We start from the raw sequence: 288358 nt of genomic DNA, 5'->3' as shown, positions 1-288358 counted from the left end.
AAAGACTAATCTGGCCTGAGCACTGTAGTCTGGGATCTATAGCAAGAGGTTCCCAAGAGAGCCACCCTACAAGCTTATTAATATATCTCTGTGTCCATACAAAATGACTATTCTTAAGAAATAGAATTAAGATAAATGTTTAAATGGTTGTTGGACTAAGGAAAGGAGAAACGCACCCCTAGAAGAAATTCTGCCCTTGAGTGGATCTCTTAGCAGCGGATCTTTGTCCTAGAAGAAATTCCCCCGAAAGGGAGAAGGGCTTTACATATACTGATTGTGCTATCTGACCTAAGTGTAGTTGCTACCCCGATGCTTGGAGGTTGGGGTCTAGACCAAGGCGGCAGGACTGAGTGCAGAGAGAGGAGAGTAATATGGGGAACAGGAGGAATACAAGAGCAGGTGAGACTGAAAGGAGGCAGAGGGAGATGAGACTGGAGTAAACTGCGGCTGATCACCAACCAGCCTGGCGGCCCCATTTTCTCCTTCATCCATTTGTTGGCAGAAGCTGCAGTCCGGGGTGGGAAAGCGGCTCATGGCCACCAAAATGCACGTGGCAGGCGAGAGACCACACCACCATGTCACTCTATTTTTTGAACACACAGCTAACTGGTAATTTTTATTGGTGTTATGGGCCCCCTACCCCTTCAGGGGACAGAGTCACTCTGGTGGTGCTCAGGACTAACAACCAGGGGCCACTGGGACAGTATTCAGTGGTCCCTGGGGATCATGTGCAGGAAATGCAAGCCACATGCTGATGCTCTTAGTGGTGTATCTAGATGTGGTGCTGGGCGGAGCCCAGGTGTGTGTGCAGTAAACCACTACCACTGAGCCAGATCCCTGGCTTGGACTTTTTTTAAATTGAATACTGGATATTGTGCTTAAAAATTTAGTCTCTGGATCTAGCTGTTATTCTCCAGAGAGTATTCACCCTTTCCTCTCTAAATGGCGGCTAGATTAGGTGCAGACTTGACTAGAGGGTGTTTCAGATGTTAGACTTGGTCTACACACATTTTATTCTAATGCTACTCCTAGAGTAAATCCATTTTTGGTGGGTGGAGGTACCTATCATTGCGTAGGGGTTACCCAGGACTTAACACTCAGTCATTACTCCTAGAAGGGTCTGAGGGATCATATGGGGTGCAGGCTATCAAACCTGGGTAAACTGCATGCAAGGCAAGAGCCCTACCTGCTGTACCAACTCTCTGGCTCTGAGTATGGCCTTTTAATATTTATACCAAGACTGTAGGGTCTTCACAAAAACAATTCTTGGCATGTCTTATGTTCTAATTCTTATTTCCTTTTTAAGTTCCTATCACAGTGAGTCTGCTGAGTTCCACTTAACTTCCCGGTGTTCTTCTCTAGACTGCTTGGCTTTATGCTCTTGTCAGTTAAAGAATCAGCAAATGGGAATAAACTAGTATGTGAGACTCAGTTATCAGCATTTCCATTCCCATTTTACTCAGATACTTTACTCTCTTAATTTTTACAATACTGTGTTACTTTTGTAACTTCTAAGGAGTATGTGTGTCCCTCTGTGTGTGTGTGTGTGTGTGTGTGTGTATGTGTAAGTTCACAAATTAAGCTTACCTGCAAGACATTAGATGTAAGTTTATATGGTTAGCAGTTGAGCAGTTGGCTCCTAACATTTTCTTCTCAGGAGAGATAAACTTCAGATATATAATCATCTTATTTTCCTTGTTCACATCTTAAATTCCCCAAGAATAGACATTAATTACACACTTCTCCCTACTCACATCTCAGCCAATGATCATGCCAATATCTGTTAGCTGCTCTACTTTCGGACTTCATCTTATTTCCAGACTTCAAAATAGCTTTCCTTTCTGCTATCCTTCTTTTAGACTCTCAAGACGATTATGCAATAGTCTAGTTCAAAGATTTTAATGACTTACTACTACCTTAAGAATAAAATGCAAAAATAAATGCAAATATAAAACTTTATTTCAACTAGATCTAGTACTGAACAGTTTTACAGATGGGCCAAACCCCCCAAATTTAAGTGCATGTTCTTGTACCATAGTCCTTTAACAGACTTTCCCATACTTTATTCTTATCTCCACCTAATTCTTTTAACGTATGTTTGCCATTACTTTTATAAATGTTTTCACCTACATGCAGGCACCCTAAATACATGCTGAATCAATCATTAAGTACCATCCCTCATCCTTTAAAAAATGTCCTGACTTCAGGCACCAGAGAGAATTCAACAAGCTGAGCACTTGCTTTGCATGTGGTAGTCCTGGGTTTGAACTTGGCACCATATAGTTCCCTCAGCACTACCAAGAGCAACTCTTGATTACAGGCTAGGCATAGCCCCTGAGCACTGTGGAGTAAGGCCCAAAGAAAAGGTTCCAAACAACTTTTTGTTTTCCTTTTTTTCCCCCCTGCACCTTTGTTAACTACTCCCTCTCCATCTTTGTGTCTCTATTCCCATTCTTCAACATTAATTACATTCGTTGTTGGACAGCATTTCTTTGTGTCTACTATAGAACCTAAAAAAGTGCCTTTGATGTGGTAATTTAAAATGTCTGTTAAAGTGAATTGTTAATTGTATAATTAAGAAGAATGTTCAAAGTGACTGATAATAGGAGAGCTTTAACAAATGGTCAAAGAACAATAATTTATAAAGTTTTTCTTTTACAACTTTTCTAATGTTTGTTGAAAAGTTTACATATATGTAGCATATCATTAATATTCATGTCAGAAGTCTGATAAATGTTACCACTTGAATAAAAAGAGACAATTGGTATTTTCATTTTTTAGGTGTTAAAAAATTCAAAACTCATCTGAGTATGAGATTAGCTATCATTTTTGTCTCAAGTATAGACATAAAGATAAAGATATCTTCACACTTTGACATATGAAATAAAAAAATTATTTCCCATATTTTACACGCTGTGATTAAATAGTAACACTGAAGTGATATTTGAAATCATTCAAATTGGTGACTCCCATCTTTTTTTGTGGGAGGAGGACTCCCAGGCTGTGCCCAGGTGAACACACTTGTCTTGGTGACACTTAGCTCAGCTGTGCTAGCCAGAAATTCCTGGGCTCAGTGATACTGGGGATCAGTGGTGCCGGGGGCCACCACAGGGACCATGTGGGATGAGTCTACTGGAATCTCCACGTGGCAGGCATGGACTCCAAACCTCAAAGCTAGCTACTTAGCTCTCAGGGGTTAGCACCTTAGCCCTGAGGATAAAAATCCAGTGTCCTGAAAACTCATGATGAGAAAAACAAAATATTTTTGGGAAAATGGAGTACTATAGTTATGTGTTCATAAGTTTAGTATCAGAAGCGTTTACCTTGCTTATACACAGGAAATTTAATAAATAACTAGCATGAACCTAATGTACAATTCTGCAGCTATCTGGAAATAAGTGTAATAGCAGAATAAATGCCAATTAAGATATGGAAGAGTTTAAAATTTTCCATACTCTCTCTAAAATAACATTCCATGGCCATCTCAGTGCATCAATGGCCTTCATCGAGAGACACAGCCACATGAATCTCGGAAGACAGCAGCTCACCAGAGATCTCTCTGAACCCTGTACTAAGTCAATTCCACAGGGGCACCTCAGATGGAGTGAGTATGCTCTCTGCCCACTTCAGATGAAACCCCGGTGGCCACGAAATTCCAGAAGCAAAACCTAGTACACAGGTTCAAGGACTATGACTCCAGGCCACATGGCAGCAGCAGAGATGGGCTGTCCCTTCCTGTCTCCCCACCCGCTTGGGGTCCTGGCTGTCACGCCCGTGATCTGCCAACAGAGCTCCCTACAAAAATGTCTCTGGACCCCAACCATTTACAATTTTAGAACTCAAGAAGCACGTGGCCACTATTGCAGCCACACAACCTCTCATGATATTCTTTATAAGCAACAAAAAATAAAGTATCTAGCATCTGCTCCTCACAGGCAGGCTTGAATGGTGCTGGGAAAATTCAAAATAATGGTGGTGGGAAGGTGTAATTGTGGTGGAAAGGTGTAATGGTAGTGGGATTGATGTTGAAATACTGAACGTAATCAATTTGAACAAACTTCTGAAAATAAAATTTAAAATAAAAAATAAATAACATTTCATATACAAAAATATGGACTCATGAAAGTTTGAGATTATGGCACTCATACATATCCTCCTGAATTCTGATTACACAACCTACTATTTTTATAATATCAGATAAACTTCTGCATTAATAGTTACAAATTTCTTACAATTCCCCACTTGTGAATTGTTTGAAAAGTAGAGTTTTTCTTACATCATAGCAGATAGGAATTTTGCTATTGCCTATATTTAGTAAAAATTTTATTCCCATTGAAGGTGTTCCCACAAATTATAAGATTTATCCTCAGACATTTTGAAAAATAAAGTTTTTATTTATTTAAAAAATAAAGATCATAATATTGTCTGAATTTTTTAAAAAAATATGGAATGCGTCACAAATTTGCATGTTATTCTTGCACAGGGGCCATGCTAAGCTTCTCTGTATCAATCCAATTTTAGTATATTGGAACTAAAGCTGCCAAAGCGAGCACATCAGATTTTTTCTTAAGCTTAATTATATCAATATCTAAGTTCTTAATCTTTGTGTAAAATTGAATTGTTTACTATGCAGTGGTTTTTAAATTTTCACAGGAGCTGAGCATTGATTAAAACCTTTTTCTAAATCACTAATAGCAGCCTTATTTGTTACTGAATGAACTTTGTGCAAAAACGAAAGGTTTTCCTACATTCAGCATATCCGTACTGTGTTCCCCAGAATGAATTTTCTCATTCATTCTCAAATAATAAGACCAGAGAGTTGGCTAAAATTTCAGCTCTGCTGCACTGAACACACATGTAGGGTTCTGGCTCCAATTGGATTCTCTTGTGTTCTGTAAGATCAGTGCATGTGCTGAAACTCTCCCAGGTGAGTTACATTCATACGGCCATTCACCAGTGTGGATTCTTTGAGGGCTAATGACATCTCAATGTTGACTAAAGCTTTTGCCACACTGACCACACAGATATAACTTCTCCCCAGCATGGCTCCTCTGACGCAGGATAAGAGCTAAAAGCACTGGCTGAGTGCATTCCCCCACTCATTGTATTTGTAAGGTTTTTTTCTCCCAGTGTGGACTCGCTGGTGTTTGATAAGGTCTGAGTTCTGATGAAAACTTTTGCTGCACCGTGTGCAGGAATCTGTTTTTTTTTCTCCTGAGTGAATTCTCTGATGAAGAATAAGGTCAAAACTCTGAGGACACAACTATCACAATGATAGGGTTTTCCCCAGAGTACATTCTCTGGTGTGTGATAAGATCTGAGCTCTGACTGAAACTTTTATTGCACTGATTCCATGCATACAGTTTCTCCCCAGGGTAGATTTTGTGATGTTTGGCAAGGTCTAAATAACGACTAAAACCCTTAGTATAAACACTTGTATGGGTAAGGTTTCTCTCCAATGTGGCTTCTTTGATGCAGGATAAGAGCTGAGAATTGACTGAGAGCCTTCTCACACCCATTACAGTTGTATTTCCCCTAGTGAGAACTTACTTGCTAAAGTCTGATAAAGTTGGAGTTCTGAAACTTTTACTGCTCTGTGCAGGTATCTGGTTTTTCTCCCGTGTGAGTTCTCTGATGAAGAGCAAAGTCAGAGATCTGACTGAAGACTTTGTCACAACTATCACAATGACAGGGTTTTTCCCCAGAGTGAATTCTCCGGTGTTTGGTAAGGTCTGAGCTCTGACTAAAGCTTTTATTGCACTGATTACATACATATGGCTTCTCCCCAGTGTGGATTCTGTTATGTTTGACAAGGTCTGAACGACGACTAAAACTCTTAATACACACACTACAAGGATAAGGTTTCTCTCCAGTGTGGATTCTCTGATGAAGAATAAGGCTTGAACTCTGACTGAAGGATTTTCCACACTCATCACATTTGTAGGGTTTCTCACCTGTGTGAATTCTATGATGCTTAACAAGATCTGATCGTCGACTAAACACTTTACTGCAGTGCTTACATGAATAAGGCTTCTCTCCAGTGTGCATTCGTTTGTGATTAATTAGATCTGAAAGTCTACTGAAGGTTTTGTCACACTGGTTACATGGGTAAGGTCTCTCTCCAGTGTGAATTCTCTGATGCAGAATAAGGACTGAGCTCTGATTAAAAGCTTTTTCACATTCATTACACTTATAGGGTTTCTCTCCAGTGTGGATCCTTTGATGTTTAACAAGATCTGAGTTCTGACTGAAACTTTTGCTACACTGATTACATGGATATGGTTTCTCTCCAGTGTGGATTCTCTGATGCAGAATAAGATCTGAACTCTGACAGAAGGCTTTTCCACACACATTACATTTGTATGGTTTTTCACCAGTGTGTATTCTTTGATGTTTTATAACATCGGAACTCTGACTAAAATGTCTGTTACACTCGTTACATCTATAAGGCTTCTCTCCGGTATGAATTCTCTGATGTTTAATCAGATCTGAGCGCTGGCTAAAACTTTTACTACAATGATTGCACTGATAGGGTTTTTCTCCTGTATGGATTCTCTGATGTATAGTAAGATCTGAGCTCTGACTAAAAGCTTTCCCACATTCATCACATTTAAAAGGTTTTTCACCTGTGTGAACTCTTTGATGTTTAATAAGGTCTGAGTTCCTACTGAAACATTTAATACACCATCTACAAGGATAGGGTTTTTCATCAGTATGAATTCTTTGATGAAGAATCAGAGCTGAGCTTACACTAAATGCCTTTCTACATTTGTCACATTTATAGGGTTTCTCCTGATGGGTTCTTCGATGTCTTATAAGTTCTGTATTCCAAGCAAAGCTTTGCCCACATTCATTACAGCTATACTGTGTTCTTTTAAAGTGGTTTTGATCATTTTCATTTAATTTATCCATTAATCCACAGAATTCTTTGCATTCTGAATCCTGGGGAATACCATCTCTAGGGTTGCCAGATTCTTGAGTCAATGGTTCAGATTTTACTGTAATTTCCTCCCCTGAAGTTGACTCTCCAATTCTGGTGCTAGTCTCACCATCTGGAACAATAAATAGAATCCAAATGGACTGTGTTCTTTATGCTATAAATTCTAAAGAAAATAACTCAATATTTACTAGTAAAATAACATCACATTATGGAAGTTCTCCAAAAGGGATGGGGGTGGGGGGTGATGGGAGGGAACCTCGGGACATTGGTGCTGGGAAATGTACACTAGTGGAGGGATGGGTACTGGAATACTCTATGAGTGATATCCAATCATGAACAACTTTGTAAGGGTCTATCTCACAGTGATTCAATAAAAGTTTAAAAAAATCACTAAATTAAACTTGAAAGGTAAACTAGGCAGAATCATTAATGAATTTTAGCAATCATTAAGTGTGGGCTAAAGAGCTAACAAACACAGCACAGATCAGTTTCAAGGGAAAAACCTGAAAATCCCAAGGTGCCATTTGATAAGGGTTGCTGCAGGGCAACATTAAATAACAAAAGGATACATAATCAATAAACTGACAAAAACAAAAATCTCAGTGATAAAAAATTAGGTACAAAAGGATGAAACAAATGCAGAATATAAAACAAAAACAAATGAGAAGATTAGATTGTGTGTTTAAATACAAATATATTTTATATATAAAGTAAGCACTACAAAAAAGCAAAGTAAAAACAGCAGCCTCATACTTAGTGAACACCTTTCTCCTTAGAATAAGAGAACATAGCCAAGTGTGCTTTCTCTTAACACTTGTGTTCAAGACTATACAAATCTTATTCAATATTACTAGCCAATGGAATAAGAGATAAAGTACAACTGGAACACATTAATATTAATAAGAAAGAAAAATTTAAGCTCTTTGCTTATAGACTGTGTAACTGTGTATAAAAGAAATCTTAAGGCATCCTGAAAAACTTTTTGGAACTTGTAAATTCGTTTATTAGAGCAGTATACAAAAGCTAACTCTATTTTCAAATCCTGACAATGGGAAACTAGAGCCTGAATTTAAAACTGTTACAACTGCACTAAAGTAACAAAATCCATGCAAACAACATATTTTCAACATCTGGATAATAAAAACTGCTAAAGGTTAAATCAGGACCTAATATACTCATTTACAAATAGGAAGATTTAAATTGTTAGGATGGAGAATTCCATCCTACATGATCTAAAGATTCTATGCAAATATAATTAAAGTCTTGGCAGGATTTTTTTAAAACACTGACAAGCTTATACTAAACCTTATATAGACAGACACAGAAGAGTCCAGATAATTCTGAAAAGGAAAAGAAAACAGAGATATTACACTACCTGATTCAAGCTTTATTATAAAGCTTTGGTAAGCAAAACAGTGCAATGTGTGCTACTGCTACAGAAGACATAGCCATTAATGGAAAAGAACAGAGAGTCCATAAGTAGATCCAAACATTCAAGGACAAGTAATCTTCAACAAAATTTCCAAGATAACTGAATGTTGAAAGGACAATCAATCTCAACAGAACATAGGGCAGGAAAGATAGTACAGCTGGTAAGACTCTTGCCTTACACACAACTGATCTGGGTTCAATCCTAGAGATAGTTCCTCGAGCCCTCCAGGAGTTATCCTTGAGCAAGGAGTAAGTCCTGAACACCACCAGATATGGCCCCAAGAAAAACAAAATACAAACAAAAATGTAGGGAGAGGTTAGGGACATAGATCAAAGAGTTGAAACACATTCTTTGCATGCTGGAGGCCCAGAGTTAATCCTTGGTACTGGTGCTATTTAGTCCCTGAGCACCATCAGGAGTGGCCTCAAAGCATTAAACTAAGAGCAATACTGAGCACTGCCAAGTAGCACTGTAGCACTGTCCTCCCATTGCTCATCGATTTGCTCGAGTGGGCACCAGTAACATCTCACAACAAATTGTGAGACTTGTTGTTACTATTTTTGGCATATCTAATATGTCACGGGTAGCTTGCCAGGCTTTGCTGTGCAGGCTAGTTACTCTCGGTAGCTTTCCAGGCTCTCCGAGAGGGGTGGAGGAATGGAACTCGGATTGGCCGTGTGCAAGGCAAACACCCTGCCCACTGTGCTATCGCTCCAGACCATTGCCAACTATGGTCCCAAAATATTGCTTTAGTGTTAGAAATAGGGCTAGAGAAATAGTACAGGGGTAGGGAGCTTGCCTTGTCTGCAGCCAACCCAAGTTTGATTCCCAGAACCCTTCCCTAGAGTCCCACTAGGAGTGAATCCTGCTTGCAGAGCCAGGAGTTAAGTCCTGAGCATCACCAGATATAGACCCCACCAAAAAAAGTGTCAGAAATGATAGTACAAAAATTAACCCTTATTCTTATGCTGTAACCAAAATTAACTATAAAAGTGATATATCTGGAGCAATAGCACAGCAAGTAGGGCATTTGCCTTGCATGTGGCTGACTAGAGTTCAATTCCCAGCTTCCCTTATGGTCCCCTGAGCACCACCAGGAATAATTCCTGAGTCCATAAGTCAGGAGTAACCCCTGTGCATTGCCCAAAAGAAAAAAAAGTTATATATCTAAACATCAAAGCTAAAATTATACATCTTCTAGAAGTACAGATGCCCAAAATTAAAACATCAAACTGAGAAAAAATGTTTTTTGTTGTTTAAGCTATTTAGTCTGTAATATTTTGTTATGGAAGCCTTTAGAAACAAATACAGTATTTTTCTGTATGCATTATACATTTAGGGAATTATATACCTCATGTATCCTGTGACTTGGTTTTTGTTCAACAACATATTTAGAAGACTTATCTATGTTAATATAAGTAATATATGGACATGAATATATATCCATTCATTTTCACTATTACAGCATGATAAATTATAATTTACCTTTTTTTCTTTCAATATACAACAAGTTTGCTTTATAAACAATACTGATGTGACTACCTTTGTACACATATCCCAGTATTTCCTTGGGTCATACAGACTTTGAATCAGAATGATTGGGACCAACAATATGCTTTTTTTCCCATTTAGCCCACTTTAATTTTTTTCATCTCCCTACCTCCATCAAAAACACATTGATTAAAGTCCCTAATAAAACTCTACCTTGGTAAATCTTTAGTGACTTCTCAGTAACACTTCATTTTTTTTTTCTGCTTTTTGGGTCATACCTGGCAATGCACTGGGTTTATTCAAGGCTCTGCACTCAGGAATTACTCCTGGTGTTGCTGGGGAACCACATGGGATGCTGGGAATTGAACCTGGGCTGGCCGCATGCAAGGCAAACGTCCTACCCACTGTTCTATCGCTCCAGCCCCAACACTGCATTTTTAATTTAAGTTTAAGATATCACTGTCACTGTCCTCCTGTTGTTCATCGATTTGCTCGAGCGGGCCCAGTAACGTCTCCATTGGAGACTTTGTTGTTACTGTGTTTGGCATATCGAATACGTCATGGGGAGCTTGCCAGGCTCTGCCGTGCGGGCGAGATACTCTCGGTAGCTTGCCGGGCTCTCCGAGAGGGGCGGAGGAATCGAACTCGGGTCGGCCATGTTGGCTGCGTGCAAGGCAAACACCCTACCGCTGTGCTATTGCTTAAGTATGCATCATTATAATTCGACATTTATAATTTCTGCATTAGGATTACCACTAAAAGTTCAATTCTCTCCTTCACTGTTCAATAAATCCCTTTTACCTCATCTCATCTCCCTTACCTTCTGGTCATCACTAATTCCACCTTTAGTCTGAAAGTTTGTTTTTGTCTTGTCTACTTTCATCATTTTAGTTTCTCTATATATCAAGTATGAGTGAGATCCTAGAATGTTTTATATTTTTCTGACTTATTTCACTAAGCATAATACTGTCTAGCTACATTCATATTGTTGGAGATGGCAGGACTGTCTTATTTCTCTTAAGCTGAATATTGTATATATTGTGTATATATTCATACCATAACATTTTTAATCCAATCATTTGTTGATGGGCACTTAGGCTATTTCCAATTTTTAGTTACTGTAAAAATGCTACAATGAATAAAGGGGTGCATATATTTCTTTAAATCCGTTATACATTCTTTAAGAGGCTACACCCAATCATTCTTGGGTGCTACTCCTGGCATAGTGCTCAGGGTTCACTCCTAAAGGTTCACTCAATAGGGCAAGCATGTGGTACTAGGTATTAAATCAGGCTCTTGATACAAACCCTCCTTGACAGCATCCTAGATTTACAGGATATAAACGTGCTCAGTAAATCACCCTCAATTACTGCAATTCACCACTTCAAGATGATGGGGAAAGTGGTTAAGACCCATACATCACAAATATTTAGGTATGGGGCTTTATAACTGTAATTCTTTCTAAGTAAAATGGCTCCTTTTAGGGAAATACTGTACAGAATACCATGGTGTTAAACTCAGCATCTCTTAATACAAAAATATATCTGCAAAATATTTAATTTCATCCTTCTCTTCTCCACGAAAGAAGGGTCAAGTATAATGAATATACCCTGTAGTGGCTGGCTAGCTCCTCTCAAGAGAATACTACCTAGTTAGGGGCTTAGTGCTGGCCTTAAGAAGATGGTTGCATGAGCACACAGCAGTGATTTTAATAAAGCCAGTCTCAATGAGCAGAACTCTAAATTGTTGAGTTCATCCAGCCCTGCTGCCATGATCACTTTGAAGATGAGCTCATTGGGTAGGTATTGGTAAAGAGGCTGACTGAAAGAGTTATCTATTTACTGCCAAATTCCTGAGAGATATATCCTGGTCTATATTGTTCAAAACTATAATCACAATCTAAGACCATATTTATATTTTTTTGTCTATATCTAGCAGGTGCTCAGGACTTACTCTTAGCTCTGTGCTCAGGGATAACTTCTAATGGGTCAATGTGGGATTCTGGGGATCAAACCCAGGTCAGCTCCATGCAAGGCAAGCGCCCTACCTGCTGCACTATCATTTAGACTTCTCACCAGTACTTTTAACAGTGCCTGGTAACTAATATTATAATTAGCTATGATTACAAATAATTAAACATTTGTTATCAAAGATTCATTATTCAAAAGATTCATAAATTATTTGAAGGATATATTAATAGTCTCAGTGATTATCTCTAAATGAGACAACTAGCAGTTATTTAAATTTTATGATTTATTCATTTCTAAATTTTATAAGTATATTTGGACATAGTTTTACTATTGATATAAACTATTATTTTACATATACTGTGAGACAAACAATCTATACGAATTACATAAATGCAGGAAGGAGGTCCAATGCTGTAGTAAATCTTACAAAAGATGAGAACTTGTTGCCTTAGAGCCTTAAGAAAACACAAATTCCAAATTCAAGAAAAACTAACCAAAACAAAAAAAAACAAAATAAAGATGTTCCAAGATTAAACAGAGGCAAATGATCATTCTAGAGTAAAATAAACAATACAAAGTGAATTTCATAGGCAAAACAAGAGAATCAAAAATTTTAATTAAAAATTTTAAGTAATTTAAATTTTAAGTAATTTAAAATACAATGTGGAATTGAAACCCTGCAGAACATCTAAACAGCCAGAATGATAATGATCTCATTAGCCATGATAGTTGCCACTTTTTATAGAACTTCTACTTCCAGACCAGTTCGTACTCAGTTTTATATACAGAATGTCACTTGGACTGTGTGGTAGCTGTTACAGTAATAATGGGACCCTAATGAGTCCTATCCAGTATCTATGTCCCTATGTAAGCCCTCTCCACAATGGGGGGTGATAAGGGGGGGACACTGGTTATGTGACTTGCTTTGGTCAGTGAGATCTTGGGAAATGTAACAGATACACGTGGAAAAGATATTTCTACATCTTAGATCTTGCCCTCTCATCGATTTTAAAAATTAGACCCACTATGTCAGAAAGGAGGAGCGAGCCCACATAAATAAACTAACCTCACAGCTTAAGAACTTGGAGAAGGACCAACAAAAGGAGCACAACCCTAACAGGAGGAAGGAAATAATAAAACGAGAGATTAAATAATAAAGCAGAGATTAACGAGATGGAAACCCAGAAAACAATCCGAAAGATCAATGAAACCAAGAGCTGGTTCTTTGAGAAAATTAACAAAATCGATAAGCCCCTAGCAAAATTCACAAAGAAAGGGAGAGAGAAAACCCTAATAAACCGAATCAGAAATGAAAAGGGGGTCATTACAACAGAAACTACAGAAATTCAAAGGATCCTCAGGGAGTACTTTGAAAAGCTTTATGCCACAGAACATCAAAACCTCGAGGAAATGGATAAATTCCTAGACTCCTACAGACTCCCAAGGCTGAACCAAGAAGACCTGGAATACCTGAACAGACCTATCACCATCAAGGAAATTGAAATGGTAATAAAAAGTCTCCCCAAGCACAAAAGCTCTGGCCCGGATGGATTCACCAGTGAATTCTTCCAAATCTTTAAAGAAGACTTACTCCCAATCCTCTTTAAGCTTTTCCATGAAATTGAAATATCAAATACACTTCCGAACAGTTTCTATGAAGCAAATATCACACTGATACCAAAAGCAGACAGAGATAACACAAAGAAAGAGAACTACAGGCCGATATCCCTGATGAACACAGATGCAAAGATCCTCAAGAAACTACTAGCAAATAGAATCCAACTACTCATCAAAAAGATCATACACCATGACCAAGTAGGATTCATCCCAGGGATGCAAGGATGGTTCAACATTCGGAAATCAATCAACATAATCCATCATATCAACAAAAGAAAAGATAAAAAGCATCTGATCATATCAATAGATGCAGAGAAAGCATTTGACAAGATCCAGCACCCCTTTATGATGAAAACCCTAGCCAAAATGGGTATAGAGGGGACTTTCCTCAACATAGTTAAAGCCATCTACCACAAGCCTACAACAAGCATCATCCTCAATGGGGAAAAACTGAGAGCCTTCCCTCTAAGATCAGGGACGAGACAAGGATGCCCACTCTCTCCACTGCTGTTCAATATAGTACTGGAAGTACTTGCAATAGCAATTAGGCAAGAAAAAGACATTAAGGGCATTCAGGTAGGAAAGGAAGAAATAAAGCTCTCACTATTCGCAGATGATATGATACTATACTTAGAGAACCCAATAACCTCCACCAAAAAACTCCTAGAAACAATAGACTGGTATAGTAAAGTTGCAGGTTATAAAATCAATACCCAAAAGTCCATGGCTTTCCTATACGCAAACAGTGAGAGAGAGGAAAGCTATATGAAAAAATCAATCCCGTTCACAATTGTGCCCCAGAAAATCAAGTACCTAGGAATCAGCTTAACTAAGGAAGTAAAGGACCTGTACAAAGAAAACTACAAAACGCTACTTCAGGAAATAAAAGAGGACATGAGGAAATGGAAAGACATCCCCTGCTCATGGGTCGGAAGACTTAACATTGTCAAAATGGCAATACTACTGAAAGCACTGTACAAATTCAATGCAATTCCTATAAGGATACCCATGACATTCTTCAAAGAAATGGAGAAAACACTCCTGAAATTTATATGGAACAATAAACCCCCACGAATAGCTAAAGCAATTCTGGGGAAAAAGAAAATGGGAGGAATCAACTTCCCTAACTTCAAACTTTACTACAAAGCGGTAATAATCAAAATAGCATGGTACTGGAACAAAGGCAGAACTGCAGACCAATGGAACAGAGTTGAATACACTGACATCTCCCCCCAATCATATGATCATCTAATCTTTGATAAAGGTGCAAGAAATGTGAAGTGGAGTGAGGAAAGCCTCTTTACCAAATTGTGCTGGCATCACTGGATGACTACATGCAAAAAAATGGGCTCAGAACTCTGCCTAACACCATGTACAAAGGTAAGATCAAAATGGATTAAAGACCTCAACATCAGACCAGAAACCATAAGATACATTGAAGACAACGTTGGCAAAACCCTCCATGACATTGAGGCTAATGGTATGTTCAAAGATGACACGCCACTGGCTGAGCAAGTGAAAACAGAGATAGATAAATGGGACTATCTTAAACTAAGAAGCTTCTGTACCTCCAAAGAAACAGTGACCAAAATACAAAGTCTACAGAATGGGAAAGAATATTCGCCGAATACACATCTGACAAGGGGTTGATATCAAGGATATACAAAATACTGGTTGAACTCCACAAGAAGAAAACATCCAACCCCATCAAAAAATGGGGCAATGAAATGAACAGAAACTTTCTCAAAGAAGAAATCCGAATGGCAAAAAAGCACATGAGAAAATGCTCTACATCATTAATCATCAGGGAGATGCAGATCAAAACCACAATGAGATACCATCTCACACCTCAGAGACTGGCCCACATTCAAAAGAACAAAAGCAACCGTTGCTGGCGCGGATGTGGTGAGAAAGGGACACTCCTTCACTGTTGGTGGGAATGCCGACTGGTTCAGCCCTTTTGGAAAACAGTATGGACGTTCCTCAAAAAATTAGAAATTGAGCTCCCATTTGACCCAGCGATACCACTCCTGGGAATATATCCCAGAGAGGCAAAAATGTGTAGCCGAAGTGACATCTGCACTTGTTTGTTCATTGCAGCACTCTTTACAGTAGCCAGAAACTGGAAGAGACCTGAGTGCCCAAGAACAGATGACTGGTTAAAGAAACTTTGGTACATCTACACAATGGAGTACTATGTGGCTCTTAGAAAAGATGAAGTCATGAACTTTACATACAAGTGGTACAATATGGAAAGTATCATGCTAAGCGAAATGAGTCAGAAAGAGAGGGATAGACATAGAAAGATAGCATTCATCTGGGGGATATAAAATAATAAAATATGAGATTAATACCCAAGAATAGCTGAGAACAACACCAGGAGAATTACTCCATAACTTAGAGGCCAGCTGGGTATTCTAGGGGAAAGGACAATTCGGATAGAAAGGGGAACACCAAGTGGAGGGTGTTTGGAGGATCCTCCCAGGAGGGGAGATGCAGGTTGAAAGTAGACTGGACTGAACATGTTCACCACTCAATGCCTCTTTGGCTGATCACAACACCCAGGAGGAGAGAGAAAACAAAAGGGAATGCCCTGCCACAGTGGCAGGGGGGGATGGGGGGATGGGAGGATGGGGGGGGGGATATTATCCTGGTGGTGGAAAATGGGCACTGGTGGAGGGATGGGTATTTGATCGTGGTATGACCGAGATCCAAGGACAAAAATTTGTAAATCTACAACTGTACCTCATGGTGTTTCACTAATAAAAAAAAAATTAGACCCACTATGAAAAAGCCTGGACTCACCTATCAGAGCTGATGAGCAACTCAAGTCACATGTGGCATCAATCGTCAGACACATGTAACTGAAACCAACTTAGACCCTGGCCCCAGATGAGCAGTGACAAGATGACTGCATGAATGATTCCATAAAAGGCTAGGAAGAAAAGCACTGACTAGGTGAACCCAGTCCAGGCTGAAGACATATAGAACCAAAAGAAAATAACATGATTTTAAAGTCTGAAGTTTTAGGTCACTAAGTTTCAGAGGTCCTTGAATATTGAAGTAAAAGACATAATATTCAAAATAATTTCCAAGATCTGGATAATCAGAAATTGAATTCCAGGGGGCAGAGCCATAGTCCAGCAGGGAGGATGTCTGCCTTGCCTGCAGGTGACCAGGGTTCAATCCCTGGCATCCAATATAGTCCCTCAGAATTGCCAGGAGTGATTCCTGAGTGCAGAGTCACCCCTGAGCATCATTGGATGTGACCCAGAAAGAAAAAAAAAAGAAATTGAATTCCAGGTTCATAAATGTATACTTACAATGTGAGAAAAAAAGAATTGCGTTGGTGGAGGGTGGTAGTGGGGGGAACAGCACAGGCAGGATATAGCTCAAAGAGCTCTACAGGGTCCCCCAGCACCCAGAGCAATGCCCTTGTACCAAACTACGAGTATAAGCTTTTGAGTACTGCCAGGTGTAACCTCAAACCAAAGTCAATAAAGGTCTGTAAGTCAACTTACAGAACTAGTAATCAACAAAGCTAGCATCTTTTCTTTTTTCTTTACTCCCTCCCCTTTTTGGGGGGGTGGGGAGTAGGGAAGAATTTGGGCCAGTATAACCAGTGATGCTCAGGGCTTATATCTGGTTCTGTGCTCAGGGATCACAGAGGTTGGAGGGATCAGCTTTCATTGTGGGACTCTCTTCTGTCCCAAGGCTAGTGTCTGAATCCAAGGAAGAACCTAATTTTAAAAAATTATGTCCTAGATGCCTGCTGAAAGTAGTCTATGGACCAAACATGATTGCCACCCAATGTCTCTTCTGCAGACCACAGCACCCAAAAGGAAAGACAGAACAAAAGGGAGTGCCCTGCCACAGAGACAGGGTGGGATGGAGGATGGGGGGTGGGGGTGGGAGGGATACTGGGAATTGTGGGGATGGAGAATGGGCACTGGTGGTAGGATGGGTACTCTATCATTGTATAACTGAAACCCAAGCACAACAACTTGTAAGTCTACAACAGTACGTCACGGTGTTTCACTAATAAAAAAAAATTATGTCCTAATTTTTAAAGATACAAAGAGGATTTGAAAAGATTTTCAAGAGGAAATAAGAACACTGAGAGGTTGGTGTGACGGTCATGATAGAGGGGGAAATGCACGTGTCAGAAAAGAAGAGGGAGCTCCGTGAGCGTTCCACCGCCAGAACTTGGAACGCCCAAGCAAGTCACGCACCCAGCGCACGCATGAGACGCGTGAGGGCAACGGTGACTAAAGCCTGGGCGCACGCTGGGCCTGGGACAGCTCCCACCCGCCACGGGAACCCGTTGACGGAGACTGAACGCGCAGCTCCTCACCTGTCCGAGGTGAGGCTGCTTCCTGAGATCCGCAACCCAACTGCATCTCCATGGGCTGCAACTAAACATCGGACTCCGCAGGGAGCAGGGCGAGGGGGCAGCCGCTTCCTCAGTGGGCGTTTCTGATCCACGCAAGGGTCTGAGCCTCGCAGGCAACCGGGCACCCCTGGGCTCGGAAGAAAGTCATGGTGGAGACTGCTGCAGGGACGATTTCTGAGACCAGGCCAAAGTCGGGAAGAGTCTCTGGATATTAAAAAAAAAAAAAAAGGTGAAGGCGAAATCCAAAGGGTCATTTAATTGTCAAGTGCTGGTCTCCCTGTAAGAATGACGCTTCCCAGACCCCTCGTCACGTCGCGAAGCAGGAGAGCCGCCTGCAGAACGAATATTCTAGAGCTTTCCGCGCACAAGCGGGGGCGGACGCACCAAAAAATTAATTAATTAATTTAATTAAATAAGGGCTAAGTGGAAAGACACGGCGGAGGAGGGAAATTCAGAATGTGGATCCCAGCGGCTCCGGCTCCGCTATTCGCGGCCCCTCCCGACAGCGCAGCGCGGAGCGGCCGCCCGGCGCTTCCTTTCCGTCCTTCCCCGTCCGCGTTCCCACGGTCCCGCTGCCCGTTCCCGGCTGAGTGCACCGCGCTTCCCTACTCCACCTGCTCCGGAGTTCCCGATGCCGAACCCGAGGCTTAACTGGGCGCACTGGATGGCCAGGGGCACCCCAAGCCGGCGAATGACGGAGCTCAGGCTCGACCCCGCCGGGCTGCACCCTCCGCGGACTCGGAAACCGCAGCCAACGGTTCCCAGGCGGCCCCGAGAGCGCCGTCGCTCACGAGCAGAGAAGCGCTGAGCCCCGCCCACCGCGCTCCAGCCCCGCGCGCACCCCGGGAGCTGTCAAACCTGGCGCGCGGCAGCTCTAGGGAGCGGGAGGACCCCTCAGCTCTATGGTGTGGGGGCCTGGGAGGGACGCGCGTGCGCTTGGCCCCGGCCGCCTGAGGGAGCCTGCCTGCCGAGGCGACGCGACGCGACGCGAAGGGGGTGAGTTTTTTTTTAACCCGTGATAGCCCGCGCGTGGGATCCTTCAACTATGTCGTGAGTCCCTTGGTTAGCTTTTCTTTTTCATACCCTCCCAATAATGTGAGTCCCTTGGTTAGCTTTTCTTTTTCATACCCTCCCAATAATACCCTCCCAATAATCCCTCAAAAGTTTCTCCAGTTATGTCGTGATTCCCTTGGTTAGCTTTTCTTTTTCACATTCTCCCTATCTTAATTCCTCAGAAGTTTCTCCAGCTCTGTCGAGAGTCCTTTGGTTAGCTTTTCTTTTTCCACTCTCCCCATGACTCCTCAGAACTTTCTCCAGTTCTGTCGAGAGTCCCTTGGTTAGTTTTTCTTTTTCACACCCTCCCAATAATCCCTCAGAACTTTCACCAGTTCTGTCCCTCGGTTATCTTATCTTTTTCACTCTCCCCATAATCCCTCAGAATTTTCTCCAGTTATGTCGTGAGTCCCTTGGGTAGCTTATCTTTTTCACATTCTCCCTGTAATTCCTCAGAAGTTTCTCGACTCTGTCGAGAGTCCCTTGGTTAGTTTTTCTTTTTCACACCCTCCCAATAATCCCTCAGAACTTTCACCAGTTCTGTCGAGAGTCCCTTCGTTAGCTTTTCTTTTCCTCACCCTCCCAATCATCGCTCAGAAGTTTCTCCAGCCATGTCGTGAGTCTTTTGGTCAACTTTTCTTTTCAAACCCTCCACATAATCCCTCAGAAGTTTGTCACGAGGTCCTTGGTTGCCTTTTCTTTTTCAGACTCTTCCCATAATTCCTCAGAAGTTTCTCTAGCTGTGTCGTGAGTCCCTTGGTCAGCTTTTCATTATCACATCCTCCTCATAATTCCTCAGAGTTTCTCCTTTACTTTTCCACACCCTCCTGGTAATTTCTCAGATTCTGTGCCAGCTTCCACTCTTTCCTTCTGGTTTCAGCCACTCCCCCGCCATCCAGGTTGAGACCCATAGAGAATACTTTTTGCAGGACTGTAACCCAGACTTTCCAACCCCGTAAATTTTTAAAATTTATTTATTTATTTGCTTTTTGGGTCACATCTGGTGTTGCACAGGGTTTACGCCTGGCTCATGCACTCGGGAATTATTCCTGGCATTGCTTGGGGGGAATCTTACGGGATGCTGGGAATTGAACCCGAGTCGGCCACATGCAAGGCAAACACCATACCCGCTGTGCTCCAGTCCCCAACAACCCTGTAAGTTTGAGCTGGGAACCCAGGATTCCAGGTGATCCTGTGCTTCGGCTCCTGTAACCACACTTTGTTAAACATTGACATTATAAGAAGCAATGTGGTACATATGTTGCCTGCTTGTGCCCACATGGCAGAGCACGTGTCGTCCGCATCTCCCCTCTTGAGATGTGTACTTTCATGCTTTTATGCCTATTTCTGGGATGTGTGTAGGAGGTCTCACCGCCCTTGATGAAGCCCGGGTTTTCTCTTGAGCACGTTCCTCTCCATTCTCTCCCACTTCTCTTCCTCCTTCCCTTCAAAACCTCCAAATAAAAACTGAAATTTCCAAAAGAGAGAGTGAGTGAGAGAGAGAGAGAGATAGTACAGCAGTTTAGGCATTTGCTTTACAGTGGACTGACCCAAATTTGATCCCAGGCATCTCATATAGTCCCCTGAGCACCACCAGGAGTGATCCCTGAGCATGGTCAGGTATGGCCACAAACCTGAAAAAAAAATAGAAAATAAACAATGCTCAGAAATTTCTGCCTAAATCTCAAAGACACTAGATTTTCATCTACTTTTTAACCAAGAAAGGTCTCTTTTGCAGACTCTTGCTTGTTTGTCCAATCTTCATACTGAGCATCTTAAGGATTAGGACGAGAAGGACCTGAAATGCAGAAAACTGGGAATAGGGCATGAAGGTAGGGAAAAATTTTAATGTGCCCATTGAAATATTTGGAGGAGTTTCGGGGGGGGGGGCAGAGTGTGAAGAAGAGAATGCTGGTGCTGCCTCATGCACCAAGAGCAGTACTGGCACTTCTGCTTTGAGGGTGGCAGCTCCAAGCGATTGCCACCCACCCTGCAGCCAGTGTGTGAGCATCACTATTAAAGGATGCAACCTCTGGCAAGCATAACTGAAAGACATATGTAAGCACTGCAGCCAGGAGCATGACCTCAGCAAGCACATCTGTTTATAACTATCATAACCAGAATCTGCAAGGGTATCACTGTTAAAGAGTGTGGCCCCTGGTTAGCACTGTAACTGAATGTGAGCACCACAACCTAATGTGTGATGGCCAGGGAGGACCACAATTAAATCTGTTCCATCCCCAGTCTTTGCAAGAGCAAGGGAGAGAAGGAAGAACTTTCCCAGGTTTAGTAATTACCCAATTCCAAAGCTACATTTTTAAGTATTTGTTACACAACACCCTACTTCTAGTAACACAGTGTTTTATTCTCTCATAATTCTGGAGGTCAAGAGTCTATAATCAGGGGCTGGAGAGATAGCACAGCGGATAGGGCGTTTGCCTGGTCCCCTGAGCACCGCCAGGAGTAACTCCTAAGTGCAGAGCCAGGAGTAACCCCATGTGCATCGCCAGGTGTGACCCAAAAAGCAAATATATATATATATATATATATATATATATATATATATATATCAGGGTTCTGGGAGGGTCCTGATTCTTCTATAAGCTTTAGGGAAGAATTTGCTCCATGCCTTGTTCAACTTTCAGGCAATCCTTGTTTTTTTTTTTTTGCTTTGGATGAAAATCACTTCAATTTCTCCAACGGTTTCATGGTGTCCTCTCCAATGAGTTTTCTCTGTATTTGAATTTAGCTCTTCTTTGTAGTTGTCTCCCAAGCACTACTTAGTGTCTACCAATAACATCCCCAGGATTGTTGGTAGAACTATGGATATTCATGCCATTTTGGCAGTGGCAAAGAAGGCAATGAAAGGGACAGTACTAAAATTTTCTATCATCTTAGAGGACACATGTAATGAACACCATTGGGAGAAAATGAAGAACATTTAAGATACTCAGACAGCAATGAGGAAAACAGAGGCCAGCATAATAGTGCTGGGTTAAGGTGTTTTCTCTGCATGTGGCTGACCCAGGTTCTATCCCCAGTATCCCATATGTTCCTCAGAGCCTGCCAGGAGTTATCCCTGAGCACCGATCAGGAGTAAGCCCTGAGCACAGCCAGGTGTAGGACCCAAAACAGAGAGCGAGTGGGGGGAGGGAGAGAAAGAGGGAGGTAGGAGAGAGTGAGAGAAACTGAGAGGGGGAGAGAGACTGAGAGGGAGAGAGAAAGAGAGAAGGAGAGAGAGGGCGAGAGAGAGAGGAAGAAACACCGAAAACTAGAGAAAAATGATTCTCAACCAGCAGAAAGTTGGCTGAGTTATGTCCTGTTATTGGGTGAAAAATAGACTTGAAGTGATGAACTAGGTATTTATCTGATGAGAGCTGAAATCAAATAAGGAAAGTTTAGCTTGGCAATATACTTCTCCACACCTCCTCTCCCCCTCCCTCCTAATTCCAGCAACACTGAGTTATCACCCTACTTCAGCCTCCTGAGCTCCGGTTCCCTCTTAAACTTTACTTTGTTATTTTTGTTTTGTTTTGTTAATCTTTGAACCATTTGGGCTGTCCTCTGAGCAGTCCTTCCAACTGCTTCTCCTCTTCCCACACCCAAAACGTTGGATTCTCACAACCCCGTTTCTTTTCCATCAGATCTCCCCTGCTGATGTCATCGCTTTCTTCAATCATACTTTCACTTATTAGCAAATCTTACTAAAATGCTTTTCTTGGGGGGGGAAGGGAAGGAATGATGGTTTGGGCCTCAGGGTTGAGCTCAGGGTTTACACCTGGTTCTGTGCTCAGGATCACACCTGGAGGTTCTCAGGGAACCATTTGCAGTGCCAGGGATCAAACAGGGCTGGCCCATGTGCACAGCTAGCACTTTATCCCCAAACTCTCTCTCTCTCTGGCCTCCCAAATTCATGTTTCTAACTTCATGTCTTCTGTCTCACATCTCTTATACTTTTATTTCACATAACACAGTACCGTCAGATTCAGTACAGTCCTGACACTGTAAAGGCCTCTTGTAAATGGCCTACATAAATTATTAATGCATTCCTAAGTCTTCTGCCTGCTACTTCAAACTCCAAACCCAACCCGGCCTTTAGCCTGAGTTCAGTGCAGCCAAGACTTAGAACTGATTCCAAACCAAGCGCTCAGATGCCTGCCCCTGTTTCTAGCTCTTGCTGACCCCTGCATGGGCAACTCCAGTAAATCAACTCTTAGTGATTTTAATGATGGGCCAGGCTGGGGTTCCACATCTCACAGAAAAACTGTCCTAACCTTCTCCTGCTTTGCCCTGGCCCCTCCTGCCTATACACTTGCTGCCTGGTTTTTGCAGGACAGGGCCTTCACCCACACCATTTCCTTCTAGAACCATCATTGCAGACAGCCAACATGTTTGGGGCACTTCACAATAATCTGGTTCCCCATTCTGCCCCTAGATTTGAAAGCATGAGTTCTATTTTTTAAAAAATTTTTATTAGTGAAACACCATGAGGTACAGTTGTAGACTTACAAATTATTGTGTTTGGGTTTTGATTATACTATGGTCCAATACCCATCCCTCCACCAGTGCCCATTTTCCATCCCCATGGATCCCAGTATCCTTCCCACCCCCATCCCCTTATCCCACCCTGCCTCTGTGGCAGGGCATTCCCTTTTGTTCTCTCTCTCCTTTTGGGTGTTGTGGTCTGCAAAAGAGGCATTGAGTTGCAATCATGTCCAGACTATAGTCTACTTTCAGCATGCATCTCCCATCCTGGGAGGATCCTCCAAACACCCTTTATTTGGTGCTCCCTTCTCTATCTGAGCTGTCTTTTCCCCTAGCATGCCCCACTGGCCTCTAAGCCATGGAGTAATCCTCCTGGTACTTATCTCGGCTATTCTTGGGTATTAATCTCCTATTTTGTTACTTTATGTCCCCCAGATGAATGCAATCTTTTTATGTCTGTCCCTCTCTATCTGACTCATTTCACTTAGCATGATACTTTCCATGTAGTACCACTTGTATGTAAATTTCATGACTGCATCTTTTCTAACAGCTTCATAGTACTCCATTGTGTAGATGTACCAAAGTTTCTTTAACCAGTCATCTGTTCTCGGGCTCTCAGGTTTTTTCTAGATTCTGGCTATTGTAAAGAGTGCTGCAATGAACAAACAATTGCAGATGTCACCTCGACTATCCTTTTTTCCCTCTCTGGGATATATTCCCAGGAGTGGTATTGCTGGGTCAAATGGGAGCTCAATTTCTAATTTTTTGAGAATCGTCCATACTGTTTTCCAAAAGGGCTGAACCAGTCGACATTCCCATCAGCAGTGCAGAAGAGTCCCTTTCTCACCACATCCGCGCCAGCACCGGTTGCTTTTGTTCTTTTGGATATGGGCCAGTCTCTGAGGTGTGAGATGGTATCTCATTGTGGTTTTGATCTGCATCTCCCTGATGATTAATGATGTAGAGCATTTTCGCATGAGTTATATTTTAATCTCCTGGATGCTCAAACGCCCTGTCCCTTCCTCCCTCTTTGTCTCTCAGTCTATCTCCTTACCCCCTTGGAGGAGCTATGTCAACCGTTTGAACTGGGGGTTGTATGGTTCCTCATTGCGCTCTTCAGCATCCTCCAGCCCTCTCGAGCCGCCCCGCACTGCCACCGAGCCGCAGTCCTCCCGGCTTCCTAGAAGGATGTGCACTCGCGGCCTGGGGAACTCAGGCTGACTCAGGGGTCTGTCTCTTTTCGGGAGGAGCCGAGGGTGTATGTGGCCGCTGCCTTGGATCGCTAGGCCTGGCGCCCTGCCCACCTTCCACGCCCCCGCAGCCATCCCCATCGTGGGTCCTTCTAGGGTTGCATTTGCCCTCTACCCAGCCCACCCGAGCGTCTCCATGTGCTTTGGCTCTTGGGATGACGAGCCCCAGTCCCCGGAGCCGGAGACTCGCCGCTCGGAGCTTTCCACCCGCTTCTCCCGCATCAGCCACCGCAGGCGGCAGTCGTGAGCAGTGTCTGAGCACCGTCTCCGCCCCAGGGTAGCCCTGACACGTGCTTTCTGTTTGACGTTCCGGCAGTGCTTTTTAAATTCCGGCACCGCGGCACTCTGCCTCTGCCTGTTAGGCAGGGAGCTCCACGCGGTGTCTATAGAAGTGGGCACGGGATAGAGTGTTAAAGCGTGCAGAAGGGAAGGCCTTGCCCAGGAGACAGCTCAAAGTGCCGGCCACATGCTTTGCTTGCAAGAGACCTGGGTTTGACCCCCCAGTACCTCTTGGTTCCCAGATCAATTCTGCAGGTGTGTCCCCAAAAGGAAAAAGGGAAATCAAAAGGTTTTCTTGGTGAGAGCCCCTAGTTTTATGGGAGTGGGGGTGGGGTGGGGTAGGGGGAAGGCAGATGTTTAAAGGTACTTAAGCACAACCCTAAGGATATGATTAGAAGCCCTATCTGTGTTGTGAGAATAAAGTGAATATTAAAAGTCTTTGATTCGGTTTTAAAAGCTCAGTATTTTTTGTTACAAGTAAGCAAACAGTCCAGATTCATCTTAGTACAGCCATTCTGTGACAAAGAGAATCCACCTGGTGCTTAGACTAAGAATTAGTTGGGCTCAGGCCTTCAACTCCCAGATGACAAGGCTATGCCCCCAAGGCCCCAGCTCACCCAGCCTTTCCAAAAGTTGGGTCCCAGCTACCTTTAACCACTTTACACATGTGACCAGCATCTGTCTAAGGACTGATGATTGAAGATCACTGCTGTGTATAGCTGCAAATGCAATCATCTATACTTCGGGTCCAGAGAAGTGCCCTATACCCCTCACTGTTTTCTGTGGTTACACTATAAGAAGGCTCTCTCCCCTGAAGTAGCACCCCTCTCCAGAATTCTCTTCTGTGGGATGATGGAAAAATTGGGGTCCTGTGCTCCCTTTTACTGACTCAAATCTGAAGGGTAAATTCCTCACAATAAAGCCTATCCTATGATCTGTGTCTGGTTACATGGAATTTTCCCATACCTACAATATATCAAGTGCTACTGTGGGTCAAATATTTTTAAACTGAAGTAGCATTATTTTTGAGGCATGGTGTGGCTAAATAGGAGATGATCACTTTGCAAAGGCATTACCCCCACTTCCCAAGAGAAGTTCATGTCCCCCACGGCCACATGGGGAAGCACCTGGATTAGTCAGGAAATGGAGAGAGAGGAGGTAGGAAGGAGCAGGTGAAACAGGGTGAGGAGGTTTGGATTGACTACTTTGAGTATTTCCAGTGGACTGTTGTGTTGGGGTAACAGAACCAGGAGTAAGTTTTGAGTCCACTGGGTGTGCACCCCACTCCACAAATGAACGAAGAAGAAAGGCTTAATACACCAAACTCGAAGGTGTTCATGTTATTTCCAATCTCTATAATAATACTACAGCAAAAACATTATTAGCTCCATTTTGGGGAGAAGAAATATCTGAGAGGTTCAATTAGCAACTAATGTCACACAGCTAATAAGATATTCCCTTGTGAGTACAGAATTTTGAGTTCCCTGATTTCAATAAATGCTGTGCTCATCCTGTGAACTAAGAGTCACTTCCCTTCAATATGAGAAATGTTCCAGGGACATTTTTCAGTTATTAGGCATTTGGTGATGTTGACAGATGCCTCTTTGAGACTTTCCTTCCTTTACTACAGTGATATTCACTCTTATTTAGAATTTTCATTTACCTGTGTCTTTGGCTGTGCCTGGGGTGGGGCAATCAAAGCTGGCCTGCTGTCTGCAAGCTTCAGTGACAGCCTTGAGTTCACAATTCAGTTCTCTCCTGAGTCCTGACGCTCTCAAGATTCTTGGCCTTGTCTATACACCAGAACCACTGAAGTGTTGTTTTACAAATATAAAACCCTACCCAGGAGAGTCCAACTTAAATTGACACACCACTCAGGCATCTGTAATATGAGATGAGTGCTATCAAAGAGAGCCTCACCTTGCCTAAAAGAGTATGGTTTTGTTTTTGCCGGTCAGAGAAGAAAGTCAAGGACGTAGTGTAGAGGCCAGGAAAATGTACATTGTATATGCAGGATTCCAGTTCGGTCTCTGGTTCTGCTTGCCTCCCACTCTGCTTGCCTCCCATTCTGAGTCATAGCCAGAGGTGACAGCCCTTAGCCTGGCCTCCTAAAGCCCCTGCAGGTGACTCAGCGGTTTGCATCCTGTTCTGCCCCTCCTCTTTGCCTAACAGGATCTTAACCTTCCTCTATCTCATCTTCACCTGGCTCACTCCTATCCTGCTGGGATGTCTCTCCCAACTTCTTCCGCCCACCTTCTTCCTCCTTACTCCTTTCTCTGAGCTTCCCTGTCTTCTTCCCCCCATCTTGGACTATCACACTGTATTTACTTGCCACTTTCCCATACTTAGCCAGGAGTTCCAATTTGCTTTTTTTTTTTTTTTTGATCTTCCAAGCATAGTTTGGCAGTTTCAGGGGCTTCATGGTGAATCTCAGGGAACCAGGATGGAGGCTCAGCACAAGGTTCAAGGCCCAGCAGTGCCACTGTCACCCGGGCCATGCTGGCAGTTATTGCTGTACTAGGGCTGTACCCAGCAATGCTCCAAGGATCATGTAGTGCTAGGAATTGAACCCAGGTCAGGTGCATGCCAGAACCGCCATATGATCTCTAGGCCCTTAACTCCTGCAGTTTTGAAGACAGGTCATATTTCAGTTCTCAGTCCTGTTCCCCTAGCACAAACCAAATGCTCAAGTATTTGTTGAAATAACAGATGAAGGAATCCATTCCCCCCTTTTTAGTATTGATTATCTTGTGATTTGATGTCGAGAATAATTCTGAGAATATAGCTCAGTGATAAAGCACATGTCTTGTGATAAAGCACATGCATGTTTGAGATCCTGAGTTCACTCCCCAGTACCGCATGCCTCCCGCCCTCCAGGAGTTCCAACAGGAGTGTCCCCTCAATGAATAACTCTTTGTTGTACATACATCCTGGCCACTCTCTGTGACCTTTCCTAACATTTCCACCATTATTCACAATTACAGTATCAACTCAAACCTGGGCATTACTACATCCTGTAATAAAGAGAACACCCTTTTTAGGAGTTGGACAACTATTTTTGTTGTTTACCAGTTTGGGGTCTTGGCTAATTACAGTCAAGAACCTCAGTATTTTCATCAGTGAAATGGGGAAAATAAGGTTTGCCTCTTGACAAGTCCTCTGTAAGCTGCAGCCTATTCTAAGGTTTATTAAGTGTAAGTGACCTTCTTTGAAGAGACCCTATGGTTTATAAGAAAGCTAAAATCTGTGGTTGCAGAGACAAGTTTTGCTGCTTAGTATCTGGTGAGCTAATGATTCTCAGTAGCTTCATTTTGAAAATGAGTAAAGTTATGATTGTCCCTGTGGGATTGTTGGGAAAATATAATATTTATCTTAACTATCCAGTGGGTGCTTGGCATTTCAGAGGTGCTTCATAAAATCATGGTTATTATTCTGTGATACAATAATTGCAATATTTTTCCTGATTTCTATGATCTATAAGCACTATTTGTCACTAACATTGACCCTAACAATAGTAATAAATATTGGATTGATTTTGGCGCTACTGAAATTTTCTGTTGTTATAATACGTTTACCTTGCATGGAGCCGACCCAGGTTCTATTCCTCCTTCCCTCTTGGAGAGGCTGGCAAGCTACTGAGAGTATTCCACCCGCATGACATAGCCTGGCAAGCTCCCTGTGGCGTATCTGATATACCCAAAACAGTAATAAGTCTCACAATGTTACTGGTGCCTGCTTGAGCAAATTGATGAACAATGGGATGACAGTGCTACAAAAATATGACCAAGGATCAGGTATAGGCACTTGAGAGATTAGAGGGGAAGCCAAGTTTTATTTATGCATGTGGACCCAAAATGGGTCAAACTCGTAACACAGTTCACACAGAGCTTCTGTAGGTTAGATACAGGATACACTGATTCTGTGGAAAGAATCTTCTCATCTAACATATACAATAGCACTGGTTACTAATATATATATATATATATATATATATATATATATATATATATATAAAGCTTGGTACAATTAGTGATTAATGCATTCTGTTTTAGGTTCCCTAGAGACATTCACTAATTGATTCTGTGGTCCTATTCCATTCCTGCTCAAGCAACCTGATCTCTCAGCCTGATTCTTTTGTGCTGTTCTGAGCCTGCCTTTGTGATTTATGGCCTGTTCATCTTTGCCCAGCTCCTAGAATGGACCACTCAGAGGTCCTGCCCCTAGTTTCCTGCTTCTGCTCCTAAATTTTTCCACTACACTCATCTTGAAAAAAATATTCCAAATCATCTTTAAGACTACCATTTATACTGAGACTCTTACTGTTTTTCTTTGCAGTGCTGTACTCCCTGTTAGCTGACATTCAGAAGCCCATGTTTATATTCTAAGCACTTCCCCCCCTCCCCCACACACTATAACATCAGTGCTATCTACCTTAGGAGCTCCCTGAAAAAGTGGAATTCTCGGGAAGGAAAGTCTCAGACTTTCCCTTCCCTTCCCTTCTCTGCCTCAGCTGGACCATCTTTCAGACCATCTCTGTCCAGAATGTCAGCAAGGGCCACCGCCTTGACCTACCATACTGCAAAAGACCAAGGAGAATCAATGTGTGCAAAAGTTGAAGAGAAGAAAAGACCGGGACAGAGCCTTGGTCTTCAGAGCAACACCCAGAGCCAGGAGAATTTCCGTCAGCAATTCAGGCAGTTTGATTTCTCTGACACTGCTGGGCCCCGGGAGGCCCTCAGCCAGCTCTGGGAGCTGTGTCATGGGTGGCTGAGGCCAGAGGTGCACAGCAAGGAGCAGATCCTGGAGCTGCTGGTGCTGGAGCAGTTCTTGGCCATCCTGCCGGAGGAGCTGCAGGCCTGGCTGCTGGAGCAGCGACCAGAGGATGCTGAGGAAGCCGTGAGTCTGTTGGAGGAGCTGGAGCGGGAGCTGGATGAACCAAGTTCACAAGTAAGAAGTAGAGGGTTTCATTTGTGTTTTGCTTCCTCTAAATGGGGAGCCACTGTGAGTGGTACTGACCCAGCTGTCAGGACAATAATTTCCCTCCCTCTCTCCTTCCTTCCTTCCTTCCTTCCTTCCTTCCTTCCTGCCTGCCTGCCTGCCTGCCTGCCTGCCTTTCCTTCCTCTTTCTTTTTGGTCTTTTGGTTGTTTTTTTTTTTGTCCACTAGGATCCATTACTACCAGTTTTTGAGTTCTGTTGTTTTCTATTGAAATCATTTAAAAGCATATCTGGTTTTTCCTGCCTTACCCAGTTATTCTAGGGGCTTTCCTCTTACCTCTGCTCAGAATCATAGTGCTGATGCTTGGTTACTTCTAGGACACAGCTTTTGACCAAAGAATATTCTGCAAGGAGGAGACGCCCACAGAAGCACTGACTTCTTTGAGCAGTCAGTTGCCACTTCTGGAGAACCAGAGTGAGACACCGGGGCCCCAGGCTCTTCCTGAGAGAGGTGAGGAACCTCAGCCCTTAGGGTTAAGTTTTCTAATGAAATTTTCTACTACTGTTCACAATATTCAAAGACAGTGTTTTTAGTATATATTATGCCACAACTCAGTAAAGATGGAGATGACCACTTGTGTCGGTAACAGAAACCGCACTGTAGCTCAAACAGAGAAAGTATTCCTCGACTAGCAAAATTTCCTTTCTCCATTGGGGCCTGGCCCTTAAATGTTTGCCTTGGAATGACCTTGCCTAAGTTCCTGTCAATGCTCATTTAAGTTTGTCTTGGTTTAGTCTTAGAATGGATGCTCACCTCTGAAGAATTATTGTGGATCATTTCACATGTTTCACTTATGCCATAAGGTTTAATTTTTCTGGAGGGATACTGAGTATGTCTAAGCTTCAGTTTCATAACCTATAAAATGTGTATAAGACTAAAAGACTTTAGGAGGTTATTTGGAATTAACTTAGTAGTTGTTAAGATTTTTGTCACCACAGAATAATTCAAATTACATGTGCCATTATAACTCTTCAGTGAAAATATTAGATATGAGAGCTGATGCCTTCAAAGTCACTCCTGTCGCTTGTTTTCATACACCTTTATCAACCATTTTCATATTAAAATTGAATATTTTAAGACTCCCATTTCATTCCAGAATGAGTCAGGAAAACCACAAAATTTATTTTCTCATGCTCTGTATCTGCATTTTTTAAAACTAAGCATTTGATTAACTTAGAACCTGCCAGAATCTCAAGTTGCTTTAATTGACTCTAGTTCCTACCTTTGTCTGCCCAATTTAACCTCAAAAGCAGTTATCAAGGTACCTTTTACTCTACTAATTTTCTAGAAGCATCTCTGACTCAGGTTTCTTCTATGTCATTATCCTGGTCACTCCTTATCACTTCTCTTTCTTTCCCCAATTACCTACTAACTCATCTGAGGGCTGGATAGTAGAGGTTAAGGTGCTTGCTTTGTACATGGCCAGTATCCCATGTTCAATTCAGGAACCACATTTGGTCACCAAGGAACTGTCAGAAGTGACCCCGGAACACAGCTAGAAATAATCTCTGAGCACTATAGAATATGCCTCCCCCCCGCAAAAGCACTACTCACACTTGTAACTCTGACCCAGGATTGCTTCCTGGACTCTCAACAGTACACTTATTACCATTTCCTCTATATGATGTATTTCCGTTTGACCAGTCCTCTTTTCCAGTATGTACTGTCACTATAAGTCTGCTTATCCTTGGAAGGTGCTACCATGTCTATACCATGCTACTATAGTCCACATTCTAAATTATAGATGGGGAAGCTAGTTTTAAGAATTTATCCCCTAAACTCTTAAATTAGGCAAATACTTAATTGGCTTATTAATTTTATTTCCTTTGTTTCTGACCCAGAGAGTAAATGACACTCACATTTTTTATTCAGGTGGCAAGCTGGAAGCTGACAAAGTATTGCCAGCAGAGCAAGAAAATATTGAATGTATAGTATCAGTGGCTATGCTATCCCCTGAAAAACTTCCTGGGGAAACTCCTTCAGGTCAGAGAGGTGAAGAAGCTTTGGGAGGCCTGAACAACTTGGAGAAACTAAAAGAAAATACCACAAGTATCAAAATGAGCCAGCTTCCTTCTCAAGAAACACATTTTAGTCTGACAACCTTCAATAAGAAAATACCGACAGAAGAGAATGTCCTTGAAAGTGACAGAAATTTGAGTCTAAGCCCAAATGTAAGGAAGCAAAGAACTCATGCTAGGAAGAGGCTGTACACGTGCTTTGACTGTGGGAAAGCCTTTCCTCAGAACTACAGGCTTATTAGACATCAGAGAATTCATACTGGAGAGAGGCCGTATGCATGTGAAGAATGTGGCAAAGCCTTTACTATGAACTCAAACCTTGTTAGACATCAGAAAATTCACAGTGCTGGAAAAATCTTTAAATGTGAATGTGGAAAACTTTTCTGGAGTAGCTCAGAACTCAGTAGCCATCAGAGAATTCATTCTAAAGAGAATCCTTATGAATGTGATGAATGTGGGAAAATTTTAAGCAGGAACTCAGCCCTTAGTCAACATATGAAAATTCATACTGGAGTCAAACACTACAAATGTTTTCAGTGTGGTAAAGCCTTTGGCAGAAGCTCTGTACTTATTGAGCATCAAAGAATTCACACTGGAGAAAAACCTTATTCATGCAGGGAGTGCGGAAAGGCCTTCATTCAGAACTCAGCCCTCATCAAGCACAAGAGAATCCACACTGGAGAGAAGCCTTTTGAGTGTAGTGAATGTCGGAAAACATTTAGGCATAGGTCAGGCCTTATGCAGCATCAGAGAACTCACACCAGAGCTTAACTCTCTGTAAGACTTGTACAATTCCTTATATCTGACAAAGACTGTGAAATATAAATAATTCACTTATATAGCAAAAACTCCACATAAGAGAGGTTTACTGAGAGAAGAGTTCCTGTCTCTACCCACCCAATTCAGTATTGTGTGAGGAAATTCACACAAGATGTTTGTTGAACTGCTGATTGGACTCACACTAAGATTAGAAATTGGGTAGATATTCTGAAAGAACTCCTGATAAAGAAGACTTAGATGATGTTTTCAATGGCAAAGATACATATCCAGAAAGATCATTTGTACAGTTAGCATTTGTACAATGTACAAATTTGTACAATGTACATTGGAAGCATGTGCTGAATGAGAAGATATGAAAAGTTGAATTATATCCCAGATCAACAGTAGTATTGGGGGAACTCATGCTCCGCCTTTGACAGTTTTTTCCTCAGCCCTGGGCTGCCTGCCTGCTTAGGTCATTTGAGGTCTCCTTGTTGAGCTACTATATATGTCTACTATATATCATCCACCTGTGGGACACATAGACATCGTTCTTTCACAGTTAAGGACATGGGATTATATATAATTGCAATAACATATGATAAGTGCTTTGGTAGGATAAATTCAGGATTCTTCAGAATACAAGGGAGAATACCTAATTTGAGTTATGAGTCATTTGAGGCTTTCTGGATGTGATGAAATCTTATCTCAGACTTACTAGGCAGATGAAAACTAGGTCAAGGGCAAGAAGGAAGAGAAAAACATGCTAATCAGAGGGAAGAACATATACTATGGCATGAATGGAGGCTCTAGATTCTTAGGATTCTTCTCTGATAGAATGGGTTTGGTTCTTATAGACCCTGGTTACTACCTAGGACAAGTTGACTCCTCTCTTATTTATCAGTGGTTTTGGGACAGAGAGATAGTACAGAACTTAAGGTACTAGCTTTGCATGTAACCAACACTGGCTCAGTCCCAACACCAAATATGGTTCCAAAGCCATTCCAGGAGTGATCCTGGAGTAGAGCTAGGAGTAAGCCCTGAGCACTGCTGGGCATGACCACTCCTGCCTCCCCCACAAAATTTCTGAGATGGGTAGCCTTTCCAATTCAAGAGTTACTTATTCTAGATCTTAGAAATCTTAAATCTAGATAATAATCGAGAGAATTATTGATTAAAAGACTTGGTATGTTCTATGAAGAAAAGCATGGACATAGTACACCAATAAGATAGAGATGGTAGGGCAGTGGGAACTGAAGCATTTGTGTCTTAAGGTCCTGAAACCAAGGAAATAGGGGCATACAGAATCTCAGGAATTGAGGAGGGGATGTCTGCCTTTCTAAACTACTATGTCTCACTCTCTCCCTCACATTACCAGGTTATAAATGCACAGCAGTGAATGCTGATTTCCCTGAAATTCCTCAGCTTGGGGAAATGTCTTTAATTTCATTATTTAATCTCTTCAGTTAACCCCCATGGGTTAACTGCTGAGAGTTAATCTTATTAACCTTAGAAAATAAGAAAAAATGATTTCTCTTTATTATGTTCTGATGTCTTTAAGATAGTATCAATTTTTCATTTTTTTTAAATTTGAGGGTTTGGGCCATACCCAGCAATACTCAGGGATCACTCCTGGCGGTGCTTCTGTGGGGTGGCAGGGATCAAACCCGGGTTTGCCGTGTGAAAGACAAGTGCCCTACCAGCTGTGCTGTTACCCCTGCTGAGACAGTCACTTTTGACAAAAGACTTGGTGTATAAGAGGCAAGGTGGTATGTTAGGGCAGGTTTTGTATCCAAATCTTATGTGATTACTGAAGTCAAGAAGTCCAAAGAAGACTTCAAATGGTTACGGGTAACCATTTTCCCATCATTGACAATTAGATGATTCCATGAAATTAATATCATTTAAAATAGCTTTTTTCCTGCTTATGAAGTAATTATAAATATTTATACTACAAAAATAATTAAGTCACCCACAATTCCACCATCCATAGAAACATTGCTAATTATTTTGGAGTATTTTCTATTTGTTCTGCTGTGTCTTCCCAAACTTATTATTTTTAGTAAAAATCATTTGGTAAATTACTCTTAGTAGCCTGTTTTTTCCCCCCTCGCCAAACATACATGCTTTGAGTATGCACTTTGCCTCAAGATGTAATAAATTTGAATTCCTAAGTTTGCTTTAAGTCTTTCAGGGATGGGGGAGCACATAGTCATGGAGATGTGCCAGGAGAATGTGGGGCAGAGATGTGGAAATCTGGGAGGTAGTGCTCTTAGCACTTTATTTTCTGAGCCAAATGCTGGTCCCTGGGATTCTAGGTCACCAAACGGAGGGGCATCTGTGGCTGGATTGTGGTTGAAAAAGACCATGGGAATAAGAGCAAGAGATCTACATATCCAGTGTCCACCAGAAATAGGATCATTCATCCTCACTGTGGGGAAGAACCTGGAAGACTGCCAGTTTTCCCTTCCTATGATTATTAGTGCCAGGCCATAAGGTGATTATGAACGATAAGATTACTAAGGAGCAGTATTTGGTTCCAGACCACCTCAAGGAGGTAGGGAGAGTAGGTTGGTCTAAGTGGGTTCTACCTGAGAAGCTCATTCTTACAGAAATGTTTCTCTAAATTAGATTCTTTTGCATGAGAAATTACTCCAATCTCCATGTTCTGAGGAGTCACCCTATAGAGCAAGAGAATCAAAGCAGTTCACACACAAAAAATAGGAAAGCAATTTTATTTTTGGTTTTGGAGTCACACCCAATGATACTTAAGGGTTACTTATGGCTCTGCACTCAGGGATTACTCCTGGCAGTATGCAACCATGTGCACTTCTGGGGATGGAACCTCACTAGGCAACATATAGGGCAAGTGCCCTACCTACTGGACTTGCTCTCCAGCCTCCGGAGACAGCAATTTTAGATTTGCTTCAACTTTCTAATCTCAGTTGAACTTTGTTTTCTGCAGTTTAGGAAAATGAGATAGGAGCTAGCATAGCACTCTGGGATTTTACGTTTCCAATATTTTTAATGCATAAATATATATTACATGGAGTCACTTTATACATATTTTACTAAACAAGATGCAAATGCTGTCATTTCTAAACTAGCCAACATCACTTTAATAGTATTTAAGACTTTGTAAATATTAATGGTTACTCAGGCATATATTTCCAGGCATAATTTTGTCTCTTTTGTGTAAATGACAGAATTGAATCCAGGGCCTCATATAAGCAAAGCATGCATTCAACCACTGGGCTACATCCCTAGGATCCTGAAGGAATCTTTAATTCAAAAGGCATTGCTTAAGGCTTCTGGTGTTAATGGCCAGAGATTGTTACCTATTCATTACTCAGCAGATTCAGAGTCCCTATTCTCTGAATCTTTGTTACTTTGATGAGGAAGAAAAAGTGCCCTCACAATTCTTGCTTAAATAAAAAATTTTAATTCTAGCAAGACTAGAACATTTATTGCCTATTTGCATGTATCCTTTTCTGATTCACCATTTAAATATTTCCCCCTTCAATGTTCTGCCATTGGATCCTTTCCATTGGGAAACAAGTGGCTCTAGAGAAAGAATCTAGGCTGATTTCAATACTTTCTAGCTACAAAATCTTAAAAATCCCTGTGATCCAAAGCCTTTATTTTTCTCTTTTGCAAAATTAGGCATTCATGGGGGAAAAATATACAAAGTCCAAAGCAAATACCTACTGAATTTGTTACCAACAAATACACATTTAAAAAATCTTCCTATTGTAACATTAAATCTTTTTTCTATTACTCTTCCAAATGATCCTATGCCATTCTTTGTTCATTCTCTCCGAACACAGGCATTTAGCCCTCTGCCATTCTGACTGGCACCTAAATGCTCATCTATTCTTTTAATCCTCATGAGAATTCCTGCCTTGTGCACAGGATTCTAGATTACCAAAGATTTACATTTTTGGTGTGTTAATACTTCAACCTATTAGGTACTCGAGTATTTTTCGGTTGCTGTATAACTCAGGACGCCTTTCTGCCTTGGACTAGTAAGTGCCAAGTCTCATACTTTTTCTGTCAGTCCTTCAGAAGAGAGGGCTCTGGATTGACCATGATAGCTACTTCCTGTTGACATTTTTTTCCATTAACAAAACTTGTAAGACAAATATTGCTGATAGAAGATAAAACTGAACATGTGTGAGGTGCCTGTAGCCACTCACCTGGAAGGTACTTCTGAGAACCAGAGCTCCAGGGAGTATTCTAGAAACTGGGGTTATAGACATGGGAAAAAATGTTATGGCAGCTGTTACATTTCTGGCTTTTGACCCAGAAAGAAGATTCAGTTTTGGTAGTCTCTGAGGGAGACTTGACATTCATTGTTGACTCTTAACCCCCAGAAAGTGCTAGCCTTATCTGTGGTGGGCAAAGAAATGACCTACTAACCATTTCCTGGGATCAGGAATACCAGACAAAGCTCCTCACCATCCAATGGTTCAAGGACTCAAGGTTTTACCTATTGAGAAAAACATCTCCACTCCCTTATATTTTGCTACTGCTTAAGAGTCTGGCTGCACACATGCCTCCACTCCAAAGAAACTCCACACAATAATTTCCAAATAATATAGGCTTTTTTCCTCTGTATTTTTGTTTCTTCTGCTGGAGACATTGATCCTTGGTCAGCATGTTTCACTGGCAGGAGTAAGGCATTCTGCTTATTCTTCATATACTTCTGGGAAGTATATTCTTCAAAGAGTGAGTCAGGTGCTGCCTGATGTCCCATAACACTGCTCATACTATAGCACCATGCTCATCTGTCCTCCCCATTAAACTACAGAATGTGTCCTATTCCCATTGTACTCCAAGTGCCTGGTACAAAACACAGAAATAACAGCTGGATAAGTTAATTTGTATTGTTTCACTTCTGACCTGCCCACAGCTCAGGAAAGCACTGATGGATGGAACTATTTCCCCAATATGCCCCATCACCACTTGTTTGGCTGTGGTGCAGGGATCAAAACTGAGCTCACCCTGCACTGCAGCCCTGAGCCAGCTCCCCTGCCTCATTACTGTCGTTACTTGGACAGCAACATTTTTGTTTTCCTAAGACAAAATCATCTTCACAGTCTTCATCTTTGTCAAACCAGCCATAATGATGCAATCAGAGAGCCTGGATCATTGCCCCCTCTGGGAAAAAAAGAGGCTTCAGTATCACATTCCCATTTATCTGCATTCCTGAATACTAACGGTAAGTGAAAAGCTGGAAGCAATGGTTCTTCCAACTGCTATTCTGATGAAGTCTTTGAAGCTTTTGGAGGGATAATCGGCATTAGCATTGGGAAGTGCTGCATAAAGTTCTACTGACTCGAAAACCTAGTTTAAACCTTTATGGAGTCTTGCTCCAAAGTCAACCCTTTGACTAAATAGATAAACATGACTAAAGTATTTAGAATATTTACATTCACTAGTTACTTTACAGCATGAACTCTCTGGTGGCGCAGCAGCACTGATCTGTGCCTGAAAGCCTTCCCACATTCACTACATATGTAGGCTTCATCCCCAGAATGGATTCTCTGATGCTGAACAAGGGCTGAGCTCCTTTTGAAGGTCTTGCCACATTCATTACACTGATAAGGTTCCTCTCCACTATGAATTCTCTGGTGTCTGATGAGGTTTGAGCTCAAGCTGAAGGCTTTTCCACACTCGTTACATTCGTAGGGTTTTTCTCCACTATGTATTCTCTGATGGCTAATCAGCTCTGAGCTCTGCCTGAAAGCTTTTCCACATTCATTACACTCGTAAGGTCTCTCTCCTGTATGAATTCGCTGATGTCTAATAAGTTTTGAGCTCTGGCTGAAGGTTTTTCCGCACTCATTACATTCATAGGGTTTTTCACCAGTGTGAATTCTTTGATGTATAATGAGGTAAGAACTTTGACTGAATGCTTTGCCACATTCATTACACTTACAAGCTTTCTCACCAGTATGAATTTTCCGATGTCTAATGAGAGCTGAGCTCTGACTGAAGGCTTTCCCACATTCACTACACTCATATGCTTTCTCACCACTGTGAATTCTCTGATGAATAATAAGATATGATCTCAAACTAAAGGCCTTTCCACACTGGTTACACTTATAGGGCTTTTCTCCAGTATGGATTCTCTGGTGCTGCGTGAGAGAGGAGTGCTGTTTAAACCTGTGTCCACACACATCACACTTATAAGGTCTCTCATCAGTAGGAACTTTCTGATACATTAGAGCATTTGCACTTAGAATCAAGCTTCTCTGAGGGCCACTGTGCTGGACACTATCCCCTAGAGAGTTGTGTGTAAAGATGACCTGACTAAAACTCCCTCCTTGGGAAGGCTGTGTGAGTTTTCCCCCTGTAGTACTTCCTTGCTGCCAGTCTAAACTGCTTTCATGTTCACTAACTCCTCCAAATGAAGGCTCTTGGGGAATTCTTTGTGATTTTTCTCTTGGTAAGTCCTTTGCTGCTGATTCACTGGTCTCAGAATCTGAAATGATAACAGCAAAATGTCAGATTTTATATTTCTCTAGTCATTCTAGATACTCTTTATAAGAAAAGAAACTACCACCAATAAAAGATGTCACTGTCCACACATACTGTTTCTTCAACTGGTCATTACAGTCTCTCCTTTCTAACACTAAGGTCAGCATCTACATTTTGAAGCTCATCTTTTCTTGTCTCCTTTGAGCTTATAATTGACCAAATATTTTCTTTTTGATCACCAATCCTCCTTTTCCCCTAATTCCTGCTCATCAGACTTTGAATCAACTGTTTATCTTCATCTTTTAAAATCAAACTCTTTGCCTACACAGATCTTTCATAGTTACTCTCACTCTCCTTTCAGTCACAGTAGCATTTATTGAAAGGCTTGTCTATATTCATGCCCACCCAGCAACCTGTTTTCCCTCTCCACTACCCAACCACACCCTTACCACTTTTTGTCACCAACCTCACAGCAGCTTAATCCAGCAGATGTTAGTAGTTGTCCTCTCCACAGCATTGACACTGAAGACCCTATCCTTACTTTACAGACATTCTCTTCCAGTTCTGTTAGCCTGATTCTGTCACTCAAAAGCTTATGTCAATCACTCCATTATGAATTTATCCAGGTTCTGTTCTGGTTTCTCATGTATCTTTACTCAACAAATTCTCTACATCTTAGACTTTATTTATAAGCTATGTTATTAGCGAATGTTACCCCATATACCCAGTTTTCTCTACTGAGCTCAAAATTCTCATATCCGATAGCTGCTAATGTGGCATATTACTTGTGACTATTTCACAAGCACCAAAAATGTATGAAACTAAACACGTTTCCTCCCTGATTTCCCATTAATAGGAATAGCATCATCATTAACCAACTGTCCAAGATGGAAATCAGAATGTCATCCTTAAACCTCTTCCTTATGCTCTACCTTTAGCAATCAGCAGCTATTGCAATGTGATTTAAGTGCTTCAGAATACGAGCCAACTTTGTTCTTGTACGTCTTACCATAATGTATCTTGATTTACTTACTGGGATCACTTGAAGTATAGGTCCCTACGAGAGAGCTATTCTTGCCTTCCTCAATTCTTCTCACTCACAAAGTTCCAAAACCTAAAGCCAATTATGTCACTGCCTTGTCCAAAATCGTTTGACTATACCCACTATAGTGTACAAACTAATCAGGTAATCAGGAAGACAGTTTTAAAAAGTCGGTCTTATTAGTCTCTATTTCATCTCCCACCACCTCTCTCCTATGAATTATCTATTCAAGTAAAACTGAACTACTGACCTTCTTTCACTTATAATGGAGTTATGTTCAGGTACAACTTCAAAATATCTTAAGTGGAGGGGTCAGAGCTATAGTACAGAAGGCAGGACATTTGCCTTGCACGCAGCTGACCCAGGTTCAATACCCAGCATCACATCTGTCCCCTGAGCACCACCAGGAGTAATTCCTAAATGCAAAGCCAGGAGGAAGCCCTGAGCACCACCAGGTATGGCCCCATTTCAAAAAAAAAAAAAGAAGAAAATGTATTTTCTACAGCAAACCCATTGGTTAGCATACCTTTAAGGTACTCAGAACAACTGCCTATAGTAGGGAAAAATTCTGATGTAATGTGAAAAAACAACTATTATATTAAAAAACCTGGCATCACAGTATGCTGGACACTGTCAGTTAATTTTCCTCAGTGATAACATGATTGATTGGAAGCTGCCTGCCCAACACAAAATGTAGCAAAACACATACCACTAGAACCGATCAAAATTAAAAATGAGGGCAAGTGCTAGCTAAAAGAACTAGAAAACATATTTTGCATGCTGAAGACTCAGGTTCGATCCCCGGCATTGCACATTCCCCTTGCACCAATCCAGGAGTAGGCCCCAAGCACCTGTGTGTGGACCCAAACAAACAAAATCTGAAGGGTGATTTTGACTGAATATTCACTGCTTTCATACCATCAGCCAAGTTTAAATTTTAAGTAGACCACTTGTACCTATAATTCCCAAAATAGGTTGTACTCTCTCAGCTTGAGAACTTTGTGGCCTTTGTTTATATGATGGTATAGCATCAGAAATGTACATTTGGTCTTCATCCTAAATTCCTAGCACAAAGCTTTAAAAACCCTTGAATTTTCCTAAGTAGTGGGGGGTAAAGGAGTGGCTTCTGTTATTCATAAACCCCTTTAACCACACCAGATTATATGCTAATGAGTGACTCTGGGAGGATTAGGGTGGACTATTGGTGGGAACTAATTGCCAAGAGAACTAAATGTATCAAAGTTCTGGAACTTTCAATTTTATCTTCCAACCTCCAGGGAGACTGGAGATTGAGCTAATTATTGACAAGCAATGATTTAATCAGTTATAGCTAAATAATGAGCATCCACAAAAACCTTAAATGAAATGGTTCTGAAAGCTTTCCAAGTGATGAGAACACCCAGCGCCCCAGGGACAAAAGCTGAGCTCAAGACTCTTTGGAACTCACCCTCCAGATAGCTCTGTTCCAAAGAACTGATCGTCCATAGCCTGAAGTGTCTCTGAATTCTGTGAGCCCTGACAGAAAATTATGCAGCCTAAAGAAGTGGTTATGGAAATTCCAATTGGTAGTCAAAGGAACATAAGTGTGCGGAACCTGAGGACTGAAGTGTTAACTGGCAGTTTATCATGAGAGGTCATCCTGTGGGTCGTTACAACCTGCGGGAACTGCACTAATTCTGGGTTGGTCAGAATTGCTTAAATATGAGGGGAAACCTCCATATCCCATGTCAGGAGCTGCGAGTACAGGAACAGTTTCCCCTTTAGCTTTAGAAAACTTTCCTTCCACCTACTGACTTCTCTTTCTTTTACTCATAATTCAAACCTTCACTTTGATTGAGTCTTCAACCAAAAAGCATCTTGATTTGCTAAGTTTTCTTAAATGCCTAAAGATGTGCACCACAGTCCTCAGCATTTACTACTCTATATTGTAGTTGCCTTTTAAGTCATTCATTACCCCCTCTAGAATTCATCCAGGTTTAGGGAATTCAAAAGTCCCTAAAAGACAGAGAACCAGTGAACATCACAGGAACACCCTATTATGTTACCTAATGAAGGGAAAAGTGACTGGGAAAATGACCCAGGAAAACTGACAGTAGTTCATGAGGGCTGCTGAGTAAAAGCTGCTAAAGTGAGCACCTCCAATCTAGAATTAAAAAGGTGAGACTTAGTTGGGGCAGGTTTGTAAAAGGCAATTAATTCCGTGTTCACAAGACCAGATGCTTGACTGCTAATACTTCCCAGATGCGTCTCTTATTTCTTACCACTTTGGGGGGAAAGGCAAGGTTTCCAGGGCTTCAGCTGTGTCTTTAAAGGCTGGAGTTGGATATTTGTTAACTTTGGGGAAGTTCCAAGACATGTCAAATCCTTCCATGGCACTGCTGGGCCCTGTGGACTAGCTGGGACCTGAAATCAGTAAAACAGGGTTAGCTCAGGGAGAAAATCTCTAGGAAAGCTGCTTAGAAAGAGAGCAGAATGGTTGGTTGTCGGGAGGACAAAGTCTTGAATGTTGGTTGGATGCTAGCATTTACTTATTTATTTATATTTTTATTAGTGAAACACCATGAGGTACAGTTGTATACTTACAAATTTTTGTGCTTGGGTTTCAGTTGTAATACAGTGATCGAGTACCCATCCCTCCACCAGTGCCCATTCTCCACCACCACTGATCCCAGTATCCCTCCTACCCCCCATCCCCCCCGTCCCACCTGCCTCTGTGGCAGGGCATTCCCTCTTGTACTCTCTCTCTCCTTTGGGGTGCTGTGGTTTGAAAAAAGGGGAATTGAGTGGCAATCATGTTCGGTCTATAATCTACTTTCAGCATGGGATGCTAGCATTTAACGTCCAGTTCACAGGGCCAAGGGTTGCTAGGAGTGATCCCTAGATCATGCACATACACCTCAAAGATGTTAACAAAGAGCATCAGGAGTAAGAGGGAAAAGGGAGCCAATTAACAAGATAGGTATAGTTTACAGATAATTAAGGGTTAGGAGAAACAAATTTTTACCCACTACAATTATGCCACATGCTTTAATCTGTAAATACCTTTCTCTCAACATACCACTTTTTCCCATTCCCACCTGTTGCCCTGGATCATCGAATTCCCTCTCCAAATCCTCCAGCAGTGTGACAGCTTCCTCGCCACTTTGCGGACTATGCTGCTGAACCCAGATCTGCAGCTCCTCAGGTAGAATGCTCAGGAACTGCTCCAGCACCAGCAGCTCCAGGATTTGCTCCTTGCTGTGCACCTCAGGCATGAGCCACTGATAGCAAAGCTCTTGGAGTCGGCCCAAGGCCTCCCGGGGCCCTGGTGTCTCCTGGTAGCAAAACTTTCTGAACTGTTGGCGAAACAATTCTTGGCAGGATTGATTACTCCCATTCTTTCTAGATTTCTGACCCCAGGAAAGACTTTCTTCCACTTTCACTAGTATTAGTTCCTGGTGGTTCCGAGGTACCAAAGTTGAAATGGCTCTGGATTCCACAGCCATTGTATTGAAATAGCTTAGCAAAAGGCTCACTCACTACAACTGGGTCTTGTGCTTCAGAATTTGAGTTTTCTTTTTTTTCTTTCCTGAAGGTAATAAAAGCATGGTTAATATAAGTAGTGGAAACAAAGTAGAACTAGTAAGAAGTTCAATAATGATCACCTACCCAAGTAATATACTAAAATGCAGTATGTTTGAGTCTGTAACTAATGATACAGTGACAGACTAAAAATCACTCACCTTGATCAAGATCTCCCATTTCTTAGGATTCCTAAGAAATTACTCCTAGAGATATTCTTAAGAAATTACTTTGGGGAAAAAAATCATTTGGAATTTCTGAAATTCTCAAAAGAATGCACTAGCAATAAGTCACATACTGAGAAACTTCCTTTTTCAAATTCACATTTAATTCTGACTATCAAGGAGAAAAATCTATCATTTAACATGTCTATAAAACTTCCTTTCTTGGTAAGTATACATAGATCTCAGGCTTATAAGTGTAGATTTTTCACTAAGATTTAATGATGCCGACGAAAAGGAAATTTTTCTTGTTATGTTCTATAGCAAAACTGATTTTCACTTAAAGCAGTGAAACATCTTTTAAAAAAAAATCTTATTTACATGAGTTCCTGTAAAAATTACTGGATCTTTGCCGTTTCATTAAATTTGGTATTCCACCAATTTCTTCAACAAACACTAGGGTATTTATTCTCTAGACCTTTCTGAGTGGTGTTTACAAAGTTTTCTGACTGTGAATAAATATCTACCAAGTAATTAACCAAGATATATATGTTAAGTGCTGACCATGTGTTCAAAAACATGTTAGGTATGTCTCTGAACCTCCCTAGAGACACCAAAGCTCACCCTCCGCTTTCATAGGGTCTGGATATGCTAAAGAAAAATCAAAGTGAAACATGGCAACAAGTAATTATGTTGCAAAAAATCTGTAAAAAAGATCAAACGTCATCCATTGAGGGGCTAGACGGGGAAACAGCGTTTGGGTGGGTAAGTGCTGGAAAGCGCAGTAGTAAGATAAGTTCTAACCCTAAAAACTGCAGCTAACTTCAGCGACCGGGCTATTTATTCAGGCCACCAAGGCGTGTTTTATTAGCGGGCCTGGCTGCGCTAGCGGTTCTACTTCTCTATCGGGAATTCACTCGCGCCGTTAGCAAAGCAACGGGGTTCGGGGAGCAACTGCCCAAAGCGCGGGGAGGCAAGGCTGTGCAAGGCTGGCCACCCCGTCCACGCCGCCCGCACAAAACGGACATCCCCCGGGGACAGGCTCCAGCAACCCAGTTCCGCCGCCCGGGCCGCGCTCGCTCCCCGCCCTCCGTCCGCCCCGGGCCCCGCATCCCTCACCGCCAAGCCCCGGAGCGGTCAGGCAGCAGCCGCAGCCACAAAGACCGGAAGCGCGCGCCCACGGCTTTCCGCTCACGTCCCCGCCCGAGTCCATCCGCCCCGCCCCGCGCTCGCGGAGAGCCAATCAGCGCCGCTGCTCCCGAGCTCCCCCCCCCCCCCGCCCGTGCTCTCGGGCCATTGGCTCCGCGGAGAGTGAATGAACCGCAGGCGGCGGCGGCGGCGGCGGCGGCGGCGGCTGAGGCTGCGGGGCCGCCCCGGTGGGTGTTGGCTCTGCGCGCTCTGTCCTCTTCCTACCACCTTCGGCCAGCTCAGGGGCCGCACGTCACGCTGGGTGCCTTCAGGCTTTCTTTTTTTTTCTCACCCCGGGTAAGCATTCCGAGTTTCTTGTCATTCCAAATTCCAAGTGCTTTTTTTTTTTCAGCCTCTCCGACGGAATGAAAAATCAAGCGTTATTGACGTCGTGGTTCTCTATAGCTTTGAGCCTTGACCCTCCCCTAAAGCGGGAATAGTTTGCCCGTTTTTCTGCCGCCTACCCTGCATGTGATCAGAGAAGTCAGAGGTTTAGACTCTTGTTTCTAGTAAGAAGCTTAGCTGAGAAGCAAGTCTCGGTATTTTCATTTTTATTTTTTTTTTTTGGAAAAAATCAATTTTTTAAATAGAGTCATCAGGAGATGTACAGTTTGAAAACTTCACGATCGGGTTTCAGTAATACAATGATCCAACATCCCTCCACCAGTGCACATTTCCCACACACTTCCTATCCAGAGTGATATTTCCAACTATCTTTGTCATAACGGTCCGGTCTCTATCCCAATTGCCTTCTCCCCTCGCACCTGAGGTAGGCTTCCAGCTGTGGACTAATCCTCCTTGCCCTTGTTTCCATTTTTCTTTATCCTTTGCATGGTAAAAAAAAATGAGGACATTTATTTATTTACTTTTAGCTTGCATTTTATTTAAATTAGTTTAGGCTATTTCCCCTTTGACATATTAAATCAGTGGCTGTATCATCAGGATACATGGTTCGTTCTTTTTTTTTTAACTCTGTTATCCTGAAGTGTACAGGTTTGTTCTGTGGGATTCCCTCAAAGGTCCGCCTCAGTACAGACTACAGACTGAGGGGGTTGGGGGAGAGAAGAAGGCCATTATCTTCTGTCTCCATTCAGCACTGAAGAAAGCCTCTTCCCCATCAAATTCCTCCTCTATCTAGTTAGCTAAAATTGCCTCAGTTCTCTGTGCCCATCACCAGCCAGGAGTGTGAGGCCTCCAAGATACACTGAGGCCAGTTGAGATTGGTGCTCAAGGACTGAGGGGCCAGTCGGGCTGAAAGGACAGTCTGATGTTCCTTAACCCTATCCTATCTCTCCACCTCAGGGAGTACTCAGACTATCTTTATATAAACCTGGTGTTTATTTTAAGCAGTTTAGTAAGATGACAGACACAGAGATAACTGCAGTTGAAAAAGAGTTGATCACTGACAATTTCCTAGAAACTGGGAGGTGCTGCATGCCAGAGTGTCTCATGGGAAGAATAGGAGAGAAAGAAGACTGGGACTGAACTTTCATTATTATAGTGGTGGAACATACGACTGGGGGGATGGTGGGGCTGCAACATTCCTTACTGGGCAGAAAGCAAAACTCAATTGAGGGTTGCAATTGGAGGGTCTGCAGTGAGATTTTTAAATGCCTGTTGATGTAGAAAATCTTGGCCCCTGACTCTAAAATGTCAAGTCATCAGTTCCAGAACATCGAGAATAGATATTACACTATTTTATCCTGTCAATGTTGCCATGATGTCACTGGCTTAGTTTCCTGTTTTGTAGAGACATAATAGATGTATTAAGGGAATGAGACAATGCTTATTTGTGGACTATAAGACAGTAAACAAAGACCTTATTTACTAACTTTTTTTCTCCTTGCTTTAATGTCTAAGAGCCCCCGAGATTGCTCTGGAGGTACAATCTTAACATCAACCCTTGAACAGCTGAAGCTTTTTATTATTTTTTTATTTATTTAGTTATATATTCCCCCAGTCCTTTTTTCAGGTTAACCACAATAACAAATCACTGAAAAACATTCCATCCAAAAGCTTACTCCCCTTAGCCACTTTAGTAAGATTTACCCCAAGGATCGGCTTCTGCCTTAGGGGTGAATAAACAAAGATACATTCTAAGATTTGGGAGGGTTGGGGGGGAAGGAGGGCAATGCCTCACTAAATTCTTAGAGCTTGAGTAGTGAGAAGCTCAAAGAATTGCATTCTATTGGTTTTGTAGGTACAAAGAGCCTGGAGTGAATGCTATTAAAAATAACCCATAGAACTTAATGGGCTGAAAGCTGCTTGCCTCATGTCAATATGTCTATTATTCATTGAAAACTGAACATGATTTAAAACCTAAGTTAGGGGGTGTCAGGAAGTAGTACTGGTTCTGATGTTTAGTACCACATAGTCCTCCAATTCCTGGGTGCAGTTCTAGAAACATCCCTGTTTTTCCAGAGGTAGCCCTGGAACCCCTTGAGCTCTGAAATCCCCTGAGGCCATCAACACACCCTCTTTTTCGTATGTTGAACCGCTGCCTGGTTGGCTGAGAATCACTGATGGGACCCCGGGCCTCTAGAGCACCACTGTTATGTGTATTTTTGTGCTGGCACAATCCGTGAATGAACAAAGAGAGAGACAGCTCAGGATAGGGTAGTGAGTTTATTAGAAGCTCAGCCCTGAGGACCCCAAGTCAGAAGAGAAAGAGACTTGGAACTCTGTTTACTGAGAGGGTCTCTCCTTTCATCCTCTAAAGGTGGACTATAATCTATCTACACCCTTATAAGTGAAACAGGGGATACAGAGGTAATGAGTAAGAGAAAACAATCAATGCATCATTCCATATGGTATGGCCTTTAGGTGCTCAAAAGAAAAATAGTGTCAGTATATCCTGCCCATTTTTGGTACAGCCTTCAGGTACCATCTCCCGTGCACTCCCATAAATCCATTGGGCCCTGTTGCTCCCATCAATCTGGTGGGCTATTGTGTCCTTAATTTCGTTAAAAAGGAATGCTTTTTCCTCCCTTCTCTTGTTTAATTTAGACGGTCAGTTCCAGTTTCCCAGTCCCCATCACATTTTCTTAATTTTCATTACAGTTTCATAGTTCTCATTACATACAGCTTCTTATTTGTCATTAGAGTATCACCTGTCACTTGTCATCCTGTTGCTCATCGATTTGCTTGGACGGATGCCAGTAACGTCTCCATTCGTCCCTGTCACATGATACTGTAGTCTAATGGCGTATTGGGGGCTCTTTCAGGGTCAGGGAAATGAGACCCGTTATTGTTACTGTTTTTGGCATATCTCATAGGTCACGGGTAGCATGCCAGGATCTGCCCTAAGGACAGAATACTTTCAGTAGCTTGCCAGGCTCTCCAAGAGGGATGGAAGCTTTTGTGGCCTCCAGGAAATACTGTGATGCTCTCTTCCGGGAGTTTTGTCTTATAGTCTCTGGATATTGGCTGTTGATGAGATTACATGCCAAGCTACTGGAAAACTGGGGGTCTGGGTGAAGGAGGCCCAGCCCCGATCTGAGCAGGCTTGGAGATCTCAGCCATGGGTCCCACATACCTGGGTTCCTCTGCCGGTTCCTTCATGCATAAGGCTCATCTGAACCTATGGAGAGTGGCCTTGAGCATAGCTGTGACTGGGTTCTGGAGGTTTTTGGCTGCCGGGGTTCTGCTTGGGGCAGGGAGGGAGACTCAACCCTCCCCACCTCCAAGGGGCTCCGGTGAAGACAGCCTGGTGCTGGGGCAGGATATTCTGCTGTCATTGCATGGTAGCACTGTCCTCCTGTTGTTCATTGATCTGCTCAAGCGGGCACCAGAAACGTTTCCATTGTGAGACTTGTTGCTACTGTTTTTGGCATATCGAATACACCTCAGGGAGATTGCCAGGCTCTGCTGTGCGGGTGGGATATTCTCAGTAGCTTGCCAGGCTCTCCAAGAGGCACAAAGGAATTGAACCCAGGTTGACCACATGCAAGGCAAATGCCCTACCCGCTGTGTATCATTCCATCTAAAGAAGCCAGACGCCCAACTTGGGGCTCGAACCCACGACCCTGAGATTAAGAGTGTTATGCTCGGGTCTGGAGTGATAGCACAGCAGATAGGGCGTTTGCCTTGCACGTGGCCCGACCCGGGTTCCATTCCCAGCATCCCATATGGTCCTCTGAGCACGGCCACAAGTAATTCCTGAGAGCATGAACCAAGAGTAACCCCTGTGCATATCTGGGTCTGACCCAAAAAGGAAAAAAAAAGAGTCTTATGCTTTATTGACTGAGCAAGCCAGCCACGCCTGCAGACATTACAGTATGAAAATTAAAAATAAAAGCCTGATTTGGTTGCCATGAGATTATGTTATTTGCCTAGTGACTTTTGATATCACAACCATTACTAGAAGGGTATTTACACTTGTCATTTTTTCTTTTGATTTTTTTCACTTGAAGTAGCATTGATTTACAAGAGTGTAAATATTGATATACTTTAGGGGTACAGTGTTACCATGCCCACCCCACAAAGTGCCACTGCCCCTTCTCCACCACAGTGCATCCCACCCTTTCAGCTCACTCCCTCTCCCCTAACCCACCCAACCTGGTATCCTCACTTCTGTGGGGAGAGTCCAGGGGTTTGTTTTCACTGGATGTGGCCTGCTGCCTGAATGTATACATTTCTTTTTACATCACACATGTGTGTGATCACTCATATTTGTCTTTCTGGAGATTTAGGTTTCAATTTAATTTGAGGGGTTCTTCCAAGCAGAGCTCAAGAGTCTGGGAACCATTTTTGGCGACCCTGGGCTCCGTGGGGCCAGATACTTCAATGCTTGGGGCCTATAAACTGTGGCTTGGGATCAGCGGTACTGACGTGGCCACGGGGCCATATGCAGAGTTGCTCAAAGGCTCTGAGCTAAACCCATTGGTGCTCGCAGGACATAGTGCTTGGGATGCTGGGTAGTGACCTTCAGTATGCTGGGTATGTGCTTAGCACTCTGAACCATCTCTGAGCTCTTTAACGGAATTTTTCACAGAGCAGTGACTTGAATATTCATAATTTCTGTTTTGGCAGTTTTTAATGAGAAATGCATTTCTTTCCATCTTGTTAGTAACTTCAGCCCTCTTGAATGCCAAATACACTTTTCCTTTCAAATATTTTCCAGGATCCAGGATGTGAAACTTAATTTGCTTACCTTTTCTGCATCTGCTTTACTTTCCAAAATTTCATTACATTATGTATTTAATAACTGGGATCATACTGGTCTAGGTACTAATATTTTCTTTATAAATGACTACTTATTTTGCTTCTATTATAAGCAATAATAGACTTATTGGTGGAATTTCCTTTATATAATCTCCCAGTTTGGAATTTGCTGTTGTATATACAGAGACTGAAATGTGACTTCTATTTCTCAGAGTAGAAATGGATACTCAAGGAATACCTGGGGTCAGCCCATTGGAGCAAGAAGACAGAAAAATGCAATAGTTCCATGTTCAAGCTTCATTCAATAAACTATGGTCAGGTCCTTGCTCTCTCACTGATTATAAGGGTTATGACCATGTGCAAGCTTCTTAATTGATGTTTCTCAGTTCCCTTTTTTTTTTCTGAAAAAGGGGATAATCATTGATAGCACAGTGGGTAAGGCATTTGCTTTCCATGCAGCCGACATGGGTTCAATTCCTCTGTCCCTCTCAGAGAGCGCGGCAAGCTACCAAGAGTATCCCGCCTGCACGGCAGAGCCTGGCAAGCTACCCGTGATGTATTCAATATTCCAAAAACAATAACAAGTCTCACAATGGAGACATTACCAGTGCCCACTCGAGCAAATCGATGAACAATGGGAGGACAGTGCTACAGTGCAGTGCTCCAGTTATCCACACTATATATTGTGAATATAAAGCCCTTTGTTTGGTTTGGTTTTGGGTTTTGGGCACACCTAGACATACTCAAGTCTTACTCCCGCCTCTGCACATAGGAATCATTCCTGGTGGGACTGGGGGACCCTATGGGATGCCAGGGATAGAATCCGGGTCAGCCACATGCAAGGCAAGCACCCATACTATTGTCCTAATGCTCTGGCCCCCAACATAAAGCCCTCTGAGCAGTGCTCAGTGAATGTCTATTGTTGGCTTTGGGTTGACTGATCTGGTGAGGAGTGTGTGGAAACCGAAACGAACATTTCTCCATGTTTGGATTTGCTTGATGGTAAGATTTATTTAGGGTCTTTGTTAAAAATCCTCATTTAATTAGAACATCTATGGAGGAGTCAAAGAATTTATATTTTGGAAAAAATAGCCAGTGGAGGTCCGTGGAAATAGTTCAAGTGTTAGAATCCATGCCAATTGTGTGCAAGGCCCTGGGTTTGATCTCCAACATTGCATGGACCCCAAGTTCTGCCAGGCGTGGCCCCTCTAATCACTGTATCACTGTCATCCCATTGTTCGTCGATTTACTCGAGCGGGCACCAGTAACGTCTCTATTCGTCCCAGCCCTGAACTTTTAGCAGCCTCTCCTTACTCATCTTTCCCAATGATTGGAGGCTCTTTCAGGGTCAGGGGAATGAGACCTTTCATCGTTACTGTTTTTGGCATATTACTGTTTTTGGCATATCAAAAAAAAACAAACACAAAAAACAGTAACAGTAACAGATCTCATTTCCCTGACCCTGAAAGAGCCTCCAATTTTGGCCCCTACAGTCACTTAATCACTTAATCACTTAACTTCCCGTTAGTCGATGATTTGCTCGAGCGGGCGCCAGTAACGTCTCCATTTGTCCCTGTCGCGTGCTAGTGTAGACCAATGGCATCTGTTCGCTCCGGGAACATGAAGGGCCTCAAACCGATCGTTCATGATCTTGACGAAGAAGTCTGACCATTTGGTAGGTGGGCGGCCACGCGGTCTTTTGACATCCCGTGGAATCTAGTCAGTAACAGCTCTAGTCCAGCTGATGTCCAGGTCGTCTTTAAATCTCATTACGTGACCAGCCCATCTGATTTTCGACACCTTGGCAAATGAGACAGCGTCCCTGATCCTTGATCGTCGACAGATGTCAGAACTCCGGATTCTTTCTCTCATTTGAGTGAAACGTGATATTCCAAGCATAGCTCTTTCTATTCTTCTTTGGGAGACCTGAATAGCGTTCTCATCTTGTTTGCGTAGGGCCCAGGTCTCTGAGGCATAAGTTAATGCAGGAAGAACAGTGGAATCAAAGAGATGTGCCCGGAGCCAGAGGTTCTTTGTCCTCTTAGCTATTTCTTCGACGTTCTTGAAGGCGTTCCAAGCCGCTCTCTTCCTCCTGCGCAGCTCTGGTGCCAGGTCATTTGTCATGTTGACTTCTCGACCTAGGTACACATAGCTGTTACATTCGGAGATGGTCGTTCCATTGAGAGCGAATGGGGCGTCAGGAACAAGGCTGTTTCTCATAAACATTGTCTTCGTAAGATTCAGCTGTAGTCCTACCTTTCCACACTCACGGTCAAAGTCGGCCAGCATTTGTGCCGCTTGGCTGATGTTTGGTGTTATTAAAACAATGTCATCAGCAAAGCGGAGGTGGTGTAGTTGCCGACCATCTATCTTCACTCCCATTCCTTCCCATTCCAGTCGTCGCATGATGCTCTCGAGGGTGGCACTGAAGAGTTTCGGTGAAATGGTCTCATTCACCTGACCCTGAAGGCTCCACCGACATGGCAGCACTGAGAAGGATGAGAAAGGAGAGGCCGACAAAATCTCAAGGCCGACCTAGGCTGCCACAACGAAGGAAGACAAAAATGATCATCTGTACTTTCAATGCACGTACGCTAGCATCAGATGCATCCATCGAGGACCTGATGGTACAAGCGCGAATGATCAAGTACGACATCATTGGTCTGACTGAGACAAGAAGGCACGAATCTCACCATGCCGTTTTCGACACTGGAGAAGAATTGTTCCTCGGAACATGCGATAAAAGAGGTGTTGGAGGCGTCAGTGTCCTTGTCAACACAAACTTGGCCAAGAGCATTGATTCGTTCGAATGCCTAACAACCCGAATCGGACGTTTACATTTGAATAGATGTGGCTCACTGCCTGCAGTTTCTATCTTCGTTGTCTACGCACCAACATCTCATTATGATGAAAGAGAAATCGAGAAGTTCTACATGGAGCTAGAGAAGTTCTATAAAGAAGACCACACCTTCTACAAGATCATTGTGGGTGATTTTAATGCCAAGATAGGACCAAGAAGATCGGCTGAAGAACTTCACATCGGGACCCATGGCCTAGAATGGAACGAACAGGGTGAGAGACTGTCTGAGTTCATCATGTCGACCAAGACCATTCATGGTAACTCACAGTTCCAGAAGGCAGAATCTAAACGATGGACATGGGAGTCTCCCGGTGGACGATTCCACAACGAAATAGACCACATCATATTCAATCGACGGTTTTGCCTGACTGATGTCGCTGTTGTCCCAAAATTTCTAACGGGATCGGACCACTGTCTCCTTCGTGCAAAATTCTACTTCACAGAGCGGGGAGAAAGGGCTGCAAAGTTCAAAAAGAGAACTCCCAGAATGACCACCAACTGGGAACTCTTTGGTACTATTGCAGCAACATGGGAAGATGCCATTGTTGACAACATTGACGAGTAATACGATCGACTGGTTCAGCACCTCCATGAATGTGCGAGGAATGCCAAGAGAGAGATAGCCACAAAAAATCGCCTATCTTCGAAAACTCTTGAGCTAATTCGCCAGCGTGGTTTGGCGCATGCCTCAGGCAACCGCAAGCTAACGTCCGAGCTCGCCAAACAGTGCAGAGATACGATCAAGGAAGACCTCAAAGAGAGAAGAGCAGAAGTACTGGTAGATGCGGCAGAAGCCGGGAAAAGTATTCGTAACGCCCGCCTGTCCTTCGCCAACTATAAGACCAAGATGACTGCCCTCCGACGTCCTGATGGATCCATCACATCCTCCAGAACGGCAATGGAGAAGATTATCCATGACTTCTACTCAAATCTCTTCGATAGCCATGTCCACTTGCCGACATACCAAATTCCACAGGATGGATATGTCGTTCCCAACGTTCTCCCTTCCGAAATCCGACACGCCATTTCGTTGGTAAAGAAACAAACAGCACCCGGCCCAGACAAGGTCAGACCTGAACACCTGAAGAACCTGCCGTCAGTACTCATCAATACACTGGCTCGGCTCTTCACTCGCTACCTGTCTGAATGCAAGGTTCCGTCCCAATGGAAAACCAGCAGGACCGTACTACTGTTCAAGAAGGGAGACATCCATGACATTGGCAACTATCTCCCTATCTGGCTATTGTCTGTCATCTACAAGTTGTTCACTCGAGTCATCCTAAATAGGATTGGCAGAACACTAGATGAAGGACAACCATGCGAGCAAGCAGGGTTCCGTAAAGGATTCAGCACCATCGACCATATCCACACAATAACCAAGCTCATTGAGGTTTCTCGGGAGTTCAAGATGCCGCTCTGTTTAACGTTCATTGATTTAAAGAAGGCCTTTGATTCTGTTGAGACGGAAGCGGTCATTGAAGCCCTAGCCAATCAGACCCCTACAGTAAAAAGAAAAAAATACCCCCAATTGTGGGGGGGCTTGGGTTATACTCGTTGGTGCTCAGGGCCTATACCTGGCTCTGTGCTCATTGGACCACAGGTGGTGTTAGGAGTTCAAACTGCCACAACCACACACAGAGCAAGTGCCTTACCTCTTGTACTTTCTTCCACTCTCTAAATGTTTGTTGTTGTTGTTTTTTTTTAAATTTCTTTGATGTTTCTTTTTCACCCTTACCCTTTGTTGGGGGGTGGGGGTGGATCATATATATTTGGTTGCGGTTCTGATTGGTGGTCACCATAGTTGTGCACATATTTTGTTGTGGCAGCCTCACACACATAGTTGGCTACAGAGCTCATCAGTGGCTGTACATTTTAGTTAGAAGCTGAAATGCTGCATGAAAAGCACAAAAAACAGTAACGATGACTCTGTCGTGTATAGGGATCCGGAATGGCAGTGTGGGGACAGAGGCATGTAGGTCTGTGCTAAGGGTGCATCTGGAGGCTTCCTGAACATAAAGCAGGAGCTCAACCACTGAGCTATCCGTGGGGCTCCCAAATGACTCTTATCATTTGGTTTGTTTGAGAAACTGTGATGTGGTTGAGAATAGAGTGCAGACTCAGACTCAGATGTGAATGTTGACTCATTCATTAAGCAATATGCCTAGATATTTCCGTGTACTAGGTAGAGGTTTTAGATGCTGGGTATATAGCAGAAATTGAAATTGTTCCAAATTCTCTTTTCCTTTTGTTTTTAAAGGACAGTGAGTCTACTGAGGTTGTTTTTTTTTTAAATTTAGTTGGGGATATTGCAGGGTTATGAGGCAGCTTCACATACTTAACAGGCAGTGCTCTATCCCTTTGAGCTGTTGCCCCAACCCTAGTCCGCCTCAATTTCTAAGATGCCAATATGGACTGCCCAAATGACTTTAACAATAAAAACTTTTTTTCCTTTGTAAAAAAGCCAGCACAATTCAGATCAAGAAAAAAAAATTAGAAAATAATACCATAGTTCAGTGAGTTTATTTTGGGAAGGAAATTCTTACCTGCCTATCAACCAGTTCATATTGAATAATTTAAAAGAGAGAAAAAAAAGCGGTTTGGTGAAGATATTTAAGCGATTTTACATATAAATGAGAAATCAAGCCTCTGACCACAGAAGAGTAAATATAAGCAGCTTTAGTTTTGTTTGGTTTTGCATTTATGTATTTGCTGTGTGATTGGCTAGTTGCCAGACTTAATGGGCTGTTGTGACAAATCCCTTAGGAAAAGGAAATGGTGCCGGCTGAATTTCAGTTTTCTATTTTCTGAGGAAGTTATGATCAAACAAGAGAATATTTTCACTCTGTTGGTGTCCTCTTACCTTTATGAAAATTACCTCTTTTGTTCAGAGGATAACTAAGAGTCTTTGACAGTAGATCGAAGCATTTTAATTTAATGAGACCTTCACCCTGTCTAATTGTATAGTCAAAGCAGGAATGATCTGCTTAGTTTGTTTCACTCAAGGCTAGCGAATGACTGAAAGAACACCGTGTATAATGCTATTTAAGGCTGGGATGTAGCTCAAAGGGCTGAATCATATGCCCTGCATGTCGGAGACCTGGTTTGACACCCAGTACAGTGTTGTTCCCTGAGTGCTGCTGGAGGTGACTCCTGTTTGAGATGGGAGTAGCCTCCGAGCATAATGGATGTATCCTCAAAATAAAGATAACTAGAACTGCATCCAGGAGGCCCATGTTTGATTCTCAGTACTGCATGGTCTCCTGAGGACAGTCAGGTGCATAATCCCTGAGCACCATCCATCTCACCACCCACCCCCAACACACACACACACGGAAAAGACTGGGAGAGAGCTAAACGGGCACTTTTCTCAGGGCACGTGCCTTAACCCTTGTCTGATTTGGTACCAATAATAAATGGTTCAGGGCTGGAGCGATAGCACAGCGGTAGGGCGTTTGCCTTGCACTCAGCCAACATGGCCGACCCGAGTTCGATTCCTCCGCCCCTCTCAGAGAGCCCGGCAAGCTACCGAGAGTATCTCGCCCACACGGCAGAGCCTGGCAAGCTCCCTGTGACGTATTCGATATGCCAGACACAGTAACAACAAAGTCTCCAATGGAGACGTTACTGGGCCCGCTCGAGCAAATCGATGAACAACGGGAGGGCCTTTACCTTTACCTTTAGTAAACGGTTTGCTTGAGAGAGCCCCATAAGTTCCTCAGAGCTTCACTGGGAGTGACCTCCATAAGTTCCTCAGAGCTTCACTGGGAGTGGAGTGACCCCCAAACTCTGAGCAAGGAGCAACCTCTCAGCACCACTGGTGTAACTCCAAAATTTAAATTCACTGTCACTGTCACTACTCTCCTGTTGTTCATCGATTTGCTTGAGCAGGCCCAGTAACATCTCCATTTTTTGAGACTTTTTGTTACTGTGTTTGACATATTGAATACGTCACAGATAGCTTGCCAGGCTTTGCCCTGCGGGCGAGACACTCTCGGTAGCTTGACAGGTTCTCCGAGAGTGGTAGAGTAATTGAACCCGGCTCGGCCGGGCTGGCTGTGCACAAGGCAAACGCCTTACCACTGTGCTATCGCTCCAGCCCAAAATTTAAATTAATGGTAATAAAAAGAATGCTATTCTGTTTTTTTTAAATAAAGATAAATAATATTTTCTTTCAATTCCTTGACTATTTTAGTATCAAGACTTTGATGTAAAGGTTCTGGATTTATTCTATCCTGAGTTAAAAATTGTACCGAGGGCCAGAGTGATAGTACAGCTAGATAGTACAGCAGGTAGAGTACTTACCTTAAAAGCACTCAGTCAGGGGCTGGAGCAATAGCACAGCAGGTAGGGCATTTGCCTTGCACGCGGCCGACCCAGGTTCGATTCCCAGCATCCCATATGGTCCCCCGAGCACCACCAGGAGTGATTCCTGAGTGAAAAGCCAGGAGTAACCCCTGAGCATTGCCGGGTGTGACCCAAAAAGCAAAAAAAAAAAAAAAAAAAAAAAGCACTCAGCCACTGTTTGATTCCTGATACCCCATAAGGTATCCTGAGCACGCCAGGAGTGATTCCTGAGCAGAGCCAGGGTAAGCCCTGCAACACTGGGTGTGGCCCAAAAACAAAACAAAAAAAAAAAAAGAAAAGAAAAATTGTATTGAACATTACATTCTGAGTTAAGTCAGTATACTTACTTAAGTCACTTCTTACTTTTTTTTTAAAGAAAGGAGAAAGGAATGCTTTATTTTTCAAAGTTATGGTTGAATGCAAACCCAGAGGTGAGAAAGCTAATACAGTGTTAAAATAAGCTGCTTCCCTCATTTCTCTAACCTCTGCGATATAAATTCCAATTATTGTGCCCTGACAGTTAGGCTAGCCTCAAAGGGGGAAACATTTGCACTACGTCAACATTTTAAAAGTAGCAAAACATTTGTCTGTGAGGGCACAAGGCAGTTTCTAACATCCCGACTGAACCAGAAACACGTATTTTAAGCTCAGGAGATCAATATCTTGGAGGCAGAAACCACCCTAGGTATAAGGAAACACAATTAGACAGCAAAAATATCCCATCACAAGATTTCTGTTTATGCAGGCCCTTGGCCGCGGTCTCTAGCGCTGCTTCATCAGGGCCTTTCTGCGGCTGCAACTCAGAGAAGCCGCAGTCTGGAGGGAGAAATATTCACAGGGTTCCTCACAGCTGAAAGGAAGAGACGTTTCATTTCCACAGCTGAGTTTAGTCCTCAGTGGATCAGTCTTCTCGGTTCCCACTTTTGCAAACTTTCTTCTCCAATGCTTTACTTCTCTTTCCTTTTCATGCTTAAGCATTGAGGGTAAAGAAAATCATTGCAAACAAAACTCTATTTGCACATTGTTGTGGGAGACAAGAAGTGTTCCTTTTAGCGACATTTCAAACATTGAATGCTTACCTCTTCAGAAGCTGAAGTTATCACCAGCTTGCACATTCTAAATGTGCTCCACATTGCCACCTTCTTTGAAAGAGAAATGTATCAACATTTTTTTTAAAGAATAATTTACTTACGATCTTGGGGAATTGTGGCAGCCTGGAGATAAGGAGGCCTACTGCTTATTTATGACTCAACCTGATGTGATCCAGTTTCCTTTGATCATTCCACTGAAGTCGAAGTTTTAAAGAGTGACCAAACCATCAAATCCAGAGGTCTCTTCTCAGTCTTTATCCTTCCTGAGCTCTAGCGCTTACACCATTAAGAACCTACCCATTTTTCAAAAGCTTATTCGTTTCACTGCTTTTTCTCCCTGTGCCACTTCATCCACACTTGGCCGCGTTAGCTTCTCTTTATTGTCCCGTTTTTTCATACAGGCATCAGCCATGCTTCTTGAAGAGGTCTCCAAATATATTCCTTCTCTTGGGGATTGATATCCCACTTCTATTCATACATAAATGAACCCCATTTCCATTTCTGACTCGTCTACTTCAGAAAAAAACTGTTTTCTCTACTCAGAATACCTTTAACTCCAAATGTGTGAGTTTTCCACACCCAGTACTTTCCCATCTTTGAGTTGACACTGAGTGGGAGTCCTCCAAATGCATTTGGTCCTGGCACTAAATGGAGTGAATGCAGACCCTATAGGAAAAGCCCCACAGGGCATGGCCTTCAGTCACACATCTACTGTCCCAGTAGAGTTTGTGTTGTGCCATCTCCTGGTGTTCGGATGTGTTTACCAACCAGGAAACTCTCTGAACAACCTTCAGGGATTACACAGGCAAGCTGGATAGGATCACAGGCTGCTGCTGACTCATATAGTCATGAGCCTCATTTCTCCCTGAAGGTTGGAGCGTGGGGTTAAAATGTCAACCCTCTAATTACTTGGTTGGTTCTTCCCGCAGTCAAACTCAGACACAGTTGAAAAGAGCTAATAATGAACAACAACAACAAATCCCTATGACTCAGGTCATTGCAAGGGTTCTAGGAGTTCTCTGCCAGGACCTGGGGGTAAAAAGCCAAAGAGATGTTTCTGATTATATCACAATATCACATCTTTCAAGCCCAAAATCTTAATTCCCCATTTGTGTGAATGTGTAACCTGCTTGGTCACTGAGACATCAGCATTCACACAGCAAAATTCCTCCAATGCCGAGATTAGTACCAGGAATTTTGCTCCATGGCTTGGAGGCCAGCCGCACATCCTAGGGGAAAAGGCAGCTCAGATAGAGAAGGGAGCACCAAAGAAAGGGTGTTGGGAGGATTCTCCCAGGATGGGAGAAACATGCTGAAAGTAGACTATAGACCAAACATGATTGCCACTCAATGCCTTTTTTGCAAACCACAACACCCAAAAGGAGAGAGAAAACAGAGGGGAATGCCCTGCCACAGAGGCAGGGTGGGATGAGGAGGATGGAGAGTGAGAGGGATACTGGAATCCGAGGTGGTGGGAAATGGGCATTGGTGGAGGGATGGGTATTTGATCATTGTATAATTGAAACCCAAGCAAAAAATTTGTAAGTCTACAACTGTACCTCATGGTGTCTCACTAATAAAAATTTTTTTAAAAGTTTGTTATGGGTCTGGAAAGATAATACAGCGGGTAGGGCATTTGCCTTGCATGCAAACATCAAACCAGGTTCGATTCCCAGCATCCCATATGGTCCCTGGAGCACCGCCAGGGTTAGTTCCTGAGTGCAAAGCCAGGACCAACCCGTGAACATCGCTGGGTGTGACCAAAAAGCAAAAAACAAACAACAAACAAACCAAAACAAACGAACAAAAATTTGTTATTAGACCACAAACACAGTGGAATACTGCTCAGTTATAGGAAAAGATAAAAATCATGCAATTTGCTGCTCCATGGAGGGTATCATACTGAGTGAAGTCAGTCAGAAGAAAGAAAATGAGCTCTCATCTGTGTGATATAAAGACACATCGTAAGGGAGTAACCAATGGTCAATGGTAACATCCCCTGAGAATAAGTTGTGGAGCAGAGTCTGCCAAGGTGCTGGATGGGGGAACAGGAGAGGACCTGGGGCACCGGCAGAGATTCTGTCACTCTAGTGCTGCTATCATGGTGGAACATTGCATGCCTAAAATTCTGTTATTCACTGTATTGTAAATCAAAGTGCCTAAAAATTGGAAGAAAAATGTATTAATAATAAATTGTTATTATTATGACAGAATAATTGCCTTATTGTGAACTTGCCTTTTTGATCTCACAGTGTCCAGACTGAAATATTTTAGAACCAATATAAGGAACCAGAAAAAAAATGTTCTTTTTAGTTTTTTATTAAATAAAATTCAAAAATTATAATTCTGGAAATATGTTAACAACAGTGTTGACACTTATGGCCTTGGCATACCCAGTTATCTCAACTCACTGCCACCGAAGTGCCCAAGATCACCCACCCCCAAATGAGTGATCTTATTTATCTATTTATTTATTGTTTTTGAGGGACACACTGGCAGTACTCAGGGCTAATTCTTGGCTCTGCTCTCATGGATCACTCCTGGTAGGGCTTGGGAGACCATATAGGGTGTCGGGATTGAACCCAGGTCAGCTGTGTGCAAGGCAAACACCCTACCTTTACTTTCTCTTCATCCTAAAATGGGTCATTAAAAAAAAAAGTCAAGTTCTAGGGAAATATCACTGGAAAAGGCTTTAATTAGTACTTTTCTCCACCTTTCCAATTCAGGTCTATATTATAATAGCTTCTTAATCTATCTCCTGGTCCTCTATCTGTCCTCTTATTCCAGTACATTGAGTGCTGCATGAGCTTCATACTGACTTTGAGTCTGTGATCATCAATCACATGTGTGAGTCCACTGCCTGGATGCGCCCTGAAATTGCAAGGTAGCAAGCACTTTCTCATGCCCTTTGTCCTTCAGCAAGTTTCTCCTGCTAACCCCTTCCTCTTGGCACCCTGCCTTCTCGGAGGCCCCAAAGCTGATGTACCACTTCCCTTGTCCTGCCCTGATCAGCTTTCTTGCCCTTGTCCTAACTACAGTTTCTAACAGTCCTTTGTGTTTGGTTGTAATCTTCAGCATCTTTCAAGGTCAATTGATAAGTTTGGGTTCCTGGAAAATCTTCAGATGCCCCAGGAAGGGCACTGTTAGGATTCCCTTCTCCTGACAGATTCCTGTTTGTGATTCTAGGATCAAGCAGGGCGTTTCAAACACACTCAATTTCTTTATGAAGCACTCTTAAGCATTAATACGGCCTGTTTTTTCAAATGTATCCTTCAAAGGTATTTCTTATTACTACTCATCTGCTTCAATTTCCTAGCAAACCAACCTCTTCATATTTGCTACCATCATTTTGGTAAACATTTTACAAATAGTTAGATTGCTTATATATAACTGAAGGGTAGACAAAGTTGAGAACTAGTCCTGCACCCCTGACTTAGCAGATTCTGCAGTAGACCTGGGATGATTTTCAGTGATCCCCGCGCTTGCCAAGCTCTGCTAGCATCCTGCCAAGAGCAAGTCCCAGCTGTGCTGTGCAGAAGATAACATGGTCCCCAAATCTCCAAGTTTCAATTCAGTTCGTTATAACTCATATGCGACATACTTTTAAGCTAAGAGATTGCTTTCTTATATAATTTAAAATAAAATCTAGGGGCTTGAGTGATAGTACAGCGAATAGGGCATTTGCCTTGCACATGGCCCAACCAGGTTTGATCCCTGGAACTGCATATGTTCCCCAGAGCCCACCGGGAGTGATCCCTGAGCACAGAACCATGAGTAAGCCCTGAGCACTGATGGATGTGGTCCTAAAACAAAAAACAAAGGAATTGAAAGTTAATTATTTACAGTTGAACAAGTCTAGTCAGTTTAGTTTTGTATTTGAATAGCAACTGGTTTCTCAGTCTCCTAGGACATTGCAAATACTAAGGTCTTGAATAGAGAGATGTCAGGAACTGTTAAAGCTTAAAAATCAAGGGGGTTGTTAAGTTGTGTTGTAGGCAAGCATAACTACAGGGCAAGATAAAATAGAATTAGGGAAATACACATGGGATTTTATTTCAACCAGATCAAACAAAATAAACTGGATAAACACTGGGCTTTTTTTTTGTTTTTTTGTTTGTTTAAAATCTAACTTGACCTACATTTTTCCATTATTTCATTTGTCCACAAAAGAACCACATTCTAGTCATATCCAATAGATTTAAAGTGTACAATGGTGCTGAATATCATTTGACACAGAAGCACCAATGCCATAGGACAATATTTTGTCTTTGAATTTGGGCCACATCTGGCAGTGCTCAGGAGTTACTCCTGGCTCCGTGCTCATGAATTACTTCTCGAAGGGCTGGGAGACCTAATAGGATGCCAGGATCGAAACTGGGTCACGTGCAAGGCAAGTGCCCGAACCCTCTGGCACACGGGACAAATTTTTGTATTCAAGTACTTAACTTGTGGAAAGAATAAGTAAATGAATTGATCTTAAAATTCTCAGTTTTGGTAATATGTCACGACATGTTAACCAGGTTCTTTTTTTTTTAAATTTTTTTAATTTTTTTAAATTTTTTTTATTAGTGAAACACCATGAGGTACAGTTGTAGATTTACAATTTTTTGTGCTTGGGTTTGATTATACAATGATCAGATACCCATCCCTCCACCAGTGCCCATTTTCCACCACCATGGATAATAACCCCCCCACCCCCATCCCCCATCCCCCCCTGCCTCTGTGGCAGGGCAATCCCCTGTGTTCTCTCTCTCCTTTTGGGTGTTGTGGTCTGCAAAAGAGGCATTGACACTGAAAGTCAGTCAGCTGTCCTACTGTTCGAGATGACCAGCGATTTCAACTTTCCTCTGAGTTCTTTTGTTTCTTGACCGCTGTCCTCAGCTCTCTGAAGGAGCCTTATTTGTTGATGTTGTGTAACAAGCACCTCTTGTGATTTCCTAAGCGGGTGTGGTGACACTGAATCTGACTGTGGAATGATAGAAATCATATAGTGACCTCCACTGCTTTGCAAATTTAGTTTGGCTGGAGGCACTGAACCAGTTCTCACCCCGCAGCCCCGCCCCCATCCTCCTTGCAGTCCTGTAGTCTGAATACTCCTAGGAAAAGCAGTTACAAGGTTTTCCGGTGCCTTCGGGAGTTTTTCTTGGAACGTGCTGCCCCCTTTAGGAAGAATAGAGCTTGTCAGTTTCAGTAGGAGGCTGGAGCTTGTCCGTTTCGGTAGCATCCAGTGACTTGCAGTTCACTGCTAGTTCATTTCCTGGGTTCAAAAAACATCGACTGCTTTCTGAACAGAGAAAAATTGCAATTCTTTTCCTTTCCGCTGGGGGGTCTCCCAAGCAATGCTATGGAAGGCCAGGGACGATTCCCAGCAGTGGGAGCCTGTGTGGGTCTGACAGTTCAATTCTTGGCCACTGCCCCCTCACTGGTGCTGGGGGAGAGATAGAGTCGCGCCAGCTGTGCTGCTCAGGGCCATGCAGAACCAGGGACACCACTAGGCGCCTGCATACTACGCATGTGCTCCAGCCTGAAAAATGTGAAGTTTCAACATGGAAAGGATATGAAAAAAGTTTCACCAAACACTTGGCGTTATATGGAAAAACTATAACTGTAACAGTCTAAGGCACCAAATAATCTAGAATAATTTCCACAGCTGTGACAGCGAAGATGCTGCAGAGCAGTAGATTATCATGGATCTTTTACTTTTTCTTTTTTACCATTTGTTTCTTGGACCACAAGGAGGTGCTCAGGGAACCGTGCGGTATACCGAGGATTGAATCCAGGTTGGTCATGTGTAAGGCAAGCATCCTACCCACTGTACCATCTCTGGTCCCTAGATACTTTTTTTTTTTATGTGATAGTTTTTAAAAAATTTTTATTAGTGAGACACCACGAGGTACAGTTGTAGACTTACAAATTTTTGTGCTTGGGTTTCAATTATACAATGGTCAAATACCCATCCCTCCACCGGTGCCCATTTCCCACCACCATGAATCCCAGTATCCCTCCCACCCCCCATCCTCTCCATACCACCCTGCCTCTATGGCAGGGCTTTCCCTTTTGTTCTCTCTCTCCTTTTGGGTGTTGTGGTTTGCAAAAGAGGCATTGAGTGGCAATCATGTTAGATACTTTCTTTTTATCTTCCTTTCCTTCCTATCTCCTGCTCTGTCCTCCCCCTTTTGGGGGTGGGTGTGGGTGGGGGAGAAGGCACACTCAGTGATGCTCAGGGGTTATTTCTGACTCTGCACTCAGGAATCATTCCTGAAAGTGCTAGAGGGACCAAGCCACAATGGGCAAGGCAAGTGCCCTACAAGCTATATTGTCCGGCTCTGGCATGATCCCTCCTGTTCTTAGAGGGTTCACCTCCAGCAGTGCTTGGGGAGCCACAGCAGGTGCGCTCCAGGGGTCTTGCATGTGCTCTTCCACCTGAGCTATCTCCTTGGACCTAGCTCCATTTTTTTCTTACGCCTCTTCAAGCTTGTAAACGTATGCTCACTGTTAAAAAATGAGCACATAATTAGCTACAATACTTCTCCTCAGGACATTTAATTAATTCAACCTGTTTATTAAGCACCCTTGGGCTATACACTCCTTCCCTCCCCCCAACTTCTGTGACTACTCACAGTGAATCAAAGGCACAGGGACCTGCCCTCTAGAAACCAGTGAAGAGGATAATACAGAGACGTTAGTAGAATTCTAGAACAAGGGAATAAGATGCAGTATGTGGAGAGTTTTCTGGAAACCTGGAGGAGAAACACCAACTGCAATGTAGGTTATGAAAAAATACAATACAGATGAGCATAGATAATCTTTTAATAGAGCATTAATTTACAAATTGTAAAAACTGATTTAAATTGTAATTGAACTCAACGGCTCATCTGCTTACCAGCTTCATATTTGCAAGGCGTGTGGCCTACCTTTGAGCTCTCCTTGGGCCCTTATTACTGTTATGCTTTTGGCCTTAGGGATTAAACCCAGGAACTCACATATGCAAGGTAAACCCTCTATTTCTAAGTGACTTTCTTGGTCCCAGAAGGTTTTGATTTTTGTATACTCAGTGTTGTCAGTTGTTCCTTCGGTGAATTCTGCATTCTGTATCATGATTAGAAAAGTTTTCCTGACTTCAAGGTTCTACAAGAAGTTTCTGTTTTCTTCAAATACTTTCATTATTTCATCTAAGTCTAATATATTTAGAAAAAAACATGTTTAGAATTTATCATGATGTGGATTGTGGGTCCCCCCCCCCCGATAGCTGTTTAATTGTTATAAAAACAATTTATTATTGAAAAGCCTGTTTTTCCTTAATTAATTTCAGATGATGCCCTTTTAATATCCTAAGTCCCTGTAGGAATTTGACTTATTTCTTGGCTTCTTATTCTGTTCCTCCAAGTTTATTTAATACATGTGTCAGTTTTCCTAATTGACTTTTGATTTATTAAGGATTAGTATGCTTCTTGTTTGTTTGTGTTCAGTAAGTTGCATAGAGTTGCAAACAGCCTGTGAGTTGGGAGTTGTGTTTTGTTTCCCAAGGGGAGGAATGAATAAAGTCAGAGGATGGAGCTGCTGCTGTCCCCAGTGGATATTCTTAGTGTCTCACTCGCTGGGAGCACAGGAGCCTGAGGATGTGGATCTGCTCAGGACCCCTTTGTTAAGAGTCTGGAGTTGACCACCCCTCAAGGACAAAGAACAGAGCCGATAATGCAAATCACATAGCGAGGTTTATTGTTCCAGTTAGTTGGGGTCCAAGTATCCACCCAGCACAGCGGGTTTCAACATGGACCACTAGCACTAGGTTCAACAAGTTGTTATGCTTTCATTTTGGCAAGTAAGCATTACTCAACAACTTTCTATCACCTGCAGAGTACACAATTTTTTTTTGTTCTTGTTGTTTTGGCCCACAGCGTCTAGCTCACTCCACCTCCTGTCAAGTTACATTCTTATTCCGGGGATATAATCTTTGACAAAAGCATTTGGTTTTTCTGCTTTTTTCTCTTTTTTTTCTTTCTTTTTTGGCTTTTTGGGGTCACACCTGGCGATGCACAGGAATTACTCCTGGCTCTGCACTCAGGAATTACTCCTGGCGGTGCTCAGGGAACCGTATGGGATGCTGGGAATCGAATTCGTGTCCTCCACGTGCAAGGCAAATGCCCTACCCGCTGTGCTATTGCTCCAGCCCCCTTTTCTACTTTTCTTGTTCCTGGAAGAGGCCTAAGTCACTCGGAGCCTGTCATGGCAGTTCTCTGGCTAAGCGGGTCCTAACACCTTTCAGTGCTGGGGACTTTACGCCCCCCTGGCAGTGCTTGGGGCTCTAGGGCCGCACCCAGAAATGCTTGCGGGGACTGTGGGAGTCCAGCCCCACTCACTGTTGTACTGTCTCCCAGCCCCGTAAACTTTCAGTGTTTTGAAATTGTTTTATTTTGAGAACAGCCCATAGATTGTCTTTCAAAACTTACTTCAAGGGTAAACGGGTAGATCTTTTTCACAGCCATACAATAATTTTAGTTTTACAACTACAAAGGCCCCCCCCCATGTAGATTCTGAACAGTAAAATATGTAATAAATGCTCCAACCCACCCCCAGAGCTTTTTGTAAGTTAAAAGTCATAATACATTTGCCTAAGTATGTTATTGAAAACAACTTGTGTAATAGAGAGGCTGAACCCATTTTCGAAGTATTCGTTTTAAAAGTATTAGTTTTTAAAAAAGGGCTGGAGCGATAGCACAGTGAGTAGGGCATTTGCCTTGCATGAGGCCGACTCGGGTTCGATTCCTCCATCCCTCTCGGAGAGCCCGGCAAGCTACCGAGAGTATCCCGCCCTCACGAAAGAACCTTGCAACCTCCCCGTGGCGTACTCGATATGCCAAAAACAGTAGCAAGTCTCACAATGGAGATGTTATGGTGCCCGCTCGAGCAAATTGATGAACAACAGGAGGAAAGTGCTAGTTTTAAAAATACAACTCCTGAAGTCTCTAACCCCTGCAGGCATATAGATTTACATTTTGGAGTTAAGGCATTGCCACCAATTAAAGCCTCAGTTTAATAATTTGATTTTAAATGAAGTCTCTCATGGAGACTTTGTCTCCTGGCACAAAGTGAACATATATTTTTACTAACCAAACTCTCTGGGAAGAAAGTCATACCAGTTTCTCCTAGTCACTATTGAAATAAAGGATTAGAAAGGTTGGTGAAGCAAACCATCTTTTAAAAGCTACTCCCTGGATAAACTTTTATTCTTTTTCCTCTTCCTTCCTCAAGTTGCAAGATTCCTTCTTTGATTGTTTTCTTTCTGATTCAAGAACTTCTTTTGACCATCCTCTGGGGTAGACTGCTGGCCACAGATCCTCTTACTTTGCTTTATCTGAGAATGTTCCTTCATTCTTCGAGGATATTTTCGAAGTTGTTTTCTTTCAGCACTTTAAAAACATTAGTTTTCCAATTTGCGTTTTATATCTAAGGTTTAAAGACTTTTTTAAACATCACTGAATTTTATAGAAGCATGCTTAGGTCCTCATATCCTGGAATCAGAGGCCTGTGGAATAGTTTTTAATATTTGGTGTAATTTTGCACATAAATTTGGGGGATAGAGAATCCAGGAGTTCCCCAAGCATTCTAGAATCATCAACAGTGGTATTAAAATCGTTCATCTTAATGTCACCAAAAAGTGATGTCAACAGCTCGAGAGATTGGCTACAAAATCCAGACACATTTCTAGAGAGTGTAAAATAATTTTCTTTCCAAAGGAAAAAGACATTAGAGTACAAACAAAAAATACCAGCTGAGTGTGGCCAGTGTTTGTCACTCATTCGCTTTCAGACTGGTTAGTTTCTGGGAGCTGAATGAAATCGCCCTTTGTGAGAGGAAAGGACCTGAGAATCATTCAATGCCTTCTCCAAATGACACATGCAGGGTTTTAGTGTGACACGCACTCATTAGTGTTGATTGGAGTTATGTAACTCATATTACCCAGGGTATTATAGCTCTCTCTTTGTTAGTGTCTAATCTACTGCCAGACTCCCAAAAGGCCCTGAGTTTGGCAAGACTACAAGAAGATGAAATGCATAGCTGTTTCTTAAAAGAAAAAAAATTGCAGTCCAAGCTGTTCTCTGTAAGTTTTAAGCTTAGACTTAATCAAGTCCAGCCAAAATTATTCCACCCAGGAGCTATTATCACATTCCTTCTCTTGAAAGCAGCTAAAACCACGAAAATGTTGGCAGTCATATCCAATTCTTTAGAAACAAGAAATTTTTCTAGCCTCCTAGTTCCTAACTCCAACTTCCTTTTCCTGTTTTATATGTTTGTGAAGGTATTTGGGAAGAAATGATTAGAATTTTAATCTGTAACTCTTCAATTAAATGCAAAATGACTTTGCTAAAGAAAAATAGTGATTGGAAAAATAGTGATTGGAAACTCTGGTTTATAAGATGATAAATATAAAGAATTATACATATGTATCACATATATGTATGTGTGTATATGTATATATATATGTATAGCTAGAAAACAAAAGAAAACCTGAGATAATGGCGATGAGCTCAGATTCACACTGAAAACCACCTGTTATTCTTCATCAAAAATTTTTTCAAAAACATTTTCTCCTTACTGAATAAGCTTTATATGTTGTTTTCCTGTGTACCTGTCACCAAGTTAAAGCATCTATAGACTGTCAATGGTACTGAGAACTGATGCTGATGCAGTTCCAAAGTATCACACACACACACACACACACACACACACACACACACATAGCCCACCTTTCCTTCCCTTTGCTGCCCTTTGCTCTTGTGATTACTAGGGCTTGCACTTGATGGCACTGCACCCAAACTTGATTGTGCAAAGTGGTTGCATTTGTGAACTTGGGGCTTGCATGTTGTTTTTTTTTTTTGTCTTGATGCTCATTGAGGATGTACCTTCTATTTGTGTTGTTGGCATGTGCCTGGCTGAAGTATGGCCAGAATTTGTTTGTGGAAATCTCCCGGTACAACTAGCAGAGTTCTCTGGACTTTGCTTCGATTGTGTGGGCGGCACTGGGGGTCACACGTACAGCTTCCTACTTGCACGATGTTTGTAAGTTTCTGGCCTCTGTTTGTAAGTTTCTGATTTCCATCTCCTTCAAATATTTAAGTTGGACTGAGCCATAAGCCCATCTGTCCAAATCTGTTTTTTTGTCACCTTGTTTTAATAGATGCCTATGTGAAGAAGAAAATGCTTAAAGTATATTCCACTTGTGAATAGTCAGAAATATCTATGATTTTGTTTGTGATCTCTTTGTATAGTATGTAATACACATTTAAAGTGTTACTTTCTGCCTTTTATTTTTATTTATTGACAATTTTGGTGGTGGCAGAAATCAATTCCAGGGCCTTACACATGCCATACAAGTGCATTACTGTTGAGCCAATCTCTGGCCCCTACGGAGTTACTTTTTAGATTGGATGGGCTGTTTACTCTGGGAAGACTTGACCGAGTGGACTGTGAATGGGAGAGGAATACTTGAGAAGTATATGAAAGTATGCTTTGGAGCTCTGAAGTCAGTACCCTGTTTCTCTTTCCTAACTTTTCTCATTTACACCCTTTGATCATGTTTTGGGGCCTGATTTTACCTTCACACACCTGTTAACAAATGAATTTTTTGGACAGCTGTAACAAATGCTGGCCCTGGGTGACCAGGACCCCTCCTGGCAGTGCTGTGGCTGGGAGGGGAAGGAGGTTGAAGGGTGGGGCTCAGGGTGGGGAGTCACGTGCTGTTGGGGATCAAACTCCATGTGTCATGTGTTCTACCACTTGAGCTCTCTCCCCAGCCCCCACATATGTGTTAATATTGGCTAATCTACATAAACAACAATTTAAGAAAGGTGTGTTTCCTCTCTTTTGTGCTTTTTAAAAATGCTTGTGGGAAGAATGAAAACAGAAGGGTCTGCTTTTCCTTTTCTACTCTGCCTGCCTGAAGCCCAAAGGAAAGAGAAGCCTGAAGGCGCCTGGTCTCTGCTTGTTGATCACAGTGTTAGGCTCGTAGGAATTAAGGAAGCGGCTTCCGGGAGAAGGTCTCTGGCTTGAATCAATCCCCAGAGTGTGCCCTTCTGGGGCTCTCCCGGGATCAGCTAAAGCTAAAGACCGCCCAGAGCCTGGCCATCAGACTAAATCAGAGTGTCTGTTCATTAAATTTCGAGTGGCCATCTGCTTGCTTAATCACGGGAATCTCCCCCCCCCCCCCCCAGCCCTTTGGGCTGATTATCACCGTCTGGTCTGGCCCCTTTACTAATTAGCCCAAGCTTGATCTTTAGGTGAACCACAGGTTTAGTTTTATTCTGAATGGGACATGGGCTTACTCTTTCATTTGGTGAAGCCATTTTAGGAGTAATACAAAAAATGTTATTCAAATATTTATAAGGAAAATATTTATACAAATATTTTCTATCTGGATTATTGACTTTGGTTGAATGCACTTTAGAGTTTGGGGAGCCCCGCTGGTTATTGTCTCCAACCGGCCAGCAGTTTCACACAGGGCTCGGAGATGTCGTGACATGACGCTGCTCCAGCTCTGGGGTGCTAGAGACTCATGGACCGCCCTGGCCATGCTGGGGGCCTCTCTATGCGCTGTGGTGCTTGAGGACCCCCAGGGCTACACCAGGTAAACTGGTGAACCGTGTGATACCAGGGACCAAACATGGAGCAGGAGCATTCTAGGATGTGTCCTAACCACTGTACTGGCCCCTGACTCCTCACTTAATGCATTTTGAAAACCAACCAACCCAGCAAACAAAACAGGAGTTGGAGAGATCCACAAATGGTCCCCCAAGCCCTGCCAGGAGCGGATCCTGAGCACAGAGCTAGGAGTAAGCATGGCACTGCTGGGTGTGGCCCAACCCTCACTTCCAATTAAAAATACAAAAACAGGAGATACTCCAGCAGAGCTTGACCCTGCATGGGCTGACTGTGCTTGGGGGCCACTAGGGCCACATCCAGCAGCGTTGAAGGCTCAAGGATTTCTCCTGGTTATGGCCCCAGGGAACCATATGGGTGCTAGGGATCAAATCCCACTTAAACACCTGCAAGGCAAGCACCCTACCCGTGGGACTGTCTCTTTACCGCCATGTGTTGGTCACTCTAAAGCAAGAAGGTGGGTTGATATGAGTCTGTTGGTTGTGTTTCGTATTCTCCAAACGGACCAGTAATTAGTGTCAGAATGAATAGTCCACTGTTAAAGGGTTGCCTGAATTTTTGCCTTAATTGTAATATTAGTACAAGTCTGGTCTTGGATGGAAATAGTGTTAATCGTTTCCTAGGGGTGAGTTCTTCTTTGATCAACCCTACATCAGTGTAGGTATAATCAGCATACAAAAGCTACCCCTTAAGTGGACTGTTTTTTTCTCATCTTGCTTTCTGGGACTGCCTGCCTGCTGCCTGCCTGCCTTCCTCACTTCCTTCCTCCCTCCCTCCCTCCTTATTGCTTTTTGCGTTTCATGGGGCAAATGCTCTGGGATCACTCCTGCACTCAAGAATCACTTCTGGCAGTGCTTGGGGGACCCTATGGAATGCCAGATATTGAACCCTGGCCAGTCGTGTGCAAGGAAAGCGCCTAACCCGCTGTATCATCACTCCGACCTCGGTTTTGTTCATTTTTCTGCATTTTGTTTGTATCCTGAGAATTCATTGACTAGCTGGACGTATAATTAATCCTAGAAAAACATCGCCCCCTACTGGCCCACTTGTGGACAAAAGATAACGAGAGGCTGTGACTCATTTTATTTTATAAATATTTTGAAAGAGAAGCCGTTCGTTGTTTCTTCTTTCTCTTCCCTATACTGCTCCTCACTTAAGAGGAAATCGAAGCTTGGTGAGCAGAAACAAACACCAGACTTTGTACAAAAGTGGCAGGGGGAAGAGCGGTTACTGGGAATGTTTATTTATTTTATATCTCCATTCCTTTTTGTTGTCCCTGACTGGGGCTTGCACATTTGACTGTAGAGGTCTCCAGGGCTCGAATACTTCTAACTGCAGTGCTCACATGCCTGTGAATGCAGTTTACTCATGGTTCTGGGGATCCCCCAGCAATGGTTGTTTGAATGAGCAGTGCTGAGGACACACCTGGCAGTGCCCAGGGCTCACTCCTGCCTCCGTGCCCAGGGCTCACTCCTGGCAAGGACTGAGGGACCATATATGGTGCTGGATTTGAACATAGATGTACCTCACTTCTATACTAACTCTCTGGACTTTTCAAATTTTGTTTTGTTTTGTTTAGTTTGAGCTACATCTGATGTGCTCAGGGACTACACCTGGCTCTGTGCAGGTTTTCAGTTTTGTTTAGTTTTGTTTTGGGCCACATCCGGCAGTGCTTCAGGAGTTACTCCTGACTCTAAACTCAGGAATCACTCTTGGTGAGCTCAGAAGACCATATGAGATGCCAGGAATCGAGCCCAGATTGGCTTTATGCAAGGCAAGTGCCTTTACTGGCTGTACTATCTCTGTTCCTTGGGCACAATTTTTATTTTCATTTATAAACATTTTTGTGATACTGGGGACTAACCCAGGGTCTCATACATGCGATAAAGGTGCTCTACTTCTCAGCTACATCCACAGAATTACTTTATTTCCCCTTTCCCTTTGTTTATGTTGTGTGTTCACACACAAGTCTTGTTGTGATACTGACAAATTTTAGTGTAGTACTAACCAGGGGTCACAATCAGATTCTGGGGCTTGCATACTCGAAGGCCGCTGGCCCAGGGTTACACTCATGTTTGTAGTGCTGTAAAGTGGGGTGGGTGTCCCTGAGTGTCATATAGGTGCTCGCCAGAGGTCATACTTCCTGACCAAGGTGCCTGCACAATTAAGTGGGACTCTCTGGAGGTCACACCCACACACTGGGGCCACATTCACTGGATGATCACACACACCTGGCTTGTAAGGCAGATGCTCTGAACACTGAGATGTCCCCTGCCCCTGGCTTACTTCATTTTGGCATAGTCTTATGAATGAAACAAAGCACTTGATGCTTTTTGGGGAGGCTTCTCTAACTCTACCTTAACATGGGTGTTTTACCTTTAGATGTTTTATTCCTTTAGTACCTAAACTTATGTGATGATCATAGAAGAGTCAAGGCAGATGACTTTGCTGACAAATCATTCCTCGGCCTGCTTGACTTGAAGCTGACATTTCTAGTGCTGATCTGGTGTCTCTTTCTCACGACTGGTACTGAGGCAGTGCCTGAATGATTATCCATGTTAGACTGGCAGCTAATACTTGATATCAGCCCAAGTCCTTGACTTATTATACTTTTATTTTTCAAAATTCTTGGTAATAATTTCATAAATAATTTAATGCTTTTCCTCACAAATGAAAAGGAAATGATCTTTAGAATGATTAAATTTTATTCCAGGCACAAGCAAATTGTTTGTGATTATAGCTTCCTTAATTGGCATGTGAACTAACAATTTTTTTCTCCTAAAACATATGATTCATTAAAATTAGAGAAAGTCTCTTGATTTATGCATACATTTTCATGTGCCCTTTGAGATGGTTCATTCAAATTAGTAACTAATCAAATTGCCAAGTTATACTTGTAACTCATTTCGGATGGCAGCTCATTCATCTGAAGCCAAGCATTAAGCTGGAAAATGTGTGTTATATTTTTGAATCAAATTGATGTCTAAGATCAAAGTTCTATTTTATTTTTAACTTTTTTAACCTTTTGTTTTGTTTTGTTTTTGTAGTTCAGGACCTCACAGCACAGAGCTCTGTGAGTGAACTGTGCCCCATTTTTCTGAATTTGAAAACTCTCTCCTATATTTATATATTCTGCAAATTTATTCTTTAAACTTTTCTGTACCCCTCTGATGTTATCAAATGATTAATAAAGGTATTAAGATATTTTGTCAGCATAAATCGTGACCTGCTTGAAATTTTATCTTTTTCAGGAGTTTTAGGGGTTTGTATGGAGTGGTGGTTTGGATTTTGGGTGGTTTGACTTGGTGCTAAGGAGAGCATATGCTGTGCTGGAGCATCGAACCAGAGTTGACTGCAGGCAAGGCGAGCATCTGAACCCCTATACTATTTCTCTAACCCTGGAGTATATATTTTTTTCATTGTAAAATTTTGCAGCAGTAGAGTTTAGCAAATATTACATTGTTTTGAAATTAGGCCACAGTTGGAATCTTGATGTGCAAATTATTAGATACTTTACATCACTTACCAGGTATGTATATTGATAATTAAGCTTTCTATTCATAGTTGCTTTAAATGAGGTAGGCATATAATTTTTGTCCTTTTAGGGAGCTATGAGACACAGCAAGGAATAAGGTATTCAAGAAGTACTTGAAAACTATGTTTTAATTTGTTCTTTAATTCAGTAAGTATTTATTGAGTATACATCATAAGCTCAATGTATTAAAAATTCTTTTAGCTTTTTAATAGGATTATCTATTGCATATATTGTACTATGGCTAAAGAATGGTTGCTGTTATCTGGAAACGCTTTATTTTCTTTCTGCATATATATTATATAATTATGACAATTAGTATTTATTAACCTCAATATAACCCAGAGCCTAGGAGATCCTTCCAGATGACAAAAGATTAAGCTATATAATTTTACATTTAAATACTTTATTATGTTCAGATTCCTTGGAAGTCGATAATCACAATGGTTGCGGTTTCCTTTTGGGAAACAGGTTAAAACATAATCCAGTTCTACATATGATTTTTGTTTTTTTTGAAGATGTTCACTATATTCCCAGGGTTCCTGCACACAATTCCAAAGTGGCTTTTGCTTTTGAAGGACTAGGGTACACTTCTGATAAGACTTGGGGGCTAGGGCTCCTCACAACAGTGCTCAGCCCTTCAGGCACACCAGGGCCACAGCTGACAGTGCTGGGTGGTGAGAGGCATGTGGTCCCAGGCTAAACTCAGGATTTGCATATGTGAGAAGAGTGCTATATTCCTGACAGTTCATCCCTGATCTCCTCACTGATTGATTGGTTTTGTTTTGGGGCTACACCCAGCTGTGCTCAGGACTTACTCCTTGGTCTGCATACAGGAATCACTCCTGATGGGCCTAAGGGACCCATATGGGGTGTTGGAGATTGAACTCTGGTCGACTGCATGCAAGGCAAACACCTTATCTACTGTACTGTCACTCTGCTCTGCCATTTCTGACGAAGGACAAGATACATTTCTCTGCATGTTGAAATTTTTCTTTTCTTTTATTTATAAAAATATCTTGCTCTTCCAAACTTTCTCTATAAACTGGCTATGAAAAATGAAGGCTTTTTGTTTATTGCAGCACTCTTTACAATAGCCAGAATCTGGAAAAAACCTGAGTGCCCGAGAACAGATGACTGGTTAAAGAAACTTTGGTACATTTACAAAGTGGAGTACTATGTAGCTGTTAGAAAAGAGGAAGTCATGAAATTTACGTACAAGTGGTACTACATGGAAAGTATTATGTTAAGCGAAATGACTCAGAAAGAAAGGGATAGACATAGAAAGATTGCATTCATCTGGGGAACATAAAGTAACAAAATAGGAAACTAACACCCAAGAATGGCCGAGATTAGTACCAGGAATTTTACTCCATGACTTGGAGGCCAACCACACATACTAGGGGAAAAGGGAGTTCAGATAAAGAGGAGAACACCAAATAAAGGTGTTGGGAGGATCCTCCCAGGATGGGAGAAGCATGCTGAAAGTAGACTATAGACCAAACATGATTGCCACCCAATGTTTCTTTTGCAAACCACAACACCCAAAAGGAGAGAGAGAAAACAGAGGGGAATGCTCTGCCACAGAGACAGGGTGGGATGGGGGGGATGGGGGGGGTGGGAGGGATACTGGGATCCATGGTGGTGGGAAGTGGGCACTAGTGGAGGGATGGTATTTGATCATTGTATAATTGAAACCCAAGCACAAAAATGTCTTCAACTGTACCTCATGATGTCTCACTATTAAAATTTTTTAATAAAAAAAAGAAAAAAATACATCGTTTCCATGACTATAAATTTTCTAAAGCTAAAAAAAAAAAAAAGGAAAAAGAAAAATGAAGGCTTTAACAAGTAGAAACTGGATTTCCCTCCTATGCAGTCAAGACCATAGAAAAGTTCACAGCCCCCTCCTGGACTTTCTGAATGGGACATGAAAACACCCATTTTCCTTCCTCCTGGGGCTTTTTCTGAGAATAGCCTCTTTCCTTGTTCTGCTCACATTCTAACTTCATGCACAAAGCTATTAATTTATAATTGCTGATTTGACTGAATGTATCATCGCATTTGGAAAGCAGTTCAAGTTGTTTTTGTTTTTGGCAACCACAGGAAGTGTCCATGTTCCAAAAGAGAATATTCGGTTTATTTTTTTATCTTTAATTATATGGGATGGTGGCTTTTAACTCTATCAACAGAGGTCATTTTTGATGGAAAGGAAAAAAATCCAGCCAGTCTTATGGAATGGTGAGGGAAGAACCAGCTATTAAAAATGTGAGGCCAGCAACTTAGAATTGTCTTTCTGTGCTCACGTTATCAGAAAATCAGTAGGCAGGATTGATTTATTTGGACTCAGGAGAGATCAAACCTCCTGAGAGTATTCCGTTACTCCCAGTGATAAATACCATCTTCTTTTCGTCCAGATGGTCTATAATTTTGTGTCATAAGAGAACTCTGGGTTAAGTTTTTATTTTCATAGTCATCAATTTTATTTGAAATGTGGTAATTTTCTGGTTCATTTTCTTGATTTTGAAAAAAGTCTTTAATTAAAACATCTCTTGTAGTACATTTTGTCCAAAATTATTTCTTTTCCTTATTTTTTGGGGGAGATACTCAGGGATCCCGGGAACCCTTCATAATACTCAACCAATTGGCCAGTGGATCAGTGCTGGGGCCTGAGGATGTGTTGCAGCTTGAGCCTTGTGGTGCTGGAGACCACCGGGGCCACTGGGTGCATCCAGGCTATTCCTGGCAATGCTCAGAAGCCCCCATGGTGCTGGGGATCAAATTCAGTTGGGTGAATGCCAAGGCCTATGCCATACTAGCTGAACTATCTCTTGGTCCCTCAAACTATTTCATATGTGACACAGTAACTTCTGGGCTGATAAAAATTTGAGAACAGAAGTTGGATAAATATTTAAAAGCCCCACCAGGGTGCCTAAGTACCTCTCAATTCTAGTCACTGAGTAGCTGAGAAGTTACTTGCTAGGAGTCTAGCATGTAGCAGAAATTTACCTGGGAATCTACAGGGATGAAGAGCAGCAAATGTAATCAGCTCTGGGTACCAGTCACACTTAGAGTTTCAGGAATGGTAGGTGAATTTGTGAGAGCTCTTAGCCTAATTAAAGAAAAATCATATGAGGACCAGAGGGAAAACTCAGTGGATCTGAACACATGCTTTGCATGCAGGAGGCCCAAGTTTGGTCCCCCCTACCACATGTCCTCTAAACAGTTCAGTGATACCCAACCACAGAGCTAGCAAGAAGCCCCTGAGAACCACTGGGTATGATCCTAAGATGAAAGCAAAGAAAAACACATGGTTTCTGTGCTCATTGCCTAAGTTCAAGGTCTCATTTGGCCACTCCCTGTAAGCACAGTCCTGGAAAAAGTTAACTTCTCTGCACCCTCCTTGTCTTGTCTATGAAATGGGATGGTAATAGTAGCCAAGCGGGGGTCAGGCCTGGCTCAGTGTTAGAGTGGCCACTCTGCAGATGTGACTCCCATCTCCACCCCACATGCCGAGTGGGGTCCTAGCTGATGGATCTCTGGTTCCTCAGTGAAGTTTGCGATGCCCAGTGAACTATGACTAGGTGTGTGGGAGCACTGCACTTAAAGTGTGTAGACTGAGAGCCCAGCATGACAACAACAAAAAGACCCAAAGGAGATGGAAATGGGAAAGAAAAACTAGAATCTTTAGGATAAACTATTTTTCTTTATGGGGGGCGTTGGGTGGGATTGTGTTTAGGACACACCTGGCTGTGTTAGAGCTTGCTCCTGGCTCTGTGCTCAGAGGTCACTCCTGGCAGTACTCAGGGCCCATTTGTAGTACCAGGAATTGAACTGGGTCAACTGCATACAAGACAAGCATCTTACCCGCTCTACTATCTCTCTGGCTTCTAAATTACTTATTTTATAAAAGCTAAATAGTATATGACATAGAGTAGTAACTTTATTTTTAAAAAGAAAGAAGGGAAGATCACTAGAATCTAAAGCAGGTGTGGACTGGCCCACAGTTATTTTGGCTTGTCACTTTTTTTCCCCCCACAAATAAAGTTTTATTGGAATACTGCAGTGCTTATTTATGAATGAACAGTTTATGGGTGTTTTCATGATGTAACAGGACAGCCTAGATGCAACTGAGAATGTATGACCAGCAGAGCCTTAAATATTTGTTATTTGGTACTTTACAGGAGAAAAATGTAGACTCTAAACTGTTCTTTATTCTACAACCTTTATTCTTTTGAATCGGTATATTTCCTTTATTAAATAGTAAATGCATTTGCTGCAGACCCAGTAAAAGTGCTTCCAGCTACTTTTTCCCTTTTGAAATGCATGAGAGTCTGTAGGTCATGAAACTCCCACGAAGCAACACATTGTACCAAGTCGACAGGCCGCCCATGTCAGAATGAATTGTGACTGGATCTTTTGTGGTGGTACTGTGGACCATTGAGACTAATATGAAAATTACCTTCTGAGTATTTATGTGAGATAATTTAATTTTAGAGCTCATAAACAAGATCAGAGTTATGTGGTTTAACAAAAGGTCTCCTTATGTGTACACACTCTTGCCAAAAACATGATGAAATCCTGAAACATAGCAAACTTAATATGCACTTGTAGATTTACATGTGGCAAACAGAATTGACTAGTGTATCTTCTGTTCGTCAATATTCCTGCTGTTATTAGAAGGCACTTGGGAAACCTGGATAGTTCTGTTGAATATGAAAATAATTTTCTTAATCACTGTGGGGGGTTCCTTCCCAGTCCATAGCCTCAGACCCAAGGTCTGCAGGCAAGTTTTCTTCTTAAAAGTTTATGTTCCCTAAAGTGACAAAATAGGAGACTAACACCCAAGAATGGCCGAGATTAGTACCAGGAATTTTACTCCATGGCTTGGAGGCCAACCACACATACTAGGGGAAAGGGGGGCTCAGATAAAGAAGGGAACACCAAATAAAGGTGTTGGGAGGATCCTCCAGGATGGGAGAAGCATGCGGAAAGTAGACTATAGACTAAACATGATTGTCACCCATTGCCTCTTTTGCAAACCACAATACCCAATAAGAGAGAGAGAACAAAAGGGAATGCCCTGCCACAGAGGCAGGGTGGGATGGGGGGGATGGGGGGTGGGAGGGATACTGGGATCTGTGGTGGTGGGAAATGGGCACCGGTGGAGGGATGGGTATTTGATCATTGTGTAATTGAAAACCAAGCACAAAAATGTGTAAGTCTGCAACTGTACCTCATGATGTCTCACTATTAAAAATTTTTTTAATAAAAAAAAGGTTTATGTTCCCTAGCAGGAACTCTCTTCTCAACACTTTGCTCGTGCATTCTCACCTCTCCTTGTTTAAACACAGCCCAGTCTACAGATACCCTGATCTGTGGGTGGTCGGGTGCTCCTATATGTCTGTTGGTGACTCCAAAGCTTGATAGTTTTACCTCCAAAGGAAAGTCTGATCCTAGGTGACTTTAAAAACAAAACCAAAAAGTCTCCTTGGACTAGGGATGGTAAAATACTTGCCTTGCATGTGTGAAGCCCTGGATTCAATTCCTGGCATTGCCCCCACCCCCTCAAATAAATAAAATTAGGAACATTTTTAGGCAACTTGAAAATCATGAACATTTTTTTCTTTTGTCCCTGCTTAAAAAACACCAGGTTAAGAATGCCAAAGTATCTATTGAAAAAGAATGGGTAGAAGAAAATTTCTTCAAATTAATTCAGACACACAAGACATTCAGCAATGCATCGATAATAAGAGGATGGTGAATTACTATTGCTGATTGGTAACAGATACTCTCAGTGGTGATTTCATTCAGCAGGTACTTATTTATAACAGACTCTATGCAAAGATGTGCAGCCATGTTTCTTGAAATTGAATTAGATTTATGGAAACCAATGTTCCAATAATCTGACTATAAATTTGAATAAGTACATTTTAGCAATTATGATTATTTAAAATAATCTGTATAATGTAAGCATTCCAGACTGTAAACATAACAGCACATATGAAAAAATGGTAGTCATCTTACAGAATATGCATAAAACCTCATGAGTAATTGGCAGAAGCAGCTTAAAATAAGATATAGTTTTTAACTTACAGATTGGCAAAGATGAAATAAGTATGACATGTGTTGACGGTGAAGAGAAATGACTATATACTGTTGGTGGAATTTTAAGTTTGATGAATCGTTTTGGAGGACCATTTGGCAATACTTATGAAAATCTATTCCTTTGATTCAGCAGTTCTACCTCTATGAATTTATTCTGTGAGTATATTCATAACCGAATGAAGATTTTCGTTGCATCATTGTTTCAACACTGAAAGCTTAAAACAACAAAATCCATGACATATCTGTTATAGGTTGAATTGTGTTACTTGATTGCAGTGAGCTTATTTTCTCAAAAGTGAGGTTTCTAATACAAGCGACTCTCAGAGAGCTGCTCTAAGGATGGTGTGAGCTAACTGACATAAGGCATGATTCTTCACTCATAGAAAGAATCATTCTTTAAAGAATGTAGTGTCTGGAATTGAACCCAGGCCTTACCTATGCAAGGCAAGAGTTCTATCACCAAACCACCCACCTAAATTTCAGTTTTATCCCCTGAGAGGGTGTGACCTTCCTGAGGTATGGCTGGAACAGATCCATGTTCAGAGAGGATGCAGTAAGCTCCTAGCCCAACTCCCTTCTCCAGAAATTCATTGACTTTGTGTTGAATTGTTGAATTCAACAACTTAGTTGTTGAATTGTTGTTGATAGAGAATGTGTTAGATATTAAACTGAAAGGAACAGCCAGGGAGATCATGGTGTTTTTACTTTTGGGGCTGCACTCAGCTTCGCTCAGAGGCTACTTCCTGCTCATGGTGGAGGGTCATTCTTGGTGGTTCTCAGGGCACTGTCATCACCAGGGGTCAAATCTGAGCCTTCTGTGTAAAAACACATGTGCTCCAGCCTATTAAGCTATTGCTCCAATGATAAAAAATACTTTTGATGCAACCTCTTCTGGGGCTTGATCCTACAGGGCTCTGTTGACCAAGAGCAGCTCCTTTCTGTGCTTGGGGAAGGGAAGCAGCTTTCCCTCCTTTCTGTTGGTCCCATTTGGTTGATTTTCATTTCGTTAAGTCTTGAAACCCCATATTTAATTCCTAGGAGAGGACTCACAATCAATGATCCTATCAAAAATGGCATTTCTTACCATTTTTAATTTCTAATTTTCATTTTATATGAATGCATTCTATTGTCGGAATGTGATAACGTTTAAGTTTTCTGTCTCTGGTAACCCTTGAAATGTAAAATACCAACAGAGTTGGAAAAAGGACAATCACTTTCATCCATTATTAGCCCAAATCCAGTAGCTCGGATCCTTGGGACGGTTTCTCGAACAGTGTGTGTAGGTCTTTCCTACGGTCTATCTAACTATGGGCAAATTATTTAATTTGAAAGCATGGTGATTTAAAAGATTTACTTTGTCGGGAGTGTCATGAGACGCTTGAGTGCCAGTTCTTTGCATCATGTCCCTGTGACCCTAATTTAGGTGAAGTCCATGCATGGACTCGCACACACGCATGCATGTATTTGCACATGCCATAGGGGGAAATCAGCAGTTCTTGTTAGAAAGGAGGTGATTAAGTTGGTTTTAAATTCTAATTCAGGGTTTGGAGTGATAGTACAGTGGGTAGGGTATTTTCCTTGCATGCGACTGACCCAGGCTCAATCCCCATCATCTCATAAGGTGCCTCAAGCACTGTCAAGAGTGATTCCTGAGTTTAGAGCCAGGAGTAAGCCCTGGACACCACTTTGTGTGATTTCCCCCCCAAAAAAAAATTAAAAAAAAATTCAATTCACTAAATATTCCAGATCCTATCTAGTATTAGAGCATCAGTGATATGGAGAATCTACTCTAGTAAAGCAGAGGTGGTATTTTACCTAAATTTTTCATCTTTTTTGTAATGGAAATCTAATACAGTGATTCAAATGGTCTCCAAATTATGAACTGATTTTGTTCCAAAGCTCACTTGTAAACTGGCTGTCATCATTGAGAGCTCATTTTTCTATTTGAGCAATGCTAGAATATTTATTCCATTCCCAGAGTGGCTCCTAAGTGCTGCTGGTGCGCTAGAGCAATGCTGTTTTAGAATCACTGATGATGAGTATTTGAAAGGCTTGCGGAGAGCTTCAAGTTCAGGAAAAACATGGAATCATACAAGGCATCTGAGAAGGCAAATGATTTGTTTAGGATTTTTAGCAGAGTCAGGACTGGGGCCACATCTTCTGATTTTCAAGCTACAACCTTAACCTTATCTAATCTGCAAAATTATAGACCCTCTCATATCTCTAAAAATGTTACATCTGAAAAAGTATCACTTTCACACAAAGAAAAGGCTTCCCTCACCCCCTAAATATGAAAGTATGTTTCCTGATCCCCTAAAACAGAGGTTTCCAAACCTATTTGGTCTACCGCTCCCTTCTTTGAAAAATATCTGTCAGTGCTGTCCTGGAAATCTCCCTTCTTGAACAAACCAAGGAAAAGGCTCTCTTATTGCACCAGAGTTTTCTACCACAGCCCCTGTGGTGTTTCCCACAGCACCTTGTGAGGGGGGCGCGGTGCGCTGCTCACTCGGGAGACCTCACTCTGAAAAGTGGCAACTGCTAATATCTTCCTTTGAGGGACAGAGGTAGACAGAGACAGACACCCTGGGGAAGAAATGGGACTACTACCACTTCTGTCAGTCACCAAAAGGAACGAAAAAGAAAACACTTTTAAAAAATCTTCACAAAAACATCATAGTAATCCTGTGAGGATGGTAGTGTGGATCCTGACCCCATCTCCAGGGCAAAAACAAAGAAGTTCCAAGAGGTCAAAGAAACTGTAGCCCACAGGAAGTTGAGGACTGGGCTGGAGGTACAGAGGTAGGGCATTTTGCCTTGCATACGACCAACCCAGGTTTGATTCCCAGCATCCCATATGGTTTCCCAAGCACTGCCAGGAGTAATTCCTGAGAGCAGAGCCAGGAGTAACCCCTGAGCATCGCTGGCTGTGAAAAGTCCAGGACTTCCTAGGACTCAAGCCCAGCCCTTCAGCCTATGGTTTGTCTGCCCTCAGGCCTCAGGATGCTGGCAGAACCACAAGATTTCTATCAAGAAAGATAGGCAGGAGATGGTGACCTGCCCAGGGAGGTGTTGTTGTTGATGAGAGAGCAGGGGAGAAAAGGAATGGGGTGTGTGTGTGAAGGATGAAGGTGATAGTACTGCTGGGACATAGTTTCTATTCCATGTTGGGAATTTGTGGTTTTCAGGACAGGAGGTTGAAGTAATGGCAGAGTGGGTGAGTTGTGCTTACTCAGGTCACCTTTCTTCAGAAACTCTCCACAAATGAAGATAGTGTTTTACTTTAGTACATCATCTAGCTTATGGTGGATTGATTAATTATAAAATATTGCATGGATTGGGTCATATGCTATGATAAGAGAAGGCACTCATTATGAACTACTCTATGCAGATCTCAAAAGTAATCAGTTATTTCAACAACAGGATTTGTCCAGAAATAAAACAACAGATGAGAGAGCTTATTGTATAGTAAATTTCTGATGAGACCTACATTCGCTTTCCCAAGTAGACTAAATAACCTGTAAAGGACTTTCCCCTCAAATGTTAGCTTACTGGAAACAGTGTCATTTTCCATGGAATAAGCAATGCATGCTAGGTCCTATTGTTTGCAGATTTACATATGTGGACATTCTGCTAGCCTTCTGACCTCATTTATACCAGGCTCTGAATATCAATATTCATACTAAGTCATGATTGAATTAACCTAAAAAGTCTTTGCAAGCAAATGAAATGACTGCAAAATTCCTTTAAAATAGAAATCCTTTGAAGAAGAACAACTGCTTATATAAATCATAAACCAGGCAATATAAGCTAAACTTTCACTGCATCTTTGTCAACAATTTTGTTTTAATTAACTAATTGCTTTTTAAAATTGGGTTAACATTGAGTTACAAGAGTTTAAGTGTTTATACTTTTTAGGGGTACAATGTTTTCATACCATACGACCCTCAAAATGCCAATGTCCCTCCTCTCCAGTCCTTTGGACCCAACCCTCCTTTCAGCCCACTGTACTCTCCTCCACTGGTAACCTCAGTAGCTTTATGGATTGTAACCCCTATCTCTCTGGAAAGAAATGTTTGCCTATTAAGTGGAACCAATGAAATCTGAATGAAAAATTGATTATGACTGCAGATTGAAAGTGCTTTGGCATGGCTTTCACATTGTGTGATTTTAGTTTTTAGTTTTATTTACTTATTTTTAGTTTTGGAGCCACATCTGGTGATGCTTAGGGATTACTCCTGGCTCTGCACTCAGGAATTACTCCTGATGGGATGATGGGAATTGAACCAGGGTGAGCCACGTGCAAGATAGGCGCCTTACCCGCTGTACTATCATTCTTGCCCCTGTTAGTGTGACTTTTCCCTAAACAGCAGAGGAAAACCATTTAGAGGAATGCATCCTTCCTCGACCATGGTTCACCACTGTTTGTCTCTCAGTGCATGGTCCTATTGGCTTATGTGGGTGTGTTCATTCCTCCTTTTTTTTTTTTTTTTTTTTGGTTGTGAGAATGGAGCTGGAGTCCAGGCCACATAAGGCAAAAATGGGGAAAGAAACAACCCCTCTCACAGCAGCCTGTGATCTGCGACTCGCTACAGAACTGAACGTGGTTCCAGAGCAACAGCATGTTCCCGGTGCCACGTGCCACATTTCTCAGTATTATGTCATGTTAGAATTTAATTTGCATTCCTCAGGGCTTCATTCTCCTGGCTAGGGGTCTGTGTGCTTACTGATGCTTTCAATTTATTACACTGCGATTGCAAAATGCATCATTCAAAGTTGCTGATTCTGTCCATGTCAGAAAAGAGAGGGGAAGCCCCACATGGCAGGACCTGGAACTCATTTACAAAATAACTAGAAGCCTGCATTGCCTTCTTGACGGCAGCGACTACTTCCCCACTATTTCTTTGTCCCTCTCTTTTCTCTAGTTTTCCAATTCTTTTGCTGTCTCTGCCTCTTGTCTTTTTCCATCCCCAGCTTTCACCAACTCAGCTGCCTTTTTTCAACGACTCCTTTCTTTATTACAATCCTTTCTCCTCATGTTCTCTAAATCTCAGGATTGTATCATTCCTCTCCCAAAATCTGCTTGCAATTCTCTCTTGTCTTACATTCTCTCTTTGCTATATTCTCTTTACTTTGTCCATAATGTTTTCTGACTTTAATGCTCTTTAATTTTTATTATGACTTGAGTTTTAACAAAGAGAAACTTGTTCTAAATGTATGGGTTCTATTGAAGATGAAATTCGGAAAAGGGGGATAATTTTCACAGTCTCATAATCTAAGTTACTTATAGAATCATCTCAAATAACTTGGAAGAAAGGTAATACATGAATCTACAGTATGTGTCCCCTTTGTATTCCTGGTGACATTATTCCTGTTAAAGGTAATAGTTAACGATGAGTTAATACTTGCAGGATCTCCAACTTGGTTATAAGGGTTCAAACGTAAGTGTTCATGTTGGAGAGGCTATTTATTATTTGAGAAACATGGATTTTGGAATAAATTAGATGTAAATATGAAACTGGGCTCTGCCTGTAATTAGCACTGCAATATGGGCAAGTTACTGCCATCATAATTTTCATTATGAAATATCTGAAACTCACTCAGAAATATATAAAAATAACATCTATTTACCCACCACTTAACTTGGTCAAGTCTCAATCTGTTGCCATATTAATTTTGTATCTCTTTTTGTTCCAGCCACAGCCAAGCATAAGACTACTCTCTGTACGTTTGGACGAGCCTCACTCATGAAGGAATCGGCAGAGGAACCCAGGTGTGCAGGACCTAGGGCTGAGATCTCCAAGCCTGCTCGGATCGGGACTGGGCCTCCTCCACCCAGATCCCCCAATCTTCCAGTAGATAGGCATTATACCCACCAACTGCCCCCGGTGCCGTGTTATTCCATCAACGACCAAGACCCAGAGACTACAAAACCCAGCTCCCAGAAGCTCTTATTGTCTAGTTCTCACTGTTGGAGACCCCGACAGGCTACTGAGTATATCCTGCATGCATGGCAGAGTCTGGCAAGCTTCCCGTGGTGTATTCGATATGCCAAAACCCAGTAACGATGTGTCTCGTTCCCCTGACCCTGAAGGAGCCTCCAATGTGGCACTTGCTAAAATCTCAGGGCTAGAATGAATGGAGACGTTACTGGTGCCTACTCGAGGAAATCGATGAACAACAGGATGACAGTGATATAGTCATACAGTGATCTCTTTTTGTTGTTAGGAGACAAAATGTTACAGAAATGACTTCTTTGCTCTGACTTGGTGTTTCCTCTACTTTGAATTGTGTCTAATCTGTATCTTGGAGGCATGAGACTTGAACAGCACAAAATATCTTGAAGTGCCTGCTGTACGGCAAGTGCTTAAAAACACTTAAAAAGTGCGTTCATATGTAGACAGTTATGAATTATTCACTTTAATGACTTCATTTATTATCTAAAAAAATAAAATTGGACTAAGAGTAGCACACATTTAATGGGGTTTAACAAACATGCTATTAATCTCTATACAAGGGCTTCATGACTCCAAGATGAAATACAACAATCTTCACACACTTTCCTGAGAGGAAACTTCATTGGACCATTTTTAGCAGATTATTTATAACAAGAAATGCAAAATCAATTGTTTCTTTTCTGCTTTGGGGGCATGGTTTAGGAATTGGGGTGGAAACATTCGAAATATGGTGGTGGGAAGGTGCAAAGGTGGTGGGATTGGTGTTTGAATATTAAATGTAATGAATTATTGTGAACAACTTTATAAAAATAAAATAAAATTTAAAAAATCAAACTGGATTGATTTGTTGTTGGCTTACAATACAATCCCATCTTGTGCACAGCTTCACCCCCTGCACATATGTAGTATTCACAGTACCCACCACCTAGGTTCGCAGCCTTCACACCATTAAATTAACCTGCTCTCCATTTCCTCCTGGCACACACTGTATGTTTTTTACCAAAGTATTTTAGTGATTTTTTAATTACTTGATATAGGGACCAGCGCGATAGTCAGTGGTGAGGCGCTTGCCTTGTATGCAGCTGACCCTGGCTCAACTACTGCATTCTTATAGGTCCCCCCAAGTCCGCCAGGAGTGATTACTGAGTGCAGAGCCAGGAGTAACCCCTCAGCATTGCTGAGAATGCCCCCCAAGCCAATAAACAAATACTCCATATATATTTTAAAACATATAACAACAGGCTAACGGGGTGCTTAGCATGTACATGGCTGCCCATTTTTATCCCCACCACCACATATGGGCTCCTGAGCACTGCTAAAGTGATCTCTGAGCACAGGGTCAGGAGTTAACCCTTGAGCACCACAAGACTGACTCCCAAACAACAACAACAACAATAACAACAACAACAACAGCAACAAAACACAAGCAACAGAAATTAGGTGACTCAAGGGAATCCCTAACCTTGGTTTTGTTATTGTAAAAATGGAAATTATTTTCCAGGGCACCTGATTTAGAAAGATAACCCCAATTGAGTATTTTTCTGACAGTCTAAATGTTAACTATAAGCATTTGAATTTTAAAGCATCATCTTGTTTCCCATGAAATGCACTTAAAAATAATGTTTTATAGTCTTAGCTACCCTGTAATAAGTGAAAAAGCTACTTCTCCGGGCGTTTGAGGGTTGAGACTTTCTAAGCTCATTTTCCAGATGTTCGGATAGGAAATATTTCCTGCCCCGGCAGCAGCTGCCCTCAAATAAACTATCCTTTGGGCAAATGAGCACTGTGCGCTGACTGTGGTGTGGGGGTTAGGGGGGATCAGGCGGGCCTGAATGCCAGAGAACTGAGGAAGGATTCCTGCCTTGGAAATCCCCTGCTCGTCTCCACCTTGCTAAGCAGGAGATGCTCATAAGTTGGTTGAATTGAGAGCCTCCTGGCTGCCAGGAACGCTTGCAGGCCCTTGGCACACAGGAGAAAACCAGCAGCTCCAAATCTATTTTGTCAGGGAGCTCACACAGCTGGAGGAAGGGTGGGTGTTGAAGATCAAAAGATAATAAATGAATTAGTCTATTTATAGTATGCTAGAGGAAAGAAAAAAGGACAAGGGGCTAGGAAGTAGTGTCTGGGTGCATGATTTAATGACTAGAGGTTTATTTTGTTTGTTCATTCATTTATTTGTTTAACACTTGCTGAACAGTCACAGCATCTGGGCAGTTTAGTAAGGCATGATCCAAAAGCTGAAGTTGCTTAAGGTCTGCTGGGCCATCTGGTAGGGTCTGATCAAGGTTTTCCATGGGAAGAGGGGAGAGGATTAGTTTATTCCTATTTATTTTTTATTTTTGAGGAGGAGTTTCAATCTGCATGGTCAGGGAAGGACTATTTGTTTTCAAGCCACACGTGACTCTCTTCAGGGCTTACTCCCAGCTCTGTGCTCAGGAATCACTTTTTGCTGGGCTCAGGAAGGACTATATCCAGTGCTGGGGATGGAACCTGGGTTGGCTACATGCCAAACAAGCACCTTACCCACGGTACTATCTCTGGCACAGGAAAGAATATTTTGAAAGAGGAGACAATGTTTCATTTTAAGAAAGATTTTTGGGGGCTGGAGCCATAGCACAGTGAATAGGGCCTTTACCTTGCACACGGCTGAACCGGGTTCAGTTCCCAGCATCCCATATGGTCCCCCAAGCACTGCCAGGGGTAATTCCTGAGTGCAGAGCCAGGAATAACCCCTGAGCATAGCCGGGTATGACCGAAAAAGGCAAAAAAAAAAGATTTTTGGAGGTGCAGTGAGGCTGGGAGATAGCTGAATGGAATGGAGCTGCATGAGGTCCTACATTTGATCTCTGGCACCCTTTGCTCCCCAAGAACCATCTAGTATAGCCCAGGGGGCACTTGAGCACCTCCAGGTGTAGCCCTGGTCACCCCCAGCACTGCTCGGACTGAGGCACATCATATCATCCAATCCAAGCATCGAATCATTGGCCTGCTTGGCCAAGTGTCACTAGAAGTGGTCCCCCTGGGTACTTCTTGGAGTATTTCTTCTCTCCCCAACTCCCCCATACCAGCCAACCAGCAACCAACCAAATGAAAGAAAGGAGCGATAGCACAGCGGGTAGGTTGTTTGCCTTGCAAGCAGCCAACATGGCCAACCCGAGTTCGATTCCTCCGCCCCTCTCGGAGAGCCCAGCAAGCTACCGAGAGTATCTCGCCCCTGCGGCAGAGCCTGGAAAGCTACCCGTGATGTATCCGATATGCCAAACACAGTAACAACAAAGTCTCCAATGGAGACATTACTGGGCCCGCTTGAGCAAATCGATGAACAACGGGAGAACAGTGACAGTGACAGTGACAGGGCACAGCCACAAGTTGGGAGTAGCTGAGGAGAAGCATCTCGGCCAGGCCTGGTTTTCATATGACCAGTGGGTGGTGGGGTTCTGTTGCCCAGAGTCAGGGAGTACTTTGGGGGACCCTCTGTGGGGTGGTGATGAGCTCCATTGGATGTCTGTGGGGATCTGGGGCAGAAAAAAGGATGAAGCCACATGGTTTGTGGTACAAGGAGAGATTCCTGGCCGTGTTTGGAATGTTCCATGCTCACAGACAGCTCCCCTGAGTGAGCAGAGAACCATGAGGACTCTCAGATTGCTGGGGCTCTCTTTCATAAGGGTGCGCTTGGATCCTTCTGTCTCTGCCACATGTTCTCTTCCTGTAGGAACTGCATGCCAGGCATTCAAGCAGAATACTCAGGAAGGATCGTTGGAAAGCATACACAGCAGCAATAGGGGTTAGGATTAATCTTTGGGGAGGACTTAAAGAACTCTGCATAAGAGCTCAGGAAAGTCTGCCCGATTGTTAGTAAGTAGAATCAAGGGCCAGGGGGATTGGTCCAAGGTTACAAGCCTGCCTCAAGTGCTGGGGGAGAAGGCAGTTGGAATAAAGAAGGGACCCTTATGACAAAGATAATTGGAAATTATCACTCTGATAAGAACTTCATGCTGAAAATAGGTAAAGGAACAAACATAATAATCTTACAAACCCCCAAAGCAGAGAGAGCAAGACAGAGAGAGACAGAGAGACAGAGAGACAGAGAGGGGGAGAGGGAAAGAGAGAGAGAGATAGAAGGAATGTGCCTGTCACTCTGGACATTGGTGCTGGGAAATATACACTGGTGGAGAGAAGGATGTTGGAATACTGTATGACTGAAACCTGACCATGAACAACTTTGTAACTCTATCTCATGGTGATTCAATAAAATTGAAAAAAAAAACAACTTTGAGCTTCAGCACCAACTTTCAGTGAAAGACTTAGACCTCCCCATAATAGAAAAACTCAGTCATTATTTTCCTGGGTTCTAAGTCTTGTCCTGAGACTTTGTCCTCAATTCGTATTCCCTCTCCAACCACTTACTCATTAGCACTTGCTGATCTTAAAGCCTCAGGCAAGATGCTGAGATTAAAAAATGATTTAAATGTGCTCTCCTATGGAACATATTAGTTGAGTAAGAGATGTGGTCATATAAGCAGGCACCAACTTTTCTATATGATGTGATACAACAATAGCAGAAATTTTCTATCCAAGAGAACCATAGGAACAGGGAAACCAAAGCCAGTCTCCTGGCTTCACAATCATTTACTACCACTGCAAGAAGTCCTTTTGGCCCACACTCTTATATAACTCTGCTTCCACAGGGCTAATCCATCACAGGCTTTAAACTTTCTTTTTGTGGGGGAATTGGGCATACCTGGTGGTGTTCAGGATTTACTCCTGACTCTGAACTCTGGAATCACTCCCGGCAGTGTTTGGGAGATCGTAGGGGATGGCAGTGATTGAACCCAGGTCAACTGCATGAAAGACAAATGCTCCACCCACTGTATTATTGTTATGCCCCCAGTATGGGCATTTTGAGAAACTCAGCATGGTGTCTTTTCACAGCATGATGATTTGTTCTTTGTGTTCTTCTCATCAGAAGATGGAATCTATGAATGTTACTATATAGCACTGTAGCACTGTATAGCACTGTCCTCCCTTTGTTCATCAATTTGCTCGAGCAGGCCCAGTAATGTCTCCATTGTGAGAATTGTTACTGTGTTTGGCATATGGAATAAATATGTTATGGGTAGCTTGCCAGGCTTTGCCTTGCGGGTGAGATACTCTCAGTAGCTTGCCAGGCTCTTCGAGAGGGGCGGATGAATTGAACCCGGGTCCCTCGGGTCGGCTGTGTGCAAGGCAAACACCCTACCCACTGTGTTATCACTCCAGCCTGTTACTATATATAGACTAAACAAACTTGGGAAGCTAGAGAGTGCCCACATATTTGGAAAGCGGAAAACTATGCCACCCAACATAGCTTTCCCCTGGGAAGTGATGCTGTTTTCTCTTCCAGCAGAACTGAGAGGGAGGTTGTAGAAGGTCTAGACAAGGTTGGATTCTGGAGAAATGCAAGTGTGTTATACCATAAATGCACATAAATGCCATCTGCCTTATTTTTTGTCATTTGTTAAATAAATCCACATTGTCATTGGAATAACCGAATTTTTTCCAGGGTTTTAATAAGTAGAGTCCCTTTCTAAATTGTGGACAGCTCTTTGCTGTTGAACTTCAGAGCACAGAATGTGGTAGAATATACCAGGTAATCTAAAAGTCTAGACAAGAAGAGGCAACATCTTTGGCTGGCTCACTCTCGGGACACAGGCATGTGGGACTCATCACCTTGCTGTGCCCAGGCCATGAGAGCCTTTATGTTGTGACTCCAGTGAGTTCTGTTCCAGCTGACAGTCAGTTTCAAGTGTCAGGCCTGGGAGTCAGTGACACTTGCAGTGCTCGGCCTATGAGCCAACCTGGAGAACTCAGCAAACTAGAGAGGAACTGTTCCTGTCAAATTCCTCTCTTTTTTTTTTTTTTTTTTTGCTTATTGGGTCACACCCAGCGTTGCAAAGGGATTACTCCTGGCTCATGCACTCAGAAATAACTCCTGGCGGTGCTCGGAGGACCATATGGGATGCTGGGAATTGAAGCTGGGTTGGCCATATGCAAGGCAAATGCCCTACCCGCTGTACTATCGCTCCAGCCCTGCCAAGTTCCTCTTAAATTGCATTTAAGATGCAAACTTGTGGAGTGGATTTTGGTGTAGCTGTAAATCATTAGAACACCATGTAACCAAAACCACTATGGTGTTAAGAAGGCTTTGTAAACTGTTTGAAACCTTAATTTTGCACAAAGATGGAAAAGAAGGAGCAATACTGTTTCTTCTGAGATAAGAATTGATTGCTTTTATTTGAATCACACCCCATCAATCTTTGTTTTTGTTTTTAGGAATTAAATCCTTCTCGGCCAACATGGCCGACCCGAGTTCGATTCCTCCGCCCCTCTCGGAGAGCCCGGCAAGCTACCGAGAGTATTCGATATACCAGACACAGTAACAACAAAGTCTCCAATGGAGACGTTACTGGGCCCGCTCAAGCAAATCGACGATCAACGGGAGGGCCTTTATCTTTACCTTTACCTTTACCTTAAATCCTTCTCATTTTTGCATAAGAGTGACTTGTTTGCAGCGTTATGCTTATCTATAAAAGCAATAAAATACAAACAAATTTGAACAAAGGGTGCACTTAACCTCTAGTTTCTTAAGTCACTGTAGCACTGTCCTCCCGTTGTTCATCAATGTGCTGGAGTGGACCCAGTGTGAGACTTGTTACTGTGTATGGCATATTGATTGTATTCCTCGTCAATGTTGTCAACAATGGCATCTTCCCATGTTGTCGCAATAGTACCAAAGAGTTCCCAGTTGGTGGTCATTCTGGGAGTTCTCTTTTTGAACTTTGCAGCCCTTTCTCCCCACTCTGTGAAGTAGAATTTTGCACGAAGGAGATGGTGGTCCGATCCCATTCGAAATTTTGGGGCAACAGTGACATCAGTCAGGCAAAACCGTTGATTGAATATGATGTGGTCTATTTCGTTCTGGAATCGTCCACCGGGAGACTCCCATGTCCATCGTTTAATTCTGCCTTCTGGAACTGTGAGTTACCATGAATGGTCTTGGTCGACATGATGAACTCAGACAGTCTCTCACCCTGTTCGTTCCATTCTAGGCCATGGGTCCCGATGTGAAGTTCTTCAGCTGATCTTCTCGGTCCTATCTTGGCATTAAAATCGCCCACGATGATCTTGTAGAAGGTGTGGTCTTCTTTATAGAACTTCTCTAGCTCCATGTAGAACTTCTCGATTTCTCTTTCATCATAATGAGATGTTGGTGCGTAGACAACGAAGATAGAAACTGCAGGCAGTGAGCCACATCTATTCAAATGTAAACGTCTGATTCGGGTTGTTAGGCATTCGAACGAATCAATGCTCTTGGCCAAGTTTGTGTTGACAAGGACACCGACGCCTCCAACACCTCTTTTATCGCATGTTCCGAGGAACAATTCTTCTCCAGTGTCGAAAACGGCATGGTGAGATTCGTGCCTTCTTGTCTCGGTCAGACCAATGATGTCGTACTTGATCATTCGCGCTTGTACCATCAGATCCTTGATGGATGCATCTGATGCTAGCGTACTTGCATTGAAAGTACAGACGATCATTTTTGTCTTCCTTCGTTGTGGCAGACTAGGTCGGCCTTGAGATTTTGTCGGCCTCTCCTTTCTCATCCTTCTCAGTGCTGCCATGTCGGTGAAGCCTTCAGGGTCAGGTGAATGAGACCAGTTGTAGTTACTGGTTTTGGCATATCGAATACACAACGGATAGCTTGCCAGGCTCTGTCGTGCGGGCGGAATACTCTCGGTAGCTTGCCAGTCTTTCCGAGAGGGATAGAGGCTTTGGGGGCGACCTCTAATCACGCTTGTAGGTGTTACCATATTTGAACCCTATCAAATACGGTATGACAATTCCAGAAGATGGGTATTTGGCCGCGCGGGTCCGGAAAGCGTCCTGGAGTGTGGCGACGGCTGGGTAGTGGAAGTAGTGTCGATAGTGGAAGTCTGCCAGTGGGGTATTTATCTGGGTAGGGTGGGTCTCCTGTGGGCAATTCAATCCCTGGGTGGTTGATGGAAGCAGACAGGGCAGGGTAGGGTGGGACTCCTGATTAGAATCCCTTTGTCACCTGTGGTTAGTGGGAGCAAGCAGAGAAGCTCTGTCCCTGGGTCCGCCGAGCCTGGAGTCCAAGGTCCCAGAGAGTTCTGCTTATCTTGTTCTGTGGGTCTTCAGTCGTGAGTGGGTCTCGGCACGACTGGTTCAGCACCTCCATGAATGTGCGAGGAACGCCAAGAGAGAGATAGCCACAAAAAATCGCCTATCTTCAAAAACTCTTGAGCTAATTCGCCAGCGTGGTTTGGCGCATGCCTCAGGCAACCGCAAGCTAACGTCTGAGCTCACAAAGCAGTGCAGAGATGCGATCAAGGAAGACCTCAAAGAGAGAAGAGCAGAAGTACTGGTAGATGTGGCAGAAGCCGGGAAAAGTATTCGTAACGCCCGCCTGTCCTTCGCCAACTACAAGACCAAGATGACTGCCCTCCAACGTCCTGATGGATCCACCACATCCTCCAGAACTGCAATGGAGAAGATTATCCATGACTTCTACTCAAATCTCTTTGATAGCCATGTCCACTTGCCGACATACCAAATTCCACAGGATGGATATGTCGTTCCCAATGTTCTCCCTTCCGAAATCCGACACACCATTTCGTCGGTAAAGAAACAAACAGCACCCGGCCCAGACAAGGTCAGACCTGAACACCTGAAGAACCTGCCGTCAGTACTCATCAATACACTGGCTCGGCTCTTCACTCACTACCTGTCTGAATGCAAGGTTCCGTCCCAATGGAAAACCAGCAGGACCGTACTACTGTTCAAGAAGGTAGACATCCATGACATTGGCAACTATTGCCCGATCTGCCTATTGTCTGTCATCTACAAGTTGTTCACTCGAGTCATCCTAAATAGGATTGGCAGAACACTAGATGAAGGACAACCATGTGAGCAAGCCGGGTTCCGCAAAGGATTCAGCACCATCGACCATGTCCACATGATAACCAAGCTCATTGAGGTTTCTCGGGAGTTCAAGATGCCACTCTGTTTAACGTTCATTGATTTAAAGAAGGCCTTTGATTCTGTTGAGACGGAAGCGGTCATTGAAGCCCTAGCCAATCAGGGCATTCAAGCCCAATACATCAGGATCCTCCGTGAGCTGTATTGCGGATTCACTACCAGGATCTCACCATTCTACAAAGAAGTGATCGTTGATGTCAAGAGAGGGGTGCGGCAGGGTGATACCATTTCACCAAAACTCTTCAGTGCCACCCTCGAGAACATCATGCGACGACTGGAATGGCAAGGAATGGGAGTGAAGATAGATGGTCGGCAACTACACCACCTCCGCTTTGCTGATGACATTGTTTTAATAACACCAAACATCAGCCAAGCGGCACAAATGCTGGCCGACTTTGACCGTGAGTGTGGAAAGGCAGGACTACAGCTGAATCTTACGAAGACAATGTTTATGAGAAACAGCCTTGTTCCTGACGCCCCATTTGCTCTCAACGGAACGACCATCTCCGAATGCAATAGCTATGTGTACCTAGGTCGAGAGGTCAACATGACAAATGACCTGGCACCCAAGCTGCGCAGGAGGAAGAGAGCGGCTTGGAACGCCTTCAAGAACGTCGAAGAAATAGCTAAGAGGACGAAGAACTTCTGGCTCCGGGCACATCCCTTTGATTTCACTGTTCTTCCTGCATTAACATATGCCTCAGAGTCCTGGGCCCTACGCAAACAAGATGAGAACGCTATTCAGGTCTCCCAAAGAAGAATAGAAAGAGCTATGCTTGGAATATCACGTTTCACTCAAATGAGAGAAAGAATCCGGAGTTCTGACATCCATCGACGATCAAGAATCAGGGACGCTGTCTCATTTGCCAAGGTGTCAAAAATCAGATGGGCTGGTCACGTAATGAGATTTAAAGATGACCGCTGGACTAGAGCTGTTACCGACTGGATTCCACGGGATGTCAAAAGACCGCGTGGCCGCCCACCTACCAGATGGTCAGACTTCTTCGTCAAGATCATGAACGATCGGTTTGAGGCTCTTCATGTTCCCGGAGCGAACAGATGCCATTGGGCTACACTAGCACGCGACAGGGACAAATGGAGATGTTACTGGCACCTGCTCGAACAAATCGACGACTAACGGGAAGTTAAGTAATTAAGTGATAAGTGATGGCATATTGAATACATCACGGGTAGCTTGCCAGGCTTTGCCGTGCGGGCAAGATACACTCAGTAGCTTGTTGGGCTCTCCGAGAGGGGTGGAGGAATTGAACCCGGCTTGGCCGCGTCCGCCTCATGCAAGGCAAACACCCTACCGCTAAGCTATCGTCACATTACTTAAAAATCAGTTGGTTGAGTGATTGTTGAAACTTCCTTCCTTCCTTCAGGCGGTCGTGATGGCATCAGCACATGCCTGTTACTGGGACTTAAATTCACAACCTCATGCTTTAAGTCACTGAGCCTTTCAGGCCTTTTCTCCTCAGGGATGGCTAACTGCAAGCTGCCAGGATCCTCTCAGTATATGTGGATGGCATTGGGGTTGACTTTGTGACCTTGCACTTGCCAGCTATTGCTTTTGGCCACAAAACCATCTTCCTGGCTCCCAAATTGCACAAGTTTTAAGAGTATTCAAATAGTAATTTTGATATTTTGACATATGTGCACACTGTTGAAGCTATCGCCAACAGCAAGAAACTAGACCTATATTCATCACCCCCTGCAATTAAAAAGTTTCCTTATGCCTCTGTTACCTCTCCATCCAGACTCTCCTATCTTCTCGATCTTGCCCATGGTGATCTGCTTTCCATCAAGACAAGTATGTTGTATTTTCTAGGGTTTTATGTAGAGTCAGTGTATCTTTTTGTCACTTTTCTGCTTAGCCTATTTTAAGATTAATCCCTTTCGTTAGGTGTATCATCGCTTCAGTTATTTTTTATTGTTTAGGAATATTCTATCAGATGGCTCTATCACAAATTATTTAACCATTCCACCTGTTAATGGGATTGTTCCAGTTTTGGGTTAGTACAAAGAAAACTACTATAGTTTTTGTTTGTTTGTTTGTTTTTTGGGTCACACCCAGCAATCCAAATACTCAGGAATTTTTCCTGGCGATGCTCAGAGGACTATGTGGGATGTTAGGGATTGAACCCCGGTCAACCCCGTGCAAGGCAGATACCCTAACTGGTGTACTATTGCTCCAGCCCCCAAAGAAAACTACTATGAACAATCATGTGCATATTTTTGTGTGGGGTGATTTGACAGTATGGTTATTGTACAGTAAAATGTACACCAGGTAGGGTAGTGCTCCAAGTACCAGTAGGAGCAACAGAACCCCCAAACACAGAGTCACATACAGCCCCTGAGCACTGCCAGATAAGCCATCCTTGAGGAGAAAGGGCCTGAAAGGCTCAGTGACTTAAAGCATGAGGCTGTGAATTTAAGTCCCAGTAACAGGCATATGCTGATGCCATCACAACCGCCTGAAGGAAGGAAGGAAGTTTCAACAATCCCTCAACAAACTGATTTTTTGGAACTATTTGGTGCCGGTTATCAAACCTGGGCCTTCTGCATGCAAAGCATATGCTCAGTCCATTGCATGCTCTCCCCAAATACAAAAATATACTTATATGTTAGATTTTTTTTAGAGAAATACAACTTTACACAGTGTGTGGAGCATTTTACATTCTTACCTATGGTGTATGAGAGTTATAGTACATCAGTACCATCACCAACACATACCATTGTGAATCTATAAGTGTATTTATTCTCCTAAATGTTTAGTACTATCTCCTTGTAATTTTAATTTATATTTCCTTAATTACTAATGATGTTGAGTACCCTTTTATGTACTTATTTGCCACTCATGTATATTTAATTATTTTTGTTCATATTTTTTCCTAAATCTTTTACCAGTTGTTTGTGCTCTAATTATTAATTTTTGAATATTCCCCTCCCTGCCCCAATGGAGTCAGCCCCGGCAGCTGAAAACCTCCAAAACTCAACCGCCTCTATGTTCATGGCTGCTCTTCAACACTCAGATGAGCTTCACCCATGATTGAATTTATTCCTGGACTGCGAGGTTGCATTTGCAGCTTCGTGACATCTCATATTTTATACCACTAATATACCAAGTGTCACACCACATTTGATCGGGTTTAAATTAGAAGGCAACCAATCTTAGGGGCTAATACATTTATACATATATGTGTATACATATATATAGTATATAATAAATATGCACACATATATGCACAGAAGGCTCAACTTTTAACAACATGTTAAACTAGGCCTTAATGGCTCCTGGGTAAAATACAACAATCTTTACACACTTTCTTCCAAGAAACATTTTTTTACATAATTTTTAGCAGATTATTCATAATAAGCAATACAAAATAAATAACTTCAGTTCTGCTTTGGGGCAGGGTTAGGAGTTTGGGATGGAAACATCCAAAATATAGTGGTAGGAAGGTGTAATGGTGGTGAGATTGGTGTTCAAATATTAAATGTAGTCAAATATTGTGAACCACTTTATAAAAATAAAAAAATTTGAATATTCCTTACATATTATAGATACAAATCCCTTATAAGAAATGCTATGCATGGAGCCGGAAAGCACTTACCCTGCATGTGGATGATTCTGACTTGATGTACCATGTATGGCCCCACAAGCACTGCTAGGACTAGTGACCTAAGCACAGAGCCAAGAGTGACCTCTGAGTACTGCCTGATCTCTGAGCACTGCCTGGTATGGTCCAACCCTGTCCCTGCCCCATCATAGTTTTATTTTGTTATTCCAGGTCTTTGCATTTGAATTTTAAAACTAGAATGTCATGTCTTCATAAGGACAGCTGGGAGTTTTGTTTGCTTCTTTGGGGGCCACACCTGAGGGCTTACTCCTGGCTCTGTGCTCAGAAATCACTCCTGGCAGACTGGGAGATGCCAGGGGTTAAACTTGAGTCAACGATGTGCAAGGCAAGCTCCCTACCTGCTGTACTATGGTTCCTGTTTCCAGGATAGCTGGGATGTTGATAGGATCTGTAGATCAATTTGGAAAGAATTATCATCTTAACAACATTGAGACTTTTGACTCACAAACAATAGGTAGATTTTCATTAATTTAAGTGTTCTTTTCTAGCAATGTGTATGTCTCACTGAATTTTTATAATTTAATATTATATTATTATTTCAATTTCTAATTAATTTTACTATTAATTTCTATGCATGCAAAGTAAAGTAAAGTAAAGGCCCTCCCATTGATCATCGATTTGCTCGAGCGGGCCCAGTAACGTCTCCATTGGAGACTTTGTTGTTACTGTGTCTGGCATATCGAATACTCTCGGTAGCTTGCCGGGCACTCCGAGAGGGGCGGAGGAATCGAACTCGGGTCGGCCATGTTGGCTGCGTGCAAGGCAGACGCCCTACCCGCTGTGCTATCGCTCCAGCCCTTTAAAAATGATGCCTTAGAATTTTATATGTAATAATTATGTCATATGAAAGTGAAGAAATTTTACCTTTTGATTTCTAAAACAGGTAACTTTTGTTCCTTTTCCTGCTTTATTAAAGGTTTTTTACTTTAATGTAGGATTAGGATGCCAAATAAAACTGTAGACAGTGGAAATCCTTGACTTGTATCCATTTTAGAGAAAAGATAAATTATTTTTTAATTTCAGAGAAATACAGTTTTATACAGTATATGGCTTTCCCACCCCAGAAAGTATAAAGTTAGCTGTAGGTCTTATTTGTTTGTTTGTTTTGGTTTTGGTAGTGCTCAGAGGTTATTCTTGGGTCTATACTTAGGAATTACTTCTGGCAGGGGTGGTCAAGTCAAGGGACCATCTGGAGATTGAACCCTGGTTGGCTGCATGTAAGGCAAACATACGCCCTACTTATATCTTTCCAGTCCCTGTAGATATATATTTCTGTAGCTGTCTGCTATCAAAATGGTGAAGTTCACTTCTAAGTTTTCTGAGAGTTTTGATCTAGGAATAAATTTTGCCAAATGCCTTTTCTGTATCTGTTGAGATCATCATGTGGATTTTCTTTTTCAGTTTTTCTATATGGCCCGTTACATTAATCATTTCCCTCCCTCTTTCGTTCCCCTTATTGTTGTCATTGCATTGCCCATAGGCGACACCCCTAGTTGTGGTGATCGCTGGGAGCCATATTTCTGGTACGGAGCTAGGGATCACAGCGGGTGATGTCAAAAATGGAACTCAAAGCCTCACACTTACAAGGTGGATTCTCAGCCACTGAGCTACAACCCAGGAACTCCTGTATTGACTGATTTTAACATTAAAATGGCCAGTAAGTACCAAATAACTTGGTCAGTATGTGTGGATCCATTTTGTTTGTGTTTTAGTGTGGTCCCAAAATGAAACAACAACACAAGGAAAGCAAAACCAGACTATATTTTGAAGTGTAAGGACTGTAGTTTTGAGGAGAGGCAGCCCATCTCTAAGAAAATCAACCTTGTTACATTATTTTAGGGTTGATGGGCCAAGGCAGGGCCTTATGAATATCTATGCTGATGCCCCCAGATGGCCCCAGACTTGATTGGACAAGACTGGCCAAAAGAGACCAGGGTGCGGAGTCCTCCTATATCTTCAGGTACCTCCTTATCAATACTAAAACCCACAGCCGAAAGGTGTTTCTCTGCCATTTTATATTCTTGTGTGATGGTGTGTGTTCATGGTGTGTTCCTCAACTGCTGCTGCCTGCATTCCCCTCTCAGAAATAGGCGTGAGTTTTCTTAAAAAACTGCTAAATATGCATGGCCTATTACATCACCTAACTCTCTCCAGCCAAAAGCCAGACCCCCACTGCCACTCTTTGAAGTTTGTTCTCCAGCCTGTGTTGATTAGACATGCTTCCTAACTTGAGTTGTTTGCTTGCCAATAAGCCTTATTTGTTATTTTTTTAAGCTGTTCCTGTGCTTTTTGGAAGACATAGGTATAAGTTTATAAACTAAAATAATTTGAGAATTGACTATTAAATTAGTAAAAGGACATAGAAGACTTTAAGAAACTATGCAATGAAATCGTGTTCTTTGTGAATCCCAGCTTTTTATCTGAAAAGTAGAGATTCAGATCCTTATGAGCAGGTGTATTTTGATTCAGATATTTTTGAATTTGAGAAAGAAAGGTGTATATATATTTCATATCACATAGTGTGTTACTTCCCAGTAAAGCAAAGACAGTGTCCTCAGGTTCAATACATAAGCCCAATTTCCAGAAAATGGGTTAATGTGTATACTAAGTGGTAAAACAAAGACTGAGATAAAACAAAACAAAACAAAACAAAACAAAAAAACAACAACCCCGAAACAGTAATGGGTCAGGCTTTGCAACCAAATGAACTTGTTGGATTCTTAGGGGAAAAAAACTGTTTTCAGAGCTCTTTGTATTTTGGAAGAATTGAGTATCTTTTATTGTAAAATTCTTGAGAGGGTTAAATATGCAACACCCGCCCCCCACATACACACACAATAGCAACTCCATTGATTAATTACATCATTACTGTGGTTGTATAACCTTGCTGTAGTAGAGAAGTGGTAACTTTTGCCAGTCTATAAAAGACGAAAGTCTGTTGGAAGTTTCCTGGATCACTCTGCCTGACTATAGCGGAGGGCGGGGGTGTTTCAGGGAGCAGGTAGACAGGACTGAGGGGACACAGAGACACACTCTTTGAGAATGTCCACTGAGGGATGAGAATGAGAGATTAGTGGTATGTGTGGTACCTTGGTTACTCCAATATTGGAAACTTTGTCCTTCCTTCTCTCCTCCACCTTCTTTCCCTTCTTTTAAATTTCTTCAGTGTCAGGGATCCAGGCCAGGGCCTCACACATGGCTCTGCCACTGAGCCACATCCCTCACACTTCTCCCTTTCTTCCCTCCTCTTCTCCCTTCTACTTCTCCTTCTTCTTGTCACTCAGACTCATGAATGCCATCTCAAGAGGAAATGAAAAAAGGAAATTACTACATCAATGGGCTGGAGTTGGGGTTCACAAGTGGGTGTTGGAAGCTCACAGGCTTTTTGATTCTATGAGGTGTGAAGAGTCCATAATTGCCTTCACTTAGGGAGGGGAAAAAACTCAAACTGCTTCTATTTTATACCTAATTTGTCACCTCATTGTTGATACTCTTTTCTGTTTTTAGGCACTCATGGCTTGGATTTGTTCAAGGTGGGAAACCAGTAGAATTGTTTTAGGAGTGATTCTAACTTAATTGGAGAGTGAAAAGGTCTGCAAAGTTCTTTCGCAGATACATTGGAAAGTACCTGGAAAATATGGACTGGAATATTTTGAGTCCTGAAGTCTCCATTTATTAAATGTGTACACATCATTTTGCTGCTTTGAGCCCATTTGGGCTGGAACGACAGCACAGTGGGTGTGGCATTTGCCTTGCATGTGGCCAACCCGGGTTCGATTCTTCCATCCCTCTCGAAGAGCCCTGCAAGCTACCGAGAGTATCCAGCCCACATGACAGAGCCTGGAAAGTTTCCCATGGCGTATTTGATATGCCAAAAACAGTAACAATAAGTCTCACAATAGAGACGTTACTGGTGCTTGCTCAAGCATATCGTTGAACAATGGGAGGACAGTGCTACAGTGAGCCCATTTAATGAAATATATATAAAAAAAATAGCAATGCTTTTTTTAGATTTATGAGTTACATAGAAAGTGGCTACATTCTGGATGTCTGCTTTGTTTTTATTGAATGGAAACACACTTGTAGAATTATAATTTTAATATTTTAATATTATTTATAATTAATGATGATGAACAATAATAAACATATTGCCATGGTGAGTAGTTGAGAATGAAGAAATGTGGAGTTTATATTTGTGTTGGGTAAGGGGGCATACGGAACATCGATATTTTCTATTTAAATTTTTTTGGAATTTGAAATGGCTCTAAAAATAAAGCCTATCAAAAAATAAATAAAAATTATAATCAGTGGTAACTGCAAAAGGAGCTGTAGAAATGCTTAGCATTGTATACTAAAATAGAATTTCCTCGAGTAGTTTAGAATATGATGTTGTTGGAAAACTTGAGATGTAGAGGATACCTAAGATTCTAGTCTGGGTATTGTTGACTTTATGATCTTGAACTTGTCATTTAATAAGATTTTAGTTTTAATGTCAGTAAAGTGAAGATTATAGTGAGACTTCCTCTACTTCTTAGGACTAACCTGAAAATCAAACTTGGGGCTGTATGGAGAAGTATTTTGTAATGGAAATGATATTTGCTTTGTGAAGTTATTTTTTGCTTTTTTATTGTTGTTGTTGAAGAGGCTCTAGGTTCTGATCTAAGGAAAAGTTAATGATAGGGTGGTAATAAGAAGTAAAGAGGAACATCTTCCTCATTTCTGGCCAAACCAGCATTTAGCTTCGAGGTTGAGGAATGCTGTTATTGAAAGTGGTGATGGGGGAATATAGACTGGAATGAGCCTCTTAGAATGAATAAAACAACATAGAAATTCCTTCTTTGGTTTTTCTCGTTTGATAGCTAGCTCATTCCTGGCAATGTACACTTTCCTCCTCCTACTGGGTTTCCATTTATGTCATTTTATTTATTCCCATGTATGTAAATCAATTGGAGTGTAATTATTTGGAGAACAGAGAATCCTTGCTTCTCTGTGCATTGACTGTGTGGACTTGGCTTTTGCGCCCCTAGATCATGTTTCATTTTTCTTTCTGTTATTGCATTGTCAAGTTGTTTTCTTCCAGTCCTTTATGTTACCCCAAGTGTTCTCCTTGACTTTAATGGGCCCTTGAAAGTTAGCCTAGAATTTCAGTGACCTCAAAGGTGACTTCATTCCTAAAAGGGCCTTTGAAAGAAAGGCCTCAAGCCACACACACACACACACACACACACACACACACACACACATGAGACACGAGACTCTGGGGTTCTCAGACTGGGCCTTGAATTGGCACTTCAGAGTTTTGACCTCAAAAATCTAAGTACCTGTGCGCTCACCTGGAAAATGAGGATAAAGGTGGCTTGTGTGTGTGTGTGTGTGTGTGTCTGAGAGAGAGACAGAGAGACAGAGAGAGACAGAGTGATAGAGGAGGGGGAGAGAGAGAGGAGAGAGAGAGAGAGAGAGAGGAGGAGAAGAGAAGAGAGAGAGAGAGAGACTGTTATAGGACCCAGTAGGTAGGATATTGTTCTTTGGGGAAGCTATGTTTTTATTTTTGTTTTGCTTATTTTTGGCTGTTCTCACTCCTGGCAGGGCTCAGGAAAAGATATGGGGGTCAAGAATGAAACCTGGGTTGACCGAATGCAAGGCAACGGAAGCCATTTCTTTTTGTTGTTAGAGAGAGGAAAGGCTCTGGGACTTGAATACAGGTCCACGGCCTACTAGTTAGGGCAAGCAGGCCAGTTCCCTGACCTTCCTGGACTCCAGACTCCTCAGTTGGGGAACCACAGCCGCTCCCGTCTACAGGTGTTATTCGTTATTCTCAAAACTAACATGAGTACAAGTGAAGCTCTGGAAAGTGGGAACCGGCCTTTACAATGGGAACCGTTCAGTGGCTACATTTCTAGCCGGGTGGATCTGGGTTTGTTTGTTGACAAACTGATGAATTAACTCTTCTCCGATTGACTCTTCTCTCCCTTCCCTTGTGTGTTGATGCAGTTCTTGTGTGAGAACCGTGGTCACACACAGGTTGTGGTGCTCACACAATTAGCTGTAGTGCTCTCTGTCTGGGGGCTACACGTCAGGTTGTGGTGTTGGCTCCCTGTTGCCCTCCTTCAACACTGATGCCTTCCATGCTTGAGTATCCTTGTGCACATGCTGGCTGGAGTGCTCAGTGGGGATTGCTGCAGTGCTCATACATACTTAGAGGCGCTGTTTTTCCTGACTCAGATATTCACACCTCTTTAATTTTCAGTGCTTTTTGCCCCCTCCCCCCTTTTGTGGTGCTTACAGATACCCGGCTGCAGTGCTTGTGGTGCCAGGGATCAAACTGCAGAGCTGTCGGAATCATGGTCTGTGTATGTGGTGGCACCAGGGATTGAACTGCAGACCACGCATTAGCGAGGCAGGCATTGTAAGCAAGCCACTGAGGTGCACCTGTGGGCCCCAGATCTGAGTTTAAAGCCTGATTCTGCCACTTGGCCCTTTTGAATTCTATTCTATTTCTCATAGTGAAATGGAGAATAGCCTCATCCTTGAAAAGTTTTCTGCTCAGAGGTCACTCCTGGCTCTGCACTCAGGAATCACTCCTGGTGGTGCTTGGGGATCAATACAGGATGCTGGGGATGGAACCCAGGTTGACTGCATGCAAGGCAAGTGCCTTACCATACGCTGTGCTATCACTCTGGCCCCCCCTTGCATTATTTTTGTGATGATGTGCAATAACTTATAGAAGACAGCTGGCACTTTAGTAAACCTATTTATAGATGCTGGGATTATTAGGGCACCATGCAGTATTTTAAATCATTTTTGTATCTGATTTGCTAATTGCATGATTATTTATTGGAAAATATCCAGGGTCTGACAGGAATGTTTAAACATTCATTATTCTCCTTTTCAGATGTGTGAGCATTGCCAACAGCAGAAAGGAATGTTCTTGACATTTAGCTGGAGGTTGAGATAGGACATGGCACATATCCTTTGATCTGAAGGCAGAGAAAGGGAGACCGTTTAAAGTCCTTTATGCTCGGCTGGGAAGGTGGGGCATGTTTATTCACATCCTCACCCCCAGAGAGACCTAGTATCCAGAGTCTCAACCTGCAGGGAACTGAGCTGACTTATCCTTGGAGTATAAATTTTAAATGATGGAAGTCTATTCCACTGGACCCTCCCCACTCCTGCCTTAGCGGATGGTCTAGAACATGTGACCAAAGCAAAAAAATTAATTGTATTTTGAACCAGAGAGAGAGTTGCTCCAGGTAACTCAAACCAGACATTTTCCCCCTTAAAATCTCAACTAATTAGATTGAATTTAGTTATGCCATGTGAGTGACTTTCCAAATCCCTCCTCCCAAGTAGATTTAACTCATGCATATAATTGTCAAATAATAGTGCAGAATGGTTTCTGAGGTTCAGCGAGTTCGCCTGTAGAAATGACAAGGGCATTCAGTGCTCCCTACTTACATTCACAATGTTCCAGTGGAAGTAGCGGTGGGGTGGACTGGGGAGGGGCACCAGGTAATAGTGTTAATTCAATTGGTCATTTGAAAATCTCCCTGCATGGTAGAGAATGACTCAAGCAGACAGACTAGTTCAAGGTGGGGATAAATACAGCACAGGAGAGGACATTGGTCATGTAACTTCCTCTCTGATTCTACGTCTCTGCCTTGTGCAGATATCAGGAGAAGCAGCGGTTCTCATATAGGAGCACGTGAATGGAGAACAGGGACCAGCGGGACAAAGCACAGTGAGCACCAGCAAGGAGAGGCAGACACAAAATACCGAACAGCAATGAGCATCAAAAATAGTGGACTACAGGGACCTATTACAGGGGTTAGGGTACTTGCTTGCAATGTGGCTGACCAGGGTTTGATGATTGATGCCCTGTATGGTCGCCTGAGCCTTCCATGAGTGATCCCTGAGTGCAGAGCCAGGGGTAAGCCCTCAGCACTGCCAGGTGTAGCCCAAACACCACCCTCCCAATACTGGATGCTGGACATCATGGGACAGGACAGTGTGGAACCAGCATGAGACCAGGACACTGGACATCACAGGAAGCAGAGAGACACGTGGACTTTATTTTTGGGACAGCAGGGGGTCTAAAAGTACTACTTAAACTGTAAGGGAAAGAAACTATAATGCCAAACATTATAATGCCAACATCTGAGGAAAATTTTACACAGTTTCCCTAAGGACCCACCTAGACACGCCAGCCAAAATTCACAGTATCAACAATAGACCATTTTTTGGATACTGGAGTAGAAAGGGAATTCCTTTCTCCTCAATTAAGTAGTTTATCAGTGAAATGACTGTAAGGTAATAATTACAAACTCACCGTGGAATCAAAATAATTGTTTGTAATACTTCAGGGCACATGTTGTAATTTGAATAATTTGAAAATGTGGTTAACAAAAGTGTGGTGGTCTCAGTTCAGTCTGCTACACCCAAGTAACGGTGCATTCATTTCCTAGGCTGCCATAACATACCCCAAACAGAGGGCCTCAAACCGCAAATTAGCTCATTGTATCACAATTCTGGAGAACAGAGGTCTGAAATCAAAGTGTGGGCAGGCCCATGTTCCCTCAGAGGGATCTGGGGAAGGATCTCTACCGTTCTCCTGGAACCTTTGGCATTCCTGGGTCTGTAGGTCCATCATTACATACCTCTATCTTCACATCATCTTCATTCTGTGCATATCTGTTTCTTATTTTTATTTATTTATTTATTTATTTATTTTTAATTTTTTTTTTTTGCTTTTTGGGTCACACCCACTGATGTGCAGGGGTTACTCCTGGCTCATGTTCTCAGGAATCACTCCTGGCGGTGCTCGGGGAACCATATGGAATGCTGGGAATCGAACCTGGGTTGGCCGCATGCACGGCAAATGCACTCCCCACTGTGCTATTGCTCCAGCCCCACTTCTGGCAGTTCTTGAGGGACCATATGGGATGCCGGAGATTGAACCCAGGTCAACCACATAAAAGGCAAATGCCCTACCTGATGAACTATCACTCTGGTCCACATATCTGTTTCTATGTCAACATTTTTCTCTTTTTAGGAGTGGGAGAGATAACATAGCAGGTGGGGTGCTTGCCTTACACACAGCTGACCTGGGTTTACTCTCTAGCACCCTATATGGTCCTCTGTGCCCCACCAGAAGCAATCACTAAGCACAGAGCCAGGAGTAATCCCTGAGCATTGTGGGGTGTGGTCCCAAAACAAAGTAAACAAACTATTTTTCCTCTTTCATAAGGAAAACAGTTACAGTGGATTAGAGCCTGTCTAATAACCTTGCTGGAACTTGTTTACCTCTGGAGAGACCCTGTTTTAAAAAAGGACTAGATTTTCAGGAATGGTGGTTAGGACTTTAATCTTCGTTAGGGGACACAATTGAGCCCATAGCAACTTTGGATTTCTTCTCAAAGAAGATTTGAAAATTCAGCATTTTCCCTATAATCAAGGTGCCCTCAGGTATCTTTTTCTCTTCATCAGACTCTTGGAGCTGCATCTCCTAAAGGGATAAACCAGTCACAAGTTTTATTGGCTATATTTCTTCCAAGTCTAAGAATAACTTGACATTGAACTTAGTTGCTAGAGAGTTTGGTAAGAAGGGACACATGACACAGATCTTGAGAGAATGCATAAATTTGATGTGGCAATAAACTTAAATCAAGTAGTATTTGTAAGTAGTGGCCAACTCCAGGCACTTAAAGTAACTCAGTGAATAAAACATAAAATATGCCCCAAGTCGAGATTTCAGTATGGGTTTTGGTGTGCAGTGAGTGGGAACAGAAGCTAAGCAAATGATGCAGTACAATAAAAGGTGGTAAGTATTTTAGAGAATGAGAAAAATAAATGGTAGGTGAGAAAAGACTGAAGCACTTGTGGAAGGGTGGTTGCAGTTTTAGCCAGGCAACAAGAGCAGACATCAGCAGGAAGGGAAGAGCTGGGCAAAGACTTCAAGGTGAGGGAACCACATTGCTAGCTGATGGGAGAGCTCATCCAGTGCAAGGACCTAAGGGAATGAGGTGGCCACTTTGAGCATGTTGAACAGTGGAGCGGAGCTGGATAGGCCATTGTGAGGATGGACTAGTCACTGAGGAGTTGAAGTAGAGGAATAAAATACATAACTGAGATTTAAAGTGTATATCTTAGACATGGGTGTGAGAGGACCTGTGATACTTTGGTGATGATCGAGGCGCAGTAACTGCTCACCAAATACATAAAATTATAACCATGTTACCTCCAGTGATTTTTACTATTTATAATAATTTTATGTACTATTATAATTTAAGAGTAATACAATTATTAAAATAAATAATTGTATTATTTATAGTAAATAAAATAAAGACTATTTTTTATTTATGTTTGGATTTTGAGCCACACCCAACAGTGTCAGGGCTTACTCCTGGCTGTGCACTCAGAGATCACTCTTGGCGAGTTTGGGGGAATATAGAGGATTCCAGGATTTAGCTCAGGTCAGCCATGTGCAAGGCAAGTTTCTTATCTGCTGTACTGTTGCTTGATCACTTGATCACTTGACTTCCCATTAATTGTCAATTTGCACGAGCGGACGCCAGTAACGTCTCCATTTGTCCCTGTTGCGTGCTAGTGTAGCCCAATGGCATCTGTTCGCTCTAGGAACATGAAGAGCCTCAAACCGATCGTTCAGGATCTTGATGAAGAAGTCTGACCATCTGGTAGGTGGGCGGCCACGCCGCCATTTGACATCCCGTGGAATCCTGTCGGTAACAGCTCTAGTCCAGCGGTCATCCTTAAATCTCATTACGGGACCAGCCCATCTGATTTTTGACACCTTGGCAAACGAGACAGCGTCCCTGATTCTTGATCGTCAACAGATGTCAGAACTCCGGATTCTTTCTCTCATTTGAGTGAAACGTGATATTCCAAGCATAGCTCTTTCAATTCCTCTTTGGGAGACCCGAATAGCGTTCTCATCCTGTTTGTGTAGGGCCCAGGTCTCTGAGGCGTATGTTAATGCCGGAAGAACAGTGGAATCAAAGAGATGTGCCCGGAGCCAGAGGTTCTTCGTCCTCTTAGCTATTTCTTCGACGATCTTGAAGGCGTTCCAAGCCACTCTCTTCCTCCTGTGCAGCTTGGGTGCCAGGTCATTTGTCATGTTGACTTCTGGACCTAGGTATACATAGCTGTTGCATTCGGAGATGGTCGTTCCATTGAGAGCGAATGGGGCGTCAGGAACGAGGCTGTTTCTCATAAACATTGTCTTCGTAAGATTCAGCTGTAGACCGACCTTTCCACACTCACGGTCGAAGTCGGCCAGCATTTGTGCCGCTTGGCTGATGTTTGGTGTTATTAAAACAATGTCATCAGCAAAGCGGAGGTGGTGTAGTTGCCGACCATGTATCTTCACTCCCATTCCTTGCCATTCCAGTCGTCGCATGATGTTCTCGAGGGTGGCACTGAAGAGTTTCGGTGAAATGGTATCATCCTGCCGAACCTCTCTATTGACATTGATGATTACTTCTTTGTAGAATGGTGAGATCCTGGTAGTAAATCCGCAATACAGCTCACGGAGGATCTTGATGTATTGGGCTTGAATGACCTGATTGGCTAGGGCTTCAAGACCGCTTCCATCTCAACAGAATCAAAGGCCTTCTTTAAATCAGTGAACGTTAGACAGAGCGCCATCTTGAACTCCCAAGAAACCTCAATGAGCTTGGTTATCGTGTGGATATGGTCGATGGTGCTGAATCCTTTGCGGAACCCGGCTTGCTCACATGGTTGTCCTTCATCTAGTGTTCTGCCAATCCTATTTAGGATTACTCGAGTGAACAGCTTGTAGATGACAGACAATAGGCAGATTGGGCAATAGTTGCCAATGTCATGGATGTCTCCTTTCTTGAACAGTAGTAAAGTCCTGCTGGTTTTCCATTGGGATGGAACCTTGCATTCAGACAGGTAGCGTGTGAAGAGCCAAGCCAGTGTATTGATGAGTACTGACGGCAGGTTCTTCAGGTGTTCAGGTCTAACCTTGTCTGGGCCAGGTGCTGTTCGTTTCTTTACTGATGAAATGGCATGTCGGATTTCGGAAGGGATAACATTGGGAACGACATATCCATCCTGTGGAATTTGGTATGTTGGCAAGTGGACATGGCTATCGAAGAGATTTGAGTAGAAGTCATGGATAATCTTCTCCATTGCCGTTCTGGAGGATGTGATGGATCCATCAGGACGTCGGAGGGCAGTCATCTTGCTCTTATAGTTGGCGAAGGACAGGCATGCCTTAGGAATACTTTTCCCGGCTTCTGCCGCATCTACCAGCATTTCTGCTCTTCTCTCTTTGAGTTCTTCTTTGATCACATCTCTGCACTGCTTTGCGAGCTCGGACGTTCACTTGCGGTTGCCTGAGGCATGCGCCAAACCACGTTGGCAAATAAGCTCAAGAGTTTTCGAAGACAGGCTTTTTTTGTGGCTATCTCTCTCTTGGCATTCCTCGCACAATCCTGGAGGTGCTGAACCAGTCGATTGTATTCCTCATCAATGTTGTCAACAATGGCATCTTCCCATGTTGCCGCAATAGTGCCAAAGAGCTCCCAGTTGGTGGTCGTTCTGGGAGTTCTCTTTTTAAACTTCGAAGTCCTTTCTCTCTGCTCTACGAAGTAGAATTTTGCATGAAGGAGACGGTGGTCCGATCCCATTTGGAATTTTGGGACAACAGCGACATCGGTCAGGCAAAACCATCGATTGAATATGATGTGGTCTATTTCATTGTGGAATCGTCCACCGGGAGACTCCCATGTCCAATGTTTAGATTCGGCTTTCTGGAAATGTGAGTTACCATGGATGGTCTTGGTCGACGTGATGAACTCAGACAGTCTCTCACCCTGTTCGTTCCATTCTAGGCCATGGGTCCCAATGTGAAGTTCTTCAGCTGATCTTCTCGGTTCTATCACCCACAATGATTTTGTAGAAGGTGTGGTCTTCTTTACAGAACTTCTCTAGCTCCATGTAGAACTTCTCAATTTCTCCTTCATCGTAATTAGATGTTGGTGCGTAGACAACGAAGATAGAAACTGCTGGCAGTGAGCCACATCTATTCAAATGTAAACGTCCGATTCGGGTTGTTAGGCATTCAAATGAATCAATGCTCATGGCCAAGTTTGTGTTGACAAGGACACCGACGCCTCTAACACCTCTTTTATCGCATGCTCCGAGGAACAATTCTTCTCCAGTGTCGAAAACGGCATGGTGAGATTGGTGCCTTCTTGTCTCGGTCAGACCAATGATGTCGTACTTGATCTTTCGCGCTTGTACCATCAGGTCCTCAATGGATGCATCTGATGCTAGCATATGTGCATTGAAAGTACAGACGATCATTTTTGTCTTCCTTCGTTGTGGCAGCCTAGTTCGGCCGTGAGATTTTATCGGCCTCTCCTTTCTCATCCTTCTCAGTGCTGCCATGTTGTTGGAGCCTTCAGGGTCAGGTGAATGAGACCCATTGTAATTACTGGTTTTGGCATATCGAATACACAACAGATAGCTTGCCAGGCTCTTCTGTGCGGGCGGAATACTCTCGGTAGCTTGCCAGTCTCTCCGAGAGGGATTGAGGCTTTTGGGGCGACCTCTCATCGCCCTCGTAGGTGTTACCATATTTGAACCCTATCAAATATGGTACGGCAGTTCCGGAAGGCGTGGGTCCGGAAAGCGTCCTGGAGTGTGGCGGCGGCTGGGTAGTGGAGGTAGTGTCGGTAGTGGAGGTCTGCCAGTGGGGTATTTATCTGGTCCCGGTAGGGGTAGGGTGGGTCTTCTGTGCGCAATCCGATCCCTGGGTCTCTGGTGGTTGGTGGAAGCAGACAGGGCAGGGTAAGGTGGGGCTCCTGATTATAATCCCAGATTCTCTGCTTGCTCCCACCAACCACAGGTGACAAAGGGATTATAAAGGGTTTATATTGTTGCTTGATTTCCTTTTATTTATTTTTAATGAGAAAAAATAAAAAGTATATTTATCTCCAGGCAGAAAGGATAGAGCAGAGAGACCATTTAGGAAGCCCTGGAATACTGCTGATATTACGTCTGCAGCAATATCCCTCATGGGTATGTATCCTAGGGCCCAAAAACATGATGCAGAAAAAGCCATATGCACTTCCGTGTTCATTGCAGCACTATCAATAGCCAGAATCTGGAAACGATCCAGTGCCCAAGAGCAGATGACTGGATAAAGAAACTAGGGTTCATCTACACAATGAATACTATGCAGCTGCCAGGAAAAATGAAGTTGTGGAATTTGCTTATAATAGGATGGTCATGGAGAACATCCTGCCAAGTAAAATGAGTCAGAAAAGAGGGATAGACATAGAGTGACTGCATTAGTTTTTATATGTCTCCTATCACAAATATCCATATATCCATATCACATATATACATATATGTGATAGGAGACTTATACACAAGGACAGTAGAATGTATATATGTATATATGTGATAGGAAATTTATACACAAAGACAGTAGAAGTGAGGGCCAGGGGAACTGGTCCATGGTTGGAAGCTTGCCACAAGTTAGGGGGTGAGGTGGGCATTTAGGATAGAGAAGTGGTCACTGTGGCAATGATAGTTGGAAATCATCAATCTGAATGAGAACTGAATGCTGAAAAGAGGTAAATGGATATACATGATAACGTTTTAGTACCTACACTGCAAAACAATGCACAAAAGAAAAGAGAAAGTGAGAGCATGAGAGAGAGAGAGTGGGAGTGAGAGTGAGTGAGCGAGTGAAGGGGGGAGAGAGGGAGGGAGGAATAGAGGGAGGGAGGGAGGGAAAGTACCTGCCCCAGAGGCAGGCTGGGGGGTGGGTGAGAGGGAAACTGGGGACATTGGTGATGGGAAATGTACACAGGTGAAGGGACAGGTGTTGAAATGACTGAAACCCAATCATGAACAACTTTGTACCTATGTATCTGATGGTGATTCAGTTAAAAAAAAAGCAATATTGGGTCTGGGTTAGGATACTAGTTGTGAAAGTGATGCAAGATTTCCTATAAAAGTTAGGATTTCTGGGGACTGGAGCAATAGTATAGCAGGTAGGGCGTTTGCCTTGCACATGTCCAACCTGCGTTCAATTCCTGGCTTCCCGTATAGTCCTCCAAGCCTCCCCAGGAGTAATACCTGAGTGCAGAGCCAAAAATAATACCTGAGCATCACCAGGTCTAACCAAAAATAAAAAAAGTTAGGATTTCTGGTCTAGTTAGTGAAAGTGAAGAGAATCAAGTGTAATGCTAACACTTGTATAGGAGCAACTGGAAGGTGGGAACAGAAAGTTGGTAGGGGCAGAATGTTTATAGGGGTAAGTTAGGGAGAACTGAGATTTCAATTTGAGACAGTAAGTTTGAGATGTGCGTTAGATATCCAAATGGAGACATAAAATAGGCCAATCATGTGCTAAAGTCTGAAGTTAGGCAGAGAAGTTTGAGCAAAACCATGGATTTGAGAGCCATTGGCAGAGATTGAATGAGCTCTTCACAGGTGTGAGTGGTGCTAGAAAAAGGGAGCCAGAGACTGAACTTTGGGGCCCCCAGTAAAAAGGAAAAATCAGAAAAATAAATGAGTATCAAAAAGGTAGATTAGCAATGGTATTTGGTTGGCTGGAAGTGAAGGTTAACAATCCGTTGAGACAGGACAATAGATAAACTGGTAAAAGGTCTAGAAGATCAAGCACAGATGGGCCAACCCAGGTGGGAATACGTTTCATGCCTTGGCCTGTTCCCCCTGGTGGCCTAGTGGCCATCATCCACCAGACAGTCATTAGACAGTCAGGTTTGGGTTTTCAGTGATGAGACACGTGGGGCCTCACGGGATGGAAGTGGATCTGGCCCTTCCCCCCCGCCACCCCAACGAGACCCCGAGTCGCCACCTACGAACGGCCTCTCTGGCTCCTGATCAAGTCGTTTAATGGTCATGATCCCATAGACTCAGAAACAAATCTCGAAACCCAGCGGCATTCGGCAGAAATGCGTCCGGACACTGCAGTAGGTTACTGGTGCTGGGCCAACCCAGGTGGGAATACGTTTCATGCCTTGGCCTGTTCTCCCTGGCGGCTTGGTGGCCGTCATCCTCCAGAGGCCACTGGACAGTCAGGTTTGGGCCCACAGTGATGAGACATGTGGGGCCTCACGGGATGGGGGTGGATCCGGCCCTTTCCTCCCCACCCCAAAGAGACCCCGAGTTGCTGCCTACGAATGGCCTCTCTGGCTCCTGATCAAGCTGCTTAATGGCCATGATCCCAGAGACTCACAAACAAATCTCGGAACCCAGAGGTTTTGGCAGAAATCCTTCCAGATTTAAGTGTTAAAATTTCGGAATTTCAAAATTGCACAGCCACTACTGCAGCTATGCGACATCATATGTTATTCTTAACCAGAAATAGAAAACAAACTGTCTACTGTTGCCTTTTCAGCAGATCTGAGTGTTGGGGTAAAATCCCCCAAAATAATGGTGGGTCTGGTGTCAAAATATTGAATGTAATCAAAGTAGAGAGAGAGAGTAGTGTGAAAATCATCTGCCCCACAGGTAGGGGGAGGGTGAAGGATGGGGGTATACTGGGATTTTTGGTGGTAGAAAATGGGCACTGGTGAAGGTACAGGTGTTTCATTGTATGACCGAGACAAACCCAAAAGCTTTGTAACTGCTCTCACAGTGATTCAATAAATAAAATTATAAGAAATGAAAAAAAAAGTAAGGTGGAGTTCATGCTCAATTCAATCAGCTAATCAGTGGCTGAATAAATAGCAGTACTTCTACATAAAAAAAGATAATTAAGGACTTTTATAATTAATCCAAATGCTTCATAAAAAAAAGAAAAAAAGAGATCAAATGCAGAATCTATATTTCTTAGATACCAGACAAATCTCCGAATGCAACAGCTCCATCTCCGAATGCAACAGCTATGTGTACCTAGGTCGAAAGGTCAACATGACAAATGACCTGGCACCCGAGCTGCGCAGGAGGAAGAGAGCGGCTTGGAACGCCTTCAAGAACATCCAAGAAATAGCTAAGAGGATGAAGAACCTCCGGCTCCGGGCACATCTCTTTGATTCCACTGTTCTTCCTGCATTAACATATGCCTCAGAGACCTGGGCCCTCGCAAACAAGATGAGAATGCCATTCAGGTCTCCCAAAGAAGAATAGAAAGAGCTATGCTTGGAATATCACGTTTCACTCAAATGAGAGAACGAATCCGGAGTTCTGACATCCTTCGACAATCAAGGATCAGGGACGCTGTCTCATTTGCCAAGGTGTCGAAAATCAGATGGGCTGGTCACGTAATGAGATTTAAAGACGACCGTTGGACTAGAGCTGTTACTGATTGGATTCCACGGGATGTCAAGAGACCACGTGGCTGCCCACATACCAGATGGTCAGACTTCTTCGTCAAGATCATGAACGATCGGTTTGAGGCCCTTCATGTTCCCGGAGCGAACAGATGCCATTGGGCTATACTAGCACGTGACAGGGACAAATGGAGACGTTACTGGCACCTGCTCGAGCAAATCGATGACTAACGGGAAGTTAAGTGATTAAGTGATAAGTGACCAGACAAAAACATAAATTGACATAAGAATGGTCTAAAAGAGGGCCGGAGGGTTGAAGAGATAGCACAGCAGGTCAAGTGTTTGGCTTGCATGCAAGAGATAGCACAGCAGGTCAAGTGTTTGCCTTGCATGACCTGGGTTCAATTCCTACCATCCCATATGATCCCCAAGCACTTCCAGGAGTAATTCCTGAGTGCGTGAACCATGAGTAATCCCATAAACCAGGGACCCAAAAAGAAAAAAAAAAGTAAAATAAAATAAAATAGGGCCAGAGTTACAGTATGGTGTGTAGGGTAGTTGTCTTGCATGCTACCAATCTGGCCTTGATCCCCGGGACCCCATATAGTCCCCCAAGCCCAGTTAGGAATGAGTCCTGAGTGTAGTGCCTGGCATAATCTCTGAGAACTGTGGGTGTGATCCCAAAATAAAAAAAATTGTCTAAAATAACTTCATGGTAACTAACAGCATTGAGTTCCTCTTCTTGTTGTAAACAGAATCTTTTTTGATTAAGAAAAAATTTCTAACATTCAAAATTAGAGATCTGTGTATCACTCTGTTATGAAATTTTGTAGAAGAGGCTGCTTTATTCTGAGATATGAAGAATAGCAAATTCTTTGTGTGTATGTGTGTGTGTGTATGTTGTGTATTTTGGATCAATGGCATTTTATGGCAGCTTTCAAAGAGGTACTTATGCTAGTAGGTCAGCATTACTTTCTTAGAATTGAGTTTTTCTCCTAAGATTTATAAAGGAGATTTACAAAGTAGGCTCAGATGCTTGACAGAGTTTCCTGAATACTGGTTCTAACCTCATTTTCTTTTCTTTTTTTCTTTTTCTGCTGAGTCAATCTATTTGACTTGTGGACTACTAACGAGAACTTTTTAGTATACCTTATGAAAGTCAAGAGAAGTAGATTACAAATAAGATTGAAAAAATATTTTTGAAAATTTAAGGTGTTGTAAAAATGTACTAGAGAGGAAGATGTTAAAATTCAACAACATCCCAGAAGACAGAAAACATCAGAGACTGTAGCTTAGTGCTCTGTGACATACAGATCCAGGTGTGTCCTTGCAGACTTGGAAAAAGACTTAGAGCATGCGACATCATTTTCACTGATAGTTGTTGTTGTTTGTGGCACTTGGGTATTTGCTAGTTAAACTGGTGCTTTAAAGAAAAAATGGTTGGCATTTAATAACTTTTGAAACATTGCTTTAGACATTTTTGATCCCATTTTCTTTGCTGCCCTTTTTGATTTAACTCTCAACTCTTTCAGAACTGCAGCAGGAAATTTAGATTTAACCTCAAGAGTCAATGTTTTGTCTTGTGTCTCTTCTAATATAATACAGATGTTAGGATGGCTATATTTTACTTGAACCCTTATTGAATTTCTCCTTATTCCTTTCTCTTTTTTAATGGGAAACAGTCTAACTCTAGGACTCATTAAACTCAGACAATCTAAGACATAATATTGAAAAGATATATTTAGGATATTTGCTTACATTATAAATCCATAACCATTTCTCTCTAGAAAAAATATTTTTCCCTTGAAAAAGGCACTGAAATAAAACAACAGTATTATAGATTTGAATGGTGTTAGTTTAATAATGGAAAAAAAATCACCCTCCAACATGCTCTTTGGCCTAGAATGTGTGTCAGTTCATTTCCTGGGAAATTTGTAATATGAATATGATCTTACTTTTTAGCCCTCAACATTCTAAATTTACAGTACCTGTTATTTCCGTGTATAAAGCTTATTTTCCCAAGTTGTGTCATTTTTGGGAGAAAAATACAAACCATCTGAATGTGTAAGCAACTGTGAGATTGCCTGATTCAATTCTTTCTTTTTTTGGTGATGGTGGCGGGTCACCTGGCAGTGCTCAGGGCTTCCTCCTGGTTCTGCACTCCTAGTGATGCTTAGGGACAATTGCAGTGCTAGGGACTGAACCTGGCTTGGCTGTGTGCCTGGCACACACCTTAATCCCTGGACTGTCCTCTCCACCTCCCGACTTTAGTTTGATGCTGCATATTCTCTCTTAAGTCAGTGGACAGTGACAAACCAGGAAACCAGGACCCTTTGGCTAAAGTGTGGCATTTAGTGCTAAACCCATGGTCTGACTGTTTTGGGTGTCAGATTTATTTACAGGTTAAAACAATATATGTAATGGGAATGTGTAATGCAAGATTATTCATGATTTGAATTCTATTTCTTGGGCATCTCAGTGCTTCAGTTTGTCTAAACATACCTATGTGTCACAATTACGCTTAAACCCATTTTCAATTTATTCAATTGCAGACTACCTTACTGACTGTGTTAGAAGAAAATACACATGCATGGCCTCACTGATCTGTTTATAGTGATATTTTCAATTAAGTATTGAATATATTAACTACATATAATTAAATATACTAATTATTTTAATAACTGTTATGATTGATTTTCGTTAATGGAATTGGGCAGTTAGAGCTGCCCAGAGTGGTCTCTCCAAGGAGGGAGCGAGCTTGGTCACTGGGCTCTGGGGACAGGCTGGACTATATGCAGCCAGGTGGCTCCATGGCTGGGAACCTTTTAAAGAGCTCTATGCACCAAAGCACTGGTCAATCCTGCTGACTTCTCACTCTGGGGTGCTTTGATCAGTGCATTTGATCCAATCCTCCAATCCTGTAAAACTGACAGTGTCTGGACAGCTTGGCTATTAAATAGGCAGTTTGGAGTGATGTTCACATCTGGTCCATTGTGTGCCAGTGAACCTGCTAATAATTACATGTGTACACTTGGCCTGTGTGTGTAAAATCAGTTCTCTGGGGGAGGAACACGAAGTCATTCATTGTTTTGGCAGTGACATTTTCTTTGAAATTTAAATTTTCTATCATGTACTCATTAGAAACACTGGGCATCTGGTTAAATAAAAAACAAGCAACCTGTGTTAGCTGGCACATCTAAAATAACACACGTATAAAAATACACCAGCAACACCAGCTACCCTGTTGGTAACTACTGCGGCAGTTAGAGATTTAGAATATCTGGTCAAGAACTGTTTTCATTTCTAGTAAGATAGCAAATAATTTCTTTGTTATCATTCTGGTACAGTTTACCATTTGGAATTGTAATAAATTTTATTTATAAATATCTAGTCTTGCCTGCCATTCTGTGGCATGCTTCTTGCATTTACTACAGACTTTGTATAATGTTTATATTTAAGTTCAGGCTTGAGAAGGTGAACTAGAAGGTACTTGAAGAAAGAAGGAGCCATGAATTCAGATTGGTCTAGCTTGGAAACAGCTGTGACACTTACCACCCATGTCACATAGTGTCCAACTTCTTCGACTATTTGGAAAAAGATGCTGGGAATCTTGGAACTCCGCTGGGTTGTAGGTACTGTGATGAGAGGGAGTCATCTTTCCTAAGCAGAACCACAGTCTGCAATGGATCTGGGCAGGGGGGAACAGAAGCAGCAGGGTAGCTGAAAGGCAACATCTATAACACGCATCCTCTTTCGTATCATTGACTTGTATCTTGTCTGGTGGCTGGCAGGGGATCAAAGGTGGAAGGGGAGGCAGCAAGATAGCAAACCCTGGTGCATTCAATAGCCAGGAGACTGGCAATCTTGAGAGGTAGCAGTTAGTTCAAAGACTTACGTGTGACAAAGATGAAAACACAGAGACATGGAGTTTCTGTACAGACAATTCTCAGAACTGAAATTCCTAATGTAAAACGCTGAATTTAGGGGCTGGAGAGATAGCACAGCAGGTACGGCACTTGCCTTACACGCGGCCGACCCAGGTTTGATTCCCAGCATCCCATATGGTCCCCTGAGCACCGCCAGGAGTAACTCCTGAGTGCAGAACTAGGAGTAACCCCTGTGCATCACCAGGTGTGACCCAAAAAGCAAAAAAAAAAAAAAAAGCTGAATTTAAATCAGGTGACTTAAATGTTTACCTGCTAATGATTACATACTGTTATGTAAGTTTACTTATAAAGGGCCTAGCAAAACTGTCTCTGAATATAGTGTCACTGATGTTCTAAATTAATATCAGTTTATCAAGGCATGACTGAGGGATTTTTATGAGTTTGGTTTAATTAAGGTGTCTTATAGAGTCAACAACAGCATTAAAAGAATGTCCAGTATGTGACTAGTTTTGTTTGCCACGTGGGATCCATGGATCACATGGGGGTTTGAGTGGGGGTTGGACCACTTCTGGCGGTGCTCAGGGGTCACTCCTGGCTCTGCACTTGGGAATCATTCCTGGCAGTGTTCAGGGCTTATTCCTGGCTCTGTGCTCACAGACCACTACTGGCGGGCTCAGGGGACAATAATGGGTGCCAGAGATTGAACCCTGGGTGGTCTCATGCATGGCATGAGCTGACCTACCTGCTGAAGTATTGCTCCAGGCCCTAAAAGTCACTTTTTTCCCCCCATAGGAAGGTACTGAATTTGGGAGACATGCGATCAAGTTCATTGGTGTTGGAGAATACTTGTCATTAGAATTGTTAAACCACTCTAGCTGGTAGGCAAGTGGCTCAGAATTGCAACAGATGTGCTTCCTGGGGCTGGAGACAGATCAGAGGAGAGGCAGGCCTGGCTAAGCCATTGGGATGCAGAGCACAGAGCCAAATGAGACTGAGGGACAGCATCCAGTTCTGACCATTACGACCATTACTGGTGAGGCAATCAGGCTTGGAATGCTTCACTGCCTCCTTTATCAGTCACCTCTTGGAAGGACCTGATTTGCTAATTCAAATGCAAATCCCTGGTTCAAAACTGGGTGTAAAGCCATGGTTCTCTTGCACTTAGTGATAACCATTCAGAATCTTAAAAGACTCCAGAAACTTTTGTTTTATATGGTACTTATCGTATTAGAAATGAAATGCTTGAGCGGGCTTCCAGAGCAGAAGAAGGAGCATACCAGGGAGAAGAACTGGAGACAAGGCTCGTGCAGGTGTCTACGAACAAAAGACTGAGGAAGGGAACACACTAGGGGGTCCAGGGAAAGGGCGGACAGCCCAGCTCATCAGAGAGTTCTATGGGGCAGCCACTTCTTTTTGTGTTGTAACAAAAATGTCTTTAGACCACTGTACTGGGCAAAGGATGAAATCACAGCCCTGGGGAGAGCACAGTGGGCACAGGCCTCCAAGCAAGTGAGACCAGGGAGGCAGAGAGTTGAACCCCCCACCCCCACCCCCAGCAGCACCCTAAATTCACTGTTTGGGGTTCCCTGAGATCCCAGTGAAATGTCTGATGTCTGGTGCATAGCAGTCAAATAGGACTGTGTTCCACAGTCAAAACCTGGGACTGCCAGCAAAACCTGCGACCAGGTGAGTGAACATCACAACCAAGCGGATGCAACCCCCAGAGGACCGACAGCAACAAAAGGGAGGGGAAGGAAACCAAAGATGAACTCAGTGGGAAACATTTCCCCAAATCCCTGCATTCGGGACTTGCAGAGCTTATTGTTCGGCCTAGGAAGGGTGGGCCCGAGGAAGTGCCCACGTAGCCCATGAGAAAATGGAGCTGGGGGCTGTCTGTGCCCGACTCTACTGTTCCTCAACAGTCTCCTCAAGAGTAAGGAGTTACGGTGGTTAAAAGCAGATGGCTGGGAGTTGAAACAAAGCTCAGGGTTTGTTTTAACTGAGCTGAAGCTTTACCATCGAATGACTCACAGCTATATTGATTCTATATTCCCTGCTATCTGTGTTTGCTAATTGACAATACAGTGCATTAATGCATGCCTACTCTTTAATTTTGGCTTTGTTCTTTAAGTGTCAGAAATCAATAGGGACAAGTGCATCTTACTGGAATGTCTCAGGAGATGATCTTGGTTTCTAGTTCCATTCCATTAAATGACGAATTTGAATAATTCGAATACAAAGAAGTTATCGAAGGGAGTAATTTCATGTCCTCATCTCAGAGCCAAATGAGCAAAACATTCAAGAATAGATGAGATTTCTTCCAAATCAGAAAAAGTCACATTTCTCTATAATTTTCTCATTCTGGATCCCATTTATATTTTTTGTGGAGGCTGAGTGGTTACCATAGCAATTCCTTTCTCTGCTCTGATCCTTGGATTTAAATGACTTCTACATCAGAGCAAGTAAATAGCTATTCAAATTCAATTATTTCCTTTCAAATAATTTCTGACCAGAATATATTTTTAACTTTCACCTCTTTACCCTAATGGTTTTATGACCTCTGAATTCTAGGATTTATTAGGATTCCATTTTCATGCACCAGGATTTAGTCACATAAACAGCGGAGTTGAAGTAGTTCTAGAAGTCACTTTCCCTTCATTTGCCTTTAGTACTTCCTGGGTTCTGAGGACATTGATATTGCCAGTGATTGTTCACAGGTGATCCTTATAAAACACTGTTCACAGGTGATCCTGATAAAACACTGACAGTCTTTGCTGGGTTTCCCCATATTTTAATTTCTCCCATCTTTTAAATTTTCTTTTGTCTATTTTTAGCAAAAATTTCCCTGTAGTTTTCTTATATTGGTTTAACCCTACTGCTCTACTGAAAATTTCATTTGAAGCTGACAGTGATAGGGTTCTTGTCAAATCCCTCACCTTCTCAGAACTTAAATTTGTGTCTTTTCGGTGACTTTGATGTTGCTGAGTACTCAGCCCTCCTTGAAGCTGATTCTCTATTGGATTTTTTCTTTTTTCTTTTGGTCTCCACACTTCCCCTGCCCTATCTTTTCTTTCATTCCCCTATTCATCCTCAGGCTCTGATCTACTGAGAAACAGTATCTCCCGCAAAACCTCAAGGAGGTTCTGCCTTTAAACAAATTTTGGGGGCAAGGTGTGGCAGTGCTCAGGGCTTGCTCTTGGTTGTGCTCTCAGGGATCACTCCTGGCAGTGACACAGGTCATTTGTGATGCTGAGGATCAAGCCCAGGCAAGCACCTTACCTGACCCAAAGAGGTTCTGCCTTGATCAGCTCCGTGTTCAATATTCAACTCTGCTGACAATACAGAGGGCTAGCTCTTAAACCTGGACCACGGGTGCTGACCACTAACCTGCACTGTAGTGCTAAGTCTCCGAGTGGAGCCCAAGACAGTGCAGAATGTCTCTGCTTTTGCGACCTGCCCTCGCCATTGTGCTCATCATCACTTTCTCCCAACTCCAGCCTCAATATCCTCAAATACCCAAGGCACTGTTCTGTTGCCTTGCCTGGCTCAAAAACTTTTGAATCTTAGGCTCATTTATTTTTTATTTCCAATATTCAGTTTCATATAAATGCTTACTATGAATTACTTCACAATACTTTCATAATATCAGGCTTTGATTTTTACTGTGCCTTTCTGATTTAAAGATGAAATAATGGGCTGTAGAGTGCATCATTGCCTTCTATCTTGGTTACAATGTGGAAAAGCCACGACCTACTTTGCTGATTTGAATGTTAAGTGAAAATTATGGGTCTGTCGCAATGTTATACACTTGCTGATCTCGAGCACTATTTAGACTTTCAAAAATATTGAAGACTCCAAAGGAACATTTTAATATAGATTATAATTGATTTATTATCATATTTAAGACTAAAATGGATAAATTACAATATTAACTTAACAAGCAGTAATCATTTGTTATAAATGAGGAATTTTTGGGGGGATTTTGTTGAGCTTTACGTGACTGTTCTGAGGGCTGGCTAGCTTCTGGCTGTTCTCAGGGAGCATTCTTGGTGTTGCTTTGGGGACCTTATGGGGTGCCAGAGATTGAACCAGGTTATGCCACATGCAAGGCAAGAGTCTTATCCCCTGTGCTATCTCTCTGGCTCATGCAGATCATCATTTTACAAAAAGGTCTTTCTTAAAAATATTAGTGAGAAAAGTGATGCTATTTTACATCTTTTATGGTTTTCCTAAACTATGCTTAATAGAAGAGAATTAGTCTGTTAAATCTGTGTCTGCCTCCACTGATGTATACCATCTGCGATGTATCCTTCAGAGAGAGTCTTTGTACACAAGTGGAAGAGTGAGCATGAAAAAGGCAAATCATAAGTTTTTAGTATCATTATGAGAACAATTTTGGTTGTTTTGATTCTGAGAACATGGTGAAAGGGTCTTGGCATCTTCAGGGCCACCAGGACTCCACCCTGACAATCACTGAGGGGAATGGCCACATCTTTATCTCACTCAATATTCTTATGATTCCTATTTATGACCATTCAAGTTTGGCTTAGAAGAAGGAAAACGTCAAAATCAAGCACAATCATGTAGTCAGAATCAGTTCGTTGTAATTCAATCTCCAAGGCTGGAAATCACAAAGTAGTTGCTTTGAAAAATAAATCACACAATTAAACATTATGAGAATCAAGCTATATTTGTTTCCTCCAATTTTTGTTCTCCTGACCACTTGTAATATTTTTAAGAACAGGACTCAATTTTTTGTTATTCATGTGAATGAAGAATAAAACATATATATATGTATATATACATATATATATTTGAAATGACTCTGTTAACTTTTCATCATTGCAACTTTCCCTTCTTTCTTTTATTGAGTAATCATAGTGTCTATTGCTTTATGTTCAAAACTGCAAGATGCAGTTAAATTTATAGATAAATAGTCCTATCCCTGAAATATTACCCTAGTATAAACAGAGGCTTAATCACTAGTCATCACAGTATAATGTGTTAAAAGACCTTAGGTTTCCCAGAGAAACCTATGGGGATGCAAGAAAAAGTGCTTCTCTCTGTTAAGACACTATTAGGTATAAGATCAGTGATCCCCAGTCCCTTTCTGAGAAAAGACCATTTTAGAGTCAATCTATAGGTCTGATCTGTGTTTAGTGATGAGCAGAAAGCTTATGTTACCACTTAACAATGCAAGTTTTCATTCTTCTAGAGACAGAATATAAATCTGGAGAATTAGGTGTGTAGTGGTGGGTGAACTGTGGGGAGAGGAAAGGAGGAAATTTTGAGCTAGGGATGGAAATGGTGGTGGTATCCAAAAAGGTGCAGTAGTGTAAGAGAAAGAGAATTTCCTTTTCGTACCACCCTTGAGTTCAGGCACTGATTAAGGGAAATAAATGCACTCCACCACCACTACTGTTTTGCAATAATATTACTATTATTACTACCACCAGGGCTGGAGCAATAGCACAGCGGGTAGGGCGTTCGCCTTACAAGTGGCCAACATGGCCGACCTGTGTTCGATTCCTCCGCCCCTCTCGGAGAGCCCGGCAAGCTACCGAGAGTATTCGATATGCCAGACACAGTAACAATAAAGTCTCCAATGGAGACGTTACTGGGCCCGCTCGAGCAAATCGACGATCAACGGGAGGGCCTTTACCTTTACCTTTTATGGCTACTAATAGGAGCAGTCACCAATGCACCAAGTACTATGTATGTGGCCAGCCACAGTGCTATACTTTTTGCATCTATTATTTTATTAAATCTTCAAAATAACCTTCCGGAGTGATACAATGAATTCATTTGTATGTTTTGCGCCTTCCATGTATGGGTGCTCAGTTAGGGTGCTGAGTCAGCCATTAAGCAACATGCATGGAGTTCAGAAGGATGAAAAATTTACATAAATAGTTAAACACTGTGCTGAACACTAACGTACTTAGGATATGCTATGCTGTGGGCAAACAACAGGACCACTGCTATTATCCCTATAAAGGACATTTCAGTAAATAACCCCACAGCTTACCAGATTTCAAAGATTGTGTCCTTCTTGGTTGTGTTGGTAAGTGAAACGCTTGTATGTGGTGGTTTCAGGTAATGGATCACCTGCAGGGCTCCCATCTGCTGTGGCTGTGGTGAGCCAAAGCCTACCGTGCTGCTGGGACTCAGCAGGTCACTGGGAACTAGTGCATGAGTGAAGGAGGTGATGCCGAGACTTATGCTGGGGATATTTGGAGAAAGGAGGAGAGCATGATTTCTGTGTTGACAGAAAATGGCCAGGTCAGTAAAAGACATGTTTTAGATGACCCGTGAGTTGGTTTCACAAACATACCACTGAAGAAATCTATCCAAAGGAAGCATTTCCTGTCAACTTCCCACTGGACATAGGCCAGGTTCTGTAGTCTAAAGAAAAAGGAAGGCGTTTCAGGAGAAGGAAGTGTGGGGAGAGAGCTGGACAGGAAGAAGAGGAAATTTTTATAGATAATAGACTTTAATGAACTTCCCTTCACCAGTGCTGCTCCCGGGGTTCCCTCGGTGTGTGCTGTTTCTTACTCAGTGCACCAAGGGCGGGAAAATGAGTGAGGCCTCAGCAGAGCCCTTTCCTGACCTCCATTTCGCCTGACTTCTGAGCTCCCACTTCTCTGCAGTTACGAGCCTTCGAGAAGAGCTGGAGAAATGGACGTTCACCAGGTTTACAGTGTCATAAACTGTGTCATGTCCACTGCTGAGCACACTGTAAACAGACATGCTTCACTTTCTTTTCAGGAGGTTCTAAAAGAAATGAAAAATTGGCCAGAGACTGGTGGGGCCATGTTCTTATTGAAGGGACACTGGAATTTAGTATTGCATGTAAAAGGAAGCTTGTGGCTTCCACCTGTTCAACTGCCTGGAGGGACACCCTCCGTGGCTGGTTGGTTAGGTGTGCCCACCGGCAACCTTTGGGAACAGTGGCAGAGATGCTAGAGGAAAGCAGAACAAAATTGAGATCCTTAACTAATCTGTGCTGAGAATCCTTTTGGAGCTGATTCATCCTGATCTCAAATTAAATAGTAACAAATGGGGCAGGAGAGATAGCACACAGCTCATGTAAGGCACTTGCCCTGCATGCAGCCAACCCTGATTTAATCCCTGAGCACTCCAGGCATGAGCCCTGAGGGCAGAGCCAGGAGAATGCTCTGAGTACAGCTGGGCATGGCTTCTAAACACAAACAAACAAACAAAAAGCAGTACATAAATTAGATCCCAAGTTAAAGTGACATTATGATTCAAACAACATCTTTTGAATATCTACTGCATACTGGGAAGGAGCCTGGAAAACATGGGCTTTTCTTTCCTCTCCACCCAGCTTCTTTTTTTTGTTTATTTTGTTTTCTTTTTGGATTTGGGTCACACCCAGCATTGCTCAGGGGTTATTCCTGGCTCTGCACGCAGGAATCACTCCTGGAGGTGCTTGGGGGACCATATGGGATGCCAAGGATCAAATCCGGGTCGGCCACGGGCAAGGCAAACGCCCTCCCCACTGTGCTATTGCTCTGGTCCCTTCACCCAGCTTCTAAGGTAGAAAAGATACTCCCACTACAGGGAATGTTCCTTTCCCCCTTTCTGACTGCGCTATTTACTAAGAATCAAATTTGGGGTGGAGAGGCCACACCTAGCAGTGCTCAGGGTTTACTCCTGACTGTTCAGGATCAGTTCTTGTGTTTCTGGTGTGTGTGTGTGTGTGGGGGGGGGGGTTCATGCTGGGTATCAAATTGGGGTCAGTTGTGTACAAGCACACTATAACCTCAGTACTATCACTCCAGTCTCAAGAATCAGAATTTTGGAGGACCAGTAGGGATCTCAAAAACCAAGTCACGTGAATCAAATTTTTATGTTTTTTATTTTATGAGACTTAATGAAGGGAAGTGATGTGCCCAATTATTTTAAAGCTGTCCCAGCAAATGAGTAATTTAAATCTCATTCTCTAGACAGGATGCCTCACAAATCACAAAACAAAACCTGCCGAGGGGATGGGTGGGTTGTCATTCCATGGCGGAGGGAATGAGGCTCTGGCGGAGGTGTGGTATTAGAACATTGTATACATGAAGCCCTGCATTATTATAAACAGTATTGCAAACCATGGTGCCTCAAATAAAAACCCAACCTGTCCTTTACTGCCAACCACTCCTGTTATCTGCTGCAACTTAACAGGTCATTCTCCATGGGGTGACTTGAACCGAATGATTATTACTCCCTTGGTGTTTCCACGTGTTGGCAGGTCACTTCCCACTAGGTACTGTCCTCTGGTCACTGTTGGGTGTTCAGCACTCAGCAATATTGCGGGTGCTGGGCCCCAGGCTGATTCCTAGGTGCTGGTAGCTCAGTGATGGCTGGAAGCACAGCCCGGCTTGGGCTCCTCTTGCCTGGAAGCTCCCTTCTTTTCTGCGAACACAGGCAAGTTACTCCTCTCCAGAGCCTCATTTCAAGAGGTCCTCTGAGGTTGAAGTTACTCTGACTTCCTTTGACAGTACACTGCCCTGTGCCATCGCCCAAATGGATCAACCAGGCATCCGCAAAAGTGAAACAAAACAGACCCCACAAAACCCCGCAGGTGCTTTTGGATGGCTGGAAGTGGCAGATACTGCTTCTGGATTGGAATACACAAGCCTGTTTCAGCCTAGGGGATTTGCTTTCTTTTGTTCTTGCAGTTCATCTTCCATCTCAGAGCAATGGCTTACATCAGGTATCGGCCAGCCAGGCCCCTCCACCTTCAGTCCTGTGCAGGCCTGTGAGCTGATGGTTAGAAAAAGCTTGGGCGGCTCAGGCGCTGAGTCTCTGTCCTCTAACTGGGGTCATTCTCCCTGCTTCAGTCTCTCCTGTAACGGAGGCTGCAGGGCGGTGAGCCTGTGGTTCCCCCAACCCCCCCTAACATTCCCCTGGACTCCATCGCTGGGTCCCATGGCTGGGTGTTTATAGGCTCTCCCTGGGGTGAGACCCAGTCATCCCGGAGAAACGTGCACACACAACCAGGTTGCTTTTTTTCACTAAACCTCACATGATGCCACAAGGGTGAGTCCTGAGAGACCAAGAGGATGAGAGTGTTACTTCCTTGAAGATCAGGCTATTGCATTTAATTTCTTCCTAGGAGAAGACAGTGAGAAGTTTCCCAGAGGCCTAAGTCTCTGTGCTCCTCAGCACCGTGTTGCTTCCAGCCTATGGGCACTAAACATGGGCATTCATCACTGGTCTGTGGATGGAGCTGGTCTGCAGGTGTAGGAAGGTTGAAGAACGTTGCTTTGAAGAGTTAAGAGTGCTTCTGCTTTGAAGAGTTAAGAGTGCTTCTTACTCTGTGGTGCTGATAAAGAAGCTCAGAGTGATTTTTTTTTTCTTGGTCTTAAGAAAGGCTAGAACTTAGAAGTTGGGCCAGACTATGACTCTGGATTTTTTTTTCCTTTTTCTTTACTCTGGACCCTGACTTTCCCTTCACTCTGATTCCTTTAGTTGTATATAAATATAGCACTGTCTGTCACTGACCTCCCGTAGTTCATCGATTTGCTAGAGTGGGCACCAGTAATGTCTCCATTGTGAGACTTGTTATTACTGTTTTTGGCATATTGAATATGCCATGGGGAGCTTGCCAGGCTCTGCCCTACAGGCGGCATACTCTCAGGTAGCTTGCCTGAGAGTAAATATAAAAATATAAATAAATATATTTTAAAATATGTATATTTACATATACTTTTTTTTTTAAATGTCAACTGCTTCAGCCCAAGGATCAAGGCAGTTTGGATATAAAAAGCTATTTCTATAGCATTCCCTTAGAGCAGGGCTGCTAAAACTTTTTTTTTTTAAAAAAAACACAACACTGGATATATTAAAGAGGCATACAAATCAAATATTTACTAACAATAAATCATACATTTACTTTGGGGATTCCCAGGCAGTGCTGAGGGGGGCCCAGGGAGACCTCCTGGTGAAACTGAGCCAACTAGATTGCCAGTTCAATGCTAGGCCAAGGGTGAGTTGCAACTTGGGTCATGCAGTGCTGGGGCCTAACCAGGTCACCCCAGCAATGCTCAGGGGACCATATGGTGCCAGCTGAGGTTTTCTTTAAGGAAGGAATGTGCATAATCCCTCTATATCTCACTGGCCACACACACTTATCTTAAAATAAAAATTTCATCATCCCCAATCAGTTTCACAACCCACAGTTTATGACATGTGGACTTTGAGTAACTGGGGCACAGTGACATGGTCCTTTAGGAATGAGACTTACTAGTAATGGTTGTGTTTTGTCTTAATGGGTGCATAGCTTTATCTTTTTCATGACTTCCAATAACTTAAAAAATACTTTCATTGAGGTAGCAAAGGTTGATATTATTGTTTCAAAAGTGTGTTCTCATCATCTTTTTGGAGGTTCTCATGCTGTACCCCTCACCGAACAACCAAAGTCTCTCTCTCTCTATCTCTCTGACCCTTCCAGCCGTTGTCCCCTCTGTCCTCTCCAAATTCAGTCACCAAATCCAGAGGGCTAGTTTTGGATTGCTTTGGTCTATTCCCTTGCTCTGTCTCCTTCTTTCTCACCTGTGAGATTTCTCACCCAGTCCTTCTCATCTGGCTAATTTCACTTTGCATGACTATCTCCAGTTCTGTTGCTACAAAAGGTAAAATTTTATCTTTCTTTACTGCTGAATACTATTCTGTTTATATGTATATACAGCTGAGTAGAACTACACGTGTGAATGTATCACACTCTCTTCACATCCACATAACCACTGAGGTGTTCATCTGTTTGCAAACAATGAAACTGGTGGACAACACAAAAATACTCATCTTCTCCCTCATGACTTTTAAAAATAGCCTAAACATTTCTTTCGGATCTTTCTGAAGGAGTATTTGTAGCTTTGGATATAATTTTATTGATATATTTGAACTACATACATATTTTTATATTTTTGGTCTTTAGGTCACACCTGGCTGTGCTCGGGATCACTCCTGGCAGGGCTCTGAGGGATTATATATGATGCTGGGGAATTAACCTGGGCTGGCTGCCTGCAAGGCAAATGTACTACTACTTGTAATCTTTCTAGCGTTACATCCATATTTTTTCAGTCTATGGATCTGAGTGTGTTTTGAATTTAAAGAGACCATACGTGGTAAGTTCTCCTATTCTTCAGTAAAGAAATAGGCCAGCATCACAGACCTTTCTCCTCATGAAGCAGCAGCCATTTCCTTCTCTGGTTTCCAAAATCTGGGGGGTGATTTTCCAAAACACCTGGTGGTTCTCAGGGCTTAGTCCTGGTTCTCTGCTCAGGAATCACTTCTGGCAGACTTGGAGGACCATATGGGATGTTGGGGGAATGAACTCAGATTAGCTATGTACAGGGCAAGCATCTTGTCCACTGTGCTATCTCTTTAGCCCTGAATGGACCAAATATTTGACCAAGAACCATCAATGGATGAGATACCAGGTGCTATAGGCTTGTCCTGTGCTAGGAGATGGCCTCAGTGTCATCTCTTTGCTGGCCCCTACTCATGCCCACCTCCTATCAGTTTTTGGAATCCTCCTGGAGTCTCGGTTCTGTTCTAGCTCCCGCTCAAGTGTATTACTGAACCAATGTCATGATCAAATCCCTCACCCCTCACCAAGCTACTGTCAAAATAGTATTTTGACAATACTATTTTGATAGAACAAGTGAATTGAAGGAGACTTTTAATTTAAAAAGTACCCAGTGAGGGAGCCAGGGATATGGTTCACTGGCAGAGCACTATTTGAGAGTCTGGGTTTGATTCCTGGTACCTGACCACCACCTCCCCACCCCACAATCTTATGAGACAAGGGTCATACTATGCAATAGCTCCCTTTGCCATTATTTCCCTTCTCTTCCTAAAGAAATAAAATTGTATATTGGCTCTCATTGAAGAGGGGTAAATTAAGGAAATTAGGAGTTGAAGAACCCATAACCCAGCTCTGGCAGCTGTAACTACTCAGTAGCCCAACTGTTGGGATTTTGGAAGCTCTCAGAGCTCACCCACATTGGCCTTTGGGGAAAGTTTACACATAAATTCACTGCCTTCTGCAGCATCGTCCCCGAAGAAAATGAATAAGGTATTTCATAGCCATCTGATTACCGGTATGGGTAACAGATCAGTACTGTGAAGTACGCTAGATCATGGCAGTAATTCTCTTCTTAGAGTTAAATGAGACTGTTTCATAACGTTATGTGTTGAGATTATAGCTGCGTGGCCCAAGGTAACATTTTCAAGTTGTAGGTTAACCACATCAAGGTAATTTCCAACATGATTACCGGAGAAGAAATATTACATGTAAGCCCTTTTAGATCTACTGTTGCTATGACAATCACAGAAACTAGTCTAGAACTTAGGGTGAATGACTTGAGTTTGACCCGAGACACTAACTAGCCTCCTGACCTCCTCAGGGGTAGCCCTGGAGGTCCCTGACACATCAGGGTCTGGGCAGCACCTCCTCCCCTGCACTGAATTGCTGGCCTAGTTTCCTGATTGCCAGGGGTGGCCCCTAGGCTTCCTGAGCACTGCTTGGGAGTCTCTGTGCCAAACAAACTACTTTTTTTTTTTTTTTTTGCTTTTTGGGTCACACCCGGAGATGCACAGGGGTTACTCCTGGCTCTGCACTCAGGAATTACTCCTGGCTGTGCTCAGAGGACCATATGGGATGCTGGGAATTGAACCAGGGTTGGCCGTGTGCAGGGCAAAGCCCTACCCGCTGTGCTATAGTTCCAGCCCCCAAACAAACTATTTTAAGAGGAAAACTAGAGTGCCTTGTAAACAGTGGCGGAATTCTTAGCCATGCCTGGTTAGCATCTTGTGACATGGGTTTCGGAACCATTCTCTCAAGAACTGAAAGTATAAAATTCACACTTTCCTGCTTTTTAAAATCTCAGATAACCCGCCTAAGCTTACCAGATAGGGAGGTCCCAGAGACTCTCTAGAACACAGCCTGTGGGAAAGCTCACATTTCAGCTGATTTTTCTGTGCTGTTTTTCTAAACGAGTGTTAAAGATGGTAAATAATTTGTTCCACTGGTAGATCACACTTCTATATAATAAACAGATCAGATTGGAAGTGTGCATTCTAGTAGTAACTGAATTTGTGGCACATTTAAATTCTGAATACATTTGTGACTGTTCATTACTTCTCTAATTTCTAAAAGTTCATTTAAGCTGTCAGATTTGAGCAAAACATTTTGGTGATTAAGACAAATATATCTTAAAATTTTATTGGAGAGATAACCTTTAAGGGACAAAAGACACTACTGTATAAAGATATAAGAAATATTTGACATGTAGAAGGAAATGGATATTTAAAAAACTTTATTTTCTGGAAAAAAAAACAACCACATTTAGATACTGATTACTTCTTGCTGAAAATTATAAATGTAAAAGAATGTTACTATTTTATTATCCTGGAAAGACTTTAAATTTGCACTTACTCTTGCTGACGTGCTGACACACAAAAAAAATACCAAAAACAAAAACCCCAAAACCCTAAAAAAAAAAAACACAAGAAAAAATATTTTTTTTAAAGAAATCAACCTTTGGTATGCAAGAAGGGTGCAACATTTTCCTTTGGTAGAGATACAAAGGCATTTAGTTTTGGCTACGCCTTCCATTTTTGTTACACTCCTGAATCCTACATAGGAGGTGGCCAGGCCATGGCAAATGCACTTTCTATCTTAACCCTAGCTATACGAGACATGGGTTCCAGGTCAGAACTTGTGGGTGGGGGGAAGGTCTGTCCTGGGGCAGTCTTGTGATTGAAGTCATAGAGACAGCTAGGGGCCCTCCAGCGTGTAGTGAGCTCTGAGCCTTTCCTTAGGCAGTAAAGCCAGAGCTATCTGAATGGATGGAGAATATCTCAGGAATTCCTTGTTCAAGCAAACAGGAGTGGAGTCTCTTTGTCGTTAAAGGGAGATCACGATCTGCGCCCTAACAGGAGCCACATTCACACTGGTGTTGGGAACATTGCATGAGCTGAGACTGGGGCAGGAAACGGTGATAGTGGTGGACTATCTCCAGAGAAGCAACTGTGTTCCTGCAGTTATAAAAGGTTCGAGTTATGTCGGGGAACTGGCATTTTATAACTCATATTTTGTGAAATTCTATGAACTTTCACCCCGATGTTCAGAGACAATCTTAGATGGACTGGAATGGAATGAGCGTGTGATTTCTCCCTGGCGGAATAATTAGCCCCAAGGACACCAGTGGACCCTTCAAACATGCAAGGGATCACATGCAGTCTTGACTGGGCACAAGCCTCTAAGTGTATGACCCACTGCATAAAACCCCAGTGGATGAATTAAATGGACATGCATGAGTCACGTGTGAGCACAAGATTTCACCAACTAGGGAGGAACCCACAGACTTCTGCCCACAATGTACCCTGCGGAGCCACGAGCAGAGTTGAAAGGCGGTTGGATCCCTCTTCCTTTTTCCCCCTACTTTCCAGCGCTTCCAAGTTGCCCCAAGGCAAGTAAATTAAGTTATCAGAGGAACGTCTAGAAACAAAAGTGGCCTCTAGGTGGTGCTTGGAAGCAGCTCAAGGAGGCCAGCAACCTGCAGGCAGAGCGGAGGGCGTGTGCCCGCAGGTGCTGGTCAGTCACAGCATCTCCGGTTTCCAACGGGTTCCTTCGCCCCTTCCCTTTGCACTAGGCACTGGATCCCACACATCCCTTATGTGTATAAGCCATCGCTGTAACTGGACACAACAAAGCAGAGGTGGGGGAAAGCAATCCAAGGGCTTCTGCTGACTCACTAGAAGTCACTCTGCTGGGGTCTTATTTAAAAATATTTGTCTGTTTCTCCCAATTTTCTGTTTGGTCAGCCCTGTCTCTCCCAGATGGGGTAGGCTGGTGCTGTGGGTGCTACGATTTTGTTCGCTCCTAAGTGCAATGCTTCCTAAAGGAACAGCTACTCCCCATTTTTACCATGATTAGTTCTTGTACTGCCAGGGAGCAAACGGAGAGTCCCACACAGACAAGGCGATGCTCGTTCAGCTACGGAGTCACGTTTTAATCTACTTTGGTGAAGTTTTAAAGGGGGTATGGCAGCTGCTGCATTTGATATCAAGTGTAATTTCAGTAATCTGCACTCTCAGTGAAGCATTTGTCATCAAGAAAAACAAAGGACACCCCCCCCCCCACACACACACAACATACCCTGTGTAAATCCTCAGAAAACATTGGCAGATGTATGGTTTCCCCTACACAGCCTATTCATAGACTCATACTCACGTCTATAGCACAAAGAATGTAAGAAGCTAGAGAGAGACCCAGGCCACTTTTAACATACTTTTTTTTTTTATTAAATATGTAAAAAGATAAACGCAAGTCAAGTTATTCACATATTCAGAGACAAAAAACTATTCTACCATGCGACACTAGGTGGGTGGTGTAAAATGACTGTGATACATCTGAATAAGACTTTTTCATCTAGGTCTTACTTATCTATATTTATAATTAACAATACATGTTTTACATTCCTTTCAGTTTACATTTAATATATAACAAAAGCTTTATGGTGTACTATTTAGTAAAAGTAATTTGAATGCATATTAAACCTTAACGGAATCATGGAAATACTCACCAGGGAAGGGAGTTCTTAGTTTCCTTCTGGAGTTTACTTCTCTCGGTCAACTGGATGGTTTTATTTTTTATTTATTTCTGCTTAAAAGAAGGCGGGCTCTCTCGTTGCCCCCTGCTTCAATCACTTCCTCTCATTGGGGGGATAGAAGTGCTATGCCCAGTCGTGCAGGCGGGAGGAACGGGAAGGAAGCCTGGCTTCTGACAGGGAGGAGCAGGGCTCACTCCAAGGACACTTCTGGGCCCAGCCCAAGGATGTGTGATGGGCAGGGGGTGTGGAGAAAAGCACATCCCAGATGCCAGGATGGCGGATGGGGCACTGGCGCCAGGGAGGAAGGACCGCCCTGGGAAAGGAGAGATGGTCTGCACAGAAGCTGAGACCAAGAGGAAAGACTGAGCCAGTCTCCTGGGCCCGATTTCCCGAGACATCAGCAGGTCGCCTGGATCCCGTGCTATGGAAGATGTCTCAGAGAGGGGCAGAGAGGAATTGAGGGCAATGCCCTAAGTAAGTGAATTGGACACCCCAAGACTTCAGGAAGGAGAGTGAGGTCCAGTGACGTGAACGATCTTTCTGCAGGCTGAGATATCTGGCCAGGAAGTTTGCAGCTGAGAAGGTGGGGGACCAAAGGGAGGGAGCGGTGGCGGGTCACTGGGGAGGCCTATGAAACGGACACAGTGCCCGGTGGTTTCTGGAGAACCGGGGATCTGCTCTCTGTTCAAGAGTACCCCGAGTCCGGAGTCGGGGCTGTGACCCACCCGGCATGGGGATCACGGAGAGGTTCAGAGCAGGCAAAGAGCCGCCTTGGAGCCTCGAAAGCATCCTTTGCATGGAATTAAGTTTTTGTGTCTCTTTGGAAGAGCTACTTCTAAAAAAAAAAGGCGAACCAGTGAGTGCCACCAGCTCCAGGGAAGACGCGGGAAAGCACGAGGCTATGTATAGCACAACCACTCCCCGTCACCAGGAGCGGGAGGATGTCACTGCCGAGAGCCAGGCTTGCCAGCCTGAGAGAAACGAGCTGCCGCGGTAGCCCAGAGAAAGCAGGAGAGAGAAGCAAGGGAAACGGAACATCAAGGAACATCTGTCCAATGCTGCAGAGTGCGCTGCAGTCACCTCAAAAACACAAGCAATCTCTTTCACATGTGACTCAATAAATACCCCTTTGCTGCAAAGACTCATTTTGAGAAGACGTCTATTGGTGGCAAACTTTCGGATGTGAGAATTTAGACTCCACACTTCATCCATTAATAAAGAAATGTCAAAGCTTTAGGATACAGAATTCAGAAATTTATTTTCAGCTTTCTGGTAAAGGGGAAAGGGGGGTGGGGAACGGGCATACTTGTTTTTTGTTTTGTTTTGGTGGCACCTGCTAAGTCCAATAACAAGTGAAAGTAAATCTCAAGTTAGAAACCAAGTGCAATGAAGGATCCAGGGAGGGCTGGTACCATCTGTCAAAGTGGGGCGTGGGGCGGGGAGCGAAGGACAAGATTTGGAAAGGTACTAAGGAAACGTGCAAATGTTAAGTTAAAAAAAATAAGGAATGCTTTAAATTCATTTGTGTTTTTTCTGAATTGCCAGGGCTGAACCAATCGGGCGGGTCAAAGGGCTGGTGGAGAGAATCCCTAACCCCAGAAGCACAGGACTCAGAACTTTCCTGACCTGGCATTCTGGGGTCAGTACAGACTTCTGAGGTGCCACGGAGCAAGGTTCCTATTAATGGGGCTCCCGGGGGGTGGGGTGGGGTGTGGCAGGGGCGGCCCTGAAGCCTCGTGTCCCCAGACCGGAGGAGGATGGCGGGATTGGGGTTGAAACCCTTGTGGGGAGCAGGAACCAGGCAGGAGGGCCTGGCTCGGGGTAGCGCCCCCTGCTGGGCTGCAGAGGAGCGATGCCAGCTTCTTGGGGGGAGTGGCCGGCCACCAAAGAGGACCCTGAGAAAGAAAATTGCATGAGAACTGGGGTAGGGGGGGCCAGAGTCAGTGGTAACAGGGTCAAGTTGAGATGGTGTTTGTTCTCCTTAAGGGAATGTCTTTCAGAAGGAATAACATATTGTGTGGTTGGCTAACACGGGGATGCATGAACACTGCTGGGCCCTGAAGTCCTAGTTTCAAATCCATTTGTTTCTCCTTTGATGTTAGGTGGGGGGGAGGGTGGTGGGGAGAAATGCTCCCCCCCATCACTGTCATTATGGCTTTCATATCAAGTATCTGTTTCCCTTTGTTCCAATTTATCGTGTAACCAAATTTCTACTCAAGAAGTTAGACTTGCAAACATCAAAGCACCACAAATGTGTGTGACATCTAGTGACACTGGGTTGAGAAATGCCAATATAAATACCATATATCAAATTACCATTGTTTCACACCAGGATAAAAAGGGGGGTGGTGGTCGTGGTGGGGTGGGGGTGGGGGAGAGCCGTTCTGGAAGGAAATGAAAAAAAAAAAGAGCAGAACCAGTCTCAAGCAGCCAAGTGGTGGACTTGAAGGCATGTGAGCCCGTGGTCTCGCAGGCAGAGAGCCCCGGAGAGGCCGGCTGCTCATGTGTCTTGGCGGAGGAGATGGGACCTGAGCGAGCGCGCACAGTGGCTGGCGGATGCAACAGCGCGTCGATGTTAACGGCAGATGGGAACAACTGGTTTCTGCTGAGCTTGAGGCCACACATGTTCCAATTCTCCAGAAGAAAAGTTCCCACGCGAAATGCAAGGGCTGAGCGCCTGCCGCCGCGGCTCAGTACTCTTCCTGCTGCGGGGGCGGCTGCTCGTGGACCGGCTCCTCTGCCTCCTGCTCTTCCGGGTGACCCTCCTGCAGGGCAGGGGAGAAGTTGCCGCTAAAGCGACTGTGTGGGTGGTGCCAGCCCCTTCTTCCCCGCCCCGCCCAATCAGGGCTCTGCCCAGCCGGCCAGGGTTCGAGCACACTTGTCCTGCCCAAGGATCATCTACCAGAGCACGGTAGATGCCCTCGGTGATGGGTAAGTTATAATCGGATGCGAAGAAGCAACTGTTAGGAGGGGGAGGTGAAGCAAGGTCCCTGACCATGTTCTGTGGGCTGTCCAGGAGGGCTAAGAAGCTTCTAGAAGGCCTGGGGACATATATTTAGGGGCTTTCCCTTTTGCTTCCTATGTTGACTGTGACCCCTGGGTGTGGTGTTTCCCCACTTGGCTCTCAGTGACCTACTATTCATGCAGGGACCCCAGGGAAGCCCATCATGAATGCGAACTCCAGGCTCCATGTGCGCTTGGTCATTCCTGGCTGCAGATCCCCAAGACCCTCACGAGGACGCGGGAGCCCGGTACTGCCCAAGCAGAGCCGTTCCGAGAGCAAGTGATGGTGTTTCTGTGATGCAGTCGGGAGTGGGCCCTGCACCCACACCTGCTCCGGTGCCCCTTCCCGGCACACGCTCACATCTTTCATGCTCCCACCTGTGCCTGCCCACCCCAAATCTGGCCCCTTGCCCTTCAGCACCAGACCAACCCATGCAGGTCATCCCCTTTCTCTGAAGCCGGCGTCTCTGTCCCTGCAGTACTGTGCTTCTTCACTGGGTGTGAGCCTGACCTCGCCCTGACCGGCTGTGGGAGTCAGAGAACCTCATCCCCCTCCTCACTGTCCCAGCTCGCTCACTGCAGAGCTCAATGTGGGTTGAGAGGAAGAAATCACAGGGAAGGCAGGAACAGATGCCGAGACATCAGTCAAGGTCGCATGCACAATAACATCACAGCAACGAGCCTGTTTCATCTCCTGCCTCAGCTATCTACATGCTGTCTCCGTGCGGCACTGTGCCTCGGTCTCCTCATCTGTAAAATGGGCACCTGTGTGCCAAGAGTTTTCAATGAGTTTCACTGGCTGAATTCCAGAGGGTTCAATGAGCTGCGATAGACAGGTAGCACTGGGCGCATAACTATCGTTAAGTGTGCACTCCGCTGATGCTTGGTGAAAAAGCCTTTTGGAATATATTCCAGAAAGGGGAAAAAAAATGAGTTTTGAAGACTGCAAGCTTTCTTTGACAGCTGGAGAAAGGAACGTCTTGATTCAGGTTTGACTCTTGCATTTTACCCTGGGTGCTTCGGGTGCAGAGGCCCTTTAGGAAGGTCAGCTCTGCCCAGGCTGTTTCTCCCCAGAAACATGGGCGCCTGGCACCTGGGGTCTCTGCTCCTGCCATACTGTCCTTCCAGCCTTCACTCCTGGCTCCTTGGCTGGGGCTGCTCATTGATCTCAGAGCTTGGCCCCCTTTATGCCAGCTCCTCTCCAGACCCTGGGCCATTGCTGCAGAACTCTCCAGGCGTTGCTCTGCCCATGGCCTGGCACACACAGGGGTGGCCCTCTTTGTGGGCAAGAGAGTCCAGGGCTGGGATGGTGCCTGCTAGGGTCTGCTGAGCCCCTTACTCAGGGCTCTCTCTTCTTTGGTCAATGGGGCAAAGAAGGAAAAGACTGCTGGGGAAACGACCAGGAAGTGAGTGGGGAGCTCCTTTGCAGGCTCACAGCCCCCTGGGCCCCCTCCCTGCCCCTGCCGTAGGATGATCGGCCTTGTCATTGGCTCCAGAGTCTGGCTCCCGCTCCTGGGCAGACTACAGGCTGCCCCAGCCAGGCCCCTGGCTCCGAAGCGTGAGGGAAGGGGTTCCATCTAACATCCTGACTCCTTTACCCGGGCTGATGCTCCCCTGGTACTCGGATGGGTGCGTTCTCTGTGGGATGGCTCTGTGACTGTTACATTGAGGCTGCTGGGAAGATCTGTGAAAGGAGTTGGTATTTTACAGAAAGTCCCTGGCCCACATCACGACTGGGAAATCAGGCCTGGAAGTTGGAAGAGTCGGAGTCAAGAAACTGCTCAACCTGTGGGCTTCGGAACCCGCAACCTGCTGGATCAGGTTCCCCTCAGGTCTCTTCTTCACCCCTGCTGAGCCAGAGCGGTCAGTTTTGGGGCCCTGGTCTGTGGCATTGAGTTCTCCAGCTGGCCCGGCAGCTCCATGCAGACCTGGCTGCGTGTGGGCACCTGGCACACTCCCAGGGCAGCCCAGAGCTGCAAGAACTGCAGACCCCACTCCACTCACACCGGGCCACAGCAGCACCCAAAGCCAAGCTCCTCGTGCCCAGGGGCTTGCTTAACTCTTGGGTGCACGTGAAGGCAGCCTGAAGAGTGGCGGGATGCTTCTGTGATTCGGAGGCCGAAAGGTCACACACAACGAGCTCCCAGAGGCAAAGATGGAGTGGGGTAGTTGACCATTGGGCAGGGGCCCCAAACAAATGAAAAACCTCAAAAAAACCCCTGGAGCTCCCAGGGGGAAAAATATAGTAAGGTTTTTTTCTTGGTTGTTTTTATCCAGACCCTGCAGCAGTCAAGGGCTACTCCTAGGTCTGTGCTGGGCGCAGGGTCATCCGGTGTTGGGGGGACTGTGGGGTGCCTAGATGAACCCAGGACTTCAAATGCAAAGCATGTGATTCAGCCCACTGAAATATTCCCCTGCTCCCTCCCCTTCCCCTGCAGTCCCCAAGGTCCCTTTCTTGTGCCCTACATAAGAGTAAAGAAATTAAGTAGCCAGAGAAGTAGGATGCCCGAAAAAATCTATGCTGAACAACTGTCCCAGCATTCCTTATTCTAACAGTCATCAGAAAGAAGCATGTTGAGAGTTACACTGAGGGCAGGCTGGGGAAGGAAGGCAAAGGAGGGAGGTAGGGGCCTAAGAAACTCCAATGGCTTCCTACTTCCCAGAGGTGTGAGGTGACACCCCGCCACCACCACCCACGCCAGCCGCGTCTGGCTGTTCTTCGCTCTCTGCTTTGTTGATGCTATTTCCTCTGCCCAAGAAGTCTCCCACCCCCCTGTAACTGTTGACATTCCCAGTCATCCTTCAACCTCCGACACACACGTCATCTTCTCTCTGAAGTCCCAGCCGGTGCCTCTGGCTGTCTTTATGTGCTCTCCACAAGAGTTTATTTATGTCTCTATTATCACGTGAGTCACCCTCAGACACATTCCAGTTAGCTGTGTCCCTGTCTGTCTCCCTCATGGGACTGCGGCCTTCTGAGGCAGGGGCTGTGTCTTCCTCTGATGGGTCCCATGTTTCATCCAAGGACAGAAACACAGGCAGCATCCAAAGGTCTTTGGAGCTGGGGGGAAATTCTTCAGGTCCTTTATGAGGGGCTTCCATGACAGTTCCTCAGGTGACAAGGGGCAATCTCTCAGCAGCTGACAGACCCACGAGGCAGCACGGAGCTGACTAGTGCCAGGTTGGAAATTAAGGCAAAAGACAATGAGACTGATAAAGAGAGGATGCTTGGTTGGTGACCCACTCTGGAAACACCCATTGGAGGACTGCAACTAGACATGAACTGCCGCTGTTTACTGCCTCACGTAATGAAATTCCCATCTAGACTTCTATGTCCAGCACTTCATGACACCCAAGCATTGCTTGATGATAGGAATCGGGACCAGTTGTCACCAAATACAGGCTCAAAGATCAGGTCTCTCCAGCTAACGCCAGAAATGCCACTGCAGGGATCCTCCAGGTCTGACTTAAGGGGGGCATGCAACTCAGCTTTCTGTTTCACACCTCTCTCAGCTGCTGGACAGAGAAGAAATCTTGGCCCCTCGGATGTCCACATGGTCACAGCAGGGCCCCACAGGACCAAATACTGGCACGTCCTCCTCATACTATGGACCTGCCCTTTGCAGGTGGCTGCAAATTCCTGAAGGAGAGTGCACTGGGAATGGGATGCCGTGTCAGGGACGAGCTCGGTGAGGGGACAAAGAGGCTTCTGAGAGATGGGGGGAAGGGCGGCAGCAGGGACACCGAACCCCATGAGCACATTCTTAGCGAGGTGATGCCTTACCCAGGCAAGGGCGGAAGCCTGCTTAGGGCTCGGTCCCCCACCCAGGACTGGGTCTGCTCTGGAGGTCTGCCCTGGACAAGGGCCTGGGGGAAGGCTAGTGCTTAGATGATCCTGGAGCCCTGCCTAGAGGACTGGGCTATCTGCTTCTGAGCCCCTGTATGTCCACTGTGTGTGTGTGTGTGTGTGTGTGTGTGTGTGCGCGCGCACGCATGTGTGCATGTATTGCTGACACACTGCAAAGATGGCTTCCTGAATCTAGACCATGGCATGCTATTGTTGGGGTGTTTGTGTGTGTGTGTGTAGCTGGTGAACAGTAGTAAAGAAGTTGGGTGCAATCATCCGGGCAGACACCCTGCACCTCTGTGGCTCATGCAGATGCTTACACTCTGGAGCTTAGCAGACAGTATTCCTGGGCAAGGCCCTCTGGGGACATGGCTGGGCTGGAGGTGAGAAGAAGGTTCTTCCTCCTCTGTGTAGTGCAGGGCAGGTAAGATGCCGCCTTGCACATGGCCCTGCATTCCTCCTGATGAGCTGTCAGACAAGTGGCCGCGTGCTCACCCGGGACAGGCTGCTTGCAGGGGAACTGCAGAATTCGCCCTCCCAGACTTATGAGAACACCCACAGCCCGCCTGGCTCCTCACACTGCGCCACTGCGTGTCTCTGCAGAGAACACAATGAACATGCCTCTTTCAGGCCTCACACTCGCGGCAAATCCTCCTTGGGTTTCTTCCCCTGGCTCTGAACTAGGGAAAAATCACGTGGTGGGAAGGACCCCAGCTGCTGCGTCGGGTTCTGCGAGGGGTCCCCAGGCTGCCGGGGCTACCCACCCTCTGTGCTGAATATCAAAGGACCAAATCCCAAGATTTTAACTTGTTGTTGTTAAAAGACAAAAACCAACGTTTGGGGGAAAACGAAGTAAGGGCGAGTTCTCTAAGCCCAGAGAGCTGTGGAAAATTCCATCACTAGGATTTCAAATGTTCCACGGAGTAAACATTTGCCTCGTTGTCAGCTGAAAAGTGACATAAAGTAAACCTGCTGGCGGCTCTGGTCAGCCCGTGGGAAGACGGACACATGCTCAACTCCACCATGGGGTCCGCAGAGCTCTGGGACCAAACGCCTGCAGCAGGGAGCCACTGAAGCCCAGCCTGTACCCGCCGGCCTTCGGCCATGCAACTCTGTGGAAGGGGAAGCCCTGTGAGCTGTCAACTCCTGCCACTTCTTGACCACGTCCCCATCGTCACAGCTGCACACACCTGGGCGATGGTCTCTGTCCTTTCTCTCACTCCTGCTCATCTGGCTTCCCTGCTGCTCCCGCCACCTGCTTTTCACCCTCAGATTGGGCGCTCCCAGGCTTCTCTCTACAGCACCAGCCCACGCACTGGCCCCTCCTCTGACAGAGAAGACCTTCTAGAACTATCTTCTCAGGGCTGTCCCCTCTCCTGACTGGTCTGTGCTGGCGATAAGTAACCAAGACAACCGCTATGAAATGAAATCAGGCAGTTGTGGGGATGTTGGGGGTGCGAAAAGCATTCAGCTGAACCCCCTCGAGCCTCACTCGACGTGTCCTCAAGTTGACATTCCTACTGCTTGTTTGCACACAGGGCTGGAGCCGCGTGCGAGCGGGTCGGAGATGTCTCTCTGTATTAATCCAAGCCTCCCTTCTGCTCTCCCCTCATCCTTTCACATCTCTCCAGATTAATTTATGAATGTGCATCCTGCAGTACGGGCCAGTGGATCATGAAAACCTTATTTATATTTTTTAATCCCAGACTGCTCCGGCTGCATTTCTCACTGGGGTTCCAGGGCCACGTCTGAAGGTGCAGGGACAGCCAGCCTTTGCCAAGGGCACCCCCCACCTCCTGTCCCAGGAGGCCCGGCTCCCCGCACTCACGGGTTCGTCCGAAGCGTAGAGGACGTCCATTAGTCGCTGCACCAGGTCATCGTTTTCCTGCCCGTGCTCTTGGCACAGCAGCTCGATCTCTCTCAACTTCCCAAAGTAGAAATCCCGTTCCTTTTCCACGCCTTCAAGGGCCAGTTTTAACGAATGTACCTGCAGGAGAGTAGAAGTGGAGAAGATGCGCCCCATCCATTAAGACACAGTGTGAGAATGGAGGCCAGGGGCAGGCCTGACAAAGACACACAAAGAAAAGACACCCACGAGGCACGAACAATGGGCTGCTGTCTAGCACCTGAGTCAGGGCCACAATGTCCTACCCCCCCCCCCCCCCCCCCCCCGGTCAGGGCCACAATGTCCTACCCGCCCCCCCCCCCCAAGTCTCACACACACACACACACACACACACACACACCCGACTTCACAAACACATACATCTGACCACACACACACATACGCACATGCACACACATGTGCGCACACACATTCGACCTCACACATACACACACACACACATGCACACACGCACAAACATCATTGCCTATAGCTGGCAGGCTCAAAGCCTTTCCTCTGGAGAAGCAGGGCCAGAGCACAGCTTTATCCTAACCCGTTGGTGGGAGGACAAATGGAGAGGAGGGAGCCTTGTTTCCTCACCCAGACAGCCCCAGCCCCTTGCCTCCAGGCCGGCCCAATCTGCATGGCTTCTCACAGCATGAGGGAGAGTGGGCCAGGCAGGGAGGGGGGCCATACAGTCACCAGGGGCAGAGCCAGGGCAGGGATGGACACAGAGGTGCTCAGGCTTTCCCAGGGGCCACACTCTTGCCAGCACGGGACCCAACCATCCCGCACATTCCCACTCTCTGGGGAGCCCACCACGTTCCCCGCTTTGTGCCTTTATATTTGGGCTGAGAATAACCACTGAGATTAAACCAAGTCTTTCATGCCCCCCACTTAGGCGACATCTTTGTAAATCACCAGGAACAGAACTTCCAACACTTACATCTGGAAGGGGAAACGTCTCCTCAATTTCTATTAACTCTGGGCCCCTGTACAGGCAATGTTATTTGTGTAGAACCAGTGGTGCTTGACACTTGCACACACAGTGTCCGTCCTTGTCCTGTGTGCCTGACAGATGTGTGTGTGTTCGCTCTGTCAGTCTCTGAGTCACCCTCAGCGACGAGCTCCCAAGGCTGCTCACAACCAGTGGAAGCATCACTCTGCTCACTTGCTAACTATTCTTTCTCGCAGTGAAAAGGGTGTGGTCACTGGCAAAAATGGAGGCAGCCAAAGGCATGAAAGCTAGAAAAAATACTAGCCAGCAGAGATGCTTCCTTTCAAACAGTCTGCTAGCAGACAGCTTGCTGGCAGCTCAGGGCTCTGGTATTCACTATTTCCTCCTGCACAAGGCAAGAAGGGTCCCTAGACATCCTCAGCTCACGAGAACTAGGCTGACTGTCTCCCAGGAATGCCTGGGTGAGCACAATGAGCAAAGAGCCAAGACGCCAGCCTTTGCCAGGCTACCCCAGATTAGGTAAGGTAAGTGCAGCAACACGCAGTCCCCAGGGAAAACCAATGGGTACCAAATCAGATGTTAAATATCAACTGGCAAATGAAATCTCATTCTCACTACCCGCCTGACAGACACTGAGGTTCCCCTGCACCCTCACGTCTCAATGGATGTCTGGTGGGGGTGGGCGGGAGCTGGCCATGAGCCCTGGGGAAATGCCAAGGGGAAAGATGAGGGAATGTAGCTCCCTTTGGTCACTTCTCATCTGGTGGCATCCACACTCAGCTCATGGCCCTCTGAGCCACCGTGTCTTCAGGCTAAGTAACGTCCCAGGGATCCCCAGCACAGAGGCTAGACCCTGCCCTATCCTCACCATCCAGAAACAGTTCCTGGAGATGTCATCAGGTCTGTAATCAGTCATTTCTATGACTGAAATTGTTTAATACAGTGAAACTTTTACAACAGGGCATGGGAGAATACAGACAGGAGACCGAGTCAATGAGAATTCTTGCACTTCACTGCATTTGTCATTTTCCGTTACTACTGTATGTCACTGTACCCCCTTAGTCTCAGCCCCAGGTGCTCTCCCACTGCACAGGAGCCCCACAGCCCCAGGGGACTGAGTCTCAGGCCTTCCCTAGTAGCCTGGGGGTGGGTATCTGCAGGCTGAAAGGACAGAAAATTGAGGGAACAATACCAGCCCTGGTAATGAATGAGGAGCAAGTGCCCAGGAAGCAGCTACAGAATGAAAGCGCGTGCATTTCTTTGCGGGACAGAGAGTGGGTACTGGGACACATGAATTGGGCGGGGGGAACTGAAGCCAGGAAGGAATTAAATCAGGAGGAGGAAGCTCATCAGAACCTGTCTCCTCTTCAGTGGCCTTTTGATGGCAGGGTCTGGCCCACTGTAGAGCCCTTAAGGCAACTGGAGAACCAGTGGGTGTAGAGACCAGCCCCTGCAAGAGGAATTGGAATGGGCTGGCTATGGGAGAGAAGCAGGAAGGACCCAACCCAGGGTCTCCATGCAGTCATATTTCCAGTTGGCGGGTTGGGAGAGAGGAATGTGTACAGGAGGATGACTGGGCAAAGTCATAACGAAACCCGAGGAAAGAAAGGATGCGGAAAGAATGAGGCTCCCAAGGAGCAGAAAATCCTAAATCCAAAGGGTTATAAAGCCAAGACCCAATTCTCTTTAGGTCTATTCTGATTTGGTCGGAGCCTTAGGAATGTGGCCGGAGGCTCCTTAGGGTTGGCCCAACTGTCTTTTATCTGAGAACTCATTACTGGAAATTCTATGTGGACTCAAACTGAGAATCAGCAGGTAATTAGAACATTCCACAGTTTCTAAATCAAAGCCCTACCCACCGGATGACTTAGGGCTTTACCTTTTTCATTAAAGTGATCAGAATTGTAAAGAAACACCCTAGTTAAGCAATTGCCTGCCTTTAAAACTAGATTCCTGATTGCAAATATACAATTATCTCAAAAAAAAAAACACAGTTTCCAGACTCTTGCTGGCTCATCAAGAAGCAGATTAATCATGGGGAATGGCCCAGTGAGTGGCTGGGAACAGCCTGAGGACCTGGAATAAAGGCTCCTCTCCAGGATGAAAGGCGCTTCTCTTCCTCAGGGGAGGCTGGGAGGCTCCGTAGGGGGCCCTGCGCTACCAATTGTTTTATTACTTTAAAGCTCCTGGCATCTTGGGGCAAAATTAGCTATCATTAGAAAGCAGAGCTCAGCTTTCAGTGAATTTCAAAGGGAACAGAACTGGATTTTCTGTCACAGTGAGCAGGGAAAGGAGAACTCTTGCACACAGAATACCTCAGAGGGCTACAGAACACCTCAGAGGGCTTCTGATGGATCCAGTACTGGCTTTGGTACTCCTGGACATCAAATTCGGCTACCGCGGGAAGAAGCTTATTGCCTCTGTTTGCTGTAAAGATGAGGAGGGAGGGCCAGGGGTAGATAGCCACCTGGCTGCCACTGTATCACTAGCATCAATTCGTACTGGTCACAGAGCACAGGTTTAGGGGGCTGGAGGGAAGGAGGGAAGTAAGGAGAGAGGGAGAGAGACGAGTTCTGAACACCAACACTGTCTACACTGGCCAGAAGAGGACCAGAGAGCTCACACCAGGCTGGAGCTCCCGGTTGGCACTAAAATGTAGGGGAGGGAGGGAGGCTGGGCTGGGGTGCCATGTGTGGGGCGGTGCTCGGTCCTTTTGTCTTAATGTTCAGCTCTGAGAAGTGATTAACGATCTTATTCATAATGGGCTAATGGGCGGATGATTTTATCTGTCGGACCAATCAGCTTTGATTTGAACTTCTTGGAACCACGGTTGCTGCCTCACTTCCCTCCTGCTCCTCAGCCTGCAGGGCCCTGCTCCCTTATTCCCGAAGGAGCTGGAGCTCGGCAGCGGAGTTACCTGTTCATTGAGCTGTATGACCTGCGTTTCTAAATCTTTATCCGATTTGGATGCTGAACCGCTGGACGATGCCCTTTTGGCTGATGAGGGACGAGAAGGTGTGGATCCTGGTTTAGATGCGGGAGCTGATTTCGCTGCGCCTGCAAGTAACCAGAAAAAATGATAAATGTTGACATCGGCAGGACTGTCAATATCTACATTCAGTTACAGCGAATGTATGATGTCACAGGAGTCTATAAAACAACTTAGGAGGTGGGTGCAGATTAGGTGGTCAGAGGGCAGAAGCACATGCCTTGCTTTTGTGAGGCCCAGAGTTTGATCCTGGCACTGCAAGGTCCCTTGAGTAGTTACTCTAAGAGCACCCAAATACCTTTAGGGTGGCCTTGGTGGCCCCCAGCATTGGTGGATCTGAGCGGTGTCAAATTGCTGGGCTTCAGCAATACCACTCCTGGGAATATATCCCAGAGAGGCAAAAATGTATAGTCGAAGTGACATCTGCACTTGTTTGTTCATTGCAGCACTCTTTACAATAGCCAGAAACTGGAAGAAACCTGAATGCCCAAGAACAGATGACTGGTTAAAGAAACTTTGGTACATCTACACAATGGAGTACTATGTAGCTCTTAGAAAAGATGAAGTCATGAACTTTACATACAAGTGGTACAATATGGAAAGTATCATGCTAAGCGAAATGAGTCAGAAAGAGAGGGATAGACATAGAAAGATTGCATTCATCTGGGGGATATAAAGTAACAAAGTATGAGATTAATACCCAAGAATAGCTGAGATCAGCACCAGGAGGATTACTCCATAACTTAGAGGCCAGCTGGGTATCCTAGAGGAAAGGGCTATTCAGATAGAGAAGGGAGCACCAAATAAAGTATGTTCGGAGGATCCTCCCAGGAGGGGAGATGCATGTCGAAAGTAGACTATGGACTGAACATGTTTGCCACTCAATGCCTCTTTTGCAAACCACAACACCCAAAAGGAGAGAGAGAACACAGGGGATTGCCCTGCCACAGAGACAGGGGGGATGGGGGGATGGGGGTGGGAGGGATATTATCCATGGTGGTGGAAAATGGGCACTGGTGGAGGGATGGGAATCTGATCATTGTATAATTGAAACCAAAGCACAAAAAATTGTAAAATCTACAACTTTAAAAAAATAAAATAAAATAAAGGGAAAAAAAATTGCTGGGCTTGAATTATATTGAACTGTCTGGCCTGGCTGGCAGAATATCACTGGGGGTGGCCCTGGAAACCCTGAGCACTGCTCAGGAGCACTCCCTCCCCCACGAAAATATGAGCTATTCACTAAGACAAAGCCCGTGCGTCATCCCGGAGACTCATTGGCGCTTTGTGAGCATGGCGTTTTTCCAAGTAACATGAAATGAACATAATTGTCCTTCTGCCTTTGGAAAGATGAGTAATCTATGTAAATAACATTTTCTTGTTAGTCTGCTTTGGGGGCCTCCGGGTGGTGTTCTGGTGCCCTGGACATTACTCCTGGTGATGGTTCTTGGTCTACTGAGTCTGCATCTTAATGTGAGGGCATAAGGAGGCAGTGCCAGGGGGCCCCAGGCCCTCCTTTCAATAGGGGACAGAGCTCAGGGTCCTTCAGGGAAGATCCAGAGATGCCTGAGAGGCCACGTGGCACTGGGGGTCAAACCTGGGATGGTCACATGCAAAGAGGTACTGACCTAACAACTCTCTCTCCATGGCTGCTTTCTTGCTAGTTTTAAGGAAGAAAGGTTCTCAGAGAGGTGACAGCACCACAACTGAGTCACAAACAGACAAAGGACCTTAAAATGGATTAACACTTGAGATGAACTGTCAACATTTTGCCCCCGAATATATGCTTCCAGGCTCTAACCACGGACTGATCCTGGAGGGATACTGCCAACAGAACCACTGGGATACTGCAAACATTCCTGCTGCCCCAGTCCTGTTCTGAAACTTTGTTCTGGGATAAAGGGGCTGTTAGAAAAGTGACTGACTGCAGAGAAGGGGCAGAGAGAGTTAAAATCAGAATTTGAGAAACACTGTTGAGTCAAAAAGTAAGGGCGTGCTCAAGGGTTAATGTCAGAGGACACAGGGCCCAACTAGCCAGATACAGGAGAGTGTGCAGGCAAAAATAAGACTGCCTGTGACCTGTGACACACCAGGACACTGAGTCACGAAACTCTAATGCACAAGAATGGGAATAAGAGGATGAGAAGGGAGAGGAAAGAGTGACGTCTATGTGCTACACTGAAAATAACAGAGGAAGTAGTGTTAGAACTGGAACTCACGATACTGCCACACATGTAACTGCCTCCCAAGGTGCTTAAGATGTGTCCATGGGAAAGGTATCCCCAAGACACTGCCTAAATAATGTGTCCCTGGGAAAAGTATTAAGAAATGCCTTGATCCTGGGGCAGTCTGGGCTCAGCCTTTGTTATAACCCCAGTGATTCTCCAGTACCACTAAGGCTGATAGGAAATAGAGAAGAGGTCACTGGTTTCATAAAGACTGCATCTGTCCAGGACTGCTCCCACAAATAGGTGGTAATGCACCAGTGCAGGGTGTGCGGGAATGATGGGGGATGTGGTAGAAACCTCCTGTGCAACTGCGGGGACGTGTGTGTGTGTGTGTGTGTGCGCGGGGGGGGGGGGGGGGGGGGGAGGCTTTCTGCTTGTTCCTTAAAAAAAGTAAATTTCCAGAGGGTCCCGAGTAATTTTTTTTTTCTGAAAAGGGTCAAGTAAGTTTGGAACTTCTAGTCTTGGGAATAAATACCTTTCTCATGGACACATTACTTGGACAATGTCTGGGGATACCTTTCACATGGGCAGATTCTTAGTTTGACACAGATTCTCATGCTCTATAGCAAGGGTGGGAGCCTGCAGACCACATAAGGCCCACGGACTCCTGAGACGTGATGATACAGACACAAATGCTTCTTGTCGGCTCTTCTCTGTCTGCCTGTATTAGCGGACAGTCCCGGCAGGGAAAAGGTTCCCTAGCCCTAATCTAGAACATGGCATGGATGATTGAGGAAAAGGCCTCTGCACTAGAATCCAAAGCCACAAATTACCTGCAATGAAGCACACACACTTTGTGGGTAAGGTTGGACTACGGTGATGGCACAAAGCATCACAGTAGATACTTTGTATGCAAGAGCCCTGGGCCTGATGCCATTGCACGGTCCTATGCATCACACCTGGAGCTGTCCCTGTCCCTGAGCAGAGCTGTGTATGACCTCCCACCCCCGGCCCCCACACCCACACCCTAACCAGGGTCATTAATGGCAGTCCACTGAATACATCCAAACACACAGATTCCCAGTTCTTTTACATGCTCCCATTGGCCCAATTCTCTACCCCCTGCCCCCTACCAACTGATCTTCTAGAAGATCATTCTAGAAAAATCTTGGAAGGCAAGGAACATGTCTCATAATTCAGCTGTGTTATCTGGTGGATCAAGTCAAGAGTTTGGCTGGGTATGCATTTGGTGAAGGACCAAATGCTTAAATAAATATGAGGCTAAATAAATAAAACGTGTTTCCAATTTTATAGCTTATTTCCAACTTCACAGTTCATCAGTATCCACAGGTCAGAAAAGGCAAGAGTTTAAAGACAAGTCTGCTGACAGCTGTGGCAAGTTCCAACCAAGCTCCTAATTACATAGCAGCAAACAGAGAGACTGTAAAAATTCTCTATGAATGTCTTCAGGTGTCTTTTGTCATTAAGAAGCAAAACCATACACACCCCCAAGAGACACTGGGAGCATCATACCTTTAAAGTAAGTATTCTCTGCAAGGGAAAAAGAAAACAAAAACCCAAACAATCCACGATTTGAAAGTACAAAGAGAAGCCCAGTAATACTTTAAAATTAGAACAGGGGATAGAGGGATAGTTCAAGAGTTATGGCATTTGCCCTGCATGCAGCCGACCTGCGTTTCATTCCTGGCACCACATATGGTCTCCTGAGCCCTGCCAGGAGTGATCCCTGAGCACCACCAGGGGTGTTACCCCCCATGCCCTCCTTTCTACTACCCCCTCCAAATCAGAACAACTTAACAGGGAAAGTTTTGTGAGATTCTGAGCATTCGAAGGGCAAACCTTCTGGGACCTCCAAGCCTCACTTCTGCAGAATAATTTCCCTCAGAACTGAAAGAGTTGTTCTGTTTATGATTCCAAATTGCGAGGATCCTTCATCTCTGCAGAGGCCCCTATAAAACACTCCTGGAACACACAAGTTCTGTGTTCCACTGGCCAAGATCTCCAAGTAAAGGCCAAGCCAAAAGGGTGAATAAAGTATGCGCAGAGCAGCCCGAGTCAGGCAGAGACAGACTGACCTGGCCAAGTGCCTTCTCCACCAGCCAGCACAGCTGCTGGGAGGCAGCCTTTGTAAAGTCACATTACTTCAGACCGTTTTTTTTTTTTTATATAAATAACGCCTATTCTAAGATAAAGGAAGTGAGCAGAAGGTAGCACAAAGACTGTCGATGGCCCACACTTTCATACCTCTAAATAAGTGCTTATTAGGAGTCAACCACAAGCTACACACTGCATACCCTGCTCTCCAGTGGCCCCCAGTCTTGTGAGGTGTGTGTGGGGGCTGTGGGAGGGAACTCTCATCTAATTAAAGTCCAGGCCTGGCCATCACATTCGATCTTTTTAAGAACGAGGCAGTCACCCAAACTGCATGACCCTCTGGTGGGGTCTGAGCTATACCTTACACACTTCTCTCTTCTGAGGGGTTCTGGCTACCAACCTTGGGGTCTCAGCCAGGATGAGGCTTCTCTGAGGTACGGTCTGTCAGCTAGATCGGTTCTGTTAGTGAAAAAATGTCTACTTCTCCCTCAGCTGAAAAACTCTACCTCGGAAGCATTCTGTCTGTTTTGCTTACCTCGCTGGGTCCTCACAGCCAATCACACAAGCCTGGTGCATAGGGATCACTTCAAGTTTCTAAAATTCACTAAAGAATTCCATGGAGAGACTCTGGCCAGGGTGAGGAGATCAGGGCGCGCTTCCGGTTTGGCCAGGAACATCACACTTGCTGACAGGAAGGCCAGCAATATGTGAAGGAAAACTCAGCAGTTTCCCTAAAGGAGATGCCTTACTTGACTTTTTTTTTTTTTCAAAATTACTTGGCTTCCCCCCCCCCCCCGCCCCCCCAAAATTACCTTCCATTGTGATTCTCTTTAGCTACAGAATCAGGGTCAGAGTTGGAGTGAGAAGTCTGATGGTGCCATGCCCCCCATGTTCACTAAAGGATGCAGTTCTTCAAAGGAACCACCATGGGGGGTGGGGCAGGAAGAGAGCACCCTCGCACCCAGAGGGCAGACATTTATAAGCAGGTAACTGACAGGGGCTGGTTGTAATAACAGTCCATTTCATAAGGGCTCTTTCTTCTTTTTTTTTTATGGGAGTGGGTTAGGTCTTTCAAGTGGTGCTCAGGGGACACTGCCCTCCCAGTGAGTCCTGGCCAACAGGGTCAAAGGATGCAGAGCTGCCAGGACCCTGCAGTGCAAGAGCCCTGGGTCATCCTGGTGGGTCTTGGGGGCCTGCACCTCTATTTCAATATCCTACTATGTTATGTATTTTCAAAGAAAAAACTAGGAAGGAATAAGAAGCCAACCACTCGTGAAACAGCTATCACTAACAATATTTTCAGGACACTGTCAAAAGCAGCTTGAAAATAACCCTGCAGTGTTTGACACAGCAGAGACCATGGCATGCTCCAGAACTGTGCAGGGCCAGAGAGCAAGGAAGAGAAACTATAAATAAGCAGCAGGAACCGCTGGAGAGAAACTGGGTCACGGAGACTCTTGATGTGTCCCAAGACAGAGGCTGGAGCAGCTGGAGTTGCTGACGCTTGCCCCCATCATGAGTACCCCAAAAGGAGACCTTGTCCTTCTTGAGGCAGCCCCCCTGGGGACAGGTGTCGTTTTAATACACAAGTGTGGGTCTGATCCTTAGGCTGGCACCTGCGTCTCACTATAAAGGACCCACGGGGTCCAGAATGGTCTTCACACTCACCAACTGTATTCTTACCTGCAACATTATTTCACTGCATTCTTATCAAACAACCTTATCTGCATTTACCACCCAGGGGGTAAAACTGTAGCTGTTCCCTACCTAGGGGTTACTTCCGCAATGAGTGGCACAGGCTGTCCACAGAAAGGGATGGAAGATAGAAGGGAAAAGTTCTAGATCAATTACATAACTATACTCGCGATTTAAAATCAAGAGTTTGATATGCAGATAAGGTGGTTTGGAAAAAAAAACTGCTAGAAGTTTTGCTAATGAGGCGGTGCTGAGCGATTGTACATAGTGGGGAGGGTGCTTGCCTTGCATGTGGTCAACCCCGGTTCGAACCCTGGCATCCTGCATGGTCCCCCAAACTCCATCAGGAATGATTTCCTGAGCACAGAGCAAGGAGTAACCCCTGAGAATTGAATGGTGTGGCCTTCCCCCAAAACAAAACAAACAAACAAACAAACAAACAAAAAAAGATAAGGTTCATCAGGTCCTTCTAAGGAAAAAAATGAAAGAACAGGAAAGGATGGGGGTAGACCTTTGTATCTTCAGAAGCTTTGAGTTTTAAGGAAACCAGAGAATGAAGGGTTAAATGAAAAGCTCATTTTCCAAAGAATGTAAAGTGAGCTCTTTAAATCATCACAAGTTGCAATTTGATAGTGAAGAAATTCACCCCTTAAAGCTATCACATGATTAACCTCCATTAAGAAATACTAAGCTTAGCAAGGACATACTTCATTTGAGGGAAACAATGGAAGAAAGGGACTTAGTAGATATATACAGGACACTTCATCCACAAAAAGCTGAATACACATTCTTCTCAAGCGTACATGGAACATTCTCCAAGATAGACCACATGCTGAGCCACAAAACATGCCTCCATAAAATTAAGAAGGTAGAGATTGTATCAACAATCTTCTCAGACCATAATGCGCTGAAATTAGAAGTAAATCACACACAAAAACAGAAAACTAAATCAAACACCTGGAAATTAAACAGTGCACTATTGAACAACGAGTGGATTAGACAGGAAATCAAAGAGGAAATCAAAAGATTCCTAGAAACGAATGAAAATGAGAACACGAGTTACCAAAACTTATGGGACACAGCAAAGGCTGTGTTAAGAGGAAAGTTTATAGCTCTACAAGCATTCCTCAGGAAGGAGGAGCGAGCACACATAAGTAACCTAACCTCACAGCTTAAGAGCTTGGAGAAGGACCAAAAAAAGGAGCACAACCCGAACAGGAGAAAGGAAATAATAAAACTCAGAGCAGAGATTAACGAGATGGAAACCCAAAAAACAATCCGAAAGATCAATGAAACCAAGAGCTGGTTCTTTGAGAAAATTAACAAGATCGATAAGCCTCTAGCAAAACTCACAAAGAAAGGGAGAGAGAAAACCCTAATAAACCGAATCAGAAATGAAAAGGGGGTCATTACAACAGAAACCACAGAAATTCAGAGGATCCTCAGGGAGTACTTTGAGAAGCTTTATGCCACGGAACATCAAAACCTCGAGGAAATGGATAAATTCCTAGACTCCTACAGACTCCCAAGGCTGAACCAAGAAGACCTGGAATACCTGAACAGACCTATCACCATCAAGGAAATTGAAATGGTAATAAAAAGTCTCCCCAAGCACAAAAGTCCTGGCCCGGATGGATTCACTAGTGAATTCTTCCAAATCTTTAAAGAGGACTTACTCCCAATACTCTTTAAGCTTTTCCACGAAATTGAAATATCAAAAACACTTCCAAACAGTTTCTACGAAGCAAATATCACACTGATACCAAAAGCAGACAGAGATACCACAAAGAAAGAGAATTACAGGCCGATATCCCTGATGAACACAGATGCAAAGATCCTCAACAAACTACTAGCAAATAGAATCCAACTACTCATCAAAAAGATCATACACCATGACCAAGTAGGATTCATCCCAGGGATGCAAGGATGGTTCAACATTCGGAAATCAATCAACATAATCCACCATATCAACAAAAGAAAAGATAAAAAGCATATGATCATATCAATAGATGCAGAGAAAGCATTTGATAAGATCCAGCACCCCTTTATGATGAAAACCCTAGCCAAAATGGGTATAGAGGGGACCTTCCTCAACATAATTAAAGCCATCTACCACAAGCCTACAGCAAGCATCATCCTCAATGGGGAAAAACTGAGAGCCTTCCCTCTAAGATCAGGGACGAGACAGGGATGCCCACTCTCTCCACTGCTGTTCAATATAGTACTGGAAGTACTTGCAATAGCGATTAGGCAGGAAAAAGATATTAAGGGCATTCAGGTAGGAAAGGAAGAAATCAAGCTCTCACTATTCGCAGATGATATGATACTCTACTTAGAGAACCCAATAAATTCCACCAAAAAACTCTTAGAAACAATAGACTCATATAGTAAAGTTGCAGGTTATAAAATCAATACCCAAAAGTCCATGGCTTTCCTATACGCAAACAGTGAGAGAGAAGAAAGCAACATGAAAAAAACAATCCCATTCACAATTGTGCCCCAGAAAATCAAGTACCTAGGAATCAGCTTAACTAAGGAAGTAAAGGACCTGTACAAAGAAAACTACAAAACGCTACTTCAGGAAATAAAAGAGGACATGAGGAAATGGAAAGATATCCCCTGCTCATGGGTCGGGAGACTTAACATTGTCAAAATGGCAATACTACCAAAAGCATTGTATAAATTCAATGCAATCCCTATAAGGATACCCATGACATTCTTCAAAGAAATGGAGCAAACACTCTTGAAATTTATATGGAACAATAAGCCCCCACGAATAGCTAAAGCAATTCTTGGGAAAAAGAAAATGGGAGGAATCAACCTCCCGAACTTCAAACTGTACTACAAAGCAGTAATAATTAAAACAGCATGGTACTGGAACAAAGGCAGAACTGCAGACCAATGGAACAGGGTTGAATACACTGACATCTCTCCTCAATCATATGCTCATCTAATCTTTGATAAAGGTGCAAGTAATGTGAAGTGGAGTAAGGAAAGCCTCTTTAATAAATTGTGTTGGCATCACTGGACGGCTACATGCAAAAAAATAGGCTCAGAACTCTGCCTAACACCATGTACAAAAGTAAGATCAAAATGGATTAAAGACCTCAACATCAGACCAGAAACCATAAGGTACATTGAAGATAAAGTTGGCAAAACCCTCCATGACATTGAAGCTAATGGTATCTTCAAAGATGCCACGCCACTGGCCGAGCAAGTGAAAACAGAGATAGATAAATGGGACTATCTTAAACTAAGAAGCTTCTGCACCTCCAAAGAAACAGTGACCAAAATACAAAGACAGTCTACAGAATGGGAAAGGATATTCACCGAATACACATCTGACAAGGGGTTGATATCCAGGATATACAAAATACTGGTCAAACTCCACAAGAAGAAAACATCCAACCCCATCCAAAAATGGGGCAATGAAATGAACAGAAACTTTCTCAAAGAAGAAATCCGAATGGCAAAAAAGCACATGAGAAAATGCTCTACATCATTAATCATCAGGGAGATGCAGATCAAAACCACAATGAGATACCATCTCACACCTCAGAGACTGGCCCAAATTCAAAAGAACAAAAGCAACCGATGCTGGCGTGGATGTGGCGAGAAAGGGACACTCCTTCACTGTTGGTGGGAATGTCCACTGGTTCAGCCCTTCTGGAAAACAGTATGGACGATTCTCAAAAAATTAGAAATTGAGCTCCCATTTGACCCAGCAATACCACTCCTGGGAATATATCCCAGAGAGGCAAAAATGTATAGTCGAAGTGACATCTGCACTTGTTTGTTCATTGCAGCCCTCTTTACAATAGCCAGAAACTGGAAGAAACCTGAATGCCCAAGAACAGATGACTGGTTAAAGAAACTTTGGTACATCTACACAATGGAGTACTATGTAGCTCTTAGAAAAGATGAAGTCATGAAATTTACATACAAGTGGTACAATATGGAAAGTATCATGCTAAGCGAAATGAGTCAGAAAGAGAGGGATAGACATAGAAAGATTGCATTCATCTGGGGGATATAAAGTAACAAAGTTTGAGATTAATACCCAAGAATAGCTGAGATCAGCACCAGGAGGATTACTCCATAACTTAGAGGCCAGCCGCGTATCCTAGAGGAAAGGGCTATTCAGATAGAGAAGGGAGCACCAAATAAAGGATGTTTGGAGGATCCTCCCAGGAGGGGAGATGCATGTCGAAAGTAGACTATGGACTGAACATGTTTGCCACTCAATGCCTCTTTTGCAGACCACAACACCCAAAAGGAGAGAGAGAACACAGGGGATTGCCCTGCCACAGAGACGGGGGGATGGGGGGATGGGGGTGGGAGGGATATTATCCATGGTGGTGGAAAATGGGCACTGGTGGAGGGATGGGTATCTGATCATTGTATAATTGAAACCAAAGCACAAAAAATTGTAAATCTACAACTTTAAAAAAAATAAAATAAAATAAAGGGGAAAAAAAAATATTATTCACAATGGCTCTGGACATATAAGCATTAGTCAGTGCAAATACTTTATAAAATCATTTATCCTGTTGCAAAAAAAAAAAAAAAAAAAAAAAAAAGAAATACTATACACAAAGATACTAAAACTTACACACTGGAAAATGAAACCTTTTTGCTCATTAGGTTAATGACTTCATGGTTTACTTCCTAGAAAATAAATAACAATATTCCAGACCCTGCGGTCTAGCACATGTATGGAGCCAGTTCCGAACCAGGTTTGTGTTTTGCTGCTTTGAAAAGTCTCCCCATTATCTCTCCGTACCCCTACTCTCAGTGTGCCAGCTTTGGGGGGGTGCCATATGTTCTCTTCTCATGTCCCTGGGTCCCCACAGTGAGGATGCAATCCGCGTGTTGGAGAGCTATCGTGTCACTGAAGGTGAACATTGGTAACACTTTTAATTGTGCTCCGTTTGTATCTCAGTTTTGTGACTTGGCTCTAAAATGTCCTTGATTACACCTGATCCGGGTCCAAGAGGCTCACTGGGGTCTTAATGGAGCCTTCCTGCTCCTGCCTCCCTGCTGGAGCATCTCTTCTGATGTAAGAACCACTGGCACAGGGCTGCAAGAGACAATGCAGCTACTTTGCCTCTACTACTGAGATTCTTTTTTTCTTGCAGCTATCAAACATTTCTACCCCCCCCCCCCCGCCCAGCTACATTTGATGATACCCTGAAAACATAATTAGTGGTAGCCCTGTTTTACAAGCCTTCCCCCCCCCCCCTCAAGCTTTTCTCTTCCTCCCTAATTTTCCCTTTCAAAATAAAAAGGAGTTCCAGAAGCACAGGAAAACAGACATAAATTCTGCACAAGTCCCTGTAATTCTCTGACTTCACCCACTGGATATGGCCTTGATTTACAATGCTTGTCTTTGAGCAGTTGTCTCTTAATTAATGCCTCTAGGATTTGGGGTATAAATATGATTCTAAGACATTTTAACCATAGTTGTTTTTTTTTATTTAAAAAAAGGAGTTGTGTGATTCATTGCTTTCATGAAGCCAGGGAATCTCTCTGTCTAATGTCAATAATTAGTAGCTTACATAATGTTTATGGAAAATGCTACAACATTTTGGGCCCAATGATTTCAGAACAACGAAGCACATGAAAGCGCTGTGCTTGGCTTTAGCCCGCCATGGTCAGGCTCTAGAAATTCTTCTCACATAATCTGTTGTATTCCTTCTGCCAAAATCATAAACAGAGGAGCTAAAAATATGACACGTACTGTTGACAAGAACTACAGAGACATTAAAAACACGTGCAGGCAGAGATACGTGCAGGGGGAAGCCATGCTCTGGGTCACCCCAACTTCTTCCCTTCTCATCCCCATCTTCTCACTCAGAGAAAGGGGTGGACAAAAACAGCCCAAGAAGGTCAGAAGGTATCAATGTCCAGTTATAAAACGAGTCAAGGCCAGGGTGAATCACCAACAATGAGGTGACTAGAGTTAATAACACTGCTTACACAGGAGAGTCACTAAGGGAGTAGCTCTTAACATTTCTCATTACAGGAACGAAAATGTAAAGGTGGTGATGGATGTTGACTCTAATTACTCTGATAATCGTTTCACTATAAGTACAAATACTGAATCATTATGCTGAACACCAAAAACTAGAACCAAGTTAGGCCAATTATGTCCCAACAGAAACGAAAGTCCGTAAAACACAGGAGCATGGCAGGAGAGACATCTTGTCCACATCGAGTCATCACTAGTGGGTGAGTGACATCACTTTCTCATCCCCCTGACCTTGGCAAATAATTTTCAGTTTTTGTGTTCTTGGGCCACACTCAGGAGTATTCAGGGCTTACTCCTGGCTCAGTGTCCAGGGATCACTCCCGATGGGGCTTGTGGGGGTCCATATGCGGTGCTGGGGACTGAACCGGAACCAGCTGTGTGTGCAAGGTAAGTGCCTAGCCTGCTATACTCTCTCTGGCCCTATATTTCATGTTAATGGAGATAAGGAACTTGGTTTAGTGAGACTACTGTTAGGGGAAAGTGCAGGGGCTGGAGTGATCAGAAGAGAGAATTCTTACTGAAGAGGGTTTCATAAGAGACCCTGCAGACATCAGCGCTATGGCTCTGCACGGTGACTGACAGATCCCGCGCAATTTTGATTACTGCAAATCCATTTCCTGCTGAAGTGGCTGATGCTTTCACTTTGTTGGTTACATAATTTCTGCTCTAAGGGCCAATAAAGCACCTCAGGGGCCAGAATTTAGCACAAATGCAACTTTCACATGGTTCCAGGATGCCCTGATTTATGAGATCATTAAGAGGCTGGTTCTTTTATTCTGAAATTACTAGTGCTGAACCCTTGTGACTTCAGTCTCTCCAATGGGGCCCGTGGCAAAGCTGGTGCTTCCTTCTTGCTACTTTAGTGTCAGCTTGTAAAAGTGAACAGCTCCTTTGTGGGGGTCACCTGGGAAGGCTCCCTACAGTGTAACCCTAAATGCATTTCCCTGTGGGAATGAAGAGCTGGTGTGGAGTCATTCACCCTTCTCTTGCTTCCAGGAGGGCAGGGGAGCAGGTACCCAGGCTCTTGCTGCCTGCGGAATGGCGTGACCCTCCCAGAGGGAAGAAAATGTGAGCTCGCAAATGGCACCGTTAAGTGCTCAATAAGTGTGAGCTCCAATCTTCATGACTTGGCACATGAGGTTGGCTTCAATTCATGATGAAGAAGTACACAGGTTTCCTATTTCCAGACATGATCAAAGTGAAAACAAAGCTGTTCAAATAAGAAAATGATGTTTACTTAAAGGAAACGGTCCCAAAGGTTTATTAACCTGCAGCCTGCTAGTGGCCCAAGGTATAGGCTGGCCTTGCTCTGTGCACTTCTGTGTTGTCTTGAAGGTTCAGTTGCTGTAACTCCAGGCTCAGGGCTCCTTTAATTACTTAACCCATTTATTCATTCACTTAGGGATATTTAGTGAATTCCAAGTATGTACCTGGGCATGCCTTAGGCCTTGGGGTAAGCCATAAATGAGACTAACTGTGTCTGTCGTTGTGGAACTGACCTTCAAAGAGGGAGAATTTGACAATAATAACAGACGGAATTAGTATGTGGCCTAGTAAACTAGAAAGAGAATGCTATGGGAAAGTGTATGTGTGTGTGTGTGGGGAGGGGAATTCCATGGAAGGTATGAGTGGGTAAGTGGGTAGGGTGACCATTTAAAGTGGAAACAGGAGGGGCAGCCTGAGTATTCACCCAGGCTCAGTCCTCAAGCACAGGACTTCTGTGGACCACACGTGGTCGAATCCCACCAGGAGGAATAGATTCTGGAAAACTGGGGTGTTCGGGTGGGGGTCCTATTGCAGTCCTGCCAGATCCAAGGAGGGGAGAGAGCCCCAGGCATTCATGGGGTCACTCTGGCTCTGAAGTCTCTTTCCTCACCAAAAAGCTCTTGTAGCAGCTCTGCAGGGAAACTTCTCGGCTCCTCCAAGGGGACATCATCCTTATTGCTCCAAGGTCTTTCTGGGAAAGTCAGGTCAGGGTCCAGATTTGAAGGGATGAGGGTGTTGGCCATCTGTCTGGGCAGGCCAGAGCTGGACAATCAGTCTGGGCAAGGGTCCACATCTTGCCTGACCAGGGGCTCCAGTAAACACGGTGTCAGGACAGAAGCGAGGGCATGGGTCAGGGAGCAGCCCTCGAGCTGCTGCCAGACTGTGCTCTCACTGGGGAGCAGAGGGAGACCACTGCGGGTCTTGGGCAGGGGAGTGATGCGCCGTGGCTTCATTATTAATAAGGCTTTGCTCTGCCGGCTGCTCGGGCTGGGACAAAACTGTGTGGGGTGAGAGGAGACACAGCAGGTGACCGGTGTAATTTCCACGGGGTAGGTGCGGTGAGCGCGCGCTCGAGTGAGTTTTGTTTTGCTCATGGCATGGTGTCTGTGACGCCCCAGGTGAGCAGATCCTATTCTATACTCTCCGCTCCACAGCCATTTAATACAACCGACATTAGCAGCGTTAACAGCACTAGAAACAACATTCTTTCAATGATGGCATCTGCTACTGATTTCCGAGAGGAGGGCGGAAGGAAAGGAGGCAGGGACGAGAGCCCTTCCAATCTGCTACTCGAGGGTCATTTCACAGGGTGACTTGCTCAGCCTCGGCATGCAGGGGTGTCTACCAGCTGCATCAGGAGGGCCTGCAGTGCCCTCTCCCCGGCTAGCAGTCACAGAAGCTGCCTCTGGGGGTCTCGGCCCCCACTCCCCGGAGCTTGTCTTGGGAGCATGAACATTGGTCAACCGAGTTACTTCTGCCCTGGGCGCCGTCCCTGCTGGAGATGATGTGTTTTATTTTTAGCCACCATGTGATTCCCCAGTATCTTCCAGACTTCGCTTGAGTCACTCAGAGTCTTTTTCATAGTGGCAAAAACGTAGCAAGTGAACTCTTCTTGAAATAGCTCAAATATTAAAAATTCTAAATTTTCCATAGCTACTTATCTTGGAAAATATTATGTATATGTATGTTTTATATATATATATATTCATATGTGTATGTGATTATATATCTTATTTCTATATCACACCTCTCAAATTTTGGTAGAAAATTAAGTGTGCTTGGAAGACAAAGCCAGACAATTACCATCTTGCTTAGAAATTATTGCTTTTACATTGTTCTCAGTGAAATTAAAATTACTCTCTTGAAATGGTGAGAATCCTTCTCTCCCTGCTGCCTTCTCCCTCCTTTCCTCCCTCCCTAATACACCCCAGAACCCCAATACTATCTTAGGGAGAACCGCTGTATGTACAGTGCAACAAAGACAAAAAGGGTGGTTATAAAGAGTCCAACAAGACTCTGTGGACTGGCTCAGTCCAGAGAACACAGAGAACAGACACCCAGACGTTACCATGACAACCACATCATGGGTGTTACTGCACTGCCGGCAGAGAAGAGTCACTTAAGCAAAACTGCTTTATGAACGCAGACAGCCATTTCTGGAAAAGACAAACCCTGCATTACTCTGTGATGCTCATTCTGAGTCTCTGTGAGCACTGGCAAGACCTGCATCTGGATTGCTTCTGCTGGTCTGCTACACTCCAGGAACACTGGTACTGTTCAAACTTCCATGCTCCGTGGTACCCGAGCAGCCACGCTCAGGAAGGTGAATAGCTGAGCAGAGCCCACCCTCCTCCTTCCTTCTCCTCAACTCCTCAACGGGCTCCTGCTTCAGGCCACTCTGTGTCCACCAACCAACCGCCAAGCCAGGACAGTCAAACACAAAAACACTGTCCTCCCGTTTTTCATCTATTTGCTAGAGTGGGCCCAGTAACGTCACCATTTTGAGGCTTGTTGTTACTGTATTTGGCATATTGAATACGTCACGGGTAGCTTGACAGGCTTTGCCATGCAGGTGAGATACTCTCGGTAGCTTGCTGTGCTCTCCGAGAGGGGTGGAGTAATCAAACCTGGCTCGGCTGGGCTGGCTGCGCGCAAGGCAAATGCCGTACCGCTGTGCTATCTCTCCAGCCCAGGATGGTATGTCCCAGTTATCCCTGGCTTCCCTTCTCCTTTACTTAGATACAAAAACCATCCGGCTCTGTTGACTGCTGTAAACCACAAGGCCATTACTTCTGCTTAGACCACCCTCCTCTCCAACAAGGTTTCCTGTTAACGATTTCTTAGCTGGGCTCCTGCATTATAACTGTAACTCTTCCTCATGTGTGCTGTGCACGACATCTCGAGCAAACCCATGGTTAGAACCTTTCAGTGACTGCTGAGAAACAGTCCCCATTGTGAACGTATAGGTGTCCTGCCCCACCCACTGAGCTCCACCCACTTCCTGGTATTCCTAGTGTTGTGTCATTCCCTCCTCGAAAGTGTGGGTGGATTCTGTGACTTGCTTTTAATCAATAGAGAATGCATGATGGGGTGTCCCTTCCACGATGAGCAAACATGCACATGTATTTCCTCACAATCTAAGGGAGCTTTTTCAAGCTGAATCTTCAAGGACACCACAGCTCTAGCTGGGACTGCACTGCAGAGATATTAAAGCAGAGAAAGTAACTGTTCTGTGAACATAACTCGAGTTGTGTCTGGGGACTTAAGATCCAAGAGAAAAATACACTCATATTGCTTAAAGCTGCTAAATTTGCAGCAATGGTTTCTGTACCAACAGGACATTTAATTCAGCTTGTGATGCATTTTCCAAGGACCCTGCTCACCTCTGCAGCTCCACATCTCAGTCTCTCAACAGCCATCAAGAACATGACACATTTCAGGGCCAGAGAGACAGTACAGAGGGTAGGACCTATGCCTTGTATACATAGCTGACTTGGGTTCCACCCTCAGAACCCCCATGTGGTCACCGCCTGAGCCTCACCAAAAGTGATCTCTGAGCTCTCACTCTCAGTGATCCCTGAGAACCAGGACTAAGTCCCGAGCACATCTAGGTGTGGCCAAAATACTTCCCCCAAAACCCATCTCAGAAATAAAGAACAATAAAAGAGCATGCATTTCACTAAACAGCACACTGTCTCCTGACATCAATCTGCTGTTCCTTCTGCTTGTAAAGTTCTTCCCCATCCTCTTCACCTTGCTCGCTCCCAGTCATTCATTAGGTTCTGGGTAAACTTCACTTTTTATCAAGAAACCTTTCCAGAATATATAAGACCAGTTCTAACAGTCTTCCCATTTGCTTGGATACCATTTCCTTCTAGTTTATTATTGAACTGTCAAGTTTCCCCAAGAGCCAGTAACTTCCTTCAATCGCTGACATCACTCAAACCTTTTAAAGTGCTAAGACATAGGAGGAATTTAAGTAAATTCTGGGTGAATAAAAATTCAGGTAAAGTTTTTATTAAAAGGGCAAGGAAATCAAGACAGAGAAATCGAATTCAAGCTAAGAGCAAAGGGCTTCTCAGGTAATGGAGATGACTGAGAACTTCAAAACATCCATGGTTCAGCTTAAGGACTGCAGCTCCTTGGAGTCAGACAGTGTAGTGATTCATTTATCTCAATTCAACAAATACTAAATGGAACTTTCTATGTGACAGTGGGAAATGAGGATTGAATGAGGCACAGCTGGGTTGACAGTTGGCTTCATCTAATTCAAAGGAAGTCTAGAAAATTCTTCAAGTCTGTTTTCTAATTCCTTTTCATAGACCAATGACAAGGAAAGATACCAATATCAAACAAAAGCAGACTCACCAGTGGTTTGTGACATTCTGCTTATAGAAACTGAGAATCCAGGGCAAGACATTGTGTTTGGGGGCTGATAAGGATGAGTCAGCCAGAGAAACCAAATGTCATGTTTCCATTGTACACATGGAAAGTAAAAGAGATAATCAAGTATCTGAGAGGGGTGTAGTTGCAGGAGCAACTAATATTCCAGTACCCACAGGGAACCTATTAGAAGAATGCCCGGGTGCTGGTGTGGAAGGACTGTGGCTGAGTGAGAAAGAGCTAGGATGGCGAGCTTCCCAGGCTGGTGTGTCCCTGAAAGGCAGTCACCCTCTTCTGCAAAGCCTCATGTGAGGGAACAAACTGCCTCACTGATGCACATAACAACTACAACCGTGCTCTGTTGAAAGTTTCCTCTTTGCTTTGAAATTATCCCGACTATCTGCTCCCAGACTACCTGAATTGCAGGATTAAGATCTCGAAGATCAGCAAACCCATTATTACGCTAGGGTCCACTACTCCGGGCTCTGTAAACGTTTCTGTTTGGAGGGCTGGTAAGAAGCCTGGCATGAGGGGCTTACACACATAGATAAAATATATTGACTTTCACCCAAAGTCTGTTACAGAGACTGTTTTTGGGCCTTTAAAAATTACAATTATAGGGGCTGGAGCCGTAGTACAGCGGGTAGGGCATTTGCCATGCTCGCGGCCAACCCGGATTCGATTCCCAGCATCCCATATGGTTCCCTGAGCACTACCAGGAGTAGTTCCTGAGTACAAAGACAGGAGTAACCCCTATGTGTGACCCCCCAAAAAATATTACAATTATTTTGTGAAAACATGTGGCCTATTTCTTGCAAACCTTTCCTCTGAGTACCATGCAAATTGCTTTGGGTTGTAAAAATGTACTGCAGTTTAGGACAGGGTGGAGAGGAGGTTAGAAACGGACCCTCAACATCGGAGAGGTGATGTAAAAGAGCATGAGCTTGAGAGTCACGAGTAGCCTCTGAATTCTGGGTCCTCGACTTCTAGTGCATGATCCTGGAAACCTGCTGTGCCTCAGTTTTCTGAAATCTAAAGCTAGATTAATGGTATTATCTGCCATTGAGGGTTACTGTGAGGCAAAACTGAGTTGTACGGAGTAAGGGCTTAGGACAGTGAGCACTGAGCATGTCCCCAACAATTTCTGAATGCCTATATCTGATGACTGCCCCAACATTTATTTATTGTGGGATTTGGGCCCCATCCAGTGCTTAGGGGCTCCTTCTGGCTCTTGTGCTTGGTCAGGGTAATTTATATTTAGGGAACCACGTGGTAAAAGGAATCAAACCCAAGCCTCCTGTGTGCATAGTGTATGCTTAGTCTGTTCAAACTATCTCTCTAGTGCCTTAGTTTTAAATGCTTTCTTTTCCCATAACTTCTCATGAAAAAATTCTATTCTCATCTTATTTTAAGAGTTATACAGTAATAGCACCATGATGTTTTGTTGGTTTTAATGTCCAAGCTCTGAAAAAAAAAATCCAGTTTTAATGAAAATTACTGAGGTTGGGGCATTCAGGGAAGATAATCAAAGCACTGGAGCATATGTTTCTCATGTGGGACCCTGAGTTCAATCCTTGACACTGAAGGGTCTCCCAAACACCACTGTCTGGGGTGATCCTCCAATTCCCCCTCTCTCCAGCCATGGCACCCGCCAAAGAAAACTATAAGGTGTTTTGCATTCAAGAAAAAATGATTATAATGGACTATTTAAGTTCCTTAATAATTATAAATTACAGAATGAGTTAGTAAAGCCTCCATCAAAGAAGCTGGCCCAATAAGCAAGTTGGGATAGAGGTTAAAAATGCATGGGTCTGGACCTTCTTTGGATGAAGCCCCTGGGTTCTTCCATAGACATTGCCAGAAGATTCCTATCTGAAGTTCCTGAATTCTTCATGACTCTTTTCTCTGTTCTCTGTGCAATATTCCTGTCTTATGATATTTAGTATATCTGCAAAGCAGAGCACTGATCATATATAATTTTGGGGGGATAACTGGGATTTTTACCATTATCACAGTTTCAATTATTTGAGGAGAAAAGTATCCCAATGCCCAGTAATATCTTAGTATATTATATATAATAAAGATATAATTTTATATATTATATACACCATATAATTCTATCTATCTATCTATCTATCTATCTATCTATCTATCCATCCATCCATCCATCTACCTATCTATACACATAATAGATATCTAACTGGAGGAACAAAAAATACCAGGGAGTAGGGTGTGTCCTCTAAGAATTTAATTACTTGAACCACTGTAAGTATTTCTTCCAAGTCTTTTTTGATCTTGTCTTAGGGTTTGGGGCCATATTCAGAGGTGCTCTGGGATAGGCTGCTCCTGACTGTGCTCAATAGTGACCTCTAGTGGTTCTCAGAAGACTATACGTAGTGCTGGTGACTGAGTGTGGTCAGCTGCATGAAAGCAAGTGTTGGACCTCTAGTACTCTCCAGACCTTTCTTCCAGATCTAACTGTAACTAAGTAATAACTACTAACTAGTATGCAGATTAGCAAAGGGGTGGTCTATTACATGAACACATCAAGGGGGTGCAATGTTGGTATGGAACAGAAATTGGATGAAGATACTTGACTATCTGATAAAGCTAATAATCATTTGAAATCTTACTTATCTAGGGACTGATATAAGAAAAATGCATCCCTTGATCTTTTAAAATTCAACATTTGGTGAGGGTAAATGACATGGGACATTGAGATCTCAGTATCTAGAAGGTATAGGCCAGGGGTGGGGTGGAGGCGGTGGTTCTGTGAAGAAATAAGAAGCATGCTTTGTTACCCTATGGGGCTAAAGGAAGTCCAGTCAGGGACTAAACTAGTTTATAAAGTACACATGGGAAAATGTAAGCAAAGAGGGTTTGGAGTGAGGGCGGGGGCGGGGGGAGAGGTTGAGACTGACATTTCTGGAGTTAAAAGGTAGTTTCTAAAAAGGGAAAACCCAAAACCCTAAGCTTAGCAATAACAAGGAAAAGGAAATCTTGCATAAAGCCACAGGCTTGAGGCCAAGATTAGGACCCCTCGGGAGGAATTTAACTTCTTAAGTACCTTTTATTTGGACTCTAATAGAATTAAGAAACTGTTAAAAGTATCAACACTCTTTGGAGCATCATAACAAAATCCAGACTCTCCTCAACATAACATTGCAACGTCTAGGATGGAGTCCAAAATTACTTGACATATAAAGCCAGGAAATTGTGACATATTCTCAGAGGAAAAGACGAACAACAGATGCCAACTGTGACACGGTCAGGATGTGGGGTTTAGTATCCAGGAACTTAGAAAGCTATAAGGATCAGGCTCACAAAAAGTAAAGTACTCTCACAATGACTGAAAATGCAGGTAAGTAATAAACATTTTGAAACAGAACACACAATGGCTACAACTTTAAAATATGCTCAACAGTAGAACAAAGATGACAGAGGGAAAGAGGGCGTAACTGAAGTTGTATCAATAGAAACAATCTCATTAAAGTCTGGAGAGCATCATGATTAGCAGTGAGATGATTTTAAAAGTTCTAATATATGCATTAATGCCTCTCAGGACAGAAGAATGGAGCAGAAAGAATATTGGAAAAAATAAAGGACGAAAATCTCTCAAGTAAGTGTCTTAAATTTACAGATATAAGAAGTAAAAAATTTAAAACAAGATAGAGAATAGGATTGATAAAGTATACTATGGTCACATTATGGAAATTCAAAGGTAACAAGAGACTCTTGTCTACGCTCAGATAAAAACAATATTTATACATGAAAGAAGTAACACCAGAAGGAACATGTACTTCTCTTTGGAAGTTTAAAGAAAAGATTATCTAACATGCTATTAAAAAAAAACTCTTGAGTAAATCAAATAGGGAATGCAAGCATTCAGAATGAATAAACATATGAAAAAGTTTTTAATTGCAGTTTCTTTAAAATTCATGACTAAAGTAACAGTGCCAAATAGAACTATGTTAACCATCTAATAATTCTTTTCTAGAAGTTACATAAAAGGCAAAAAAGGCATTATTTTTTGTACAAAAAGATATTCATGAAATATATAAATAATGGTTTTTATAGGTAAACATATCAATTATAAAATGTCTTCTCTTTTGTCACTTGATGTCTTCTAAATCTTATATGCACATCACCATGTTTTATTGCAGAATAAGTAGCACTGTAGCACTGTCCTCCCGATGTTCATTGATTTGCTCGAGCGGGCACCAGTAACATCTCACAACAACTTGTGAGACTTGTTACTTTTTTTGGCATATCAAATATGTCACGAGTAGCTTGCCAGGCTTTGCTGTGTGGGCAGGATATTCTTGGCAGCTTGTCAGGCTCTCTGAGAGGGGTGGAAGAATCGAACTCGGGTTGGCCGTGTCAGCCGCATGCAAGGCAAACACCCTACCTGCTGTGCTATCACTCCAGCCCGCAGAATAAGTATGAAAGATTAACTTATACACTGTTTACAAGAGACCTACTTTACAAAGCTAAGACATGCTGAAAAGACAAAGCAATGCTGGAGAAAGGCAGGCCATGCAAACCATGAGCATATAAAAGATGGAGAAAGCTATTAATGTGTAATGTAAAAAGGACTTTCGAACAAAGAAGGACATCTCATAAGATTAAAAGGCCAAATCATGAGGAAAATACAACAGTTTTAAGTATGAACACACCTAATAATAGAGCTCTAAATTACAGGAAACAAAATTGATAGTATTAAAGGCAGAAAACAGGAGAATAGCATTGCAATCAATGTTAATAGCCTCTTAGAAGCAATGGTTAGAAATAGTCAATAATAAGAAATAAGCAATAGTAAAGAGGATCTGAATAACATTATCAGTCTCCTTGATCTAAGTGATATGTCTAAAGCACCAACCAACAGCAGTGCATGCTATATTTAAGTGCTTATGGTATACTGACCAAGAGAGACTGAAGTAAGATCAGAAGAATGATAAATAAATAAATAAATAAACCTCTCTTAACTGCTACACTGCCTCTATTTAAAAAAAAAGCTTTTAGAGAAATAGAAGCAACTCTCATTCCCTAAGGTGGCAGGATGCTTCAATTATGGGTGTTCAACAATGCTGAAATGCTGCTCAATGAATCAACAGATATAGTCTCACTGATAAGGCTGTCAGAGCATCCCAAATTAAGGATAACTGAGAGTGAGAGCATTCAAGTATTCAATAAAGTTGGTAAAAATACGGTTACAATTTATTTAAATCTCCTGTTAGCAATTTAATTACAACTGTTCAAATACTTTGTTCCATTAAACTTTTTCCTCTCCATTATACTTTTTAAGCTGTCTCTTTTGGAAACTATTTTTCTAGATTTCTACAAATCTGATTTTAAAGCTGGAATACTGATGTCCCCAAGGAAAAGAGAAAACCCAGACTCAATTTCCATAGCAACTCTAAATCCATCACACTATATTTGTATATGGGCGTTTGAATTAAATACAGAGCTATATGTGAGTGCTCGACATGTCTAAGATGGGGTTGCCATAGGAACAGTAACTTCCAAGCTCTTCTTGAGTTTCACACCTAAAGAATGACCCTCAAGACAGCTATCTTGAGGTGCAGATGTGGCTCACGATCATCTACTTACAAAAGTTAGGCTCATGATGATATAGACATTAAATATCATTTGGCTCAGGGGGAGGTACACTGGTGATGGTGTGGTGTTGGAATTATGCACATGAAAAACCACCAGTAATAGCCTTGTAAAGCACAGAATCCCATTAACAAATAAATATAGCATCATTATGAAATGCATATTTAAAACATGGCTCCTAGTAGTTAGACCAAAAGTAATTCAAGACACAACTTATCAAAATACAGATAGAACAAGATGCATGAGGTGGCCATCTACCCTCACACAACAGCTGTTGCAGATGCTGACGAGGATCCAGCCTGGGTAAGCCACCATCTACAGAGATCTCAAAGTGCTCAAAGGCTTCTCTGAATCAGGGAAGAACATCTTATATCTGTGCTGAAGAAGCAGCAACATTTAGCACATTCTCACAACAACAGAAGGTCCCATGTATATAGAATGCCTTCATTTCACATACAAGCAAACAACCTGAGGCTAAATGGAATCTGAACCATATAAGCACACATTTTCATTCTCATGTGCCCCTGCACTCATTTCTTAATTATTAACATATGGATAATTCCATTTCATCACTTTTTTCGGATTCAAAGTCCCTTGATCACACAAGATGCTCTGGGACCTCTACTTACTCTTTTTACTGTATTACAGTCATTTCTGTGCTAGCTAAAATTAATTTTAGTACTAGGAAATATCAGGGAGAGATAAATTCAAGGCCCAAAAATAAAAAATTGCAGACCATCTACTGTTTTTGACGAAACCAGCTTTCCCCCACTGATCTGGATAATTAAGAAATGATCATGACCTGAGGCAAAAAAGACAAGTTGAAAAGTTACAACAAGTAGTTCATGGAGGAGAGAATATACAGGGAGAATTAAACTGACTTTCAAGACTGGATGGGAACATAGTGGGCAGTAATTAGTGTAGTGTGGTGGCAGACAGACCCAAGGATGCTCACAGCATGGATCTATCTGGTTCTAGAATAAAGATTCCAGGCACTAGGGCTTTCCAGAATGGGTTCCTTGTGTGTTCAGGTCTATTATGGATGGTATTTCCTATTGGTATTAGCGTACTCCCTGTTCTGAGAAGTTATATGCCAAGAAACTGTATCCCCATGTTTTTTAGAATTATGTGTACATTGAGAAAGAGCAAATAAACTTTGGGTAAGTATCATGGGAATTCTATCAAGAGAAAAAAATGAATAAATTTAATCATGCAGATTTTCCAACACCAATTCTGACTCTTAGAAGAAACTTTGCCTTAAATTTCCTTGGTGCCATTCCTGAGAGTTGGATGTGCAACCATTAGAAAAAATGAGGTTTTCCTGTATTTAGAAAAATGAGGTATCTCTTGTACAGAGGAGCCTTTCTGCTATGACAGCATTTCAAACATTGTCCCATGAGGATGTTCATCTGGTGATGTCTTCTCCTCACAGTATAGCTTTACTGCCTTTCTAGCAGTCAGAAAACTTTAGATGACAAAGGGAAAGACTGGTTTGATTTTTAAAAAATTTCCTTTCTTGGGTGTTGGGAGGATCTTCCCAGGATGGGAGATGCATGCTGAAAGGAGACTATAGACTGAACATGATTGCCACTCAATGCCTCTTTTGCAAACCACAGCACCCAAAAGGAGAGAGAGAACAAAAGGGAATGCCCTGCCACAGAGGCAGGGTGGGATGGTGGGGGGGGGGGGGGGAAGAGTGGGAGGGGTACTGGGATCATTGGTATTGGAGAATGGGCACTGGTGGAAGGATGGGTACTTGATCATTGTATAAGTGAAATCCAAGCACAATAATGTGTAAGTCACAACTGTACCTCCTGGTGTTTCGCTAATAAAAATTTTTAAAAAATATCCCTTCTCTCTGATTAAGACCAATGAGGTTTTGAACAGTCAAGGTACCAGGAATGTGTTTCAGGAATACCTTCTGGTGCATTAACACACCACACTTACTATCTGTGGATTTCAATTTATATCCCCGGCTTTATCTTTGGGAGTCAGTATCCTGGTGGGGTGGGGAGGAGTGGAGAATGCCTTTCAGGGTCACGAATTCTCCCTATCAAAATGGCACCAGTAGCTCTCTGACTGTGGTGAAAGACAGATGAGGGAATTCCTCGACGACAAGGCCCAGGCGGCATGACAGTTCTGTTTGGGGGAGTCTGAGGGCTGGTGCCAACTTAAGGACACACTATGATTGTGGAAGAAAAATATCCTGAGGCCTGTCCAACTTCACCACTGAGAACTTGGAAAAGTGGCAGCTGGGTTCCCAGATGAATCTGTACAAATCCTTGCAGCTACGGAAAAAGGCCTGAAGATGAGAAACACCATCCACCCTTGCTTCTCCACCTCCTCGTCCTCCCACTTCCTCTGCCTGCTGGATCCCCAGCTCTGGAGAAAACATGTCACCCTCTTCTCCACGCCAGCTCTTGTCACAAAAGCTGAAGGGCAACTTGGATTGCCCAAACTCTTCACTATTAATTTGGATCCTACCTCTCCCATGGAAGAGAGGAATTACTCTCTTTCCTCTTCACCCCTCCTGATGCCTTGACCTCAACTCCTCTTTCTAGCTTCAGGGTCCTGCTCCACGATTTTCCCTCTGCTTCTTTCCACATCCAATGACTGCTTCTTCATGGACCTTTCTCCCTTTTACAAACCTGCTCAGGGTGCCTTGTCCTAAAAACAACAAAATCGGTTGGAGGACCATACCTCACCCCCTCCATATTCAGTTCTCCAAGCCCCCGCCCCCCCACCCCTAGTGTTTCCTGATATTGCCCTTTTTAGGGTAAAATGGAAGAATGGAAGAATGGTGGTTGCAACAGGAGAGCAGAAGCACAGTGCCCTCTGTTTGCTCATTAAAAGGCGGCAGATTTCCACTGCAGGCCACAGGAGAGTAATTTATTTTTCTTTTCTACATATCTTCTTTTTTTTTTCAATGAATCACCGTGAGGTACAGTTACAGATTTACAAACTTCGGTGATTACATTTCAGTCATACAATGATCCAGTACCCATCCCTCCATCAGTGCCCATTCTCCACCATTAATGTTTCCAGTAGCCTCCTGCCATCCCCCCATTCCCCCTACCTCTGTGGCAGCACATTCCCCCCCCCTCCCCCCCTCCTTGTGGGTGTTATGGTTTGCAATACTAAGTGGTCATCATGTTCAGTCCATAGTCTACTTTCAGCACACATCTCCCATCCCAAAAGAGAGCCTTCCAAGCATCATTTACTTGGTGGTCCCTTCCCTATCTCAGGGGAGAGTAATTTTGTCTTCTCTTTTGCTGAAAACAAGGCCAAATGAGTTTGGAAACCTGTGCCCTAAACCAGCCTAACGTTCCTTTAACGTCTTTTTCCTGATACTTCTGCTAAAGGAGAACCTGCTCTGGAATCACTCTCACATTTGTCACGACCTTGTCAGCTGTTGAACTTGAGGTGTGTACGCTCAGCATTCTAATGGACCAATTCTCTATAGGAGTATCATCATCTCGAAGTCAGATTCCTTGGGCATCCTTTCAAGCGTCACCCCATCTGATCTCTCCACAATGAATATTTACCACCATCCGGGAATCCAGGATCTCTCTTTCTAGATTAATGTCCTGCTGTTGTTCTTTGATGCTTGAGCATGCCTATTTTGTTTTAAATGGATGTTCAACTTTTTCTCAACTTCCTCTTTCCCCTTAAAGGTATGATCTTGGTGATTCAATTCAAAAAACAAAAACAAAAAGAAAGCATGAATTCCCAAATATTTGTGCTTAGTTTCTTTTCTATAAGCTCATTTGTTTTATTGCTCCAAAGTTTGACTTTTATGCTTTCAGCTTGCAATTCATTCCCCAACTCACTCCTGATCCATGCACCCCACCATAATAGAGAAATCAGTGGGTTCTATTAGTCTAGTGCATCTGACACCTCAATAAATCGAGATACTGCCGAATGCTCTACCGTTCCCTTCTTTTTGACTCCATGACACATCATCCCTGTTTTCTAAGACAGTTCTGGCATCTTCCGGTTTTCTGGCCAAGCCTTTCCTATTTGTACAACAACCTGTGTACTAGGTGTGTTCTTCAAAGCACCCTCTCCTCACTCAGTTTACCTCCAGCTTCAATATCCCTAAGTGTGGAAGAATCACGTATGTTTACCTCTGGCCCGTGCTTCTCCAGACAAGTGTGTATGTGCGTATGCACGCATACACACACACACAAACACACACACACACACACACACACACACACATTTATCTGCCTATTTAGATCTTCTCTCCCATGTCACAGTGGAATCCGAAACTCAGTATCTTTGACAACTTACCATTTCTTTCCGAGTCTTGTTAACACAGCCTTGTGAGAGCTCTTTTAGCCTGATACGCACCATTACCAAACTCCAATCTATTTTACTTCCTAAATATCTCCCAGGTCCATCTATTCCTCTTCATTTCTACTATCACTATTTAATACAAAGGAATAAGGATCCATCCACTGTCCCAGTGAGGATAAGGCGTTCTCATGTATTAGCTGTGTCTTTCGGTATACATAACATAGGTCTATCTCTGTTTTATAGATAAGAGCATGTAAGCCTGGGCAGGGTGAAAGAACTCACACCAAATAGCAGACACGGTAATTTACATGTTTATTTTGGTTTGGGGGTCATACCTGCTAATCCCGGGGGAGGGGGAAGTACTGTCCCTGTGGTCCTCAGGGGATCATGCAGTGCTGGGAATCAGACCAGGGCTTTATATACATGTAAGCCTCATGCTCCCCCACGGAGCCACATCTCCGGCCCAGACATGGTGATTTAAAGCCAAGTCTGGCTGCAAAGTTAGCAACCAAGGAAAATAAATGGCAATATTCCATGTATGTAATAGAAATAATAGCTTTTCTTTTCATTTCTCTTAATGAAAGAAAAACACTATTTATGACAGCAATTATATAACCATATCATCCAAGGAAAAGGAGGGAGAACAACTGTAATTTCAAAGATACCCCTATCCTGCTCACTCAGGGGCAATTTTACTTTGAAAACTTTCAAAGCCAAAGCAACTTTAAAACAGGAATAATAAAACGAACATCCAGATAGCCGGCGCTCCAACTCCAACCTGCCAACATTGACCTACTTTGCTTTCTTCTGTTTCTTGTTCCCTTCTTTTCATCTCCTCTCCCTACCCTTTTTCTCTTGGAAGCATCTGAGAACTAGTTAAAGATATAATGATATAATAATAATTCTTATACATTTTTTATATTTTAAAAAACAGCACCATATTTCCAATGGTCTCAGTTTTTCTGGAAGAGAACAGTGAAGGAAAAACAAAAAGGTTGTTGGAACTGTGAGGAAAACTGATTACAAGCCTATAATTATGTATTAGTGCTGTTAACAATTTCTAATCCATTCTCATTGCAGACTGAGCACAGACAAGTGATTTGTACTCTACCAAATCAAGGTTACTAATAGAACAAGTGTGAACACTGGCTTCCACGCTGGAGATAGAAACACATGGCTTATGAGGATGTCACTATTTAATTGCCAAGTTCCACAACTGGTGTTTATAGCAATGACCCTAATTTTACAAGAACTCATTCTGCTTGTTGAACACCAGGGCTTCTAAGGTAGGGATGGTAATGATGTATTTTAGAAAGGTTTTTAATGCACAGAAGTTAAAAAGTGCCAAATTCTAAATACCTGTCCTCAATGACTTCACTTTTGGACCACGTTGGATAAATGAGTTTTTGCTGAATATTATCGAAGGAAAATCAACACTGCCCATAGAGAAGATAGAGGCACAACTCATGAGAATTACAGGTGATGGAGAACTCATAGAGCATAAATGAACATGATGATGCACACTCAAAAGTAGAAAAGAGAAGCTGGGGAAATAGTTAAGGAGCATGCAAGATCACTTGTGTCTGTTCCCTGGCATGACAAGGCTCCAGAGCCTTTCTGGGTGTGGGTCTAAAGGACCCCATCATTTTTGGGCTTGCCCAGCTTCACAGGGTCTGAGCCGCCCTCTACTTTCAGCCCTAACTCTGAACCATCATCACCTGGATGGCTGAGCTTTGTGGTGGGCACCCGAGCACCGTTGGGAGGCCCCCTTCCCACCCCCCAAAAAGAATAAATCGGTTCATATTCTGGTGTTTTCTGTCAGCATTTAAGCAATAAAAATACAAAAAAAAAGACTAGTTGAAATTTCTCCAATAAAATAAAAATAGAAGGAAAATGAAAATTATCCTCGGAGTTTTAAGCATCCAGGGTAGCCATAAGGTGACTAACTGTTCTTTTTCAGTTGTGCAAATCACTGACTATAGCAAGGTCACTGTCAGACATATAAACAAAGACTAGAGACAATGGTTCAAATCACTGAGAGCACACAAGCCTCCCGCTGGGAGGGCTCACCCAGAGGAAGGCACGGGCAGGTCTGAGCCTTCCCAAATGCCAGCGACTCGTGTTTCCCTGTTAACATACCTGCTGTGGGGGAGTTTGCATGGTGAGACTTTTTTGGCAGGTTGAAGATCTGTTCGCCAGGATCAGGAGGAGGAATTGCATCTTGCCCTTGTCGTGCTTCTACGGGATCATACTCCTTCCCGTCATAGTTAGCATCATAGAATTTTTTAAACCACTGAATGAAATCCAGGTTGTCCTGGAAACGGCCTTTCACTAACTTTTCCACTGGAATGACCTGCAATATAAAAAATTACTGTGTGAAATGCAAACCTCAGGAGTGCTTGTTGTATTGAATATAATTAAACTGTTCCCTGAACTAGACTACATCGCCCACATCAGGAACTCAGGATGACAAGTCTCTTCTGGGCTTCTTTACCGGGCATTCTAGAACTTATATAACTTTCTATTGCTATTACACAAGTAAAGGAAAATGTTGGTGTTGGTTCTCCTGTGAGCAAATAGGACAAAACAGGGATCCCTGAAGCCCTGAGCAGGGCTGATCCTTTTCAAGGTATGTTTATCGTCAAAGCATCTCCTCCCAAATGCATGGGCTTGCGTTACAACACTAATGGATTTATTTGCCCCCATTTCTTCATTTCATGTTGTAGAATAAACTGCATCACCAGTGCAGAGAGAGTGAATAAGACTGAAATCAATGCAAATATAATAACCATCTGACAGTTCCTCTGGAACAACGCGATATAACCACAGGCTTGATAACTCAGGAATATACAGGAGCACAGATGAGCCCTGGGAATTGAGAGGGAAATGTGTGCGAGCGAGGGAAGGGGAACACAGAGGCATTCTGGAGCAGGAGATGCCGGCACTCAGGCCAGCTTCTTAGAGGAACCTCGGATTTGCATGCAGATACCTTTCCCTCTGGTGATCTCAAAGGTAAAAGGTAAAGGTAAAGGCCCTCCCGTTGATCGTCGATTTGCTCGAGCGGGCCCAGTAACGTCTCCATTGGAGACTTTGTTGTTACTGTGTCTGGCATATCGAATACTCTCGGTAGCTTGCCGGGCTCTCCGAGAGGGGCGGAGGAATCGAACTCGGGTCGGCCATGTTGGCCGCGTGTAAGGCGAACGCCCTACCCGCTGTGCTATCACTCCAGCCCTGTGATCTCAAAAGCCAGTCAGTATTCTCTGTGGAAATCTTAATAGAATCTTTAGAATTATGACAGAAAAACAGGTGTGGTTGATTGCCTGAATTTAGGGGGCAGCTACTTTGAAGGAAAATGGAAGGTACTTAAGTATCCAATTGTCACCATGGCCAGATTCTTACTTCTTCCTCTTGGGTTGAAATACAAGTTGAATGTGAACATTGGGTCACAAAGGTAGGGAACAAAGTGGATGCTGCCTGTTAGCATGAGATTTAGACAGAAAGCCAGTGCTCCAAGCCCACCGCTTCACTGTGTAATGATGTAAATGGAATAAATTCTAAGTGTGGTTTAGCCAGCTGAGAGTACCCGGTGAAGCCCTAAAACAGATCTTAAAAGGAGCACCTTTAAAAAAATGTAGACAATGCGGTCCAGAGATAGTACGGGGGTGGGTGAGGAGGTTACAGCAATCTCCAACAATGCATACGGTCTCCCTGAGCACAGTCAGGAGTGGCCTATGAGCACAGAGCTAGAAGGAGAAGCCTCTGGAGCATGACTGCACATGGTCGGTCCCCAAGTGCCCCCCAAAATGTAAAAAATTAAATATTAATAACTTCAATTGCATCAAATTGAAAAATACATGGTTTCCCAAATTTCCCTCTCTTAACTTCCATTTCTTATAACTCAGAACAGTTTTTTAAAGATGTTATTCTAGTCATCACACTTTACAATTCTACAATACTGTCACTAACAGGGTTTCATGGATGGTGCATACCCGCTTCACACCTGCCACCAGAGTGTCTGTTTCCCTCCACTGTTGTCTCAGGTTCTTCCCCTCACCTGTCCCCTAAGCACTGCATCTCACTACCGTGGTAAACTCGGCTCTGTAGACCATCCCCATTATTTCCAGTCTATTTACCAATGGATGCAAAGAAAAGTTTCACATTTCTTCCCTGTTGGTTTCTCTCTCAATTATTCAGGGTTCATTTTTTTTCCCCTAGGCTAACTTCCTCTGAGATATAGGCTAAGTAAAAGATCTGGGTTGGGGCTGGAGAGATAGTGCAGGATTGACTATATACACTATATTGATTACATACACTAGGCTGGCCTTGCAACCATGTCTCTGGTTCAAACTCTTGGCAACACAGCTGAGCACCACCAGGGGTTACTCCTGAGCAGAGAGCCAGAAACAGCCCCCAGAGCCACTGGTGTGGTCTGATATCCCAGCATGGTATCCCCAAATTGGGACTAAATATATTTAGCAGCAGCAGAAAACATCTAGAGCAGGATGGAGCAGACTTTAGTAATCGTCCCTGACCAGGGGTGAGGGGTAGGAGGGTGGGGGGCACGTGGGGGACACATGCTGAGCCTCCAGTCTAACTCCACTTATTGTCACTCCATCACAAAATTAGAATAATTCAATGGGGAAAACAATACTTTGTAGACACTAAGAATTTGACTATATACACTATGCTGGGCATGTTGATGAACAGCTTTATAATCACGGGTTGGGCTTACAGTTCCATTTTGTAGACTGTAAACCTGGACTCAAGGAATTTTAAAAATCTGCTCAAGTCATAAAGCTGAGATTCAAACCCATGTGATTTCCGCTGTAACATGCCATTTCTCCAAGGCAACAAGATGCACAAAGAATCACAGAGCTAGAAGGCAAACACAAAAACTCTTCACTGACATTGCTAAAACAGGACTAACTATATCTTAACATTAAGATAATTCCGGTTAGAGTGTTTTAGTCTATTGGCTACATCTTTTAAAAAAATCTCCTTAAATGAAAAAACAAAACAAAACAAACAAAACATCCCATACAAATAAGGAAGTGAGAATTATACAGACCCCAGTCTGTCTCTTCTCTATCAACATATATTTCCATTGATACGTTTCCAAATTTTTTTTCATTTCTGTGCGAAATAATTTGAAGGAAAGACATTGTATCTATGGAGTTATAGTTCATTTCCTACCTTATCAACATTCATTCGCTTAAACGATGCTTGCAGAAGTTTGAAATTGTGAATATACTCGTGCTCCAGCTTTGCCTGAAATTTTACTTTCTTCAGACTAATGCAGCCTGGGAAGAGCATGTCCATGAACTGGCAGTAAGCTGCTCCTAGAAAGAAACAAGACAACATTTTCGTTAGTCTGACTGTACACCGGCCTAATTGAGGATTGCTTGGCAGGAAGGGTTTTACCCAGAGTTCTCCAGGCCACGTGTGCTCCTCTGCTCATTGTATCCCTCCTCTGCGTGGACTGAGTGCTAAGGGGTAGGCACTGTGCCTTGGTGCAGCTCAGGCTCCCACTACATTACTAACCACTGTGGAACTGGTGTTGCATTTGTCAGAACGTCATCACGTTCTATGGACAGAATCTCAAGCTTGGCGCTTTTTTTGCAGTCTGAGAATTAAATTCACCCACGTGAGACATACATCCTCCCAAGTGAGACACATCCCTGACCCCAGAACCTCAGACACTCATGCCAAAGAAGTCAAGGTATGTGTAATTCACCTTAGTTCCATCAAAAAAAAAAAAGTGAACACCTCCCCCCCCATCCCGCCTTCATTTAGCTGTTAACTGCTTTACACTACATAAGAGGAAGAGGACAAACTAAAATTTAAACCAGAGAAAATTGTGAAAGCTTTTAGGAAATGAATGATTGAAAAATTACAAATATTTCTAAGTCGTTTTATATTTATCTTGCAAAAGTGGTTTAGGTGAAACTGTATAACTAAGCCACAAAATATCAAAAGCAGTTGTAGACCAATTTAGTTTCAGTCTAGAGCAATGGGGTTCCTACATTAACATGAAGGATGAGGACATGAAAATACTAAAACTTATATAAGTTCAGAGTCAAGCTGTTTATGACTGAGAAATAAAAATAACAGAAATACCCAATGAGTCCCTTAAGGACATGATCACAGAAGTCTGATTTTTAAAAAAATTATTCTTAGATCATGACAATCTGAACCAGATAATCCTGGTAAGATCAATGTGTATTGATTCATATGTTCTGAATATTAAAAAATAATTAAGAAAGAGAAATGAAAAGCCAGAAAGTCTGTTTTTCATTCACAAGGTAGAAAGCAGTTGGTTGACAAGAAAGAAATAAGCATCTGTTTTTGTTTTCCCTTTCCTTTTTTTGTTTCTCTAGATCTCTCAGACTAGGACATAAATGTGCCAATAAAAAGCCTTTCTGGAACTTGTAGGGCTCCCTTCATCCCTAACCAAGTACCAAGGTTTCTGTGAAGAGCCTTTCATTTCATTCAGGTGACTCACAGAAGAACCCAGCTTTATGTCTGTTAATGTCAAGGAGATGTTGAGCATCCTGTACTGAAATAGGGATCCAAAGGAAGAGAGCCACTATCAGATCAAAGGATTACCAGCGATCAGGAAATAATGGGCCAATCACTATTTAAAGATAAGAGCATCAAGTGATGAAATAGAGGTCACCATGAATATTATCTCCAGAACATACACATCTGTAATGCATCTCCTCAGATGCCAATGTCCTGAGCCTGAACTAGTATGGTTCTAGTCGACCAGATGGTTTTTCTTAAAAAACATGACCAAATAAAACAAACCAAAACAAAAAACACGAGGGGAGGTAAGAGAAACATCGTAATCTTGGGAGCATTCTTACAGTCACCATCTAGTTATTCAGTTCTTCCTTTTAAAGTGCCACCAGATGGAGCAAATTCCAAAAGTTACTTTAAAACCATCTTTTTTATAGTGCTGTGTGTCTAAACCCACTGTTTTATCACCTGCTCAGAAAAGAATGATTCTCACTCCTGTAGAGCTTAGAACCAAACTTTACCTATGGAGACCCAGATATTTAGTATTCTCACAAACTGGTCAACCAACCAAGTGATTCATAATACAAATTTAACAGTTTTTAAATATATAAAGCAACAAAAAGTTTTGAAAAAAAATCCTACAAAATAGGGAGGAGGAATGGAGGAGGGACCTCTTTAGTCACATCTTCCAGAGAAAACCACTGTTAACGTTTTGGCATATACCATTTTAATATCTATATATTTAACAGACCATGATTCACTTTCTCGATCACTTAACATTCCCTCCTGACATTTTTAATGGCTTTCTGATTTTTATATCATGCTCACAACTTTCCCAAACCAAGATTACATAAACATTCACGTGTATTTTCTTCAAGTATTTTTATGGTCTCAAGTTTTACATTTACATTCCATGGGAATCCATGTGGAATTAATTTTGGTCTATGATAGAAAGAATGGTTCTAATTTGAGCTAATCCAAATGTTAGTATAAATCTGTCATTTTGGGCTTCCTGGCATTTGGACACCTTCCTATCTGGGTTAGGAAGTGCTGCAGCGTGCTGCCTCCTGCTATGTGCGAAGGTGGTGGGCGTCCCTTCCCCACCCCTGGCAGTAAAGATGGTGCCTCAGTCCAGGCCTGAGTCTGGGGAGGGGGGCGTGGGGGAGTCAGACATGCTGAGACATATATACATGACATCGCTGAGCTGGTTCTCCACAGACTGAACTACCCAATACCGTATCTTTTCCTAAATCTGTCTCTGTCTAAGCTTGTCTGGATTTTTTCCTGCTACTTTTAAATAAAAATGCTGATTAACAGAGTTAGCTAGATGTGAAACACTATTTCATAAATAATCCATACTGTTAGCACTGAGAAACACCATCGTTACTATATACTGCTTCCTTAGTATGTGTAAGTACTAGAATTAAATGGTTTTGTCTGTTCCTATACCAGTTTCACACTTGACATAAATACTCTGATATGTATTATTATATGCAGAATAATTTCCTCTTTCTTAACATTTTCTACCATGCATTATAGTTTTTTGTGTATTTAAAAATTTTCATTTAAAAATAATTAATTTGGTTTTGGGGCCATACCTGGCTTGCCAGGGGTTACTCCTGGCTCTGCACTCAGGAATTACTCTTGGCAGGCTTGGGGGGCCATATGAGGTGTTGAGGATCAAACCTGGGTTGGTCACATACATGCAAGGCAAGTGTTTACCAGCTATACTATCTCTCCAACCCCATACTTTTACATATTTCACACCTGGTGTAAAACAACAGATTTTGATAGTTATGTGCTATTCAACAGCAGCTTTACTGAAGTGAAATTCATAAAATAAGGTACATGCATTTAAAGTTCAGTTTTCTAAAAACATTCAGAATTCTGCATCTATCATCATTCTCTATTTGCAGAAGATTTTCATTACCACTCCCCCACAAAATTTCATACCATACACACAACAGAAAACTACTCAGCTATAAAAAAAAAGATGCAGTCTTGTGGCTTGTTGTAATGTGGATGGAATTGGAGCGTGTCACATTAAGTAAAATAAGTCAGAGGGAGAAGGACAAATATAAATGATCTCACTCAGCTGTGGTGTACAAAACGAAACAAGGAAATAGTATCAAATGATGACAAACCCTTGGCCTTGGATTACAAAACAAAGATTACCAAGCAGTGAGAGGAAAGGTACAGGGGGAATGAACATTTGTTGTACTACATCTGCATTATATATGCATATATACACGTATATATACACACACACACATATATATATATATATATATATACATCGGCTGGAGCAATAGCACAGTGGGTAGAGTGTTTGCCTTGCACGCGGCCGACCCACGTTTGATTCCTCCATCCTCTCGGAGAGCCAGGCAAGCTACCAAGAGTATTCTGCCTGCATGGCAGAGCCTGGCAACCTCCCCGTGGCGTATTCGATATGCCAAAAACAGTAACAAGTCTCACAATGGAGATGTTACTGGTGCCTGCTTGAGCAAATCGATGAACAATGGGAGGACAGTGCTACAGCTCTACATACATATAATATATATATATATATATATACACACACACATACACACATATATGTCAAATGTGTATATTTTTATATACCTTTTTTGTTAATAAGGATATCATCTTATAAGTTTTCCTCTAAGTCTATTGTTGGTTACTTATTTTTGATATTATGAAAATGTGATTCTTTAAAAAGCTTAGTACTAAGAATTGGGAAGGAGTTGGGTGGGGAGGAGTGTTCTTGGGACTCTGGTAAAGATGTGAAATGATATATCATGAAAATACCATTAACAGTATTGCAAATCATGGTACTCAAATAATAGCAAGAAAAATATCAAGATTTTTTATTAGGAAGAAATGAACTTCATTAGTAAGTTTATTATGCTGAAAGGGTATTCAGTCACTTTTTCTTTTTTTCTTTTGAGGTTTTTGGGTCACATATGGCAATGCTCAGGGGTTACTCCTAGCAAGATCAGGGACCACATGGGATGCCAGGAATCAAACCTGGGTTGGTCATGTGAAAGGCAAATGCCTCACCTGCTGTACAGTTGCTCTGGCTCCGGATAATAATAAACTTTATTGGGAAGTTTTCTAGGAAATGTGACTTAAATACACTTTCAGCAATAATAGAAATAATTTTAAAAATCTGCCCTAGTAATATTACAATTATATTCACGGTTTTCTAATGTTGAATTATTTTTACATTTCTGGAATGAACTCTTTGTGGTGATATTTACCAAATTTTCATTACAGAGACAGTTTAGATTCATAAATACTTTATAATTTTTGGCAACCAACTATCCTTATGTGAGATGTCTATAACTATTTTTCTGGAGGGGAGACATACCTGGTAGTACTCAGGGGCTATTCCTGACTTTGTGCTCAGGAGTAATCCCTCGTCATGCTTAGGAGATCATATGTGGAGGCGCAGATTTGAACTGGGGTAGGCTGCATGCTAGTACCTCTGTAGTATTACCTGTGGCCCTTCTTTTATTTTCTTATCATGGTTATTTAAAGGTTACAGAATAAATAGGAGCTTTTTCATGCTATTTGAGGGTATAGAACAGAGGTTGTCTGTTATTGGGTTATTTGGCTAATTACTCGCTTTCTAGGAAATAAAAATCACTCAGTGCTCCCTGCATCTTCTTGGAGTGAACAAACAGAAAGCACCTTAGACTACAGCACACACCCTTGGATCTTCCAGCACAGAGTGGTATCACCTACTTCAGGAAATAGGTCTAAAAGAGTAAAAGAGGTTTGGGAAGAATCCTAATCCTAATCAATTTATTGCCTGTATGCTCTTGGCTTTTTAAGCTTTTATTTTTCTTGTATTTCCATCTATTTATTTTTGCACTTTTATTTTTTTTTAATTTTTTTAAATTGAATCACTGTGAGATAGACCCTTACAAAGCTGTTAATGATTAGGTTTTAGTCATATAGTATTCCAATACCCATCTCTCCACCAGTTTATATTGTTTCCCAGCAGACTCTCTCTCTCTCTCTCTCTCTCTCTCTCTCTCTCTCTCTCTCTCTCCCTCCCTCCTCCTCCTCCTCCTCACACCCCCCCCCACTCCCCACCTCGTTTTGGATATTGTGGTTTGCAATACAGATACTGAAAGGTTATCAGGAATATCACTTTACCTACTTTTAACACTCAGTTTTTGTCCAGTGTTATCATTCTCAGCTATTATTGTTATACTAGTCTCTTCTCTGCCATACCTACTCTCCAACCCAGACACATCTGTGGTTGATTCCAACCACTGGCCAGTCCTTCTAGCCCCTATTTTCCTTGGTTATGGGTATTACTCTTCTACCATATATTTTTTATATACCACAAATGAATGCACTCATTCTACATCTGCCCCTCTCCTTCTTACTCATTTTACTCAGCATGAGATTCTCCATGTTCATTCATTTTTAGGCAAATTTCATGACTTCATTTTTCCTAACTGCTACATAGTACTCCATAGGGTGCCCTAGTTTCTTTATCCATTCATCTGTTTTTGGGCACTCAGGTTGTTTTGAGATTCTGGCTATTGGGAACAGTGTTGCAATGAACATAGGAGTGCAGAAGGTGTTTCTGCTGTTGTGTTCTCAGGCCCCAGGGGTATATTCCCAGAAGTGCTATTGCTGGGCAAATGGGAGCTCAATTTCTAGTTTTTTTTTTTTAAGAATGTTCATATTATTTTTCAAAAAGGCTGGAGCAGTCAGCATGCCTTTTCTTTTTAATCATTTCAGTACTCCATGAGCATTAAATAAACAGAATGATTCTTTTTCAACAGGCAATGCAGAAAGGGTAATTCACATTAGTATCTCTGATAATCTGTATATGATTATTTTTAGGCATTGTACTGTATGTCATATTTTCCAGCGCGTATACTCCCTAAGAATAAAAGAACTATTTTACTGACTTTGGAAATTATAATAAAGACTAAAGACTTATTGAGATTGCCTCTGGGAATGTCTTTGGGAAGTTTTAGCCTCTGGCTCCCCAAATTTCTAGTAATCTAATGTCTCCTAACATAATGAAAACAAATTAAAAAAAATACCCTGGAATGATAGCACAGGGGATAGGGCATTTGTCTTGTATGTGGCTGACCTCGGTTCGATTCCTGCGTCCCTCTCAGAGGGCCCGGAAAGCTAACGAGAGTATCCCGCCCACACGGCAAAGCCTGGCAAGCTACCTGTGACGTATTCGATATGCCAAAACCAGTAACAAAGTCTCACAATGGAGACATTACTGGTGCCCACTCAAGCAAATCAATGAACAACGGGAGAACAGTGCTACAGTGCTACCCTGGAATGAACTGGTGATATTAAGAACACTCTCAAGGTTTCTTGTTGAGGAGGGAGAGCAGATCCAAGGACAGCCTGAACAATGCCATCATTTGATGATTCCCACCAAAGCTGACTCTGCTCCACCCTGGGTCGTGTTTCCTTCTCACCTTCTCATTGACGTCACTCCTGTAACTATCCTCACTTTCTCTTCCAAAGTCAATTTTTGCATGAATTCTTTTTACAGCACATAAATCTGTTCTAGCGTCATCTGGCTTTGAGAAAATTTATAAAAACCTCCCTGAATTCCACCATACCCATTCAGCTAATGTACCTCTTTATCTCTTCCTACACAGAGCAACTTAGCACGATTTCTCCCATTCCCATTATTTCATCTGTCACTCAACCAATTCATAGTTTTCTAATCTCACTATGCTCTGATGAAGAGCAGCAATGCTTCTCTGTTACTTTCTCTTTCTGAGAAATCAACCTAAATATTTAGTCATATATCAAATACAAATAACTAAATATTTAGTCATATTGCCCACTCCTTCTTAAAATTTGGTATTTTCTTCCTTAGTAGACAAAGTGAGCACCAACTAACTAGGAAATTCAGAAACATTGTGCTGGTAACCTCAGCCAATCAGAAATCAGAATGTTCCTCATGGACAGGCAGAGATTTAGAGGGCATTTCATCAACCCAAAATAATGTGGCCTAAATTTCCCACAGAGCCCAGTCTCATCAACTATGCACCGAATAGGTCACCATTGCTGAGATCATATATTGTCCTTGCTAAGGAAACTACAGATTTTATAAAGCCATCTCAAAATACAAAGTCCCGTGACCCACAGTGACCAGGCTCCTGTCCAGATCCATCTGTCTTCCTTCAAAGGCTGCTCCTTCCACATGGCTTGCTCCCCTGCTGCTTCTAGAACATTTCAGGTGTGCTCCTCTCTTACGGCCCTTCCTCAGGCCATTTCCTGGAACTTCATCTTCTCCTTGACATTCAGATCAAGGCTCAGATGTCATCTCCTCAGAGAGGCCCTTCCTTATCTGAAGTGACCCTGCTGTCACACACCTTGTTTGATGTCTGACATTTTACTGTTAATTCATATGCTGGTCTGTAGTTCACCTTCCCCTAGATGAGATAAAGCTTCATGAGAGCCTGGATCTTGTCCCCTCTGTATCCAGGCCTTTAATAAAGTATCTGGCATAGCATGGGCTCCCATAAATATCTGCTAATGAATCAAGGCCTATAAATGACAGCAGTTAAAAGGGTTTATAAGGAGTAAAATCTGAATGTCACCAAGGACCTGCATAAGAGATATTATGGGAATTATTATTATTATTATTTAAAAAATAATTGATGGGATGTATGTGTGTGTGTATTTAAAAAACAAACCTGTAACACAACAACATAACTAAGCTAAGAATCACTGTGAAGACCAAGAGTACAGAAAAGTCAAGGGTATGTTTCAAAAAGCTTTAAGGTAACACACACACACACAAAAAAAGCCAATCACAGGACATTGTATTTACCGACAGATAGTTGTAATAGGCTTTGCTCTGAGCCCTTCAAGTTTAAGGTGATACAGCAACTGTGATTATCAACAAGATCCTGGAAATAATCAGGCAATAGAAAAAGAGATAAATATTCTGCCTTTGTATGTCATACTAGATCTACAGCTACGGGCATCAGTATGGCTTCTACTTTTACACATTAAAAGTGACATAATATTGGGAATCTGGGAATCTAAAGGAATCAAAATGAACAGGTGAGAAACTAGAGTAAGGCAGAACTAAAAATAAACTTCCATACTCAAAAGATTAGAGGATATAGGATTTAAGTCTATGAACTGGATCGATAAAAGTCTGAAAAGACATACCTCATCTTTACCAGATCCCAGAATTTCAGTGAAAAGTACTATGAGGATAAATAGGCTTTTTAGTTTATTTTTTCATTTTTTAAATGAACATTTTTTTAAGAAGGAAGTTTTCAGATAACAAAAAGGAAGTAGTACTTGGTAATATACTTAGGACTATACCTTGCCAAGGAATATAAGAAATGAAAACACAGATTTGTGTGAAATCTGTTAAAGCATTCATATCTATTTTTAACATTCAGAGCCCCACAGAGGTAAGCATTTTATTATCATCACTCTATTTACAGATTTGAGAACAAGGCTTAAAAAGTCATTCATCTAGTAACAGAAATGGAATTCAAACTCTGATCAGAGTTTCAATTTCTAACACCTTTTGGGCAGGTAAAAATTTATAAGCTAAACTACAAATGTTCAAAGAGAGTTTTGAAAAAATTTCTATATTATAATACTATAAAGAGTCACAAAGGAGACTTAAAACAAACAGATGGACCTTTCAGACTGATGTCAAGAGTCTCCGTTGTCACCTTCACTCTTATAGAGCACCTTGGGTTGGAGAGATAGATCACTAATCTTTATATAAGGTTGCGATTTTTGTAGTTTAGCAAATATCCTCATAAGAGCTTATTTTATGGGCTGGAGAAAAAGACTCAAAGTGATGGAGTATGTGCTTTGCACGTGGGAGTCCCAGGTGATTTGATCCTGGGCACTGCATGGTTCAGCCCTTACACCGGCCACCCCCAGCAGCAAGCACCACACCAGAAGCCAGATGGGCATTGCTGGGGTATGGCTTTCCATGTTGTATTATTATTTTATTTTTTGTTTTTGGGCCACACCCAGCTATGCCCAGGGCTTACCCTTAGACTCTATACTCATGGATGAACTCTTGGCAGTGCTTGGGAACCATTTGTGGTGTTGGGGATCAAACATGGGCTGGAGCGATAGCACAGTGGGTAGGGCATTTGCCTTGCATGCAGCCAACGTGGCCGACCCAAGTTCGATTCCTCCACCCCTCTCGGAGAGCCCGGCAAACTACCGAGAGTATCTCGCCCGCACAGCAGAGCCTGGCAAGCTACCTGTGACATATTCAATATGCCAAACACAGTAACAACAAGTCTCATGAAGGAGACGTTACTGGGCCCCCTCGAGCAAATCGATGAACAACGGGAGGACAGTGACCGGGGGATCAAACATGGATTGGCTGCAAGCAAGGCAAGCACCTTAATCATTGTACTATCTCTTCAGCTGCACTCCCCTAAAAAAAAACCCAGGCTACCCTTTAAAACAATCTTATTTTATATAACTATCCCCTCTATGATATTCATTATCACTGTCAAAATAGTATAGCATTTCCCCAAGAATATGACAAAATCTATAATGGTAGCAAGCTACGTTAGATTGCGCCACAAACAGCTACTCAAATTTCCCCAACTCCTTTGTCACAGGCGAAGGAGCAGCAATGTCTATCACTAAGGGATGCAGTTACAACTCTCCACTATTCAGTCTTACGTAGTCCTGATGAAGGGTCAGAAGAAAAGAATTATAGCCTTAATTTATTGGATACTTTGAGGCAATGATACCTTTCATTATAGGAATCACAGGTAAAGGATTTGTAAGAATGTTCTCTTTCATTCTCAAGTTACTATTTTCTTAGGGCAGGGGGTGGGGCATACTTGGTGGCACTCAGGGGATATTCTTGGACAGTGTTCAAGAATGACTCCTGGCAGTGCTGGAGGGGGGAGGGGACATGTGGTATGAGGGATCGAATCAGGGTTGGTGAGAGGCAAGGCAAGTGCCGTGGCTTCTGTGCTATCTCTCTAGTTAATAATCAATGAGAAACAAGGAGATGGGTTGGGGAGGGAGAGAGGACTAGACTGTTAGTCCTTGGATCAAAGCCCTTATCTTCTTCAATAGATTTTTCCTTGTGTGTGTCATATGTTGTTAAATGAACAGTCTCACCTCCATAATCTGCAAAATATTGGTGTGGGAAGACCTCTATGCACTAAAATTAGATGGTTCTCTAATTCTCAGTCTATCATCAAAATTCTCTTTTAAGATACATTTAGTATTTTTGTTATCTGGGAGAAAAGGGTACTTCATTCTCATGTGATCAAGATTCCTGCTTCCAGCCATCCCCAGCTTTTATCCATGTTGCTACTAGGGACATGAGAGCAGTGTTGTCTGAAGGGATACTCCTAGGGACACACATGTTCTGTCCAGACTACCATCCTCATGGACTATCTACTAAGTACTCTTTCTCAGTGCTTGGAATTTATATTTTCAGGAACATAAACAATTTTTCAGCCATCTTTCACAACTGAATTATTAAGTATCTGCACACAACAAGCACAAAATCATCCCAGCTCTATTTGCTATTTTAATACTAGCAAAACTGGTATTATTACAAGACTGCATCTGTTACCAAAGGATAAGCCTTATGTGGAAGGCAGTATTCCCCTTAGGGAAATCAGGGCTTCCTAACAAGGAAAGTGAAGCCACAAAATACAGGCTTACACATTTGCAGCACATCAGCAGAAATATTTCCACCTATAAACCCAAAGCTGGAAGAGCTTCATGGCCATTGGGAAATAATAATCGGAAAGATTAACATTAAAGGAACTTAAAATCCAAAATTCAATTGCATTTTTCTAATCCAAAAAAAGGGGGGGGACAAAATCTGCAGATGCTCTGTGTTGTTTTTATAAGCATCTTTCAGATTCCTGGCACGAGCAGAGGCTTGAGGGTTTCAGTAAGCACAGTGCTATGTAACTCTGGCAGAGTGAACTTAGGACACAGTCTACTCTACCTGCCCTGAGTCACAGATGCAAAAATAAAGATCCAGAGTCCACAGTCCTACTTCCAACTGCATGTGTTCCCTGGCATTCCCACGGCCCTCAACCAAAGCTTCCGGTTTCTTCCAAGGGCTTGGCGTTATGTCAAACTTTTTATTTGTACTTTTAAGTAAACTCTTCAGACAAGGAGCACTCGGATTGATTTCATGAAGAGAAAAGCAGAAATGGCCAGCAGGAATAGTTCAGTATCCACACACACAAAGACAGGGATGGGTTCTGTGAATTGTGCCGAGTGCTGAAAGGCACCCCGACCTTCCCCTTTTCTGTGCACATAATAAGCTGTCAAGGGACATTTTCATCTCCTTTCTTTTATGGAAAAATAAACCAGCAATCATTAGCCAGAGTGGCAGACTTTTAAGAGCAGCCACAGATATTATATAAGGTCTTATCAAATCATGTGGCTAGGGGTTTCGCTGATAAGTCCCCTTGGGTTTTCACTAATTCACATGCGACAGTCTTTTTAAAGATTGTATATAAGGATGGGGAAAATTTCAGTTAAAGGTAAGAACATTCTGTGTGTGACTTGTCTTCCAAAACCAAGAATGTATCTTTAAAAATAATAATAATGTTATTGGGGGATGAAGATAGTCAGGTGAATTGGTAAGGCACTTGCCTGACATGTGGCCCACCCGGATTCCATCTCTGCACCCCACATGGTCCCCTGGTGCCTGCCAAGAGTGATTCCTGAGCACAGCCAGAACTAGAAGGAAGTCCTGAACACTTACAGGCATGGCTTACTGTCACTTGTCACTGTTGTTCATCAATTTGCTCGAGTGGGCCCAGTAACATTGAGAAACTTGTTACTGTGTTTGGCATATCGAATACGTCATAGGTAGCTTGCCAGGCTTTGCCATGCGGGCGAGATACTCTCGGTAGCTTGCTGGGCTCTTTGAGAAGGGCGGAGGAATCGAACTTGGGTTGCCCGGCCGCCTGCAAGGCAAATGCCCTACCTGCTATGCTATTGCTCCAGCACAGGCATGGTTCAAAAAACAAAAATAAAGAACAAAGAAAGTAATGTTACCTTTAAATCAGCTTTTAAAGAAACAGACTGAACAGGGTCAGGAGTGTAGCTCAGGGATGCAGCTTAATCTTTTAGGGAAGACTAAAAACTGCAAGTCTGCCCATTAATGCAGAAAAACATTCAGCCAATTAAAAGAATCAACTAATGGCAGGCTAAGAATGGTCTCAGTGGTTTGCAAGGTTTCTTTTCAAGTGCTTTTGCTTCCAGTATCTGAGAGCTGTAGGGGAACATGCCCATCAAATTTTACCAATACAAGCAGCCTCACTTTCGAGCTTTCTACCATGAGCGGTGGTCCGGTACCAGGCTCAATGAGGGCAACGGCAGAGCAGGACAAAATGTCCTTGGGAGCAGGACACTGAAACAAGCTGGGAGACATCCCAAAGGCTGCAGTCAGTGTGAGGACTGAGCTAAAGTTAGACTCTGACATTCCAGAGGGAGAAAAGGAGTGCAAGAAACTCCTTTATTGTAAGTGAAAGCCAAGTCAGAAACTGAGTTTCTACTTACACAGGAAACCCATTCTGAAGGGGTCAACACATAAATAAGGGACAATATTAGGGTCATCAAAGTTCTGGAAAACTGTTCTATCAGGAGGAGAGTATCTCTGAATGTGCACTTGCATTTTCTCAGATTTGTACTGCCTCCTCGACCACAAGTGGACAAAATTTCCTTAAGTAGTGTAATTATATATGGGGCCGGAGAGGTAGTATTGCACACAAGATGGTAGTATTGCACACAGTATCCCACAGGGGCCTCAGAGCACTGTTAGCATGATCCCTGAGCACCATCAGGTGTAGTCCAACTCATGACCAATAAACAAATACAAAAATAAAATTTCATTACTGACTAGTAAAGAGAGAGGATTTAAGTTAAAAAGAACTTGAGTAGGAGGCAAGAATTTAACAGGGTAGAGTTCCTATTTAATTTTTCTGGTTATAAGTCACCACTAAAGAAATGTTCACCTGTTGGTGGCAAAGAAGAATGAAACTTTGATTATTAATCAATAAAAAACCAGTGAAACAGCAAATATTTATCAAAGAATATGATTTTACTCTTAACGAGCCAAGTAACCCATTTAAAATGTTTTATATCCTATATATTATTTTTAGTAACATTTTATTGATGTGGCATTAATTTACTAAACTATTCATTTTGGGAGTTCAGCTTCATATCCTATAGTACCTCTCATTGCACCTCACATCAAAGTTGCAGTCTTAGTTTGGAGAGCTAAGAGAAATACACATGGAAAACCCAACAAAAGTATAAAACAGTATATTAAACCACATGGCAGACAAAGGTACTATAGGGGTTACTTCAAAAAATTTTGGTGAACAGCACCCAAAAGGAGAGAGAGAACAAAAGGGAATGCCCTGCCACAGAGGCAGGGCGGGATGAGGGGGGATGGGGGGTGGGAGGGATACTGGGATCAGTGGTGGTGGAGAATGGGCACTGGTGGAGGGATGGGTACTCGATCATTGTATAACTGAAACCCAAGCACAAAAATTTGTAAGTCTACAACTGTACCTCATGGTGTTTCACTAATAACATTTTTTTTAAAATTTGGTGAACAAAAAACCCAAGAAAGAGTAATCAGTACTATCAAACGCGTTACTATACAGTCAGTTCAAAATGTCTGCCCAACAAAGACCCAAGAAGAGCAATCAATATTACCCAGTAAAGTCAAACATGCGTGGTCCTTCTAATCATGGAGCTGTCACGTTCATGTTGAGGTTATAGGTACTCAATGGCTCAAAGCTTCCACAGAACTCTGAAAACTGAGGAGAGGGATCTCTCACATTTGGATTAATGTGATCAGGAAGACTAGGGAGAAGCCTCCTTTGAGATGGTTCTCAGAGGAGGTATTCCAAACAAAGAAGTATATTAAACCACATGAAAGGAAAAAGGCGCTTGGGCAAAGGGAGGCTATGGGTAGGCTGTACTCGGGGTTGCTACTGGAAGAACAGGTTGAAGGATGCTCAAGACTTCATAGGTCAGAGGGGCTGGAGAGATAGTTCTAAGGGAAGAGTGTCTGGCTGGCATGCAGCTAAGTTCAATCCCCAGCATCCCATATGAACCCTGGAGTGCAGAGCCAGGAATAAAACTCCGAGCACTGCCAAGAGGCCACCTGGCCACACCCAGGAGGTGCTCAGGGTACTATGCAGTGCTGGGGATTGAGCTAAGGTGTCACCTCAGACACCTGCACCATTTTCTTGATCTCAAAACAATGCCATTTTTTAAAAAAAAAGTTCCAAACATTTTTTTAGGTAAAGGAGAGTAAGGCGAGAGACAGGATACTTCTACACTTTCCCCAATTTCTCAGGAAATCTCTGAAGCATTGTCCACATCATTCCAGCAACACTTCTCTCTGCCACATACACTACATCATGAATGCCAGGTACTGTGACTAAACAAAAACCCCTTCGGATAGGCTAAGATAAAGCAGTATGAATCAAGCATGGCATTCCTACACAATGAACCTCTAGAGACCTTAATAGATCAAAGCAATTTCACTAGCTTGCTAAGATACAGACAAGGGCTCCTTACTGATCCCTATCCCCTTCCCCCCACCTTGCCCAAATCCAGTCCCACAGCTTTCACAATCACCTACAGTATGATTTCTTTCCCTATGAGAAAACTTCCTTCTCCACAGTTCCCCCAGAAAGCCCAGGAGGTCAAGCATGGTATGGAAGGAAGAAGTCATCAATTATGGAGGAACCTGCCTTATACCACTGATGCAGACTGTGACATGGGAGAGAAATTGTTCAGTAATGGGAGAAATTATTGTAATTTTCACAGGCCAATCTCCAAATACTTGCTTTCTTAAGAAGAATTCTACTATTAGAAAGAACCCAAAATACTATGAAGAATGCACAGAAAAATACCTGTGAGATCATGTGGGAAATAAAAGGAGACCACAGGGGAAATAAAAGGAACAAGAAAAAAAGGGTAGTCAAGTTTTGTTTTAAATAATGAATTTAAGGGGCCGGAGCAACAGTACAGCAAGTAGGCATATGCCTTGCACCCATCTGGCCTGGGTTCAATCCCCAGCATCCCAGATAGTCTCCCAAGCACTGCCAGGAGTGATTCCTGCGTGCAGAGGTGCAGAGCCAGGAGTAATTCCTGAGTATTGCTGGGTGTGGGCACCCCCCCCCCAAATAATTTAAGCATAATTACATATAATTTTAAAGTTGACACCCATGTTTTCATTAAATTTTTTCTCCTTCAGCAGTTAAGTTCTTTCATGCATTGTTATGTAATATGTAATATGTAAATATAATCCAGAAGAAAAGACAGTAGAGAAAGATCCTCCTATTGGGGAATGGTCAAAGCAACTACAGGAAATGATGCTGGCATGAGTTTCACATTAACATGCTTCTTACTGTCAAATGATTTGGTCACAAAAGCTTATGAGTATCAATACTTGAATAAGAACAAACCCTTGGAAGCAAGGGGACAAATCGAGAAATAAATAGCACTCTGCCAGAATAACGTAATGGTTGTAGGGTGGAGAGAGCCCCATCTGCAGAGGAATGGTTATTTTAAGAGTTGCCAAACAATTCCATCACTGTTCCTAGGTATGCAATTCTAACATGCCCAGACAGTTGACAGTGATTCTCACACTCCTTTTTATAGTTATGTGGTTGGTAAACTGTAAATTTAGAAAAACAATTTAGAAAAAAGTGAAAGTTAATAAAAACTTATTTCCTTTGATGAATAGCTGAACTTGAAAGTACTCAGTTTGATCATCTCAGTTGTCGAGAAACTAGATGGCCCAGTAGTGCCTCCATATCCCTTTCACTGACCACATCGTAGTGCCATAAGCTCTCTGTTGATGAGATACGCTTGCTGCCTTCACGTTTGTCCGGGCACCGTGTGCCACCTTTGCTTTGTGCAAGCTAAGACAAACGAAGTTGCATGTTTGGGACACAAATGTGTCAGGGGCAACAGTGGTCATAAAGAAATGAGACCTAAGTATAAGCTGTGTTATTTTGGGCAAATCATCTGAAACCCAGGTTCGAGCCCTTCATCTGACATACTGTATACTGATTTCAGGAATAAATAAGGCAATGTATTAAAATTTCAGAATGATATGCACACATAAAATATTCATTTTCCTTTTCTCCTGAAAAGGGAAAACCAAGAACAAACAAACATACACACAGTTTATCTATTTACTTTTTTGCCTTTTTGGTCACACCCCGTGATGCACAGGGGTTACTTCTGGCTCATGCACTCAGGAATTACTCTTGGTAGGCTCAGGGGACCATATGGGATGCTAGGAATTGAACCTGGGTTGGCCGCATGCAAGGCAAATGCCCTCCCCACTCTGCTATCGCTTCAGCTCTCCGCTCCTCCCCCCCCCCCCCCCCCCACACACACACACACAGAATTTAAATGACTGGGGAAGAAAACTCAAAGAGGCTGAATGTTCCTGAGTTCAATCCAACCACTGGATATTCCTCCTCAGCAGCAGTGCTGGGGGATACCCTGAGTGTCCCCAGCAGTGCTGGGCCTGAGTAGCATCACACTGCTGGCCTGAGCAATCAACCTTCAGGCCTGCATCATTAGGAGTGGCTCGAGGTCCCCCAGAGCCACCGGAGAGGCTCCCATTTAAAAAACCCCACAGATTTCAAGTTACATTTCAATTAAATTCAACTTCAAGAGTATTTATTGACCACCCACTAGAACTGCATAGTTATTGGGCAAAGATCCATACAAATCTAAAACAAGAAGCTTTTCTGGAATAAAACAATATTTCCTTTCTTTCAATACATCAACATGGATGAAACAGAACTTTCTCTTCTGCTGTCTTGAATCCTGGCATTATGTTTCAGAGTTTTGTACATGTACAAACAGGCATAGAACACTGCCCTTCTCTCTGCTGGGTCACACTTACTGCTTACAGTGTCCTTTTGTCACCTTTTCCGCTTAAATAGAAGTTTCTTAATCTTTCAAGTATAGACCAGATATCACCTCCACTATGAATTTTTCTGTTTTCATGAAAATGAACTGTTCTACTGTAATGACTCTGGAAACCCAATAGAGGGAATTGCATTTTAATTATCTTTTCTTTTCTATGTAACTGGTTGGTGAGCACTCTTTAAGAACAGAAATGATGTCTAGTTCATTTCTCTAGTGTGCCAGCACAGAATTTATTATTATAAGCTATTGGCTTATAAAGCTACTGGCTCCAGAACCTGTTTATGGGATAGATTTAAACACTACAGTGTAGCCTGTCTGGTACTGGAAAAAAGAAATGATAAAGAGGGGATAGAATTAGATGGGAGGCGGACTGCGATTCTTGAATGTTGCATTAGCATGCCCTTTTATATAAGGGTAAGAAAACAATGGGCCAAAGAGGTAGCATGATAAGCTGAATGCATACTTTGCATGGAAGAGCCAAGTTCAATTCCAGGCACTGCATGGTCCTCTGAGCACAGAGCTGGGAGGAGCCATGATACTTTGGTACAAAAATCCTTTGAAGGACCAAGATTACTGTAGAAGATACTCTGCTCTTCTCAATAATGTGGAAAGAAAGAAATAAGGATGTGATGTCCTCTTAAGCTTGTTAAAGCAAGGAAAGTACCATATTCTTGGAAGGTCCTACATATACATTCATGCATCTATCTGTAAAGAGGCAGTACTCTGTAGCTGAGCAGCTTTTCCAGTGGCAAAGTCTCTTGAAACACCTCATCTTTCTTGAAGGAAGTGATATCTGAGCAGGAGAAGAAGCAAGGAGAACAGGTAAAAGGAAACTCTTTCCTCTGTTCCTCTGTTGGGGAGCTGAGCAAGGAAGAATTTTATAAGACCAAATCTTTTGTATTAGTTTGTCTCTCCCATTGGTAAGTTCTTGACATAACTACTTCTGACCACTGGGTCAAATTCTTGTTGTTAGTATGAACTACCAGATAGGATTCATTTCTCCAGTTAGAATGTAATTTGAGGGTGGGGTACAGACTTCTTATCTAACTTCCCTCTTCCTATAGGAGATGTGCAATAGGCTCCTGATAAGTGGATATGAAAATAAATCAGAAACATGTGCAACCATTGAACAGTGAAGCCTCTTCTCCATCCACCACACAAAGGCTGTGATCCAAGGAATACTCAGTCTGAGCATCAACTGTAAACTCTGGGCTCCTCTGATTTATAATCCATAGTTATATCAAAATCAAAATAAAAGCTCCCACTCTTTCCTGTAGGGCTGATAAAATAATCAATGCAGATAGAAATACACTGAAAATGGTGGACATATACTTAAGGCATTATAATGATGTCCCTGAAGTATAAAATTACATACTATGATGTCTGGTTGAAATAATCAAAAGTTCTAAAAATGAAGAAAAAAGATTTGGGCTCTGATGTGAAATCTGAATCTCCAAAATGCATGTTTTAGATTCAAAGGGCAAAGAACCAAGTAACAAAATGAAGCCCTTGACGTCCTATGAGGAATAAAAGAGTCTGAACACATTCCTAAGATCCTCCAGTTTATCTACGAAAAGCATTTTAGAATTTCTCAGGTCTTTAAATCTCTCTCCAGTTAAACATAGGAGCTGCTTAAGTAATGAAAAATTCATTTATAAAAGGAAATGACTATTTTCCCCCAATTCCATTCCCTTTCCGTTAAAGCCTTTAAATGACATAAACTGAAAAGGAGAAAAGAAAAAAGTGATATGAATACAAAATGATGTGTTTTAAGAAACCTGTAATGTGACATCTTTAGAAAAGTCAAAATGTTGGAATTTCCTCTTTTTGTTCTTGTTAAGATACTTGTTTTTAAAAATTTTGGTGAACAATTTCAGAGTAAACATATCATCACATACTTTAAATGAAATAACTTATAAAAGAGAGGCAAAGTCAGAGACGGAGCTAGAAAGGTTTCTGTAATGGGTTATGAATCTTCATCCTTCCTTGCACTCAAGCTCTGTTTCCTGTAATGGAACAGGCCCTTCACCAAGATTCCTTGGACCAGGGAGTTGAGGCCCAGGCAGTGGAAATGCTTTGTAGATGCTGGAGCTGGAAGCTTCCTTCATTGTTTAGCTCTTCCCTTCTCCTCAGCATCATCTTTATCCCTGGACACACCCACCTTCTGCGGCTGACCTGCTGATGCTCAGCACCTCTCATCTCCAGGCTCATGTTCAGAGTCCTGCAGCTCTGAGACAAACATCCTGAACCCAAGCGCAAAGGACGTGACAGAATCTGTGAACTAGTGATTACACTTGCTAAGAACTCCCAGAGACTGCATCTAACTAACTTTAGAAATTTTCCCAGATAAAGGGCTGGAGCGATAGCACAGCGGGTAGGGCGTTCGCCTTACAAGCGGCCAACATGGCCGACCCGAGTTCGATTCCTCCGCCCCTCTCGGAGAGCCCGGCAAGCTACCGAGAGTATTCGATATGCCAGACACAGTAACAACAAAGTCTCCAATGGAGACGTTACTGGGCCCGCTCGAGCAAATCAACGATCAACGGGAGGGCCTTTACCTTTACCTTTTTAAAGGGAAATAATGAAAGCCTAAGATTTAACTAAGGGTACTACTGCTCTGGTTTTTTTGTTTTTTGTTTTGGCTTCTATCATTAAACTTTCTGTGTCCTTACTGAGAATGCTCAGTTTCTCATAATGTTATAAATTTGCTCCTGTCCTGCAATTACATGTTCCTTGATTTTTTTATTAAAGAATATATGTAGCCAACCTTCAATAAGATAATTACATTCTATGTGATAGATTTTTCCCTAGTCTGTTTTGTTTTCCCCAGTTACGGTGGTCGTCTCTGCCTAGGTGGGGCTCCAATCGAAATACTGAGAAAAAAGGGACATATCTGTAGGTCTGTCCTTGTGAAAAAGATGAACAAAGTCACATGACACCTTTCTCATTAGAGATCTAAGTAGTCATTACTCCTCTCAGCACTGATGGTGTTTAAACTCTTTGTTGCCTTTCCAAAAGGAATGAGCAGTTTGATGCTTCCTGAGAGTATCAAAAAAGCAACGACAGCTGATCACAACTAAAGTAAAACTGATTCCCACACACTAGTAAGATGAGATCACCAAGAACAATTCTCTTCTCCTTAGAAATGCCAAGGTGCTTCACGGACTTAAGGGCAGTAACTAAGAGCATACATTATGTTATGGTGGAACCACCCCATCCTACCTGACTCCAGAGGGAGGAATTTGGAATTATTTCCCAAACTATCACCATTCTTCCTCACCAAGCCACCTTCCCAGAGAATGGGAAAGAAAGGTCTTTTCCCACACTGCAAGCCCCTTCCTTCTCTAGTATGCTCAACTCTCCCAAAGCCGTCTGGCTTCAGGTGCCGTCCGGCATGTTCTAAAGGAGAGTGCCCTGCTGCACTCAGCTAGCTCTCAGAGTACATCTCTGTAGCTTCTAGGGCCTAGCCCCAAAGAGGGTTCAAAACATGAGCATTAACTAAAACAACACTTACTATCCAAACTTGGACACAGCAATGGGATGAAGATGTAGATCACATCTACGTGTTAAATGGCATTTAACATTACAAAAATTCAGCAAACAAAAAATACTATGTTATTTTCAGTGACATAAATAAAGATAGATGTAAATAAACTTAGAAGAAAAATACCATATTCCACACTCTTTTTTAGTTTGGGGCTACACCCAGTGGTGCTATGGGTTCAATCCCGGCTTGGTGCTTAGGGATCATTTCTCAGGGGATCATTGACTCAGGGGACCAAAGGAGATATCGGGGATGGAACCCAGGTTGGACATATGCAAGGCAAATGCCCTATCACCTATACTATTACTCCAGTAATAGTATTATTCCTACAATATTCCATATTTTATTAACATAAACTTGCTCTCAACTGACATATTAGGCAAATCCCTGGAATACGTTAACCGCAACAGCAAGAGAAAATGAGGCTAGGACACCTCTCTCCTCCCTATCATCCAACTAACCCTTTAGTTTCACCCCTTTGTCCTGCAATTAGCAGACATCAAGCAAACTAATTTAAAATTAGCTTGTCAAAATGAGTAAAACAGCTGGTCACCTTCCCTAATCACCTCTGCACATAACTATCTACCAACAAATACAAATAAAAATAATGTTCCATTATATTACATCTCTAACAAGAGAACCACAATCCAAGATGACTAAAATTTCTTACTGCAAACAACAAGCGATGATTTTATAAAGCTAAGTAAACTCTTGAGCTTACAGGCACTGATGAAATATCCTTACTTGGTTTCAGTTCAAGAGAGCCAACCGGGACCTACTAAATTTAGACTCTGAGCTGATTGCATCACTAACCTGTCCTCCGGACATGGTCCCCGTGGACAGCAGAAAGCAGGCACAGGGACACCACGCCAGGCTGGGATCAACCTATTTAACAGGCACAGACTGTAGCGGAAAATGGTCCCTTAGGAAGTTCTCCTGAGCTGAGCCCCAGTACCCAGACTCTAGCATGGTGGAGAGCCACACCTTTCTGAATCCTGAAGCCATTCTACCAGGCCGAGACCCAGGGTTAGAAACACGACTACCACAGGACTAGCTAGATTCATGACCTTTCCTGAAAGTAGGAAACAGCAGAAACTTGATCCAACATAAAGCTTGAAACAGTTTGGAAAATCAACTGAAATGGAATCAAATCCTGATCATTTTAATGCTTCTCTTTACGTTTGTAAATACCCACACCACCCATTGTTGTTTTTGAACTGGAGGTGGGAGGGTGGGAGAGCGTACAGAAGTTAGGGTACATGCCCAAGCTAGAATCACATGGTCCCTTGGGAGAGCGTACTTAGGGTACATGACCCCTAGAATCACATGGTCCCTTGAGCATTATAGCATGTATCCCTGGAGACCCCTGAGCACTTCAAGGTGCTCTGGAGGCCTCTTCCCCCCAGCACTGCCAAGGGTGGCCTGGTGGTTCCTACACTGACGAAGCTCTAGCTCCATCAAAATCCTCTGGCCCTAGTCCTAAAAAGTCTACTGAGTTGCTAGAAGTGATCTCTAGGTTTGCCAGCACCATTTGGGGCACCCCCACACCCCCATCCCTGGTCCCAACCAAAGTAGGTGGTCTGGTTTACATTTTATTAAGATACTGAAAATGTCCTGGAAAATAACTGAGCCATCAATCAGCCCGGGTACTATCCAGAAAGTACCTGCCCCACCTGGTACACATCTTGGCATCGGCAAGAAGTCTGCTGTCTATTTGCTGTGGACGGAGTGGGAAGGAGGAAGGGAAGGTTGCAGAGAGAAAAGGACGGTCTGTCTCAGAGCTGTGATGCCTGGGGGAGTGCCTAGTTGGGAGTTTGCTGACTCTGCGCTGTCTTTCTTGCTTCCATCCCAGCAGGGACTGGGACACAGGAAAATGGATGTCATAAGAAAGTGGCAAAGGTGGACTGGTATGTTACGGCAGATGATGGGGTAGAGGGTAAAGGGAAAGATGCATTTCTTCCATTCCCACAAAATTCCCTTCTCCTTTCCTGTCTACCCTCCGTCTCCTTGCAAGCAATCTGCTCTCCTTCCTACCTTCGTTAATAAGGTGCTTCAAGGCACTGAGACTGTTTTTTCATCACTTTATAGTGCCATGCTTCCATTTTTTCCCTCTAAAATACCTTATAAAAAACCCAGTAGCCTGGTTTGAACTGGTACTAAACTTGAAACAAAGTCTCCTTGTCACACATTCACACACAAACTCTATAAATTATATGAAGCAACCGAACTACAGTAACAGCATTTCTACGTTGAACCTATATAGTCTTTCATGTCGCTTACTGGCCCCATTGTTTGTAGGTAATCTACAAATAATATTCCGTTTCAAAATAGATCACTGCAAGCAGTATAGTGTCCTATTATAGGAGGTATTCATGACCTCCTATACTTCTGTAGCCCAAAGTAGGGGGAAGGGGCTCCCAAGAAATCCTCAGGAGGTCTGAGGGTCACTCATGGCATTGCTCCCTGACTGGCACCGATCAACGCTCAGGCCCAAGAACATGGTACTGCTCGAGTCAGCAGTGCTGTGGGCCACTAGGACCATACCTGCTGTAGTTCTGAGGACCAGGTCGTTCCGGGGATTGAGCATAGGGTGTCCACATGCAAGTTATGCATTCCAGCACTGGGTTTCAGCCCCCTCTGTTAAATTTGCAACTTAAAGACTGCAGCTTTTCCAAAAGTAGAGAGAGTGAGTATGGGGGAAATTGTCTGCCATAGAGGCAGTGGGAGGGGTGGGGTGAGGGTGGGGGATACTGAGGACACTGGTGGAGGAAAATGTGCACTGGTGAAGGGATGGCTGTTCAATCATGGTATGACTGAAAGCTTTGTAACTATCTCATGGTGATTCAATTAAAAAAAAAGAAGATCGCACCTTTTTACAATGAATGCATGACCAAAATGTGTGTGGTTACAACTCTGATTTAATGTTAAGGAATATTTTTATAAGGTTACATCCTTGGGGCAAAATAACAGGCAGGAAGAGTGAGCTATTTTTTATTATTTTCTAACTTATTGTGATTTATGTTCAATGGTTATACCTTTTCATATCATTTTTCCTATAATAAGCTTTGAAAAATGCTCACATAGAAATAAGGAAATGTTACAGAAAGGTAAAAGGTTCTGAAACAAAGAAGAGAAACATGATAAGGTTTGCACCCCTTTATGGTCTGAGAAAAGCTGATATTAGTTTTAATATTTATTGGAGGGAGAGCTTTTAGCTGGATGTAAAAAAAATCCAACAAGACCAAAAAGCAGGACAAAATGCAAATACGAAAAAAGGTAAAGGGAGAATGCTAGGAGCAAAACATCCATCTTCAGAAAGAGTCGCTGAATAAGTTTAAACATATGATGGTATTCTCGGTGATTTTCCATAGCATACCATTAAAATAAAATCACACACAGGAAATGAAAAGTTTAATATCTTAGTTGAGAAATATGTCTGTTCGTAAGTGTCATACAGATTACTTATTTAGGACAGCAAAATTTGTTTGTATTCCCACATCACTGTCCTCTCTGTCTTAAATGTCCTCCAGAACAATAAACAGTATAAATAAATAAATTCATAAATAAGTAAATAGAGTTAGCATCCTCTAAATGCCATCGCTACAAACAAGAAAAAAGTCATAGGCTAAATTATGAATAAGGACACTGTGCCCAATAGATTTTGGATTATTTAACCTTATTTTTAGTGGTCTGAGGTTTCTCTAAAATGTACTGTAAGCTCTTGGCTGAAGCATCTAAGTACAGGGGATGCTTGTTAAAATGCAGGTTTGGACTTGATGCCCAGAAACTGCTTAAGAAGGACAAGAACTATAAGAATATGCATTTTTTTTTAAATTTGTTTTTTAGAAGGGACACCCCTGGAAGGCCTGGCCTGAGAAGATGGGCCTAGCAGCTGGGAACTTAGACTTGTATTAATGCAGTGCTGCTGGGGGTGACAGCATCCAGGGCAGAGCTGCCTCTACTCAGTACAAGCTGGGTTATTCCCAGCAGTGGGTGGAGGACGCGGTGCTGGACTGAACATAAGGCTGGTGTGTGCTAGATGTGTGTACCAACACTTAAATCACTCCCAACCTTGAATATGCACTTGAAGCTGATCTCTAGTATTACTACATGTGTTGCCAGTCTATAATTTGGGAAGAAATACTCCCTAAAATAAAAACTCTCTCCATTTTAGAAACTGACTTTTGCTTTATGGTCTGGGGATAGAAACCAGGCAAGTGATCTACCAATGAATTATACTTCTACCCTGATTAAGATTTCTGTTTCAAAAACAACAAAAAACCCAAAGCTAAAAGTCACGCTTCAGAAAATTGTTATTATGCTACAAACTTATTCTAAGATGGAAACCTTATAACCTTAAGCAGCCACTGAGTTATCCTAATGAAATTTATTTATTATTATTATTAATTATTACTATTCAATTTTCAAGTCACAGCTGCATACTGGTTACAAACGGTAGCAAATGGCATATCGAAATTTTAAGATAATTACACAGAAACCTTCAATGGTGAGGCTCCTAATTTTGTTGGGATTTATCTCCCGAGAAATCTGAAAGATCTGCAAAAAAGGCTATGTCTATATATCATTAAAGACTTACTACTACATCTAAACAAATTCTAATTTGCTCTCAACTCATTTGATTTCAGAAACTCTGCAAATGCATTGCACAGGAAGTGCCTACTCATTCCCATAACATTTAACACTGATGACTGAGAGTTTTCTATTTACCTTACCTCTTTTCTTCCTGTGTCTCTTTTCCTTGATAACCCACTCCATTTCTCTTACCTACACACACACACACACACACACACACACACATATATCCCCTCTGGGGTAAGATTTACATGAACTACACTGCAAAGCAGTATGTGCGATTACTAAAGGAATTGCTAGTAACAGAAAATGTCTTTCCTTTTGGGTGGGAACAAACTAAAAAATCAGCGCTTAGAATGCACAAGAATGCACAGTGCAGTAAGTTCGAGTAGAGATGTCAAGATGTGTAAAAAGGGGTTGATTCTGACTGTAACTGCTGGAATCACCTGAGTAAATCAACAAGATACAGCTGGCACATCACCACAGTCTAAGTCTATCTCTCCCTGGCTTCTGCGGAAAAGCAGTGGGTTAGCACTCACAGTTGACCTCACAAATTACAGGACGTATGTCTAAGGCTTGCGCACAGGGAAAGTGGTTCAGACTATAGGTTATTTTTTTTTCCCGCTTTTTGGGTCACACCCTGCGATGCACAGGGGGTACTCCTGGTTCATGCACTCAGGCATTACTCCTGGCGGTGCTCAGGGGACCATATGGGATGCTGGGAATAGAACCCGGGTTGGCCGCGTGCAAGGCAAACACCCTACCCACTGTACTGTCACTCCAGCCCCACTTTAAGTTCTTTTTTAAATGTACACTTACTATTATTTTTGTTGGGTGAGACAATGCTTTGTTATTTAGCTTTTTTGGGGAGGGGGATGTCACACCTAGTGATGCTCAGGGGTTACTCCTGGCTCTGCACTCAAAAATTACTCCTGGCAGTGGTCAGGGGTTCATATGGGATGCTGGGGATCAAACCTGGGTAAGCCACGTGCAAGGAAAATGCCGTACCCGCTATACTATCACTGTGGCCCCAATGTTTTTTTATTTTAAAATTTATTTTTAAAAAATTTATTATAATTTGGGTTAGATGGTTTCATCAATGCCTAAGTATGTGATATTGATGACTAAAGTTACTGTATGCCACCATCAACCAAGTGGCCACAACCTTCTACCACTGTCCTTAAGTGGTCTCTAGCCCAGTCATCATTCCCTCCTATTCCTCCACCCAGGGTAGGAGGGACTGTAAAAAAAAGGTCAAGAGTTTGTCTTTGTTCAATATTGTCTTTTCCCTTACTTGAGACAATGCTTTAGGTTCTGGCCAACTCACTATCTTTGTGAGAAAAAGGATTGTGGAAGAGTAGTCAACAGTATGGGGAGTCTGGTCTCTAGTTATTCTGATCAAAGCCAGGCTGGGAAAAGGACGAATGTATTCACTGGTGAGTTCGGGGACTTGGGCATACCTGAGAATGACTCGGGCATACCTGAGAGTGACTCAAGTGCCTTCTAAATTTTAAGTGCACTGCATAAAGCTCACTGGGCAGGGCAACAGAATACTCCACAGCACCACTGCCGGCCAGCCAAGTCTGAGGACTGCTTTGTAGATATTAGGGCTCAAGGAATTTCCTATCAGTTGGGGAATATTTTCTATTCTCATACAGCATTCTCAGGTCAGGGAAAAAGTCACCCACAACACACCCAGGAAATCACCAAAAAAAAAAATACATGGTTTACAAAGAAAAGAGAATGTCATCTAACATTTCTCTAACCTAAGAATGACCTGCTCTACTAGAGGTATATCTGGAACATTCCTCCCCCCAAATTTATCACTGAAGTTGAATCTTTTTATTTCTTAAACAAGTTTAACTCAATATGTACCTCCTACATAATTCTGTGTTTTAGCCATGCACAGTGTTATCTTAGGCATCTGACCAAAACAAATAAAATGCAGTTTCTTTATTCATGGTCCCTTAGTGCCCAAGGGAGAGTGGGAGTTAGACTTTCTCACAGCCTGGCTAGCATTATACTGCAAGTGTGGGTCCCATGTTTCCCGAGCTGGTGGAGCCTTGGAGGTTGGGGATCCTTTACTGGGGGGTGACAAGTGTGTGAATGGGATTCTACAACAAATAAAAGAGGAGTGAGGCACAGTGAGGATTAAAAACACAAGGTGATGCATGGGGAGAGCAGAAGCGGAGGAGTCTTCAAGTATAAGGTGTGTTTTGTGGGGCTGCGGTACAGGGCAGAGAGATAAGGACTATGAGACTCTGGAGATGGAGCACAGCCTAAATATAGAAGACTCTCAGTCATAGGGAAGGATTTGAATTTTAGGGAACTGGAGAGACAGGAAATGGAGTGAGGCAACTGCCTTGCATGGAGCTGACCCTGATTTAATCCCTAGGAACCCACATGGTCCCCTGGCCCCACAGAAGTGATCTCTGAACACAAAGCCAGAAGTCATAGATTTTTGCCTCAAAACCAAGAAGGAATAAAAAAAATCTGAATTTCCCCTGTACAAAGAAGACCTCTCTGACCTCTCTTATTGTATATTGGGATAGTGTGATACCATTGCAGGCTTCTTCAATTACATATCAATACTGATCCATAGTTTTCCCTTTCCCAAATACCATATGCAGTCATAAAATCACATTCTACATGAACAGAAAACAAACATCTCGGCAAATACTTTAAGAGGGTCTCTCTCTTACCTGAACAAAGTTGTTCCACTTTCGTGTAGTTTAAAGACACTATGTCATTGACCCATGCGATGATGTCATGTCTGCTCATAGTCTCTTGGGTTATCGAGGTAGAGTACACATTGACCGCCATTCCCCAACTAGAAAAAAAAAACAACCGCAAACAAGATTAGTTAACCGACAAGGCAAAAAATGAACTCAGCAACATAAACTCTGACGATTCAAAGTTAGGATCCTTGGCAGATGTGTAGGGGGCATTTAATAAAAGTTCTGCACTGGCCCTTATAGATTCTTTTCCCTCTAGGGTATGGATCTTCCACCATGCAACTAAACTGCCCACAGAGAATCATTTGACATCTTCAACTGGACCTGAAAGTTCTTCTGGTTCCGACAGTTCTGATTTTATCACACAGAGTCTCTATCTTTGTCCTGAAGTCTCTACTGATACTAGAAAGCTACCACGTCTGTTCCAAGGGGCTCTAGCAAACTTCCAGCTCTCCATACCACTTTATGATGAGTCCCTGCAAGCAGCAGCCCTTTCAGTCTGCTCATCTTGGGGAGGGAGTTCCCCAGCATCTAGCTGCTCAGGCTAAACTACGATCACTCTCGTCTCCTCTCTCTGCCTCTTCACTCTTCAATCAGTCAGCAAACGCTGCAGGCTCCATTTACCTTGAAAACCATTTCAGGGCTGGAGCTATATAGCACAGTGGGTGGGGCATTTGCCTTGCACATGGCCGATCCGGGTTTGTTTCCCAGCATCCCATATGGTCCCCTGAGCACCACCACGAGTAATTCCTGAGTGCAGACATCCTAGCCCTTACCATCTGAGCTCAACACTGCAACCACAACAACTGCTGGTAGTTCAAAGCCCTCCATGGCTGCTTGGTTGTCTTAGGACAAAATCCAAGCACTCACTGAGCTTCACAGGCCTCATTATGTTCTTCTCCTGACATCACCTTCTATGCCCCTCCTCACTTCACTCCACGGTGACCAGTCTCCTGGCTATGTCTTGACCTCCCTCACTATAAGGCCTCTGCACTTCTGATGCTGAGGCCAGGGATGTTTCTCGGGCAGTTGAGAGGCTCACTCCCTCCCCACTCAATGCCACCTCACGAGGAGGTCTTCTTATCTTTTCATTCTTTTTTTTTTTCTTTCTAGACATAAGCTCTATGGGAGCAGGGAGTTTGCATTTTCTTTTCTGTATATTCTCTGGTACATAGTCATTGCAGACGAGGCTTTCAATAAAGATGCTGAATGCAGAAAAGTGTTATACAGATTTTGCATATAAAGTAGGCAAGGCAGTAACATTTTTCATCAACTTAGGAGGAAATCCACTTTGGAAATACATTACGCATTTATTCCATTAGGGGGGGAAAACAAAAACAAAACCCTCACAGGATATTCTTTATCCCTGAAAGCTTTGTACAAAGACTTGGAAGAAAAAAATATTATTAAAAAGTATCTGGAAAACAAGTACTGCTTAACTGCCTAAGTCTTCTCTTTAGCTCTGAAAATGGAAAACGTGGTTTATTTTCATTAACTCCTTCTTAACCATTCCAAGACATTTATTACTCCCTTAATTTCAAACTGGAGTAGCGTATGTTGGCCACAAGTAACAGAAAAGATTTTCTGCTTGCTTAAAATTTTTGATACCTAAGATCAGAGAGGCTTAAGGTGCTTGCTGTACATGAGGCTAACCCTGGTTTGACTCCTGGCACCACATACTGCTGCCTGATCCCAACCAGAAGTAATCCCTAAGCACAGAGTCAGGCTAAATGAACCCTGAGCACTGCCGGGCATGGCCCCCAAGAACACAAAATTTAATGAAAAAAAAAAAGGTTATCTATATAGTTCAATGCAACTGGCTTCTTTGTAAAACATTTTTAAGAGCAGTTCTAGGTCTAGCAGTGAAAAACTGAGTGGAAGGTCAGTTTTCCTATATACTCTATTTTCTCCACATACCAACAATTTCACCCACTATCAACATCCTGCATCAGCTAGTACACTTGTTCCAACTGATGACCCAACATAAATGTATTACCACCCAGATTCCATATGCATACAAAAGAACACAATAATGAATCAATCAAGTTTACTTGACTTCAACAATCACCAATACTTGGCCAGTCTTGTTTCATTATATTCTCATCAATATTCCCTTCCCTGAATCCCACCCTCTGTCCTCCAAATCAGATTACTTTGAAGTAAATGCCAAGTATCACATCATTTCACCTTTAAGTATTTCAGCACGTGTAAAAAAAAATAGAAAACCATCAATGACAGCATTATCACATCTAAAAATAGTTTCTGAACAACAGGGTCTTATAATTGCTTCCATTTGCTTGGATATCAATTCAAGTAAAGCTAAAACATTGAGATTTTTTTTCCTAAGTCAAATCTTTTCCTTTTACCTATGGGTTCCATTTCTGTCTCTATTTTATACCTTGCATTTTTTCCAAAAAAACTGCTATTAAAGGAATTGAGTTATTTTCTAAGAATTTCTACAATCTGGGTTTGCCTGCTTCCCCCCACTGGTGTGTGTGTGAATAGCCCTCTGTCTCTTGTATTTCTTTAAACTGAAATTTGACCCAGGAGCTTTATCTGATTCAAGTTCTAAGTAAGGACACTGGGGACAGGGCAAGAATACTCCATGCAATGTTCTAATTTCTATCAGGAAGCACATAATGTCTGATTGACTCTGGTGATACTGTTAGCCACTCACAGTGTTTGCCTAGATCCAGCAATTAATCACTACTTAAATACCGATAAGACATGGATGAGATTACTCAAGCTATCTTCTGAGTTCCAAAGATCACGAGTCCAAAGGACAAAGAGTATGTGTCCAAGGACAAGTCTGAATCGTCTCTGACTATGGCCTTGCTTTCTGGCACAACAAAAAGAAAGTGCAACACACTTCTTCCAATTTTTCAGATTGCTCTCTTCCTTAAATTTAAGACCAGTCATTTCCCCAAGGGCTCCTTATTCTACTAGGGGCAAATGATATTTAGAAATATCCGAAATTTTAAACATAACTATTGTCATTGTCACAGTCACTGTCCTCCCATTGTTCATCGATTTGCTCAAGCGGGTCCAGTAATGTCACCATTGTGAGATTTGTCCTTACTGTGTTTGGTATATCGAATACATCACGGGTAGCTTGCCAGGCTTTGCTGTGCAGGCGAGATACTTTCGGTAGCTTGCTGGGCTCTCTGAGAGGGGCAGAGAAATCCAACCTGGGTGGGTCCGGTTGCTGCGTGCATGGCAAATGCCCTACAGCTGTGCTATCACTCCAGCCCAAACATAACTATCACTGTCACTGTCCTCCTGTTGTTCATCGATTTGCTCGAGCGGGCCCAGTAATGTCTCCATCGTGAGACTTGTTACTGTGTTTGGCATAGGAGGGAGATACTCTGGGTAGCTTGCCGGGCTCTCCGAGAGGGGCGGAGAAATTGAACCCGGCTCAGCCGGATGTGCGCAAGGCAAACGCCCGCAAGGCAAACACTCTCGAGGAGGCAAACGCCCTACAAGTATGCTATCACAAACATAACTATAAAGAAGAAAAATGTAATTTTACAATTATCTATGTAGTTATAAAAATGTCTATTTGGTTCCTATTCAGTTCTGAAGCAATCCAAATATGTTTTCTACTCAAAGTTTTAAATGAAATTTTAATTCACTGCTACTAAAAAAGCCCATCCATCTCCAGGAGTACCTTCAAGTCTAAATCTTCCTGAAGATCTACAAAAATTCATGAGTACTGGATTCTTAGACACTGTGATGTCAGTTCCTTCCTTTCTAAATCATTAGTAAAGATGTTTGTTTTATTTGGGGGGGTCATACCTGGTGATGCTCAAGACTGTATTCTTGGCTTTGCATTCAAATCACTCCTGGTGTGCTCAGAGAATCAAATGGGGTGCTGGGGATAGAACCAGGGTCAGCCAAGTGCAAGGCAAGTGCCCGACTTAAAGTTTTGATTTACTGACTGAACTGTTTTCTTTAGGCTTAGTTATTAAACAATAAACCATTTGTTTTTAATACATTGTCATCGTAATACTTAATGTACGTAACATTTAATATGAGTTATGTACATTACATAAAACATAAAGAGTAAATACCAAGAATTCAAATTTTAAATATTTTGAATGGTTTGATGTCATTTTCATATTCCGATGTCACTTTTGGCAGTTTCCATCCTTTTCTAATGGTTTCATTTTCTGACCAGTTTTTGGCATCACCAGGCCATGCACTGGCAGAATATGTACCATCCGCTTCCAAAATTGTGCTGGATGGCACCAAACCAAACTGGAAGTTTTTGCTCCAGATGATTTTAAAAATAACACTAAACACAAAACAAAAAATACAGTCAAATTTGTATTTTGGAGAAGTAACCAGTCTCCGTTCCCCATGTTTTTCTCAAATATTCTTTTTTAATATATTTATTTCTATGTTTTATTTTTATATTTTATAAAAACTATACTTATTTCCATATTTACATATTCTAATATTTAATAAAAATATATATTTGGCTTTTTGGGTCACACCCAGTGATGCTCAGGAGTCTCCCCAGAGTCAGGAATATCTCCTGGTAGTGTTTGGGGAACCATATAGGATGCCGGGATAGAATTGGGGTCAGCCGTATGCAAGGCAAATGCCCTTCACCTACACAATTGCTCTGGCCCATATACTAAAAGAAATGCATATGAAAAGGAAAGGTAGAGAGTTGTGCTAACTTTTGAAAAACAGTCCATGAGAACTAGGACAGCATTTGTTGCAATTTCTGTCCAGGAATCACACTTTGTTCCACGTTTTTGTAACGATAACACTGACCAAGGACAATCCTTTAATATCTAAATGCTCATTCAGCTTACAAAGGCAAGTAAAGAAAAACACTCTTGGCTTCAAGGAGCTCATTAAGATAACCAGGTAACCAATGAAATAGTATCTGATTTCTGCCTTAGGAAAACTCCAATGAGTTAGTTCTGGACTTAGAACTCTAACCTCTACCCTATTTCCCTCTTAAACCCAGGCCCCAGCCACCAAGTGCCTTTTTTTTTCCCCTGAGGGGCTATGGGGTTGGACATATTCAGCTATGCTCAGGGTTTACTCCTGAGTCTGCAAATCCAAGGATCACTCCTGGTGGGCTCAGGGACCCTACAGGTGCTGGGGATCAAGCCTGCATCTGCTGTACGCCGGAAAAGAGTTCTACCTGCTGTACTCAGGCCCCATGAGATGCTTATTAAGAATCACACAGTTTGAAAAGTGGGACTGAACGGCCGCTATCGCAGCCACGCAACATCATTTAATTCTTGAACCCAGCTGTAGAAAGCAAATCATTTCACAATGCTTTTTCAGCATGGCTGATTTGGGGGGGGGTAAAGTCTAAATAATAATGGTGCAACTTTTATCGAAACAATGAAGCTAGTCAAAGTAGATAAAGTGTTAACTAGAATTCATCTGCCCCTCAGGCATTGGAGGGGGGGTGGGGGTGGGGGTTTATTGGGGTTCGTCGTGGTGAAAAATAAGTATTGGTAAAGGGAAATGTGATTTATACTTGCATGACTGAGACGTAAACCTGAAAGCTTTGTAACTTTTCCCACAGCGATTCAATAAAAAAAAAAAAACCCCAAGGGGGGGAAAAAAAAGAATAAAGGTGAATCAATAAAGGTTAGGATTACTGCCTTCCTTACTTTCTAAAATACAGTGATAAATAGATTTCCAAACCTACTTCTAATTAATAGCAATGAAATCAATATACTTAATTTCCTTTTTACTATCCATGCGGATGAGAACTATTTGAATTGTGTGGGGCCACACCCAGAAGCCTGTGAGATGAGGCGGGGAGCAGACGGTGGCAGTGGGGAGCACTGGCTTCGATTCAGGGCCTTGTTCAAAGAAGCCAGGTGCTCCACCACTTGAGAGACTGCCCCGTTCTTGCTCTGGAATATTCTTCTCTTCTATCTTCCTTCTCCCAAATCCCCAAGATTCTCCAAAACTTAATTTACCAGGTGGCTGTCCTTGGCCCCCTTTGTCATTTGTTTCCCACCCAAATGCACAGCACTTTCTAACTTCGAAGCCTTTTTTCCTCCCGAAATTTTTTTTTTAATTGAATCACTCTGAGGTAGACCGTTACAAAGCTGTTCATGATCAGGTTTCAATCATAGTGTTCCAATACCCATCCCTCCACCAGTGTACATTTTCATCACCAGTGTTCCCAGTTTTCCTCCATCACCCTCACCCCACTCCCAGCCTGCATCTATGGCAGGCACTCTCTCTCTCTCTCTCTCTCTCTCTCTCTCTCTCTCTCTCTCTCTCTCTCTTTCTGTCTCTCTCTCTTTCTCTCTTCTTTTGGGCATTATGGTCTGCAATGCAGATACTGTATATATCCTTTTACCTACTTTCAATACTCAGTTCTTGTCCAGCATGATCAATGATCATTTCCAACTATTATTGTCATACTGATCTCTCCTCTGTCTTACCTACCCTCCGCCCCACACACACTTGTGATAGATTTCAACCAGTAACCAGTCCTCCTAGCCCTTGTTTTCCCTGGATTTGGATATTAGTCTTCTAGTGTGTGTGTGTGTGTGTGTGTGTGTGTGTGTGTGTGCGCGCACGCGCACACACGCACACGCATGTACACACATGTATATGCCACAAATGAATGCAGTCATTCTGTATCTGTCCCTCTTTTTCTGACTCATTTCATTCATCATGATACTCTCCAAGTTCATCCATTTATAAGCAAATTTCATGGCTTCATTTTTTTCCCTAACTGCTCCATAGTATTCCACTGTTTAGATGCACCAAGGTTCTCAGAAGCCTTCTGATGCAGGCCCGAGATTCCCTTCCGACGCTCCCAGGTCAGGAGCTGGCTGAGTGCTCTGCCATCAACTCTCCTCCCAATTCCTGCCAGTCCCCCTTGTTCTACAGGTGCAGCTTCAGGAGATTCCGGCCTAAAGTATCCAAGTGACTGACTAACTAGTTCTGAAAAGAAACTACATTTTATCCATATGTTAAACTCTGGGCTGGTGTAAGAGCATTTAATAACGCTTGCTCATCTACGGATTACTAAAATCCTAAAATTCCATTAAGTTGCAAATCTAATATGCTAAGATTTCATTAAGATTTCTATAGTGCGAAGGTGAAAAGATCCGCCCTTGCCAACTCTTCACAAATGTATGACCATACAGGAATGCAAGAATTATAAGTGATTTTATGCTCCCTTTCTCATCCTTGAGAGAATCCGGTCAGAAAACATGGCAGGAATTACGTTCTTCCCCTTACAAGTATGGGTTCCTATTTTTTTGGAAGGTAGGAATGAAAACTATTCAGAATGTCAATTCTGGTTTAATTTACTGAGTTACTTCCAGAGACTCAATTAAAAAAAAAAAAACAGAAGGCTCGTGAAGGGTCAAGTTATACCAAATGCAGTGAAGAGCCCAATATGCAATGCCGAGTTTAGTCTCCTGTTTGCACCTTCAGAATCTCCTTTACAGGGAAATAACAGTTTATTCTTAGATGACCTGCCATCTGGCCCTGGGATATAAGCATTTCTCCCTGTGCCATTCTTGCAAAGAAAAGGAAGTGAAAGCTCTCTCCCCTAGCGAGCAGCTTTCCACCAGATTCTTAACCATAGAAAAACTGGTAAATACAACTGAAGGCAGTTGATGAAAGTAACTGCCAACTCCCTACAGTGCAGTCTTTGGTTAACATTTTTTGTTTGTTTCGATTTTATCTTGCTTTTTGGTTTTGGAGCCACACCCAACAGGGCAACCCCCGCTCCAGGGTTGCTCCTGGAGGAACTCGGGGCCATCTGCAGTGCTAGGGATCAATCCAGGATTACTAGCATGTGAGGCAAGCACTTTACCCTGTATTTTCTCTCCAGCCCATGGATCACCATATTTTATTTTATTTTATTTATTTTTTTGGATCACCATATTTTAATATGCCACAGAAATATTATCTTAAAAATGAATTTGCTTTCATTATCTCTCCATAAAAAAATAATGACAAACCGCAGTATATCCTGTTTTCATCCAAGTTTCAATGACTGCTTTTCTGGGTGGCTGATGATACATGTCTATTTGCAAAGAGGGTAAGGAAAAGCAGAGGGAACCAAAACGCTCTTCATTGCTCCAGAAGGCAACGGAGCTTCTGGCTTCTCTGTGGATTGTGCTGGTTACTACACCCAATTTAAGGAAAAGGAAGGCTCGGCTGACAGCCAACATGCTTGTTTTGTTTCCTGTCATCTTAGAGTGAGCCTTCAGCGGGGGTGCAGGGGAGAGGTGCGGCAAAGTGTGTGCTTTGCAGCCCTTACTCAGCCACACCTACCAGACACTGCACTTCTTTCTGCTTACTGAAACAAAAGGAACTGTGGGTGACTGACCCCGAAGAAAAGGCTTGGCAAGTTCTGAACTGCGGAACTGAAACTGAATTCGACTCCCTTACTAGTGGTGGACCCAACACCAATTGTAAAATAGTCTACAATTCTATCCACAAAGAAATCTGGCAAGGTTTGTGAATGATTCCAGGGGAATGTCTGTTCAAAATTTGACAAATAAAATATCACAACTAAGCTAAGCGTTTTGTGTGGCCTTTAACTGAAATTATTTCTTACATAATTAATTTTGTCTCTTGGCCCCACCCTAAGCCGTACAAGTAGATCAGAGTCACATTTGTGTGGGGGAGGGCTCTTTTTCCTCATATTTTGATCATGCCTTTTGAAGGAAAAGGGGAACAACCCCCCTCCCCACCACCCCCAGGTGTCCCGGGGTCCTGGCTCTAGAGTTGTTTAAGGTGTGTTGGGATAAGAAGAAGGGAGAATTGGAAAATTAATTTTGGGAATGTAGCATGTGGAACCTATTTTGATTTTGATTCTTTTTTTTTTTTTCACAACTAACGTCTGAGTTTGCCAGGCTTCCCAAGTTTAGACACAACCATCTGCAGAAGAACAGCCCCTCAGTAAGTAGTTGATTACTGTCTGCTACTCGGCAAGGAGGCCCCATTTGGCTTAGATTTACTCCAAACCCATTTTGAAGCTGAGCTGTTCAAGGCCTCCTGACTAGAGTTACCTTCTTTATGTCAGTCCCTAAAGGAGTCCATTTACAACCAGGAACTTGACAATTGATATAAAATTCAATATAAAATGAAAATTGAACTCACTCCTTACCAGTGCACTCTGTTCACACATTTTGCACTTCTGACAACTCTACCCATATTTATAGCTATCTTCCTTCTATTTTCAACATGTTTCCTCATTACTGTAAGAAATAATCAACGTGCCCCCCCACACCCACAAAATAAATACATGTGATCCATTCTTCACCCAGTTTTATATAAATGAAAACAAAGAACAGATTGGAAAAGAAATACTAAGAATACTAGGGGTTATTTCTCTTGTTCTGGGGCACCTAAGAATGTCTGAGTCTTACATAATCCATAACCCAAGCCATTTCTTAAATAATGTTGAACAATACCAATATATGACTGAAGGCCCGTGGCCCACTGAGGTAAGAGTTTCTGTTTAAATGCCTCAGACGTTATTGTTGGTCTCCATCTATTTGGGGAGATAGAAGCCTCCCTGCCACAGGACTCCCCTCTTTACCAATCACTCAACTGTTTAAGCCAAGGCTGGGGACACCCAGCTCTCAGTCTGCAGAGTTAACTCTGCTTCGACCTACGAAGGTCGAGCTTGACCTCAAGACTGACCTGCTCCTAAGTCAACAGGTAAAGGGAATTTATCCAATTATTTCAATTATGGAAGTTATTATTCAAAACACATTTATAAGTGTGGCTTTTCACTTACATATTCAATCTACAAAGGGGTGAGGACCTATTTTTCTGCCAAGGGTCACTTGGATATCTGTAATAACGTCATCTGCAGGCCACAGAGAGTAGATAGGCCCAGAAGTGGATGGGAAGCATATGTGCCTGTCTCGTCATGTTCCAGGGCCAGGCCATGGGATTTCACAGGCCCGTGGGATGGTTATTCCTCATCCCTGATCGAACAAAAGCAGTTATTTTGCAAATAGTTCTAAGTAGACATAAATATTAAGTTTGAAAAGATTTAGACAACCATTGAGGGATTTCCTTCTTTTATAAATAAGTGGTATCCTTTCTAAAAAGTTTTCTATATTTTTAAAAGGAAAAAAAAAACCCAAAACATGTATTCAGACCGACAAATCAACTATGGAGCCAAAGGGAGCCCCTATGGTGGTTCTGCTTTCAAGTGTTATCAGCCTGAGGGGATGAAGATGACCATGAAGAGGGGGGATGTCCACAGCGGACATTCACTGAAATGGGGGTTTTCCACTGAGCAGCCTGTCACACCGCCAACAGATTGGGCCCACGTGCCTTCTTGCCTGCTCCCTCCTAACAAAGGCTGATGGGAAACCTCCAGAACAATGACCTGGGCATCCTCAGGGAATGACCAATGAATGTGTGCCCTGAACCAGAAACATCGCTGCCTTTCAGCTGGGCCAGATCCATTCTCTACAATCAGTCAGTTGGGCAAGGAGGAGGGTGGAAGATTTCACCAAGGAGAGACAATCTCCAGATCACTCTTGATTCATTACTTTCACTTCACGTGTGACCTCAGATGTGGGGCAAGGACAAAGTGTGCGTTGGACGAGGGATGGGGTGAGTGAAGCAGGAATGAGTCCAAGTCCAAAGAGGGTATCTCCGAAAGACAAACTCTGACCGGCTGCAATCTCCCTGGAGACACATTCCAGTGCATTGTGTTTCCTCTGACACTGGGTACTGGAGCTTCCCTTGACCATGTGGAAAAAGTGAGGCAGAGCTTTTAGATGGTAGTGGGGATTTCAGAGGTCATGTATTGTATTATTGTGTAATAACACACTTAGGCTGCAGTGGGCTCAAGGGCATCTGTTTATTTTTACAGGGCTGGAAGGTGGATGCAAGACAATGACTCCCCCGGCAGAGGCAGCGAGTGGAAGGACCTTGTAGGGCAGCAGATTTCAGCCAAGGACCATGTAGAAGCATCAGGCAGCATCACAGTTATAGAACATTCATATCTGGCTTAAGACACAGAGGCTATTTTTTTCCCCCTCCACGTTAGGCCACTCACAAAGAAAAGAAGTGAAGAAAACCAGCGGAAGGAACTTTCAGATTAAGTGGCTTGGGAGAACACTGGAAAACCCCTGACTTTCAGCAGAGCATAGCTTGCCTGCTAATTCCAGGCTTTTCTAGACAGCCTCTCACTGCAATGAGTAACTGTCTTTTGTTATTGTTCAGTGCATTCATAATAATGCTCTTAAAAATGGGCACAAGTGTTATTCAGATTGACAATTAGTAGTTCTACTTCTGGTGAATAGTTATTTCCACTTATCCAGAGAGAAGAACCAGAAAAAATAATGTTCTTCCAGGTCCATGCCTTGTACAAATAATTGGTACTTTAAAGAAAAAGGCCAGAGAGATAGCTCAAAAGACTGGGGTGCATGCTCTGTATGTATGAGGCACAGGTTCAAGTCCCACCACAGCATGGTCCCCTGTGTTATAATGGGAGCAACCTCTGAGCACTGAAGTTGGAGTAACCCTAGACTGACCCCCAAATTAAACAGAGTAAAAGCTCATTCTTGCCATATTACCAAGTATTACAAATACTTTTTTTTTTTAGAGTTGAACATAGCTTAAACACATAGTTCCTCCAACCATTTACACAAGGAGTTTCTAGAGCTAGTACTGAAAATCAACCTCTATTTTGCTCTGATGGTGACGGTGCTCAAGGTCCAGGGCTTTCATCCGATAGTGACTTCTATTTTAACAACCCCCCTCAGCCGACATTATTCCCTATGTGGCTCCTTAGCTCTGTTACCCACAATACTAGTAAATGTATTGTGGGTAACAGAGACTCAAAATAGCATAGATAGGTTTTGGCTATTTTTAAGCTAAGAAATAACAAGCCCACAGTAATGGTCCTGCAGTAACTTGGAAACTCGGCTTTTATCCTAGGTACGAAAAAAAATTTGGAATTCTAGAAAAACATTCTTTGTGACATTCATGAAGTTCAATGATAAGAATGAACCACCACTGCATATAATAGAAGAGAAAAAAAACTAAGCGCGCTCTCTCTCTCTCTCTCTCTCTCTCTCTCACACACACACACACACACACACACACACACACACACACACACACACACAAAACCCTCCCCCCCAGCCCCAAATAGGCATATGTTTCTTCATATGGTCCCAAATACAGCTGATTCTAGTTGATGATATTTGCCTAAATGTCCATCTGTTTCAAACAGTGGGTGGCTTGGTCCATGTTCTGAAAATAATTCCAGTGACCCAGAGCTCATTCCCATGCCACAGGGCCTGGCTGTTCTCCTTGGGGCACCAACTCTGCTCAGTGCCCCATTTCCTGACCACTCCCACCCCAGCTTGGCTCCTAATGCAGTCACCCACTTCTGACCATATGCCTTCTGTTTACTTTCCCAGCCTGCCTTGGCCTTGTTCCCCCTCACCCTGACCTTTGCTCTCTCCCATGATCCCAAGTCCTTTCTAGGTTCCAAGGCTCCTCCACCCATCAGGACTCATCGTCAGCCTTTCTGTGCCCGTCTGCTGCCCCCACTGTGGGTGGCATACTTGGCTATGAATCTGCCTCGCCTAAAACTGGGTGTGTAAGATCTACCAGAAGGGCGTGTGGCAATTAGGCAAAGTCTAATTGGGGTGAGCCAATTTTGTGGGAACGGTTTCCCTTTTGCTGGTTCTGAGCTCCCCTGTACTGTTGGCGGGCTGGGTCTTCCTCTGATACTGAGCATGAAAAGTCTGTCTTCCCTAAACCTTCACGTTATAAAACAAGTATGACGGCTTGAAGGCTAATCTTTTGGGATAATTTGGGCTCGAGACTTTCTGCAGAGGAAGAGGTTCTTCTCAGTCTGTGGCATCACGGGCTGCCGCTCGTGCATGGGATTTGGTACAAATGTCCATGTCTTGGCAAACTTTCACCGGCCGCCCTATGAACCAGTTTCTTGCAGTTACTCCCACACCACAGTCTTTCCCGCAGGATATCCTCACAAGACTTCATTACTGTGGGTGTTTACTGTCTGTTGACTCACTCCTGTCGTCAGAATGTAAGCCCTATGAAGGCAGAAACTTAATAGGATGTGTTCTGTTTACAATGGTCACTACAGCCTGGTATATAAGGGGTGTACAATAAATAAATGCTGAATGAATGCAAGTGTAGGAGAACTTGGAGAAGAAGAAGGAATTCACAGGCTGTCTGAAATCACGCCATATAAACAGTTGACTTTCCCAGTGTGTGACTATGTGACAATGGTTAGGAGCAGATTAGTTAGAGACGAGCTGTTGAGAGGATTCCTATGTCTCAAAAGGAAGACGCAGTAGAGAAAGTCTTCATATTTCTCACATGAATCAATGAAGGAGCTCAAGAACTGCCCTGCAGGTCCATGAGAACACGGGCCTAAGACCAGAAGCATCCTTAGCTTCCGTGGGCTAAGACACATTGCCCACGTGTGGGCCTCATCTGCAGGGTTCCTATTTCTTCACAGAAGTAGGCCATTAACAGCTACGTTCTCATTCATTCAGTCTTCACAACACTAGGTGACAGTTTCTTTTAAACCATTACATGGGAAAAGAAACGGAGATGCATGAAGTGGAGGAGTGTATTCAAAGACTCTTGCTTGCAAACATGTCCTTTTCTGCTTATACTTAATTATGTCATGAGAGGTAAGTGGTAAGTAAAAGGAACTCCAAAGGAAGATACAAATGCGGTTTTCCATGAAAATATTTTTCTTCTCTTAGTGCCACCAAGGCCTTGTCTTACAGTTTTACTTTAACAAGATGATGTTTTGCCTTGTACTTCCCTAAAGAAGGGCCTAAAATATAGTGACTTGGGTGACTAGTTACTTCATTTATTGCAGGAAATTATTTTGGCATCAATAACCTTCCAGCCGTAACATGCAAGCCTTGCTAATATTTTAGGAATCACCATATTTTATATTTCTACTTAATATGTCACTGTCACTGTCCTCCTGTTGTTCATCGATTTGCTCGAGCGGGCCCAGTAACGTCTCTATTGTGACAATTGTTACTGTGTTTGGCATATCAAATACATAACGGGTAGCTTGCCAGGCTTTGCCGTGCGGGCGAGATACTCTCGGTAGCTTGCAGGGCTCTCCAAGAGGGGCAGAGCTGCGTGCAAGGCAAACGCCCTACCCGCTGTGCTATCACTCCAGCCCACTTAATATGTATTTTATTTTATTATTATTATTTTTTTGCTTTTTGGGTCATGTCCGGCGATGCACAGGGGTTACTCCTGGCTCTGCACTCAGGAATTATCCCTGGTGGTGCTCATGGAACCATATGGGATGCTGGGAATCGAACCCGGGTTGGCCCGTGAATGGCAAACACCCTACCCGCTGTGCTATTGCTCCAGCCCCATTAATACATACTTGATTAATACGAATTTTAGACTGAAGTTTCTCAACATGTTTTTTGGAACAGCTTAGCCAAAATGGACAGAGGCTACATGCATTATTATTATTTTTTTAACAGTAAAATAGGATCTCAGACTGGTATCTTGACTATGTACTTAGAAAAATCTTTTTCTTTTTTTTTTGCTTTTTTTGGGGGGGTCACACCCGGCGTTGCTCAGGGGTTACTCCTGGCTTTGTACTCAGGAATCACTCCTGGCGGTGCTTGGAGGACCATATGGGATGCTGGGAATCGAACCCGGGTCAGCTGTATGCAAGGCAAATGCCATACCCACTGTGCTATTGCTCCAGCCCCAAGAAATCTATTTTTATTAAATCAGTCTCTTGGTATTGCCTTCTTAGAAATTGGTACACATCCAGAAGTCTGTATTTACATTATGGTAAAATTCACTTTTAAACTCATGAGAACATTTTGAAATGGAAATGGAAAATGAAGTGACCAATAAAATTAAGCCTAGCAGGGTGAAGGAAACACAGACCAGTACTAAAACACATTCTAGTGAAAGACTCCTAAGGGATAATGTTCGTTCATACCCCGCTCCCCTGCCTTCCTCGTGCCTACTTACTTCTCTTAATTCTTTCCACAGAACCAAAACAGCGAAGTTCAACTTGGCAAACACTGCAGCACTAACCTTCTTAACTGTGACCTTTAGCTAATACGGTAGGGAACAGCTTCCCCAGTCGCAGCGAAACTCCTGGGAATTAGACACAAGACGATTGGACTTGATGAGGACGAGTAAGTGGAAAATACACCACTCTACTAAGATCAGCAATTGTCCCCCAAATCAGCACAGCTTTGGGAAAGCCTTCGAAGCTAAAAGCACTATTTCACCCCCAGTTCCCTGGCCATCACCCCCCAAATTTCATGGGGGCCTGAGACTGGGCCTCCCCACCATCCAACCAATCCATACCCCAGTCAGAATTCATCTTTCTTTCCCCTTCCCTACTTTCTAGCTGATCATTTGGGCAACTAGATTCCAAAGATTCTAAGAGTAAAACACCAACCCTTTCTTCCTTGAATAGGAAATAAAAAGAGTTGGGTTTGGTTTTGGAGCCACACCCGGCTGTGCTCAGTGCTTACTCCTGGCTCTGTGCTCATTAATTCTTGGTGGAAAAAGGGAGGCCCACTGTGGTGCCAGGGATCAAACCCAGGAAGCTGCAGGCAAGACAAGTGCTTTAACCCCTGGAATTCTCTCTCCAGCCATAGAAAAGGTTTTTTAAAATACAAATAACAAACTGTTCTTTTATTTGCTGGAATGAAAACTGAAGGAACAACAAAGTATCACGTTAGAAGTACCAAGCATTCTGAAAAAAATTAGTTTACACACACAAACATTTAATTTGAAGAAACTCTATGCTCTCTTTATATATTGTCTTGTCACAGGTCAAAGATATGCCTAGAGTCTACAAATAACACTATAATTTTCAATGGGAAGTACTTATACTGAGCATATGACTAAAAGTCAAACAAAAATTGGGCCACATTCAAACAGAACAAGTTACTGGGGCCAGAGAGATATTATAGTGAGTAGGGTATTTGCACACACACATAGGCATTGAACCTAGGACACACCCAGGTTCGATTCCTGGCACTCCTTATATGGCCCCCTAAGCATGGAAGGAATGATCCCTGAGCACAGAGCTAAGAGTAAGCTCTGAGCACTGCTAGGTGTGGCTCAAAAAACAAAGCAACAACAACAAAACAGGTATAGACGAAATAAAACACAACTGAGGGGCAGACAAAGAAGACCTATGGGGGAAAGAGCAGCACAGAATTTTCTTGATTTGAAGCCCAACAGGATGAAGGAAATGCAGGCCAATAATAAAACACAGTCCAGTGAAGGACTCCAAAAGGATAATATTCATCCCTCCATTTCTGACCCTTACAGCCCTGTGGAATGAGGACATACAGAATTGAAAAAATGGTGCAACTTAACAAATGGGACTGAGAGAGGTCTCTACACAACTTAAAGTGTTTGTTAAAGTTGGGATACTTAAAGTTTGTACAGCAACAATCTATGAATGAGCATTTAGAGATAATTCAAGGGAAAAGAAATTACTTTTAAAGCCTTATAAACTAATATAAACTATAAACTATTAAATGATGAGAGGTCATTTAAACTATTAAAAGCACTGAGCCTTCACCCACAAAACTGAGCCAAGTAACTTGACAGTGGCTCCTGGGCTTGGGAGACAGGAGGAGGAGGAATAGGAGGAGAAGAATGAGGAGTAGAAGGAAGGAGGAAGTAGGAGGAAGAGGAGAAGAAGGAGGAGGAGGAGAGGAGGAGGAAAAGAGAAGGAAGACGAGAAAGAGGAGGAGAAGGGGGAAGAGGAGGAGCACAAGCAGATGCACTTAAATTTAGAGTACATATGTGAAGAAAATTACCCAGGAATTCAGTCCACTTGAGTGGGTGAAATTTGGTTAAGTGTTTCCCCATCATGTACCGTTTCTAGGATTCTAAGATTAATTTGATTTAGAGGCTTCAAAACTTAAAATAAAAAAAAATTGAGGGGGGGTGGTGTGGTGCATACATCAGGTCAACCTGTACCCAAGGAGCAAGTGCATCAGCAGCCTGATGGTGCCTTCATGCTTCCTGATACCCCCAAACTGCCACTGTGCCTCTGGCTAGACCCCAATAACTCAAGACCAAGTTCCCTGAGAAGTTAAATGGCCAAAAGTTAGGTATGTGGGAGTCACACCCACAAACCACCTCTGGCTCAGCTATACAAGCTCATTTATTGCCCTTGCTTTGGAGACCCATAAATAAATATCAAAAGAGATTAGAAGCTGCAGTTAATCTCAGGCTTGAGCAAGGCCGAACAGATCATGGTAAATCGGAGAGAGGTGGGTTGGCCTGGTGGCCAGTCCAAGCAGAGTCCCTGGAAGCCACTTGCTCCCACAATCCAAAATCGCTGCCATGCCACTGGCCGGATTCCACCATCTCAGAAAAAAATCTGCTGAACATTTGAATATGCAGGTTTTTGTGACCGAAATCTCTAGGCTTTCTTGGAGATGGGATGGGTTACCTTCCCTCACTTTTCTATACTCCTGGAAGCACTGGCAGTCACCCCTAAGAACCAACTCCAGCACCACCATGTAAGCTCTTCTATCGGCCTTGCTTCAGCAACCTGGAGTAAATCTTGAAAGAGATCAAAAGCTGCAGTTAATCTCAGACCCATGTAAGGCTGAACAAGCCAGGGTAAACTGGAGGAGGGCAGGTTAGCCTGGTGCCCACACAAGCAGAGCCCTGGCAGCCGCTTGCTCCCATAATCCAAAATCACTGCCATGCCCCTGACTGACTCCACTGTCCAAGGATGGACCTTACTGAGATATTAACCTGTTGAAAATTTCAATCTGTGGGTTTTGTGACTGAAATCTCCCGGCTTTCTAGCAGTTGGAATGGGCTACCTTCCCCCACTTTCCTATACTCCTGGAAGCACTGGCAGTCAACCCCACAAACCTACTCCAGCGCCACCACATAAACTCTTCTACTGGCCTTGCTTTAGAGACCCATAAATAAATCTCAAAACAGATGAAAAGCCACAGCTAATCTTGGACTATGTAAGGCTGAACATACTGAGGTAAGTCAAAAAAGTGCCTGGTGTCCACCCAAACAGAGCCCCTGGCAGCCGCTTACGCCCACAATACAAAATCGCTGCCATGCCCCTGGCCAGACTCCACCTTCTCAGGACAAACCTTATCAAGACATAATTTGTCGAAAGTTTGGGTATGCAGGTTTTGTGATTGAAATTTCTAGGCATTCTTGGAGATGGGATAGGCTACTTCTCCCCATTTTTCTATATTCCTGGAAGCACCAGCAGTCACCCCCAAAAATCAACTCTGGTGCCACCATGTAAGCTCTTTCACTGGCCATGCTCCAGAGACCCACAAATAAATCTCAAAAGGAGATCAAAAGCTGTGGTTAATCTTGGACTTGTGTAAGGCTGAACAGAATAAGGTAAATCAGAGAGGGGAGGGTTAGCCTGGTGCCTGCCCAAACAGAGGTCCCAGCAGTCTCTTGCTTTCACAATCCAAAACTGCCGCCATGTCAGACTCCAACATCTCAGGATAGACCTGAGACCGAGAAATAACCTGCTGAAAATCTGATTATGCGGGTTTTGTGACTGAAATCTCCAGACTTTCTTGGGGGTCAGAATGGGCTACCTCCCCCCACCTCCCTGTACTTTTGGAAGACTCCGCAGTCATGTCCATCCCCCAAAGCTGTTACCATTTAAAAAACTACTCCAGTCTTACCTTCCCTCTAAAAATACTGAATGCCCTGAACAAACATCATGACCTCTTAGTACCTGTATTGCAAACCATAATGCACAAAAGGAAGAACAAGAAAGAAGAAAAGTGCCTGCCATAGAGGGAGACTGGGGGTTGGGGGGTGGGGTTTGGGGGGAGGGTGGGAAGGAAACAGCGGACATTTGTGGTGGGAAATGTACACTGGTAGAGGGATGGGTGTTGGATCATTGTATGACTGAGACCCAATCATGATCAGCTTTTAAATGGTCTAACTCACAGATATTCAATAAATTTTTTTTCAAAAAATGCAATGTGGAGTTCATGCCTGCTTCAGTCAGTTTAATTAGTGATTGAATAATCACTAATTAAAGTAGTAGCAGTACTCCTACACCTTAAACATTTTTTTAAAAAAAGATTTAAATTCAGCACTTAAGTACAATTCTAACTTTTTTATGGTTTTTAGATATAATGATCTGAGATTATACTGGCTACCCTGAGGTCTTGAAAATCTAGTTTACATTATTTCAGTTTCAGTTCCTGTATAAGCCCAATAACTATTACCATAATTTTTTTACCATAAATTTTTGAGTCATTACATAAATTCATATGTGTGTGACAAAGAACTAATTCTGATTTTAAATCAAGGTTAAAATACCTCATAATTATTTGATGAGGCAATGAAAGATTCAAAGTAGGATATTAGGGGAAAAGACACTATTTTCTAAAAGTAGATGTTAAAGCACAGTCTTTTCTAATTTTAAAAAACAAAGTACATTTTCAATATAGCAAGTAAATAAAAAACAACATTAAAGACCTCTTTTGTCTTATTTTTATTTTTGGGTTTTGGCTCACATCTGGCTCAGGACTTACCCTTGGCTCTGTGCTCAGGATCACTTCTGGCAGTGCTCTGGGGACCATATACATATATCTGGGGGTCAAACCGGGGAGGTGTGTTCAAGGTAAATCCTGAGCCCCTGAACTATCTCTTCTGCCCATAAAGCCCTTTTGGCATGGGTGAAGGAGGACGTGTGCATGTTTGTAGATGAACTGTATGTACATAATTTAAAATGCATAGAGACCAGGATGTGGTTTGGGGATAGAGAGCGTGTCTTGCATATGTGAGGTCCTGGGTTCAACCCCTTGCACATTCAAAGATGACTTTTAAAAAAAGAATAGGGGAAAAGAAGAAAAAGCAGAAACACTTGACTTCCCTTCCTTTTTAAAAATGAATTTTTATATTCATATACAGGGTTGAAAAGTATTTCCCAGGACTAACATCCACATGATACCTTGGAGTGTGATATTAGGAAGGGTCTGTGTAGATGTAATTGGATAATCTGAGGTCACATTATATTATGGCAATAAATCTACTGGCTGTTATGTTTTAATATGGAGACACAGAAAAAGGAAAAGGTCCTGTGATAAGAGAGGCTGGAGATACGTAGCTTATAGTACATGTCAAGGAATGTGTGGAGTTACTAGGAGTACTAAGAAGCAAGAATACTCTTCCAGAACCTTCAATGGACCTACTGCACAGCCTACACCTTCATTTTGGACTTTCATCCTCCACAACTGCAAGAGAATACATTTCAATTCTCCTGGCAAGCGGTAATTTTTTGTAGCAGCTCCAGGAAAACAAATAAAATCCACATACATTTTTTGCACAGATCAGCAAGCTTCTGTTAAGACACCATGAACTTTTGGGGTTATCTTCTTTATGTGATATTTGCAGTCTATTTTCTTATGTAGGTGTACTACATAAATTTCATAAATTTATGTTAGCAGATTTAACTGTAAGAATTTTAGTGTGGTTATTTCCTCTTGGTTTTAGTTCATTGTTATTTTAAGACGACAGAACTGGTAGCCTCTCACATGCTAAAAACGCACAAATCTTTGTTGGTGCACATAAAAAGACATGAGCATTTTTTCCATGTCCTCATTCTTCAGGTGCTTTTTTTGGGGGGAGGTGGGGTGATTTGGTTGTTTACTAGTTAGAGTGCTTTAAAGCCTTAAAGACATCATGGGTTCTGGGCTCCCTTGTTAACAGGAAAGAAAACAAGCAATCTACTATGAAAAAAAAAAAAAGGCATGTCCTTGGACATCGTAAACTTCAGGGAATCACAGGATGTCCTGTCTAATGGTATTTGGCTTCCTTTCATGGAACAACTTCAATTAAAGCAAAAAGAACACTCTCAACTGATACTTGAGTAGCTGTGTCCTGTCCGGTCCCAGCCAGAACACAGACAACCATCACCTCTGAGTTAGAGACAGAACAAGTGCTATTACCATCACAGAAGCAGCTTGAAATGTGGCCTAAAGGCTCTGCAATAGAAAGAATAAATGACAGGGGCTGGAGGGATAGTGCAGTGTTTGTAAGGCATTTGTGTTGCACACAGCTGACCCAGGTTTGATCCCTGGTACCCCACAGGGCCCCCTGAGTTTGTCAAGAATGATCCCAAGTACAGAGCCACAAGGAAGCCCTGAGCCTACCAGGTGTGACCCAAAATCCAGAAATAAACAAATAAATAAATAAATGAGAATAAATGATAGATGAAATTAAGTTGCACACAGAAAAATCTACTAGCATGTCTGTGGCATTTGTGAAACTGTAAGTGACATATTTTATTCTATCTTTGGATTTTGAAACATATGTGGTTAAAGTGTTGGCTTACTTGGAAGATTCTGGAAGCCAAGCATCCCCATCTTCTCGCACATCACAAAGTCCTACAGTAGAGACTTTCAGGTAAACTTAAGACCTCCCTGGGTTTCCACTTCCCAATTTCTAAATTCTACTTGAGGAAATTTCTCCTCAGGGATTTAGAGATGCACAGAGTTCATGAACAAAACCAGACCGAATTAGATAGAACAGAAACTCAGTGAGGTAGAGTTGAGGGATCTTAGGATTCAGAACATAAAAATTAGGAAGAGTATTGAAGTTTTTAATTATCCTGGACAAAAGTTTGCATGCATAAAAATGGTTCTTTGCTACATTTGAGGAAGAAAATATTACTACGCACATTTTCTTCTTAAATTTAATAGTAAGTTTGACTGAGTGTTAAGTGGATACTTAGTACAAAGACTACAAAATTATAGGCTTCTTCCCCACAGAATTAAGAGCAGCTCATATTTATCCAGATGCCAAAGACGATCTAGTTCCTAAATTTAACTCTTTCTTTTGAAACTTTTTAAGTGGATTTTCATTGTGTGTGTGTGTGTGTGTATGTGTGTGTGTGTGTGTGTGTGTGTGTTTCCCCTGAGATAAAAACAATGATGGCTATTTTTGCAGTCTATTTTAAGAGCATCATTTAATAGTACTTAGTGAGAGCTGGACCTAATTTCCAGAGAAGGCGCTGTGGACAGCAATCAGGTAGAAGCACCTATTCTTTTACTTGATGGGTTAATAATGAGGTTAAGGACAAGATTCATAACCATTAAAAAATGAATTCACAGGCCAAGGAAATACACAGGGGTTTGATGCCTACCCTCCAGAGCATCAGCAGGTGTGGCCCTGGAGAACCCTGAGCAGCCCTGGGGCAGCCCTGTTCCTTCCTAACATTCAGGACCACGAGGGACACGGGCTGCTTGGGCCCCTAGCACTTAACTGTCAGCATTGTAGAACGAATATTGCTGGGAATGGCCCTGGGCACTTGGGACCACCCAAATCAGTTAAGACTATAATATTCAGAGTAGTTCTATATAATTCTTTTATAATAGTTAAGATAAATTATCTATTTTTTGAAAGACAGGCAGAAGATTTGAACACATATTTCACTTATGCTGAGTGAAGCAGTCAGAAAGAAAGCAAGATACAGGCTGATCTCTCATAGGTGGGACTTAAAGACACATAGCAAGGTAGCAACAAAGGGCCATAGCAGCAGCATGGGAGAACTTGGAAGACGGACGGGGTACACTGGTAATGTGTGTGGTGTTGGAATTGTGTGCATGAGAAACCGTCACCAACAGCATTGTAAATCAAAATCACAGAATACTAATTTAAAAAATTTTTAAATTTCAAAATGATGACATGTGGCCAAAAGCTCACAGATCCCTGACATCATTTAACACTGGAAAACAGAAACTGAATTCTCCATGAGGTAATCTCTACATATGCACAAGAATGGCTCGAATTGAAGAGACGGAAAAGAGGCAGCCCTGACAAGGATCTGAAATACTCGGAGCTCTTCTGCTCTGTGATACCACTTAACGCACTCATCTGCAGCATCCTGAGTGTTGAGAATGAAACACCAATCACACGACCCTAGGTATTCACCTCAGAGCAATAAAAACATCTATTACTACCAGGACCTGCACGTGAATAATATAATAATTTTTGTTTGTTTGGGTGCCACATCTGGTGGTGCTCAGTGGATCATATGGGGTACTGGGGATCGAGCCTGGGTTGCTGTATGCATGGCAAATGCCCTACCTGTGGTACTATCTCTATGACTCCTGGAAGACGTTTTATTCAGAATTTCTAAGCATAGAAACAACCCAATGTGCATCAAATGATGAAGGGGATGAGAGGTCTGAGTGGAATACTACACAACAAGAAAGAGTAATGAACTGCTGACAGACCCACTATCATTAACCTCTAAATCCTTATGCTGAGAAGTAGTCAGAACCTAGAGAGCACAATCTTTTGAGCCCTATATTGAAAATGCAGTCTTCTATATGGTGACAGAAAGCAGAGTTGCGGTGGCCAGGGCTGTGGAAAAGGGAGATAATGAGCTTCACTGAATACTGGAATCTTTCAGGACGGAAGGTTTCAAGGGCGTATATAACTGCTCAACTTTACTGAATCAGGTACTTTAAATGGCTGCAGCTCATGGTACGTGATTAATTTTTAATAAAGTAAATCTAAATAAATTTTCGATAAGGGGGTAATATTAAAAGTTTTTGTTTGCTTTTTAAAGATTCAATTTGGACTTTTAATGAACACCTACTATGTGCCAGGCATTATTCAGAGCGGACAAAAAAGTCTCTAGTATGAAGACAGGGTGAAAGAGATTGCTGAATCTACAAGAAACAACATTAGCTGACATTTCATTATTGATTTTTAATTGAAAAGAAATATTTTGGTTCTGGGGCCACACCTGGTGGTGCTCAAGGAATCATGTGGAATTGGGGATCACACCCAGGGCCCCTGCAGACAAGTGTTCAAGTCCTCTGAGTCATCGCCCTGAGCCCTAGCTGACTTTTTTAAGGGCACTTACTTCCTCCCCCCACCCCCCACGTGTTTGCTCGTGTTTGCTCAGTATATCTTTATAGTTTGAATCTCATTTGAATCCTTTAAGAACCCTTTGTGCTTGGTGTTGTCACTGCTATTTTCATGCTAGCTAGTGAGGCTTAGAGGAGAAAACCTTCCCTAGAAAGTGCTGGAGATGTATAGGCTAGAAAATACCCCACCCCAGAGTCCACGCTAACCAGCTATCCCCCATTGCTTCCTGGTGCAGCAATCTGGGCATTTTGAGAACCCCAACTGGCATTAAGGTTGGGCAGGAAGGGAGGAGCTGGAGGACACAGGTCATCTCTTCCACCCAGACCACGGTCTGAACTGCAGTGACAACCTATACCTGTTGCCACTTACACGTCCTTTCAAAGCCAGCCTCTAGGCCACGTCAGCTGCCTGCCAGAAATTCTAGGGCGAGAAAGGACACCATACCTGCTTCTCAACTAATGACGCATCCCTAGTCCCATTAAGGGATTTGGGAGAGACTCCCAGGCCCCTTTCCCTTTCATTTATCCCCCTACCTAGGTGGAGCTCATCATTTTCTCCTCTGCCCCTGGAGAACAAGTGGGTAAGGAATATATTTAATCAGCTCCCAGATAAAAAGGGGTGCAAGCAGGGAGGAGGGCGAGCAGCCTGCGCTGAACTCTCCCCAGGGGCTGCCACTTCCACCCCAAGCAGCCCTTCCCCTGTGCTGGGCTGCACCCCCTGGTGCCATCCTTCTACTTCGCTTCCTCCTCTGCGCACAGACCTTCTGCGTGCGCCCGCCCCCCCACCCCCAGCAGTTTTCTATTTCACAGTGCGTGACCGTGCGTGAGCAGGTCCCCGCCGCTCAAATAATGTATTCAAGGCGCTCCGCTCCTTTGTTTATTCTTAATTGGTCAGTATCCATGGGGATTCCCTCCGAGGCGACGCCCAGCCCAGCCCGCTGGGTGAGGGGCTGGTATAGTGAGCACAGGGCTGGCTTCCTGGCCAGAGTCACACTCTTGGTGGGGCGGGGCTTACGTTTAAGCCAGATATTGCTCAATAACTTCCATAAGACCAGGGGGTTTAGGCTACGAGCTGGGAAGAGGTCAAAGGATTTGCAGACGGAGTAGCTGAAAACGGGCAATAGCCTGCAGTCTTCTAGTCTGAGGGCCCCCTCAGGGTCTTACACCCAGCAGGAGCTCAATAAAGGAGAACAAAAAATGCAAAGAGGATATCTAAGAAGCATCCTCACTCAGGATTATTTTTCAGGGAGTGCAAGATTTCTGGCGCATACTAAACAGGCAGGGCACATCACAAGAAAACAGCCCAGGCAGCTATGGACTCGGGAGAAAATGAAACAAAGCAGGGCGTAGGAGAGCAGTGTAAGAGGCCGAGGGAGGACAGGTGAGCGTGGAGCACATTTCAGCTGTGGCTGGGTAGCTTGTCTGAATGGAAGGACAGCACTGGCGTTAGGAAAGTCTCTAATGCCATCCATGAATCTGTGCCTATTCTGAGTGCTTTCCTGACATACTTAGAGCATAAAGTATTACTATTGTTGTATTAGTATTAGTAATTAGTAATAGTATTAGTATTATTATATTCCACTTTATTATTATTAAGGTGGAAAACTCATTTTATATAGAAAATCCAGCTATTTAAGTGTTCAATGGAACACCACTGCTTTGTTTGGTGATACTTTTACATGGTTCCGGTATCTTTAAAAACATGAAATGGTACATAGTGACATTGCTATCCATTTCCTGTCATTCTAGATGGGTATCATTACCTCCGTGTGTGCCAAGTACACAGGATTATCTATTCTCCTTTTCCCTGCTTTTTCACATAAAAATTAGCGTACTGGGTCATCTTTAACCAAGTGATGGTCAATGCAAAGACTGTAAAAAATTGGGCAATCGAAAGAGAAAATAAAAAATTGGAGAATGCCTTTTTGTAAGTTCTCTCTAGACTGGCAATGCCTCAACTGTGTTAATAACACCCACTGTGTTAAAATTTACATAAAAGGCCCTGGTGGGAGAAGCAGGTACTCAACACACACTTCTATACAAGCCCCATTTCTGAAAGCTCTTAAAGATTCTAGGAGTGATGAATGCATCTTCAAATTATCAGCATCATGATCACAAAATTATTAGCATCAGAAGAGGGCACCTTCCTCTCTTAGATGCCTGTCAGCTAGCTGTTCCCATTCTAGACACTTTCCAAGAGTGGCATACAGAAGGAACACAGTAAGTCTGCTGGAAGAACAGATGAAAAGAATGTTGGAATCTGGGCTTAAACTGTAACAATAATTGTGTGCAATCCCAGGGAGGGAATTTTTTTTTTAAAGTAGGATCGCCCTGAAAATATGTTTTGCATGTCAAAACGCCAAAAAGGAAGCCGAGTGGGGTGGAAGGCTAGAAGAGGGGTTCATTTTAGTAGTTTCACTTCTGACTGGCTGAGCACTAGAGGTGAATTTTTTGCAGGGAGTCCTGAGGACTCTTAAATGAAGGGGCAATGCTGTTTACAAGCAAAGTAAAACCAGGAAAGTCTTCCTGAGATGTCAATGCCTCTGGCATTTCTGACAAATTACCACTTGGGGCTTTGCCAGGGTAGGCTGACACTAAATAAAGAACAAAGAATTAATGTCTTAGAGCAAAACAAAACCACCACCACCTCTGGGGGAGAGGGGCAGGGAGGAGGAAGAAGGCGGTCACAAAACTCTAAGGTGTGCATAAAAAAGGCACTACCATTTTAGGCTTATGTTATCATAACTTTAGCTCCAATTTTGTACACAAGATTACAAGTTTTCTAGACTTCTACCAATATATGCTACAAATTTCGAACATGTACGCTTGCCCTAATAATCTCTTCTACTTCAAGTCACGACCCCAATAAGATTCTTGCTTGAACCAGCAGAAGCCTAAAACCCACAGAAGACTGAGGCTGGGCCTTAATTTCTTTACCAGATAAATTTTACCAGATAAAGAGCACACACCATCACTCAAATCAGCTATTAACTTGTCTATCCTAGATATATATCAACTCTTTCTCCCCCTTTAAAAGCATACAAAATAAAGCTTTAAGACAGAAAGTTTGTCCTGTTTCAAATGAGTAAAATCCTAAATTAGCCTGGGGAGATTTGACACAGAAAATGCACTTCTTTTTTTAGTAACCCACTAAGAAATTATTTCTTGGTGGCCTATAAAAGTCTTGTTTAATCTTGACCCCACTAATGATTTATTATCATTAAAATAAACTACATCTTTGGCGATGAATTTAACAAAAGCCCACAGGAGACATTTGATTCATGTTATAAGGCAAAAGTCTAATTTCAAGTTTGTTTATGTGAACTATAAATTTGCATTTTGAAAACCTTTTTATATGTAAATGTCAAGAGCCCAAACTCTCAAGATAAATGACCAGAATTTTGAAGGGAGGTAAGAAACAAAGTTTCTGTGATACCACTGGGATAGATGTGTGAAGTATTTCAAGAAAAAATGGTTGCTGGAATAGTGTTTGGGAATCCAGCTGTGATGATATATCCAAGTTAGTACTATAGAGAATGATAGCTGAGAGATAGTCTAGAATCAGGAAAGGAAAAAAACTACTCTGACAAATATATTCTAACCTACTTCATTGTGCAGAAAGATCCTTGTCACCAGTGAGGAACAGGTTCATTTTTCCTTTCAAGTGAAACTGATAAAATGCAAAAGGAAAACCAATTGGCCCAAGGAGGGCTAAGCCCCAGTCCCTCCAGCGTGTCACCAAGATGACTGACTGCCTTCGAGCTACAGCACGGGGTCACATGGGCTGTTCAAAGCAGCTTCATTTGAGTCATGTCTGCACATATCATGGCAATACATGAGCTCACTGCAATCAAGTACTGGGCATCTAGCTTCTGAGTTTTAGACTGCGAGAATATCGCGTAAGCCCACTCCACCCCAATAGTTGAACTGCTAACAACGAAGAGGACATCTGTAGACTCAGAGCAGACTCAAGCTCCCTGTCCAGCCTATAGGCCAATTCTGTTACAATCAGTTGAAGGGCTGATTACAGTTTCCAGAGGAAGGGTGTCTTGTACCAGGGAACATCTATCTATCTACCTTGCCTTCATCCTAATGCTCTTATGAAGTTATCTCATGGGGTATTAAAGCGTCTCTGAAAACCTGAACTCTACAGAATGGGGCATTGAAAAGACTCTCCTTTCAATTTCTTTTCCAGAGATCTATTCTAGCATGCATTTCTGTTTTCGTTACGTTGTTTTTCAGTTTTTCAAAGACTTTCCTTTTCAGGTTCTCACTAACTTCCTTGCCTCTCCATGCTCCTATCTTATTTTCCACCTGTGTCCAACATGTACTTTCAAGTTGGTGAAACCTTGGGGTTTTTGGGGGGAGGGGAAGGGCAAACCTAGTGGTGTTTACTCCTGACTCATTTTCTTTACTTTCTTTTTTTTAAGTGCCAAAAACTGAATTCAGATCTTGAGCATGAAAGTCTAGTGCTCTACCATTGAGTCGTATCCTTGGCCCCTTACTCCTGGCTCTGAACTCAGGGATCAGTCCCGGTGGATGGGGATGGTACCCAGGTCAGCCACATGCAAGGTAAGAGCCTTACCCATTTTACTATCTCTCTGGCCCTAAAATCTTGATCTTAAGGCCAACACTTTTTTTTTAGATTTTTATTAGTGAAACACCATGAGGTACAGTTGTAGATTTACAAATTTTTGTGCTTGGGTTTCAGTTATACAATGATCAAATACCCATCCCTCCACCAGTGCCCATTCTCCACCACCACTGATCCCAGTATCCCTCCCATGTCCCGTTCCCCCATCCCACCCTGCCTCTGTGGCAGGGCATTCCCCTTTGTTCTCTCTCTCCTTTTGCGTGCTGTGGTTTGCAAAAGAGGCATTGAGTGGCAATCATGTTCAGTCTAAAGTCTACTCTCAGCACACATCTCCCATCCTGGGAGGATCCTCCCAACACCCTTTATTTGGTCCTCCCTTCTCTATCTGAGCTGCCTTTTCCAAGGCCAACACTTTTGTCACAAAATTTTTGGTCTCTCCCAGGGTCCTTTTTGCTTTGATTGTATCCTGGCCCTCAGAGTATCTTCTTCTATTTTGACTTCCTGTGAGCTCAGGAAATGAGACCATTCTTTTTTCTCTAAGACCAAGCAAATATTCGCAATAAGGTAAATCTGCTATAAAATGAACTTGCTACACATCTAATTTGTTGGACTCAACGTCTGTGGGCACCTACTTGGCCAGAGTAGACTCAAATACGTGTTGGATTACTTCTCCAAATCAAGTGGATGATTTCTATTACTTCCAATAAATCTCCTTGGAACGAATTATTCATTATAGCTTCTTACAGATCTTTATGGGCTGGAGCAATAGCACGGCGAGCAGGGCATTTGTCTTGCAGGCAGCCAACATGGCTGACTGGAGTTAGATTCCTCTGCCCCTCTCGGAGGGCCCGGCAAGCTACCGAGAGTATCTCACCCACACCACAAAGCCTGGCAAGCTACCCGTGACATATTCAATATGCCAAACACAGTAACAAGTCTCATAATGTTACTGGGCCCGCTCAAGCAAATTGATGAACAACAAGAGGACAGTGACAGATCTTTATAAACACAGAAATATATACATGCAATATGAAAATCTTTGTCCTAAATTCAGAGGTCTATTTCAGCAGAACAATGGATTTTGTAGGTGGTAAGTGAGATATCATGGTGGATAGGGACTTTGCCTTGCAGATAGCCGACCTGGGTTCAATCCCTGGCACCAGATATGGTCCTCTGAGCCTGCCAGGAGTGATACCAGAGCACAGAGCCAGGAGTTAAGCTCTGAGCACTGCCAGGTGTGGCCCAAGAGCAAAGAAAAAAAGATAATGCACTGTAACAGAGACAACTAGTGACAACCACTGCCTGGCAGAGGACGAACCTCCTGCCCGATGCAAGAGACAAGAGGATCCTGGAAAGAAGTTCCAAAGGCACTAAATCGCTTCAATATCAAGTGGTCATTGGACTTTTGCTAACAAAAAAAAAAAAAGCACAAATCTTACTATTTCTGAACACCAGTAGACTTATTCTGATAGCAGTAAATCTAGGAGACAGTAAGATGGACAGAAGAGAAAACCAGTAGACTTGGGTGGTGTACAGCTGCTGTTTTGGGGAGGGGCGTCTGAAATCCACATTCTGGTAAAAGTGAGCCGCTTTCCAACAGCTTCCGTTAAAGACAGCATGCGTTCACAATGATCTTTTATACCCATACATGCAATACTTCTTTCTGGTTTTCAATTTTTCCAAACTGGCAAAGCTGGATGTGAGAGCCAATGCTTTAGGCTGACGTTGGAGTTTTAGTCTTTCCAGTCCGTTTCCTGGGGCCAAGTCTTCGGAAACATATGCTACTGTAGCTGCATGTTCAAACACTCATGTGGAAATAGTCTCCTGCATTTATACATTCATTCGCTAAAGCCTGTAGTATGCAAACAAAGATGCGGTGGGCAGAGGGCCAGTTAATAAATCTCGTTTCCTAACGGCATCTGCGTGAAACCGAGCCAGAGGGAGTAGCCTCTCCAGGGAGAGCCAGGCACAACTCATTCACTCTGTGAATTCAACAGCGTCACCTCAGATGGCCCACACCACAGTGATATTTTTTAAGCATATAAAAATATGCTTTAAAAGATAAGGATTTACCTGTAAATATCTGGATTTATGTATTTTATTAAATATATGCATAAAGTATATTTAATAAATATATTTATATCTATACTATATTTATTTAATAAAATGCATGAAATTTATTAAAATACAAAGATATACAGGTTTCCAGGGTTCATAATGGCAATGAGAGAACTAGGACTAAACAAGCGATCACAGAGCTGAGGAAACATAGCCACCGGGCTTCGCTAAACCATTTCTGCTCAGCTCTTTCCCATGGAAATTACTAATGGACGGTAATCTTCAAGAGGAAATGCACGCTTCTAATCAAGACACACTGGTTTCAATAATGATTGACTAGCCATTCTAGTCCAGGCTGTGAAAATGGGCTCTGTTTACACAGAAAGATATCAGGGTTAAGCTATCTGGGTCAGGAACCATATTTGACCCTATTTTTAAATAATCTGGTACAAACGTTACAACAATCATATCTCCTGCTGGAAAGAATGAGCGCTTGCCTAGGGCCAGGGCTCAGAGCCGATCTGTTCTCTAATTGTGCCCTCTCCTCTCACCTGTGTTGCCAGTCTGGTGAGGGGTAATCTAGGGCCAAAGCTCAAGAGAGTCCGCCACTTACTAACAACAGCATCCTTACAAGTCTTTCAAGACATTCCTTGCTTTGAATGTTAGTTGGTAATGTCACAAAAACCTTGTAGGAATGCAATGGAAAACCTTGCAAGAATGTACTTTCAAAATGCATATATATGCAGGAAATAACTGCAGAAAATAAAGCCAAAGAGAAAAGGTGAAAGCCAATCTAGAAGCCAATAAAGGAATCAGGAGAAAAGTTATCTGTCGTCCCAGGTCTCCCAGGGGACCCTAAGAAGGTTCCAGCACATCTCACAGCTGAGAGCTATACTGAATCTACCGCCAAAAGAAAGCTTTTATTTGCTTAAATCTCAATCCTGGCTCTCAAATAGCTTACTAATTTTTCTAAGCAACTAACTGGCAATCTTACTTCAGTCTAGGAATGCCAAAATCATTCTGAATGCTTCAGAGGTTTAAAAAAAAATTGCCATAAGCAAGGAAGATGGAACTTGAGCTTGTGAGCCCCAGAGTCAATCCCTGAAACCACATGGTCCCCCTAGCCCCCTCCCCCAATCTAGCATCATATATAGGGTGTGGTCTGAAAACCAAAAAAAAGAAATGTCATTTTTTCCCCTTACCTATGCCCTTCCAAAATCGATGCTGGAGGGATAATACGGTGGTCATCTACTTTGAAAGAAAAAAGCGGAACAAGAAAAACAAGAGTATATCTCCTTGTATGACTGAAACTCAATCATGAACAACTTTGTAACTGTATATCTCAGAGTGATTCAATTAAAAAAAAAGGTGGGGTAAGAGTATATCTTCAACTAACTCCTTTATATAATTCAAATGCAGTTTCAAAGACGTCATACTTGGTTTACCTAAGGCATGGGTCATTGTAGTGCCCAGTAACCCCGCTACATAAAAATATGAACGCAGTGGTGTTCATGGTAACTTCAGAACTTGCTCTTGGTTTAAAGTACTCTGAAGTCAAGTTGGAAATAACTCAGTAATCAGAAATAACAACTGGATCAATTTTTAAAAAGTAAATGGAGATCAAAAGGCAAAATAACATTTTATTCTCCAGGCATTAATTCGTCACCAAAAAGAAGCATTTAACTTTTCTGCCAAGTGATTTTCTATTGTTATTTCAAGTTATTTCATATAAATAATAAAATCCAATGAGGCAACTTCTTTGGACCCACGTGGTAAAATCTGAACTCAGTTGTTAAAACACTTAGGAAATGACGGTTCTACATTTATTGTCTATTAGTAGGATTTATGAAAGTGAGGTTCAAAAGCAATTTGGGTTTTTGGTTTTTCAAGTCTATGTCAAGCTTTGGAATGTTCACAAAGGTGGAACTTTTCAATCATAAAGATCTACTAAAGGAGAGCTCTTTACACTGTGGGCCAATCTGGATTTATGTGAAAAAAAAAAAAACCAAGCACTTGGACTTTGTAAGGATGTCATATTACTTGGAACCATAAGAAAGACCCGAGATTTTGGTGACCTCATTGGCACGGCCAAAATTAACTCCAAGTACTTATATAACTGCCAGAGATTAAAAAGGGCAAGGCTGCTTGTATATGTGCACAATTCTTTTTCGAGTTGGCAAACAGTGCATTTCTTTGATTAAATAGGAAGGAAGTGGGGGCATGTTTGGACCTATTATACGAAATTTACACACACAGAGAATATCCATCCGTGTCACCACCTAAATGTTTAGATGGGGGATTTAAAAAGTTATTTCCTGCTGCCCAGTTGCTGTGAGAGGATGCGCTGTAGAGGTATGTGTGTTATGCCTTAAAGCAAAAGCATTGTTAGTGGTTATCAAGGTAACATTTAAAAATAACTAGCCTGGTACAAAAGAACTTCAGAGGAAATATGAGCAGAGCTATCAGTCTCCCTTCAAGTCTGGCCTTGGGTTGCATTAGACTCTAGCTGCATTCTCCATTACATTGTTATCCTTATCAAACAATTCAAACAATTTTAATGAGCTTATCTACTAGAACATATTGCCAGATATGCTAATGCAAAAATGATGCCAACCGTGCAGGCCAACTCATTAATCAAAGGCTTACAATACAATGACCAAGATCAGTCCCATCCTCAAATCAAACCTCTGCAAAATACCAGGAATTACCTCCCTACTGTAAATAAGAAGGGCGGGCGCTCCCACCCATGTGGAGGCCATAAACTCCGAAAAAAATGCATAAAGGCACCCAGGTTTTTTCCAGCTCCATTACGGTCCAGTTTCTTTTTAATAAACCGTGGGTTCCATGGAGAAAATTTTGGTGAATGTCTGACACCATGACCTCTGCTGTCAATCCTTGCACCAATCAGGGAGCAGAATTCTTACAAAGCTCCATCAATCTGGCGGTTTAACATCACAGACTGCAGCTTAATCTAGAGGATTCCATCTTCCCTGCACACGTACACGCACACACACACACACACACACGCCAGGGCAGGAGCAAACATTTTTCTCGCCATCCTCCTGTTCTCTGCCTATAGGCACGGCGACCTAAAGGTTCCTTTAAAAATCGAAAAGGGAAGAGAGGAAAGGAAGTGCAATGGCCTGTCTGTCTCCCTGGGGAGAGAGGGCGAAAAAAAAAATTGCATGCATTTCTATCAATGTGGAAGGAAAGCGATGGAGGGAGACCCCTTGCAGGCAGCAAACCTATTCACGAAAACGCTTTTCATCTGCAATCCTGAATTGAAGCCTCCCTCCGTGCAAAGCCAACATGACACACGGAAACCGAGCGCGCAGGACCGCGACCGCCTCCCTCAACGCCCGTCTGCAGCCCGGTCGGGGGCCAAGGGCTGCTCCATTATATAAGGGGCCGGATTTCCGCGCGCCCCCGTGCTCCCCGCCGGCCGCTCCCGGTGCCAGCCCCATTACCTGTAGGAACGCTCTCCGCGCACTGTGTGCTTCCGGAAAGGAATGATGGTCCCGTTATCCTGGATGATATCGTTGTTGTTCTCGCCATTTGGGGACAGGGTTTGGGTCGGGCCAGGCATTTGGCGCTCTCCCGAGGAAGGGATGAAACCCCGCGGTGGGCTGGCTGGGGAGGAAGGTGGCTGCGGCTGCCGTTCCCGCTCGCCCGCTCGGCGCGCACACTGTGCCGGCCGCCCGCTCGCTCGCCCGCCCGCTCCCGGCGCCCAGCCCCGCGCCCGCCCCGCCCTCCCGCCGCTGACGTCAGAGCGCCGGCCCCCGCCCGCGTCACGTGGCCCGGCCCGTCGCCACGGCAACGCGCTAACTCATCACCTCGCCTCCCTGCGCTCGGGGCCGCGCGGCGGCGGCCAGACCCAGCCCGGCGGCCAGGCACCCGGCAGGCCTCCTACATCTGGCGTAGGAACCCCCGCCCCCCCACCCCCACCCCCGGCCGCCCTCCAGCCCCCCTGGCCCACTGGCCGGGGCTGAAACCGGCTCCTCCTCGAACCATTTCCTTTGCCGACCCGAGCTGCAACTGCAGCTGGGCACAAAAGAAAGGTTCCCGGCTTAGGGGTGGGGGAGACCCTTCAACGCCTTCAATTCCAAGTTCTTAGGCCATTGAACATTGAGGCTCGGGTTTGCTGGGGTCCAAAACATGCAAAAAAGGCCTGGCGGCTGAAGCCGCAGCAGACTTAAGAGGTTAATCCTTTCTCCAAACAGCATCAATCTCCTCCCTCAAAGAAGGGAAAAACCTGAAGAGAGGAAGTTATATTTCCTTTCCATCAATGTAACCTTTACTTTAATACTCTGAGGATAAAAGATTATCAATTTAGAGATTTTTTTCCTGCACAAAGGAATTCCCTAAGAGAGGTTTTTTCTTTCTTTCTTTCTTTCTTTCTTTCTTTCTTTCTTTCTTTCTTTCTTTCTTAAAAAAGAAATCCACCATTTTACAACATTATGATTACTCCAAACATGCCCCAGCTCCCAGTTCAAGTTCTTACTTTGCCTCCTGGTGAAGGTATTTGTCTCTTTGTCACTTATTTTATCTTTATTTGAATCGATCAAGTGAATACCCCAGTTAGTATTTGGATGCTCTCAGCATTGAAGCTTCTCCACAGTTCATAGACACTAAGGGACAGGTGCTATTATTATCCCTGTCTTAAAGATGAGAAAACTAATGAGATAAGTAACTTGCTCAAGGTCACACAGCTTAAACTGGAATCTTAATATACTTTTATCAATGTGACTGGACAGCATTGACCAATATGTAATGTCCATGAATGTTATAAATCAAGTCCATGAAGGTAAAAATCAAGTACTTTATGAACATTTCCAACAAGCCCATGTGAAAGAGAGCTGTGCTTTGAATTGCTGGTACTGCACGAAGTCTATGGATTAAATTATGAAGTCTGAACAGACCCCAGCTGTGTCCAATACTTTCCTCCAGAGAGGAAGGAATTTGAAGGATTCTCTGCTTATCAAAAGCGGTCCCTGACCTTTCACAGAACAGGAAGAGAAGGAGCACTGGGATGTAAAAGATGCAAGACAACATAAATAAATGTAGCAGAAGGACCAGGGTAAGGCTCAGCCCTTCCCATCATCGTATAGTTTATTAGCCTTTATAAGTTTGTGAAAACAGATATTAAAAACCACCAAAAACTCTGTCATTCCTGCCAATTCTCCAGCATATATTCCTGGTAATAAGTTATTTCTGGCATTAAGCTTCTGGAATTAGAATAAGAAAATTACAACCCAGATGGTAATGTTAATCTCAAAACAAAAAGATGCCTCCTCTCCCCATTTTTACTCTTTTTTTGGCTTTATTTTAATACTTTTATTCTCTCCAGTAAATTTGTAGAGCAAAGTTGATTTCTTCATTTATATCTCAGCTTACATGACAATTGCTTTCTCATCTAATAAGAATCTGATGCTGACTTAAGACTAAGGCGCACAGATAAATATATCTAAGTACAAGCAATAGACAGTAAGATTCCCATGAGCTAAAGAAAATGAATGTCTAGTCATCACTATTAAGATCCACATTTTCTCTTACTATTCCTGTTATTTGACCCACAGTCAATAGACAACTTCTTTACTAAATTTGTTCCCTTTTACAAAAACTTCCCTTTTATTTGTGTCCTGTCTGAAGTTGAAAGGCACCCTCTACAGATCAAATAGGCAATGCTTCCAGGGCATACCTTTTTGTTTTGGGTTCTTATTTAGTACCGCTTTACTTTTCTTTGATCCCATATTTAAGTAATATGTTAGACATAATTGGTGTTATCATGGAGAGTACATTAGTCGGAATTTGAGTGCACAGTTCACTGATTATACCCACTAATTTTGTGAAGCAAATACTCCCACTGTTTTGTAGGCTTTTCAGGGAGAGTGGATTGTGGCCAAGGGTTGAGGTTGATGGGCTCAGAGGGAAGGGAGATAGTTAAGTCAGGTGGAGGAGGTAGCCAGAGCCCTTGTAAATCTTCCTCGAAGACTGCCCTGAGCCACAGAACTATAAAGGGACCCACAGAGCTCCAGAGACCCAAAATTACCCTCTGAGATGCAAGGGTAGCGGGGGTAATAATTTGAAAATATTAAACAGATGTGTTTTCATTCCTTGCCCCATAAATCAGGTTACCTGGCAGCCATTCTTTAGGTCAGCCCTAGAAAAGGGAGGGTACATTCCCCACTGGGAAGGAGAATGATAGGAGATAAAGTACAGAAAAGGCAGGAAGAGGGAGGGAAAAGTCCACCTCTTCCAACTGAGTGTTGGGAGGAGGAGATGAAAGTAGAAAAAAGAGAGACTGGAGAGAATACAGGAGTTATGTTGTTTTCCATGCATGTGGGCCGACACTGGTTCATGGTCCCCAAAGCGTGTATGGGTATAGCCCTAATGCCCTATCCTCCCTCGAGCAAGTACTATTGGAATGACCCAGCTATTTCCCCATACCATAAGGCCCAGCTAGCACCATATCCTTGGGCCCACATATTCCACTAACTCAGTTGGTTTAGAACTGCTGGAAGGGGCTCCTAAATACCACTTGATTATACCAACTAATTCTGTGGTATTAGTTGATATAATGTCAACTTCCAATATAGCATCTCTATTTCCTAGTTTAATTCATGTTTTCATTAGCACTAAAACTGTAGAAGCAAACATAGCTTTGAGTATCCAGAGCGTATAGGCGTTAATATTTGTTAAGTCATGAAACGTGGGCACTATTATTGACAGGAGTTAAGGGTGGATAGTGAAGAAGAAGGACACATTTTCAAATGAATCCCAAGTTTATGGCTTAGGTGATCAAGTGCCAATGGTATCATGAATCAAGCTATGAAGAACAGATTAAGTTTTCTTTTTGGAAGAAAGATTTTTACAGTGTTCTAGACACATAGAAGTTCCTATAGAACACCCTCATAGTAATAATGAGCGATCATGGGCTTTGATCATTAAGGTTGATACATATTTTTAAAGAGTAGAATATATGGGTTCTTGAACTTATGAGATAAGTTTTGGGATAAACGATTTCATGAGTGATATTTGACGCTGTGTGTTGTTACCCTCACATAAGAGAATGAGAATATCTGGCATGAAACTCCTTAAAAGATGAATGATTAAAAAATAAAATCCTGCAAAGAAAAGACTAAAAGGGATTTTTCCCAGTGGAGAAAATCAGAAGCAGCATAAACTGGCTCAGGGGAGAGGCAGTTTTCACTGAAGACAACAGGGCCAAATGTCACAGAATCAGAAGGTCAGACAATTGCTTACTAGATTTGAGACTGTGCTTTATGATTCCTAAGGAAAAATAAAATCTTCAACAAGCAGGAAAACTACAATTCTTTGCAAAACCAGTATATTCTGAGCAAACCAAGGTATTAAAGGATGGAGAAGTCATTAGAGAGCGTGACTGGAAGTGGTTCTTGTTTTTTTTATTTTAAATCAAGGTTCATTATATACAATCAACAACTAACTACAATCAGTTAGTCTCTGCTACAAAGCTCCCAGCAATATTGGCGAAAACAGGGCACATTCAGGGCATTATATCAATATTCATCAATATTGAAGGGGCAAAATGGTCATTGACGAGTCCTACTTAGGCACCAGAATAAGTGTTTTTTTCCCTCTGAGCCCTGACTGTCATGATCTCTACCCAGCAAAAAGAAAAAGAAAAAGAAAAGAAAAGAAAAAGAAAAGTAAAATATTTTGTTGTTTGGAGAGGAGGATTACTAAAGTAGACCCAGGGGACAGAGTCATGAGAACAAGCTAAAAAAAGGGAAGCAGCAGCAGTCCCAGCACACAGGTGCAATCAAGGCAGATGGAACTGGGCACCAACCCAGATTTTAATTTTTTAGCGTTCCTAGCTTATAGCACAATGACATTTCTCCCGAGACTTGAGCCAAGCAAGCTCTGCGCTGATAATTGGGTATTGGCAGAAATCATTGCCTCTCTCTAGTTTCAACTCACGAGACTCATCTCTGAACGGCGGTCTTGCATTGCTTTGGAATTGAGAAACCCTAAATGCAACAACAGAGAAGATATGAAATCATTAGCCAGGGATGGATGTTAATCTTCATTCTGTCCCAGAAGCACCTACACATCACAAATGCTGTTTTCTAGGTTAAAATGTGTTCACTGAAGCTGATAATCACTGCTGTCAAAGGCATTCACAGCTGTCACACCACCTTAGATGGGGGCGTCCTTAGATTGTTATCACCTCTGAATACAGATTCCACTTAGCAGTCACCATTGCTACCTTAGGACAAGTAATTTCTCACATGTACATGTCTATGGTATCTTTCCAGCATGGAATATTTTCCAGTAGGCAAAGAATAGGTTATCAGAGGTTTAAAATACACTCCATATCCAGAATAACAGCAGCGAATAAATACATGGCCAGTAGGTCAATGGTGATAGTCTTGATATCACATTGTAACATATAAATGCACTTGCAATTGGTCCTTGCTTACCATTTTTAACTTATAGGCAGAGAACGTCTTATTTCTTTAGATTCTTCAGATTTCTTTGATGACATGTATATGTCTGTTGGCTTTAGTAGTAGCATTTTATTTAGAAAAATTATGAACAATTTTCCCCCATATTACGAAGGTCCTCCTCAAAGCCAACCTAACAAGGCGTGTTCCTCCATGAGTAGCTTATGAGACTATCTCTGAAGAGTATTTATCAGTCACATTTATAACCATGCTGATATGTACACAAGACAGGACTGCACCCTCTTTTATCTTAAAGTTGTAAGGGTACTATGAGGTCAGAATATCCCTTAACGTAAGATTTCTCTCTGTTGGGAATTTTTGTGTTTTGGCTTTTGGGCCACACCCAGTGGTGGTCAGGGATCACTCCTGGCTTTGTGCTCAGGGGACTCTAGCGGGGGCGAGGTCCCAGGATTGAAGGCAAGGCAAAAGCTTTACCTGGTCACTGTGCTGTCTCTTGGCCCTAATGGTAAAATTCATTTTCCCCCTATTTGGCTTTTTGGCCCAAACTGTGCTCAAGGTTTACTCCTGGCAAAAGCGAGCATCTTCCCAGCCTGAAGAGGAAGATAGCGGTGGAGTCGCACATTGCCCAGGAGATTAAAAAGGAACAGGAGAAGCAACCAACCAGGATCAGACCTGCTGGCTTCTGCTGTGTGTCTTCACCACCACAAGTTCTCCCATGCCCAGCGGGGTGCAGATCTACACCTGGATGGATGCAACCTTGGAAGAGTTGACTAGTTTAGTAGGGGAAGTTTACCCAGAAGCTAGAAAGTAGGACAGACACTTCAATTTTCAATTACTTTTACAAACCCCAAAAAGACCTGACTCTTGAGTAAAGGAGATTGGCAGTACCATGTCTGGGAGAAAGGGCCCAGTGATTCTGTGACCCCTGCAATCACAGAAGTTCCAGATAGGAGATTATCTGGACATAGGAATCCAAATTGCTATGGTGCCCTCCAAATCGGGCACTAACGCCCTCAGGATGCATGAGACCATATTAAATTCCATTTGCTATTTCTAGAAGTATTTTTCATTCAGTTATGTCAAGTAAACTTACTCTTTCCCTCATTATTGTCATTAAGACTTTAAATTTTAAACAAATTGTAATCATCTACTTAGGAATTAGCTGTTCTCTGGTATGACTAGTAATAGAAAGTTCATGTTTTAAGTCTTTCTGTACAATATGAAAAGTCCTCTTAGTATTGTACGTAAAACTATTGTTAAATATGTGAGTTCAATTTTAAAAAGAAAAAGGTTTACTCCTGGCTCTGTACTTGGGAATCACTCCTCTAGGTGGGGGGTAGGGATAGTGGATTATATGGGGTGCCAGGCATTGAACCCAGGTAAGCCACATGCAAAGACTAGTACCCTCACCACTGTACTATCATTTCAACCCCCAGAATTTATTTTAAAATTTGCTTTTTCTTGGATTTGAGTTTTGGCTTAATTTTAGAGGAATAACATAGAACATGATGGGAAGTAATTTAAAACATTTCCAAAGCACAACAATTTCTGTGAAAAATCAATCAGATCTGTGCAATGTAGGATTTAAGTCTAATAAATAAAAATGAGATTTTGAAATTTACCATCTGGTTAAATTTAAGAGCTATAAATGTTTTCCATTAAAACACAATGTGATAAATGTTATAATTGAAGAAGGTATTAAGTGTTGCAGGAATACAGAAATAAAGTGACCATGACTATGGAATTTAGGGAAAATGACACCAAAGTATTAGGTGCAGTCATTCATACAATGAATATTTATTGAGCATCTATTATATGCTGGCAATTGTTTTTAGGTATTGGGAGGTAGAGAAATAAAAAAATATCCCAAAGTTCTCTGGGACTTTTGGGGAATGGGGACTCCTAACTAGTGCCAAGGAAGCCAAGGGGCCCCTTCAGGAGGTTCTCAACCAGCCAGAATCTGGTGGTTCAGTGTAAGGGTCTGAGTATGTGGTGCTGCTGGAGTCCTGCAGTGCTAGGGATCACCTTGGACAACCCAGTGTTTGGGGTGTCCAGGGCTGCACATGGTGTTATTGTGCCAGGGATTGAATAGGGCCAGCTGCAGCCAGGGCTCGCTCGCTCTGTCTCTATCTCTCTCTCTCCCTCTCTGTCTCTGTCTTTCTCTGTCTCTGACCGTCTCTCTGTCTCTATCTGTCTCTCACTCTCTCTCACTCTCTCGCTCTCTCTCTCTCTCTCTCTCTCTTACACACACACACACACACACACACATCCCCAACTGTCTGTTATTAAGAATGTTCCGTTGAGAGTATAGTGTGTGTGTGTTGTGTGGTGATTGTCATCGGGGTTGAGGTCAGAAGTATCAGAAAGACCAGAATTTACAGGGCTTCAAATGGTCCTTGCACAAATTGAGGCTCAAAACCAGCCTATAAACCATCGCTTGGTTTATCAGCGTCTATTAGCACAGATGTGGAATTCTCTCTAGCAGCTACACCCAATATTTACCAAGTACTTTGTAATGGCCCTAGTTAGGGCTTAACACTGAGAAGGTATTTGAATCCTCATAGACACTTGAGAAGGGGGCTATTTTCAATCTCATTTGTCAGAGAAGATAACTTAGAGAACAGTCAGATCATCAACCAGGGAGTAACAAAGCCGGTTCAGAACACACCTGCCAGGTGTCAGAGCTCTCATTCTTAGTCACTTAGTAAGCAGGCCTGCCATTTGTGACTGATAAAACCTGGGGGTAAGAATGCAGACTTATGCCCGGAGGGGAAAGGGTGTTGGTCCTTTCCACCCTCCTCCCTCTGGAAAGAAAGATGGCGGCCACATGGGAGCCTTGTGGACAGCAGGTATGAGCCGGGGATGTGGGGGGCGACTAAAACCTCATGGGAAGGGGGGCGTTCCGGTCCGTCCTTCACGCCCTACCGAAGTCACCAGTTGCCCCCCACGAGCGGCTCTCCAGCACGGCCACAGCCCCAGAAGCACAAGAACTTAATGCAGAACCCGGCAGCTTGGAGCAGAAAAGTGAATGGACTATGCGTTAATCCAGGCCATCAGGTCTCTCCAGAGGGGAAAGGGTGTTGCCCCAGTCGCCTTCTCCTCTCTGGAAAGAAAGATGGCGGCCGCATGGGAGCCTTGTGGACAGCAGGTATGAGCCGGGGGAGTGGGGGCGACTAAAACCTCATGGGAAGGGGGGCGTTTCGGTCCGCCCTTCATGCCCTACCGAGGCCACCAGTTGCCCCCCACGAGCGGCTCTCCAGCACGGCCACGTCTCCAGTGCACAGAAACCAATTTCTTAACTATCTTTCAGTAGAAATACTTCCAGGGTCAATAAGTAAAATAGCAGAAATCCAAAACCAACATTTAATTCTTGAACCCAGCTGTAGAAAGCAAATCACTTCACAATGCTTTTTCAGCATGTCTGATTTGGCGGGGGGGTAAACTCTAAATAATAGTGGTGAATCTTTTATTGAAACAATGAATCTAATCAAAGCAGATAGAGTGTTAACTAGAATTCATCTGCCCCACAGGGACTAGGAGGGGTGGGGGGTGGGGTTTTATTGGGGTTCTTCATGGTAAAAAATAAGTTTTGGTAAAGGGAAATGTGTTTGATATTTGCATGACTGAGACCTAAACCTGAAAACTTTGTAACCTTTCCCACAGTGATTCAATAAATAAATAAATAAATTAAAAAAAAAAGAGTGCAGACTTAGGGGTGGCGAGGAGCAGGAATGAGATAGAAGAACAAAAAACCCAAGAAAACAAGAGATTATTGCTGTTGAGGCCACCAATCAAGGAGGCAGGGATGTAAAGCCAGAAAAGGGTTAGAGTCAGAGAGAGCTCTGGATGGGTAGAACTGGGAGCCTGCAGAGGAGAGCAGTATTTGTGAGATTGAGGGAGTAGGATGGTAGGATAGGAGTTATAAATTATGGTTAAGGAAAAGGAAGGGGGATGGAGGTAGAGATCCAGAATTTGGAGTTCACAGTGTGTATGATTCATAGAGAAAAACAATTTCCTTACCCTTATTTATAATCATTCACTTTTCCCCCTCTAAGCAAGTCTCAAGGAACGGTGTCCATTTCTTTGATATTTTCTGGAGGGGAGAAGCGACTGGAGGCATTTCTGGGGTATTTGTTTTCAAAGCTAAAATCTGCTTTCATTTTCACTATGCCAAGACTGTTATAATTCAACCAGCCAGCAATCGACATGCCTATTTGAAAGCTCTCACTAAAATATGCTCATACCCAAGTTTATTAAATCCCCTTATTTCCTTTCCCTATTTCCCTGTTTAAATAAAACACATCTTGTTGAACTGATGGGGTAAGACAACTGAGAAGGAATAAAAGGCATCTGGGTTCCATTGGGTAGCAAGGGAAAGGAAGAAACTCTAGGTATGATTCACAAGATTCCCTCGGAAAAGATCATCTGTCCTTAGGACTACTCAGAAATCAACCAACTCACTCTATTTTACTTCTGACTGTGATAATGAAATGTCCAAGCTGAGTAAAAAGTCTTTAATATAAACACAAGGCTTACCAGGAATTGAAGGTGGGGACAGTAGTTCAAACAGATCCCAGTGTCTTTCTGAGTTTCAAAACCGCAGAGAACCCAGCCACCAGGGCCACTAAGAAGGAGGTTTTAGCCCAGCCCGGATTTTCTCTGTAACTCTGGTGTGCCTGACGGCAGAGCTATGGTTCATGGATCCTGTCTATGCACGTCAAGAGAACATAAGGCCAGCAGCTGGGAAGCAGTATGAGTAATGAAAGAGAAATTCCCCTATTTCTGACCTCATCCAAATGACATTTTTAAAAAGAAAATTAAAGAAGCTTATTTTATTAAAAAAACAACAACAACTGGAAAACATGAAGTCTAAGTTTCCATCAAAATGTTTTAATTAGCACTTATATATTATTTACTCGAAAGCTCAGAATGCCAAGTATCTTCCTATAACTCAATTCATTGAACATCTCCAGAGCTTGAACACAATGGGTCCAGTTTCAGAGCTAAGCACACAAAAACATAAAGGATCACCTTCAAGGAATTTCCATTTCTTCATATGGGAAATACACCTAGGAAGTCCCTAGACTTCTTAGTCTTAGCTGTGGAGCCACAATCCATTAATAGTCTGCTGCCATAATCTGAATCAATTCTTGGGGTTAGCTCCCTTCAACAGTTTGCCTTTCAGAACCTTCCCCTAGCCACCAATTGCAGTTTCTTCAGGGAGGTAGGTTGCTATCAGCCTCTGAGGAAGCAATGGATGATTATAAATGAAAGGTAATGGCATGTAGTGCAAAGAAATGCCATTACAAAAATTCATGCCTAGTGAATTTTTATTCTTTTGTTCCCCCTCCCTTCTGGGAACTATTCCTTCAAACCATGGATTCTAATAGTGCCTGCCAATTATAATAGCTTATCCTATGTCCTGGCCTGAAGTATTGGTTCAGCATTCAGATGTGCTTCTTATCTAAGCCAGGCCACTTAAAATATTTTTAAAAATTAAAAATAAATTAGAGTTCTAGTATATGTACAGGTATGTGTGTTTGTATGTGGAAGAGTGTGTGTGTACAAATGTGTGTGTATTTGGGGTGGGAGATGATATCCTTCTTATAGAAGGTAACCCTTTAAAGTTAAGAAATAAAAAAATTCTAGGCAAGGAAAAAGAAAACAGAAGGCATCAAATAAGAAGGAAGTGAGTTTGTTGCTTAGTGCAGACAACATATTATAAATAGAAGACTCCAAAGACTTCCAGAAAACTATTAGCAGTAATAAATGAATTCAGTAAAGTTGAATAGTACAAAATTACAAAAATACATAAATATATATACATAATAATGATATTAATAATATAGTAATATAAATAATAACTCACCATAAAGATAAATCAAGAAAATTGCATTAACAATTGAATTGAAAAAATAAAATACCTAGGTATAAATTTATTCAGGTGCTGAAAAGTTCTGAAAACTAAGATATTTATAAAAAAACTGAAAAACAACAACAAATATGACTTTGTGCTCAAGTATTGGAAGAATACTGTGAAAATGGTCATATATTCAAAATAATCTATAGATGTAATACAATTCATCAAAATTCCAGTGCATTTTTCACAGAAATATGAGTTCAAAATTTGTATGGAATTGCAAAATAACTATGGTAGCCAAAAAATATCTTTGGAAAGAACAAAGCAAGAGGCATCATGCTTCTTGACTTTAAACTATAGTAAAAGACAATATAATTAAAACAGTATGGTATTGAAACAGAAAAACATGGAAGTAGACTAAAGGAATAGAATGCACAGCCCAGAAATAAACCTACATATACACAGTATATTTATTTACAAGGGAACCAAAACTAAATAAAGGAGAAAGGAAAATCTCTTCAATAAATGCAGTTGGGAAAATTTAACAGCTTTGTGCAAAAGAATGAAACTGAATCAAATAACTATCTTAATCATATATTTAAAAGTCAAAACACAAAAGATTTAAACCTGAAATTATAAAACTCCAAGAAGAAAATTGGTGGTGAGCTACCTGACCATCTTGGTAATTATTTTTTGGATTCAACCCCAGAAGCAAAGGCAACAAAGGCAAAATTAATCGTTAGTTTGTTGAAAGAGGTTCTGCATAGAACTGGAAATAAAATGATAACCAACCTATCTGAAATCAACCCGAATGAAAATTTCCCCCATTAAATATACTGATAAGATTTTAATATCCAAAAAATATAAATGACTCATACAACCCAATAAAATAGCAACAGGGCCTAGAGCAACAGCACAGCATATAGGGTGCTTGCTTTGCATGCAGCAAACCCTGGATTGATCCCTGGCATCCCATGTGGTCCCCTGAGCACCACCAGGAGTAACCCCTGAGCACTGCTCTGTATGGTCCAAAAAAAAATAACAAATTGAAAAATGAAAAGACCTTGGTTAGAATGCATGCCTAGTATGTGCCTATCTCAACACAGATCTGATACCTGGCACCATATGATCGATCCCCTGAGCATCTCTCCAGTAGCCCTGGAAGCCCCTAGCACCAGTGGTAGGGCCCTAGGGACCCTAAGCACCTTGAGGCTGTCCCAAGGACCACAGGACCAGAGCAGCACTATTACCTCAGTCTCTTGCACTTATCTGATGGCCTATTTGATTAAGAATCACCATTGGGTTCATTTTTCCTAATAGCTGCCCAGTATTCCATTGAAATTTGCTTATAAATGGATGGATATGAAGATTCTCATGCTGACTGAAATAAGTCAGAAGGAGAGGGACAGATAGAGAATGACTGCACTTGTTTGTGGAATATAAAAAAATAGTATGAGACTAACATCCAAAGTCAGGGAAAACAGGGGCCAGGAGAACTGGTCAATGGTTGGAAGCTTGCCACAAGTGTATGTTGGGGGCTATGAGCAACTAGGGCAGAGAAGAGACGAGTATGACAATAATTGTTAGAAATGATCACTCTGGACAAGTGTTGGAATGATATGCCAAAGGGATATATACATGATAACCTTTCAGTATCTGTATTGCAAACAGTAATGCCCAAAAAGAGAGGCGGCGAGAGGGAAAGAGGTAGAGCGGGAGAGAAAGAAGAAAAGTGCCTGCCATAGAGGTAGGTGAGACAGGGATGGGAGGGAAACTGGGGACATTGGTAGTGGGAAATGTACATTGGTGAAGGGATGGGCGTGGGGACATTATATGACTAAAAGCTAATCATGAACAGCTTTGTAATTGTGTATCTCACTGTTATTCAATTAAAAAAATAATAATCAGTGGGGTCCCCAGATATCCTGTTTTGGAGCCCCACCTCTCAACAAGAAGATATAGCTAGATAAATTTCCAAAGAAAATACAGGTGTCCAACATGAAAAGGTATTCAATATCACTAACCATCAAGGAAACACAAATCAAAACTAAGGACATCACTAAAATCAGTTAGATGTCCTCACATCTATTAGATCAGCAATTATCAAGAAGCCAAGCACTATGTGTTGGTGAGAATGGGAAGGAAAGGAAACCCTAATGAATCACTGCTGGGAATATAAACTGGTGCAGCTACCATGGAAAAGAGTAGAGTGGTTCCTCAAAAATTAAAAATAGAACTTTCATGGGTACAGCAATTCACATCTGGGCATATATCTAAAAAGAAATACAAAACACTGAGGCCAGAGAGATAGTACTAAAGGTAAGTACTAGCATGTGGCCAACTCCTGTTTGACCCCTGTCACCACATATGGTCTCTCAAGCACCATCAGAAGTAATCCCTGAGCACAGAGCCAGAAGTAATCTCTGAGCACTGTTGGGTGCTCCCCAAGTTTCCCCCAAAGAAATAAAAACATTAATCTTAGAAGATATATATACCCATATGTATGCATGTATATCTGTTAGTAAGTGTATGCTAGTCATAGCATTGTTTATAATAACTACGACCTAACATGGGCTGGAGCGATAGCATCGTGGGTAGGGCATTTGCCTTGCACATGGTGGACCCGGTCGGCCCAAGTCCAATTCCTTTGCCCCTCTCTGAGAGCCTGGCAAGCTACCAAGAGTATTTTGCCCGCACGGCAAAGTGGCAAGCTACCTGTGATGTATTTGATATGCCAAACACAGTAACAAGTCTCACAATGTTACTGGGCCCGCTTGAGCAAATTGATGAACAACAGGAGGACAGTGCTACAGTGTGCTATAACCTAACAGCAATCTAAGTGCCCACTTAGATTTTTTTCCATTTATAGTTTTTAAAAAATTTTTTTTATTAATGAAACACCATGAGGTACAGTTATAGACTTACAAATTTTTGTGCTTGGGTTTCAGTTATACAAGGATCAAGTACCTATCCCTCCACCAGCGCCCATCCTCCACTGCCACGGGTCCCAGCATCCCTCCTAACCCCCAGCCCCCCATCCCACCCTGCCCCTGTAGCAGGGCATTCCCCCTTGTTCTCTCTCTCTTCTTTTGGGTCCTGTGTTTTGCAAGAGAGTGCCCACTTAGATTTTTAAAATGAATAGATAAAGTAAATGCAGTAAATATATTATTGATTCATAAAAAAGGAATTTTTTATCATTTGTGATAATATGAATAAATCTTGTGGGCATTATACTAAGAAAAATAAGTCAACGATAAATATTGCATGCTTTCACATGTGTAATCTAAAAACCAAAAACATGAAAAGTACCAATTGCCAAAAAAGTCACTCCAAACAAAAACAAACAAAATCCTAACAGAACTCAGACACAGAACAGTTTGGTGATTTCCAGAGCTGGGGCTAGGAAGAACTGGAGGAAAGTGATTAAGAGGTACAAATTTCCAGATATAAAACATAACATAAATTCATGTGGATGTAATATACATGGAAACTATTGTTAATAATACTTTATCAAATATTTGAAGGTTGCTAAACCTTAAAAAAAATCTCATTAAATGTTGTAACTAAATGGTGATGGAGTTTAACTAAAATTACTATAATAAATTTGTAATCTGTGCAATCAGATAATTGTTACCTACTATAAATGTTTTATGTTGATTATATCTCAAACAAAAAATAATTGTGTAAGTTGTATATTTACTGTACCTTTTGAAAATGAGTAGAAAGAGGTCATGATTTAAGTTAATACAGACAGATTTGATGCCAATTGTTACTCCTTAAATTTGAATATCTAGCTAATTCTCCTAGCTGCAACTTCTTCATCTAGAATATAAGGGAATAAAGTTTACAAGGCAGCATGTGAGCTATAAAGCTATGTTCCCACTTTGTCCCCCAAGACCAAACATTCTGACTCTTTCCTGAGACTGGGTCTACTCCTCTATCGTCCTGAAGAATCCTGTGACAGCTTTGAGCAATAAATTTTGGTAGGAGTTACATTCACTCCTACCGTCCCTAGACCTTATAATGACTGCAATTCCTCTGCTGAAAACCAGCCTCTGTGTAGAAAGTGTAACTTTTCTTGGACCACCAAGCTGAGAAAGGTACAAGTCATGTAGAGAGGCCCCAGAGGTTGAAAGCGGTGGGGATGGAAGGGGGTAGCAATGAGATATGGGGATCTTACAGTGCTGCAAGGTTCTAACAGGTGACTAAAGAAACATCCCAGCCTCAGCCATCCCAGCCAATGGGTTTCGCTATGTAATCCTAATTCCCTAGACATGTCCTTTGGATTCATGGTTCACAAAACTAAGAGTATATAAAAAAACCACGTTATTTTAAGTGAATAAATTTGAGGGTCATCTTTTATGTAGTCAGGTTAACAGGTTAACCACACACCCTGATGGTTCTCTATTGCTTCAAAGCCAATCAGCCCCAAACATAGTGGGTTCTAAGAAACTTCTGCACCTCAAAAGAAATAGTGACCAAAATACAGAGAGAGCCCACGAAATGGGAAAGAATATTTACTGATACCCCATCTGATAAGGGGTTAATATTCAGGATATACAAGAAACTAGTAGAAGTGTACAAGAAAAAAACCTCCAACCCCATCAAAAATGGGGAGAAGAGATGAACAGAAGTTTCCTCACGAAAGAAATACAAATGACCAAAAGGCACATGAAAAAATGCTACAATGCTAATCAACAGGAAGATGAAAATCAAAACAACAATGAGATATCATCTCACACCACAGAGACTGGCACACATCAAAAAGAACAAGAACAATCAGTGGTGGTGCAGATGTGGGGAGAAAGGGACTATCTTTTACTGTTGGTGGGAATGCCAACTGGTCTAGCCTTTCTGGAAAACGATATGAGCATTTCTTAAAAAACTAGAAATTGAGCTTCCATAGACCCAGCAATATCTCTTTGGGGAATATATGCTGAGGGTGCAAAAAAACACAGTAGAAATGACCTCTTCACCTGTATGTTCATTGCAACACTGTTCACAATATCCAGAATCTAAAAACAACCTGAGTGCCCGAGAATAGACAACTAGTTAAAGAAACTTTGGTACATCTACACAACAGAATACTGAGCAGCTGTTAGGAAAGATGAAATCGTGAAATTTGCTTACAACATGGAGAGTATCATGCTAAGTGAAATGAGTCAGAAAGAGAGGAACAGGCATAGAATGACTGCACACATTTGTGGAATATAATAGGGCTGGAGCGATAGCACAGCGGTAGGGCATTCGCCTTACAAGCAGCCAACATGGCCGACCTGAGTTCGATTCCTCCGCCCCTCTTGGAGAGCCCGGCAAGCTACCGAGAGTATTCGATATGCCAAACACAGTAACAACAAAGTCTCCAATGGAGATGTTACTGGGCCCGCTCGAGCAAATCGACGATCAACGGGAGGGCCTTTACCTTTTTTTTAAAAAATAACATAATATGAGACTGACACTCAAAGACAGTATAGACAAGGGCCACGAATATTCCTCCATAATAGGAAGTCTGCCTCATGAGTTGAAGGAGAAGGAGGCTGGAATAGAGAAGGGATTGCTAAATCAATGATGGTTGGATGGATCATTCGGGATGGGAGATATGTGCTGAAAGTAGATAAAGGACCAAACATGGTAGTCTCTCAGTATCTGTATTGCAAATTATAATGCCCAAAAGTAGAAAGAGAGAGTAAGGGGGAAATTGTCTGCAATAGATGAAGGGATGGCATGGGGTGGGGGTGGCAGAGGGATATTGGGGACATTGGTGGTGGAAGATATGCACTGGTGGAGGGATGGGTGTTTGATGATTCTATGACTGAAACTTAAACATGAAAGCCTTGTAACTGTATCTCATGGTGATTCAATGAAAAAAAACTTAGTGGGTTCAAACAATTGTGATCATATTATTATATCTTATTCTAAAGACTGGTTGGACTCAGTGAAACTGCTGTCTCATAGAATCTGTCAGGCAGTTCAATTAGACAGTTGATGACTATTGCAGTCAACCTAATGGCTCTCTCAGTTTCACAACTGAGGTTGGATGTTACATTTTGTCTGGAGTTTCAGTGGAACAACTGCCTACACACACCTCTCCTCCTGTCCTGGGCTCACTCACAGCCTTGTGCTATAGCCCAACAAGCATCTTTACAAAGCAGGCCAAATGGTGTGGAAGCTTTCAAATCTTGCCCTCTGAATCAACAGAAAGCCTCTTTCATGCTTACTTTGCTGAGTGAGGCAAACACTAACGTCTACCCTGATTCAAGGGAAAGGGATATTGACTCCACTGATAACTAAGAGGAGTGAGTGTTCTAACCACAATGGAAGAGCTGGAAGATGCAACCATCTTTGGAAAACACATGTTGTTCCCTACCCGAGACCCCCACAGTTCTGTTTCCTCAGCATGGGGTCATTAAAACATGAACTCAAGAGAAGAAAATAATGAGTGCTGGGGCTAAGAGATAGTACCATGGTTAGAGAGCACGCCTAGTATGTGTCTCAGTTGGGTTTGATTTCTGGCATAACAGAGTCCCTTGAGAATTACCCAGCATTGCTGGCGTATCTCTGGCACCACAGAATCCAAGTAGCACTGTATCCTCAAGCACTTACACTGATCCAAGTTGGCCAAGAGTTATGGGGAGCGGCCCCTGGGGTCTCCTCAGCATTGCCTGGGTGATCCCTCCAAAAGAAGTAGTGCTCCAAGTACGTAGTTGCAAGTTGGTTTTTAAGCCCATGGCAGAGAAAGTAATGTGAAGAAGTGACTTTGTGGCCCCCAAGAGTCTGAGTACCAAGTGTCGGAGAAGAAGAGTTTCAGCTGTTTGAATGATCCCACGCCTAAATTTCATGTTCTAAGTTGCCACACTGCATGATGAGTTGGAGGCTGTTGAGACTGAACTACAGAATGTTCTTGAGAGAGAAACTTGTCTCTTCCTATCCCCCCGCCACTCCCCACCCTGGTTCAGTGATTTGCCATCAGTGTTACTTGTCCTTCACTTTTATCTGGAACTCCCAATGATGGAAAAATCACACAGAGATTCTTGACTCATGTTGCCACAGGAGTGGGAGGGGTAGATGCAGGTGAAGGGTTTTCGCTGGCATGGTTTTTTTCTGCAGAGCTGCCAAATACTGCTAGGGTGGAGAAAGAAGGAAGAACACACCTGAGCCTAATGGCAGTGACAGTCACATCAGCAGAAAATTAGCTACCTTGCCTGAGTTAGCCCATTTGCCTAGGGGAGAGACACCATGAGAACAATTGGGATGACCAATCTCCATTCAGGTTTCCAGCGGCACCTTGTAAAAATGTGGTGTGGTGTCTCTAGTCATCACTACATTCTCTTACTTGTTGAAAAAGCAGACCCAGAGGCAAAAGCAGAAATTAGCTTGGCGTCATTGATTTGGCACAGTGCTTCAAACAAGAAAGCTTCTCCCTGCCTTGGTTCTATCCCTCGTCACATCTGCTTGAACTAGTTACATAGGCAGCGTTTAAGGTTGATTCTTCAAACTCCCATCTCTCTAGTCAAGTCGCCAGACCTGTTCCTGTTAAAAGGTGACAGGTAGCTCCCTCTCTCCCCTACCTCCTGACACCCTCCTGCAGAGATACCTCCTGTTGCACTTGCCAGGTGTCCCTGCTTTCTGATTCTTATCAACCAATGTTTCCATCCATCCTATGAAACCTTTTTTTTCTCCCTTCTATTGTTAAAGTCTTCAGTGATTCCCTTTTGCCTTCAAAGTTAAAAATTTAAACTTTGACTGTTGGCATTTAAGATCCCATACAATCTAATTGCCCTTCCAAAGGCATCCCACACCACTTACACTAAGTGTGGGATTTAATCTGGTTACTCTTACCCTGGGGTGCTACTTCTGCCTCTTTGTATTAGCCTAAGAAGTGGATTCTCTTAGGAGCAAAGAGAAGAGCCTGCAAACATTCCTCCTTGGAATTCTTCACATCTCCTCTTAAAGAAATCTATTCTTTCATCTGTTAATTGTGTGGGACCACATTCGCTGGGGTGCTCAGCCTCCAAAAAAGAACTTCAGCTTGCTTCATTACAAAGCTGGGAAGAGGAGACATATTTATTCAAATGAGTTAGGGCATAAATGTAACAATATCTGAGCTGTCCTGATCTTAGAGTCCCTGTTGTCCAAACGAGGAGAGACATCAGAAACGTTGAGCCACCACCATTCCGTCTTCACAATTGCGTCCACTAACCAGATGACATCATTGCCAGTATCACTGTGCTTTCAGCACATTAAAATAGCTGCTCCAAAATCCATAGGCAATGACTGCTTAGAAGTAATCAAGAATCTGACCTTTGCTATTTCCCACTGCTGTGCAGGACACTGTAACTTCCAAAGAGGCCAAGCTCTGAGGTTGGCTGACAAGTCCAAATAATCATCTTCGCTGGTCACTTACATTTGACCAGAACCTGCTAAATAGCAGCCCCACATTCTGCATGCACAGCACTGACCCTTGGGAGGCTAAATCATTCCACCCCGCGGCCGCCTCCCACATTCACAATACTTGACAAGAGTTCCCAAGGCTTGGACACAGTGCCGGGGAGCACAGCCAATAAACTTCACAGCAGTTATGAAACAGCTGCAAATCCATGCTGATGTCATGCCTGGTAGAAAGAGCCCTGTAGAAAGAACATGTTAAGACCTTGAGAAGAAATCGGGCTCTGCTAGAGTGAATCCAGTGAAAATAGTTTTATTAGAAAAAAAACACTTAAGGATGAACCACCAATGTTTCCTAATGATGCAAATTGAAATGTAGAGTTAACCTGTGTGGCTTTCATATTTCCTTCTTTGCCCTCCTGCCCTACCAAAGACTCATTTAACTTCCATCCTTTAAATTCACCATTATAGCCACTCACAAAACGGGGGGCAGGGGGAACCCAGACATAAACCAAAACAAAAGGAAATTTGTCTGACCGCAGAGCCTCTTTACATTGATTTTACTTGGAAAAAGATGGAGCTCTATAGTGTTAGAGATGATGCCAGAATATTGTGTGTGGTCTAGGGCAGTGTTCTTAACTTTACTCTGATTGTAGCCCCCTTCTGACCTTGCTTCCTTCTTGGGAGCCTCATTGGTCTCCTGATCTCATGCTGAGGCTCATGCTGTGGTTCTACTCATTGGTTTCCTGGTCTCATACTATGGCTCTCCATTTATGCGATCTTTACCTGTGGCCCCTTGGAATATGTTGGAATATGTCCAAATAGCCCCTAGCTGAGAACTACTGATCTAGAGAAAGGAGCTAAATTTACCACAAACATCTTTCTTCTGATTACCCTTGAATGACAGGCAAATGTGAGAGTCAAGTTTTCTACATGATTTTACCCATGATTATTATTCTTTCCGAACATGAGAATGTAGTTTAGAGAAATTTGAATCCTGTTTACAGATCATAGTAAAACTTACTAACCTGAAGTTCCTATTTTTATTTACTAAAGAAAAGCAAGTTATATAGTTGATAGAATTAACATATGTATAAAATTCATTGTTCTCCTGTAGGTTGAAAACAAGTAGTATTTACAGCCAAAGCTTTCAGTAAGAAACTAATTATAGATGCTCCATGAGAGAGGTGCTGATGTAAGTGTGAATGAAAGGAGGAGGGACCAAGAGAGATCAGGAGTTATGAGAAGATTTGAAAAGACCTCTATATTCTTCCCAACTGCAAGTTAAACATTTCAAAACCATTAGTTCCAAAGGGAAAGATAATACCAAAGGGGATGATACCAAAGGATAATTCCAAAGGGGTTAGGATGCGTATTTTGCATGTTGTTGACCCCAGTTTAATCCCTGGCACATTCACTGCATATGATTCCCCAAGCAATACCAGGAGTGGACCTGAGCTAGGAGTTTTCTTTTTCTTTTTTCTTTTTTTTTTTTTTTAAAAAAAAGAACAACCAAGTCAAGACCAAACCAACCAACCAACAAACAAACAAATAAAAATTAGTAAATACGATCAAGTTCAGGGTATTACTAAAATCCCAGTTTATGGTAACAAGGTAGGATTGAAAAACTAACTGAAAACACAATGTTCAGGGCCCTGGAAGTACGAGTACATTTAATGTAATAAAATCTGGGCATACTCCTCTACCACAATCAAATCATGAAAATAGATTTGATAGGGCCAGCACACACTGTTAGCCTGAAGCGTCAATTCCTTGCTATCCTTATGGAAGTCTTGACCAAAATTTGTTATTTAACTTTCTTTTTTTCTCCTGGGGAAACTACAGCCAGCAGTGCTCAGGGCTTACTCCTGATTCTGGGCTCATGGATCTGTCCTGGTCACTCCTAGCAGGATATGGGGTGCCTAAGATAGAACCTGAATTGGTCATGTGCAAGGCAAATTCCCTACCTGCTGTACTATTGCTCCTGCCCGTACTTAACTTATTATATATTGTGGTCTCTGGTGGCTTTTTAGTGTAATTCCTTTTCCATTTACAATGAAAACATGTGAGTTATCATATTTTTATCATGACAAATATTTGACTATATTATAAATATTACCAAATTAAATTGCTATGTTTTCACCTCTGATACAGTTTAGAGAAATGATACTGGAAAAGATAGAGTAAGAACAAGGTCACATTTTAACAATATCTTTATCAATATATTCAGTTTAGATGATATCAACAGTATATATAAACAGTAACAAGTGTCACAATGGAGATATCAACAGTGAGTCTGAAAAATATTATGTGTTCTTGCTTTATCCTCCCTGTTCAAGTATCTATCCAACTACCAAATTCTATCAGTTCTCAATTTGTTTCCACTAAAGTCATATTATTTGAAATGTAGATTAGAGCAAAAACTTTCATGAATCTTTGTTTTCCTCTCTTTCCAATCTATTCTATATGTATAATAATTGGTTATAAGCCTCTAATTTATACAATATATATTTATGAGAAATATGAAGAATACATATTAAAAGCAAACATCTCTTACTAATATTACTGACCATAACTTACATTCAATAATGTATGTTTTGAGGTTATTTACGCTTTTAGTTCTGAGGTTGCAACTATATCTTTTTTGGGAGGAGCTCCCCAGCAGTGTCCAGAGGGTCTGAGGGATGGGGGCCCTCCCAGTAATGCTTGATGTGGCTGTGTAGGCCTAGTGGTTTGGTGCAAGATACAGCAACATAAAAAAAAAGAGATCCAGCAATATGCTGGGGCATCCCCCGGACCACACTTGACCATGTGGTACCAGGGATCAAAGCGGTGGGCTGAGTAAGGCAAGTACTCTAGTTTTTGAATGATCTCCTTAGCCTTGCAATAATATCTTTAAAGACTCAGATATATTTTATTATTGATTAATTAACAGTATATAAAATATGGCTAAAACACCTAGTTTTTGTTAGGGTGCGCAGATGAGCTCATGGGAGTGCCACCGTTTAGCTGCTGTGTTTGTAGAGAACTCACACATGGTACCTGCTCAGGTCTTTGTTTTTCAGTTGCTTTGCTTGAATGTGTTTTAGTGGCAGCACTGGCTGGGGGTTCTTCCACTGACTGTGGTGTGCCATAAATCACACACATTATTGTCGAGTCCCAGACAGCAGAACCATCTGGAAAGAGGTCTGTGCATGTGGGAAGTACTCGGGATCCAACCCCCGGCCTCAGGTTTACAAGGCAGGTGCCCTAACCCCTGAGCCTTTCATCCTGACTCCTTTTGAACTAATTTTGACAAAATAAACATACCATCCTTATGATCTGAAAAATCCACAGGGATAGGAGAAATAGCTGGGATGGCCCAGGCTTACAGTCCCCCGAGCACCTGCTGAAAACAGCTCTGAGTCCTGAGCTGGGGCTAGGAAACCAAAGCTAGCACCCCCGCACACCCCCCAGGTCGAAATTATAACAAATTCTTACTTTTCTTCAAAATATTAGTTCTAGAATTTAGATCAGTTACTTTGATATTACTGGTGGCATCTTAGTATTATAATGAAACTCTCCCATTAGATCCAGCTCTTTGGATGGTATATTCTTTAATCTTTTATGTTTTCCTGAAGTACGTGTCCAAGTTATTTTTTGAGAGGCAAGAGAGGTAGAATTTTCAAACTCTTTCATGTTGCCAAATGTCTCTTTGCTCTCATACTTTATCAACAACGATGCTTACAGAACACTCGCGCCAACCTCACTTCCCTTGGAACTTGGAATGTGAAGCTCTACCACTGCTTATGTCACCCTTCTTCTGCTTCTGTGGGTAATCTCACAGACTTCAGTCTCCACCCCACAAGCTACAAGACCTCTGTACCCTCAAGTTTCACCACGATGCAGTCAGTTTTTTTTAATTCATCCTGTGCAATACTGGTGGCCTCTTTTAATCTGATTTCTTTATGCCTTTAATTTCCTCTCATCTCCCCCCCTCCCCAGTATTATTATTGTTATTGTTGTTGTTAATTTGGGGAGGAAGATCACACGGAATGATGCTGGAGGTTCTTCGGGGACCATGTGGCACTGGGGATGGAACCCAAGCGTCTGTGTGTAAAACACCCCAGCTCTTTCTCCTATTTCTCTGTCTTCTCTTTCCTTTTCTTTTTAAGAATACTTTTCTTAATGTTAATTATACTCTAATATTTTACTCATGTTTTCCAATTCTTATTTTTTGCTTCGTATTTTGGAATGTTCTTTAACTGTATTCAGTTAACCTCTTGACTTTCAATTTGATAGTTTCCTTTTTAATTTGCAGTAACATGCTTAATGGATTCTTATCTATCTATAGCAATTGGTGGGGGGGTTAAGGAGGCACTAGATTGCAATTATTTTACACGTTACCTAGTGATATTAAATTTTGTTGTTTTCTTCTCAGAATTATTTAATTCAAATTATAATAATTCTGAATTATTCAACTTGTTTATTTTTAAAAATTTTCTATTTATCTAGCAATATAATATCAGCTCATTTTCATCTTTTGGAGGTTTATCAATTTCTGGTTACCCTTTACCTACCCAAAACACATATGAATTGTTCTATTAAATTTATTCTTTCAATTGAAAATCTAGAGAAAAATGAAGCAAAGCTATGCTTAAACAACTAGCTTAAAACAAAACCCACAATTTTTCTAGAGCATTTGCATCATATTCAACATTTCCTACCATAAAAGTATAGTTTAAATAACCTAGTGTGGTATCTGGGATTCTGAACAATTTGACTTCAATTTCTCTTTTGTCCCTTAAGCCTCCATTATTCTCATTTAAAAAGCAGGCATTTCCACAATCCCTTGAGACTTTTGTACTCTCCTGACTGCTGCCTGGAATATCCTTTTTGTTCCTTCACTCCTACTTATATTTTACAAAGGCAGGTGCAGCCCAAAATCCACTTCTGAAGCCTTTCTGACCTTACTAACACAAATCCTGTATTATGTTAAAACATTGAGTTCTATGAAGGCAAATGAGGTCTTTTATCTGAAAGAGAAATACCATTGTTTTCCAGCAAGAAAGTCCAAAATAGTTTTACAAAAGTGGAATTAAATTTTAAAACCATCTCCTTCAAATTATGACAGAGCCAGAGCAATGGCACAGCGGGTAGGGCATTTGCCTTGCACACGGCTGACCCGGGTTTGATTCCTCGGCCTCTCTCAGAGAGCCCAGCAAACTACCAGAGTATCCCGCCCACACAGCAGAGCCAGGCAAGCTACCGTGGCGTATTCACTGTGCCAGAAACAGTAACAACAAGTCTCACAATGGAGATGTTACTGGTGCCTGCTCGAGCAAATCAATGAACAAGAGGAGGACAGTGCTAAAGTGCAGTGCTACTACATAATAAAAACTTTTATGAGATGCAGCTCTAAAAAAATAGTATGTCCGAGTTAGGAAATGTTTTACTATTGTCTTCTTAAGAGACAGGAGTGTTTGGATATTATTATTTCTTGGCACCTTCATATAATTATGTTTCTTCTGGTTGGAGGAAAAAATGTAATTACCCAATATTTCAAGTACTCAAATCATAGTTTTGGCAGACTGAGTGAAATACTTCTCTAAATCAAGCCCTAGAAGAAGATACAAATGGATAATTCCAGTTTATAAACCAAAGTAATGGTGCATGTGTAGCATTACCTCATGTAGGCCTGGTATATAATAAGCAGGTAACTCCCCAAGAGCAAACAAGGTTAGCAGTGAAATAATCCCATGAGAAAAACTCTAACAAACATATTTTTTTAGTCTAGTGATTGCCTTGAGAAATCACAACCAAACACAGTATCGGGATTTTGAATGTCAAGGTGAGGTACTTCAAAGAACGAGTATGAAGTATAAAAAAAAAACAACCAAAAAAATACCTCCTGCCCAAGGATTAACCCTCTAGGGAATTGTTCTGAGTCTAATCTTGTTCTTTTTATTCTTCTTGTTCCTTAATGCTGGTTGCTATCAATTTGATAATATAGGATTCATTTGAATTGCTTTCTCGAAGAATAAAACATGGCTAACTTTAGAATAGAGACAAAAACCTCAGGACATGCATTTTAGGTAGAATGGTTTCTGAGATAAGGAATGCTGAAAATCTGTCTTGCACAGTTCAATTCTCTGGGCAACCGGATAGCAAGCCAGTTTTAGGCATGTATTAAGTGACTAATATCTCCAGGTATGGAATGGAAACAATTAAAACAACGTACCACCTATTATTTGGGGGGAACATTTTCAAAACAAAAAATTACTTATGTGAAAATTGAAATCTAAAGTAGGAGCCAATCAGGAATTCCATAGTATAGTAAAAGTCATATTTTTATGGGCATATGGAGACACACAGGTATGATGCCACCAGTCAGGGGATTTTATTTAATTAGTTCTGACCCATAAGCTTAAATCATTTGAAAACTAGTTCAAAAACAGACTCTATACAAAAACAACAACAAAACAGGACTTGATGTAGCACTGGAGAAATAGCAGGGAGGGTGCTTGCCTTGCATGCGGCCAACCCTGGTTTGATCCCCAATACCACATTTGATTTTTGACATACCACCAGGATTGGCACCTGAGCACAGAACCTGCACAGTAAACCTTGAGCACTGCCCGGTGTAGTCCCCCCAAAAAACTAAAAACAAAAAAGCAAAGAATTGGACTCTGTATAACAAACGGTAGATTGAATATCAATAATACATAACTCCAGAGGCTATTCCTCTTCTCCATCCATCCCAACTTTTATAAACAAGTTATTGGGTTTTCTTGGGTATTAGAAGAAATTCAAGTGAAAATGAAGGTGAAACCACTTTATTTACATGTCTTTCAGACTTCATTCCCTTTATACAGACTGGAATGTAGGCTATAACCAAACTGTTTATGTAAGTGTAAGACAGCCCGGACTTGTTTTGACATCAAAGATTAGAGCAAGTTTCCTGGGGTGGCTTTGTAAGCTGTATTCAAAATTTTGGTTCTATCTAACCTGGCTTCAAGAACTGGCTGTCTAATACTGTAGCCATTGGCAACACATGGTTTTTTACATTGGGTTTGCTAATGAAATTTGGAATGCATATATAAGTTTTCAAATCTCCACATTTCAGATATTCAATGGGATCACGAAGCAAGTGACTATCAAATTAGATGGCACACACAGCATTTTAATCCTTGTACAACCTTTAAAACTCTGCTCTAACATCCTGATGATATCTGAAGGAATAATACCAAAAGGTTAGTTCTCATTATATTGGTTTATTCTTTTATTTTAAATGGCTCTCCAGGCCCGAAAAATAAACTCAGATAGTGAAGTAGGGTAGAAGAAACACAGTTCTTGATGAAGGGGCTTCAGGATATACAAGCATTCCAAGCACCAGTGTGAGACATCAATAGCATTCTTTCCACATACCACAGCCCACTTGTGAAGAAAATTTTGATAAGATATGTCAACCTCAAAGAAACCTGTGACATTTTTGCCAGCAAAAATTAGTATTAACCACATCCTGTTACCTTCTATGCAAAGGCAGAAATCTTTGGTAGGGGTTATGCAATAGACACAAGGTGTGTTAAGCAGCTGCCAGTTTTATCCCTGCATACATTACAGTAGTTGCCTGTAGCACTGTAAGTCTATATATTTGTGAATAGGAGACAAGACATCAAAATACTCAATAAACTATTCAGAATTTCATGTGAATCAATCCAATAAATTATTAATCTGGGGCTGGGAGACAGTAGTAGGTAGTGTGTTTGTCTTGCACACAGACACACCTGGGTTCAATTAAGCAAACGGTACTAAACCCATGAGATAGGAACTTGTCCTCAGACTTGTTTTTTGGCAGGACAACCATCTTATTGCTTCCTGCTGGTTTCAGCAAAGGGGTATATCCCAACCAAGTGCCTCCTAACTTTTCTAAGGCTTGCTCTATGACTTTCTACCAGACTTTGACACACCGTTTCTTTTAACTTCTTCTCAGAAGCAGAGCCTAAGTTTCCTCCACAAGAATCAACTCTTTAAAAAAGAAAGAATCAACTCTTTTTCTCCATATATCAGTCTTTATAGCCAAGGAACATTATAAAAAGGGGGGCCACAACCAACAGAGCTGGGTAGGGGATTAGGATCACTTCATGGGAAGCTTGGTACCGTAGCAAAGGCCAGACCGCTTACTGTTCTCACTGGTTGGTCCACTTGTGGTGCTTAAAGGTCCATGTCGTCCTGGGATTAATTTGGGGGTCTTACTCATACTAGGCATGTGTTCTACTACTTGAATTATCCCCCTGGCTTTATAACCAAATACCTGAAGAGGTATCTAAAACTACTCCCTCTCTTTCTCAATTTCCCCTTAACTTCAACTTCTACTCTGACTAAGCCATCAAACTCATTTTCACCAAATCTGACAAAATCTAGTTGCTAAATCGGTGGCACTTTTAAGTCATCATCTTAACAGAACATTTGGTGTATCGATCCTTTCTTCATTCCTGAAATACTACATTCCCTTAACTCTTCTTATAGTATACCCAACTGATCTTTCTCCTATGTTTCTAATTATTTGTCTTTTAGTATATGTACTTAAATAGGAAGATAAACATACTTAATCTTTCCTTTGTAAACATTTTAAATATATTAACATAAAAAATGTAGTTGTTCCAGGAGCCAGAGAAATAGTACAGTGGGCAGGGTGCTTTGCATGCATCCAACTTGGGTTTAGCCTCCAGCATCCTACATGGTCCCCTGAGCCCTACAGTAGTGATCCCTGAGCACAGAGTCAGGAGTAAGGTCTGAACACCACAGAGTATGGCCCAAAAACAAATGAACACACACAACATATTTAGTGGTTCCAGGTACATTTGTACTATTGTATAACCATTATCACACTTTCCAGAACTTTTGTCATCTGACAAAACTGGAACTTTGTGTCTATTGAAGAGTAACCTTCCATACTTCCCTTTACTCAGTCCCGGGAAAACACCATTCTACTTTACATTAATTTTTATCACTCTAGTATCTCATATAAATTAAATAATAGATTATTTATTTTTTTAAATAAATTTTCAATATAATGTTCTTAAGCTTTATTCATTGTAGCATGTTTCAGGATTTACTTCCTTTTCAAAGTTGAATGATATTCCATTGCATGTACAAGCCAATTTGTTAATGGGTACTTAAGTTGCTTTCACCTCTGGCTCTGCAAGTAATGCTATTATGAACATTGGTTTTATCTTTCTTAACGTTCCTCTTAAATTTTGATGACCATTAAGGTTCTACTTTGGACTCCTTGTTCTTCGTCTAGATTCACTTTAGACAATTTCCCCTATACCCACTGTTTATTGCTTATAAACTAGTGACTTCTAAAAATAAACTTCCAGTTTATCCTTTTTTTCTCATTTGGGACACAGATTCCAAATCTTCATCGTATACAAAGTCACAGACACTCTAAACTAAGTATGTTCATTCCTAAGCTTCCAATTAGTGCACATATACTGCGAAGTTCTGTCTTTATGTTCCTTCTCTTAGTTTATCTCACCACTACCATAACTATAACCACTTCCACCCCCTTACTATTTATACTAGAAATTTATGCCTGGGTATCATCATCTGCCAATCAACAGCACTGCTATGGCAGAGCTGCTGTGGAGTCCACTGAACTCCATGGTTTCCTGTTGACTTTTCTTCACTTTGGCATCTGTTAAGGGGGGGGTTTAAAGCTCAATATGTATTTCTGTGAAAAACACCTTATCATTAGTCCCCTTTAGATAAGAGTATCACCCTCTAGCCCTGATCTTTGATTTTTCTCTCAGCAAAGGAACAGCTTCGATCACATAAAAAATTAATGTATGTGTTTAGTGATTTGATCTCTGACTCCCTTACCCAGCATTTCCTACTTTACCTTCCAAGTTGTATATTCCAGCTGTCATCACCTTTGCTAGATACTCATCATCTTTCACTTGGTCTCTTGACTTCTAATATTATTCTCTCCTAATTGTTTTCCAGAGACTCTGGGAGACCATTCTAAGAAAACAGACACATTTCTGTCTCTACTTAACATGTTTCAACCATCACTTTCAGGACACAAGCAAAACTCCTCATTCCCTTCCTAATCTGTTTGTCTGTCTGCCCTTTCTTTCCCTACTCCTCTCAAGCTCATCGCTGAGTTTCTTTCAATTCCACACACATGCCATCTGCTTCTCTTACTTTCTCTCCAGGTCATTGAGGTTGCTACTCTTTCTGCCCAAAGTATTTTCTCTTATCTACCACTTCTCCCTCTTCCTAACACCTGCTTCTTTTTCCTTTAGGTCTCAGATGAGTTGTTATGGTCTGTTGGAAGCCTTGTCTGACCTCCCTCCAATGGTACAAGATTTGGTGACACAGCTAGAGGCTGCACTTCTCTCTGCAAAGTTCTTAAGCAGAATGCTGGCTTAAGTGACACCCCCTAAGAGGGCCATTCACAGCTCCATCAAGGCTGACAGCCCTACTTCCTTATCCAAAATATATCCTCTGCCCTTGCACTATGATGCTTTTCACAGACAATACCTAGCACATAATTCTTTGTGCCATTTCAAATATCCAGAAAAGTAGAACAAAATAATATTAGCATGTTGTACATTCCTATCCACCAGCTCTAGTCAGTAATTTTAATGTTTAGTTATATTACCTTCATCTAATCATTCATCTATCTTATTTGACACACATTTTACAGTCAGAGAAAAAAATCAATCCTGAAGTCTTATGAAAATATCATAGCTCATCATAAAATAAGCTACTGAAGAGAAAAGAACAATGAATCAAATCTCTCAGTCTCTGCTTAAGCAAAGTTGAATGAAATTCAGAAATAAGAACATAAAGGTCTGCTCCAGACACCTCTGTAAATAAACGACCATTTCATCATTTAATTCTCAAGAATCTTTTAAGGTAACTTCATTAATAAATAAAAAGAATGTTGTCAAGAGACTGAAGCTTCTAGGAGAGAGTGGGAAGAAAAATATTTGCTGAGTACTCCTCATGCTTCTGTCACTTATGCTACGTGAGAATGGGTCAGAGGTTCAGCACAGGAGGTAAGGCACTTGCAGACTCAGTTTTATCCTCAGCATTGCCTAAGGTCCCCTGAACATTGTCAGGAATGAAGTCCTGAGCACAGAGCCAGGAATAAGTCCTGTGCACAGCCAGATGTGGTCCCAAACGTCCATTCCCCACCTTCAAATGCTAAAACAAACTCTGTGAGATCAAGTTATTTGCTCAGATTCTAAAAAGATGATTTGTTTCTAGTTTCCTTGTCTTTGTCCTTTGTATTCATTCATTACCACTTCAAGCTTTTCCTATTTAAAAAATGAAAAAAAAATTCTGCTATGGTCTGAGAGTGGTAAAACAGACACAATTGCTTCTATAAGCATAAGGAATCCTCATGTGAATTCCCTTTCTAGTGTTATTAATCCTGAGATATTGATGAGGACGGGACCAATGACAGCAGTGAGCATCGAACAAGTGAGTGAACTAAGGCAGGATGCTGGGTTCGGCTCTCTCAGACAAGGTCTGACTCCAGGAGAGTCTCAAAACTCTCTTCTCCCCATAATGTTTGTCCATTAAAGGAGTAAATTGGTTAAGATTATTACCAAGCTTCCTTCCAGATGTATAAAAAACAAAATACCAAGGAAACCCTCTAATTCTCAGTGATTTGCTTCAGTTGTCAGCAGAGGCAGGCCGGGACATAAGCCTTGATCCCAGCCCAAGGCTCTGTGCCTGCTCAGGAAATCCACTCACCTCGGGGACTCCCTGTAAGTATAGGCTGTCGACAGATTTGAGTGGAGACTTGGTCAGTGCAACTGGAATCATTTTCGAACTTGCAGAAGCAGGTCTCCCAGAGATTCTGACGTAAGAACTGCTGATGAGGATGGTTTGAAAGAGGAGCCACGAAAGCACCTCTTCAAAGGAAACACTATTTCCTGTTTTATTCCTACTATCCTCTGCCAGGTAATCTATTTTACTAACTACATTTGGATTTTTTTTTTTTGTTTCGGTAAGCCCATTGGTGCTCAGGGCTTACCCCTGGTTCAGTGCTCAGAGATCACTCCTGGCAGGGAACCAGGGACCATATATGTTGCTGGGGAATTGAACCAGGTTAGCTGTGTGCAAAGCAAGGGACCTACCCAGTATACTATCTCTCTGGCCCCATTCCTCCAAACTTAGATTTTTTTTTTTTAAAAAGACTTCTCCACCTAGTTAGTGTGTTCTTAGAACTGTTGTGTTCACAGTCATATTCTGGTTTTATTTTTCATATTGAAACAATTTTGTAGTGTAGATTATGCGGCCATCCCGGGTTTGATTCCTCTGTCCCTCTTGGAGAGCCCAGCATGCTACTGAGAATATCCCGCCTGCACGGCAGAACCTGGCAAGTTCACCATGGCGTATTCGATATGCCAAACACAGTAACAACAACAAGCTTCACAATGGAGACATTACTGGTGCCCGCTCGAGCAAACTGTTGAACAATGGGAAGACAGTGCTACAGTGCAGATTATGCAAATTTCGGATACACACCACTAAAAATAAAACTGAGCCTATACTGCATTCAGTTCACCACTGTAAATCCGATCCTATCCCTCACCATACAGTTGTTCCTTTTATCCTACCCCCAACCTTTTCCTTCCCTCTGGCAACCACTGATTGATCTTATAGGCCCAAGTTTTGTTTTTATTTAATCTAGTTGCTGTCTATACAGCACGTATTATTGAAGTAATCGCTTTTATCTTTCTCTGACTTAATTATTTAAACATGATACTTTTTAGGTCTATCCATGTTATTGCAAATGGCAGGATTTCATCTTTTTATGACTGAACAATATTCCATTGTGAATATGCACTGTAGCACTGTCCTCCTGTTTTTCATCGATTTGCTCCAGTGGGCACCAGTAACGTCTCCATTGTGAGACTCCAGCCCTTAGTGCAGTAGGCAGTGCGTTAGTCTCATTGTGAAAAAAAATATATATATATCTTTATCCATTCAACAGCTGATGGACACTTAGATTGTCTCCAAATCTTGGCTATTGTAAATGATACTGTAATGAACATGGGAGCCCAGGTATTTCTTTGAATTAGTATTTTGGGTAGTGTTCTTGATAAATACCCAGAGCATATATTCCTAGCTTTTAGGATAGAAGTTGATACATAGAAATAAATGAGTGCTTATAGAATGAATGGTAAATCCAATCTATGAGCGCCAAACCAAGTTACCTTCTGAGCTCAACTCAGATGCTATCTTTAAGTTCCCATTTTTTCCAAAATCCCATTCTATTTTACTATTTCTCCTACAGGGAAAGTATTGACCAAAGTATTGATTATGTCTCTATATATTATAGGCATTTATGAATATGTAACTTCACCAGTTCCTAGCACATATTCAATAAATGACGTGGAATGAACATTCCATTAATACACAACATTTTAAAGCATTTAGCATAGTTTTTTTACATTGACTAAGCATTCAATAAACATTATTGAATGAATGTTCCTTCTGATACAGTGAAGTTAACACCCTGGATTGAAGATACCTGTAAATATTCTTAACCTTCAGGAAAAAATAATGGTAAGATAGATCCAAAGTAAAAAAAAATAGTCATTTCCTTAAGTAATAATCCCACTTCTGGAATTTTCTCCTAAAGAATGAATTGTTTGATCTCCAGCGCCACATGGTCCCCAGAGCATCCCCATGAGGTTTTGAGCACTGCTGTGTTGGTGCTGATGGTCGCCAGCAGTGCAGAACCTGAGTGGCACCATATCCCTAGGCTCCTGCATGATACAAAGTACCTGGTTGGTGAGAAATGCCTGGAGCAGCCTCCAGATCCCTAAGCACCATGTGGGATCAACTAAACAGAATATAACAATCAAAAAAATTAGTCAGATTAAACTGGACCAAATAACCTAGCACCTACGATACTATTCTAATGACAGTAAGGGCCCATGAAAGATGCTTATATTTAGCGTTGGTTTCAAACCCCAGGTTATCCAATATAGAAAACCATAAACTTATGGGGGAAGCAAATATGAATAAAAGTTATTTGGAGGTGGTGTGATGGGTGATTCTTTTGTCCAATTTTTCTTTAAGTTTATTATTATTATCATTATTTTGGCTTTTGGGCCATACAGGATGGTGCTGAGGCTAACTCTTGACTCTGTGCTCAGGGATCACTGCTAGTGAGCTTAGAGGACCATATGGGGTTCTGGGATTGAACCCGGTTCAGTTGTGTGCAAGAACAAACACCTTACCTGCTGAACAATTCTCCAGTCTCCAGGTTTATTATTTTTAATTAAAAAATTAGTATAGTGAATATTAAACTTTCCTTACTGTCACTTTTTTTCATGGACAAAAGCATAAACATTTAATTTACTAAGAGCTAGTGCTTCAAAATTTAACTGTGGGGTTCAGGTGATACTCGAATAGGGAAGTTATCCTGTAGCATGAGGTATAAAATACAGACCATTTACTTTGAAGTATCATGTATATAGGATAAAGTATCATCCAAATGAAAATACTTTTTTAGGACGAAAAGGAATACTAGTTGTACTCCAAGACAATGGAAGTAGAGCAGGATTGCCCTAGACGTCAAACCAAGGTGCCCCCGACTGGACAGAAGCAAAAATGATAAAGAGCACCCATCCCAGTTCACAGACAGCTTTAGTATGGACAGAGAAAGTCCAGGGACCGCTCTCCTTGGTTCTCCCTAGTGAGTATTGCCTCAAGATGCCTATTTCCCTCTGTTTCAAGCCCAGGAGTCTGTTCTTATCCTTGAAAGGCCAGTTTGGATACCACTCAGGTACAATATTCTACTCACTTAAATATAACTGTAATTATTTCAAATCAATACAAAAAAGAATCTTAAATCTGTAAAGTTCACTTATCTTTTTCATTAAAGCAACTCCTTAAACTTCTGTCTTTTAGGTGAAGAATTTTAGATTTCTCTTCTTCAATAATTTCTTTTAAAATGAGCAATAGCCTGTACACTGGTGAAGGGACCAGTGTTGGAATATTATTGACTGAAACCCAATCATGAACAACTTTGTCACTGTGTATCTCACTGATTCAATTAAAAAAAAAGTTCAGGTCTCTGCCATCTAAAAATAAATTAATTAAATTAAGTGATCAATAGCCAAAACACTTATGGAAACCCACAAACAAAATTTGGCATACAATGTGTTGATTTGAGCTTTTAATATTTACCAACATGGTTTGAGAACTATTGAAGATAAAAATTTCTGATGTTATTATTCCAGAACAAACAGAACAAAGACATGTACATACAAATTCACAAACCTTCTCCACAACCTTTCTAAAATTTGATGCTGTGAGGAAAATAAGTAAATGTTTAAGGTAAATAAAGAACTTAGACTATTCCCAGTGAACAAGAATACCCTATTGCTTTAAAACCACTGTAGATGGCTGTCCAAATATTGCCATCTGGTGGAAATTCAGTTAATTGTTCCTTTGTTCTAGGGAGTGTCTGGAGATGAAGTCTGAAGGCAAGACCTGACAGAGATATCGAATATCCATAGGAGATAACTGAAGATCAAATGATTCTGTCTCAAATATACATCCCAAACTGAAAACTTAACTGATTCGTTAGCTCCTTCCAAACATATCCATAATTCTCTATTATAAAATCAACAGAGATGTTGGTTTGATATAAAATCACCTATTTACAAACAACTGAAAATGTCATGACATCATTAGATTAGCTTGATATTCTTATCACTAATAAGATCTCCAAAATTAAAATTTAATCAGCTTGATCCACTTTTTGAGAAATTGATGAATGCAGTGAATTAGTTCTCTAATTGACAGGTGGGATATGGAATGAAATTGAATAGCTAATGCTTTAAAGGGGTATTTTTACTAAAATATTCACATCAATTGAATAATTGAACTGTGAAAGTTTATTACAAATGCATGATAATATAAATAAATTTTAATTTAATTTGTTAACAGAGATATAAATTTATCCTTAAGTCTTACCTTGAGCATCCAGGCTTTATTCCTGGCTGTTGAGATGAGCGAATCCTCTGAGAAATGGGATACTAGGAGAATAGAAATGTGAAAAAACAAAAATGAGTAAACATTTAATATGATGCAACATGGGATCAAAGATTTATAATTTAGTTCATTGGGTGTGGATCAGCAATGGAAGAAGAAATGTAAGAAAACACAAACACACAATACCCAAATTTAGTTAATTCACTATATGAAATTAAGTACGTTAAAAAAAATCACAATATATAAGGCTTCTCAATCTATATATTATTAGAACAATTTTCAGTTGTTTTTCTAAATCATCAAAAGTAAGTATAGTTTCAGGCTTACACAAATATTTTTTATTTTGTCTCTTTACCCTTAAAAGCTGATCATATGAGACTCATATGTTAAAAAATACTTCTGAAAGCAGTGTCTCTAAAGGGATAACAGATGCTAACACTGATTAAAGTATTGATTTCCCCAAATCAAGGAAAATTTGTAGATTTTTGTATCAACACAGGCTTATTTTCCAGTCAAAAGATTTTTAATTTTAACATAATTTTTTCTGTAAATAATGCCAAGATCAAATTTCAAAGCACATACATAAGATATAACAAATTTACTTTCTTTGTATAAATATTAATCGTCAAAATAAGGTATGGTGAAATGAGAAATGAAATTATGAAATGAGTAAAGGACAGATCTAATTATAGAAACTGAAAGATATGTTATCTGCAGATCTGAAGGTCCAAATGTTGGGGTGCTGGTGAATGGTAATTGCAACACAACCAATGTTGCCAAAAAGGTACTGAGGGAATTTGCACATGATTCATAACTATCTTCTCACCACCCCAAGAGGCAAGTTAGGAATGTCCCAATCCAACTTGTATCTCTGTCTGCATCCTGTTCATTGCTTTCCTGTGTTTGCTGCATATGATAATTTCACAAACATCTCTGGAATTTACTTAGTTCAAAACCAACTGTATAATAGTAAAATGTCAGAGGCTGAAGTAATAGTACAGTGGGTCCTGGGTTTGATCCCTGGCATCCCATCGGGTCCCCCAACGACTATTAGTTCCTGAGTGCGGAGGCAGGAGTAACCCCCTGAGTATCACAAGGTATGGCCCCAAAACCAAAAAAGCAAATAAATGAATAACCTATCAGTAGTAACTCAACCATGTAATTAATACTGACATAGTTCTAGAGATGTTGCTGGGACAAAGATTTTTATTATAGAAAGGAGGAAGAAAGACCTTTGCATTACTTTACCTATAAGGGAAAGAGAAGATGCTATGGGAGAAAAAAGCAAAGAACAAAATTTTAGGTGTTAAGAGAATCAAAGGAAAGATGAGAGGGATTTTTGATTTTTGTTAGTAAGGGAACTCAAAATAGTTTATACAGTTTGGTTTGCTTAAAAAAATAAGATAATTTGGGTAAGAGAGCTATTACAGGAGCCACGGAGCTACAGCTGACCCAAATTCAATCCCAAGCACTGCATATGATCCCTAAATCTCTATGAGGAATGATCCCTGAGCAGAGACACAAGAGTAAACTCTGGTTGTAGAGTACAGCAGTACAGCAGGTAGGGCACTTGCCTTGCACGAGGCCCACCCGGGTTATATCCCCGGCATTCAGTGGTTCCCTGGCACTGCCTAGAGTTATTCCTGAGTGCAGAGCCAGGAGTAACCACCAAGCATCACCAAGTGTGGCCCCAAAACCAAAAAAAAAAAGTAAGTCCTGAGCACCACCAGGTGTGACTCCCCCAAAGCAGACAACAATAAAAAAAGAGAATTTAAGGTGACTGCTTTCAAGAAGTCAACTTAGGTAAACTGATCACAATTCTAATTGTTTTTCCTTCAGTTAAAATAGGTAGAATTTCTTCACATATTTAAATGTTTAAGTCAGAAATGTTTGAATTATTGCACATCTCTATATTTTAAATATAATTGGTAAAACTAAAATTAGACTTTAAAATATGTTCTCATTTATGTGTTTAATCTTATAGATTTTCATTCTTCCTGCTGGAGCAGAATTTTTAACTGAATACCAAATTGTCATTTTCTCTATTTGTTTTACTAATATTCAGTAGCTACATTACCAGGCAAAGTATTAGCCACCGTGCTAGGAAGAACAAGAGCTTAAGGTTTCTAGTTTATCTATAAACCAGATAATTAGCCCATAGAAAATTCAGGCTAGCTTGTATACAATTGGCCTTTTTCTATTCTCTGACAACAGTCCATTGCTATTCTGTCAACAGCTGCAATGAATCAGTTCGAAGAAGAATGAGATCATTTATTGACTATCCCATTCAGTCACTTTACATCTTTCCAGTTGATTCCTCAAAGTCATATTACTACAAATGAAAATATGGGTTCCCCGCCACCTAACTGCTTGGTAATCTGAGTTTATAATGTCACCGTTCAAAACTGTCTATTCCCTTGTTTTCTTGCTCTCTATTTCCACAGACGTGTGAAATCACCCGGTATTTGTTCCTTTCACTGTCATCTAGTTTGCTTAACAGGATGCCCTCCATCTCTTAAGCACAAACCACGTGCATCTGGGTCCGCTCACCTGCCCCGCTCTTGACCCACCTTTGGGTCATTGAACCAATTGTGTGCTTTGACTAAGGTCTACATGCAGAGAGGCCTGGAGCATCATATTGCCTCCTCATAGAGTGAGTTATTCTTACCGGCGAATTAAGTTTTTAATGGCAGGAATGGAACCCAGGGCTTTGCAGCGTTTGGCAATTGGAATTAGGAACCTTTGGAATCTGCGTTTCCACCACAAGGCTCCCATGCAGGTTCCTGCAAGCACACCGTTTGTAAGATCTGGGAGAGCAGGCAGCTGAGTTTTCACTAAATTAGGGAAATCAACCCTACCCCGTTTCAAGTCTACTCAATCGCACCTCCATTATGCACGAGAAAGCCACTCTGGATTTGTAGATGGGATATACAGCAAACATCTACTGATAGGGAATCAAAGTATTTAATTTAATTTATTTATTTGTAGCTTTTTGGGTCACACCTGGCAATGCTTAGGGGTTAGTCCTGGCTCTGCACTCAGGAATTCCTCCTGGCTGTGGTCAGGGGACCATATGGGATGCTGGGAATCGAGCCCCGGTGGGCTGCGTGCAAGGCAAACGCCCTACCCGCTGTGCTATCACTCCAGCCCCTCATAAAATATTTTAGAACCAAATTTTAAGATTTCCTTCCTTCAAATCCAGTATATAAAACCACAGTGCCTGAAATTTGAAAATAAAAGGCAAAAAAAACAGATGTTTAACTGTTTCTTAGACAGAGGCACCAGGACCCCCATAAAAATAAATTTCTCAAAGTGATTAACTTTAAATTCCACAGGTGTATGTCTTTTATGAATTGGGTAAGTGCAACTTGAACTGAAAGGTGTCAATCTTTGTGAATATTTGTAAGAGCAAAGTACCTGTTTTAAGGGTTGTTTTCCAGTGGCCATGAACACTTCAGAAAAGCACCTGAGAATTTAGGACCATGTAATCCCGTCATGGACCGTCAACTCAGTGCAGTCAAGTTTGTCTACAACTTCCCAGAAACCATGTCAGCACCCCTTGACTCGGAGCTAGCCGCTCTTTCAATCGTTCTACTCTACACCCAGGTGGAAGCTATTTGCATCAGGAGGCCTTGGTATGCGTGTGGAATAATTTTATTGCATCAGCTGCGCTGCTCCAGGCCTGTCCGCACGTGGACCCTAGTCAAAGCATACCGTTGGTCAAAGATGACCCAAAGACGGGGGAAGAGTGGGGCGGGTGGGTGGAGCCAGGGCGGGAAGGGCCTCAAGGTGCGCCTGGTTTGTGCTGCATTGCTTGAGTAGGAATATATAAGGAGCTGGCTGTGCGCCCACTTGGCTGTTTGCAGTGGCGAGAGTGCTTTGCTGTTTGCTGCCGGGGTGGGGGTTGAGTAGCCCGGAAGATGAATTTTGGGGGTGAGGGGGCGACGGCGACTTTCTGGCTGGGTGTAGGGTAGAAAGATAAAGAGCAGGTACCCCCATATCAAGGGGTACTCTTCCTACTTTCTCTCCCTTTCCCTCTCCCTGCAAAAGGGCACTGCCCTCTTCCTTTGGACTCTCTCCTTTTGCTCTCTGAAATAAGTTCAAGAGGAACCAGGGGAATTTGGGGTAGCCTTCCTGAAAAGCACCAAGCAGGGCCCAGATGTGTCTCCTGGGTAACAGCGAGATCCAGAAGCCTTGAGCACACCAGGAGGTGGGTGCAGCAGGGCTGGCTGGTGGAGGCATGGGGGCCGCTGATGTAGGGGGTCCGGGCAGAGCAGAGAAGCTGGCCCGGGTTTCCACTATCTCTCCAGGGTGTAGCAAAGAGGGTTGTCTGGTGCAACCTCAGCAAAAAGAAGATATGGTGGGGGGGGGGGGGGGGCGGCTCCTGAAGAGATCCAGGCCAGTCTTCTGCCCACCTTTGGAGGCGAAAGAGGAAGCCTCAGTTTCCCCTTGGGAGATGCTGTGAGCCAATCTACTTTAGCTGCCCCCCCATTTCGCATCCTAAACATTCCTGCAAATTCCTGGACTGAGACTGAAGCCTATGACCTTAAGCCTTAAATTCTGTCCAGACCTTGGGCTCACGGGAGACTGATAATCCTTGGGCAAAAGGAGAAATCACGATCAGAATCATCCTGTTGTTCGTCGATTTCCTCAAGCAGGCACCAGTAACGTCTCCTTCTTCCTAGCCCTGAGATTTTAAAAGAGCCATTTCAATGCCCTTTCAGGATTAGGAGAATGAGACCCATCCTTGTTACTGGTATTTGGCATATTGAGTATGACACGGGAAGTTTGCCAGACTCTGCTGTGCGGGCAGGATATTTTTGGTAGCCTGCCAGGTTCTCCAAAAGAAAAATAAGATAATAAGATGTCGCACGGCTGCAAATGCAGCCGCGTGCTTCCGGGAGTTGAGTTTTATAGTCTCTGCGTCTTGGCTATTGATGGGACCAACCTGGTGCTGGCAGCAGCTGGTGGGTGTGACGCCTACCTACTGGAAGATCGTGGTCTGGGTGGAGAAGACCCAGTCCCAATCCAAGTAGGCTTGGAGACTTCAGCCCCGGGACCTGCATGCCTGGGTTCCTCTGCCAGTTCCTTCATGCATGAGGCCTGACCGGACGTGTGGAGAGTGGGCCCAGCATGGCCGTGGCTGGCTCCGGAGGTCCTCAGCTGCTGGGGCTCTGCTCAAGGCGGGGGGGGGGGGGGGAGAAACTCAGCCCTCCCCCCTCCAAGGGGTCCCAGTGAGGACAGTCAGGCACGGGGGCAGGAGGCTCGGCACTGTTCTCCTCCAGGAGCTGGGTTTTATATATAAGGAGAAATATATAACCTAAAAGGTCTTAAGTAAGTTTCCATAAGCCTAAGTGGGAATGCAAGATGTTAATCATAGCAACACAAATGGGCCCTAGATTAACAAGACACCTGTGGGAAATGGAATCCTCTGAGACTTTTGATAACAAAGACCCAGTTTTCCAATTTTTTAAAAAGGAAAACCCGCAAAGGAAACTGGAGCAATAGCGCAAAGGATAGGGCACTTGCCTCATGAGCAGCTGACCAGGATTCTGTCCCTGGAGCACTGCCGGAGTGATTCCTGAGGATTGAGTCAGGAGTAACCCCTGAATATCGCTGGGTGTGGGCCAAAATGAAAAATTGAGCACATTTTTTGATGCCAGTAGTAAACCCCTGAGCATTGCTGAGTGTGGTTTCAAAAACCAAAAGAAAAACTAAAGACAAGTTTAGTCCTGCACTGAGTTCCTCCCCAGTTGGGAGTCTTTCTCTTCTACTTAAACACTATTTCTAACTGAACATCTTTGTCAGTCAATAGTTTAATTTGTGGAAATATTTAAGAAACTGGTAATCGTAGACAGACCCATTGCTATGGCTTTCGTATCATTTGGGGGGCTTGCCTGGGGAATATTCACATCAAAAGAGCAATAATCCTTGCCAGACTTAGAGACTCTTAACCTGCCTTTGTTTTCAAACACCTAGTCCTATAGCCCTATCTTGGGTGAGAAGCACTGCAAGGCCATTCTCTTAATATTCTATACTTCACAATTAACAGTTTCTCATGCGTGTAATTACAACACCGCACACATCACCTGTGGACCCATCTCCCTTCCCCAAGGCCCCCAATACCTCTCCTCCTCAAGCCCTTCCTCTCCAACTCTGCATTGTGGATCAATTCTCCAATTATGTCATCTTTGGGCCTTTGTTCCTTAAGAACACCTGGCTGCTAAGATGGGTGGAAGGTTTGCCTGGCTTCTGATTGCCACTTTCCTCTGGAGAGTGGAATGTTGAAGCTAAGGGAGTTGGATTCTTTTCTGGAAACCCCCAAAGGGCTGCCTCTGCTTCCTGCTGTCTAAGTGGTCCAGCTAAAGCACATTCTGTTTTGACAAATGTCCCTTTTCTCTCCTCCCCTAGAAAGGTCAAATTGTCTTTCTTAGAACAGATCCAGAATTCTTCTCACATGAGGGGCATAGAGGCAGAACATCTGTTCTAACTTGGGAGCTCTCCTCCAAAAACTGCTTCCATAAAACAATGGGCACATAAGGGAGAGTGAAAAGAGGGTTGTAAAAATATTTCTAACTGTGCCCCTAAAATCACTCTTTTCAATGCTGCTTCTATAGTCAGACTTATCAACCAAAGTTACAAGGTTCTCCTAAGGAGACAGGAATCACTGTCTCTCCAACTCCTCCTGGCTTTTTCAAGAGCATACTATCGAACCCAGGGTTTCCTTCCAGGAGTTGGCTAAATCCTTGGATCATCAGAATAACCTCTAGCCTGAATTCCAAGCTCTAGACCTCACCCCTGCCACACACACTGCTCCGAGACACTGAATCACTCCATTTCTGCATCATTTTAAGTGTGGGAGGTCTATGGCTTTCTAGGAAGAAAGCAGCATGTTAGCATTAACAAAAGGTCAGGCTACTGTTAATCCTTAAACGAATGCTACTTAATATCAGCCTTCAGTGATCCCTGCCTCCACTAAGCAACACCTCAACAGTGGTCTCTAGTTGGGCTCAAGGCTCTCCCAGAAGCAGCACAGAGCAGGGAGGCAGAGGCTGCCCATTCAACTCCCCCAAGGGACTGAAAGGCATGACTGCCGGGAAGCACAGAGCTGAGCACACACCAGGGAAACCAAAAACCAAATGAGATTATCTGCAAGTCAAGGAGGTCAAATTACTCTGAATCGTGGATACTGAGTTTAGTACAAGGCATTCCTCACTTTAATGCAAATGACCAAAGGACCCATCTTGTATATTTAAGGGCTTTTGAAAAATTATAGCTGGCCTATAAAAAGGATTCTGGAGGTATATATTATGAGTGGTAATAATTTTATAAACTTCTTATGGTCGGATAATTTGGGCTTCTATAGAAATAAGATAATCCTCAGAAACTGTCTAAAGTGATGGCTATAATAAAATATACATTCAGTTCTTTTCAGACAAACCAAATCTCACCCCCCTTAGAATCCTTTTACATCCATCTGCTACTTCTCATGTGAACCAGAAAAAATAATTTAAGATTTGCCCTTTCTATTTTAGAATTAGCATATTCATCATGCTAAATGTACATTCTTTTAAACATCCTCCAAAACTACATGTAAGAAATACCCCAGGCACTATACTTCTGCAAAATGCTTTTGATTATTTCCACTTGTTTTATCCATTTCAAAGAACTATTCTTAAAAATCTAGTAGTTGGCATAGAAGAGTGTCAAGGACTCCTCCTTCATATGATTGGTGAGAAATTGTTGCAAAGTGGAAAATAATTGGAAGGGGGCATCAAATTCATGTTCAGAGCCCAGGGCTCAGATTTAGAGCTCATGTCATGGTGGAAGTATAAACTTTGCGGTTCATGCATGTACTATAGGAAAACATTGTTGTCTTTTCCCTTGCCACAGGGAGCTTAGGTTTATTGGGTTACACCCATCATAGTGCTCCTAAGGCTCTACCATTCCTATTTATCTTTAACCTCTTCTGTGTTCCGCTTCCCTATCGGTTAATGACCTATATCCTCAAAGACCCTGTGACTTATAAGGTCAGATCCTTCTAAGGACTCTTGGATTTAGTATTTGTAAGTGAAATATTGCTTTTCTCTTTGTGTCCTTTGCATAGTTTACTTTAGAGCAATGTCCTTTTTGTATAGACACAGGAAGACAGTTAATGCTATGCTTTTGTAACATGAGAGTTCACGATCATCCTGTTCATTGCCTCAAGCAGGCACCAGTAATGTCTCCTTCCTAGCCCTGAGATTTTAAAAGAGCCATATTCAATGCTCTTTCAGGGCTAGGAGAATGAGACCTCATTCTTACTGGTGTTTGGCATATTGAGTACGACATGGAAAGTTTTTACGGATAGGATACTTTCAGAAGCCTGCTGGGTTCTCCAAAGTAAAAATGAGATAAGATGTCACGCCGCTGTGTGCTGCCGGGAGCTGGGTTTTATAGTCTCTGGGTCTTGGCCATTGATGGGACCACCTGGCGCCAGCAGCAGCTGGTGGGTGTAGTGCCTACCCACTGGAAGATGGGGGATCTGGGTGGAGAAGGCCCAGTCCCAATCTGAGCAATCTTGGAGATCTCAGCCCCGGGACCTGCATGCCTGGGTTCCTCCATGCATGAGGCCCGTCCAGATGTGTAGAAAGTGGTCTCAGCAAGGCTTTGGCTGGTTCTGGAGGTCTTCGGCTGCTGGGGGCCCTGCTCAGGGCGGGGAGAGAAACTCAACCCGCCCCCTCCAAGGGGCCCCAGTGAGGACAGCCAGGCGCGAGGGAGTTAACTGACTCTAAATATTTTCTCCTGGGTATCTGTCAATATTTAATTGACTTAGCCTAAGTTGCCCTTAGTTCCTAGCACCCCAAAATCATGGTCCCAAAGAAGGGACTGGATGGACCCAGGGCAATCTGAGCTACTCTGGAATCAAAACGGGACAGGCCAAGTGCCATAAAACCTATATTTACTTGACTTAGCCTCAGTTGACCTTAGTTCCTACCATCTACCCCAAATCAGGGTCCTGACAAAGGGACTGGATGGCCCCAGGGCAAGTTGTGAACTACCGTGGCATCAAAATGGGACAGGTCAAGTACCATAAAACCTGTAAGTTAAGAGCATGATTGTGGACGAATTCTGTCATGACCCAAAGAGAAGTGATTAGACAAGGACCCTGCTAGGGTTAG

At 42.7% G+C, this 288358-nt stretch overlaps 4 protein-coding genes and 1 non-coding gene across 6 annotated transcripts; 1 reads left to right on the top strand and 4 right to left on the bottom strand.

Annotated features, from left to right (window-relative positions):
* Positions 1-4438: 4438 nt before the first annotated feature.
* LOC130045560 (U6 spliceosomal RNA) lies at positions 4439-4543 on the bottom strand. The gene has a single exon (XR_008795552.1). It is a non-coding gene; the product is annotated as a U6 spliceosomal RNA (small nuclear RNA).
* A 1043-nt stretch (positions 4544-5586) lies between these two features.
* LOC130045528 (zinc finger protein 271-like) lies at positions 5587-23267 on the bottom strand. The gene is made up of 2 exons (XM_056138450.1): positions 23171-23267; positions 5587-7052 (listed from the first exon to the last, which is right to left on the bottom strand). The coding sequence occupies exons 1-2, from the start codon at positions 23265-23267 to the stop codon at positions 5587-5589; spliced, it is 1563 nt and encodes a 520-aa protein (XP_055994425.1).
* Positions 23268-29452: 6185 nt separating this feature from the next.
* On the top strand, positions 29453-32696 carry ZSCAN30 (zinc finger and SCAN domain containing 30). Its single transcript, XM_056138449.1, has 3 exons — positions 29453-29857; positions 30225-30357; positions 31780-32696. Exons 1-3 carry the CDS (start codon positions 29453-29455, stop codon positions 32694-32696), a joined length of 1455 nt encoding a protein of 484 aa, XP_055994424.1.
* A 5316-nt stretch (positions 32697-38012) lies between these two features.
* ZNF397 (zinc finger protein 397) lies at positions 38013-43763 on the bottom strand. The gene is made up of 3 exons (XM_056138232.1): positions 43287-43763; positions 42471-42612; positions 38013-39171 (listed from the first exon to the last, which is right to left on the bottom strand). The coding sequence occupies exons 1-3, from the start codon at positions 43692-43694 to the stop codon at positions 38126-38128; spliced, it is 1596 nt and encodes a 531-aa protein (XP_055994207.1). The 5' UTR covers positions 43695-43763; the 3' UTR covers positions 38013-38125.
* A 94903-nt stretch (positions 43764-138666) lies between these two features.
* MAPRE2 (microtubule associated protein RP/EB family member 2) lies at positions 138667-279241 on the bottom strand. Of its 2 annotated transcripts, none has more exons than XM_056138235.1 (7): positions 279180-279241; positions 209910-210037; positions 181773-181918; positions 178719-178932; positions 148935-149074; positions 145003-145161; positions 138667-139089 (listed from the first exon to the last, which is right to left on the bottom strand). In XM_056138235.1, the coding sequence occupies exons 2-7, from the start codon at positions 210028-210030 to the stop codon at positions 139015-139017; spliced, it is 855 nt and encodes a 284-aa protein (XP_055994210.1). In that variant the 5' UTR covers positions 210031-210037; positions 279180-279241; the 3' UTR covers positions 138667-139014. The 2 variants fall into 2 exon arrangements, with proteins under 2 accessions (XP_055994210.1, XP_055994209.1); XM_056138234.1 differs by lacking the exon at positions 279180-279241 and adding an exon at positions 243959-244221.
* Between the last annotated feature and the right edge of the window lie 9117 nt (positions 279242-288358).

Source organism: Sorex fumeus, unplaced genomic scaffold (genome assembly GCF_029834395.1).
Source record: "Sorex fumeus unplaced genomic scaffold, SorFum_2.1 ptg000128l, whole genome shotgun sequence".
Classification (NCBI taxonomy): domain Eukaryota; kingdom Metazoa; phylum Chordata; class Mammalia; order Eulipotyphla; family Soricidae; genus Sorex; species Sorex fumeus.
Note: the sequence above shows the minus strand (reverse complement) of the source record. Positions and strands in the feature narration are given on the sequence as shown.

Bases quoted from the DNA above. Each gene is read 5' to 3' on its own strand.
- LOC130045528 (XM_056138450.1), bottom strand. From the start codon at position 23,267: ATGGTTCTAGAAGGAAATGGTGTGGGTGAAGGCCCTGTCCTGCAAAAA. The intron at 7,053-23,170 runs GTTAGGACAGTT...TTATTGTTCCAG, and splicing joins CCAGGGCAAAGCAGGAGAAG to ATGGTGAGACTAGCACCAGA.
- ZSCAN30 (XM_056138449.1), top strand. From the start codon at position 29,453: ATGTCAGCAAGGGCCACCGCCTTGACCTACCATACTGCAAAAGACCAA. The intron at 29,858-30,224 runs GTAAGAAGTAGA...GGTTACTTCTAG, and splicing joins TGGATGAACCAAGTTCACAA to GACACAGCTTTTGACCAAAG. The intron at 30,358-31,779 runs GTGAGGAACCTC...TTTTTTATTCAG, and splicing joins CCAGGCTCTTCCTGAGAGAG to GTGGCAAGCTGGAAGCTGAC.
- ZNF397 (XM_056138232.1), bottom strand. From the start codon at position 43,694: ATGGCTGTGGAATCCAGAGCCATTTCAACTTTGGTACCTCGGAACCAC. The intron at 42,613-43,286 runs GTGGGAATGGGA...TACTGATTTCAG, and splicing joins TCGATGATCCAGGGCAACAG to GTCCCAGCTAGTCCACAGGG. The intron at 39,172-42,470 runs GTAAGAAATAAG...TTATCATTTCAG, and splicing joins TTGCCTTTCCCCCCAAAGTG to ATTCTGAGACCAGTGAATCA.
- MAPRE2 (XM_056138234.1), bottom strand. From the start codon at position 244,077: ATGCCTGGCCCGACCCAAACCCTGTCCCCAAATGGCGAGAACAACAAC. The intron at 210,038-243,958 runs GTAATGGGGCTG...TTTTTTTTCTAG, and splicing joins CGCGGAGAGCGTTCCTACAG to TTGGGGAATGGCGGTCAATG. The intron at 145,162-148,934 runs GTAACTCCGCTG...ACTCTCCTGCAG, and splicing joins TCATACAGCTCAATGAACAG to GTACATTCGTTAAAACTGGC.